This window comes from Manis pentadactyla, chromosome 1 (assembly GCF_030020395.1).
Source record: "Manis pentadactyla isolate mManPen7 chromosome 1, mManPen7.hap1, whole genome shotgun sequence".
NCBI classification, from domain to species: Eukaryota; Metazoa; Chordata; class Mammalia; order Pholidota; family Manidae; genus Manis; species Manis pentadactyla.
Window position 1 is genome coordinate 234,155,571 of NC_080019.1, and position 272,877 is coordinate 234,428,447.

The 272,877-nt window shown below is 54.0% G+C and overlaps 14 protein-coding genes, 1 long non-coding RNA gene and 1 other non-coding gene across 38 annotated transcripts; 9 read left to right on the top strand and 7 right to left on the bottom strand.

Annotated features, from left to right (window-relative positions):
• Positions 1 to 12,496: 12,496 nt before the first annotated feature.
• On the bottom strand, positions 12,497 to 14,123 carry LOC118908514 (basic salivary proline-rich protein 2-like). Its single transcript, XM_036878060.2, has 2 exons — positions 13,357 to 14,123; positions 12,497 to 13,237 (listed from the first exon to the last, which is right to left on the bottom strand). Exons 1-2 carry the CDS (start codon positions 13,520 to 13,522, stop codon positions 12,876 to 12,878), a joined length of 528 nt encoding a protein of 175 aa, XP_036733955.2. The 5' UTR covers positions 13,523 to 14,123; the 3' UTR covers positions 12,497 to 12,875.
• A 215-nt stretch (positions 14,124 to 14,338) lies between these two features.
• On the top strand, positions 14,339 to 21,422 carry DUSP7 (dual specificity phosphatase 7). Its single transcript, XM_036878059.2, has 3 exons — positions 14,339 to 14,994; positions 16,457 to 16,891; positions 19,446 to 21,422. Exons 1-3 carry the CDS (start codon positions 14,478 to 14,480, stop codon positions 19,751 to 19,753), a joined length of 1,260 nt encoding a protein of 419 aa, XP_036733954.2. The 5' UTR covers positions 14,339 to 14,477; the 3' UTR covers positions 19,754 to 21,422.
• A 32,588-nt stretch (positions 21,423 to 54,010) lies between these two features.
• Positions 54,011 to 56,386, top strand: RPL29 (ribosomal protein L29). Its single transcript, XM_036878227.2, has 4 exons — positions 54,011 to 54,091; positions 54,490 to 54,534; positions 54,845 to 54,909; positions 55,880 to 56,386. Exons 2-4 carry the CDS (start codon positions 54,498 to 54,500, stop codon positions 56,273 to 56,275), a joined length of 498 nt encoding a protein of 165 aa, XP_036734122.2. The 5' UTR covers positions 54,011 to 54,091; positions 54,490 to 54,497; the 3' UTR covers positions 56,276 to 56,386.
• Positions 56,387 to 58,263: 1,877 nt separating this feature from the next.
• Positions 58,264 to 62,957, bottom strand: ACY1 (aminoacylase 1). 3 transcript variants are annotated; one of them, XM_036878029.2, is made up of 15 exons: positions 62,725 to 62,952; positions 62,250 to 62,359; positions 61,635 to 61,699; positions 61,446 to 61,550; positions 61,058 to 61,152; positions 60,704 to 60,780; positions 60,530 to 60,619; positions 60,376 to 60,432; positions 59,994 to 60,067; positions 59,863 to 59,912; positions 59,628 to 59,772; positions 59,461 to 59,529; positions 58,782 to 58,861; positions 58,605 to 58,665; positions 58,264 to 58,525 (listed from the first exon to the last, which is right to left on the bottom strand). In XM_036878029.2, exons 2-15 carry the CDS (start codon positions 62,341 to 62,343, stop codon positions 58,361 to 58,363), a joined length of 1,227 nt encoding a protein of 408 aa, XP_036733924.2. In that variant the 5' UTR covers positions 62,344 to 62,359; positions 62,725 to 62,952; the 3' UTR covers positions 58,264 to 58,360. The 3 variants fall into 3 exon arrangements, with proteins under 3 accessions (XP_036733924.2, XP_057342968.1, XP_057342972.1); XM_057486985.1 differs by lacking the exon at positions 58,782 to 58,861 and having other exon boundaries at positions 62,725 to 62,957; XM_057486989.1 differs by lacking the exon at positions 58,605 to 58,665 and having other exon boundaries at positions 62,725 to 62,956.
• Positions 62,958 to 64,392: 1,435 nt separating this feature from the next.
• ABHD14A (abhydrolase domain containing 14A) lies at positions 64,393 to 70,309 on the bottom strand. 4 transcript variants are annotated; one of them, XM_036878036.2, is made up of 5 exons: positions 70,176 to 70,309; positions 66,811 to 67,022; positions 66,529 to 66,644; positions 64,935 to 65,170; positions 64,393 to 64,723 (listed from the first exon to the last, which is right to left on the bottom strand). In XM_036878036.2, exons 2-5 carry the CDS (start codon positions 67,002 to 67,004, stop codon positions 64,541 to 64,543), a joined length of 729 nt encoding a protein of 242 aa, XP_036733931.2. In that variant the 5' UTR covers positions 67,005 to 67,022; positions 70,176 to 70,309; the 3' UTR covers positions 64,393 to 64,540. The 4 variants fall into 4 exon arrangements, with proteins under 4 accessions (XP_036733931.2, XP_036733932.2, XP_036733933.2 ...); XM_036878037.2 differs by lacking the exon at positions 70,176 to 70,309 and adding an exon at positions 69,790 to 69,822; XM_036878038.2 differs by lacking the exon at positions 70,176 to 70,309 and adding an exon at positions 68,885 to 69,492 and having other exon boundaries at positions 65,067 to 65,170.
• ABHD14B (abhydrolase domain containing 14B) lies at positions 69,902 to 73,960 on the top strand. Of its 2 annotated transcripts, none has more exons than XM_036878039.2 (4): positions 69,902 to 70,035; positions 70,963 to 71,198; positions 72,393 to 72,634; positions 72,946 to 73,960. In XM_036878039.2, exons 2-4 carry the CDS (start codon positions 70,988 to 70,990, stop codon positions 73,123 to 73,125), a joined length of 633 nt encoding a protein of 210 aa, XP_036733934.1. In that variant the 5' UTR covers positions 69,902 to 70,035; positions 70,963 to 70,987; the 3' UTR covers positions 73,126 to 73,960. The 2 variants fall into 2 exon arrangements, with proteins under 2 accessions (XP_036733934.1, XP_036733935.1); XM_036878040.2 differs by having other exon boundaries at positions 70,019 to 70,035; positions 70,975 to 71,198.
• Positions 73,961 to 74,752: 792 nt separating this feature from the next.
• PCBP4 (poly(rC) binding protein 4) lies at positions 74,753 to 84,575 on the top strand. Of its 6 annotated transcripts, none has more exons than XM_057486979.1 (13): positions 74,753 to 74,944; positions 80,873 to 81,017; positions 81,128 to 81,151; positions 81,264 to 81,296; positions 81,398 to 81,607; positions 81,835 to 81,966; positions 82,122 to 82,250; positions 82,494 to 82,568; positions 82,700 to 82,744; positions 82,818 to 82,881; positions 82,983 to 83,035; positions 83,123 to 83,292; positions 83,890 to 84,575. In XM_057486979.1, the coding sequence occupies exons 2-13, from the start codon at positions 80,937 to 80,939 to the stop codon at positions 84,023 to 84,025; spliced, it is 1,152 nt and encodes a 383-aa protein (XP_057342962.1). In that variant the 5' UTR covers positions 74,753 to 74,944; positions 80,873 to 80,936; the 3' UTR covers positions 84,026 to 84,575. The 6 variants fall into 6 exon arrangements, with proteins under 6 accessions (XP_057342962.1, XP_057342964.1, XP_057342958.1 ...); XM_057486981.1 differs by lacking the exon at positions 83,890 to 84,575 and adding an exon at positions 83,698 to 83,836; XM_057486975.1 differs by having other exon boundaries at positions 74,754 to 74,944; positions 83,150 to 83,292; positions 83,693 to 84,575.
• Positions 84,576 to 84,696: 121 nt separating this feature from the next.
• GPR62 (G protein-coupled receptor 62) lies at positions 84,697 to 86,975 on the bottom strand. Its single transcript, XM_036878034.2, has 2 exons — positions 86,442 to 86,975; positions 84,697 to 86,366 (listed from the first exon to the last, which is right to left on the bottom strand). The coding sequence occupies exon 2, from the start codon at positions 86,339 to 86,341 to the stop codon at positions 85,265 to 85,267; it is 1,077 nt and encodes a 358-aa protein (XP_036733929.2). The 5' UTR covers positions 86,342 to 86,366; positions 86,442 to 86,975; the 3' UTR covers positions 84,697 to 85,264.
• A 2,648-nt stretch (positions 86,976 to 89,623) lies between these two features.
• PARP3 (poly(ADP-ribose) polymerase family member 3) lies at positions 89,624 to 96,380 on the bottom strand. Of its 4 annotated transcripts, none has more exons than XM_036878024.2 (11): positions 96,010 to 96,375; positions 95,177 to 95,363; positions 94,485 to 94,610; positions 94,083 to 94,271; positions 93,757 to 93,889; positions 93,443 to 93,669; positions 93,048 to 93,197; positions 92,795 to 92,881; positions 92,378 to 92,555; positions 91,923 to 92,078; positions 89,624 to 91,528 (listed from the first exon to the last, which is right to left on the bottom strand). In XM_036878024.2, exons 2-11 carry the CDS (start codon positions 95,354 to 95,356, stop codon positions 91,359 to 91,361), a joined length of 1,596 nt encoding a protein of 531 aa, XP_036733919.2. In that variant the 5' UTR covers positions 95,357 to 95,363; positions 96,010 to 96,375; the 3' UTR covers positions 89,624 to 91,358. The 4 variants fall into 4 exon arrangements, with proteins under 4 accessions (XP_036733919.2, XP_036733920.2, XP_036733917.2 ...); XM_036878025.2 differs by having other exon boundaries at positions 95,177 to 95,358; positions 96,010 to 96,031; XM_036878022.2 differs by having other exon boundaries at positions 94,083 to 94,610; positions 95,177 to 95,358; positions 96,010 to 96,380.
• A 398-nt stretch (positions 96,381 to 96,778) lies between these two features.
• On the top strand, positions 96,779 to 103,713 carry RRP9 (ribosomal RNA processing 9, U3 small nucleolar RNA binding protein). Its single transcript, XM_036878026.2, has 15 exons — positions 96,779 to 96,934; positions 97,119 to 97,201; positions 99,583 to 99,692; positions 99,922 to 99,989; positions 100,068 to 100,109; positions 100,344 to 100,470; positions 101,046 to 101,170; positions 101,253 to 101,345; positions 101,723 to 101,823; positions 101,906 to 102,040; positions 102,127 to 102,189; positions 102,388 to 102,533; positions 102,606 to 102,685; positions 103,362 to 103,435; positions 103,547 to 103,713. Exons 1-15 carry the CDS (start codon positions 96,860 to 96,862, stop codon positions 103,638 to 103,640), a joined length of 1,416 nt encoding a protein of 471 aa, XP_036733921.2. The 5' UTR covers positions 96,779 to 96,859; the 3' UTR covers positions 103,641 to 103,713.
• Positions 103,714 to 106,729: 3,016 nt separating this feature from the next.
• On the bottom strand, positions 106,730 to 106,834 carry LOC118908698 (U6 spliceosomal RNA). Its single transcript, XR_005023301.1, has one exon. It is a non-coding gene; the product is annotated as a U6 spliceosomal RNA (small nuclear RNA).
• A 1,551-nt stretch (positions 106,835 to 108,385) lies between these two features.
• Positions 108,386 to 115,637, top strand: IQCF1 (IQ motif containing F1). Its single transcript, XM_057486997.1, is given in 6 exon segments — positions 108,386 to 108,866; positions 114,016 to 114,120; positions 114,253 to 114,315; positions 115,098 to 115,430; positions 115,432 to 115,484; positions 115,486 to 115,637. Coding segments are annotated over 6 exon segments (879 nt in total). The 5' UTR covers positions 108,386 to 108,584; the 3' UTR covers positions 115,529 to 115,637.
• Positions 115,638 to 123,946: 8,309 nt separating this feature from the next.
• Positions 123,947 to 125,567, bottom strand: LOC118908532 (uncharacterized). The gene is made up of 2 exons (XR_005023221.2): positions 125,392 to 125,567; positions 123,947 to 124,306 (listed from the first exon to the last, which is right to left on the bottom strand). It is a non-coding gene; the product is annotated as an uncharacterized LOC118908532 (long non-coding RNA).
• RAD54L2 (RAD54 like 2) lies at positions 124,305 to 215,999 on the top strand. Of its 6 annotated transcripts, none has more exons than XM_057486924.1 (24): positions 124,305 to 124,894; positions 127,206 to 127,266; positions 138,935 to 139,074; positions 145,857 to 146,049; positions 183,684 to 183,885; positions 184,792 to 184,931; positions 185,276 to 185,392; positions 185,682 to 185,908; positions 186,698 to 186,880; positions 187,020 to 187,153; positions 188,470 to 188,666; positions 189,694 to 190,036; positions 198,985 to 199,162; positions 200,387 to 200,638; positions 200,871 to 200,989; positions 202,070 to 202,188; positions 203,768 to 203,867; positions 204,046 to 204,251; positions 204,663 to 204,835; positions 205,282 to 205,478; positions 207,758 to 207,957; positions 209,043 to 209,132; positions 211,228 to 211,320; positions 212,819 to 215,999. In XM_057486924.1, exons 4-24 carry the CDS (start codon positions 145,911 to 145,913, stop codon positions 213,811 to 213,813), a joined length of 4,404 nt encoding a protein of 1,467 aa, XP_057342907.1. In that variant the 5' UTR covers positions 124,305 to 124,894; positions 127,206 to 127,266; positions 138,935 to 139,074; positions 145,857 to 145,910; the 3' UTR covers positions 213,814 to 215,999. The 6 variants fall into 6 exon arrangements, with proteins under 6 accessions (XP_057342907.1, XP_057342921.1, XP_036733996.2 ...); XM_057486938.1 differs by having other exon boundaries at positions 124,305 to 124,890; XM_036878101.2 differs by lacking the exon at positions 138,935 to 139,074.
• A 4,476-nt stretch (positions 216,000 to 220,475) lies between these two features.
• Positions 220,476 to 249,720, top strand: TEX264 (testis expressed 264, ER-phagy receptor). 3 transcript variants are annotated; one of them, XM_036877655.2, is made up of 5 exons: positions 220,476 to 220,802; positions 223,476 to 223,768; positions 232,981 to 233,202; positions 245,719 to 245,887; positions 249,153 to 249,720. In XM_036877655.2, the coding sequence occupies exons 2-5, from the start codon at positions 223,511 to 223,513 to the stop codon at positions 249,443 to 249,445; spliced, it is 942 nt and encodes a 313-aa protein (XP_036733550.1). In that variant the 5' UTR covers positions 220,476 to 220,802; positions 223,476 to 223,510; the 3' UTR covers positions 249,446 to 249,720. The 3 variants fall into 3 exon arrangements, with proteins under 3 accessions (XP_036733550.1, XP_036733553.1, XP_057343016.1); XM_036877658.2 differs by lacking the exons at positions 220,476 to 220,802; positions 223,476 to 223,768 and adding an exon at positions 229,636 to 229,827; XM_057487033.1 differs by lacking the exons at positions 220,476 to 220,802; positions 223,476 to 223,768 and adding an exon at positions 231,399 to 231,485.
• A 2,475-nt stretch (positions 249,721 to 252,195) lies between these two features.
• On the top strand, positions 252,196 to 262,608 carry GRM2 (glutamate metabotropic receptor 2). Of its 2 annotated transcripts, XM_036878341.2 has the most exons (6): positions 252,196 to 252,278; positions 253,946 to 254,528; positions 256,463 to 257,300; positions 258,734 to 259,809; positions 261,626 to 261,803; positions 262,019 to 262,608. In XM_036878341.2, the coding sequence occupies exons 2-6, from the start codon at positions 254,079 to 254,081 to the stop codon at positions 262,090 to 262,092; spliced, it is 2,616 nt and encodes an 871-aa protein (XP_036734236.2). In that variant the 5' UTR covers positions 252,196 to 252,278; positions 253,946 to 254,078; the 3' UTR covers positions 262,093 to 262,608. The 2 variants fall into 2 exon arrangements, with proteins under 2 accessions (XP_036734236.2, XP_036734237.2); XM_036878342.2 differs by lacking the exons at positions 252,196 to 252,278; positions 253,946 to 254,528 and adding an exon at positions 255,225 to 255,938.
• Positions 262,609 to 272,877: the final 10,269 nt, after the last annotated feature.

Sequence of the window (272,877 nt, forward strand, 5' to 3'; positions counted from 1 at the left end):
CCGACGCCCCGCTGCTCAGAGAATCTGGACACTGGCCCCTGGGGTGGGGGCGCTGTAGTAGAGCCCTCTGGCCGCTGCGGGGCCTGTCCATCTAGCCTCAGTTCTCACCACCGCCCCCTTCCCCATAAGGGTGCTGCAGGATCCTGGCTCTGGGGGCCTCACAGGCAGGGGAGGAGTGGGCCTGGGTGGGCTTGGCAAGGTTGGGGACCATGTGACTGGGCCTTTCTTGTGTCCCCCGAAGTGACACTCTCTGCCACACCCTGCGTGCGGCACAGTCCTCCCCGCCGGCCCCACCGCCATGGGGCGCTTACCAGTCCCCCACTCACGCTGCCAAGCTTGGAAGCAGCCCTCTAGAAATGCAAATGTCTCAATTCAGCTGTCGTCTCTCCTAATTTTGGATTTTGGTAACAACTCCCAGAAAGCCAAATTGCAGGCATCTCTGTTTCTGACTTGGAAGATGAGCTTAGGTAGGGGTTTTTGTTAGGAAGTGAATCTCAGTGGCATTTTCCAGCCCCCACCTCCCGTGCCCTAATTTCCGACACATAAAGTCAAAGAACAGGTGTCTCTGACTTAACTTGCCATCCCCACCTAGCCTCTGCCAGAGTCTCAGGATTCTTAGACGAACCTGCACTTCCTGCTGGAGAAAATGAGGGAGGCAGGTCAGGTGGGCTGGACCACCAAGCCACTTGCTGGGCTAGGTGTCCGTGGGTTCCTGCAGGCCCGTGTCCCCATCCCCTGGTCTGTGTGCCACTGCTCGGCAGTGGCCGGCAATGTGGCAGCAGGCTGCCAAGACGGCAGGGCTGTGGAAGCAGGAGGTCGTTCCGGGAGCTGGGGCCCCTGACCTGCTGCTTGAGTCCAAATTCCAGCTCTGCCCCCTGCTAGCTGCATGACTTGAACCAGTTCCCTAACCCTGTGGAGACTGGGAGACAACCCTGGTGCTCCGAGCAGTGGCGGAGTATGTGGTCAGCAGGGGACTGCTGGTGTCCCCCCACCGTTCTAGGGGAGACTCTGGCAGGTCAGGCCCCTTCCCTGGCACTTGACCTTGTGTCTGCCAGTGGGGTGAAGGGCTGAAGGTCTCAGGGTCTCTCCAGCTCTGGGAGTCTAGGCAGCCAGAGTGAGGATCTCCTGGCTCTGTGGCCTTGCCCTGGACACCCCAGTGGCAGGAGGGAGTTGGGCCAGCAGGCAGGGGACCTCAGGGCAGCCCCCCACCTGAGGAGGTGAACACCCCGTGGCCACCCCTTCTGCTGCCACCAAGGCCTTTGCTAGGGCCAGCACAGGCGTGGGGACAGTTGTGGTTGCCCAGAATCCCGGAAACACCGTCCACTGACCAAGCGAGGGCATGGGAGTCACACTGCCTGCTGTCCCGCTCCCGTTATTAACTCATCCTCCGAAACAATGTGCTCAAGATGGGCCCCTGCTCTCACCCTAAGTGATGTGTGGCCTTTTAAGGGGGACAGAAAGCCACCCCGGGGTTCATGCCAAGTATCCCACCCTGCCCCAGGCTGCTGAGGAGGGACCCACCGTGCCACGGCTGGTGGTAGGCTGGTGGTAGCCTGGCCCCGTGGGGCAGGGTCTCACATCCTGTGAGCATGCACAGTCTCGCCCTCTTGCCTAGGTGGCTCCAGCCCGCCCTCGCCAGGCCGCCCTGCCACCTGGGCTCACTGGCTTGGCGATTCCGGGGAAGGCTCTCTGGAAGCCTCACCTGGCTCCCAACCCACGAGGGCCCAGGACGCTGGGCCCTCGCAGCGGAGAGAGGAGCTGTCCCAGGAGCCTGGGGCGATGCTGCTGGGAAACTTTCTGTGCCAGCCCTTCCACTGGCGTGGGACTGCTGTGTGGAAACACTCTCCCAAGAGCCTACTCATAGAGCGAGGCCAGGGGGCTCTCCCTTCAGGTGAGGCCGTCTTGAGTCCCCGATGGCTTCCTGTGGCAGGAGCAGGCCCCACCCTCTCTCTCCTCCCACCCTCGGGGTCAGGAACCTGGGCGGGAGAGGAGGTCGTGTCCTGCAGCTTCCCTTTATCAGCTGAGCTTCTTGAGGCACAAGAGCGTGTTCCTTAAAGTGGGCACCTAGTGGCCGGCAGTGTCACTCAGCCACGAGTACTGACACCAGCCCCCATCCACCTTCGTCCTTGCCCAGCTGGGCGCCTGATCTCGGCTTGGGACGCAGAACTGCCTTTGGCGTCATGGGCATTCCTGAACACCTGCGGCCCATGCTTACCCAGTCCGTGTGGCTCTGGTCTGAGGCCTGGCCTAGGGCATATGGGGCCTGCAGATGCTCTGTGTAACTGGCCCGGTCCTGGGCCTGGCCTGTACCTGGCAGGCCTCTCTGGGAACATCCAGCTCCCCCAGAAGCCCCTGTGGTGCTCCAGCCCAGCTCTGCACCATGCCCCTCAAACTCTGACCCCAGCCAGAGCCACCCCAAATGCCCTCATGCCCAGGGTTGGGGAAGGGTGCTGATCATGCTCTGGGCCAGCATGCACGTGCCCCACCTCCAGTTCAGCCCCCAGAATCTTCCTCCCATGACAGCTGCCCCTGGATTGACTCCTCAAGCCTCTGAGACTCAGAGCAGCAGAAGCAATGTAATTAGTCTCCCAGACCCTCCAGGCAGGAGCTCACATGTGCCTGCCAACGGGAAACAGAAGGCGCTTTCTGTCGGAGAGGCCAGGCTGGCCCGCGTCTGGGCTGCTGCCACGGACTGCTCAGATGGCACTGCGAAGCTGACCTCTGCTCCCGGGTGGCCCTGGTCCTGGGGTTGGGTCCAGCTCCCCTCGTAGTTGGGGTGTGCTTGGGAACAAACCATTTGTGAGGCCTCAAGAGGACACTTCGGCTCTTTAAGAGGCATCCCAAGGTCTTCTGTTGGGGATAAATGTGTCTGGTTTGTGGGAGCCTCAGGCTGGGACAGCCCAGGTAAAAGCCCGTCCCCCGGGCCCCAGAAGCTGCTAACCCGCGACTAGCCCACTCCCCACCCCCAGGAGCCGGGACCTGCTGAGGTACTCCCTGCTCCCTGCCGGCCGCCCTCTCCTGCCCTGCCTCTCCACACCACTGCCAGAGCCTGCTGAACTAACTGCAAGAGTAAGAATAATGAGAACTGTTAAGATAGCTTGTGACATCCCCACTCAACCCCTTCCCGTGTTCCGCAGCCACACCGCAGCCATGAGCCTGACTCCATTCTGCCTGCCCCCCATCTCTCCTCATGCCCCTCCAGCCACACCAGTCTCGCTGTTCCATGGACACGCAGGCACATTCCAGCCCCAGGGCCTTTGCACCTTATGTTCCTGCTGCCAAGAATACTCCAGCTTCCCCTCTCTGTGCCTCAGCCTCCTCGTCTGGAACATGGGATACGAGTAGGAGTGGCCTCACTGGGTTGCTGGAAAGATGTGTTGAGACAATTCACACCAAGCTCCAGGAGCAGGCTTTTTCCTGCTGGGTTCCAATTCATGGCCTGGGGAGGTGGCTAGAAGTGGGGACTGACGGGCTGGGCTCCCAGCGTCAGGGGCCTGTAGGCCAGCCTGCTGGTCACCAGGGCTCAGCGTTGTCGCTGGCTGGAAACCTGGGGTCGGACCCACGCCCCTGGGAGGAAACTGTACCTGGGAAGCCCTGAGTCGGCTGCCTCACTGCCACGGGTCTCCTCCCTGGGCACCAGGCCAGCCTGGATGCCTCCACACAGCCCCCCGCCAGGGAGGGCAGGGCAGCCAAACCACATGCCCGGGTCCCTGCCCACCTGCTGGCTGAGAGGGGCCGAGGTAGGGGGTCAGGGTGACAGTTCAGTGGCTTCACTGCACCCAGGGCTCTAGTGGGGGAGGGGCTGCCAGGCTGGGTCTGAACGAGCTGGTTGGTCGCTGGCTGGCTGTGGAGGGGCTTCCTTATGCTCCCATGGACCCTTCCACCCACCTGGTTGTATTCTGCACCTAATGGCTCAGAACCCCAGCCAGGTGGGGCCAGGATATGGGGCTTTTCCACCTGCACGAGAGGAGTGAACCCTGTAAGGGGTCTCCGCTGGCAGACCACTGGCCTGGGGGGCCCCCTGCAGGGGCCTGGGAGCCTGGTAGCCAGCCTCGTGGGGGTGGGCGCAGGACTTCTGGGGAAAAAGTCCCTCCCCTTCCCTCCTCTCCCCATTCTCCCCCCACTTCCTCCAACAAAGCACCCGTTTCCAGTCCCCTCCTGGGCCCCCCTCCCCCTCCCCAGCCCCTTCCCATGTCCTCTCAGAGGCACCCCCTCGCATGTGGAACTCATTAAGAGACCCTCAGGGCTTGTAACCTAACTCTGGCCTGGGCTTGGCAAGGGAGCCCTGTCTGCAGCCCCCACGCTGAGACAGCGTGGCCCCTCCGTCTGGCCCCTGTCTGGCCCTGTGCAGCCTTGAGCTGTGGACCACAGAGCTCGTGGGTACTGGTGGCAACGCGGCTGGATGTCTGTCCAGCGCACCTCCTTCCTCTCCGGCCTGCTGCCCCTGCAGCCGCCCTCGCCTCCCTGGAGCCAGGCCAGAAGAGCTGGTCCCACTGGGGCGGCTGGACCTGCCTGTGCAGGCAGACCTCGGGGCCCTCAGAGAGCCAGAGGAAGGGCATGATCTGAGCGGCTACCTGATGACCCCCAGCTTCCCTTCTGGAAATGGGAGGAAAGTCCAGGGAAGAAAATGTATGTATAAGGCCACTTTGTTCCCTGAAAGACACAGTGAGGGCACAGTCCCATGGGCTCATAGTGGAGGTTACACAAAAAACTGATGTTGTGGTCCCCAGAGTTTGGGAAATGCCGTATGAACAAAATAAAGCCAGCTAGGTCCTTGCAGAACTTGTCAGAGCCTTTAGTACAATCTTGTGCTGTGCAGCTGGGACCAGAGCTCAAAATGTTTGCCAGGTGCTGACCATGTGACCTTTTATGGAGGTGCACCCAGTGGGGCAAGTGTTCTATGGACCCCACTTTGGATAAAGCTACAAGAAGCACCCTGAGGAGGCAGGAGGCTTGGGTCAAAACCCCCTGATGGGAAAGGCTCCCTGAGGTCAGAACAGGCTTCTCTGCTGGGTCTGAGCAAAGGGTGGGCATCCAGTGGGGATGACAGCTAAGGAGGGGCGAGCACGAGGCAGCAGGGGGCTGGCGTGGCCAGGCCTGAAGGTAGGACTGCTTGAGCCTTGCCAGGGCCTGGTGACTGATTCCCTCCCTACCCCCTCATGGGAGGGCGGGCAGGCAGGTGGGTGGGCAGGTGTGGGCACAGAGTCAGAGGCATGAGACTGGCGGGCAGGGCCTTGCCCCGCAGGATGGGACCTGCACAGGCAGGCGCTGCACGGTGGCAGCGTCCATGTGACCGCCCCCACCGAGACACCAGCCTAGGCCGGGCAGCCACCACTCTGGGCTCAGCAGAGCTGCTCTGTCTGGTCTGTCTCTGCCCCCACCCCACTGCGCTGGGGCCACCGTCTCAGAGCCCATCCGTCCGCTGTCCCCGGCACAGCTGCTTACAGGCCCCCGTCCCATCCCTGCACCCCAGGAGAACCCGTGCCTGCCGCCAGGGCCGCTCCCCACCGTCTGTCACCGGAGGGCTGAGCCTTCACCCGGCGCTGTTCCTCCGGCCCTGCCGCAGCCCTGCAGTGCGTACTGCAGTCTCACAGCAGAGCCCATTTTATAGAGGGGGAAAGGGAGCCGCAGAGGGGAGGCTGGTGGCAGAGTGGGGCTTAGAGCCACGTCTCTCGGTCAGGCTCCCCAGCCCCCGCCCCATCTCACACCTCGGTTATCTGGGGCCTCACAGAGTGGTCCTGCTGCGCCCAGCACAGGCCTGGCAGGGGTCAGTGCCAGACCTTGACTGCGCAGGTGTACCAGGCCAAGGGCACTCCTGCCACCCTCAGAGCGTGGGGGTGCTTGGGGGTCTAAGTGCCCAGCCCGTTAGCCCTTCCCTCTGACACTTCCAGTGTGAAACCTGCCTGACTGCCCCACACCCCTGGGAGAAAGGGTAGGAAGAACGTATTGCCCCACCTTATGGATGGAGAGGCCAGTGTACCTTTGGGGGCTGCCCAACTCTGCAGCAGGCAGCAGACTGTCTCCCTGGCCCTCGAGTGGTTCCCTCATGCCCCGGGAGGGACATGAGACTGGCGGGCAGTGAGTCCTCTCGCTTCTGAGCCCCGAGGAAGTCACACCCAGCTGCCCAGTTTCACAGGGCTGCTGGGCAGTGGCAGCAGACGGGGCTTGCAGGTGGTGGTGTGCGGGGCTGGGCCCCAGGGACACCTCTCACCCGGGTCCCCCCAGGAGGGAGAGCCCTCCCTGGAACTGAACTTGAGGCCCATCGCCTGAGTTTGGGAATGAGGCCCTGGCGGAGGTGACAGCCGAGATTCATCCCATCGTAGCACGGAGCCTTCCAGCTCCAGGGAATGTCCCTGAGTGACTGGGCGGGTCCGGTACCAGGCTTGGCCGGTCTAGCCCTCCCCGGCCTGAGTTCTTGGGCTGAGCCTGGTGGTTTGGGGGGGATCCCACTCCCACCCAGCCAAACCACCTTCTCGGTGTCTCACCACATCAGAAGCAGGCTCTGACCTGCCCCTGGGGCTCAGACCACAGGGCTTCCTCTGGAGTTGGGGTCAGGGCAGTGCTGGCTTCGGACGGGAGACTGCACAAGCCATGGCCGGGATGGCGAAGTGGGCAGAGCTGGCCCTGGACCACCGTGTCACTGCTAGAAGCCCTGAGACCCAATGCCCTGGACCCCTCCTCTGTCCCAGGGACTGAGACTGCAGGGAGGAGGGCTCCAGGTCTTAGGGCACAAGCGCCTATGGCAGGAGCAGGGCCAGGTGGGGAGTCCCCAGACTATTTCCTGGTGCTGCCCTGATGCCAGCCTACCTGGGAACACCACACATGCCTGCAGCTCCAGGCAGGCAGCTGGACAGCTGAGCCTGTGGGGTGGGATGGCACTGGGTGTGAAACCTGGTATGGGACTGGGCATTGGGGCTGAACTCAGCGACCTCGTGCCTCAGGCCAGCTGGCTCCCTGGCCTTTCCCCAGCCTTATCACACTGTCACCATCACTGCCCCATAGAGGGATTCCTGAACAACAGGGCTGTGTGGGCCAGTGGGGAGGGCACCAGACAGGCCCGGGCAGCTGGCAGGTACTAATGAGGCAATTAGTCCTGGCAGATGCAGACACTATCAGCCTCCACCCCTTGGCCCACCCAAAGCAGACCCAGCCCAGGCCCCTGGCACGTCTGCCCACCAGGTGCCCTGGGAATTCCCGGCCCCTCCACTTCCCCAGCCTCAAAGGTCGAACTGGCTTTGCTGTGGGTGCCCGCCGCTGCTCGCTGTCCCAGACAGGAAACCCTGGCTGGTTCAGCAAAGACAGGGCCGGGGTGCACAGCCCCACCCTGCCACCCCACGGCTACTCCTGGCCCTCACTCGCTGGGAGTGCCTGCCAGGGCCGCCCTCCTGCCTCCCAGGCCTGCCCGAACCGTGGGGGCTTCAGGCCCTTCCTGGCAGAGGTGGCCTCAGAGGGATCAGAAGCCTGGAGCAGGAGGCCCAGGGTGATACCGTGGCCAGACACAGAGCAGGCAGCTACAGACCCTGCTCCCCTAGAGCCCTGGCTTCCACCCCGCACAGCCCTGAGTGGGATGCAGGGTGCTAAGAGGGAGGTGGAATCGGCCCAGAGCAGAGATCCTGGGGAGGGATACGGGAGGAAGGGGCTCTGGCCCTCATCCGTGGCTTTCGGGAAGGGAACCAGCCCACCTGGCCTTCCCCCAGGCTCTCCCTCCTCCTCGCTTCTGAGCCCCTGGGAAGTCACACCCAGCTGCCTGGCTTCACAGGGCTGTGGGGCAGTGGCAGCAGACGGGGCTTGCAGGTGGTGGTGTGCGGGGCTGGGCCCCAGGGACACCCCTCACCCGGGTCCCCCCGGGAGGGAAAGCCCTCCCTGGAACCGAACTTGAGGCCCATCGCCTGAGTTTGGGAATGAGGCCCTGGCGGAGGTGACAGCCGAGATTCATCCCATCGTAGCACGGAGCCTTCCAGCTCCAGGGAATCTCCCTGAGTGACTGGGCGGGTCGTGCCAGACAGGCTGAGGCCCACGTGAGGAGCAGAGGTGAGGGCCTTCCAGAATCATTCAGTGTGGCCAGGAGAGCCAGAGGCACTTTGAATCATGGACCATGTGCTCATGGCTGAGAACACAGAGCCTAGGAGGAGGCCAGGGCTCCAGTTCCGGCTCGGCCACTTCCAGGTGCCCAGCCTGGCCCTGGACAGTCCAGATCAGGACTGGTGGTTTGGGGGGGAGGATAAGCAGGTCATAGTCAAAGCAGGGCTGGGAGAGGGGTGCCAGCAGGACAATGTGGGGCTGGGCCAGGGCCTGGGAGGAGACTGGGGGGAAGCCAAGAATCCTGGGCCCTCGGGGGAGGCAGGGAGGTTGGCGGGCAGGGCCAGATCAGCAGGGCCCACACACTGGCCACCTAGCCAAGGGACAACGGGAGGCTTCAGAGCTGGGGAGGGCCAGATCTCATCCACATCCTCAAGAGTCCGACTGTGGGTGTGGGGCAGGGCTCCGAGGGAGGCGGTGAGATGGTTCCAGGCAGAGGCAGGAGGGCCTGGGCTGTGTGGGACAGCCGCCCAAGGTTCTGGAACTGGTCCTGGGCTGGACTCCCCCGTGTGCCGCGGGACTGAAGGGGCATCTGACAGCACGGATGCTGTGGGCGGATACAGCCCCACTCGCCACCCGTGTCTCCAGTCTGTTGCCTGCCCTGCCAACATTGGCCCCTACCACCCCAGAGGTGGGGAGCTTGGTGGCCATGCTTGGGCCTCCTCCTCAGGACTCTGGGAGCGCAGAGTGCCGGCTTGGCTTCCCTGGGCTGGGGGAGAGCCGCTCTGGGTTCCCAGTCTGGGCTCAGCCCCTGCCCCGGCTTGATTTGTAACTGTGGGCCTCAGTCTCCCGCCTGTCAAATGGCTTGATGCAAAGCCTAGACATGGAGCCAGAGGGGATGTAACTGGAGTCAGTCAGGTGAGTACCTGCCCCGGCAGCCCCTGGGGCCCTTGTCAGGAGCTCGGAGCCGGGAGCCCCAGGCAGGCACCTCCGCCCTCCCCCAAGTCCACCCTCCCTACTCGCCTGTGTTTGTGTTTCCTCCGCATCACCTGGGCCACCATGACTCACTCCAGGCTCAGTGGGTAAGTGACTAACTGGCTGGGGCTGGAGCCAGGCCCTTGGGCAAGACATTTCCCTTCCTAGGCCTCAGCTTCCCCTTTAGAACAGAGAGACAAGCCCTGCTCTGCTCACCTGATGGGGCTTCTGGGGCAAAGGCAGGGCAAGGACGGGAAAGCTGCAATGGGGTATGGCCTTTGCGCCAGGACAGAAGCCATCCGCTTGCCATCCGGACCAGGTCAGCCCTGAGCGCTGCTGGAAACGCTCACTTGCCGGGCCGACCCGCCAGCAGACGCCCACCCTCTTAGGGAACACAGTGCCAGGGAGAGCTTGAAATGGGGGATGGCAGGGCCCCAGGACTCTGGGTGACCTCATGGGGGGTTCCACTGAAGAGAGGGGGCCCACACAGGTGAAGTCACAGAGGTGGGGCTCCGTACCCAGACCTGCTCTGCCCCAGATCCCGCAGGCCAAACTGCTTTTCAGCGGGTAGAGGGTAGAAAATGCTGGGCCCGGAGAGGATTGGGAGAAGCAGACTGCCGAGGCGTGCAGGCGAGCTTCCTGAAGCCACGCACCCCGCAGCTGGTGGGGATCGCAGAGGGTGGGGGGCGTGCGGTGAGTGTGTGTGGAGGTGGGGGCGGGCGGCACAGTGTGGGGAGCAGGAGGCCAGGACGGAAGGAGCTGGGCCTCGGGACAGGGAAGCCTCAGCAAATAGGCGTATCTCCTTGTCCATCACAACCCGTCCACTGGTTGGGTCTGCTGGGAAGGCTTTGGGCGCCCGAGGACGGTTCAGCAAGGGGAAGTGCTGTGACCGGCTAGTAATGTGCGCCACCAACGGAACACGGACTGGCGAAGGTGTGTCCTGTTTGCCGTCCTCAGGCTGGCCCCGTGGGCTGGGAGAGGCCACACAGGGAGGTGGGCTGGGGGCCTGCTTGCTCCGTCACTGCTAAGTGGGGGGCTGGAGCAGGGGGAACTGTGTCATCCAGGCCCCCTCTGAAGGCCCACCCCACCACCTTGCACACTCCCTGGCCCAGGGCAGGTACTCAGAAAACGTTTGAGCACCAATGGAGAGGCCCCCCAAGTGCCTGGCCCACTCCAACCCACCTCTGCCTTCTCCAGGTGGCCTTGGGGAATTCCCACATCCCCCAGACCCCGACTTCCATCCTGCCAAGTCTTGTTCTCTGACTTTCCTGGGCGTGACCCTCTCTCCCACCTGCTCCCCAGAACCCAGTCCTCCTACCTGCTCGCCACACGCACCTGGGCAGGGCGGGAGGAGGAGGAGCAGGCTCCTGGCTGCCTAGCCCCAGAGCTGTCCCAGGCAGCGGCTTCCCGGGGCCGTACTGCCTGCACCCAGGGCCAGGCCACCCCTGCTGGGAGGAAGTCTGGAGTGGACGCCCGTTCCACCCAGAGCCTGTCACAAAGATCCCAGCCACAGCCAGGAGGGCGCAGGGAGCCCAGTCTCTGGGATTCCTGTCTGGGGCACCCCTCGTGCATGGTGACACATACCCAGACATACCCTGGGCACTGCTTGTGTGTACCCATCCAATGGTGTGTGCACATGTGTACTGTTTCTGCACACACATGCCACCTGACATACAGGTAGGCCTGTGAGTCCGTGCCTACACTGTGTGTGTACAGTCTGGGCAGGAGAACTGCCCAGGCCCTTCACAGTCCACTCCTAGCCTGACTTAGACATGACCTGCTGTGACTGCAACCCAGTCAGGCACTTCACCAAGCAACACGGAGGAAGCTGCCCCAAGGTTCAGGGGCAAGTGGGGTAAGCCCCATGGGTGTTAGGCCGGACTCTGATGGCCCCCTCCGTCCACAGGCTGGCTCTGTTGCCAGCAGCAGCAGGCACCGTGGGCTAGAGTGCCCAGCCCCAGCCCCGGTACCTGCTCAGCCCGTAGTGGGATGTGAGGTAGGCCCTTCCTGAAAGCAAGCAGGAGCTCACCCTAAATTTGTGCTAGCCTCCCTAGGACAGAAGGACAAGGAACGGACCCTGCTTCCTTCCAGTGTATGCCATCCAAAACACAGTGACCCATCTCTAGGAGATCCGTGGGCACCAGTGGGAAGAGGAAAGCCTGTCTTGAAGATACAGAAGCTGTTGTTGGTGACACAGCCCCTGGAGCACCCAGCTGTGGGGCTGTGTGTGGGTGCACCTGGGCTCACATCTGCTCAGTTTATACCATCTGCTGAGCCTTGCCCTGCTGGAAGGCTCCCCCACTGTGGCTCTGGGGCTTGCAGGCCCAGCCTGGGAGGGCAGCTCCAAACGTGCCTCCCTGGAGCTGGCCTGCCACCTGGGTACACAGGGAGAGCCAGGGGTGGCAGGAGGAAGGCTGGGTTTGAGGGAAGATAGATGTGCCATTAGGCACCCAGAGGGAGAGACTGGTAGAAGGGTTGAACACCGACTGTGGTAGAGTTCAGAACGAAGGTGGGGGCAGGGGCCCCAAAAGCATGGAAACAAGGCTAAACCAAGTCTGAAGGATCAGAGGAGGCCTCCCTGAGGGTGACATCTGAGCTGGGATCTTCTAGAAGCAGGGAAAGAGTGAGGGCAAAACATGTCCAGGCTGAGGGAGTAGCATGTGCAAAGGCCTGGAGGCGTTTGGGAATGGGTGTGTCCTGCAGAGCTCCAGCTTCTGCTCCTGCAGGTCTCCTCCCAGACCAGCTCACCCTAGGGACATGGAGCTGCTCTGCCCCCAACCCCACCATGCTGCTCAGTAGACCCTAGTGAGCAGGGGCACCGGCTCCTGGGGTCTGCAGGTGGGGGAGGGCCTGAACCCTGAAGGGCAGGAAGAGCCACATTCCTGAAGAGGAGGAATGTCTTTGATCCCCAGGCCTTGCCCAGGGCACCACGTCCCTTCTCCCAGGTGCCCTCTGCCAGCATCTCTGTTAGGTGGCAGGGCAGGGCCCTGCACAGGGGTGCCTTTGGCCCCTTGCATTCTGACCCGGGCAGGCCCCTGCTATGCTCTAAGTAGAGGGTTCAGCCTGCCATGCACACACCCCAAGGGCAGCCCTTCTGTGATCCATTTTATGTGCTGTGTCTCACAGGGAGGGCTTCCACTCAGAAACCAAGGCTTTGGGCCTCAACGACCTGGGTGAGGAGGACCTAGGACCCCACTGTCACCTTGTTTGGCCAGAATTCTCCTCCACTCCTTGCTTCCCCTGTCACCGCCCCCACCCCCACCCCATGCTCTCCCTTCTCTACTCGTCCAAACCCTGCCTCTTTACTTCCCTGCTGGAGGGGGGCAGTGTTTCCAATCCCACACGTCCCCCAGGTCTCTCCCTCAGGGTAACGGCCCCCCGAGGAGCCGAGAGAGGTTGAGGAGCCACTGCAGGCTCCCGTGCAGAATGGCAGCTCTCTTTCCTCTTCTGATGGGGTTCCTCCTCCCACACGGGGTGGACGTGCCCATTTCAGGTGGGTCCCCACTAGTGAGGGTGTGGCCAGTTCCTCACAGATACTGTTGTAGCCTCCGCCCCCGCAGGCCCTGCAAGCCTGCCCAGGAATGGCCGGCAGGGCCCCTCCCTTGTGGGTCGGCTCCCGCTTCTTTTCTGCGTGCTGCCTCCTTGCCCGACAACCTGCCCCTGGACCGCCGTCCAAGGGCCTAACCTCCGAGAAGTACTTGCAGCAGGACAGATTTGTGACGGGCTTGGCTGGGCACCGTGCAGCACTCTCCTATGGGGTGAAAACTGCGGCCCAGAGAGACAAGCACCATACTCGGGTCACATCCATGTCAGCAAGGAGCAGGGCAGAATCTGGGCCTAGACCCCAGGGAAGGAGGCTCTCCCAGCAACCCCAGTGGAAGTCAGAGGCCCCATTTCTCCTTTCCCGTCTCTGGGCATGGAGTCCCGGGTGACAGAACCATCTTCCGGCTGCAGTCTGCAGTGCCCTGGGCCTTCCGGGAGCGTGCCTGCGGGAGAGACCCCCGCTCCTCTGGGGCAGCCCTAGGGCCTGAGAAACCCTTAGGGTAGGCTACCCTGCGCAAGGAAGGCTGGGGCGGCGGCGTGGCGGGGGGCTGCTCCTGGGCCCCCCTTCCTCGTGCCTTCCGGTCAGTGAAGCTCAATCGTCGGGGTTCCAGAGGCCCTCCTCTCCCTTCAGTACATCTCCAGCCCTCCGGCCCGGCTCCCTCCAGCTGGGGTGGAGGCTCGGCGTGGCGAGCCCACAAGCCTAGCGCAGAGTGAGAGGGGTGAGCCCCAAGTCGGTGAGGCACTCGCCCGGGCCTGGAAGTCGAGCCGCGGTCCCGCGCACGCGCGCAGCCCTGGTGGAGCCGCTTTGTTCCACGCTACCTGCAGCTCCATTCACCTCGTCCCCGCCCGCGAGCCGACGCGACTCTCGCGGAGGCCCCGCCCGCTTCCCGCGCGGGGTGGGGCTGGCGGCGGGTCCCGCCTCCACCCCCACCCCACTGTCTTCTCCGGCCGTGATTGGTTGTATTTGCAGCGCTCTCCCGCCCATTGCGGAAGTTGATTGGTGCAAAGGGAAGGAGGGTGGGAGAAGGCGAGCCGATTATAAAAGGAGCGCGCTCCTCCCACCGTCAATAGAAAAGTCACGTGGCGCTTCACTCGGTGCCTGTCACCACCCCGTCTGTAAAGCTTTCTTAAAGGGCTCGTCCTCCCTTTCCACCTGGTTCTTCCCAGGGCTTTTCCGCGACTACCCGTAGAGGGTGGCATGGCCCAGGTCTTCCTACTCCACCAGGCCTGCTGGGATGAGACCCTCCTCAGGCCTCGGGGCCTGTGGCTATCATAGGCACGGTGCGGTCGCCAGAAACGGTGACCGCCTAAGCATAGTACCTGGCACGTAGTAGGCGTTCAGTTTTCACTTGTTGAATGAACTCGCTGAGAGAATCAATGAATGGGGTTGACCGACTGGGGAGGGAGGTTGGCTCAGCGTGTTCGCACCATACCTCCGCCCCATCCCCCGGGAGAGCCCTTCTGTGAATGTGGCAGGGTGCAGGCGCAATATGCCCCCAGCGCAGCCCAGGAGGGTAGGGCACTGAAGAGCTGGGAACGCGGCCCCGGGCCTCGGGAGGGCGTCTTGGCCGCGCCCCTGGCCTGGTCGCGGCCAGTTCCGGCCAGTGAGGGCGAGGTCGCTGGCGCCCGGGGCTGCGTGCGCGCCCGCGCGCCCTTGGGGAGGGGCGGGGGAGTGCGGCGCCTTTAAGCCCGGGCGCCGGTCCGCGGCCCCGCCCCCGGAGAACGCCTCGGCGCGCGGCCGCTGGAGCCGCGGTTTAATTGGGGCTGTCAGGCCGCGGCGCGCGCGGAGGGCCGGGCGGACGGAGGCCGGGAGGCCGGGGCGGCGGGCGCGCAGCTCGGCGGGAGGCGGGCGCCCGGAGACGCGGCTGGGGCCCGCGCGGCCGGGGCGCCGTCCCAGGGCAGGGCTGCCCGGCCCCGGCCCCGGGCCGCCCGCTCTCCCCATGAAAAACCAGCTCCGCGGCCCCCCAGTGCGGGCGCACATGTCGGCCTCGGGGGTGTCGGCGGCTGGGGGCACCGGGGGGGAGTCGGAGCCCTGTGTGGGGCCCGGGTCCGGCGCAGGCACCGGAGCAGTCGCGGCGTCGGGCGCGGGGCCCATGCCCTGCAAGAGTGCCGAGTGGCTGCAGGAAGAGCTGGAGGCGCGCGGCGGCGCGTCTCTGCTGCTGCTCGACTGCCGGCCGCACGAGCTCTTCGAGTCGTCGCACATCGAGACGGCCATCAACCTGGCCATACCCGGCCTCATGCTGCGCCGCCTGCGTAAAGGCAACCTACCCATCCGCTCCATCATCCCCAACCACGCCGACAAGGAGCGCTTCGCCACGCGCTGCAAGGCGGCCACCGTGCTGCTCTACGATGAGGCCACGGCCGAGTGGCAGCCAGAGCCCGGCGCGCCCGCTTCGGTGCTCGGCCTACTCCTGCAAAAGCTGCGCGACGACGGCTGCCAGGCCTACTACCTCCAAGGTGAGGGCAGCGTCGAGATCCCCGCTCGGGGTTGGGGCTCTCCCCGCGCGGCTCCTTGACGCCCCTGCCGGAGGCTGCTTTCTTTCCACGCGCTCAGCCTGCCCAGCCGGCGCCACGTCGCCCCCGGTCAAAGCCGCGTCTCCCTGGAGCCGAGTCCCCTCAGTGCAGGTTTAGACTGGCGCGGGATCCCCTCTGCACCCCTTTCTTTGCACAATTCGAGTGGGCCGAACAAACTTGTCCCCGCCTGGGCTCTCCTTTTCTCCCTGTTGTGGGGACCATGGTAGTTTGCAGGCTCCTGCTCAGCGCCTCGGGAGGGAGGGGCCGCCTCCTGGGACCCCGAAGACAACAGGGCACCCAAGTCCAGCTTCTGCAGCCTGGAATGCATGGCTCCGGGAGGCCAGGGTCGGGACAGGAGCCTCTCGCAGCACCATCTCTGTCCCCAGGGCATAGGCACAGCTTGGGTTGGGGCACTCCAGGCAACCCGGCATGGGTTTCACCACCTCAGACTCACTGATCCGGGGCCTCTTGGAGGCTTTTGGAGGGAGGCTATAAGCAGTGTCCCTTGCCCCTGCCCTGATTTTCCGGGGCCCCCAACTTTCCAGCCTGAGGCCCTAGAGCTTTGGGAAGGGGGAGGCAGCGCCAGGGGGCGAGTGGCTGCAGCCGGTGTTTCCAATTAACATTCCAAAATGGCCTCTCTCTGGCAGCGGGGAGGGCAGGCAGGGAGGGGAGGGGAGGCCTGCGGCACCCTCGGGCGCCAGGCCCCTGCGTAGCTGCAAGGCGCTCCCCGTTTCTTGTCCCTGTAAAGCTCCCAGCACCCTCCTCTGTGGGTCCCGGGCTGAGGAGGTCTGGTATGGTAAGGGGATTCCGGAGAGGTGGGGCTCAGGACACCTTTTATGAACCTGCCCCTAGAGAAGGGGGAGGGTCAGCAGTGACCTTCACACTGCCCCCCCCGACTGTGGTTGGGGTGGGGGCAAACTGTGGACCCCAAGTAGGGAGGCCAAGCCTCCTGCCTCTCACTGACCTCGTGCAGCCCTGGCTCCTGCTGTCTCATCTGTAAGAGGGGTTTGCCCCCACAGTGCTGGCCCGAGATGGGGCTGCCTGCCTGCCTTCACCATTCAGCTATCCTTTGTCCAGGGCTCTGGGGCATGGGGGCTTCAGAAAAGGAGTGAGCTGGGGCCTCTGCCCAGGTGACCTAAAGCTGGCTCTCTGGCTGAGCCCTGAAGCCTTGTGGGTAAGGGTGAAGGCGTGTTCCTTCGCCTCCTGGGGCCTCAGTTTCCTCAGCTGGACAGTGGGTCGTAACTTGGATGTGAAGAACACAGGAGGAGGTACCCATATAACGTGCTTGGCCGATAGTGGCGTTACCATGCTTGGCATGGGCAGCCCTGGCCATTGCTGCTCTCGTCCATGTGGGCCAGGGGCGTGGGCAGTCTCCCACCCAAGCCCTGTGTCACCCTGGCCACAGGTGGTTTCAACAAGTTCCAGATGGAGTACTCAGAGCACTGCGAGACCAACGTGGACAGCTCGCCCTCCCCTAGCGGCTCGCCGCCCACCTCGGTGCTGGGCCTGGGAGGCTTACGCATCAGTTCTGACTGCTCGGACGGGGAGTCAGACCGAGAGCTGCCCAGCAGTGCCACTGAGTCAGATGGCAGCCCTGTGCCATCCAGCCAACCGGCCTTCCCCGTCCAGATCCTACCCTACCTCTACCTCGGCTGCGCCAAGGACTCCACCAACCTGGACGTGCTGGGCAAGTACGGCATCAAATACATCCTCAACGTCACGCCCAACCTGCCCAACGCCTTTGAGCATGGCGGCGAGTTCACCTACAAGCAGATCCCCATCTCCGACCACTGGAGCCAGAACCTCTCCCAGTTCTTCCCCGAGGCCATCAGCTTCATTGGTAGGTGTCACCCCACTCTGGGCCGGCTGGGCAGGCAGGCACGGCAAGGTGTGTACGGGGCTCTGCACGTCACCCGTGCCTGCCTGGGTGCCTCTGGGCCTGTCGAGGCCTGTGTGTGCCCTGCATGTGCCAGCGTGTGTTCAAGGGTGTACCCAGGCCTGCTGTGAGTCACTGAGGCCCTCAGGGCCTGAGCACCCCCGAGTCCTGAGCTCCCTGCAGCTGTCGGCACCTCACAGGCTGTCTGCTGTCCGCTTGTGTTTTTCTGGCTCGTGTTGTGGCTTAGCGAGCTGAAACATTGCTCTCAGGCCTCCCACGGGTCTCACTCGCTCTGCATCACGCCTCAGCCCACATGTCTTTCCAGGAGGGGGCTTTACTGTGCACCCCACCTGGAGGCCTATCCAAAATGGGCAGCTATTGGAATGTGGTGACCCAGAGCACCTCGCTGGGGCCCCAGGTGCTCCCAGCAGGCTGTGGGGATTATTACTTCGAATAGAGATGGTGTACAGGGGACGTGGGGGTGGCTGCGGAAGGTCTCTCCAGAGCAGTGTGTCTGTTTTCTGGCTTGGAACCCTCTGAGTGCCCTGCATCCCTTGACTGCCTGGGGCTCTGCAAGCCGCCTTGTCTCTGGCCTCCCAATCCTGTTCCCTCCTTGGCAACTGGACGTTCAGGCTGCAGGCCTGGCCCTGGTTCTCCCCTGAGTGCGGGGAATGGACACAGGATCAGGATGAATGGAAACCCTGAGCTCTGTAAGCCTGGTGACCCAGTGTTTCTGGTGGCAGGAAGAGGGGTGGCCTGGGCAGTTGTCTCCTGCTGGCTGCTGTGTCCAGTGAGGGCGTTTTGGTGTGGGCTGGGCTGGGCTGGCTTTAATAACAGGAAGTGGGAGGCTCCCCGCCTCATCCGCTTGCTGGGAACCAAAACTAGGTGCCTGACTGGGAGGAAGGAAGGACGCTGAGACTGGGGGGAGGGGCCGCCACCCGTCTGTCCCAGCTTCCCAGCTCTGCCCAGGGGATAGTGCCAGAGGGCTATGGGTACAGCCTCAGCATTCACTAGTCCCCCCGTGAGGAAGGGGGTTTGCAGAGGGGGACCCCGGATTCCCCAGGGGTGAGCCTGGCTCTCAGGTGCCTTTGTCCTCGAAGGTCCCTCTGTATTTGGTGAGGGGGTCTGGCCCCATTTGATAAGTAAGGGAATTTCGGCCCAAGCATCCCGTGGGACTCTATGGGACAGGGTCAAGCGCCAGCTGCCCACTGTTCTGCCACACCCTGAGAAGGCTAAACACTTGGATCACCCAGGAATGGTTTTGGGGGCCAGGTGTTCCCCATATCCTGGTGTGTCTCCCCAGGGGCCCCCATGTCCCGTCCCAGGTCTCAAGGTCAGACCACGTGGTTCCTCTGAAAGCCACGTCTGTCTCTTCCCTCGCTCGCCTGGCCCCCAGTCAGTCCCCAGTCTGGATTAAGCTCCTACTGCGTGCATAGGCGTGGGCACCTTCCTGCGGGGTGGGGAGGCAAAGCTGTTCCAGGTCAGAGCCAGTGAGCCGCCGAAGACGAACAGCTTGTGAACCTGTGTCATGCAGGGGTGCACTGACAGGGTGCGGCCGTGTGCCTGGCCCTCGGGGGCTCAGAATCAGGGAGGTGGGGCCCACGAAGGCCCCGGGGCTGCAGCTTCCTGATCTGCGTCCCTGGCTTAGCTGCGGCACAGGGGGGCAGCTGCCCTGGGTCCGGGAGGAGTGGCGACAGGACTGAGCCGTTCAGGGAGTCAGCGGTGTTGTGCTCCTGTGTCAGGCGGAGGAGCTGGAGCAGCACTGGGGGGCAGGAGGGCTGGGTGTGGGCAGGGGGGCCGAACCTGCTGGTGCTGTGGGGCGTCACTGGTCCTTGGCCCACTGGGGGAGGTCCTGTGCATGGGGTGGGTAGGCCCCATGAACACAGCCCTACTGTGGGACCGCAGGCAGGCCCCATACCAGTCCAGGGCTGCTGGGCACAGGGGAGGGCCACGTGTGGGGCCGGGCCCCCAGCCCCCTGTGGAGGGGCTCCCTCAGCGTGTTTCCCAGGAGGCTCCTGGGTGCCTGTGAGAGTGGCACTGGAGGTGCAGGCTCAGCCCCCAGCCCAGGTCATGGGCTGGCCATGGTGGTGCTCCAAGTTAGGAGGAGCCCCTGTGTGGACTTGGGCTCATCGCTATGCGGTGTCCCCACTTGTAAAGCTAGCTTACTAGCCATGCTGCAGATGGCCTGAGGGTGCAGGAACACCATGGGGGGGCAGGGCCAGCAGCCATCCCAGCCGTCAGCCGCTTGTGTCTGGGGCCTCCCTTGGCCCAGGTCCTCATAAGGCCCATTTTATAGATGAGAAAACAGAGGCACAGGGCTATCCAGTGGCTGGCGCTGACTCATGGCAGGGCCTTCTCCACATGCCCTTGACCTCCACCCCAAGTTGCTGTCCCACCTGGGTGGGACTTCCCCAGGCCCGAGTCAGCCCCAGCTGTGACCCTGCCGCCCTGTGCCCTGGCCCTGCCTGCCGCGGCCCCCGGAGCACGTGCCTCCCTGACCCGTGCCTGTGTGTTTCAGACGAGGCCCGCTCCAAGAAGTGCGGTGTCCTGGTGCACTGCCTGGCGGGCATCAGCCGCTCGGTGACGGTCACTGTGGCCTACCTGATGCAGAAGATGAACCTGTCTCTCAATGACGCCTACGACTTTGTCAAGAGAAAAAAGTCCAACATCTCGCCCAACTTCAACTTCATGGGGCAGCTGCTAGACTTCGAGCGGACGCTGGGGCTGAGCAGCCCGTGTGACAACCGCGCCCCCAGCGAGCAGCTGTACTTCTCCACACCCACCAACCGCAACCTGTTCCCACTCAACACGCTTGAGTCCACGTGAGCCGGGCGGGGGGGGGCAAGCGCATGTCCCTGCGTCGGCCTGGAGAAGCTGGACAGCGCCCGTCCGAGCCGGCGGCGGCGGCGCCGAGCTTCCCCGCCACCCTGCGGGCCTTTCCGCAGCGGCTGTGGCTCCCACACCCCCGGCTCCGGGAGTCCCACGGGGCCTCAGCCTTGTCCCAAGGACACTCCTCTCTGCCGACGGCCCAGCCACTTTGGCTGTTTTTTAAAGACACATCCACGGTCAGAGCTTCCTTTTTACTTTGTCAGGTGAATCCAAGCTCCCTGGAGCACAGCAAGTGTTCAAGCTCTTCTTAATTTTTCTTTTTTTAACATAAAGTGTTATTTTCAGGCTACAGGCAACAGTGGATTGTACAAACCAGTATTTCCTCCCTGTCTTGATCCTGCAAGAGAGAGAAGTGTTCTCAGTTTTATTTCTCTTTCTATTTCAAAAAGCAACTATTGGGTTTTTGTTTTTGTTTTTATTGGAAAAGACAAACTCCGTGTTGATCTTGACCAAATGCGTTTTGCACATGTGTGAAGCCCCGTTCCTGCCGAACGCCCTTCCTAAAGGGCTGGCTTGCTGCTTTCTCGGTTTCAGACCTGCCCAAGTTGTGCCCACATCTCCCACCTTGGCCCAGCCCAGTCTGGCACTGCGAGGAGCTGCGACTGGTCAGCCGGACGGGTGGCCTTTGCGTTCTCAGCCCTCCCAGCTGCCCCCTCCATGGTCCCTGCAGACTCCCTGGGGCAGGATATGGGAGGCCCTGCACTGTCCTGTTGGACGCAAGGCTGCAGGGCCTGTCACGTGGTAGCGTTAGCCTGCGGGCTCAGCCCTGGGCTGGGGCCTTTCTCTGTACCTACCCACTGCTTCTGTCTCTTCCTCTGTCTGTCTGTAACCGACAGAGGAGGTCCAGTGGCTGGGGGCAGCTTGGCAGGGGGCCCAGCCTGCCCCCCGAGCTTCGGTCCCCCACCCTGGCTGTGGCTTTGGCCCAGCTACCATTCCGCGCCTCGCCCCATGGAAGCCTGCCCTGTGCTTGTCTTGCGCACGCCTTCCCTCTGCTGCCAGGAAACTGGCGCCCATTTCGATCCCAGGGCAGAAGCAGTGGAGACAAGGGTGGGCAAGTGCAGGGGCTGTGAGCTCTGCCCCCACCCGGCCCCCAGGATCCACAAAGCAAAGCCATGGATTCCGTTGTCCTGTTCTGTTCCTTCTCCAGGGCCAGGGGTCTGGGCTGCATGGGGGCCAGGGGGCAGGGAAGCGGCTGGGCCAGGGTCCCTGAGCGCGCCAGCACTCAGCACGTGAGCGAGGCCACGGAAACTCGGCCCCCACTGCGTCTTACCTCACAGGCGGTTTTCAGGGATTCTTTAAGGCAGCAGATTAAAATCTTATCATAGTCAAGAAATTGAGACAAAGCTTCCATGCTGTACATGGTTCTCCTTCTCTCTCTTTTTTACTTTTAAAAAGAAAAACCCGGAAAGATGCATCACGTTTGTGTAAATGAGGGTATTTGTATGCCAAGAGGGTGGTCAGTTTTGCTTTATGTTCTTATGAAGGAAAATTTGTGACCCTACATATATATACACACACACACATATATATATCCCGAACCAGCAACGGGACTTTGTTTATATTGCAAATAAATATTATTTTTTCTTTAAAACGAGTTGTGTCCAATAGGGGCCTAGGGCCAGGGATGGCGAGGAGGGGTCCCGAGGTCAGCGCCGCACACCTGCTGTGCGTGAGGGGCAGCCTGACCCTGTCCGGGGCCTGCTGGGCATTTGCTTCGGCCAGCCAGAGCAGCAGCCAGGCCTGAGGGGGACCTGGGGTGTGGGCACCACCAGCCCTTGGCACCGCAGGGCTTTCTCTAGCGGCTTTGCTGACTGGTGACAAGAGGTGGCAGCTTGGATAGGTTTCCTGACCAAGGTCACCCAGCAGCCCTTCCCACCCAGAAGGGCCCAGGGCTGTCTGCTGGAACATTGCCCAGATTGCCCCAGGGCTCCAGGCCTCAGCCCTTTCTCTTGCTTCTCTGGGTGGACGGGGGTGCGCCCTTACCATCCCTCCACCTCTCCCTTGCCATTCCTGGGACACCAGTGGGACATGAAACCTGGTCAGTGACAGGTCAGCCTGCTCTGCTCCTCAGGAGCATGTGGCACAGGACCCTCAGCCTTCCTGAGCCTCGGTTTCCATCCCCGTCAAGTGGGCCCTCCCACCCAGATACCCAGTGGTGTTTGTGTTCAGGCATGAAGAGCATGTCACGTTCATTTCCAGGTCAGCCTGGGCCCATAGGGAGGAGTTGGCCATGCCTGGCTTCTCCAGAGCAGGTGAGCCTCAGCCCCCACATAGGCCGTTTTGGGGGCTTGAGGCCAGGCGCTGGGGGGGAGCAGGGCACAGGGATAGGGCCTGGAGGAGGATGGCCACGGCCTGGGGGAGGGAGGCCCCAGCGGGGGGACAGACCCGTGCTACAGATGGGAAAGGGGGGCTCCAGGGAGTTGTTTCCTTTGCCTCTGGCTGGATTGAGTGAGCTGTCAGGGACTAGGAGGCCTGGGTGCTGACTCAGTTTCCCCGTCTCTGCCTCTCACCTGGCTTTGTCCCTTCCACTGTGAAGAGCCAGCCCAGTGCTGACCTCTGGTGGGCAGGTGGGCCGGAGGGTCAGGGCAGCTCCGCTGAGCTCCCGTCCAAGGACCTTCCCTGTTGGGCTGTCGGGGCCCTACCTTCTCCATCCCTGCCCCAGCTCTGCCGGGGAGTTAGAGTTGAGCAGCACACACACGTGACCAGCCACACCTTCACACACGCAGACGCTGAGGGGCACAGGTTCTCTAAGCAAAGGGACCAGGGTTGGAGCCCCAGACACGTGGCCGCCAGCTGCTCTCCCCTCGCGCTCAGCTTTCTCATCTCTAGAATGGGAGACTGTGCAGCCAGCAGGCCTGTGGGAGGGGCAAGGGGCTCTCGCCGAGGGGTGCTGCCCCTTTTGCTTTGGGGCTCCCTCAGGGCCCCGGCCCTTCTGTGCCAGGGGCAGGCAAGGGGGTAGGAGCCTTGGCAGGCAGAGACTGGGCCTTTGTTCCTTCCTGCTGCCTTGGCCAGGGCTGGGGAAGCCCGCGGGGGCTGGGCTGGGGGCTGGGCCCTCAACAGGCCGAGTAAGTGCCTGGCAGTGCCAGCATGCCCGAGCACGGGATGGGGGGTGGGAGCAGCGGCCACCTCCTAAGTCGGCTCCTCACTGAGGGGCTTTCCCTCCTGTGCAACTCAGGCCCGGTGACCTCTGACGCGGAGTGTCCTTATCTGTAGAAATTTGTACCTCAGCACCGTGCCTGGTTGCGGTTCCCTTCAGCTTCCCTCTGGTGGGGGCAGAGGGCCAGGTCATGGCTCGGGGGCTGGGGCCCTGGGGCCTGCTCTGTGACCCCGGGCTCGGCCGTGCTTCCTCTGGGCCTCTGTCTCCACCCCGGGCCCCAGGTTCCTACCCCATGGTCCTCTCTGAGCTCCTGATTCCGCCCCGGGGCTGCCTGCTGTCCCCCCGGCGGCCCCATCCGTGCCCAGCTGTCTTCCCCAGGGCTCCCGGGGCCGGCTCTCTACTTGGCCTGGGCACCCTCAGCCCCATCTCTTCCTCCCAACCCTCTTTGCCTCCCTGGGTCTGTGTCTGTCTCCATCTCAGCCCGGCCCCAGGGGCGCCTCATCACCTCTCAGTGCTCTTGCGGGAGGAGGGCCGGGGCCTCTCTCTCTCCACGCATTCATCCAGCAGCCGTGTCCGGCGGCGCTGTCCCAGGAGTGGGAGCACGCCTGCGGGAACTCAGCCAGGTCAGGCTGGGTGGCAGGATAATGGGGCCCTCACCTTGTCTCGATGAGTGAATCAGGAGCCTCAGCAGGAGTGACTAAGGCTGGACATGAGAAGGAACTTGCAGCCCTGCTGAGCAGCAGCCTGCGTGCGGCATCCTTCCAAGAGGGAACCACAGGGCGCTGAGGGTCAGCGGGGCTGCAGGCAGCCCTCCGGAGAGACGTCCCTCCCCAGAGGCCAGATGGAGTTGCCCCACGGGAAGGGGCAGGATGGGGCGGAAGTGGCCGCCTGTCCCTCCTCTGCTACCCACCCAGGCCCACTCAGCCTGCCCCCAACACGGGGTCACACCAGGCCTGCCTCCGTGTCCATGCGGCTGGGAACACCAGCACCCACACCCTAACAGAAGCCAGAGAGCCTGATGCAGGCCTCAGGTAGCCCTGGATGGAGCTGCCCTGCTCCCGAACCCCGGCCAATGGGGAAATCAAGGCTCAGCGTCAGTCAGGGCTGGGTCCCCCAACCCTGCTGTCCTGAGGCTTCCCACCCAGGTCCTGCCTCCCCTGTCAGGCTTGACTCTGGCCAGGTGAAGGACCAGATACACATGTGCATGCTTGCGCGTGCACGGCCCCCTCACTTCTCAGGACAAGCCAAAGCAGGCCCCGCGGTGACGGAGGAGCCGCCTGCCTCTGACTCCAGCCTCCGCTCGTCAGGGCGCAGCCAGGGTGAGGTCATCCGCTCCCAGGCATGCCATTAGCAGCTCTCCAGAGGCAAGCGGAGGCCTCAGCCAGCCCTGTGGCCGCGTCAGATGAGCGCTGATGGTGACAAGGACCTCAGCCTCGTTCCCAGGGACGCCCCACCGCACACCTCCGGGGGGCATCATCGACCCTTCTGTGCATCTGTAGGATCTCCGTTGGCCCCTCTGCACCCATGCCTCCTCCTCTGGCTCCAGGGCCCTTCCAGCCCTGCAGCAAAGGGGTGGCTGTGGCCCCTCCCCCAGGGCTGGGTGGGCGACGAAGGAGCCCGGCTGTGGGCCAGAGGAGAGGGTGAGAACAGGGCACAGCGGCAGGACTCACGGGCGGCGGGGCCTGTGTGTGGAGGGTCCACGCTTGCCAGACCCCACGTCCCTGGCCTGGGTGCCCACTGCCAACCCACATAGGAAGATGGGGTTCAGCTGGGACATGGCTGGGTCCGTGGTGGAGCCCTGGCCACTGGAGGCTGAGTCCCCACTCCCTGGCCCCCTCCCGGGGCACCACATGCCAGCACTCAGAGAGAGGCGGGTCCCCGGGTGCTCCTCATCCCGGGGACTTCCCAGAGCAGCGCAGCCTGGGTGGCCCCCCCAGAGCCTTGCTTTCCTCTGCACAGCAGGGCCAAGAACTGTGGGTCAAAGGGGAGAAGGCAGGGTGAAGGGCACTCCTCTCATCAAGGCCCTGGGGCTGGGAGTCAGGGTGCTGTGTTAGCTGCCCCCTCCCAGGGGCACCTCCCAGGGCCAGCCAGCGCCGATCCAAGATACGATGTTGACAAGCCTCAGGTTTGCACAGGCAAGAAATGAGAATAATGACTGACCAACCCGCCCCCAGACCTAGGACTCGGGGACTGTGGCCCAGACCGTCGGTCCTGCCCCAGGGGCTGGATGACCCAGCATCAGGAGTAGCCCAGACTGAAGGAAGGCTGGTGTCCAGGGCTGGGGGCCCTGACTGGGTGGGAGGGGGGCAGGGGGCCTGTGGGGGAGAGGTGGGCCATGCCAGGCCCCTTTGCAGGGGCCCCGAGGACCTTCCTCCCTGTGCAGGGGACTCCTCCACATGTCCCCTGTCCTAAGGCCTGGAGAAACTTAAGAGGACCCCCAAGTGAGTCCTGGCCCCTGGTCGGCTGCACGGCCTGCCCCTCGCTGCTCCAAGCCTCTGTCTGGGGGTTTCATCACCGATTCTGGGTGTCCTCCTGAGGCGGCCAGGAAGGGCCCAATCTCCATCTGCACCCCCTCTATTTCCTTGCTCAGCCTGCTTCCTATACTGCTTGCCCCTCAGTCCTTCGCTGTCCCAGCAGGGCCTCTGGGCAGGACTCTGTGCAGCATTTTCTGCATTTCAGGCTCTTTCCTGGGCCTTGGGCCCAGAAGTGGCATTTCCAGGGCACACACCTGTGCTCCATTTTTCCAAATGGTTTCTGCAAGGAAAGCCAGGTTATTCGTCTCTTACGTTTGGCTATTATCATAGCTGATTTGGAGAAGCCGGGTCAGCAGGGCTAGGCACCCGGAGGGAGCCCAGCACAGAGCAGGACTGGGTCCTTCCTCAGCAGGGGCCCCTGCCTGAGACCTGGGGCCCTGCTGCCCCTCAAGGCTGCTCTGCTGGGTTCTAGGATGTGTCTGACCTTCTAGAACACTAACTTGAGGAGGAGTGATGATAACACGCACGCATGGCCTTGCTCTGGGCCGGCATGCCGTGTGGCTGTACCCAATATGCTCATTTAATCCCTGGAAGGGCTGGGGAATCCCTGGGGAAGCCACAGTGAGAGTGGCAAAGCCAGGGTGGGGTCTGGGTGCAGGTCTGGCTGATTCAGGAGCCCCCCGCTCTCTACCCCAGGCCTGAGGGGGTCGAGGCTGGCTTTGGGCCTTTGACCCCTCCCCGTGCGGGCATCACATGGGCTCCCACCTGCGCCAGCCCAGCCCCAGGAACGCAGCACCAGGCAGGAGGGAGTCTATAGCTCCTTCCTGGTGGCTTCTGCCAGCTCCTTGGGGCTGCATAGCACAGGTAGACAGGGGCACTGGCAAGAGCTCGGGAGGTTTGGGAGGGAATGTTGGGTCAGGACGGCCCTGGAGAGGGGAGGCTGGAGGGGCAGAGACTCAGGGACACTCAGTCTCACAGGCAAGGCAATCTGGGGGCTTCCCAGAGAAGGGGACATCTCACAGTGAAGACCCGTGGGCAGCTCCTGCCCCAGGAACAGCACATGCCATTTCCTCACCCACCACCCCATTCAATTAGCTGCCTCTGTCTACTTGTTCCTGAGCTTACTTTACATGCCCCCCCTCTGGGAAGCCTTCCCAACCTCCTTCCCCAGCTGGGTTCCGGCGCCTCCTCTGGCTCCCATGGCCTTCTGCGCAGCCCCTAGAGGCCTTGCTGGCCAGGACTCTGGGCCCTGCAGGCCACCTCCAGGACCTTGCCCAGCTCTGGATGTCAGGCCTGTGTGACCTGTGCCCGTGTAGGTGGTGCATGTCCCCGGAGCACCCACCTGGCTGTGTATCCTCATGTGTCCTGTGCCTGCTCAGGTCTTTGGTGGTGCCCAGAAGGTGGCACTGGGCACTGCCGCCCACGGACTGAATCTCCTGCCTCTCTGCTCACTGCCTTCCCTTTTTGGCTGCAGCCAGAGAAGGGTCTGGCTTCTCCTGTTTATAAATATCTGTCACTGCCACAGCTAAGCGGAGGGGTCTGGAGGCCACACTAATTGATTAATTAAACCCTCTCGGTTAATTAGCTCCATCCCTCCAGGGAAAAACGCCTAGAGCCGCAGCCAGAGCCTCTGCTGGGCTGGGGGAGGGTTTAATCACCCGGGTCAGGCCGAGCCTGATGCCAGCTGCTGGGGGCAGCGGAGAGCCGGAGGAGGAGTCCATGCCCGGGAGCCCCCCTGGGGTGGGGAGAAGGCGGCCCCCCTCGGGCCTGGACCACCCCTCCACGCACCCCTGCCCAGCCTCCTGTAGAGGCAGGTGAGCCTGGAAGAGGAGCAGAGGTGCCCTCGGGGAGGGGCCAGGCAGTGAGGGCAGGACGGGGGAGGTGAAGCAGTCGTTGTGCGGTCAGCTCTCCCGGCCCGGGGCCGAGGGTCACTCCCGACCCCGCGGCTACAGCCCCGGGAGGGCCTGAACGCCAGCGCCGGAGCACGGACGTTCTCCAGACACGGGAGGCTGTGCAGGGTTGAAGCCCAGGAGAGGCCTAATGAGGTTTGGGTTTTGGCAAGATCTTGGGGGCCCGCTGCTTAGGGGAGAATGGCCGGAGGGGCAGGGAGGGGCGGGCGCCTGCAAGGAGGGGGCTCCAGGAGCCCAGAGAGCGGAGATCCGTCGGCGTGGGACCCGTGCGGAGGCAGGCCCAGCCGGGTGTCGGCAGGCCAGCGGGCGCCATGGGGCCCAGGGCCACCGACTCCTCTCTCTGGGCCTCTCTCCCCTCATCTGCAAGGTGGGGTGGGGGTTCCCTGAGGCCACGGCCTCCGGAGGCGAGCTCCCCGTGGCCCTCGCACCGTGTGGGCTGTCCCCGGACGGGGCGCGCCCGGGTGCGGAGGGGCCGCGGGCGGGCGGGTACCTGTGCTGGCGGAGAGCAGGGGCCCTGGGCACGCCGCTGGCAGCGGGCAGGGCTGCAGCCTTGGCACCGGGCCTGCTGGGGTCGGCCCTCCAGCGCCCTGAGAGGCTGCCCAAGCGGGAACAATGACCCTTTCACGTCACGCCTCCTCCAGTCACAGCAACTTTGGCGCTGGGACAAAGGGGCCGTTTCATCCTTGTTGGGCTGGATCGACAGCCCTCCCGCCTGAGCCCTGCGCCCCCGCGCAGCCCCGGCCCCCAGCAGGGAGGCCGCCGCCTCCGCCTCCCCCGCCCCCGCCAGAGCCCGGCACCTTCTCCCCATTGGCCCTGCCCCGGCCACCCCAGGGACCCTCCTCTCCCTCCTTACCTCTCCCCAGGGGCCTAACGGGGCCCCAGGCCCGGGCCTCCCCACCTGCTCCTTAGTGTCCCTGACTGGGGGAGCAGGCTCGGGGAGACAGTCTACCACACTGCGGGGAGACCCGCTGTGCTCCCCCAGCACCGGCCGCCCCTGAGGGCAGAGGTGGTGGGGCCCTGGCCCACGGGCTGGGGGAAGCGGGCCTCTTGGTCCCAGCACCCTTGCCCCCAGCAACCCTCCATGGCGTGAGCTCTCTCAGGGCCCCCCCTGCCCATCCTGGGGCTAGCCTCAGCCCTCCATGAGCCCTCGGCTGTATGAGGCCCGGGGGGCCAGGGCCCTGCACAGGGCAGACTCTTCCCACATGCCACCCCATCTCCTGCTTCCTTTTATCAGGGGTTGGGGGTCGGAGCCCTGAGCCCCTATGTGTCATCCTTTCTTCTCCGTTTGGCCGGGGTTTGCTGGGACCTCCCGAAAGGGAGGGCTGGACCCTGGGTAAGAGGTCCCAGCCTAGGGACCAAGACGGAAACTGCACCTTCTCCCCACTGGCCAGAGCTGGTCTCAGGAAAGCCAGTGAATCCGGACGCCAGGGGCCGAGGCGCACCCTCAGAAGCAGGTGCTGTGGGATGCAGGGGGGCTCAAGGCAGGTGCCCACAGCCGCGGGCCTGCAGACAGCCGTTGTGTTGATAGATCACCACCCAGTGGAGGGCAGGGAGGCTTGATCTGTGGGGCTGGACCAGAGGGTGAGGCTGCAAATAGCTCAGCCGAGGCCAAGGGCCTGGGGGGGTCACCAGCAGACACATGTGTAAGACGTAAACCATGCACCTGGTTCTCGAGAGAACCCGGCCGGGATTACCCCGTCTGCTCCAGGACGGCATCGGCTCTACCCCCGTGGTTCTTTCCCCGGGACCCCGAGAGGGGTCAAAACAGGAGGGTGGGCTCCACAGTGTTCCCCACTTCATGATGAGAGCCCCAAGGCTCAGAGGGGTGAAGGGACCAGTCTAAGCTACACAGCAGGTGAGCCGCACAGCAGAGATGGAACAGCGGGCCGAGAGGGAGCTAGTTTGGGCCTGCTGGTTTCCACCGGGGCTGGGTCTCAGGGTAAGCCACCTGGGCGCTGGGCAAGAGGCTGGCTGTCGAGGGCAGACACAGTGTGTATGGCTGCAGGGTACCTGCAGGGCCAGGCCTGCTCCCTGCTTCCTACAGCCGCCCGCCACCCCAGCCCTGCCCTGCCAGGCCCGCGGCACTGCACACACGTTGCCCATTTGCTCTGCCTCACTTCCTCTGACTAAGACTGAAAGAGTCACTCCTTCAGGGAGCTGAACCCTGGCACCCATCAGCAGGAAATGCTGGCCCAGCCCTCCTCAGAGCTGGCCTGCCCTGGCACCCCCTCCTCTGGGCTCCCAGGAGCACCGGCAGGAGTGAGGCCACTGCCCAGGTCGGAGAGAGCCGGGCCCAGCGTGGCCAATGTCAGGCAGCCTGGGGTGTGGGTGGGCCCTGCCACATGCCCCCTCCCAGGATAATTGTGCCCCTGGTATCTGGGGCCAGTAGTGACCCTTGCTCCAAGCTGAAGCTCTCCAAACTCCCCTGTCAGGTTCCAGGTCATGGTGTGAGTGTGAGCAGGAGGGACGGAACGAGGGTGCTTCGTCCTGAGGTCAGGCCCGGTCCCAGAGAGGCACAGGGACAAGGCTGCCCCAAGGCCTGGCTGTCCTGACACTCCTGTCCTGCTGGATCTACAGTGCCTCTTCCCCAGGCTGTCCCAGCCCCAGGTTGAGCTGAGTGCCTTTGCTGTGCCCACCACCCTGCCCACCAGTGCTGTGAGGGTTCAGCTATCTGTGGGGCCCCCTGAGACTCCAGGAGGGCAGGGCTGGCTTGCACACCACTGTGCCCCACAGAAGGAAGGGGCGGGTGAGGTCATGGCCCTTGACGTCCATGCAGGCAAGTCCTCCTATCAAGGAGGCTGGGGGCAACCTTCATCCCAGGCCCCAAGGGGACTGACCTTCCAGAGTGGGGGTGGATGGCTTCTGTCCCCCATAACTGCCTTACTACCCACCAAGATGCTCTCTGGAGACCATTTGGCAACTTGACTCAAAAGGCCTAAAAATCAGCATTACCTTTAACCTGGAAGCCAGGTTCCGGGCACACGCCACCCTCTTTCGTCCTCATGGGAGGGATTATTCTCTGTTGGGCAACAGAGAGGAGGCTTGCAGGGAAGGCAGGCACGGAGCCAAGGAGTGGAGCTGTGACCCTGCGGGTGGCAGGGAGGGGGCCCTGGGAGGCACGGTGGGGGGTCCCTTAGGCATTCAGGGCACCCACTCTCCTGACACCACAGCAGGTGCTGGGGGGGTGTCTGCTCTGGCCTCTCCCAGCCATGCAGCCAAGGTCCTGGCTTCACCCCGCAGGCTCTGCTGGCTCGGGATGTGCCTAGAATTCCAAAGCGGAGCTGCAGAGCCCACTTGCCCAGCACCTACCCGGCTCCAGGCCAGGCTGGGCACGCCTCTGCTGCAGCCCCCGCTCCGACCTCAGAGATCCCCACACAGAGAAGGGGAGTGGATTCCTCTGCGCCACCCACTCCTGCCCTGCTGGGAGCCCTGGTGCTCCCGCAGAGCCCGGCTCACGCACATCATCAGGGCTCTGCAGAGCACATGGATGTGCCTGGGCTCCTGCGGGCTCAGACGTCCTGAGATGCAGTGCGGAAACCCTGTGCAATGCAGGCGCCTCTGCACGTGGGCTGCACCGGTCATTGCACGGGGACATGCCAACAGGTGCAGGACAGCCCGGGCTGAGCCCCACTCTGCTGTGTACAGCTGTTGGACCTTGGGCACATCGCCACCCCGGCAAAGCCCCAGATTCCTCACCAAGAAAACGGGGAACATCAGCCCAGTGCCTCAGAGGTTTGGGCCGGTGGCTCGGGGCCCCGCGTGGTCAGGGGAACACCCCGTCCTGCGTGGCCCTGCCCTGAGCAGTTTGTGTGCCACCTCATCGCATCTTCACAGAGCTCCCTGAGGCGAGTGCCACTCTCTCCGACTTACAGAGGAAAAAACTGAGGCCCTGCAAGGCTGAGATGCCCGCTCAGGGGCACTGGCAGGGGTGTGGGTGGCGCTGTGCTGGGGGGGCAGGAAGTGGGCAGGGGTGGAGGCATACGGCCTGTCCGGGCTGTGGGAACAGAAGCAAGCATACCAGGCAGGGCAGGCTCTAGACGGGCTCCTTGGGAGCACAGGGGGGGGCTGGCCCCAGACAGCCTCCCACAGGCTGGGGAGGGAGGTGGTGCCTGGGAGTGAAGGTCCCAGGCCTGTTCTTAGGTGCTTCTCCTCATCCACCTGCAGGGTCACAGCTCCGCTCCTTGGCTCCGTGCCTGCCTTCCCTGCAAGCCTCCTCTCTGTTGCCCAACAGAGAATAATCCCTCCCATGAGGACGAAAGAGGGGGCTCCTAGGAGACCCTGATCCTCACTGCTTAGCAGGCAGCTCAGCCTGGCAGGCACAAGACAGGCACCGCCACAGCTCGGCAGGAGGTAGGCAGACCCCAGGAGGCCCGGGAACCACTGCAGCCCCTGCCCAGGCCCAGCCCGGGAGGAACAGCTTCTCTCCAGCTGCCCAAGCTCTCTGAGAAGTCACGGAACTTGAATGGACTCCTTGCCCCACCCTCAGCAAGCAGAGAAACAGCCAACACTGGGACCTCCTCCTGGGCGGCCTCCGTGATTATCAACCTGGCAGCTCCCACCTATAGAACAAGCACCAGCCCTAGCCTGGAACCTCAAGCCAAGGGCTATCCTCAACTTTTCCTCCCAAGCACTGCTCAGAGAAGGTCCACAGTGGCCACCTGCCTCCAGCCTTCTGCTCCTCTCACTGCAGGCTCCTGGTCCCTGGCCCCCACCAGGCCTTGTGCCAGGCCCCCGAGAGCCCCTGGGTGCCAAGGTAGGGAGGTAGGCTGAGCAGAGCAGCCTGGGGCATTCTGACAATTCTGGAATGTTGGCCTCTAGCTGTGCAGAGGGATACCAGAGCTGCTCCCTGCCAAGTGGGTTTGTTCTGGTCTCTGCTGGGCACCCAAGGGCCCCTGAGCAGACAGTATGGTTCAATGGTCAGCTCAGACTCTGGACACATTTGAGAGCCCCAATTCAAGCCCAAGTTGAGCTGTTTCCCCGTGGCTTGGCCTGCCTCCAAGCCTCTGCTTTGCCTCCAACTAGAAAAGGCCACTCTTGGTCCACAGGGGTAAGGGGACAGGACAGAGGCCATGCATGAGACTCCAGTTGTGTGGATTCCCCCACCCTGTTCTGGAGGGCTGCAGGCAGGGCCTCTCTGGGCCTTGGTTTACCCATCTGTTAGTAGGTGAGGCAGAATCATGGGGGCCCTGCCATGCTTGAATAGGAAGAGGAAACGTGCTCCATGCCCAGGAATCACGGCCTCTTGTTCCCGGAGGGCATCAGGTTTCTCTGTGAGGTGGAGGAGCCAGATGCCCAAGGTCAGCAGTGTAGGGGTGGGGTGTCTGAGCGGGTCTGGGGTGCCTGGATTGCCCGTGGGTGTGGATGTGAGTCCTGTGCCCTCTGAGCAGCCCCCGACTATCTGCTCCAGACAGCATCTCCACCAGCCCTGCCTGCCCTCTGGGTACTGCTTCTGCCTGATGAGCAGCCCTGCTGCGCTGACAGCTGTCTGTGTCCTTCCAGCCCTCCCTGCCTGGGCACACTGGGTGAGGCCTGGGCCTTGGGACATCCGCCCAGAGGAAGAGCCTGGGCACTGACCCAAGAGTCTTGCCAGGTGGGGACAAGGGGCTCTGGCCATAGGGAGACTGGCTGCCTCACTGCCAGACATCTTCCTGGTTAATGCCTGAGGGACGGAAGCCGGGGGCAGGGCCACCTGGCGCATCTGAGGGGAAGGTGAGGCCGTGTTCTCCCAGAGCAACCCCATCCTGCGTGCCCCCACCCCAGACACACACACACACAGACACAGCAGGACACACTGAACCACAGTCTGGCAGGGAGGGCTGCTTTGAGCCATGGCCTGAACATGACCCCATGTGACTTTGGCAGAAACTGATGGGGACAAGGGAGGGTGGGAGGGGTTGCTGGATCCCATGTACAGGGCATGGAAGGGGTGGGCAGGAGCAGGGAGGGCTGGAAGCCTGGCCCGGGGGTCTGTTGGCCTGTCCCAGCTCCAAGGGCTGCTTGATCACTGGCCCTAGGGAGGCGGGGCAGGGGCCTAGGCAGAACAGGAGTCTCCAGGGCCCCAGGCTGGCCTTCTAGGGCCCCAAGGTAGCAGCTATGCTCAGAGACTGCACAGTCCGCGGGAGGAACCATCTCCCCTTTCCCTTTGACCAGAGGGCCGCGGGTCAGGCCCATGACCTTGCTTTGCCCCTGCCTTCAGCCTGACACTGATGTGGACAAAGGTAGGTCTGTCTGTCCACAGCCACATCCTCAGTGCCCAGCCAACCCTGGGCACATCGTCAGCATTGAAGAAATATCTGTTGATGAATGAATCTTGGCTCCGCATGAACCTTTGATACCCTAGCTTCTTGCATCCAACTATGTTTCATTGAAAAAAATTCTGCACTTATTTGGTGCTGAAATGGCTCTCAGCACATGGCCAGTGTCACTGCTATGGCTGTTAACTTTAGGGCCGCCCCAAACCAGCCACAGCCAGTGACAGTGGGTGGGCTCAGGGCAGGTTGCATTTCAGGACCCAGGGTAACCATGTGTACAATGTCCTGGCACGTGGGTATGAACACGCACGGCCAACCTTACTAGCCCCATGTGCCTGAACTTACATTTCCATCAGTAGAAACACTACGGTTTCTACATTCATTTACTCATCCCTCAACATATATTGATGAAGCCCACATTTTGGGTTCAGCTGGCAGTGAGGATGGGGTACAGCTGTGATGAGGGAGCACGGCCCCTCTCTGCTGCCCATGGGGAGCAGGCGCCTGTCTTGCCAATGGGTTTCAGCCCCGGGCAAGTTCGCTATAGATTCAATGTGACCAAAGAAAATGACAGCAAAACGTTCTTGGGGTGAAAGGGTTATACCCAACTTTATTTCCAGGTGGCAGGTCAGTCACTAGAATCCCACTCACTCAGAGCGAGTCTGCAGGCAGCAAGCCGGTCTCTGCCTCTGGGCCCCTCTGTCCACACAGGTGTCCTCTGGGCCTCTCTGCACAGTCGTCCCGCACAGCCGTCCTCTGGGCCTCTGTCCTCTGCTCTGCTCTCCTGCAGCCTTGCAGCCCTGCCACCGTGTTGCACACCCAGAGCACTGGGTGGAGCTCTTTATAGAGTCAACTGCCATGTATTGCCCACAGGTGTGCAGGGAGCTAGTCAACCAGGGCCAGGTGAGAACCGGGCCACAGGAACTCTCATTTTATCCGCACGCCCCTTGCAGAAGCACGCTTTGGAGGTCTAATTACAGGCTCCAGGCGCTCCAAGGAGCAGTGCAGGGGCTGGGGTACAAGTAGGTATTCAGGGTGTTGGAAAAGCTGCCCAGGGAGAGAGCTGGAAGCTAATGCCAAACAGTGAGCAGAGTCAGCAAGTGAGAAGGAAGAGGGCATTTTCCAGGCAGAGAGAACCCCCTGGGAAAGGCCAGGGGGCCGGAGAGGCCCTGGACACCAGGGAGTGTCCACAGCCAGGGGAGCGGGGAGTCCAGCTCCAGGGAGGTGCTGGAGCCACAGCTGGGGGCCCTGCAGGTCAGAGGCCAGCCAGACCCCAGTGGCCAGGTGGGTGGGGCGTTTTGCAGGAGTTTTACGCTGATGCTGAGGGGAGCTGATTCTGTCGGAGGGCAGGGGTGAAAGTTTTCCATTTTCTGCCATCTCCCCCTGGCCTCTCGAAACCCGAAGGCAGGGAGGGGTCAGGCGTGTGTCTAAACTCATTTCTGAGGGCCCAGTGACGGACACAGAGCTAGACGCAGGGCAGGGGCCAAACAGAAGCCTGCTGAGTGGGGGGAGCGCTGAGCCAGGGGCCCCGTCCGCTCCTCCGTGCCCATGGAGCTGCTGCCAGGCCCTGCCGCTACCCCGGCTCAAGTCCTCCTCAGGTCGCCATGCTGGCAGTACTGGAGGCTCTGGTCCGGGACACCCTCCCTGCCATCAGGCACACACCCGCCTCAGGCAGAGCAGATTCAGCTGGGGCGGCCTGGAGAAGGCCGGGCCCTGCGCATGGCGTGCACCTGGCCCCCGCTCACCTCAGGCAGAGGAGGTAAGACAAGCAGGTCAAGGGCAGATGGAGGTGGGACGCAGGGGACCTTGGGTGGCACTGTGGAAGGGTGGGTGGCAGTGCTCCCCACGCTCAGGCAGTACCGCCCAACAGCTGTAGTCCCGCAAATTCACCCAGGCAGTCAGGAAGCAGTGAGCTCCCCGTCTCCCAGGAGGTGTGCAAGCAAGACTAGAAACTGGAGGAACTCCCAGGTCCCCTCCCCGACCAAGCAGCCTCTGCTCCCCTGAGCCCTAAAGGCCACCCCATCCTGCTCTATGGTGCCGGCTGTGTGGCCTGGGCACGTCGCTCCCTCCCCACCTCACCCGCCTCTTCTGTGACGCAGGAGTGGGCGAGCTCAGGGATGTTCTTTCCATTCTCAACACTCAGCACCACACAATAGTTGCATTTATTCTCAACATCTATAATAATTGTCTTCTAAAAGAAAACCACCAGAAATCCCAAACCAATTAGCAAAAGCATAGGAGGGCACCTTCCTTTCAGGACACAAAGAGAGAGAACCAGGGGCCTGTGTCTTCCCCGCAGTCAACTGTACCATCTCTCCGAGGGCCTGAGGCTGCCTGGGAGGGGTCTGAAAGAGGCCGGTGTGGGAGGTCCCAAGGACCCCCTCCTCTGTCCCCCACACCCTTTCTACTTACAAGAGCCCTTGGGTGGGACTGCGGATCCAGCTCTGCTTCCACACCCCCCTCCTCCTCCAGTCCCTGCCCCCAGGCCGCCCCTCCCTTGTGCTCCTGATGAGCCAGTAGTACCCCGCCCACTTCTGGATGCCCCCCTCCCCTCTCTGCTCCTGGCCTTTGCATCTGATTCTTCCCTCCTGAACTGTCTTCCCTCTCTTCCCCTGGCTAAGGGCACATTCATCCTTTGGGACTCAACTTATATACCCCTTCCTCCAGGAAGCTCTCCCTGACCTCATCAGGGGTTCCCACAGCCACCATGAAGTCCCTCCACAAGGCTGCTCACTTTGTGCGAATCTGCCTGGTCACATGTCTGTCACCTGCATTGCCACTCCAGTGTCTCAGGGCCCAGCACAACGCTGGGTATAGAGAATGTGTCCAGAAGTTAGTTGTTGAATGAATGAAAAACCCCCAAAATGCCCTCAGAACTCTAGGCTGGCCTTGATTAGACATCCTGGTTCCAAGTTCATTGTTAAACCCGGGAGCCTTGCTCTGAGCCTGGATGCTGGTCTGGGGCCTGGGGACTGGGGGCCGCTGCACCCTGGGGCAGGACGGTGCCCCTGTCCCTGATGTGGAGGACATGCAGCCTGGAATTTTGAAGGCTGATCTGGTCTGGGGTTAGGAGGGACCTCTCGATGCTGATTGATGCCAGATTCCCCCACGGAGGAAGTGTCCTCTCCCTGCAGACCTGGGGTCTCTGCTGTCAGCCCCAAGCCACAGTGCACCAGTGAACCCCAAGGCCTGGGCTGAGACCCCTGGAGAAGCCGGCCCTCAACAAAGGGGAGAAGGAGAGAGGGAGAAATCTGGGGCACACCCAGGAAGGGGTTACCTTGGGTCAGTGGGCCCCGGACATCAAAAAGAACCAGAGGATGGTTCTCAAGGACCAGGGTGTCCCACCAGCCGGTCATGCTCAGAGGAAACCCTGGGGCCTGTAATGTCCAGGCCCCGAAGCCACAGGCCCAGCAGCAGCCGTGCAGCCACCTCAGGTCCCCCTGCCTCCTGCAAGCGTCGTGGGCCAGCATGCTGTTTCCAGCCTTTGAACACCTTCCACCTCCTCCCCATGAGGCCCTCTGCGCCCCTGCAGGACCTTCTTGCCCCTCCGATCTGGCTCAGCCAGAGCAGGCCCTGGTCGTCTCGGCATGGGTGGTGTGAGAGGACGCGCACAGAGGCTGATCCACCCACAGCTGTGTGGCCCTGGGCCAGACACAGCATGTCTCTGGGCCTCAGTTTACTTGTGTGCAGGCCAGGCACACAGCAGTATTCGTGTTTGATGACCAAGTGAATGAATGAATCACAGGCTGGACTAGATGGTCTCCAAATCCCTGGTAACGCAACCTTCTAAATTCTAGCTCCTCATCCCAGGTGTGAGGTTCTCTGCCCAGGTACAAGGCTGCAGGGCCTGGCACTGGCCTTGGGGTGAAAGTGCCCCTAGCCAGGGGGCGAGAGGGAAGGCAGTTCCAGGAGGAAAAACATCAGATGCAAAGGCGAGCTTCAGGTGGCAGGTAAGGTCCCCAATCTGGCACATGCCTGGTGGCTGAGGACCCCAGCCTGCCTGGGAGCAGCTCCCATCCCCGGTCCACCCCCACCCAGAGGCTTCTCCCAGAGCTTCTGCTCGGCTCTAACCGTCTGTCACTGGGGCTGGTGATTCACACGCTCCACTCCTTTCCTCTTCCTAACTAATTATAGCTCCTGTGTGTTTTTCCCCCTGGAAAAATGTCTTTAAAAAATATATATCCCCAAGCCAGCAGTAATTAATTTGGTGAGCACCACAGTGTGCGATTCAGACTGACTCTGAGGAGAGGAAGGTCCCAGGAGTGGGGGGATGTCTCCCAACAGAGGAAGGGACAGGCGTGGGGCACAGGGTGGGCACGGGGCACTTCAAGCAGCAGAGGCTCAGCTGGTTCCCCAGCCCACTCATCACGGCTCTGGGGGCCGCGGGGAACAGTCATACTCACAGTAATGGGGACTCTCTTGACCCCTACAACGTGCTGGGCAGAGTGCCCAGCGTGCTGACATTTCATCCTCCGACACCTGCTGAAGCGGGTCCTGCTGGTGCCACTCTGCAGGAGAGGAAGCTGAGGCTCAGAGCTCGCCCAGGGTCCCACAGCCATCGTGGTCGGGCAGCATATGATGCCGGTGGTGCTAGGAACTGGCAGCCTGGGTAGGGACCACTGCCGGTGGCCTGAGCACAGGGCGACCCAAGGCCGTCAGCTCCTCCAAGGGGTAGGCAAGCACGTGGCCCTCTGGCCTTCTCTCCCTCGCCTGCTTTCTGGGAATTGCAGCAGTGCCCGTGGAACCGGGCCAGAGCTGGGACCACAAGCACAGTCTGAGCTCTCCCTAGGGCCCGGCCAGCGGACATCTGAGCAGGCCTGTGAGCGGGTGTCCTGGCCAGATGGGGAGAGAAGACGCTGCCAGGACAGGGTCCCGGAGCAACAGTGACAGAAAGGCCGAGCTATCAGAGGGTGACTCGGAGAGGCAGACAGAGACCGAGCCGGGGCTGAGCCAGACCAAGGACAGAGATACACCCAGAGGGAAGGCATGGGGACACAGGGAGAGGCTGAGCAAAGAGGGAAGCTGAGGTGGGAGAGGGCCCGGACCTGGTGTGGCGGAGGAGCTCGCCTGGCCGGAGACCCAGAGGGCTGGGGGGCTGGGAGGAAGCCAGGGCCGGGGCCGGGAGCAAGGACCAAGAGGGAAGTGGGCAACGGGAGCAGAGAAAGGGGGGCCCAAAGCCTTCATAAAGTCAGGCTCTGCTGGGGGCACTCCCGGGAGATGGGGAGGCCATGAGCGCCCCACGCCTGGGGTGGGAGCTGGGAATGTGCTGCCTCCTCACGCCTATCAGTCCAGGAAGCCTGACTGGGGAGCCGGCCCCCAGGGGGCGAGCATGTGGGAATTAGGAGAGTGGGGGCGCATGGTGCTCATCCCAGGGAGGTGGCCTTGGAATCCTCTCTCTGAGGCTGGCCTGTCCCCTCCGCAGGTGTGGAGGCAAAGATCACTGGCAAGGCTCCGCCACCTCCCTCCCGGACGGGAGGGGGGCGTCCCAGGGCTGTGTGTGGCCAGCCTGAGGCCAGAGGGTTCCTGCCCCGTCCTGCGGGTCCGGCCCTTCAGGCTGCTGCAGAGGCACAGGGGAGAAATGCAGGGCTACTGCCTGGACGCCGAGTGGGAGCACAGCTGGGGCTTCCCGGGCCACCTCCACCATTAGGGAATATACCCCCCCTTCCAGCCCCAGGCCAAGGGTCTGCCCCCCTCAGATTTCTTAGGCAGGACCAGGTCTCCCTAAGCCTAGGACAGGACTGTGCTTCCTCCCCAGACCCTCAGGCCAGGGCCTCTCCCCTCGGACCTGCAGGCCGGGCAGGACCCCTCCCCAGACCCATGGCCCTGCTCTGCCTTGGCAGCCCCGGAGGTGTGGACAGCCACAGGCAGACTGCCGCTGACTGCAGCCATCACCCTCCCCCAACTGCTCTGGACACCCGACACCGCGGCAGCCTGCCCGGGTCAGGGCCGTGTGCCCAGGACCTGTGAGGCAGGCAGCTGTCGGGATTTCCGGTGCAGAGGGCCTCTGGGCTGACACCTCTCAGCCACTTTCTCGTCTAGACTCTCCTGGCCAAGTCTGTACCTTCTGGGGTCTGTCTGGACCCTGGAGCATCTGTCATGGGAAGGGAGAGGGACACGGCCGGGAGCAGGTGGCCTTGGATGGCCTGGAGCCCAGGAGACCAGCACAGGCCCCCAGTGTGCATGCATGAGCCATGGAGGGCGAAGTGGCTGCCAGTCCCCGGGAGGGGCTCCGCCAGTTCAGGAGAAAGGGGCCCGCGGGCTCATCCTGGTCCAGCCGCCCCAGTGGGCTACGGCACTATGGTGACGGGTATTGTGATGGATCCCCAAACAAACCAGGGACCCCTTTTTCATGACCTAACAGGAGGCAACACAGGGCAGGATTCGGGTCTGCATCTTAGGCGCTGGGGATATGACTGAGTCTTCGTTTCTGCATCTATGAAATGGGGCTGCCCGTAATTCCCTCCTCAGAGAATGCTGTGGATGATTGAAATTTCACACATGAGGCAAAAACATGACCCGCCCTGCTTCCACCAGAAGCCCCCAACTTCCTCCTGGAGCCTCCTTCCCCCCAGGCCTCTCTTGGCAGGAGGGGACAGGCAGCCCCCAGCCTCCAGCCCCATCGCAGCCTGCGGCAAACCAAGATGGGGTCTGAAGGGAGGAGAAGGCCCACATGTGGGCCAGGAGCCAGGACAGACAGGCAGTGGACCCCCTCCTGGTGGGGCCTCGGGGGTCCCTGAGCAACGGGGTTGGGACGGGCTGAGGGCCTTCCTGCTCCCAGGGCTCAGTCACCCTCTGCACCCCCATCCTGGCTCCGGCCCCTTTCAAGCCAGCCTGGCCTTTGGCTTCAGCTCCCCCAACAAGAAGAGATGCAGAGCGTCTGGCCCACCCCCATCTCAGGCCGTTTTTAGCCCCCAAGGAACTCGGCGTGCTCCCAGCAGGGGTGCAGGGGTGGTGGCTGGGTATTAATAGCTTAGCTGGAGGAGGTGACCAGGGCTTTCACAGCCGGGCCCTGGCGGCCTCCCATCCTGGGCGGGCAGGGCAGCCCTCTGGTCCACATGTCCTCTGCCGGCTTTCTACCATTCCTGTCCCCTGGGCGTGCCTCACCTTCCTGCAGTCCCTACCCCCTCGCACAGACCTGCATCCCTCCTTGGGTGAATCTCCCTGTGATCCCCTGGGGAGCGGGAGACCTCTGGGGTCAGGCCCCCAGAGCCGGGTGGACCTCTGTGCCCAGGCCCTGTGGGCGATGAGAACAGAAGGCCTGTGATAAGCCTTCCCCCTTGGCGCCCTTCTCTTCTGCCCACAGGCCTCTCATTCCTGCTTGCCTGCTCCCTCCGCTGGCTGCTGTGCGGGTTTGCCCCAGAGTGGGCCCAGGACGGAGAAACGGCGGGAAAATTCAGCCAGCAGAATGGGAGGCCTGGGACAGGTGCCCAGGACCTCCTGCACGTTGCTCAGGTGGGCCACAAGGGCTGCCTGCGTGGCAGGCCCACCTCTCAGGGGCAGCTTGGGGCCTGGGGACCTAGAGCCTTGGAACTGAGCTGCACCCTAAAGCCCCCCACCCCACACCACCCTGCAGAGATGGGCCGGGGCCACGAATCCACACCTGGAACCTGGACCAGTCCTCACGGGGCGGGCCTACCTCCCCGACGCCAGGCCCACAGGCAGCCCTGCCCTGATGGAGCACGGACAGCTGTGGGGTGGGCGCCACGACCACTGAGTTCCAGAGATGGACAACCGAGGTTCCCCCGCCCGCACCCTGGGCCTTCAGACATGGGCTGTGCTCCCAGTCCTCATCATCGTGTTCAGTCCCTGGGAGCCCCTGTTTTCCATACTGAAGGCCTCCCTCTGTCACTGGTCCTGACCCAGACCATTTCCAGGGGCAGGAAGGTTTCTGAGTCTTTGCGGACCTCCTACTCAGTCAGCTGTGGCCTTCAGCATCAGGTTGGCCCCTGACCTCTGACCCACCTCAGCGTGAATCCTGATCCCGACCCCAGACTGAGCTTGGCTCTCCATCCTCTTCAAGTTCTGAGTGATGACCTCTGACCCCTGATTCCAAGCCAGGTCTGGACCTGGGACCACTAGACAAGACTGAAGCCCCTGAACTCTGACCTCGGCGCCAGTTTAATTCTCAGCCCAGGTTGCATCTCGGCCACCTACCATGCCTCCCACCCCAGACTGAGCCCCCAAGCCAGCCCCCAGCCTAGCAAGGACCGGCCCCGCCTGCCCACTGAGCCTCGTCCTGGGCTCGCGGGCTCGCAGCTCAGTTTCTCGGCGGGAGGAGGCCCTGAGTGCCCCTCCCGCGTGCTCAGCACCCCCACCCAGGATTTTGAAGCAAGCTGACAAGGAGCACATCGCACTGGGCGACGTGTGACTTGGAGGAGCAGAGGCTGGAAACATGTGCTGTTTCTGGGCTGGATCTTGCTGGTTTGGACCACAGGGGAAGCAGACCCCACAGCAGAGGAAAGGGAAACACAGACAGGCAGCAGGACCGTCGGCACAGACACCTCACACGGGGGCTGGGCCCTGGTGACCTGGGACTGGGACCCCGCTCCCCCGGGGCAATGAGGCCGGCGCCCACCCTCCCCAGCCTGGTGGAAACTGCTCTGGTAGATGTGCCCCCAGCCCCCACACCTAGTTTCCTTTTAGCTGAAGACCCTTTACTCTTGCGGCTTAGAACGGAAGCTGGTCCAGGCCCCGGCTCTACCCTGGCCAAGCGGGGCCGTGCAGCTCAGCTCAGCCTCAGCCTCCAACGGTCTCAGCAGCCTCCTCGGTGACATGGCATGTGAGGCTGCCGTCCTCGTGGGCTTTATGAGGACAGAATGTGACTGTGGAGGCAGAGTCCCTCTATGCGCCAGGAACGCGGCAAGAGGCACCAAAGCAGCTACTAATATTTTACCAGAGATCAAAGGCCAGTGGTTCCGACTGGGGTGTCAGCAGCCTCCTGCTCCTGGTCCCACCCCAGGGCTGCTGGGGGACACAGTTTGGAAACCCTTGACCTAGATTCTGGGCTGGCAGTAGGACCAAAAGTAGCATTAGCTGACAATTACAGGAGCCGGAACAGCGTGGAATTTGTCAGCATGGAATTAGGTCACAGAATTCTTAAAACAGAGGAGACACAGAAGCCAAAACTCTCAACATCTGAAGGCACAGTGCTCTCTGGGGCCAGCGGGGGCATGGACCCACTAAGAGACGGGATTCCAACCTGAGATAGGCTGGGCACCAGCACGCACCCGCTGGCTCTGCCCCGGGTGTCCTGGGGCAGCCAGGGAGAGGGCCTCCAGCAACCCCACCACCTCCAAAGCCCCCTCTTTCCTGGGATGGCCTGCTTCCCACCTTCACTTTGCTCAGGTACACAGAAGTCCAGCCACTCCTAGACACCCCCCATCGGATAGCTCTACTGACCCCTACCAGGACCCCTGCCCAGGGGCAGATGCCCTTGGGGCTCAGCTACCCTGGTGGCCTCAGGCCTGAACCCCCCTGGGCCTGCCTTTCCTCAGGAGCGGAGTCAAGGTGTCCAAACTGTCAGAGGGTGAGTGCCGCACCCGTGTGCTGGGCACCCACACCAACCCTCATCCCTGATCCAGGAGGCCAAGGGTTAAGCAGGCAGGAGCGGCAGGGGGAGGCTTTGACCTGACACTGCCGTCCTGAGAGGACAGGCAAGAAGTGGGGTCCCAGACGTGACACAGACTACCCCCCAATGACCAGCAGCACATATCTGCAGCCTGCACATCCTGACCTCGATCTCCTGGGGGTGGCCCAGCCCCCAAGCCCGGCTGAGCCCTTCCGCCAGTGCCATTCCCTCACGACCTTTCCAGGTGGCTAATGAGGGCCCGGGCACCACACAGTAATTGGCCTCATTAAGTGGCTGGGGCTGCCCGGGGGGGATGGGGTGGCGGATGCCGGGCCCCATGGGGACCGACCAGACAGCCTCCCGTTAATTACCTGAAAAATCAGACAATTAGGCCTCCTGCCACCCGCCTGCCCACGTCCTGCTGGCCCCTAATTACTGATGGCTGCTGAGCAGGCCAGGAGTGACCTGGATTTGGACCGAGGACCAGCCACTGCCACCTACCCCTTCCCCCACCCTGCATCCACGGAACACTGTAGACACACAGGGCCGGGGGCATGTCTCTTGGGGATTCTCTTGTAGACAGACCCCTTTCCCCAGAACCTGGACCAAGCATGGCTCCGGAGGGGAAGAGATGCATGCCTGCCACCTGGGGATCTTCAGGGAAGGTGGGTGGGCTGCCGGGAGGGGCAAAGCTCCGGAAAGGGGGTCCCAGAGGTGTGAGGGTGAAGTGGCTGGCCTCCTCCTTCTGCCAGGCACCCCCCCAGGAACTACACTAGAGTGAGTTCAGGGGTACGAAGGGCAGAGAAGAGGAAGCACAGCCAGGGGGTACTGGGGGGCCCGGGACTGCTCTTGGGGAGCTCCCCACTCAAAAGGGGAGACGGACTTGGACAAAGCACAGGGCCAAGGTATGGTGTCGGGGAGGTGTGGAGGGAGGGGCTGGCCTGGCTGGGGTGGTCCTGCAAGGCCTCCCAGAGACAATGAGCCAGGTGGGGGTGCACCTTCCAGGCAGAGAGCGTGGATGAGGGACGGGGGCGGATTCGCCCCTGCTGCAGGGACAGAGTGCAGCACCCTGTCTGCAGGCACCTACAGGCGCAGGCCATGGGTAGAGGCGCTAGGCCAGCCCGGCCTCAGACAGCTTTGCAGGGAGGGCAGCGAGGTGGACCAGCGGCAGAGCTGAGCAGGGCCAGCAGGATCGGGTGAGGCAGACGCACTGTCCCTCCCTCTGCCCGAGAGTACTGGGAGCCGGGAGCCGCCAGCGCAGGGGCAGGGCCTGTGGGAGGAAGCCTGACTTGGGGGTGTGGGGCCTCTCCTCTCCCTGAAGCCCTCGGCGGCTCTAAGCCAGCTTTCAGGGAGCTCCTGGGCCACCCCTTTGCTGACCCGTTTCTTTTCTTGGTTTCCATGATGGGATTGGAAGTCTCTTCCCTTGTTTCCCGGGCAGGCTTGGAGGCCCGAAGGTATCTACTGCTCAGGGGCACACTCCCAGCCCTGAGAGGTCAAAACCTGAGCAGAGGTTGCCCAGCCAGCTGGCTGCCGTGGGCCTCAGAGGGGCGTCCACCCTGGTCTTCCAATGGAGATGTCGGTGCAGCCAGGCACAGAGCCAGGCAGCGGGGTGGGGATGCTGCTCTGCCCGGCAGCTGGCCCCCAGAGTCTGGGAGTTCATTTCCCTGGCAGCCAGTAGTCATACCAAAGCCAGCCCCCAGCCCAACTCCAGGACGGCTCTCTCAGGGCTGTGCCTCCTGCCCACTCCCCACCAGACGGAGAAGAAAGGAGGACATGCAGTGACAGCGGGGTCCCAGGGAGCCCCCACCTGAGTGCTTCCAGCAGGGGGTAGAGCTCCGGGGTCTGCCTCCCACGGCAGCTGTGAGATGGGGGAAGGCCACGGGGGACCCTCGGAAGGCTGAAGGCAGTCATGAGAGGGTCCCAACATCCAGGTTTTCCTCTGGGGACAGGAACCTCCTGGAAGCACCTGCTGTCACTACTTTGGTGACATAGAGGGTCACTGGGTGGACTTTAGGTGATGCCCCCCCACTTTAGGTGTATCAGCTTTACACTCAGACCCTCAGTTTCTTCTTCTAGAAAATGGGGAGGGGAAGAGAGCTGACCTTGCAAGTTGCTGAGGGAATAAAACAGACAAAATGTGATCCCTGGGGGTAGGTGCTCTCAAGTCCCTCCGTCTTCCCGTCTGTGAAACGGCCCTGCAGCCCAGAAAGCCAGAGGCCGTCCTGCTCTCACATGGTCTCTCTCTGTCCTTGGGCACCACTGAAACGCGCCAGAAGTTCCTGGGCTTCTGAATGGCACTGCCCGGGCAGCGTGGCATCCGGGCATACAGCAGAAAGCCTCCACGAGACCTGTGCCCTCCTCACATGGAGCCCAGTTGGTGGCGACAAGGGAAGCAGGGTGGGGTGGGTGCTGGGTGGTGGGGCAGCAGTGCGCCTGTGCGCGTGTGACTCAGGGTCAGGGTGAGGGGCAGGGCTGGGCGGCCAGTGACGGCCAGGAGGGATGGCAGGGAGGGGGCCCCTGAGAGGGCAAAGCAGGGTTCGGACCAGCAGAGGGACAGCGGCTCCTGGAAGGACGCCTGTGCGCAGTCAGGGGGCAGGAACGAGCTGGCCGGCCAGCCTCCTGGCTGTGGTGGAAGAGGTGGGCTGGAGGTCTGGGGAGGGGAAGGTGGGTAGGTGGCAGGGTGGGGGTGCTGAGTCCTCCCCGGGACCTGTGATGATCCCACTTTACAGATGCGGTAACGGAGGCTCGGCCAGCCCGCCACCCCCCTGAGGCCCCACACGAGGAAGCAGCAGGCTTGGAAGTTCAAGGAGCAACGTGTTCACGCCGCAGGAGCTGTGCTGTGCCCAGGCCTGGGACGCAGAGCGTCAGGACAGCCGTCACGGAGCTCGCGGGCACAGGTCTGCCCCCAGCCCCGGCCTGGGAGTTCAGGTGCGGAGCCCCCAGGGGCGGCCCTCACCTCGGCCCGGAGCCCATCCCCACCCCGGCCCACCTGCCCCCGCTTCCCTCCATCTGGCTCGGGGGACTCCCCGCCGGCTCCCGCCCCCACAGCCCCCAGGCCCCACCTCCCACCGGGACCCAGCCCTGTAATCCGAGTTATTTTTAGCCAAGCCGCATCCTCCAGGAGAAGCAAATGGAGGGGAAGCCGCCCCCACGCCTCCAGGAGCTGCTGGCGGAAAAGATCGATTAAAACCAGTGCTGTGAGGGCCCTGTGCCAGGCGGGCAGCGGCGCTGAGACCGGCCGAGCCGGCTGCGGGCCTGGCTTCGTGCAGCCCCCCTGGGCAGCTGCTCCTGGCCCGCCCTCTCCTGGCCCTGGCCCTGTGTCACCACTTGCCTCCTCCTGTGGGCAGCCTCCGTGTGTCCAGGGGAGGATCGGGGGGCAGGGAAGGACCCCCTTATTGCCCGCCTGGACTCCTGGCTGGCTCATGCCCTCTCCCAGAAGGGCTGCTGAGTGAGCCAGAGACCACGGGCCAGGCCTCGGGAAGTGCTTGGCATGAATGGGTGGCGCCTCATCACAACATGCGTGCGGGCAGGTAGGGCCCTCGCCCCTGCGTAGAGGACAGAAGAGCGAAGTGGTGAGTATTCGCTCAAGGTCCCCCGACTGCCCAGCGTCAGGGCACGATCTGGGTCTCCCTCCCTGGACCTCTCCAGAGCCTGAGGACAGAAGCAGCCTGGGTCGGCTGGCCACACACAAGAAGGATTCATTCAAGCACGGGACTGAGGTGGCCACCATCCCCCTGCCCTGCACACCAGGGCACGCTGCTGGACGGCCAGTCCCAGGAAAAGCATGGCCCTCTTTCCCCAGGCTGCCCGCAGTGTCAGCTCTAGGCGGGGTCCGAGCTTCCAGGAGTGACTCTGACGGAGGAGGAGCTAAGTGGCCCTGGGCAAGTCCCACCACATTTCTGAGCCTCGGCTATCTGCAACCTGGGGTGAATAGGAGAAGCCACCAGGCCCTAGCAGGGTTCTCCTTTCCCTTTTCATCCCTGTTAGGGGTTGTGTGCTGGGAAGGCAAGGACACCCACTGCGGGTCAGGCCTCTGGGGCTTTGGGGGTGCAGTGATAGCTTAGGGAGTCCCCCAGCTCACGTTGGGTGCCAGGAAGCCATGGGAAGCAGATGCTGGCCTGTGTCCCCTCCAGCCCTCTGCCTGATCCTACCTGCAGGCCTCCGGCCCCCGCAGGCTTCCTGCTGGGAATGCCCAGGAAGATCTCCAGCTCCCCCTTCTGGCCCCAGAGGCTCCTGGCATCTTGGGTGCTGTGCCCGCAGCCGCCTCCTCCCCCATCCCCCCAGGCCCTGCACACAGTAGATGTTCCGGCGGAGGGGTCGGTCACAGAGGTAGCCCTGGCCCAGCAGACATCGGGGCTGCAAACCCAGGCCTCACGTAGGGCACCTGTCTACAGATCCCCCGGGTAGAGCCGAGGGTCACCCTTTCCTTTTGCCCCATCAGGAGAACTCCCCCAGGCTGTGTGGCTGAGCCCGTCTACGTGGGGTTGGCGTGGAGGGGGAGTGAGGGTCAGCCCCCAGGAAGCTGAGTGATTTTCCCAGTAACACAGGCTTGGGAAGGGCACTGCTCGGGCCGAAGCTGGTTGCCTATGGCCACCAGCCCTTCTTGCTCAGGGTGCCCTGGACGGGACCTTTAGGGTCCCCAGCCCTCTGACTGTGCCCCTCCTCAGATCCCCAGCTCCTTTCTGCTCTTTCTGGTGTCCCTTGTGCCATCCTAAACAGAGCCAGACCCTCTTCTCTGGCTCAGTCCCTGATGTAGTGGGGCCTGGGAGGGGTTCATTGGAGCACTAAATGGGGAGCAGCACCCCCCGACCCTGCCCTGTAGTACAGCCCTCCTGTGGCTCTCACGGTCCCCCGTCCTTCAGCCCAGCAGTGAGGTCACTCCCCAGGCCCGGCTCGGACCCCCTGGTCCCCTCTCCTGAACGGTGCACGCCCTGTCAGCCCTGCCAGCCTCAGGCCAGCTGACCCCCACTCAGCCGTGAGCTGACAGGAGCCTGCCCTCCTCCCAGGCCACTACCCCAGGCTCCCCAACCTTTCTAGGCCTCTTCTGGGGGGAGTGAGTGAGTCTGGGGGGAGGCAGGGACCAGCATAGAGGATGCGCCCCCTTTGGCATCTGTTGGCCCTGGAGGCCAGGGGCTTGTCCCGGGCCCCCAGGCGTTGGTGTCACAGGGCTCCCAACTTACAGGGTACACACCATCCCATGCTCCTCTGGGTCCTGGGGGCCGGGCAAGCAGGTTTCCATTTTGCTTTGGGGCCTCTAGGGGGTCATGCTCAGGGACTCGGGCTCCCTGTCTGTGAAACAGGGTGAGGAGAGCCCCCCAACTCCTAGACTGGCTTCCTGCCTGCTCACCTGGCTGCTGCTCCTCCCCCACGGGTACAAGGGAGACTGAGGCTCCGAGGAAGCCACTCTGCCGTGAGCGCAGAATTTGAACCCAAGTCCACCCGACGGAAAACCTGCTCGTTCCCCTGCAAGGGACGTGGCTGCCAGGGTCTCCGGGCTGGACCAGCAGGGCCTGTACCCAGAGGTACCCACAGGCTCTGCTTTTTTTTTTTTCAATTGAAGTATCATTGATACAAAATATTATATTGGTTTCAAGTGTACAACACGGTGGTTGAACAGTTACCCACATTATTAAATCCTCACCCCACTAGGGCGGTTACTACTGTCAACACAGGAAGAGATGACAGAATCACTGACTACATTCTCCATGCTGCACTACCATCCCCACGACCAACTTACACGATGGCTGAGAGTTTTTGTGCCCCTTTATCCCCCTCGCGCTCCCACGCACCCCAAACCCTCCCCCACGGTAACCACCAGTCACTTCTCGGAGTCTATGAGTCTACTGCTATTTTGTTCACCTTGTTGGGTTGTGTTTTGTTTCTATATTCCACAAATAAGTAAAATCATAGGGTATTTGTCTTTCTCCGCACAGGCTCTGCTTTCTCTGTCCCGAATCCTCTCCGGGGGAAGACACTCCCCAACCCCGCCACACCGTCAGGAGCTCAGAACCGAGGGGACCCCACCTGCCCAGAGAACCTGGCGGGAAGGGGCAGCCGGGGCCTGGGCCACAGTCACGCAGGCTTGGGATGCGAGGTCGGGATGCGAGGTCTGGGAGGCGCAGAGGGCCCGACGTTCGGGCGCCCCCTGCCGGCCCCGCGCCGCGCCATCGGCGGTCTCATGCTGCCCCCACGTGGACGACAGGCTCACGTCCCCGCTGGGCCAGGGGCTCCCAGGGGAAAATCACCGGCCTGGGCTGTTGAGGGCCTAGCCAGTGACCTGAGGAACGGGCTGCCCTGCCAAGCCTCTGCCTGAACTGTCCTCTCTTCCCAACACACCCTGAGCCCCAGCCTGTCACCGCATGCCGCCCACTGCCTTTCTTGCGCCCACGAGCTTTGAATCCCAGACTCTTGGAAGGAAGTGAACCTACTAGTTGCGTATTTGCCAATCCTCCATCCCATATTTCAACCTCTGTCCCCAATGAATCAACTGCTGCTTGCATGCACCTCATAGCAGGGCGCTCACTACCTCTGGAGCAGCCCATGGTTTGGAGGAAATTCTGATTGCATAAATGACACATTGTATAAATGACAGCCATCATCTCTGCCTTCCGGGGCCACAAAGAACCAGGTGGCCTCTCGCATGGGAATTCCGATGCCAATCCAACGCCCAGCCCAGTGCTGAAGGGCCTCCTCCTCTGCCCCGGACCTTTTCTCCTACTGTCTCCTTCACTCACAGCCCTCCCTGCCTGGCACACTGGAGGACCCTGTCTCTCTGAACTTCAGGACTGAGGGGCCCCAGCACCCCTGAGGACTGGCACTGGTCCTCCCTTGGATTCTGTCATTTTTTACAGTCACTTGTCACTGACATTCTTTCCCTGCCCTGTTCCCTTCCCGAGGCCTCCCCTGGAGAAAAAGCTCGGAGGGACTAATGACTGAGCACCTAAGGTGTACTCGGCATAGTTCAGCTTTACTCATATTAACCAGTTTAACCCCACAAGGCAACTACTACTTTTATCCCCAGTTACACTGAGCGCTGAGGCTTAGAGCACAAAGATCTGGACCCCGTAAAAGAGCTGACTCCTGTCTCTGTGAAACCCCTCCAGGCCGACTGGCTGCTCACCCACCGACTCTGCCTTCTGCCTGTGAAATGCATACACTTAATTTCTCAAACATTTCTCAGGTCCTCCCATGCACCAGGGACTGTGCCAGACGCAACTGTGTCCGACCCTGTTACTTTGCTGGGTAGGCCCCACTGGGTCTCACTTGGGCTGGGGCTCTGGACAAGGCTGGGCCAAGACAATGCTGCCAAAGGCCTTGGGGCTCCAGCAGATCCAACCCTGCCCGGCCCGGTCCAAGGTGGGTCTGCTCACTGAAGCCTCGTGTCTCTCCCTGCCTTGCGGTTCAAGGCATATGGAAGGGACATGGCTGATGGACACACTGTTGAGCCTGGCTAGCAGTGTCTGCCCAGGGCTCTGCCGCAGAGGACATCCACATGGACTCGAGCTGCTCCCTCACGGAGCGTGGCCGTCTGGGTCCTGGAGGAAGGGTTGAGCTCTTCACCTCTTTTGTGTCGAGGACTCCTTTGACATCTGGTGATGTTTACTGACTTCTCAGAATAATGTTTTTAAGTGTGCAAAATAAAATTACAAGGTTGCACGCAATTTAATTAGTAATTTAAAACCTATACACACTTATGTTACTCTACAAGAAGATATGTCAAAGAAATAATCCATCTTCCCATGTTTTCTTCCGCCTGCTACTTCTATAGCTTCTCTTCTTCCTTCCTAATTACAACCCCTAAGTAGAATTCATGCCTCATATAGAATTTACCGAGTATCATAATTCTTCCAAGTGGTAAAGATACCTCAAGACAAATGCTGGGCATAGAAGCCACAGGGCATAAATATGCAAAAAAGTAAAAAGCTAACCTTTGCAAACAATATTGCTTCTCTCTCACTTACCAACTTTACATTTCCCTGTATGGCCCCGGAAGATGACTGGTTAGTCAGAGACGGGTAAGATTCCTCAAGGGAGGAACAACCTAAGACAGGCACAGTCGCAGGGGGGCCATCAGGTGAGAAATTGGGGATCAACAGAGGTGAGGCTTAGAACCTCACACGCCTGTTTTGAGAGAAATCTTCTGCATCCGTGGATGTGTTGTTGCCCTTGTCTAGCTTGGATTAACACATAGTCTACAGGCACACACCTGATCATCTACATTTGCCCTCTTACAGCACTAAACTATGTTTTCTACCTTTATCATGCATCTACCTACCACTTCAGCATTTTATTAAAAATAATAAAAATAATAATAATAATAAGGGAGAAATATGGGATCCACATATAAATCAAGTATAAAAATCAAACGAATAATCATAATTAACCTGATTGTTTATAGTTCATGATGCGTGATCAAAACCAAAAGTTTCTGTGATGACTGCCCTTGTACTGTTCACCATGTAAGAACTTATTCACTATGTAAGAATTTGTTCATCATGTAAGGACTTGTTCGTTATGCTTCAGAAGATTGGAGACTGTTGAGAATTAGGCTTGGGGTGGATTAATGACTGTGCATTGAGTCCCCTATACAGAATTTTATTGTTGTTAACAACCATACGATCAATAAATATGAGAGATGCCCTCTCCAAAAAAATAAATAGATAATAAAATAAAATAAAATAAAATAAAATAAAATAAAATAAAATAAAATTACAAGGCATTTTCATGAACAGGGAAAGACGACCACAAATTATGAGTGAATGAACAAAATCAGGTTACAGAAAAGTTCGTGTAATATGGTCACACTTGTGAAGAGAGAAAGAGAGGGAGGGAAGCAGGGGGAGGGAGGGAGGGAGAAAGGCAGGCAGGCAGGGAGGAGGAAAGGGTCCCTGGGCACGGGGCCGGCCGGGCCATCTTTCCCACTTTGAAAAGCATGGTGGGCCAGGGGCTCCAGGTCCTGGTCCCCTTGGGCCCCTGAACAAGTCCCCTCATATCACAGCCAATGCTCCTCACTCTTGCCGCGGCCTCCGCTTGCCTGGCAGCTGGGGTTCCACCCAGGGCCTATCCCTGTAGGGGTCCCAGGAGCCCTGCGCGGCCATCGCCCACCTCTGAATCCGCCTCCCTGTCAGTGTGGCTCTCTGCTCACCACTCGCTCTGCACAGCCTGGCAAAACCGAGTCCTGAGCGGGGTTGTTGCTCACTTTTTCGGAGCTGTGGGAGGAACACTCTACGGGAAGGCCAAATGGTGGGGCAGTCTGGGCCCTTTAGAGTCATCACGGCCTCCTCTGCGGCTCCTGCCCTCTGCTTCCCTTTTTCAAGGGTGCAGCAGTCAGCAGTCTCCTGCCTGTCCCAGCCTCCAACCCCACCTCTCCCACTCCCTGAGGCCTGACATCTCGCCATCCCCACTCCACCCAGCAAGCTCCTCCACTTGCTCTCAGCACCCCTCAAGGGCTTTGTTCTTGCAGAGGCACCTCTTGAGCCTCGGGTGTTTCCTGGTCGGCACTAGGTCACGCTGTCGGCGCCTGAGCCTGCCCTTCGTTCTCCTCTCACACCTGCCAGATCTCTTTCCCCTTTTCAGGAGGGCCTCAGTCAGGGGTTGTCTACACATCCCGCCTCCACATCCTCCTTTCCCCTCACCCCCCAGCTCTCTGCAATATGCTTCTGTCACCCCATGAACCTGCCTTGCCAAAGAAAGTCCACTAAGTTGGTGTTTATTAAGCTCCTGTTCTACATCAGATGCTTAGTCTACATGGGGTCAAACAGTGGGAAAATAAAGGTGGCCAAACCAGTCCCGAATGCATGGGGTTTGTGCCACTGGACCCATACACAAATAAGTAAAGAACGTCATTAACAGTCTAGGAAAGTGCTATGAAGGAAGAAGTCACAATGAGAGGACACAGAGAAACTGGAGAAATGGGGCAGGGGTCTCTCTTTTAGATAAGGCAGTCCAGGGAAGCCTCTCTGAGAAAGCGCACCATCCAAAGAGCAGGGAGAAGGTGCCCCCGGCATGGGGATAGCAAGTGCAGAGGCCCTGAAACTGGAATAAGCATTTGTGTTTGGCAGGAGAAAGAAGTCCATTGGTCTGGAGAGAAATGAATGATAAGGGGAGGTTGCCAGGGGATAAGGAGGTAAAGAATTTAGCTCCAATTTAAGGGAAGTCCTTGCAGATGACAAGATTTAAATGACAAGATATGATTTGTATCTTTAACAATTTGTATCTTAAAAAGTATCTTACAAGTCCCACTCAGGCCTCACTGCTGTGTGCAGGATGAGCTGTAGGGGTGAGAGGTGGAGAGGGCAGGAGTCGTTAGGAGGCAAAGCTTACTCATTTTGGGTGTCCAAAAGGCGTATCGCATTTAATGCATCGAAAAAGGAACATCTGGATCATTGCCCCCCTCAAACAAAACAAAGCAATAAACCCCTGTCCTTCCCCAATCTCCCCCATTTCTGCAAACAGCATCGCCATTCGCCCAGATGTTGAAGTTCAAACCTCAGGAGCTCCCCCGGCCTCCTTCCTCATCACCCTCACCGTCCGCTCCCAAGTCCCGTGTCCTCTTTCCGTCCCCACCCCTCTCCATCCACTGCCCGCTCATGTTCTGCATCAGCCTCCCCAGGCTCGCCTCCTCGCCTCGGCCCCACAGGCATTCTCCACGGAGTAGCGGGGCGTGCTTTTCAGGAACACAAATCTCCGGTCACCCCCTGCCTAGTACGCTTTCCTCAGGGGATCCCAGACCCAGGACTGGTCCAGGAGGACTGGAAGGAGAGATGAGGGTAAGACCCGAAAGGGGACGGGCCAGGCTCGTAGCACCGCCTTTCCGGCTGCGTGGGCCCTCCCGGGTTTCGGAACCTTTCTTCCCAGCATTGGGGGAAGTGTTTCCGAGAAGACCTTCCGGCCTCCACGGTCCTCTTTCCCGTGCCGCACCGCGATCCGCCTCTTCCTCTTCCGGTTCGAGGCCGTTCGTGAGCCGCGGGCTTCGGTGAGCTCCCAGCGCGCGGTATCCGAAGGCATCCACGACTCCCGGACCGCGGCGGGGCGCAAGCCCCGGGGAGGATAGGGAGACCGGCTGCGTGGCAATGGGAGCGGAGGCCGCGGGGCAGGCGTGGTGCTCGAGGCTTCTCAAGGAGTGAATGGGAGGGGGAGAGCGCAGCCTTGCCGCGGGGGGTTCGGTTTCGGGGCACCATTACCTGAGTTTGGGAGGCGGGGACTGGTGTCGGGTCGTGCAGAGGGAGTCGAGGCGGGAGGAGGCCCCAGATGGCAAAGTGTCTGTGCTGCGTCCCCATTCTGCTTCTGGCCTCACGTGCTGCCGTGTCAGGCCGGCAGAGGTAGGCCCAGCTCGGCGAACCGCCAGCCCTGATCTCCACTCTCGTCCTCCAGGTGCAGTCATGGCCAAGTCCAAGAACCACACCACGCACAACCAGTGTGAGTCCCCCTGGCCCGGCCTTCATCTCATGCCAGATCCTGGCGAGGGGTTGGGATGCAGGGCATGGGCTCATTTCTGCTGGGGACTTGGGGCTGATTCTGTTTTCAGCTGGCACTGCTGTTGGGTTTATGGATTTAGAAGCCAGGGGTCTGCTTGAGATAGATCCATGGTGCCTTGCGTTCAGTGATACGGTGTTTCTGGATCTCAAGGCGACCTCTGGGAAGTTGTGATTCTCCCGGGTTCTCCTGTTGTGTTATTGGGTCTCGCTCATGAGAGGAAATCTCTTTCTTGGTCTTTTTTTACCCACAGCCCGAAAGTGGCACAGAAACGGCATCAAGAAACCCCGGTCACAAAGATATGAATCTCTTAAGGGGGTGAGTGCACCGAATCGCATGGCAGTGTGTCTTGTCTGGCTCCAGTGCCCAGTCAGGGTTCTTTGGCAGCTCTTTCCAGCTTCAGCATATGCCTGAGCGGCGTCGTTGACTGTTTCTCATTAACCTGGCCTGCCAGAGCCCACCGTTTCTTTCTTTAGCTTGCCAGGGTTAGCCTGGACTTCAATCTCTGCCAGACCCATCATAAATATTTACTTGGCTTTTCCCAGCCCAGGGTGGGGCCCCTTGTCAGGTGTGAGCTGCCTCCTAGAGCAGTTTGGCCATCTCCCTTGCTCACCAGGGCACTCTAAGGGAAGGAATGGCCTGGTGGGTGGGTGCTAGTTGCCTCTTCATTTGTCCATTCCACACTGACCAGCCGTACGACATTGGTCTGATGTGGAGCTGAGCTTGGGGGCCCTCCTATGCCAGGGAATTCTAAACATTAGTTGGGGAGCCTGAGACTAGGATCTGAGCAGGAGGGCCAAGCCCTGTACCCGTGGTCTCTGATCTGTGGAGTGATCATTCAAACTCTGAACCTGAGTTTCCCCATCTTGGTCTCTCAGTCTACCCCATTTGCTGTGAATCTTTTGTACCAGGCTTGGTATTTGATACCTTCCTTTAAGGGGAGGGTGGAGTGCCCACTGTAGGAAGGTGAAGGCCTGCATCCCTGGCAGAGGGCAGCTTTCATAGGTTCTTTTGGCACTTGCAGTTGAGCTGCACTGGGCTCGGGGTGTGCAGCCCGGGAAACATCTGCACAGTATTAGCAGGGTAGGGAGTTGGTCTTGAGGGCAGTAGTGCGTGTTCCTAAGGGTTGGCTATTTAAGTACTTAAGTGTTGGCTTGATGCTATACCCCAGGAGTCCTTGGCTGGGGCCCGATAGGCCTTTGGATACCGTGGAGAGGAGGGGAATGGGTGACTTGGGGGTCCCCACACGCTGCTCTTAACCGTCATCTGTAACCACCCTGCCTCCTAGGTGGACCCCAAGTTCCTGAGGAACATGCGCTTTGCCAAGAAGCACAATAAGAAGGGCCTGAAGAAGATGCAGGCCCACAACGCCAAGGCCATGAGTGCACGTGCCGAGGCCATCAAGGCCCTCGTAAAGCCCAAGGAGACCAAGCCCAAGATCCCAAAGGGTGGTAGCCGCAAGCTCAGTCGACTTGCTTACATCGCTCACCCCAAGCTTGGGAAACGTGCTCGTGCACGCATCGCCAAGGGTCTCAGGCTCTGCAGGCCAAAGTCCAAACCTAAGGCAAAGGCAAAGGCTCAGACCAAGGCCCAGGCCGCGGCTCCAGCTCTGGCTCCAGCTCCGTCTCCGGCCTCGGCTCCAGCTCCCAGAGGTGCCCAGGCCCCCTCAAAGGCTCCCCAGTAGAGCCTCTGTCTGCCGATGAGAGGACGGAAGGACTAGTGTGACCCCTGGGCTGCTGTCTGTGTGGGGCTGGTGTCCTCCTGTGCTATTTGTACGAATAAACCTGAGGCAGGATCTGTCCGTCAGACTGTGTCTGGGGTCTGGGCTTTGAGTGCAGTCGTGCAGTCCTGCAGGAGAAGTTTGGCGTTCTCTGGGTAGTAGGGTGAGGGTGGAGTCCTGGTAACTGGATTCCTGAAGTGCCAGAGGGGGACCTCTGAGAAACAAGCAGAGGCATTTAGGGACTGGGCGGGCTGGTGGCAGAGTGAGCCCCACCCCCCTCGTCCGGCCTCAAAGCTGGCTGGGGGACTGTGTGCTCGAGCCTGAGGTGTCCCAGACAGGCGTGGGGCGCTGTGTGCCTGGACCAGCTGCTTCACCTGCGCTCTCGGTCCTCAGCAGCCCGTGAAGTGGTGATAGGCATTTGAGGCGGCTTCCTGTAGAAGGCACCAGGTGGGGCATTATTGTCCGTGGTCCCACTTCATCCTCAAAACCAGCTTGTGAGTACAAAACCGGTATGTGATTTGTGGTCCAACCTTGGGCTAGGGAGGCTTGGAAAGAGCTACAGTTAATTATGCTGGGGCAACAGTTGCCACTCATGGTGTATGGTCCCCTTCCTCCGAAGTAGTCGGCCTCTTTCACAGATTTTTCAAGATCAGGATGTTATGAAGGGATGGGAGGTAGCACTGGAACCATGCAGGGCCACAGGAAGCTGTAGTTTAGCCCTTGGCATGGCCTGTGGTGGCCAGCTGCCCCTCCCCAGAGACAGGAGGTAGGATCTTGGAAGGGACCGAGAGCAGGTCGTGTGTCCTGAAGTGGCTTAGCCCAGCTTGAGATCACCAGGTCAGATGGCTTCCAAAGTGAGAGCCCTGTGCTGTAGTTCCCAGGAAGGGGTGTGAAGGCTCTCCTTTCCTGGCATCCTGCTTCAGTCAAGGGGAGGCCAGACCCCAATCTCAAAGAGACCTCAGTTACAGGCTTCAACTAGGCTTTCTTGAGGTCACAGCAGCTTACTACCCTCAGCCTCAAGCTTCCCATGGAGCCTCCCCAGTTCCTGACTCCATTGCCTTCAAGCTGTGCAGTGTTGGGCAGGCTATCCTAGCAGAACCTTCAAGTGGGGTACAGTGAGACCCATGTCAGGGCTGCTGTGAGGGTCCGAGGAGATGAAGCTGCCAGTCCTGGCTGCCGTCTCGGCGCCACAAGCAGGGGTGCGTTACTGTCAGGATGCAGCCAGCAGGCCAGAGTTAGGCTCGCCGTGGACTTCCTTCTGGCCACAACCAGGAACTCAGAAGCCAGCCCTCCCTGTCTCCATGCCTCAGGGACACAACTAGGTCAGATCAGCTAGAGGAGCAGGCTCGGCCCTTGGGGCCACAGTTGATTTTGAGGCTGCCTGGGGCCCTGGCAAGGCTGGGCCCACCTTGTGAGTCCCTGCACACTGACCCGTGCCCCTGCCCATGCTGGGAACCATGAGCTGGTCTGCCAGGGCTGCTGTCCCTCTGACCTGTGCTAACACCAGAGCAGGGGGCCACACTTCACTGTCACCTGAGGGCCTGACACATCTAGCAGCTGTGTCTGCCAGCTGTCCCTCCACCTGCCCTGCATCTGGCAGGAGCCCCACTGGCCTCTGGTTCTGGCCCTGTCTGAGGGTCCTAAGTGTGCTTCCAGAAAGCCCAGAGTGGGTTCCCTGAGATCTGTCCTGATGTCCTCTTCAATGGGAATGGTATCTCGGACCCAAGTCAGACAGGTATGGTGGCCACAGAACAGGAACTAGGAATCCTTGTCACTGGGTGCAGACATGGCTGGGGGGTACTGGGTGGGCATACTGTGCTGGGCACAGTGGCATGGGGTGGTGGGGACGTGCCCTGAACCAGCCTGTCTGCTCATCTGTGAAATGGGGATGGTGACAGCAAGTCCCCAGAGTCACGCAAGGCCCTGTGTATGAAGTCCTTGCTGTCAGTACGTCAGGAGTGGCCCTGGCCACACAGACTTTATTGTTGGGCTAGGAGGAAGGGGGACCTTGGTGCTGGCCAGGGAGGTAGAGGTTGGGCAGCATGGGGCTCAGCTGTCACCGGGCAGGGCAGGCACGCTGGCCAGGGCGGACAGCAGCCGTGCGTATATGTCCACCCCGCGGAGGAACACAGCCTCATGCAGCCGCTCATCATGGTCGTGCAGCAGCACAGGTGTGTGGTTCATGGGTGAGAAGCCCAGAGCCGGGACCCCCACCTGCAAGGGGTGAGAAGGAGCCATCAGGGGGAAGGCCAGCGTGCAGGGCCACCCGACTCCCACCCCGCGGCAAGCTCACTGCGCGCAGGTAGCGGCTGTCGGTGGCAGCGGGGAAGACCTCTGGCTCCAGAGTGAGTTTCCTGCAGGGGGAGGAGTCTCGGGTGTGGGGAGGGCAAGCACTGAAGGGGCAGAGGGAGGAAGGGAGGAAGGGGATGAGAGGGCAGAGAGCCAGGAGGGATGGCCGGCCAGTGCTCACATGTCCTTGAAGACCCCACTAAATGCTGCCCACCAGGGGTCTGAGTCATCAGTAGATGTCACTCGGGGCTCTGTCCACTTCTGGGGGGAGGGGAAGGATGGCAGGATCAAGACAGGGCCTGGGCAGCTTGCCCTGATCTTGGGTGGGTTGCGCCTGGCACAGGGCATACCTCCATCCCACCCACATGTCCAGCTGGCCAGCCCAGGCACAGACTCTCCAGTCCCTTGAAGGCCACAGGTCTGGGACCCTTCCCTGCCCTCTCCCTACTCACTTCCTGTCTACCCTTCAGATCCTAGCCCAAGTGCCCCTTCCTCAGGACGGCTGTCCCTGACCTCAGACTGGCCACACTCCCAACAGGTTCTCAGGGTACAAGGTCCTGCCCTTCCAAGGACCACATGTGTTCATGCTTACATAAAAGCAATATTATATAAGTAACTGCTTTGTGTCTGCCCCTCCCTCCCTGCTATAAAGCCCATGAGGACAAGAACTGTCTGTTAACTCTGCAGTAGCCCCAGCACCAAAGAGCAGCCATAATGCTCACAGGTGAGTAAAACATGTCTCCTGGCTAGATACACCCACATGCATGCAGGGGCACCAGGGACATACACGATGTGGCATGCACTTGGCATGATGGCTTCCCCAGCCCCACCACTCCCCACCACAGGCCCCCAGTCCATACCTGAACAAACTCAAAGGTGACCCCCTCACCAGCTGCCTGGCACCAGCCTTGCAGCTGTTCCTTAAAAGCCTAGGAGAAAGGAGACCGCTGACCTCTTAGGCTCTCCTTGAGCCTCCAGGATAGGACTGAGGACCCAGCTCCCTCCTCCGACCCACTGGAGGTGGCACCTTCATGTCCACATCCGGTGCCAGGCGGAAGTCAAAGCTGGCGCTCAAAGTAGCTGGTACCACATTACAGGCCACGCCTCCCTCCAGCTTGGTCAGATTCACAGAGGTCACAGCCCCCTGCTTCAGGTGGGGGTTTGACTGCAGCCTGTGGTCAGGGGAACCGGTAAAGAAAAGGTGGCTCAGCCTCCACTCCTGCAGGGCTGGCCAGATCGCACCCAACTCCAGGCCGCCTCACCTCCGCCTCTCCTTCTCACGGAAAGCCAGGACTGAGCTCACAACCTTGTGCTAGGAGAGTAGGAGGGTAGATATAAGAGTGGCCCAGGAAGGAGCCTTGGGAACCCCAAACTTCCCCCAAGTGCCACACACCAGCTTCTCTGCTGCTGTGTCCTCGATGAAGCGTGAGCCGTGGCCTGGCTTCCCAGTGCTTGTGATCCGCACCCCTGGGAGATGCAGGGGAAAGGGGTGTGTTCAGCTTTGGAGGGGCTGGAAAAGCAATCAGCCCTGGTGTGGGCCTGGGTCATCCCCTCATTCCAAGCTCTGGCAGGGTCTGTTCCCCTCAGAACACAGTGGAGAGCTGGTGTCTGCCCACAGGAGGGCCTGCCCCCAGAAGGCAGGGTTTGAGAGGCACAGGGCCTGAGGTCGAGGCTTGCTTGGACCCCAGCTTGTGGTGTGAGTCTTGGCAGGCTCCTACCCCTTCTGGTCTAGTCTGTCATCTGCGTGGTGGCCCCTCCCTCAAACCCATACTCACACCAGGTGCTCCGCTCACTGTAAAATACAGTGAAGTTGTCAGTGAGGCTGGCCAGGCCTGAAGAGGAGAGGGGGTTCAGAGGGTGCAGTGGCCCGGCCCCCACTGCAGCTTCCTGTCGCTGCCTGCCTGCTCAGTGGCCTGCTGCCCTGCTCACCCTCATCGAGGGCAAAGCCAGCCCTCAGGGCCTGGAACTCTGGCCGCTGCACAAACAGCTCCATGCCTTGGTGACCCCCAACCTCCTCATCTGTAAAAGCAGCAGGATCATGAGATGAGCCACACCCCACATACCCTCCCTGCCTGAAAGTCCCCCTCCCTGGGCCACTCCTACCTGGCACAAAGGTCATGTGGATGGTTCTGGGGAAATGGTAGCCCTCAGCCTTCAGCTTGCGCACAGCCTCCAGGTACCTGAGGGGCAGTGACAGGGTGTAAGCCCTGTGATGCATGAGCCCCGAGATGCTTGGGCAGGCAGGCTGCAGCCCTGGGCCCTGCTCTGCCACAGCTTGGCAGGGGACTCCAGAGAGTCCCTGTGCAATGGTCACAGCAGGGATTCCTGCCCAAGGGAAGGGGTCAAGATGGTCCCTGGCTTTGAGGTTCTCCAATCACACCCCAGGTCCTGGATCAATCCAACGGGCCAGTGGGGACATGGGGTGTGTGTGGGGCACTGGGAGTGGAGAACACTCACTGGATGCTGACGCATTTCATGTCCTGGGCACCCCTGGCATAGATGTAGCCCTCGGCATCCTTGAAGGCCTCAAAGGGGTCATGGCTCCAGTGTTCCTGGGGCAGGAATGCGGTTACGGTTTATTCACTCTGCTCAGCTGTGGCCCTGCCCTGGGAGCCCACAGTAGGGTCAGGGTAACAGGTGGGCTAGCGAATGGGACGGAAGAGGACAGCTAACCACCACCCTGCATCTCTGCCTCCCTCCCACCACCAGGCATGGAGTGGCCACTTGAGTGGAGTAATGCCCTGTGAGGCTGGGAGTTAGTGCTGGGACCACATGGGGGGCTCCCTGAGGTGGAATGGAGGGTTTGTATCACCTTTGTGTGCAAGGCCTGCACCCCCACACACACCTTGAAGACAGGCACCACGTCCGTGTGGGAGTTGAGCAGGAGGGAGCATAGTCTGGGGTTGGTGCCTGGCCAGGTCAGCACAGTCACCACACGGCCAGGCGCCACCTGGAGAGGGCAGGCGCCGGCAGTCAGTGCAGGCCGAGGCATGCCCTGACCCATCTGCACTCCCCAACAAGGCCCCGGGCTCACCTCCACATTCTGACAGCCCAGGCCCAGCTGGTGGGCTTGCTCCTCAAGGAAGGCCCCTGCAGCCCCTGGAGACACAAGAGTCCTGGGGCTGAGGCTGCCTACCCACGCTTCCCACCACCCAGGCAGAGCTGGGGGTGCGTGGAGAGGGGCACAGACCCCCGGAACGAACTGCCGCTTCCTCAACACAATTCCACATCCCTTGTTCCGTCTCCAAGGAAGAGGGTGTTCTTGGCCAGTGAGTGACCCTTGGCGTAAGGCCAGGTGGAAGTCCAGGCGAGGAGGAGCTACTGTTATCTTCCTTAAAGATAAGGAACACACCTCCCAGCCACCAAGGCTGGCTCCCTAAGGCTGTGGCCTTTGTCCGGGCCCACAGGCTTCTGGGGGCTCTTCCCCTGTGACTGCCCAGGCCCCCTCCCCGCCCCAGCCCTGCAGGGCGAGGTGAAGGTGTTGAAGGTGTTCCCCAACCAGCCGGCCGGAGGAACTAGCAGCCTGTTGACCCGGGGAGTGTCTGGAGGGATGGGGGCGCTGTTCCAGCGAGCAGAGTGGGGCTAGGCTGGGGGCCAGGGGCGCCGTCCCCACCCGGGCCCCGCCACAGGCCCTGGGCCACTTTCTCACCGTAGTCGGGCTCGGGATGGACCGTGCGGATGCGCAGGTACTGGCGAAAGAGCGTCACGGAGGGGTGTTCGCCCTCGCGACCCTTGCTGGCCATGGCGCTGCGCGGTGAGCTGGGGACAAAGCGAGCGGCTGCCCACCCGTCCCGCCGCTGGGCCCCGTGTGCACACAGCCCCTGCCCAGGGCGGCCCTCGTCCCGCCGGGAGCACGCCGTCTCGGAGCCCCCAGCTCCCAGGTGCTGTGCTGACCGCTTTCCACACATTTCCCCATTTCGTCCCCCGAGGGTCCCCCGAAGTTTGTGCCTCTGAACGCGCACTTTGCAGAGGACAAGGCTGAGGCTCAGAGAAGTTCCGGGACAACTACAGGAGCTGAGCCAGGCACTGACCCCCGCGCCGCCCTCCTCAAAAGAATACTTCCAGGTGCTCGGATTTCATGCCAGAGAGCCCCAGGCCCCTCCACCCCTCTCCAGGGCCCCCACCTCGCTCTCTGCGGGTCTCGGGCCTCGGCCGCCTCTCAGCGCCCGCCTCGGACTGCAGCTGGGGGCTCTGGGACCTCCGAGGTCGCGGGGCTTGTGGCCGCCCCAGTCCGCCCACCACGTGGCTGGCTCCGCGGTCGCGGGGCGGGCCCGAAGGCTGCGAACAAGGGGCGCCCCAGTCTACGGCCAGCCTCCACCCGGTAAGCGGAGACTGGGCTCCGGACGCCACTCGCGGACGGCCGCTTCCGCCCCCGGCTCCGCCCGCAGCCTCCCGCGAGCTCCCGGCCGACCCTGCCCGCCCTCGGGCCCCGCCCCCTCCGTCCCGGAGGCCCCGCCCCTCGCGCCCCGGGGCCGCGGCCGTAGGGGGCGCAGCGCCTCCAGCTCCGCCTGGGCCTGGGCGGAGAGAAGCCGCCCCCGCTGTCCGGGTCCGGCGCTGCCGCGTCCTGCCGGAACTGGCCCCCGGCACCCCCTCCCCAGCCCTCCCGCGAGTCTCCAGCTGCCCCCTTTCCACGTCTGAGCAACTCTGGGGGGGGGCCTCCCAGGCCGCCTCAGCCCCCGTGCGGAGAGGTCACTGGTGTCTGTGCCCCGAAACTGCCCCTGGCGGAGCACCGAGCAGACGCCCAGACAGCGGGCCAGCATGAAGGCTAAGTGGACGGACGGGCACGCGTGGGCCCGCTCCTGAGACCGCGTGGACGTGCCGCCGTGTGGGCGCATCTGACAGCGTGCACCAGCTGGTATGGCCATATGACTGTGTGTGCGGCAAGGAGGGTGAGATGGTGGTTGCGTGTGACAGAGGATGTCACGGTGAGAGGATGTAATAGGGAGGCTGTGTGCCAGAGTGAGAGGTGGGGAAACTGCACAAAACCATACATGTAGCACACTCTTGGCTGACCCTGTGCCGGGCTCCCTGGTTCCTGCAGCCACTGGAGAGAGGATAAAGAGGCACAGGTGTCCCACGGCCACCCACAGGCTGCACTCAGTTGTAGCTGCCCACTTGTGTGCCAGGCTGCCCTTTGTACCCTGGGAGGGTTCTGCCTTCTGCTTCGGGGATCAGCCAGCTTGGAGAGGGACAGGGTTGAAGACTTCAACCTCTGGGCCAAAGGAAGTAGGCTGGGAGGGGAGGAGAGCAGGTCTGTCCCAAGCCTCCTGGGGTTTAAGTCTGGGCTGCTGACCCCCACACAGAGGCAAGCAGCTGGGTGGGTCACTAACCATTCTGTGTTAATTGTTAAACCGCATTCCCTACCCGCACCTCTACACTCCAGCTCCCTTTGGCCAAAGGCCCTGCATTCTTGATTCTCTAAGCCCCCTGTGCGCAGAGGTTATTGGTAGACTGCCAGACCCTGGATTTTCTCCAATGCCAGTGGTCAGGTAGCAGTGATACCCCCTCCCCCCAAATCTCCCAGCTCTGTGTGTCCAAGTCCACTTACCCAGACTCACTCAATCCTAAAGCCACCTTCTGAGCTAGGTGTTACCATCAAGCCCATTTTACAGGTGAGGAAACCGAGTCACAGAGTGGCAAGGGCAGCCAGCCAGGAGGGAGCCCATGTTCTTAGCCTTGCCAGGCTGCTGGAGTACTCCCCCTGCCCCTAGTCCTGAAGCAGTTCCAGCCTTGCCTCCCACTCCCACCCCACCTGCAGCAATGCCAGGAAAACAGACCCATCACTCCCCAGGTATGCAAAAATGCTTTTTTATTCTGCTTGAGAGATGAAATGATAGTTCCTGACTAGACCTGGCCCTCAGATCCTAGGGTCTGCCTCTGTGGGGACTGGCCTGACCCTCCAAGCTCAGGCCAGACCTGGGACCTGGGCAGTAGGCAAGCTCAAGGCAAGTGGTCAAGGAAGGCAAGGAGGACAAGGTGGAAGTCTTGTGGCTTGTGGAGGTAGCAGGCATGGCCTGCGTCCCGGAGCTTCACTACAGAGTGGTTGGGCAGGTGACGGAGCTGCTGCAGTGACTGCCGCGCCAGGTTTCTGTCCAGCTCCCCATACAGGATGAGAGTTGGGGTCTGCAGGGCAAGGAAAGGTGTGGTGATCCTGGGGCCTAGTGGGGACTGATCCCAAAGCCACCTCTTTAGGAACTTTTCCCTAAATACCCCATCTTTTCCGTCCAGATCGGGGATGGGCTATGGGCCCTCTAGGTGAGACCTGAGTCCTTTCCCCCCATGAGTCAAGCCAAGGACAGGAAGCCAGGATCTTTGGAGACCCTCCTCTCAGTACCTTCACGGCCCAGAATTGCTCCTGGGTGTAGTTCTGGGTGGAGGTGGGTGCGATGGGCACAAATCCATGCAGCTGGTGGTGGCCACGCATCAGGAAGGGCAGGGCATAGTGGCCACTCAGTGAGGGGCTCACCAGCACGGCATTCTGCACTTCCAGGTCCCTCAGTACTCCCTCCAGCAGCTCCGCCCGCCCTGCCTCAGTGCTCGCCTCCTTCGAAGGTGCTGAGTTCCCGAAACCTGGGAACAAGTGGAGGCACCAGCTGAGGGAGGCTGAAGGAGCTCAGGACGTCCAGCCAGCACAGCGGGGGAAAGGGATGGAGAGGGGACATAATGGCACATGCCACCCCAAACTTCCCCAAAGCTATTTTTTGTAATGTGATAGGCCTGCTAGAAAACCATCTTCAATTCATCATACTGACAAAACTAGAAAAGACTGGTAATACGCAGTGTTGGGGAAGATACAGGGAAATGGGCACTTTTAACACATGACTGATGGCAGGATAAATCTGTTCAGCGTTTTTGGAAGGTAACATTTGTCAAAATCTTACCAGTGTATGCTTTTGATCCATCAGTTGCCCTTGCATGCTACCTTTTATTTATTTATTTATTTATTTAGGTATCATTAATCTACACTTATGTGAGCAACATTATGGTTCCTAGACTCCCCCCATCATCAAGTCCCCACCACGTACCCCATTACAGTCACTGTCCATCAGCGTAGTAAGATGCTGTAGAATCACTACTTGTCTTCTCTGTGTTACACAGCCCTCCCCATGTCCCCCCCGCATTATGTCTGCTAATTGTAACCTTGCATGCTACCTTATAGAAATCACTGCTCACATGCTCAAATAAACATGTCCAAGGATGCTTCCGCTTCTCATTACTCAAGCATTTCAACTGACACTGAAAACTAAATCAACCTACATATCCACCAGTTGAGGAATGGCTAGATAAAACTTGTCAATGCCTCCAGTGGCACACGCTACACGAAGGGAGGTTCACAGTGATTGGCATGATCTATGAGACATGGTATTGGCAGAGCAAACCAAGTTGCAGATAGATTCGCTAAGCAGGCAGGACACCAACACGCTTACAACCCCTACCACACAGTCCTGCTTATTGTCTGAATGTCTATGTATGGAAATGCCCCAAGAGGGCCTGGTGCCCCAAGCTGCTTAGACAGACAGGTGAGAGAAATGTGCACGGGTCTTGGAGGGCATAATTCTTGTTTGATTTGCTAATGACAAGGAGGTTAGCATAAATCATTTGTTAGCTAAAAAAACAAACAGCTACGTAGTTTGTCATAAAAAGTATGGTAAGATCTCCCCATGCAATCGCTTATGAAGTAAGTCACATTTCTATTTGCTCTCTGACATACAACCACCTGCACTGTAGTTTTGTAGAAAATAAAAACACAGACCTTTTCCTTTTGCCGTCTTGTGTTGTAACCTGCCACTGCTTGTCCAGACAATGCGGTCCAGATGCCCCCAGCCACACCTTAGGGCCTTCCAACCCCTCCAGTGTCCCCCTCTGAGAAGCTGCCCCTTGTACTTGCTACATGCTACCTTCCTAGACCCAGAGGCGGAGGCTCTCACCTGGGAGGTCAAGGGCCACAGCCCGGTAGCCCCTCTGTGCCAGCAGCTGCAGTGTGCCCAGCTGCTCCCATGTGTGCGAGTTAAAGGCCTTTCCGTGGAGCAGCACCACCTCCACCCTGTGGGCACACAGGGGAGTGTGTGTTCTGGGTCTGGGAGTGGCTCGCTGTTCTTCCTTCCTGCCACTGCCCTCCCAGGCCCTGAGCACCCTGAGTTGGGTGGGCAGACCCCACGCAGGGACTCTCCCGGCACCTAGTCCTTCTACACCCTGGAGTCAGCACCCACCTGTGTGTCTGGTGGAGCGGGAGCACCTCGCGGTAAAAGATGGGGGAGTTGCCCCGGGTGAGACCAGCCAGGACTGTGACATTGGCGTCTCCCCAGAGCCGGGAGGTCTGCTCAGGGGGGCCTGGCAGCCCCATGAACAGTAGCAGCATGAGCAGCAGGCTCAGGCCCAGCAGGACTACCTGGGACCGGCTCATGGAGGTCTGTATGACAGTCTGGAGGAGAGGAGAGCAAGAAGACGCTGGGGCAGAGCCCCTTCAAGCCTCCCTGGACCCCATCCCCAGACGCATCCCAGAGCCCCCAGCAGGGGAAACATTAAGTTACTGCCCTTTTCCCTGCTCTGGGCAAGGAGGAAAACATGAGGCTGGGAGGGGACAGATGCACTGCAGCCTTGCTGGTGGCCGAGTGGTGAGGGTCGTCAAAGGTGAAAGACTGTGTGTGAAGTTCGCCCCACTGAGGGCATGTTAGGAAATGGTTCTCTTTATCATACAGCATGTAATGATGCCAAAAGCAAAACACATTTTATAACTGACGGGAATATTTCATGCTCTACCCCAGCTGACGCTGAGTAGGAGGAGGGCTCATAGAGAATATTCCTGAAGGAGGACATGCTGGGGCAGGAGAGGGTGTGGGGCCAGGGAGGAGCATGGTGCACCTTGAAATGGAAAGGGCAGCACTGAGGCGGGAGAGATGAATGCCTCCCTGCCCTGCACCCACAAGCTTCAGGCCGATGACCTGCTTCATGGACTACTCCAGTCTGGGCCCTTCGCCAGCCCAGAGGACAGACCTCAGGGTTCCGGACCCAGGACCCAGAAGGGGCAGTAACTTCCTGCTGTGGGTCTTCAGTTTGTCAGTAAAATAGGGAGAATGATAATCTTGAGGATGCCTTCCTAAGCCTTCTGGGAGATGTCACTAATACAGTGGACTTGACCTATGGCTGTCCTGTCGTCATTTCTTCAGCCTAGGATGAGCACACCTGCCTTGTTCCCAGATTCCAGTAAACACATCTTTATTGGAGTGCCACCTGGGTGCTGGCTAGAGCTAAGGGCTGGGGGCCCTCTCGGGCCTCTCCCCCTCTCCTGGAGCTTTGGGGATGCTTCCCAAGGACTCCCCCTCCCCCACCCCCAGACTCCCAGGTCAGGTGGTAAGTGGGCAGTGGAAGCCCCTCTGGTGTCGATGGAGAGTCAGAAGCTGAGCAGAGCGAGAGTGCACTGCTTTCTTCCTTCTGACCACGAAGAGTCTCAGACGCTCGCCTCCAGCTGGGCGTTAGCCGAGGTGCCCACCAGGTGAAGTATCAGCGCTGGGCCCCTCCGTGCCACGGGCCTGGGGCCCCAGGCGCCTCTCCAGGTAGGAAGGGGCGGGGCTCCTGCTGTTGCCTTAGCAACCCAGACAGCTGGAGCACTGAGCAACCGTAGGGCGGGTAGCCAACAACCGAGTTTGCGCTACATACACGGGCGGGGGCTGTACCCGCGTAAAAATGACACAGGTACAAACACGTGCACACAAACATCGCATCTTGCCCCTCCGCGCTTTTCTTTTGCACAAGCTGTTCCCTGCACGTACGCGCAGTCTCCTTTCACACTCAGTGGCTTGTGCATCATCAATCCCTGGAAATACAGCCTCTCAAAATCACACACAGTCAGGCATCAGGAAGGCGGATGGACAGATAGACACACGCTTTCAAAATCGTACTCAGACCTTCAAATTTCATGCACACAGTCATACACAAACCTAAAACTAGAAACACACATGCACAGGCAGGAAGACGGACGCACACACGGGTAGTCACCCTCAAAATTACAGGCACACAGAAATACAGTAGACATACACAGACAGAAGCGGCAGGCACACCGACACCCCCACAACACACACAGAAGCACTGACACTACACCGACACACACGTAAACACAGATCCCAAGAACAAGCGCGACGCGCTCGTGCACAGCACACGATCGCGCTCACTCGTCCCACCGCGGGCTCCTCCCGCAGGGCTCTGCCTCCCCGGCGCGAGGCAAGGGGCGGAGCAAGGGCGGCCCGCCCCGGAGTCCCTGCAGGCCTCACTCTCCGGGACACTCACCCGGCCGACCGGAATGACCGTGCCGGCCACCCCGGGGCGGGGGCGGGCGCCGCCCACGCAGAGCCTGCAGCCAAAACGCGCGGCGACCATGGCGCTGCCTCCACCGCGCTGCCGGCTGCGGCAGGCACCGCGCGTCGGGGAGCTGCCCAAAGGCGCGCTTGCGCAGTCCGCAGTCGCAGGCCGGTGCCCGGTAACCCCGATGGAGGGGGACTGGGCGGCTCCCCGACACGCAGGCCGGCCCCCATCCAGATTTTCATGATTGTCTTTGGCCTGAGAGCTGGGGAGAGCCACCCTGCTTCTTCCCACAGAATGTCTCCACGCTTGCTCAGTCTTGCGTCTGCACAATGGGGTTAAGGATAGGGGTTCTTACTGGCCACAGAGTTATCACCACCATACAGGGTTGCCCTGAGGTCTTAAGGAGGATGGGATAAGCATTAGAACAGTGTCTGGCGCGGAGGCCTAGCTGCGTAAATGCCAGATATTATTGCTACGCAGCAGCTCCTGGTCTGGGCCGACCCCTACAAATACACACTGGCGCACGCACTGCGAGCCCGGCATGGATTCTGGGCTCCTTGCTATCTCTTTATGGCTCCTGTCCTGGTTGGTGATGGAACGACGTGTGGTCAGCACCCAGGCTCCAGGCTCTGCCAGCATCACACGCCTTCTGCAGGCGAGGAAACGGGCTCGGAGGCGTTGGGAAAACGTCCAAGGCCACCTGCATGGTCCCTGGCAGAGCCTCCTACTGAAACCTGTCAGGCTTCAATGCATCCCAGGGGTCTGGGCCTGGGCAGACCAGGCTGGAGACTGCAGGGTGGGCAGCGGCGGGGATGCGACTCCAAAGGAGCCTTCTTCTCAACCACGCGCTGTGCACGTGGGGCAGGTCGCTGAGGGTCTCGGGGCCTCACCGAGCTCGGTGCTTGGGGCACGTGGGGCCGAGGGGCTTGGGGAAACTGAGGCCGCTGTGAGAAGAAAGAAAGGTCTAGCGGTTCGGGGACCGGTCCTGCGAGAGGGCTTGTGGCCGCACGAGGGCGCCCCGTAGGACAGCCTGCCCCGCCCCCGGCCGGGCCACTTCCCTCTTTCCCCGCCCCGGGCCCCATTCGCCGCCAGCACTCGCCTGCCTCCCACCTGCGCGTGCCCTCGCAGCTCCCCAGGTATGGGCCCTGCGCCTCGACCCTCTCTTCCTCTCTCCAGTTAGGGCCCACCCCCATCTACCCCGTTTCTTTCCCTTTCCGTCTAGCTCCCCAAGCCCCATCTCTCGAGTCTGCCCCCACCCGTCCCGCATGCGCCCTACCAAGCCTAGCGAGCCAGAGCCGAGGTCCGCGGAGGGGACAGAGCGAGCCGTGGAACACGGGTGACCGCGCCCCTGACCACGGCGTCAGCGCCTTGGGTCCCAGCGGGCAGCGCGCTGAACACCCCGAGTCTCTTGCGGGCGGGAATTCCAAAGCCTTTCCTGGCCGGGTTTCCGCCTCCGGAAAATGGATTTTGTTACTCCAGCGCTGGTCTCCTCTGGCCTGCACTGGCCTGTCACCACCTGTGACAGTGCCTTGAAGAGGAAGAGGCTCATAAGCAAATAGCTCCTCACTGTTGATCGGGCACTTACTGTTCATTGTGTGCTGGGCACGGTGCCTGGCATTTCACTTGCAAGGGCTCATTTAACCCTATCAACCAGCAGTGAGCTGCGCCCTATCACTGTATTGTCCCCTATTTGTAGGAAAGAATAATAACAATGAGAACAGAAATCATAATGGGAGCCCCATGTATGCAGTTCTTTCCAAGGGGCAGGCACCCTCCCTTGTCAATCCCTTCCTTTTTAAAACTCTTTAATGCGCGAGGTAGGCTTTACTGGCCCATATTTCATAGAAGGAAACGATGGGCCAAGGCCACACAGTTAAGTGAGTGGCAGAGGCGGAAATAACACCTGTGTCTTTCCCACCCCATGCCATGTTACTAGAGTTCTGGGAGTCCCCTGGGTGCACCGTTGCTGCTCCCCGGGGACCTCCGACCTCTCTGTGGCAGCCTCCTTCTCCACTTGGGCAGGGTGTTCTGTGGCTCCTCCTCAGCTTGCCTTTGAACTGCAGGCGTTTCACCAGCACAGTGGCAGGTATGGCGGGCGTGGAGCAGCGCGAGGGCACCATCCGGGTGCAGGATCAGAGTCTGTTCTTCCGAGAGGCGGCGCCAGGCTGTGGGCAGGCTGCTGGCCTTTCTGTACTACTGCTGCATGGCATCCGCTTCTCCTCCGAGACCTGGCAGACCCTGGGCACGCTGCACAGGCTGGCCCAAGCTGGCTACCGGGCTGTGGCCATTGACCTACCAGGTATTTACCCAGCAGGCTTCTGGACAGAGGTCATGGGGCTTTCACTGGGGACCCAGGGCTGGGGGCTGGAGGACTGGGAGGATGTAGTCAGGATGGGCCCTGAGCTTGACTGGGCGCACTGCATACTGCAGGGACTTCGAGCTTCGCCGGTCTTGATCCAGATACGGTCTAGACGATGCCCAGGTGCTTCTATGTTCCCCGGGCACAGTGCCTCCAGGCCCGTTTCCTCACCTGTAATGGGAGAGGACCACACTCATTTAGGAGTTGGCTCTAGTGAGAATAATGGAATGTGATTATCCATGTGAGTATGTGGCCAGTATCCAACACATAATAATAATGGGGGCTGTGTGGGCTGGAAGTAAATATTTTGACAAAGCCATAACTGTATATTCTGTCAGAAGCCCTGAGGAGTGAGACTGAGTCTCCTGGCACCTTTTGGGGCAGGCCAGAGTGCCTGGCAGGTGGCCAAACCCCCAGGCATGATCTCTGTACCAAGCCCTAAGCTGGCTCCAGGGAGGCAGGGGCAGCTCTGGACTGCCAGACATAACCTGAACCAGCAGGCCGGGCCCCATGGCTGACCTGTTCCCCTCACAGGCCATGGTTGAATGGTTTCAGTGCCCAAGGGTGGGCCTGGAGGCCTGCTCAGGATTGGCTCTGAGTGTGGTTGGGCTGAACTTTAAGGCCAAGGTCTTGAGATAATCTTTCTGGGGAAGGTAGGAACCTATTAAGTGAAGGGAAGGTATGTGTACAGAGCCAGCCCCTCAGCCACTGTCGTTGAGGTACCCACACTGCCTGGTCTGGGACAGAGGCGTCTTAAGCAGTTAACTCACTTAAGTTTCACAACAATCTTAAGCAGCAGATACTTTTGTGACCTCCTTTTAACAGATGGGAAAACTGAGAAGCTGAGAAAGGCCTGAGGGGACTCTCCCAAGGTCACATAGGTAGGAAGTGGGACTTGGAGCCTGCTGAGCTGGATTTGAGAGCCTGATTCTCTCAGGACATTGTACTGCTGGGGGAGATTTGCACAGACACGAGGGAAGCACGTGTGCCTCAGATAGGATGGATCGAGGCTGCTGTAAGGAATAAACTCTGGTGCCGTGTGTATTGTGTTGCAGGAACCTGGTGCAGAGAGACAGCTGGGAGGGCTTTCCCACTCACCACCCTGTTGTGTCTCCCACACCTGAATCCCTGCAGGTCTGGGGCGCTCCAAGGAAGCAGCAGCCCCTGCCCCTATTGGGGAGCTGGCCCCCAGCAGCTTCCTGGCATCTGTGAGGGATGCCTTGGACCTGGGCCCCCTGGTTGTGGTCAGCCCATCATTGAGTGGCATGTACTCTCTGCCCTTCCTCACGGCCCCTGGCTCCCAGCTCCGGGGCTATGTGCCAGTGGCCCCCATCTGCACTGACAGAATCAATGCTGCGGACTATGCCAGTGTGAAGGTACCCTGGGTGGGAGGCTGAGATGGCTCTGCCCAGGGGCTATCCTGGGCCCTTTCCTTATCTGGGGGCAGGGTAACCCACAGGTAACTTCTGGGAGGAGCTGAACTACCAAACCCCCTACTTGTGGTTTACTTAGCAGATTACAGTGCCAAGCTCTGTGCTGCACTGTGCTGGGGCCTCTCCCCTCACCCCCCACTGGGCCAGTTTTTCTCTTCTGTTCATTTGGGGTGACTGCAGGGAGAGACTGCAGTGATGGGAGGCTGGGCTGGTGTGGCAGAATCCTGCTGACTGTGCCTCCCTTTCCTTCCTAGACCCCAGCTCTTATAGTATATGGAGACCAGGACCCCATGGGTCAGACCAGCTTTGAGCACCTGAAGCAGCTGCCTAACCACCGGGCGTTGGTCCTAGAGGGTGCGGGACACCCCTGTTACCTTGACAAACCCGAGGAGTGGCACAAGGGGCTGCTAGATTTCCTGCAGGGTCTGGCATGAGGCTGGGTCCTGCTGGTGGGGGTGGGCTGCTGGCCTGCTTTGGCTCCCTCCCTCCCTCCATGGGCTCCTGCTCATCACACACATGCAATAGGTGTGTCTATCTGGGTTCTTCTCTTTGGGGTCTTTTCCTTTTTCTCTTGCAGTGACAGACTGAGGAAATTAAATCAAGACCAAAAAAACCCAAGAATCAAGGGACGTAATCCAGGGTAATCCCTACAGGAGTTTCTCCTGAAGGCTTTCCCGCTGGCTTCCACTCCTTCCTGCTCTGCCCATCCCCCGCCTCCCTCCTCTGGATGCTCTGCAGGGCACTCACACCCCCATCCCGGCCTCTTAGCCACAGGCACATACATGCCCACGTGCATGCTCACACATTTAGAGCCATCCGTGTTCCCAAGTATGACCCCTCACTCGGGAGCAACCACGTGGGGCTGATGTGCCTGTCTTGTGCAGCTCTTCATGGCATGCATGTGCGTTCTCCGGCCACACACACGCTTGCACAGGCACAAGACTTCCAGCCATGCAGCACACTGCTGTCTGGGTGGGTGGGGCTCCGTGGGCCAGCCCCGGCTGGAGACCCTCTGCCGGGCTTAGGGCGTGGCCAGCCCTGAACTCCATCCACCCACCGGTCGCAGCTGGGCCCGACCAGAAGTGTCCCCGAAAAGGGGAGGGCCACCCTTTTAACTCTCAGATATCCCTGCTGTTCCCTCCTCCTGGATGCTTCACACCTCCCGAGGTTATTAGGCCTGGATCTTCTCAGACCAGCTTGTTGCCAGCTCTGAGGTTTGGGCGGTGAGGGGACAAATGGAGGTCGGTGAAATAAAGTGATGCAATTAGACCCCGCAGGCTCTCGCTGTCTCCAGAGCGCCGCCCTCCTCGGCCCCTTGGGACCCCTCCCCCACTCTGGCGGGACCAGATGGTCCCCCTGCCCTTTGTCCACCAGGCCAGATGGAGGGGAGGGGAGATTGGATTCCCCTCCCCACCCACACACACGCAGGTGCCAGGAGACTCGGCTGTGTGGGGAGGTGGAGGTCAGCGGGACCAGGCTGAGCCGATTAAGGAGAGGAGGACTAGGTAGATTTGCTCCCCAGGGGTGCGGCGGGGCAGGGGGAGGGCTTGGGACCAGCCCAGCTCCTCCGGCGGCTCTCACCCTCGCCCCCACTGGAGAGGACTCAACCGCGCCGCGCCCCAGCCGCCCTTGCCCATAAAGGAATCCTGGGGGTAGCTCTGGGGAGTCACGGGGCGGGGTGCACAGGACCGCGTCGTTCCAGGCCCCTCCTCTAGCGGGTCCGGTAACCCGTTCGGGGCGGACGAGGGCCGGGCCTCGCGGACGCCGTGGGTGGCAGGGGTGCGGGTCCCGGTGGACGAGCGCCCCGCGCGGGGCTCGATGGCGCAGACGCTAGGAGCCGAGCAGCGGGCCCGGCGCAGGCCGAGGCCCATCTCCGAGGGATCCGAGCCGGCGCAGGGCGGCGGGGGCCGCGCAGGGGTGCGGCGCGCCTCGGCCCGGGCTCCCGGAAGCGGCGGCGCTCGGGGCGCAGCGCGGGGCGGGGCGGGGCGGCTGCGGCACTGGCGGCGGGGCGGGCCCGCCGCTGTAATCGGATCCGGGGAGGGGGCGGGGAGGGGCCGGCCAGGCTGGCCGGGGGGGGGGGGGGCGCGGAGCCGGGCTCCGGGCCGGCCGGGCTCCGCGCCTGTCAAACCCCTCATTGTTCGCAGCTGATGTCACTCGCAGTTGTGAGCGGCCGCCTCTCCCGGGGACAATGTGGGACTGAGCGGCCCAGCCGCCGCGCCGCCGCCGCCGCCGCCGCTGGACAGCCCCAGAGAGGTAGGGCGCGGGCCGGGCGGGGCACCGCGGGCCGCGAAGTTTTGGGGTTCGGCCCGGGCCCACAGGCAGCGTGCGAGTTTGGGGAACTGGGAGACTGGGAGGAAAGCGTTCGCTGTCCCAGCCGGGCCCCGGCCTGCACAGGTGGGGGCTGCTAGTTGGCCAGAGAAGCCCCCGGCACCAGGGAGGGGCTTCCTAAACCTGAGACCCCAGGTTGCAGGCCCTCGTGCCGCCTGCTGTTGCTGTCCTTTGGGCCGGCCCCTCCGTGGCCCTCCAGCCCTGGGCTCTGGCCCCACTCCATCTCTGCCCCATCTGGCTCGCCCCTGCGGTTCCTGGCCCAGCACACACCCCTTCCCATTCTCTGCAGTCCTTGGTGGGGCCAGACACAGACCTCCAGGCCAGGGGTGTGTGGAGATGACGGCTGGGGGCTCAGAGTGGGCCCTCCTACCCTGTGGGTCTTCAGGCCCTCAGCGCTTACCCAGCTTCTTAGCTGGAGTCCTGGGAACAGGGGCTCTGGCTACTCATTTCAGCCTGGCCAGGAGAGGGAGGTGCCCGCCTCCTCACTCCCCTATCCCAGGCCCCGCCATCTTGGGACCTGTGGCGCCCAGGGCCCCACCTGGCTCCAGCACCATGGGTGGTGGTCTTCAAGGGGATGCACCCAGGAACAGCTGCATTCCCTCCTCCCAAAATGTGGACTCTTGGTCCCCACCAAGCCCGGGATGGTAACCTTCACGCTGGACCAACGGGCATGTGACCTCGGGGGCCCTCCGCCCCCACAAAGAGGTCTTGGACTCCAGGGACTCCCTAGGAACTTAAACTTCAGCTCTGGCCCTCGCTGGTTCCTGGGTGACCCTCCTTGCTTCAGGGCCAGGCCCTGGGACCCTATCCTTTTCCCATCTGAAAGTCCCCGACCTCCTCCAGGCCTTGGAAACCCCTCAACCTCCAAAGCGCCCCCATCCCAGCCCCACCCCCCAGCCATCATCAGCATGCAGGCTCTGGCTGCCTAAACACAAGGGGATTGTTCTGCTCGCATGCTCAGGGTGGGGGGCTGGGAGCAGGCGGCCCACATACCCTGGCAGGCCCAGGCCATAGGGAGGCTGGTTTTGCCCCACCCTGCGTCCCCACACAAGCTCTGTTCACCCTCCCTACCCCCATCACTGCCCCCCTCCCAGCCTCCATCACTGGCCCAGGGGCACTGACATCTTGAGGGAAGAGCTCTTAGCCTCACAGGTGGACCCCTGGGTCCTCCCAGATCTGCCGGTTGCCTCTCACGTAGCCTCACCAACAAGCCCCTTAGTCTCGGGGCCTCAGGTTCCTCTCTGATGAGGCCCTTCTGTAGGCTGAGCTGACTCTGTGAAACCTGTGCCCCACCCCAGCTTTTCTTCCAGCCCCCTTCTCCGTGGGAAACCCTCTCTGGGCCCCTGCAAGTCTCCAAGCACTGTGGCAATCCCGTGGCCCAGTGACATGCCCTTGGAGCCTCTAGACCTAGAGAAGCAGCAGGAGCAGGGGCGGGGGTGCTGAGGACTGGGAACTGGAAGCCCTATCCCAGCAGATGCTGGCTCTCCCATGTGACTGGTCCCCTGAACCCGGGTCTTCTCACCCCACCCTCACTGCTCCTCTGGGACCCTTTGCCCCGTTGCTGGTTCCTGATTCCTCCAGGGCCTGTGAGCCTTATCTTCTCACCGCTGAGCCTGGTCCTGGCTCCTGCCCTCCTGGAGCTATGGGTAGTGGAAAGACAGGCTTGGAAATGCCCAGTTGGGGCCCCTCGTTGCAGGCAGATCTCTGGGGGACACAGAGGCCTGACAGATTCCATCTGACTTGGAAGGCAGGGAGGGCTTCACAGAGGAGGTGGCATTTGAGAAGGGTTTTGACAGAGTGGGGGGGGAGGTATTTCAAGCTGGGATCAGCCTGGACAAAGGCCCAGAGACCGGGAGGTGCTGCTAGGCATGTTTTGCAGCCTGATGTGTGTGGGGGATGGGGTGGGAATGCGATGAGAAGTTGGCAGGGGACAGATCATGAAGGGACTTGTGTGCCTGTCTGTGGAGATCTGGCTTTATTTTTTGGGCACTGGGCAGCCAAGGATGGCTGTTGAGCAGCAGTGACCCAGTTACCAGCATGAAGATGGAATTAGAGACCTTTCTCATTTTGAGTGAGACAGTGATGGGGATGGGTACCAGTGGGTGGGGCTGCACCACCAAGCTGAGCCCTTTCTTCTGGAGCTCAGTCTGGGCCTGGGTGTACCTCAGTTTCCCTTGGCTATGAGGACTCTTGAGGGGGTGTCTAATGATGCTCTAAGTGGATTGCAGCCTTTCTGGCACCAGCCAGCTTGTTAGGGACCCCTTTCACTGCCTAGCACAGTCTACAGGACAGCTGTGGGTCAAGAAAGCAGAGGCTGGAGCTCAAGGACCCTGGGCTGTTCCCCTGTGGGCCCCTGACTCTCCCAAGAAGTGGGTATGAAGGGCCATCCTGAGGGCTGGAAGGCTGAGAGGCTGGGCACACAGGTCTGAGGACACTGGGACAGTTTTTGTGGAGGCCTAGCTGATCAGGAGGTGAGCATGCCCACAGAAGGGGCCAGGCAGGGAGGCAGGGGAGCCAGGATCCCTCAGGGCAGATCCCCCAGTGCCTGGTGGCCACCCCCTGCCACCCCTGCTTTGCCTGATGCCCCAGCCATTGCCCAGCATCACTGGGTGTGGCCAGCATGGCTGCTCTTGGAGCAGCCATAGAAGGGGCTGCCAAGTTGGGGGCTGGGGGGCTGAGGGGAGCGTTAGGGGATGTGAGGCGGGGGTGACCTTGCATACTGGGCCCCCTCTCTCTCCCCAGCCCAGGTGTGTCCACAGGCCTAGCTGGTCCAGATACTCTGGCTAGCAGAGCCGAGGGAATCCCCCAAGGGGGGGGCCGGTCCACTTGAGTCGCCTGGCCCCAGGAGCCCTCCCCTCCCCCGGATTGTTCTTGCTCCAGAACAAAGCCAGGGTGGACACTTGATCCCTGTATGTGGGGGGAGCTGGCTAAGCCCCCAGCCCTTTGATTGGGCAGCTGTCATGGGAGAGAGACAGCTGGGGGGGAGGGGCAGGAAGGGGCAGCCGCCATCGCTTACACAGCTGTCACACACCCCCTCCACCCCCTCCAGCCTGAGTGGCAGGGAGCCAGGGACACAGGGAGTGGGCACTAGATCTGGGGAGGGGGCCTGCGGAGCAGGAGGGAATGCCTGAGGTCAGAGGCCTGGTCGGAGCTTGGTATGTTCTGCCAGGGAGGCCTGCTGACCAGAGGGGGCTGGGCACCCCGAGGTGAGCTGGAGGTCAGCGTGGCATGATGCGTGGCCGCCTTGTGTGTGGCCCAGCAGGGACCCAGGGCCCACCGGGCTGGAAGAGCACATAACTGAGCCCCAGGGAGGGTGGAAAGGGAGTCAGAATGCCTATGAGGGCTGCTGCTCCCAGAGCCCCCAGAGAATGATTTGGGAGCCCTGCAGCAGGACCCACTGTTCTCTTCTAAAGGCAGGAAAGACCCTGTGGGTCCTTCAGAACAGGAAGGGCACAAAGAGACCAGCCAACTCTCCACCCACACACACAGCCCAGGTGGGTGAACTGAGGTCCAGGTCAGGCGAAGGCCTGGCCAAGGCCTCCCATGGCCTTTGGGGCAGCGGGGCTCTGCTGCAGACCCAGGCAGCCTTTCAGGGCAGGAGCCATAGTTCTGGCCACATGCCGGCCCTCTGCCCTGTTTCTCTGGGGGCCTTATGACCGACCACAGGAGGTGATGTGGAAATGGTAAGGAGGCAGTGTCAGGTCTCCCACTGGCTACCACCCCAAAGGGGCACCTGAGCCTCAGAAAATTCTGGAGCTTAAGACTGTGGATCTGGACAAGTTGTCGGTCCTTTCCAAACATGATCTATGTCTCCTAGCCGGGCAGGGGTCTCAGGGACTACTGATGCCTGCGCCCCATCTGGGAAGAGCCCCCCTCTAGGAAGAGGACTGACAGACCCAGATGGGACAGATGGGAAGGGGAGGAAGCCTGTAATGGCCCTGCACCATGCCCACCTCGCTGTAACCTTTGGAAGGTTCCAGACCCTCTCCGTCCTCAGGCCCCTTCTGTCTGCTGACTCCATCTTTTCACGGGGCCAGTATGTCCGGAGCACCCTCTCTGGTCTGGCTCTGGAACTCCAGGGCCCAAGGGGAGGGCGGCGGCCGTACTCCTGCTCCAGGGGGCTCTCTCCTGGGCTTGGCTGTCCAGGCAGACAGAAACCAAGCCTGCCATCACAGGCACTTTCCTGGGGGAAGTGTAGGTGGCTGGGAGAGTGTGAGCAAGGGCAGCCAGCAGGAGGCTGCCAGGATGCTCAGAGTCCAGTCTCTTGACCTCTGACCTCTAGAGAGCCCATGGGCAGAACTTGAGTGAAGGGAGGAGCAGACACTGGGGACAAAGTTTACTGGGTACTTGGGGGGACAGGGTTGTCATCCCCAGGGTACAGATGAAGAAACAGGCCTCATGCCCGAAGGCAGCTTCCCAAGAAAGCTGGCCTGGGAACACCGCCCTCCCACCCATGCCCAGCTCTGGCTAGCAAGGGGGTCCCAAAGGGCATTGGACAGAATTCCCAGCCCTCAAGGCTCAGGGCCTGGGCAGGGACTGAGGAGGTAGGTGCCAGGGTGCTCCAAGCTTGCTCTAGGCCCAGCACACCCATCCTTGGCCCCCTCGCCTGCAGACCGTTTGGATAGAAGGGTCTGCAGGGTTAGGGCGTGGTCTTGGCTCAGCCTTGGTACAGGTTGGTCCCACTCCCTGTTTTCCTCCTCGGGTTCCTCCAGTGGGCTCCCCGGCGAGGCTGGGGGACAGCGGCCGGAGGAGAGGGATTTCCAAGCAGGATTAAGGTTCAGGATTAAGTCGGGGCATGAAAGGGGGTAGGGTGGGGAGGGCTGGCTTCCGGCTAATCCCAGCAGCTAATCTCCAGCTCCCCTTCCTCCATCAGTTAACGGCTTTGACACTCCCCAGACCCCCAAATCCCTTTCTTACGCATCACCCAGTCCCAAGGGGATGCATTCTCTCCATTTTATGGGTAAGGAAATTGAGACTCAGAGCCCAAGTGACTTGTGTATGGTACAGTAGAAAGCGCTCCCGCTGGGAACGCGGCCGGCCTGGACACTCCGTACCTCCGCAGCACTGGGAGAAGGCTTGGAAAGCCACTGGGCAGGCTGCTGGTGCCCAGGAACCCTGCCCCAGCAGCCCGCAGGGATCTCTGCTTTAGTGACCTCGAGGTCAGGAGCAGCCTCTCGGAGGGGGGCTCCCTGCCGGTCTCCCTACCACCCCCACCACCATGCCTTTGCTAGGCCGGGGGAGGGCAGGGCAGGAGGGCCCCTCCTAGAGCCTATCTTCCCTTCCACCCTCCTTCTGAGACCGTCCAGGGCTCTCCAGGCCTGCGCCAGCTTCTCTCCCGCTGCTCCTCCGTGCTCTAGCCAGCGGGGCTCTGGCCCCTGGACGCAGGAGCCTCTTGTTTGAAGTAACCTTTCAAATGTAACTCAGCCTTCCAGGCCTGGTCCACAGGGTCCATCTTCCAGGAGGTCAGGGAGGAGGCTACCTTCTCTGGACTCCCATAGGCCTCCTTGTTAATTCTTCTGATATCCAAGAGGGAGGCAAGGGTGGCCATGGAGATGGGGTACCACACATGCTCGGCTCATATTAATTCTCATGACTCTTTGGGGGCAGGACTTGGGATCCCCTCCTTACAGGGGTGGAGGTGGAGGCCCAGACGGGTTAAATGAGCTGTCCAGCATTGCACACCTAGTGCATTGCACACAAGGACACTGGTCAGTGTGATATTTGAAACTGGGGGTCCATGCTGTCTCCCTTCTCTGGGAGTTTGGCAAGCCCAGCTCTCGGCTCCCCGAGTAAGGGCAGGGAGTCTGAAAGAGATGGGCGCCTCTCTACCCCACGTCCCACTGTCCCCACCAGAGCCGGCTAGGCCGTGGTGCGGACACACTCCCAGGCCGCTGTGGCCCCAGCCCCGCCTGACAGGATGAGCGGCTCAGACGCGGGGCTGGAAGAGGAGCCGGAGCTCAGCATCACCCTCACGCTGCGGATGCTGATGCACGGCAAGGTGAGTGGGCGCGGCCTCCCCTGAGGCTGGGGGGGGGGCAGTGCTGGGGGAGGGGCAGGGCTAGGGGCATTGGCACCTTCCCTCTGACGCCTCCCTTGTCCTGTTTGCAGGAGGTGGGCAGCATAATTGGCAAGGTAGGTGCCTGGTTCTGTTCCGCGTGGCCCCTTTAACCTGAGGCTGCGTGCCAGGAAAGGCGGCAGACGGCTGCTCAGACTAAAGAGCCGGTCTCCGGTTTTGTCTCTGCAGAAAGGAGAGACTGTAAAGCGAATCCGGGAGCAGGTGAGGGTGCAGTTTGGGAGAGGAACCCAGGGCACCTGATTTGGAGGGAGGGGAGATCCCTGGCCCACCCTCTCCCTGAACCCTCCATCTGGGATGACCAGGGAGTGCCCTTGGAAGGTGGCCGTTCTACCCCGCCTGGGGCCTGGCGAGGAGGTGGAGAGCCCCACTGCCCCGTGCTTGTCCTGTACCTGCAGAGCAGCGCCCGGATTACCATCTCTGAAGGCTCCTGCCCCGAGCGCATCACCACCATCACAGGTTCTACAGCAGCCGTCTTCCATGCTGTCTCCATGATCGCCTTCAAGCTGGACGAGGTCTGTGGCTGCCTGGAGTGGGAGGCCAAGGGTAGTTGCCTGGGAGGAACAGGACTCTGACCCCACATGGTGGCTGGGGGTGGGAGGGAAGGCCAGCCCTGGGCAGGGCTCTCTCATTGGAGTGGGACTAGGGGAGGGCTTCCCTCCTTCCTCCCCCAGCAGGAAGGTGCTCCAGGGCAGGGGAGCAGCAGGGGTGTGCACAGCCAACCCACAGTCTTCCTGCCCAGGACCTTTGTGCGGCACCTGCCAACGGTGGGAATGTGTCCAGGCCGCCAGTGACCCTGCGCCTTGTCATCCCTGCCAGCCAGTGCGGCTCACTGATTGGGAAGGCTGGCACCAAGATCAAGGAGATCCGAGAGGTGAGGGAAGGGGATGCCATCCCCTGGGAGTCCTCTGTCCACTTGCGGGAGGGGACCTGGGCTTCTGGCTCCCTGACCCCTGGGAGCTCTGAGCCTGGCAGCACTACACCAGGTTGTGGGAGCAGCTGGAAGTGGCCCCTGTTCTCTGCTTTCAGACCACGGGGGCCCAGGTGCAGGTGGCGGGGGACCTGCTCCCCAACTCCACAGAGCGCGCTGTAACCGTGTCAGGGGTTCCCGATGCCATCATCCTGTGTGTGCGCCAGATCTGCGCTGTCATCCTGGAGGTGCTGGCCTGGGGCAGGGCGGGGGGCAGCGATGGGCTCTAGCTCTGCATTGTCAGGTCCCAGATCCTGTATGTGTGCCAGCAGGTGGGGGCAGGTAGGGCTGCAGGGATGGATGAGGAGTTCCAGGACGTGGGGATGCACTTACCTGGGGGTCACAGGGAGGGCCTTGAGAGCATAGGGCCCTTGGGGAGGTGAGGGGACCCTGAGGGGATCCTGACAGAGCCTCCCCTTTGTGCCTTCCAGTCCCCACCCAAAGGAGCCACTATCCCCTATCATCCAAGCCTCTCCTTAGGCACCGTGCTTCTCTCTGCCAGCCAGGTGAGGGCAGCGGTGGGGGACTGAGATAAGGGAGTGGGTAGAAGAAGGAGCTGCGGTCTGGGGGGGTAGTGAGTGGCCACACTGCCCTGCTCTGTCACGGAAACCCCCTTTCACCCACTTTGTCCCCACAGGGCTTCTCCGTCCAGGGTCAGTATGGGGCTGTGACCCCAGCTGAGGTGAGTGACCACAGCCCAAGGCCCCTCTTCCCCAGCCGAGCCCCCTCTGACTTCCGGCCTCTCTTCGGGACAGGTCAGCAAGCTGCAGCAGCTGTCGGGCCACGCAGTCCCCTTTGCCTCACCCAGCATGGTGCCAGGTGAGCGGTGCCTGCAGATGGAGGCAGGGGCAGACCCCCAGAATGGAAATGGGGGGCAGGGAAGGCCCAGACCCATGCCCAACCTCTCTTCTCCCAACCAGGACTGGATCCAGGCACGCAGACCAGCTCGCAGGAGTTCCTGGTTCCCAACGACGTAAGCAGGGAATGTGGTGGTTTGGCGGGTGGGGGGGCGTCCAGGGGTCTGGGCCTCGCCTAGGGTTGAATTCCACCCTCCCCCCAGCTGATTGGCTGCGTGATCGGGCGCCAGGGCAGCAAGATCAGTGAGATCCGGCAGATGTCAGGGGCACATATCAAGATTGGGAACCAAGCGGAGGGCGCTGGCGAGCGGCATGTGACCATCACTGGCTCGCCAGTCTCCATCGCCCTAGCCCAGTACCTCATCACTGCCTGGTGAGTGGGGCTGGGGTGTGTCACCGGGGAACTCGGTGCCTCAGAGCGCACGGCTGGGGCGGGGAGAGCTGGCCTCCCTTCTTTATTGGGCCTGTCCTCTGCCTCCCCTGCCTCACTCGCTCCATGTCGCCCCTCTCCCCCACCCTGACATCCATCCCTCATGTCCTCCTGCCCCATCCCTGTCTCTTTCCCGGGGTTTTTGGCCCCCCTGTTTTTGCTGTGACCCCATAGTATATCTGCCTGTCCTTTCTCCCCTTACCTTCCACCCTCCCCATCTTCTCCCAAACACGGCTGCCCCATCTTCTTGTCCACAGTCCCTCCGTCTTGCATCTAATCTCGCCCTCATTGCCTCTCCTCACCCCATCTTCCCCTTCATCTCCCCCCATATCCCTCTCTCCAGTCTAGAAACGGCCAAGTCTACCTCTGGGGGGACACCCGGCTCGGCCCCCGCAGACCTGCCTGCCCCTTTCTCGCCACCCCTGACGGCCCTGCCCACAGCTCCCCCAGGCCTGCTGGGCACGCCCTATGCCATCTCCCTCTCCAACTTCATCGGCCTCAAGCCTGTGCCCTTCTTGGCTCTGCCACCTGCCTCCCCAGGGCCACCGCCGGGCTTGGCGGCCTACACTGCCAAGATGGCAGCGGCCAACGGGAGCAAGAAAGCGGAGCGGCAGAAGTTCTCCCCCTACTGAGGCTGGCTGAGGCCCAGGCGTGGGGGCAGGCAGGACTGCGGTAGGGGGCTGCCTCTGTACCCTACCTGCCCAAGGAGACTCCATCCTGGGGTCCCAAAGGCCGCTAATGCCCAGACGCATGGATGCACCCCCACCCGGCCCCGGTCCGTGGGAGCGCCTTCTCTCAGAGGGGTCAGTGTCCGGCCCAGGCTCTGGGAGCTGCGGCAGCCCCCGAGGTAGGGGGCTCTGGCCCCTCTGGCTTTGTACTTGGATGCAGGGAGCATCCTTAGTGCCCCCACTCTGGGAGTCACTCGTGTACTCCCTACCCCTCAGGGCTTCCCAGCCTACTGCCCCCTGTGGGGATCAGGGAGGAGGGCTGGGGGGTTGCTGGGGGCCATGCTTCTCTCCCCACCTCCCTGCAGATTCCTGCTGCTTCCACTGATAACCCTTTTGACTGGAACGGACTGGCTGGGTTTAGCAGAGGGCAACTCAAAGAGGGGGTGCCGCCAGGCAGCTGGGGGAGTGGCATGGGGGCAGGGGCCGAGTTCGCAGCAGCAGACACTGTACAGTTTTTTCAATCCCTGTTTTTGAATAAATATTCTGAGAGACCAGGAAGCTGTGAAACACTGTGGGTGTTGGCAAAACCTCCAGAAAGTGGGTGCAGCCGAGGCCCCAGAGGATCCCCATCTGAGTCCAGGAGCTCCACATCAGTTCTAGGGCTTCAGGGCCCTTTGGGGATCATGTTGTCCAGGCTCCTGCCTCTGGCACCAAACTGATCCGGTGGTTTTCTGGGCGTTTTAGAGGCTGATGGAGGAGTTCCGGGAGCTTTGTTCAGCCCCTTCTTAGTGCAGATGTCAGGGGATCCCTCTGAGTGTCTCCACCAGTTCCTCCTGCGTGACTCTTACCGAGATCCTGCCCCGCCTGGCCCATCCCTCTGGCTGTGAGTCCTTAGGGCCCTCTTCTCTGTGGCCCTGCCCACCTCCCTCCTTCCTGGTCCGGGAACCATCCAGGAGTATGCAAACCACCTAAGCTGGAGACCTTGAGATGATCCAGGATACAGATGGGGAAACTGAGGGCTACAAAGGGTCTGTCCGTGCACAGGCCAGGCAGGGCTGGGTCCAGAACCCAGGATTCCTAGGTCCCAGAAGCCTCTGGGCCTTACCAGGCTGCAGGGCCCTTTCTCCTGTTGTGGAGCCAGAAGTTCAGGCAGGGCACCTACCACCACCTGTGGCAGGAGGCTGGAGGGGCCCCTTCGGATAGCCCCTCCTTTCTCCCGTGTGAGCTCGGCTTGGGAGACACGGCTCTCAGGTGGCCTCCGGAACACTCAGGCTCTCCTCTCCTTCCAAATCTCGGGCTGGTTTTGGTGCCTCAGGACTGCCCAAGGCGGGGCGCACCGGAGGCCCCCGGAGGTGCTGCAGGAGTGCCCGCGGGTGCCAGGCTCGCGGGGGTCGGGGCAGCGCTCGGCGGGCTAGGCGGCCGAGCCCCCGGCGCACCGGGCGCTGCAGCAGGCCGTAGAGGAAGGGGTGGGCCGCGAAGGCCGAGTAGGCCACCCAGGTGATGGCTGCTTCGGCCGCTGCGACCCGTGCCGCGGGCGCCAGGCACGCGCAGCCGTAAGGCAGCCAGCAGGCTGCGAACTGGCCCACGGCCAGCGCTGGGGCCAGGGCCGCTTTGCCCCCGGGCAGGCGCGGCGGGAGCGGCGGCAAGATGGAGAGGCGGCTGTCCAGGGAGTCGGAGCGCGGCCGGGTCCCGCGCGCGGGCCGCGGGGGCCGCAGGGCAGCGCGGCGCGCCACGAGGAAGATGCTGCCGTAGGCGCCGAGCAGCAGGAGGGCGGGCAGCGCGAAGGCCAGCAGCGCCCAGAGCGGCCGGAAGGGCCCGAGGCCCCCGGCCAGGACCGAGCAGCGCGCCGGGGCGGGGGGCGGGGCGGGCGGCGGCCCGAGCAGGGCGAGCGTGCCCAGCAGCGCGGCCGCGGCCCACACGGCGGCGAGCACCAGGGCGGGCGGGGGCCGCGCGCCGGGCCGCAGCGGGTGCACAATGAGGCGGCAGCGCGCCAGGCCGAGCGCGGCCACACCGAGCGTGCAGGCCGGCAAGAGCGCGGCCGAGAGGAAGCGCGCGGCGCGGCAGGGCGCGGGGCCCAGGCGCACTCGGCCCAGCCCGGGCGGCGGCGCGGCCAGCAGGCCCAGCGGCATGATGGAGGCGGCGGCCAGCAGGTCCACGACGCACAGGTGCACCAGGTAGAGCGCGTCGCGCAGGCCGGGCGTGCGCAGCACCACGACCAGCAGCGCGCCGTTGCCCAGCAGGGCCGCCGCCTCCACGACCGCCGCTAGGATCAGCCCCACGGAGCCCGCGGTGTCTGTGGTGGTCAGCCCTGTGGTGTTGGCCATTCGAGCGCTCAGGCTTCACCCCGTGCTGGATGCAGAGAGGGAAATGGAGTGCGCCCCCTGCCCCATTCCCATCCCACCCGCTGCTCCTCTGGCCCCTCACCTCATAAACAGCCAGGCCCATGTTGCCATCCACCTGGGGACTTTGACTGCCCCATGGAGACTTGTAAGGCTGGGACTACTGCCCTCTCCTCTGCCCCAGCACTCAGCCCCTGCTGGGGATGGTACTGGCTGTCACTCTGCTGTTGCCCTTTAGAGACACACAGAGCTGGCAAGGGAGGGGCAGGGCCTGGCACCAGTGCCCTGGGTCCTAGCAGCTGCCATCTGGAAGTTGGAGGCTGTGTGGTGGAAGTGCTGGGGTGCCTCCGGAGGGGGGCCCAGAGCAGGCACAGGCTGGAGTCTAGACCGAGGTGGACAGAGCGTGGGCTTCCAAGTCCGCGGGACCCTGCTCTGTCTTTCCCTGGGGTGGGAAGTGGCCCCTGTGCTCTCCCCTCGCATCCCCATCAGTGGAGCGACCAGGCCCTTCAGCCCTTGTGCTGAAGGGAAACCGAGGTACCAGTGAGACAAGGGGTGCGGTGGCAGGGGCAGCAAGGTGCCCTCCGGCCCCCAGGAGGGCTGGCTCTCTCAGAGGTCCAAGTAAGTTAGGTGAGGGAAGGACTGCAGAACCTGGCACAGAGTGTGTTCTGCCGGGATTGGCCGAGCACAGATAGGTGCTCCGTGGCAGCACGCAGGATTAATGATGAGAGGAGGCCTTGGGGCAGCCACTGGTTTTGTTTTTTGTTTTGTTTCTGTTGTTAGTGGACAACAAGGGGGTTGGCCCAGGGAAAGCTGTGAGTCTCGATGGGGCCTGAGTCCCCAGCTGAAGTCACCCAGTCCCTCTTCAGTCCCTGGTGGCCTGCATCTGTATGAAGCGCCTTCCTCCCCACTGAACCCCGGATGTGGGGATCCAGCTGCCTCCCCAGTTTCGCTCCCAGGACTGAGAGTCGTCCTGGGGACAAAACAGAACTGACTCTCGGCTCCTCCCCACCGTCCATGCTCAGCCCTCCTGTTTTAGTGAAGTCACTGGCCCTCCTTCCCCCCAACCCCAAACTGGTCTATCAGTGTATCCCGAATCTAGCCATTTCTTACCACTGCCACCGCCGCGGTCCCAGCTGCTGCCTGTCTCACCCGGACTGTTTCCGCCTCCTCCTAACTGGTCTCCTGGCCTCCACACCTGTGCCCATGCTGGCCATTGGCCTGTTTGCCCTCAGACCCACTCCTCAGTCTTCCCTAGAGCTGCCCTGCTTTCCCGGGAGCTGTACTTCCGGGCTCCTTGTCAGTTGGTGTTGGGGTGTATTCGGCCGATGGAAGTTAGCAGCGGAAGGCTGAAGGGTGAAGGAGGGAAGAAGCCAGGGCCTTTTCTCTCCCATGCTCAGGCCGGGGCTCTGGGTCTCCCTCCGTGGAAGGCCTCTCTCTCCTTCAGACAGCCCCCTCTGCTGTCCCAGGCCCACAGGGTGACCCTGGCCTCTGGGCATTGGAAAGTCTTCCTTCTGCTGTTCTCAGCCTCGGGGTGGTCGTGACTTCCTGCCGTTGCTGTTGTCTGGGTTGCCTCCCCATCCCTTTGGCAGTTCAGCTTCTTTCCTGTATCAAGTCCCTGGGTCTGGAATACCCAAAGTGGTTTCTGTTATGCTGACAGGGCTTGGCTGACGCATGCCGCAGTCCTCTCACCCCAGCAGCTGAAGAGGGTCCGCCTAAAAGCAAATCGCATCATGCTGTGATGCTGCCTTCTTCCCTCTCAGAGCTTCCCATCAGCAGATAGCATCTCAGCCCCTCTGAGCCGGGTGGACTCCCACCTGCTTCTCTGACCTCACCCTCTTCCTTGTTACTGTACTTCCTGCCCTAGCAATCATCTCCTGGTCCTTCCTGGTGTCAAGCTGGCTTCTACCTCAGGATCTTTGCACCTGCTGTTTCTCAGCACACCCTTCCCCCAGATCTTATCAGGGCTTGCACCTACCCACAGTTCAGTCTCTACTTGAGAAGCTGTCAGTGACCATGTTCTCTAAAATCAATCCACCCTCTTGTCACTAACCCTTTATTTTCATCCTGTCACTTTTTCTACCTCATCTATATCATATCTATGGACTTGCTTGTTTAGAGCCTGCTTATTAGACTGTAACACTCCATGAGAGCAGAGACCTTGTCTGTGGCTTGCTTGTGCCTTGCCCCGAGGACCATCACCATCTGTACAGATCCAGGTGGTAGATGATGCCAGTGCTCCAGGTTTGACTCATTTCCTGCTGGAATTTGAAGGGCCTGGTTCAATTCTACATTATTCAGATGAAAAAACTGGCACCCAGAGAGGGAAGGCATGTGTCCCAAACCACACAGCTGAGTTGTACCTGGAACCCAGGTCACCAGTTTTCTAGCGTGTGCACCCAGGCACCACTTCCGGCACTTGGCCATAACCTGAATGTGGGCATTTGCCTCTGGGAGGTGAAGCAGGAATTTTTGGGATCTTGGTTCAGAGTATGGAGAAGGACAACACTTTCCTCCTCTCCCTGCCCACTAGATCTGCAGGCCTGGGGCAGCCCCTGAGCCACCAGGGCCTGGGGAGGGTGGTAGGGCCAGGTGGGGACAGCTAGTAAGAAAAGTGGACTAGGGCCGGCAGGGGGCGCGAGGGGGGCTTGCAGAGCGTGCGCTTCTCTCAAAACCAGCAACTGGGCAAGTAACAGCGCCGCAGAGTCTTTTTGTTTTTGTTAATTGGCAGAAAGAAACGCAGGCGGATAAACCAGAAACTACAGCAGGTGGTGGGGATGGAGGAAGACACTCTTCTGAGCACACACTTTTGTACAGATTGGACTTTTTGGAACTATGTTCATGTTCTACGTATTAAAAAAGCCAATCGGAAGATGAGGAAATCCCTCTAAAAGTGAATATAAACAGAAACAAATGAACCTACCTGTATTTCAAATGAATAACATAACCACACTGAAGGGAAATAATAACTGATCTAAGTAACCTTGGGACCTGTGTTGAAACTGTTACTTTGACCATTGACCCGCTGTCTGAAGACAAAAAGATAGCCTTGAATAAGATTCAATAAATCTTGAGGTCTCCTTAGAAAATTTGGTTTTCACAATGGTATGGGTGTAGCAATTCTGAAACTCTTTCTGTGTGAAATTTAGCAAGTAAATTTATTGATGTTAATGGAGACCAAGTTTCTTACTGTTAGAGAAGGGAGGTATAATTATGGATTGGGGAAGAATGCAAGAACCCTGGTGCTGGATTGGAACTGGTGAAATGGACAGATGTGGTGGTTTATTTACAAATTTCCTAACTCTCTTTGCTACAAGGACTTGCAAGCAATAGCACTCCAGTACCAAGAAGCGCACCGACTGCCCACATCTTGGATTCTAAATATCATTTCCTGCTCCAGGGAACCAGGGCTCCCTGGAGAAATGGCTGAGGTTTGGGCAAGAAAGAACATGGAACTTATTGTGATGCCAAGAAGTAAGGCCATGCTCTGAAAATGATGTAGACACAGGAGTCAGCTTGAAGGACCTTCTGTGGCCAAATCTGGGGCAATATGAGGATCAATCACAATAACGACAGTAATGGATTACAACTCATTGCATAAAATAAGAATCCACAAGTTCATACTGACACCAAAGAAAGGGGAATATTAACAAATGTAAAAGAAATGATGACTTTAGATAACTATCATTTGCAACCATCTTTGCAAAAATTGATTCAAGTCACTGATTTCAACTAAAAATCATTAATGGATGTGCGGGTGGAAGTTGATGAAGAATGGGACAGTACACCTTGAAATATTTTCCCACAGAGTATTCATTACAAATGGGAGAAATGGTAACTTCCTAATGGAGAAACCTGCTGCGCTAAGTTAATATCACTAAGAACAGGACACGTTCCTCCCAGTATAATGCACCAAGGACACATCCATGAAGTCATGTTCCTGCCCATACCACAATCCCCAAATCTAATGGTAAAACCCATCAGACAAACGCAAAGTGAGAGAGACTCTAACACAACTGGCCTGTGCTCCTCAGGAGCAGCAAGAATGTCAAAGTTACGAAGGATAAAGACAAAGGCTGAGAAACAGATGCCAGATTAAAAGAGCCTGAAGAGAAGTCAGTGGACGGGGGCTGGCAGGGGGTGCCAGGGGGCTTTGACAATCAAATGATGTGATGACCCTGGACCTGCATCGTGACCTGCTCTCTAGCACCTGTTCTTTGTTGATAAGATTCCCTGGGGTTCCTTTCATGACTGCAGAGCTGTGCCCCTCGGCTGTATATCCAATTTGTTAATATTCAGATATACACATGGATGTTTGGTGCCAAGACACGAGGAATGCTTCATCTGCCTGGCCACATCTGGGCTGAAGGACAGCGCGTCTCCAGGTGTGTCCTGGAGTGATCAGCAGTTCTGAGTCGATGGTGAGGGTTCCCTTTGGAAGTTCACTGATGAGAGGAGGCTGGGTGTTGCGTGATGGAAGCGGATCAACTGCTGGGGGTGAGGGTGTGGCCCACAGCCACCCTGTGGGCGCTGCTTCCTGGGGTGGGCCTGGAGCTGTGGTGTGGCGTGGTATGGGGGGGTCACTGTGGAGAGGAAGGAGGCCCAGGCCCCGTGCAGCTGCAGTGAAGGCCAGCAGAGGGAGGGAGGGAGTGAAACAATGTTTAATAACCTTGCCTGAAGTTCATCCTACCTCGGTGACCACACCGCTCGGATGGGCAGTCTGGGCTGGGTGTGGGACCCCGCCTGCTGTCAGCCTGTGCCCCTCAAACACACTGCTTCACGCTGGCTGCAGTATGCGCGTCCCAGTAATGACTCCAGTCCATCAGACCACCCCCACACCCACCGTAGGAGGGAACTCTGGGCCCACAGCTGGGCCAGGGCCAGCAAGGGACATGGGAGGGAGACTTGGGAGCAAGGAGGGGTGATACGGGGGCCCCAGGAAGGGGCAGGAAGGTTGGAGATGACAGTCCAGTGTCCAGCAGAGCCCTGGGGGTGGGCAGGAAGTTCACAGGTGAATCTGCACCAGGTAGCGCAGGCGGCACTGGCTCTCCAGGTAGATGAGATACTCACTCTGGGAGAAGCTGGAGCTGCTGAATTCCGGGCAGGGCATGGGCTGGCCCTGGGGCACTGCCACTCGCTGGCCATCCAGCTCCAACACCATGTCCTGGGTTGGGTCTTCAGGGCACAGCAAGGGCCACGGGTGACCCAAGGGTCCTAGCTGACCAGGATGGCCTGCCTGCTACACTCTCCGCTCCTGCCACAGGGAATGCTTGCCCGTTCCCGCCTTGCTAGTCTCCAAAATGCTGCACAGCCTGGGCCTTCTGCCTCGAATATCCTCTCTCATTCTTGTCTGGGAAATGCCTACTCATCTTTCCATTATTCAGTGAATGCCACCTCTTTGAAGCCCTCCTGGGTGTCCAGGAATGATTTGTTGAATCAGTAGTTTGTTGAATGACAAAGGGAGGAAGCCGGCTTCATTTTGTCCTTCTCCACAGCCCCTGCCCTGGTACCTCGCCCGTTAGTTCAGCCTCACCTCTATCCTCACACTGGCCAGCTTCTCAGGACTCACCGGGCTCTGTGTGGCCCCGGGCGACCACACTGTCGAAGCCAGGGGGCGGCTGCTTCAAGCCGGGCTCGTTGATGGTGATGTGGTGCTCTCTGCCTAGTGCCACCTCCGCTAGGAACATGTAGCCGATGTGGTGCTTCCCGCAGGACATGCCAGTAACTGGGGGACACAGTGAGGCCCCGACGCCTGACTCCCCAGACCCCTCTGCCGCATTGTCATCCCTTCTGGCTTCACTGCCCGATCCCGGAAACGTGCTGACTCTTCCTCTGTCCTTCAGGACACCCCCTGGTCCTGCTGTGCTCTCCCTTCTCTCCCAAACCCCGGATGCCCACTGAGCACTCTGGTCAGTGACTGTCCAAGGGCTCCTCTCAAGGATCCACCCCAAGTGGGGCACCACTGGGCCCAGTCCTGCTCTGTGTCCCCACACATGCCCAGCGCAGGGCCCCGGGGTGCCTCACCATAGCCAGCTGACTTGCTGTTCTCAGAAGCAAAGTAGATGCCCTTGCCGACACGGCCACCAGAATGCGGCATGATGCGGAGCCCGCTGGTGAGGATGGCAGCCACCACGGCCACGTTGGTGCCATGCCACAGCAGCCTCCGGTTACCTAGCTCAGAGTGCACCTGGAACCGTTCTCCCTGTCGGGAGGAGGTGGGACCCGGGAGAGCCATGCCAGGCCAGCTCAGGGGCTGCGTGCTGCTGTGCAACCAAGGCCCCTCCGGCCACTCACACACCCTCATGCACACGCGCCCTAAACCAAGGCCTGGCCAAGGCTAAGCACGGTGGCTAAGCCGACTCTCTAAGGGACACATAAGCCAGGTCACCTCCCTAAGGGACAAGGCAGTGATCTGGTCGGGGAACTGGGGCTCTCTCTCACCTCCCCATCTCGGTTCACTTTCCAAACATGTTGGAGGGCAGGCTGCCGGTACTTGTTTCCAGTTTGTTCTAAGTAGGTCTGTATCACCTGTGGGAGAGCAGAAGCTGGGTGCCAAGGGCAGCAGTGTGTGGACAGACCCTCCCTGGTCCCCTGGGGCCCGGAGCTCCCAGACCCTAGAGACACGGGGAGAGAAGGCTGGGGAGCAAGTCACTCCTTGGGCACCGGGAGGGCAGACAGGCAGGGACCTGTGTACCTTGTACTCAGGCTCCTCTGGGCCCAGCCTCTGGAGCTGGCACTTGAGGAGCTGGTAATCTCGGTCCAGTGGGTGCAGAATCTCTTCCGCCTTCTTCACCTGCTCAGGGGTTGCTTGCAGGGTCTGGGCCAGCTCGATGTCCGTCAGCACCTAAAGTGGTGGGTGTCAGGGAAGTCCACCGACTCCTGGCCTCTTCCCCATGACTGGAGCCATAGCCACCCCCTTGTCTACCTGCTCAACCCCTCACCTATCTGCTGGTCTTCTCCTCCCCTGTCCTCCGGCCTGCCCATCTCAGCCCATCTCCCTGGGCCTTCTCCTTGGCCATCTGTCCCCCGTCTTCCTCACCCAGTCTGTCTGTTCAGTGACCCCCTGCCTGCCCACCCGCCAGCCCTCACCAGCAGCATGTCCTTCTTGGCCTGCAGAAGCTCAGGGGAGTTGATGGTGGGGGGCCGGCTGCGGCCGAAGTTGTGGGGAATGACCGTGTAGAAGTGGGAGGACAGCTCCTCCAGGCTGAGGCCAGCATGTGGGGGGGATTTCAGGGCCGCCTCCAGGGCCTCCAGGGCCTCGAAGCCCCGTGCAATCTGCTGCTTGCTCAACTTCCCGAGGGGCATCTTCTTCACATCTGGGGGAAGGGGGAGTGGGGAGACTCAGCCCCGCAGCCCTGCCACCCCCAGTCCCCTGCCACCCTGCCTGGCCCCTCCACCCTCACCCAGGTTCATGTGGGCCATGGCACTGTTGAACATGTCCTTGCTGAAGATGTTGGTGATGAGAATCTGCGTGGCCGCGTCCAGGGAGCAGGGCTGCACCCTCTGGGCCACAGTCCTCAGTGGGCCTCCATCCACCTAGGGGGAGAGGGCACCTGAGGGGAGGCTCAGGGTCCCGCAGGACACAGAGACTGGCCAGGCCAAGGCCAGAGCAGGGAGGTCTGTGCCCGAAGCTGACAGGTGGGCAGTGGCAGAGCCCACAGCCGGCCCCTCTGTCCAGTCCCTCCCTCAGCCCAGGTCCCGCCGTCTCCCTTCACCACAGCCACTTCACCTTCACCACGGCTTCCTGGGTCTCATCCTCTCCCTGCACTTCAATAAGTGTGTACTTGCCGGGGTGGGCCACAAAGTGGTCCCGCTCAGCCCAGCTGTTCTTGGTCTTGTCCCGAAATTTCTTCTCGAAGTCCTTCTTTGCATCCTCCAGTAACACGAAGGAGCTGAGCTTTGACTGGCCCACCTCTCCCTGCAACCAACAGCCTTCAGGAGTGTGCCCACCACACTGCCCACCACAAACATGCGCTGGCCTCTGCTGTGCCAGGCCCAGGCCCTGGGGGCAGGAGGGGCAGGTCAGCAGCTGTGGCCTTTGGGCCTGGGTATTTTGTGGGGACCCTGGGGAGCATGGGACATGCGCTGAGAGGAAGGGAGGAGGCAGGCCAAGGACGGAGGCGCCTCTCACCACCCGGCCCCAGCGGTTCCAGCAGACGAAGCGCTCTCCGTCTTGCAGCAGCTGGATGATGTAGAACTTATTGTTGTTACTTCCGATGTTGGTCTGGTTTAGGGTGCAGTCGTAGTCCTTGTGCACCTGGGGTCCGGGGGCACGGGGAGGCAGGTGCTCGAGCTGCTCTTGTGGGGGACAGGGTACCTGGCTGCACCCTGCCAGGATCTGCACTATGGGGGATGCAGTCTGAGGGAACATGGCTCAACGGGCACTGGGGGGATGTCTGGGAAGGACATGGTTGTGCCCTGAGTTAGGGAATCTGAGGGTTCTGATTCTGCCCAGGTTCTCACTGGCACACAACCCTGCCCTGTGAGGAATCTCAAGGAGACATGGCCCTATCTTGTGGCACTGGTTTAGGGGATGTAGGTGAGCCCTGGGGGGACTGAGGAGGCTGGAGCCCTTAAGTGTGGCAGGGGAGGCCTGAGAAGGCCACGGCCCTTTCCCGAGGTCTGAAGAGCAGGCATGACTGGGCTGGATCTGATGAAACACAGCCCTGCCTGATGTTGGGGTCCCGGGAGAGCACAGCTTACTTGGGAGCTATGAGTTAAGTTGTTGGTCACAGCCAAGCCCCCATGGTGGGGGAGCAGGTCTGGGTGCATGTGTATCTAGGAGGAAGCAGGCTTTGAGCCTGGCTGGGCACTGCAGCTTACCTGGGTCCCCGGGCTGTGGCTGAGCGGGCACTGGGGATCCACTCGGACTACACGCTTCTCTGCAGGTGCGGCCCTGAGGGCCTTGACAGTGGAGTGGAAGCTCTCCTCCTCTGCCCCCAGCCGCCCTTTCTTCTTCTCAGGGCCCTCACGCTGCACTGGGGGCTTGCGTTTTGGAGCCATGGCTGTTCTGGGACACAGAAGGGGCCCTCAGGCCTCCAAGGCCTCTGCACCCCACCTGGATGGTACAGCACCAACTTGCTCCGCCTTGGGTTTCCCCTATGGTGACCTTCCACTGTCTCCCCTGCCTCCATTTCCCCATTTCCAGCCCCAGACCTAAGTGCACTCTGTGCACCCAGATGCACGCCCTTCCCAGCGACTGGGGCTAGGCCAGGACCCTGTCCAGTCTGCCCGCTCTGGTCAAGGAAGAGTGGTTGCCTAGCCCTCTAGCACTCCAGTGTGCAGTGAGGTGGGAGAGTGTGCAAGGAGTGGCCTCCCTCCCCCTTCTGGGCCCGCCTCCTCCCAGAGCCATCAGTCTGTTAGGTACTTCCTGCCCGTTCCTCCCTCTCAGCTGACGACCTGGCATGGTTACTGGGCTGAGTCACCTCAGCTATGGAGGACAGTGGGCAGTGGCTCCCAGGGCAGCACTGCTTGGGGCCAGATCTGTCTCTCCAGAGCTTGGGACTCAGTGGTGCATAACCCTTCCCAACGGACTCAGGGGTTCTGGGGTGCCAGCCAGGGCCCCAGACCAGTGGCTTTGAACCGCAGAGGGCCAGGGCCAGTCCCACCTCACCCGGCCCTGCAGAGGGCTCTGGGCAGGGCCATAGGGCACTCACCTAAGAAAAGCGCAGACCTTGGAGAGGTGGCAGCCCCGAACAGTCCCACGGCTGTCCCAGTTCTAGGGCCCCTCTAGCAACCCTCTGCAAGCGTTAGGCGACTTAGGGAGGGACTTCCCGACCGTCGGGGGAGGGAAGAGCTGGAGTCGGGGTGTAGGATTCCAGCTATTTGGCCACTAGTCGGGTGAGTCAGAGGCTGGGCAGGTCGAGGAGGGCAGCCTGTACCATGGATGGGTAGACACTTCCCCGAGACACGGCCAAGGCCAGGGGACAGACGCATCTTTAGCGCGGCTCCTCTGGCACGGGGCATGCAATACGTGCCCATCGGCTGTCCGGTGACCTTGGACCAGGTGCGGGAACTGCCTCCCCCAACACCACCCCCGGGGCTGCCTGGATCCCCCAGTTATCCAGTGCCAGGCTGGATCACCCTTGTCCCCGCCCGTGACGGGGAGGAGTCAAGCTCCAGGACTCGGAACCCCGCATGTCTGGCGCCCCCCAGCGCCCAAGGGTCGCAGCACAGAGGAGGCAGTCCCTTTCCGACCCCTCCTTAGAGCGGTCGGCAGCAGGGCGCACGCGCCAAGGCCTTGGGCCGGAAGCGCGGGCGGGAGGCTGGCTTCCTGCCCGAGCGGGGCGCGGGAGCCGATAGGAGATCTGGGAGGCGTGGCCACCGGCACTTACCCTGTGGGCGCTTGGGGGCGTGGCAGGGCCGCCAGAAGGACCCAATGGCGCTGTTGCAGGCGGGGCCGCCGCGGGTGGTGAGCGCCTATCAGGGCTCGAGGCCTGGCTGGGCCGCCGGGCCTTAGCCACCACGTGAGTTCCCCAGGCGTTCGCTGAGCGTGCGGTGGGCAGCATGTCCTCCGCAGCGGCGGCTCGGAAGCGGGGAAAGCCGACTTCGGGGGCTGGGGCCGGCAAGCGGCGGCGAAAAGTGAGTAGGCGTTTCCGAAGGCCGGGTCAGTCGCGCTACCGGGACCACCGTCGACCCCGGAAGGCCTGGCACTTGTTCCGGGGGTCACCACCTTTCCCAGCCCCGCGGCCCTCGAGAGCCTAGAAGGGGTTAGTGCTGGTGTGGCCGGGTGCCCTGACCAAAGAAAGGGTCTTATAATTCCCAGGCCGACTCTGCCGGGGACAGGGGCAAGGCCAAGAGTGGCGGCAAGATGAATGAAGAGATCCCCAGCGACTCTGAGAGTGAGAGGTGAGCCCTTCTTTTCCACCAAGTAAAAGGGAACCCTTGAGGTCCCTGGTGTATGGGACTGAGTCGGGACAGAGCTGGGCATGGAGCCCAGAACCTCTGCCCTTGGTTCTCAGATCTTTCCTCTGCAGAGGGAGACCAGTGAGACCTCCCTGGAGCATGGCAGGGAGCTGAGCACAGGCTGGACTGAGTGGCAAGGGGAGAGGGGCTCAGAAATGCAGGCTGGCTCTTCATTCGGTTTTCCAATTACCGCTCCCCCCATCTCTCAGCATACGCCAGGCACTGGCTTCACTGTGAGAGTACAGAGATGAGCAGGCGGGTGAACACTGGGATGTATAACTTACAGCTCTGTGTTTCGGGAACAGAGGAGGAGGCATCTATATAGGGCCTGGAGAGAGAAGGAGTCCCTTACGGAGAGGTAGTGAAGGCATTCAGGGATCAGGAGAAGAGTCTGGGCTTTAAGTGTGCCAGAGTGGGAGATGAAGAGGATGGAAGGCCACTGGAGGTACTGTACAGATTGTGGAGGACAGGCGACAGGCGGGGGACGTGACAGGGTTTCAGAGAGGGCTCGCAAGGTGTCAGGCCTGACCCAGTGGAATGGAAGCTGTCATATCAGGGAACTCTGGTGCCTTCTTTAAGAGTTGGCTTTAGAAATTCTGCTCTAAAATTGAGGACATGTTGGCTTCAGCCTGCTCAGAGAAAGACCTAGTATGTGTCCTTAGTTCCACCTAGGGTTGTGGGTGTGTATGTGTGCCAGGTCCTGTGCTAAGCACTTTTAAATATTTTTTAAATGGGTTGTGAAACATGTTATTAGATAGAGAAGAGTTTGTGAAATGTGCTTGTACTTGTACTACGGAGAGTAGTGGTGGATTGCTGAGCCTCTGTGCACACAGCACATATGTGAAGAATTGGACCGTTTGCAGAAACTTAGAAGCCCGACCTGCCATTCCTGACTTGAGTCCATCATTTCTTTGGTTTTCTTCCCGCATTTTTCTTCTTTTTTTTTTTTTCATTTTCTCATTCAGATATAATTTATGCAGAGTAATAGTCACCTTTTTTAGCAAACAATTCTGTGAGTATATGGACAGATGCAACCAGTCGTGTAACCACCATGGTTAGGAAGATACAGAAGCATTTCATCACTGTCCAAAATCCCTCTGCTCCTTTATAGTCAGGTTTCCCCCCTTCCCTCAGCCCTTGATAATTACACCCCCTAGAGTTTTGCCTTTTCCATAATGGCACAGGAGTGGAATCATACTTGGATACTTACCTTGGTTTTCTTTAGAGTTCTGCCTCCTGTGTGACGGATGGATGGGTTTGCAAGCTGAGTACTAGTTCCGAGGCTGGCTGTGTAAGGCCGGGGCAGCGCCAACCCTGGAGGCATGCTGCACTGGGGACTGAATGGTCTTCTTGAGAGTTTCCAAGGTCCCTTCTGGAAAGTCGTGGGCAGTGTTATGAATGAGTCCTGGCAAATAGTTGGGGCTATGGGCAGGGACTAGATAGCTATCCCCAGGCACGTGATCCGAGGGACCGGGTTTCCCTGGGTTTTCCGCTCCTACCTCCAGCTCCCAGGAGCAAGTCAGAGGAGGACTCACTTGAGTAAAGGGAGTGTGCTCAGCTGGTCCAGGGACTGGCATGGAGGGGAAAGCAGGAACGTCACCAGCATGAGGTCAAGCCAAGGCCACCCGGAGCCCTGTCCTCAGGGTTGAGGATATTGCCACAGCAGCGAGGGTAGGGCAGTGGCTGTCCCAGTGTGTCTGCCTCTTGGGGCCTTGCCTTGGATCTGGACTGGCTGCTCCTATGGGTCTGAGGTGCTTATTCTGGGATCTGCTTTTCTGCTTTCCGTGTTGGGGCTCCTGTTTCCTGTCTCCCAGGCCTTTCTCATTCTTAGCTTACCCTCTTGTTCGGGGAGCACATCCTCCAACCTTTAAGGAAATTAGAAAGGACAGTTCTATGGCTCCTTGTCCATCTGATGATATCTTTTCTCGTCATTAATGGTTTAACTGGCACTGCATCTACCTTCAGAATTTTGTGTGTGTGGCTCCTTTGTGTCCTTGCTGTCAGCGATGCTGTTGAGACAGCTGAAGCCATTTTGATTCCTAACCCTTTGTGCACGACCTGATTTTTCTGGGAAGCCTGTGGAGTTTTCTCTGCCCCCTGTTGAGAGAGCTCACAGGGATCTCTTTGGATTTGGGGTCTGTTTTCGCTCTTGTGTCCAGCACGGGGGCCCCTGTGGCGTGGTGAGTCTCATCCTGGTTTCTGTATGTGTGATCACTGGACGTGGGGCTGCTGGGGACGGGGCGTTGAATGGCGGGTGGAGTGGTGCAGAGCCTCAGGCCCAGAGGCCAGAAGAGCGGGGCGAGCCCCTCACCCCCTGCCCACAGCGTGGCTCCCAGGAGGACTGAGGAGGAGGAGGAGGAGGAGCTGGAGGAGACGGCGCAGGAGAAGAAGCTGCGCCTGGCCAAGCTCTACCTTGAGCAGCTCCGGCATCAGGGTGAGCCCAGGGACAGGATGGGGGCGGGGGAGCCTGCACCCAAGCTGCCTGCTGCAGCCTGGCCGCCCAGTGGGCTGCCCTGTGGGAGGGTGGTTGGGGGCCCTCCTGGGCCTCCTGGGCCAGACCTTCGGGGGGCTGTAGACTGACCTGATAAGTAAAGGCTGGGTGGGATAGGAAGGGAAAAGTGGGCTCCGGCCTGGGTCTACCTGGTCTGGTCTGTCCTATGCAGAGGAGGAGAAGGCTGAGGCTCGGGAATTTGAAGAGGACCAGGTGGCAGGGCGCCTGAAGGAGGATGTGGTGAGTACGGAGGGAGGGTTGGGGGGTGTTGGGGGTTTGTCCTGCTCCTGGGAGCTCATCCATCTCCTTCCCACGCAGCTCGAGCAGCGGGGCAGGCTGCAGAAGTCGGTGGCAAAGGAGGTGAGTGGGCCGGCACTTTGGTGTAAGATCAGAGGGAATGGGGGTCCCACCTGGCTGTAGGCACTTGGGCAGACGGGGCATGTGAGGGTCTGGTCCTCGCAGACCTCGGTTCAGTTTTCCTCCTGGGCAGGGTGGTGAGAAAGGATGGTGTGGGTATATGGGGGTAGGTGTTGGACATGTGGGTAGGGGTGCCTTTCTGTCCCCGTCACAGTGACCCTGGCCCTACCTGCCCAGGTCCAGGCCCCAGCCCCGGCCGACATTCGAGTCTTACGGGGCCACCAGCTCTCTATCACGTGCTTGGTCATCACCCCCGACGACCTGGCCATCTTTTCTGCCGCCAAAGACTGCACCATCATTAAGTGTGAGTGAGTGCCTGGGTGGGCGGCAGCCCCCAGGGCTCACCCAGGGGGGCTACGCTGGGAAGGAGGGAGTAATCCAGAAAACAGGCCTGATGGGGGGGAGGCAGGTTCGCTCTCAAAGAGGTGTTTCCTGGGTGACAGTGGGAGCTTCTGCCCAGGAGGGGTCTCATGACCTCCTGTCACTGTCACTGGGGACAGCTGAGCAGAGGCAGGAGTTGATTGAGTGGGATTGATGCTGCAGGTGGGCAGGTGGCCCGGGCACGGCGTTCCTGGTCCTCCCACATTCCCACCTTTGGTGGCTGGGCTCCTGCGTCTCACACACCTCACACGCCTCACACTCTCAGTCCCAGGGCACTCTTCTGTCTCTTCTCTTCTGGGCTCCATGGCTGCCCTTTGGGATTTTTGTCCCCACTGAACAGATGAGGAAACTAAGGTGACTTGTCCAGGGGCTCTCAGTGGTGGAGTCAGATCTTCTGACCTGAGGCCAAGACTTTGTATGGCCCGTGCTGCCCTTGAGGGGGTTGCCCACCAGTCCCGTGCTTCACCCCCAGTAGCCTCTCTCTTCTTCTGGCGTCAGGGAGCGTGGAGAGTGGACGGAAGCTTCATGTAATCCCACGAGCCAAGAAGGGCCCCGAGGGGCAGTCCCCTGGCCACAGCAGCCACGTCCTTTGCATGGCTGTCTCCTCCGACGGCAAGTACCTTGTAAGGCAGGGTTGGCCCCGGGGGTGGGGAGGAGGTCTGGGCACGCAGTGGGTGCCCGTGGCCACCGTCCTCATGCTCCCAGGCCTCAGGCGACCGCAGTAAGCTGATTCTCATTTGGGAGGCCCAGAGCTGCCGGCACCTCTACACCTTCACGGGACACCGGGACGCCGTGTCGGTGAGGAGCTGGGCCTGCTTTGCTTGGATGTCTGTCCACTACCTGAGTGGGCTAGGCACACTGCTGGCTCTGGGGCATGGGGTGAAAGAGGCCGAGGGTCCCCGTCCTCAGGGAGCCTGCGCCTTGGTGCCATGAGTGACACTGCCAGGGGCACGAATGGGGTCGGGGGCAGGGAAGCTGAGCTTGCCTGGGGAGCAGGGAGCCTCTGAGGAGCCTGCAAGTGCTGGAGGGTGAGGAGCAGGCCACTGGCTCCAGAGAGCACACAGGTGCCCCCTCGTGGCTCTCTGCGCCCCTGGCTTGCTTTTCAGGAAGTCCTCTGGGCCTGCCTTTGTAGGCTGCTGCAGTCAGTTCCCCTAGTCCTCTCTGTGCACCTGTAGGGGCTGGCCTTCCGCAGGGGCACCCACCAGCTGTACAGCACGTCCCATGACCGCTCCGTGAAGGTGTGGAATGTGGCCGAGAACGCCTACGTGGAGACACTGTGAGTGCGGGGGTTGGCTGGGCTGGCGGGGGGGCATGTACACGGGTTCGTGTGTGAGCCATCCTCCCTCTGCCCGCTCCAGCTTTGGGCACCAGGATGCCGTGGCTGCGCTGGACGCCCTGAGCAGGGAGTGCTGTGTGACGGCCGGCGGCCGGGACGGGACAGTGCGTGTGTGGAAGATCCCTGAGGAGTCCCAGCTTGTTTTCTACGGCCACCAGTAAGGCGGTGTGCTGCGCCGGGCGGGGCTGGCGCGGAGGGCCATGCCCCGCACTGCTGCAGCCCCCTCACCGCTCCCGTCCCCAGGGGCTCCATCGACAGCATCCAGCTGGTCAACGAGGAGCACATGGTGTCCGGCGCAGACGATGGGTGAGCGCTGCCTTCAGTGCCTCCCACCCTGGCCCCGCACTGCTTTGCACAGCCCCGCCCCTGTGCCCGAGCTATTGTAAGCCCTGTCCATAGATAAGGACACAGGCAGAGAGCTTGGGGAGCTTGTCGTCATTCCATGGCTGGTGTGGCCCTTCTGCGCTGCTCCCGGCCCCTCGCTGACGGCGTCCCTGTCCACAGCTCCGTGGCCTTGTGGGGCCTCTCCAAGAAGCGGCCACTTGCCCTGCGGCGTGAGGTGCACGGGCTGCGGGGGGAGCCGGGCCTGGAGCAGCCCTTCTGGGTGACATCAGTGGCAGCCCTGCTCAACACGGACCTTGTGGCTACAGGTGGGCGCCCGGCAGAGAGCAGGGGGTGGCAGGTGGGCAGGTGCCGGGTGCTCACCGCTCCCTGTCCCCCAGGCTCCCACAGCTCCTGCCTGCGGCTCTGGCAGTGTGGGGAGGGCTTCCGGCAGCTTGACCTTCTCTGCGACATCCCCCTGGTGAGTGAGGCTTGAACGTGCAACCCGTCTTTGCCACCCTTCGGCACGCCTGGAGCATGTGGCCCCTGGAAGTAGCCTTATATCTTCTCTTTCTGCCAGAAGAGAGGTTACTCAGTACAGGACCAGCTGTGACTTCTCTTGTTCGTAGCCCAGCTCCTAAGCGCAGAGCCTGACAAGAGCCCTCTCCTCCCCTTTCCTCTTCCTCCTGCCCTTCCTCACCCCGTTCCTATCCTAGGCCCTGGCCTGGGTGCAGGGGCACAGGCAGGGAGCACCGTGGGCAAAGGAACAGAGGGCATGGCACCATGCCTGGCAGGTGCCAGAGTGATACCAGGCCAGGGTGTGTGGACTTGGTGCGACCTACGGGGGATTGTCGGTGATGTCCAGTGATGTGCAGGGCTTGGCTCAGTGCTGGTGGTTGTGGGGTCTGCAGGGCCCCACAGCCAGGAGCCAGGCCCCAGGCCCCCCGACATACTCGGTGCACAGACTCACTGCAAGGCTGGCGCTCTCTTCCCCCATCTCACTGATGTGGGTGGAGGCTGAGGCCCTGAGGTGTGGAGGGCAGGCCAGGTGGCAGGAGTCAGAGCGGGGATTTACCCAGGCCTGGGAGGGCCGAGCCCTGAGGCTGGGGCTTGGGAGTGCAGTTCTCACATCGCCTTTCGGCTGTCCCTCTTCTCAGGTGGGCTTTATCAACAGCCTCAAGTTCTCCAGCTCTGGGAACTTCCTGGTGGCTGGGGTGGGACAGGAGCACAGGTAATGGGCACCTGGAGGGGTGAGGGTGGGCAGGCTGGCGCTAGTCAGGCCGCTGGGTAGGGAGGGGGTGTGGGCTGTGCTGGCCCTCAGCCGCCCCTTCCGCCCCTGCAGGCTTGGCCGGTGGTGGCGGATCAAAGAAGCTCGGAACTCGGTCTGCGTCATCCCACTCCGCAGGGCCCCCAGGCCCCCCACTGCCGGCCCCTGATACTCCCACCCCCTTTATTTAAGTCTTCCCGGGCCAGGTCCCCTCTCTTTGTATTAAAATCTTCCTCTTTTGGGCCTTGTGTTCTGCAACTTCTTGGGAGGGGAGGAAGGGATGGCAGGGCTGTGGGTTGGCATGGCTGGGGAGGGACAGGGCTCTCCCGGTCTCACTTCTGCCCCCCAGCTGGCACGAGGACATTTTATCCTTTTCCAAGGAACTTGGAGATGGAGACCTCAGCTGACTCCTGGCTTCCGGTCTCTGAGTATCCTGTCACCTCATTAGGCCAGCTCTCCATTCACTGCTCTGGGCTGACTGGGGTCAGAAGCTGCTCACGTCCACTAGGAAGCCGCAGCTACCCAAATGTGTGTCAAGGCTGGCTGTGGGATCTGAGAGCCGAAGCGCACAGCCAGCCTGTCAGTCGGGCTGACCTGCCCCACCCGGCAGCCCCGGTCTGGACAGCCCCCTGCGGGGGGGGAGCCTGGCACTGCTTCCTGCCTGGGGACTAGTGTCAGAGTTGGGAGTCTTTGGCCTCCTGCCACCTGGTCCAGAGGACAGCCAGGCTGTGTGAGCCATCACAGGAGCCACCCTTCTGGGGCAACGTGTCAAAGGCGTGCTCAGTTCTCATTTTACCAGTAATTCTGTCCTGCCATGGGGCAGAGCCAGAGAGGAGGTGCTGAGGACAGTGAAGTCTTGGCAGGAAGTGAGAAGGGAATGCTGAGGAATCGGCTCTCACCTTTCCCCTAACCCCCTGGGCCCACCAGCCGAGCCTGTGGTTCTTGGGGCGCAGGGTGGTCTCATGGAGGAAGCCCCAGAACTCCCGTCCTGCCCCTGTGCTTGAGGCCTGCCACTCAGGCAGACCATTCCTGCCTTCATTCTCCTGGGGCCCAAGGGGTCGGGTTCAGATGTGAGCCCTGAAATCCTGTTACGGATCAGACAGTAACAGTCACTCCTCATGTCTGTGTTAACTTGAGCTCAGCAATGGCATACACATACCTGCCGAATGATGTCGCAAGCACCACAGAAATGCACCTTAATATATGAACATTCCCAGGGAGAAAAGTGTTGAATGCCTTTGGAAGCAAAACAAATTTCTCCTGTGGCTTCTTTTCTCAACCTTGGTCAGCTGAGACTTCCTTGCTGTACTTGGGCTATTTATTTATTTATTTATTTATTTATTTATTTATTTATTTATTTGTTTTTAATTTCAGTAAAACACAAAGTATGCCATCCTCACCATTTTTAAGCATACAATTCCATAGCGTTAAGTGTATTCACGTTGTTGCGCAGTGGAGCTCCAGGACTTTTTTCATCCTGCAGAACTCCATCTTAACCCCCAGCCTCTCTGCCCTGCCTCTGGGAACTGCCATTCCACTTTCTGTCTCTGCTTTTGCTGACATTAGGTACCTCATAGAAGTGGGACCACAAAGTATTTTTGTCTTTTTGCAACTGGTTCATCCAGGTAGCAGGTGTCTGGATTTCCCTGTTCTGACCGAGTAATATTCCATTGCTTGTTTTCACCACATTTTGCATATCTGTTCATCCATCAATGAACATGGGGTTGCTTCCAAGTTTAGCTACTGCAAATAATGCTCCTGGGAACATAGGGGCACCAATGTCTCTTTGGGATGCTGCTGTCTTTTTTGGGGTATATGCTCAGAAGTGGAATTAAGGGATCATGTAATTCTGACATTAATTTTTTGAGGAACCTCCATTCCATTCCACAGTAATTGTACCGTCTTTTCATTCCCACCAACAGTGTGGTTTGCAATTTCTCTACATCCTTGCCAACACATGTTTTGTTTTTCATTTTCTATTTTTATTTTTTGATAGTAGCCATCCTAATGGGTGTGAGGTGCTACCTCATTTTGATTTGTACTTCCTAAATTGTTAGTGGTGTTGAGAGCATCTTGTCATAGGCTGATTGGCCATTTGTGTATCTTCTTTGGAGAAATGTCTTCTCAAGTCCTTTGCCCTTTTGTGAATCAGGTTGGTTGCTTTTTGTTGTTCATTGAATATATCCTCTTTGGTGTTTGCTGAAGTTCTTGAATCTGTAAATTTATGCCTTCCACTAAATTTTGTAAGCTTTTAGCCTTTACCTTTTTTTCAGGAGAAATTTCCACCAATTTCTCCTTTTCTGGGACTTGAATAGCATAAATGTTAGACCGTTTGATATGGTTCCATAGATTGCTGAGGCTCTTTTTATTTTTTTTTCCAATTTTTCTCCTCGGTTCAAATGATCTGATTTCTATGGCTTTGTATTCAAGCTCACTGACTGTATCTCTGTCATCTCCATTCTGCTAATGAGTCAGTGAATTCTTTATTTCAGGTATCGTATTTTGCAGATATAAAATTTCTATTTAGTCCCTTTTTTGTTTTAGTTCTAAATCTCTTCAGAGAATCCCTCTTTCCATTCATTTAGAAAGAGTTCAGCTTTTCCTCATGGATAATGGTTATCATAACTGCTTAAAGACTTGATGGCCGTTTTCCGTGAGAATTCATCAGATTTTCCCGGCTCTTTACACACTGAGTGATTTTGGATTGTATCTTGGATGTTTCCTCCAGCCAAAGAGACAATGGCAGTGTGGCTGTGTGCCTTCATGTGGGGGCAGGATCTGGGAGAAAAAGGAAAAACAGAAAAGAAGGGAAGAAAGGAATGTTGTCCACAGCCTCTTGCTCAAGGAGGTGTCTTCTTTTGATCCTCTGGTGAAATAGAGGGGCTTTCTCTTGGGTTAGTTGTTGTCCACATTTGTACAGTTCTGCGTTTGGGGCTGCCCTCGACTTTGACCTGGAAACTGGAATGATTGCTCAAGGTTTGACTTTCCCAACCCGCCTGCTCTGGGCTTCTCAGCGTCTGCGTGCCCTGGTAGCCTCCGCGGAGTTTCCAGTCGTCGTCATTGGGAAAGACGTTACCTTAGCTTCAGGTGTACCACAGGATAATTCAGTACTTGTGTCTTATGAAATGATCACCATGTCTAGTTTACCACCCATCACCACACAGTGACAATTTTTTGTGTGTGCTGAGAACTTTGAGGATTTACTCTCTTAGCACTTTCAAATATGCAAAGGCGGTATTAACTATACTCGCCGTGCTGGAAAGTAGGGAACGCTTCACCACTTTGTGTGTCTTTCTTGAGCAGAGGCCGTGCTAAATCTCTGAATTGTTCCAGTTTTAGTACATGTGTTGCCCAAGTAAGCATCCTAGTCTGTGACTTTAAAAAATGCTGTCTTTTGACAAACAGTTTTAATTTGGATGAAGTCCAGTCTATCAATATTTTATTATTAGTGCTTTCTCTGTCCTGTAAAAGAAGTCCAACCCCAAGGTCACAAAATAATTCTCAGGAGTTTTCTTCTAGGAGCTTTAGTTTTTATTTAGGTCCACGATCCATCTTGAACCTTTTTTGTTTCTTTTTTTTTTTTTAGTCTATGATGTTAGATGGAGTCAAGATTTTTTTTTTCCCATTGAAAAGTGCATTTCCTTTCTGCATTGAATTATCTTGGTACATTAAAAAAAAATCAATAGGCTGTGTAAATGTGAGTCTATTCCTGGCTTCTCTGTTTCACTGATTTATTGTCTCTTGCACTGAAAACCCACTGTCTTGATTACTGTAAAAAAGTTACAGTAAAGTCTTGAAATCAGATAATGTAACTAGTTCAGCTTTGTATTTCTGTATCATGAATTTCCCAACTGTTCATTGATGTTTAGCAATATGGTTGATTTTTGCATAATGCCCCTGTATCTTTCAATTTTGGGGGTGTTTTTTATTTTTAAACTGCTTTATTGGGATATAATTCACATGCCATACAATTCACCCAGTTAATGTGTATAATTCAGTGGTTTTTAGTATGTTCTCATATGTACAGAATACACAAGGGGCATCATGCATGCTTGCTAATAAATTCCCTTATTCTAGTAGTTTTATGGGTGGATTATTTTGAAAGTTTTTATGTACATAAGCATGCTGTATGTGAATAACACGTAATTCTTTTCAAATATTCTAGAAATTTTAATTTGACTTCCTTGACTTATTACATTGGCTAGGATCCTCAGTACATTGTTAAATAGAGGTGATGAGATCAACCCCTTTTGTTTTATTTCCATATCTTTATTTTTGAAGGTTATTTTCTCTGAGTATAGAACTCTAGGTTGACTTTCTCCCCATTTCTTTAGCACTTTACAGTGTCACTTCATTTTCTTCCGGCTTCTATTTGTCTCTGATGACAAGTCATTTAGCATTAAAATTTTTCTTTCCTGAAATGTAATGCAACTTTTTCTCTGATTTCTTTTTATCTTTTTCAGCAGTTTCACTGTGTTGGACTTACATGTGGTTTTATTTGTATTTATCATGTTCATAAATTTTTTGATTTGCCTTTGAGCTTAATACTCCTTTCTTTTGTTAACCTAGCCAGTGAATTCTTTCTTTTGGATATTGTATTTTTCAGTTTTAGAATTTCTACTTCTTTTGTTCTTTCTTTTCTAAGAGTTTCCATTGGTCTGTTGAAGTCCTCCTCCTTTTCACTTATTTTGTCTGTCTTTTCCTCTGCATTCTGTATCCATATTTTTTATACTAGTTATTTTACTAGTCCTCATCTGCTAATTCCAACATATGAGTCATCTGTGGGTCTGCTTCTACTGATTTTTTTCCCCCTTTTGATTGCAGGTCACATTTTCCTACTTCAAGTATCTCATGTTTTAAATTGTATACCAAACACTGGATAAAAGCAGTAGAGATTGAGGTAGGTCATTTTCCACAAATCAGGAGTTCAGCTGGGGTGGGGCTGGGTTGCATTTTATTTAGTTTCCATCCACCTCTGTTTCAAATGTCTTGAGGGTGGGATAAGAACCCTGTGTTGACAAGGACCGTGGAGTCTTAGCGTTGTGAGACTAGAGATTTCTGTCTGTGGTCCAGCTGAGCCTCTGGCTCTGTGCTGTGCTGCAGACCCAGTTCCATGGAGGGAATGTGGACGGCGGGATGCGCACCCTGCGGGGTCCCCTGGAGCTGGGTCAGCCTGACAGCTCATGCGCAGCCGTCGAGAGTCGAGCTGCTGCTCTCTTCCGGGGGCAGCTTCCCTCTATCTGGCCGGCTCACCCCTCCATGTCCTGTGTCTAGAGACTCGGCACATCTCCACGGGCATGGAAGCAGCCACCAACCTCTGGGCAACTCGAAAGGGACAAGCTTGTTCTGGAATTTAGTTCATTTAGACTTGTTTTTTCTCTCTAGCTTTATTGAGGTAAAATTCACATTTACATTTAAAGTGTACAATGTGATTTGATAAAAGTCGACTTCATGAAATGGTGACCACCGTCACGGTGTTTAACACAGGCATTACCTTACATACTTAACCATTTTTCCTGTGTGTGGTGAGAATGCTTAGTATCTACTCTTCCAGCAAATTTCCAGTCTACATACAGTATTACTGCTTTTGTGCTGGTCTCGGTCCATCAGTAGTAATGCTCTGGGCTGGAGACGCCTGGGGACGCTTACCTGGGCACAAAGCTTCCCATAGCAAACAGCTCTTACAGCTGGAGTCACTCTTGTTCCTCCTGTGACTGCAAGATGCCCTCGGCAATGGTCATTAGGAGACTTTGATGTGAAAAAAGAGTTTAAATTACTTACAAGCCCAGAAACAGACTCTGCATGTTGGGGCATAAAAGCCATCTGACAGAAGAGAGAGAGAACAGGCTGGGGGTTCTGCCTTTATTTGGGTCAAGGGTAGGGGCTTAGGGTCTGGTGGGCTTTTTATTGGTGAATTTAAAGCAAAGAGTGAAACTTCGAAGTGCATGAAGGAAAAAACAAACGGCCCAAATAGTGTAATCAGCTAAGATCCTGAAACGGGGCTCCGGGAAGGCGGCCTTGGCCTTAGCCTAGTCCTGCGGCTGGCTGCAGTGTGTTTATTCCAGCTGCCTTTGTTGACGTGGATGCCTCATTAATTCAAGCTTAAGTCAGGCACTTTCATTAAAAAAACAGAAGCCCGCTGTCAAGGCTTATACTGCGGTTATTAACTAGAGCCACTATGCCATCCGGTGGATCCCCAGAATGTATTCATTTTATGACGGCAGACTTGTCTCCCTTGACCAGCCTCTCCCTTTAGCGCTGGTAACCAACATCCTGCTGCTTCTCAGGGTTCACTTTTTTTTTTTTCAGATTCCACATATAAGACAGACCATACAGTATTTGTCTTTCTCTAATTTATTTCACTTAGTATCATGTCCTTCAGGCTCACATTGTTGGAAATAGAGGGATTTCCTTTCTCGTGACCGAATAATATTCCAGTATTTGTTTATGTATGTCCATCTGCCTATCACCTCTTTTTTATCCATTCATCTGTTGATGCACACATTGGCAGACGTGAGTAATGCTGCAGTGAACACGGGGCTGTAGGTGTCTCTGATTTCAGACAGTCATTTCATCTTTGAATACATACCTGGATGTGGGATTGCTGGAGCCTGTGGTAGTTGCATCTTTTATTTTTTGAGAAATCTCCGTACTGCCTTTCATAGTGGCTGCACCAATTTACATTCCCACAGACAGTGTACAGTGGCTGCCTGTTCTCCACATCCTCACCAATGCTTGTTATTTCTCATCTTATTGATAGGGGCCACTCTGCCTGGTGTGAGGGGGTATCTCGCTGTGGCTTTAATTTGCATCTCCCTGATGGTTAGTGGTATTGAGCAGCTTTTCATCTCCCTATTGGCCATCTGTATGTCTTCTCTGGAAAGATGTCTATTCAGGTCCTCTGCCTGTTTTTGAATCAGGTTATTTATTATTTTTGCTATTGAGTTGTATGAGTTCCTTACATATTTTAATGCTAATCCCTTACTAGATATATAATTTGCAAGTGTTTTCTCTCATTCCTCAGGCTGTCTTTTCATTTTGCTGATGGCTCCTATGCTGTGCAGAAGCTTTTTAGTTTGATGTGGTCCTACTTGTTGATTTTTGCTTTGGTTATTTGTACTTTTGGTGTCATATCCAAAAAGTCATTGCTAAGACCAATGTCAAGGATCATTTTCCTGTATTATTTCCTAGGAGTCTAGGTTTCAGGTCTTGCATTTAAAGGCCTTAATCCATTTCAAGCTTATTTTTGTGAGTGGTGTCAGGGGTCCAATTTTACTCTTTTGCTTGTAGCTGTCCAGTTCCCCAGCACCATTTATCCAGGAGAGCACCCTTTCTCTGTTGCGTATTCTCAGCTCCCTTGTCAAATATTAATGACTGTGTATGTGGGGGGTTATCTCTGGGCTCTTAATTCTGTCCATTGGTCTGTGTGTCTATTTTTATTTTACTGAAACCATACCATTTTGATTAGTCTAGATTTGTAATATAGTTTGAAGTTAAGGTGTGTGAGTTTCCAGCTTTGTTCTTTTTCACATTTGCTTTGGCTATTTGGGGTCTTTTAAAAGACCTCATGGTACCGTATGAGTTTAAGGATTTTTTTTTTTTCTATTTATCTGAAAAAGGCATTTGGAACTTTGATTGGGATTGCATTGAATCTTTAGATGGATTTGGGTGGTATGGGCATTTTAACAATATTAACTCTTCTAAATCATGAACGTAGGATATCTTTCCATTTATTTGTGTCTTCAGTTTCTTTCATCAGTGTCTTACAGTTTTCAGTGTATAGATTGTTCACCTCCTTGGTTAAATTTATCCCTAATGTTTTAGTAAATGGGATTTTCTTAATTTCTTTCTTATAGTTTGTTTTTACTATATAAAAACACAACTGACTTTAGTATATTGACTTTGTATCTTGAAACTTTACTGAATTAACTTATCAGGGCTAATAATTTTTGGTGGGGTCTCTAGGGTTTTTTATATTTGCATCATGTTTTTGTGAATAGAGATAATTTTATTTCTTCCTTTCCAATTTGGATGCCTTTTATTTCTTTTTCTCACCTACTTGATCTGGCTTGAACCTCCACTACTATAATTGAATAGGAGTGGTGGGCGTGAGCACCCGGTCTTGTTCCTAATCCTAGAGGAAAAGCTTTCAGCTTGTCACTGTTTTGATGTTAGCTGTGGGCTTGTCATATATGGCCTTTATTATGTTGAGGTACATTTCTTCTTTACCAAATTTGTTGAGAGTTTTTACCAGGAGAGGATTTAAAATTTTGTCAAATGCTTTTTCTGTATGTATTGAAATGATCACATGCTTTTTATCCCTCATTCTGTTAACAGGTGCATCACATGTATTGATTTACATATGTTAAACCTTCCTCACATCCCAGGGATGCATCCCAGCTGGTTTTGTATATGATCTTTTTAATGTGCTGTTGAATTTGGTTTGTTAGTGTTTTGTTGAGGACATCAGCCTGTATGTTCTCCAGGGATGCTGGCCTGTGGTTCTCTTTTCCTGTAGCGTCCTCCTCTGGCTATGGTGTCAGGGTGATTCTGGCTTTCCGTTTCAGCATTTTCTGTAAGGCCGGTCTAGTGGGGAGGAGCTCTCCCAGGTTTGTGTGGGAAAGTCTTCACGTTGCCTTCATGGCTAAAGGACGGTTTTCTTTTCGGCTGGCAGTTTTTTCTCTCAGCACGTTGACCGTTCATCCCACTCTCCCATGGCCTGCAGGGTTGCTACTAAGAAATTCCCTGAGAGTCATTCTGGCGTTTCCTTCCATGTGAGATATTTCTTTTTCTCTTACTGCTTTAAAAATTCTCATTGTCTTTGATTTTAGACAGTTTTATAATATGTCTTTGATAACATTTCTTTGGATTGCATCTGGGGACCTATGTATGTCACAAACTGATGGGTGTCCAAATCTCTTCCCAGATTTAGATGTTCTTGGCTGTTATTTCTTTAAATATGCTTCCTGCTGCTGTCTCTGTCATCCCTGTGAGGGATTCTGAGGCTTTCTCAGAGCTTTTCTATGGATATGCCTGCTCCACCCTTCTTGCTTCCTCTTGTGGAGGGAATCCTTAAGATTATATGAGTTCTCCCAGTCCTGCAAAGCCAGGCCAGATTTGGGCAGCCTCCTGCCTGCTTTCCTAGGGGGTAATGCTCGATGCCCGAGTCTGTGTGCTTTCTCCTAACCCTGCAGAGCCAATAGGCTTTCAGGCCTGCTCACTAGCCACCTTCAAAGGCTCCTACCTGCCACCCTCGGGCCTCCACAGGGAGCCAGCTTTAGGTAAGGCTGTGTGTGTATGAGGGGCACAGTGTATTAGGGCTGTCTGTGTGCATTTGGGGGATTGGTAGATGTGGCATCCTCAGTAGCTTGTGGGCAGACTTCCTGATGGAGTCTGCCAAGCAGCTGGTAGGCTCTGCATCCTTAGTATTTTGAACCCTCTCTGCTGTTCTCTCAGTCCTTCCCCACTCCTGGGTTATGCGGCTCATCTCACTGTGCTGGAAGGTGGGAGAAACACACTCCTCAGTGACTGCTGGGGCTCTGACTCTGAAAGGGGTACCAGGGCCTCATCCTGCCAGCTGGTCTTCAGAGGACGGGAGCAGGCAGAGGTGAGGCCCCACCTAGGGTCTTGCGGCGAGTGTCTTTGCATGGTTCAGAGCTAAGAACTTCTGTAGTGGTTGCCTCTTATCCATCAGATGGAAGGCTTGAGTCCCTCAGGGGCAGAAGAAGACAGGAGAGCCCTTGATCGCACTGGAGCCTGTGATGCGGCCCCAGCTGGTCCTGGGGGCCTTCCGGAGTGCCCTGGGCGTTGTCTGGAGCGGTCAGCCGGTCAGTGCTTCTCTCTAAGGTAATCACTGGTAGCAGCTGGGTGTATTTACCTTTCTTCCCCCTTCATGTGAATTTACAACATATATGTGTAATTAGGTATCTTGATGGTTTTACTTACATAAATGGGATCATAAAAATCTGCAACGTTTTCACCTACACATATATCTTGGACATACTTTCTCATCAGCATAATACATCAAATTCATTATTTTTTAACCATTATGTAGTATTCTGTAGTATGAAGACTGTAAGCCACGAACTCACCCGACTTTATCAGTTGCCGACTATCTCTACGCATCAGTAGTCCAGCGTTCCTGGTGTCTTGCGTTTATAGCCGGGCTTTGGCCATTTCCAGCAGGACAGAATGAACGACACTTTTGACTTCTCCTTAGAGGGGCTCCACTGTTGGGAGCCACCCTGGTGCCTGAGTCAGTTGCCCTCATGGTGTCATAGGCCCCCCTCTGCTCTTTCTACCCATGCTGTGGCCAGAGGGACACAGACCTGAGGGGATTTGAGCCATCTACCCCCAATTCATGTGGGACCAATGGTGAAGAAGAGACAGACAAACCAGGCGTTTTAGGGATACCCCCACAGAGATGAGGGGTCCCCAGGCATCTGTGCATTCTGGGGAGCCCTGTAAGCTCGGGATGTGTGGCACACTGAATGGAGGGAGGGAGGAGGGGCTTCACTCTGCCTTTTCCTCCCTGCTGACTGTAGGAGGACCAGCTTGAAAAACCCGATGAACCCACTAAAGTTGAGCCTCAGCAGAAAGAGGGGCCGACCAGTTTATCCTCAGAGCCACTGGCCTCCAAGAAGGTGGAGGTCAGAGGAGCTCGCCTTGGAGGCCGCTGGTCCCTGTGTCCTCAGGCTTGGGGCTTGTGTCTTGTGTGATCCAGAGCTGAGGACAGGAACCAGCTCATTCCTGTTGGTCTGCTTTCAGCAATTCTTTTTCAGGCTGAAGATTTGACTGTGGTTGCTGCCAAGAGAGTGGATGATGCTAATAAGAGACCCAAGAAAGTATGACATCCCCCCTTCCCCTGATCATGCAGGGCTGGGGTGGGGAGCAGCTGTGCTTCTGGAAAACGATGGCCAATGGATGGGAAACTGGGCTTAAAGTGTGCTTGTGTGTGTCTGTCTGTGTTTGTGTTTGGTTGTTAATTAGATTTACAGTGTGAAAGTCAGCAGAAATGGAGATGGGGGAGAGAGATGGGGTGGAACTTTATGGGGTGGGGGAAACAATGAGAGAGCAGGTTGCGGACTGGAGCTGGAGTCAAGGATGGAAGGGCAGGATTATCAAAGGCTGCCACTTCTCCGGCAGGTGCGTGGGGCTGCAGGAAAGGGCCACGGATCTTGGTTAGGTGGGCAAGCTCCCCGGTGGGCCGCAGTAACCCTGTGGCTCGTGGGTCATGGTGTTCTTGCCCTAGGCTGGCTGTGGTCCGTGTGAAACTTGTAGCCAGGGCAGGTGTGCTCCCATTTTACAGATGGGGACTCTGAGACTCAGAGGTCACTGTGATGTGGCCATGTCCCTTAACCAGAGACTGGCAGAGACAGGGCTTCATGTTCCAGCCAGAGTCCTGCCCTGTGCTCCTGAGGCTCAGGAGAAAGGTTAACTTTTTATTATTTTTTATTTTTTATTTTTACTATCATTAATCTACAATTACATGAAGAACACTATGTTTACCAGGCTCCCCCCCTCACGACAAAGGTTAACTTTTGATAGGGAATTGGGGTCCCAGCTTGGCACACCCTGGGGCTGAGGTGGTGGGGGACATTCAGTGTCCCTCGTTTTTACTTGCAAGATCCCAGGAAACAAAAATACCTCCCCTCCCAGTAATCCAGAAGCTATAAAGATCCGGGCGTGGTGGCGGGGCACCCTGGTGCGCAGGACGCTGCTGCACGCGGCGCTCAGAGCATGCGTCATCCAGCGCTGGTGGCGGCTGACGCTGGGGGAGCTGCTCCGGAAAAGATGGCGGACGGCCCTGGAGACCTTTACATGGAAGGAATGGGCAGCGGTCAGGCTGCAGGCCTGGGTCTGCATGTGGCGCCTCCGCCAGTGGTATTGCCGCTTGCTGCTCGCCGCCCGCGTCATCCAGGCCTACTGGAGGTTCCACTCCTGTGCCTCCCAGGGGGTTCATCCAGGGCCACTACAGAGTCATGGCCAACCAGCTGCATCTCGAGCTGGAGATCCTGCGTTGTGAGGGAGTGTATTCCCCTCCCAATAAAGCAGTGATGCGGTCCTCACCCAGCCTCTCTCTTAGGGACAAGCCCGGAGGTCAGGGTCATGAGGCAGAGCGTCCCCTGCTTGCTCTGAGGACGTGGCAGGGTGTCGGAGGCCCTAGGTTATCCTCGGGCATGGACTCTGAACTTCGTCCGCACGGAGCAGGCCCAGAGAGCCCCACTACACGGAAGGTGAGGGCTGTGACCTGGTCATGGCAGGAACCTGCAGATAATGGGGGGGCTGCCCCACCGAGGGCAGGGAAGGGATGACGCTGCCGGGGGGCACAGGCGTGGGCAGTGGGCTCCCCGGAACATGGCTTGGTGCCTTGCAGCCCCGCCCCTCCTCCACCCTCCCCGCAGGGGTCTAGTGAGACCCCTGGAGCTCCTCAGGTAGAGGTGTGGAGAATGGGGAGCGTGGGGAGACCCTGTGATGCTGGTGCTCCTGTGCGCGGGGGTCACCCACAGAGGCCAAAGGCCACTGGTATCTTGCTCTCTGTGCTGTGTCCCTGCAGCCAGGGGCCCCCTACCGTCATATCCCACCAACCTCCCTGGGCTGGTGTCACTCCTCTGCTCCTCAGCCCTGGGGTGGCTCCTCCCTGCCCACCGGCTTGAGCCCAAGCAGGTGCTGGTGGCACTCAAAGCCCTGGACCATCCCTTTCCCTAAGGACAGACACCACACCCACCATGGGCCCGCCCTGGCCTCTCTTGAGTCTCCCTCCATCCTGGACCCCCTTGCTCCCTGGGCTGCATGTGTGGGATCTTCCCTGTGCCCTGGGTGCACAGGCACTAGGATCCCTCCCCTGCCACCCCACTCAGACCCAGTGTGAAGCTCCCTGCCTTAAAGCCAACACGAAGGTATTTAAATACACTTTTATTGAGGTGTAATTTGCATGCATGTGATAACGTGTATCCATTTTAGGCACATTTGTTTTTTCTGGACATGTCTGCACACCTATGTGACCATTGTGACAATCAAAATGTCAAACATCCCATTATCTACAAACTTCCCATGCAGCCCCAGCCCAGCCCATCTGGGTGACCGTGCTTGGTCTCCACTGACCACAGTCTGGTCCACAGCATGTGGGTTCACAGCACGCCCTCGTCAGAGTTGGGCTTCTTTCACTGAGCTGAGTTTTAAAGATCTAGGTTGGAGGTTTCTTAGGTTTATTTCTAGTAACAATGAGAATCAGAAGCAATGGAAAAGCACGAAGATGCTGGTATCCTCATGATGTGAGGCTCAGATCGAGTCTGGGCAGAGCTGGGACCAAATGCTGGCTGTTCGACTGAGAAGCTGTGAGGCCGGTAAGCTGCATGGGGCCTCTGCACCTCAGTGCCCCGTCTGTGAGGTGGGGTGAGTCCCACCACTCTGCAGCCAGTGCCGTGGACAGCAGGACGTGGTGCAGGGGGCCAGACTCTGGGGCCGTCTGGCTGCAGGGCTCCCAGGGGCCTGGCTAGCACCTCTGTCTTCAGACGGTCCCAGGCCTTCACTGCTGTGTGCATTGCGACCCACTGTCCAGCCCTTCCTCCCACTGGCTCCTGTCTTCCCTATGCCCCATCCCCACTGACTTCACGCGGATGCTCCCCTGGCCTGCGATAGCTTCCTCTCCATCTCCCCGATAGACCTCTGGCCTCCCCCATACTCTGCATGCACTCCTCAGTGACCCCGGGGCTGTGATCTGAGGGGACCACGGTCTCATGACACCCAGGTGGGTCTTCAGAGGTCAGGGGCAGACAAGGTGGGGCCTGTTCGTGCAGTGCCTGCCCCTCACCCATCTCCTGTGACCTTGCCCTCTGTAGAAGGGGAGACAGGAGATAACTGGGGCCACCGAGATGGGGGCCCTGCTGGGCCCAGGGCCTTCATGGGTTTTCTGGCCTGAAGGCTCCTGCTCTCCCAGCGGCCCGATTCCTAGGTGACTGACAGGCCAGACACAGGGTCAGCCACAGTGCAGGAGCTTGCTGTCCCCTCAGTTCCACTGTCCTCATCAGGGGTGGCCATTGCTGGTTTTGTGTGTATCTTCCTAAACCCCACCCCCTTAAAAAAATCATGTCTTTATAACACAAGTCTGTGAATATATGCCTATACTGAGTTCATCTTCATTTGATGAACCTACTAACCTTGCTAAATCATGTTTTCACCTTTCCGTATCAGGATATGGAGAATACTCTCCCTTTCTAATTATTATTTGGTATACTGTTTAAATGAACTGAAATCTATTTAATGAATACCAGCCAGGCTTTAAGGCCAATCATTATATCCTTTTATGTCACTGGGTCAGTATTTGGGATGTTCCCCTTTGTGGCCAGAAACAGCCATTCTGGAAGGAGCAGAAGGCCAAGTTCTAGGTGTCCGTCCCAGGGCTCACCCCCTGGGGACCTTTCTGATGCCTGTGTCATAGGTCCCTTATGACATCAAAGCTCTCTCCCTACCGCTCCTCTTCCTGCCAGAGTGTGGCTAGCGGAGAACAGACCTGGGAGTGGCGGGAACATCTTGCTCTTCACCACGGACAATTCGGTAGCGTGAGGCTGGAGGGAGCTGGCCATCCGCATTCCCTCCAAACCATGGGTGTTTTGTAAGAGTCGGTCCAGCCCCAGCCTGCTGGGAGAGCATATACTTCACAGTTTCTTCAGGATGGGCCCTCTCCTGCATGTCCTAGATCCTGGGACAGCCCTGGAGGCCGAGTGCGGCTGACGTGCACCTCCTCGCGGGGAGAGCAGCCTTACTTTCTCCCATGTTTTCCTCTCTAAGCTCTGATCCCAAGTTATAGTCAAAGATGGTGAAATCACGTCGACGGGACAGAGCTTGAGGGAGCAAAGGCCCCCGGCTCTGTCATCCGGGTGTATTGGCGCAGGCAGAGCTGCCACGCCCGCGGCTTTCTCCAGGGCCATTACAACTTCAAGGAAAACCAAATGAATCTTCAACTTGAAATCTCTGGGCTCAGAGGCACGTAGGATACAACAGTGCACACCCATTCCAGTAAAGGAATGATCGGGTCTGCTGTATCCGAGTCCCCAGCTCCTGTGCTCAGACATAGTTCAAGGATGTCATTGAGCTAACGAGAGCAGATGCTGGCCGCTCACAGCCGCCTCCTGGGGTCGCCTGGGGCCCCCTGTGAAGGTGCTGGGCGGGGGGCCTGTGGCCGGTTAGCACTGTCTACCGCATTCAGGGGGGAGGAGGGCCGGGGGAGCAGGCCCGCCAGTCCCCAGACCCAGGACACCCTTCAGCGTGGGCTGTGTGAATGGCGCCCCCTGTCGTTGTGCAGCCCGGAGGCCTGGGTGGACGCTCTTACTCGTTCAGTGTCCTCCCATTCGGTTCAGTGCGTTCCACAAGCCCTCTCCCTGGTGTGGCCCGGCCACGCCACGTCTCCGTGTCTTCCCTGGCGCCCTCCTACTGTCCCCGTCCCATCAGGCCGCCCTTCCAGCGCCGCGCCCTCGCTGCCTCCTCTCCACCGATGCCCTTCCGGAAGGAGCTGGTGCCCCCGGGTTTGTCTCTGCTCCGGGCTCCCTCCTCGGGGCCTGCTCTGACCACCCCGTCCACAGGGCCCCCACGTGGGCTGTGGCTCCTGACTGGCCCTCCTGGGTCAGAGTCCCGCCACTGCCGGGTCCTCCGCCTCCCTCTCCTTCCCGTCGGCCCACTGGAGGCCGCGCTGCAGGAAACAGGGCCTCGGGTCAGCGCTGCTCCCGGACCTGGGACAGTGGGCTGCCTCTCCCCTCCTCAATATGAATTGTGTATACTTTCCATGTGCTGTATATTATGACGTTCTGACAGCTTCTAAAAAATTCCTGCTTTGGGCGAGACTGTCCTCCAGGGCTGGGCTGTTAGGGACAGTGAAGACTCAGCCCTGAGCAGGCCTTTGATTTACAAACTACCCAATCCAGATCCACCCCTCCCCTCTGTCCTGTACGCCCCAGAGGGCAGTCCTCTGCCTGAACCATCCCTGGCCAGGCCCCAGGCCGCTGAGGCCTCCCTAGCAGCTTAGAGCCCACCGAAATCACTCAGAGCAGCCAGTGCCAACCTGTACTACCCTGTCTGCCTCTCCCACTCCCAGAAAGGCCACGGAAAAGCAATGCCTGCAGCCCCTGCCCTCCCCACGCCCCGCACAGCCACACTGCAGGCCTCCCAGACGCCCACTCTGGGAAGGGGAAGGGACCACACCCAGGTTTTCGGGGTGGCACACTCATCCCACACATGCTCACTGACACCTTTCACAGGACAGATATGTGTGCCTGATACACAAGCATGCCTGCCTGCGCCCTGACACTGTCCCCAGAGCCAGCACCTCCTCATCCACGCACACACAAGCACAGAGCTTCAGAGCTTGGTCTGGCACCCACCCTCTCCCAAGTCATTGGAAGGACACTCCCCGGCCTCTGTGGAGGAGCCCCGCTGGGCTCTGTCTGCGCCCCTCTGTGTGGTCCACTCAGAAAGCAGCAGCCACTGTCCAAAAGGGCGAGGAGTCGAGCTCCCGGGCTGCCCAGTGGCAGAGAAAGGGCAACAGCTGCCCAGCCTGAGCCCAGAACCAAGGGCCACATACCTGGGTGGCTCCACCTGCCCTCTCCCCCAACATGCCCTGTCCTGGGGCAGGAGACCAACTGCACCAGGTCCTCTGGGCCTCAGGATGCCCCTCCCCTCCCTTCCCCCATGTCACCTTCCCACCACCTCTTCTCTCCCGTCACCCACTTCCCGGCTCACTGGACTGGGTGCTGCCACCAGCTGGTCCCCACCCTGATGCCACATGCCTGTGCCCCCTCCTGCAGCTTCCTCAGGCCAGTGCCCGCACCCATGCCCGCTCTGCTGTTGGCAGAACAAGATCACTACTGTGAGGAGTGATGGGGCCACCAAGGCGAGGAGAGGGGCTGCCCGTCTCTGGGGACCCCATCTGGACAAAGGAAATTCCAACCGCTCAGTGCCCATGCCCTGCCTGGGCACCCCTACACCCCGGAAATATGGAACCCTGCCCCCGCCGTTGCCCAAAGGTGTGCAAAGCGGGCACTATGGTGACTAATCCACGGCCACCAGGTACTTTGCAGATGGAGAAACTGGGGCCGTGCCAAGACCGTGTTTAGCCCACCGTGTCAGCAGCCGCCCGGCTCTGGCCTCTGGAAGCCAGTGCCGCCTCCCGCTCCCACAGACACAGTGCACAGAACAGTGTGAGTGGTCAGCGCAGCAGCGCCCCTGTGCGCCCACCTGCCTGCCAGGCCCTGGCCTGACTGAGCCCCGGGTCCCAGGCGGTACCAAGGACACGCCTATGTGAACAAGGCCTGAACTGTTGGCCGCGTATTTGATCTGGCAGCCCCAGCCCAGAACCAAGGTTCAACCGCAGACGCCCAGGCCTCCCCTCCCGAGGCCCCGAAAGCCTGGCTTCAATCATCTGCAAAACAGAAGCAGATCAGAGCAGCTGCCCCCAAAGGGTCTCCCTACAGATCAGCCGCAGGAGGGCGGCTCCCTTACCGCTGACTGGGGGGTGATGTCGGGCTCAGATTCCTCCCCCCTCCCCCCCTGCACCCCCATTGCTGGTGCTCAGGGATCAGCACATCCCTTCCCTTTTGCAGGAGACGGGAGAGCAGCCGGGCCCAGCTTTGGAGGCAGCCTCGTCGGGACACCAGCGCTCCTATTTGCCGGCTGTGTGACCCTGGCCACTTACTTCCCCTCATGAGCCTCAGTGTCCCCAGCTGGACAATGGGAACCATGCCCCGTCCTTTGCAGCACTGCCGTGAGGATACATGTGTGACACATGGGAAGGGCTGCCTGGGACGGGCGTACAGTAGTGCGGGGTGGGTGCTGGCTGCCTAGGCGGATGACCCGTGGTCTGGGCTGTCCTAAGCTGTCCCCAGGACCACCTCCGCCTGGGTGGTTTCTCTGCCCCAAGTACTGCCCACAGGAGGGCCGCGATGAGGGCCACCCCAGCATCCCACCCTGAGATGTCCCCGACCACCACTCCAGGTCCTGGTTCTCATTTAGCTTATTTACAACTGCCAGTGCACCCCCAGCCCTCCTCTCACCTGGCCCTCTGCTCCCCACGCTGCTCCTCCCGTGGGCCGTGCAGTCAGCATCTGGGACTCTGGAGTCACAGGAGGCACCTCTCTGCACCTGAGTTCAGGGGCCAGGAGACTTTCTCCGGGTACCATTCGGCTTTGCCTGACAGGGCCTCTGGAATTGTCCTCATGCTTTTTTGATGTCGGGGCTGATAGCTCACCCAGGAGCAGAAGATGCCCAGGGCAGCCTGGGGTGTGGGGGACAAACTCTGCCCCTCCATTTTTCCCCCCTAAGATGCAGAGAAGAGGGGGACAGTAAGGTGGGCTCCCTGCCCCCAACCCAGGCAGCTGTGGATTCCAGAAGCTTGTGTTCCAAAGAATCCAGGTGGAGCATCAGGGCCTGGCTACTCTGAGGAGGATAAGAAATTCAGGGGAGCAGAGTACTGTTGCTGCGGGCTTCCCAGGGAGAGGCAGGGAACAAGGGCTCTCTGCCCCACGGATGGGGTGGCAGACAAGGAAGACAAGACGTCCCCTAGGGCCAGGCCTGGTGAGCGAGGCTCTGCACTGAGCCGACAGGCTAGTACAGGACTGGGTTCCATGAGCATGTGTTGAACCAAATATTAGGGGTGTCCACAGTCTCCATGTGCCATGAGGGGATTCCGTTTCATTCAGAAGACCCTGGGGATTTGTTATACAAAGGTGGAAAGCACACAGCCCCTGGAGCTCCTGGGCACAGGCTCACAAACATAATTATAATAAAGCTGTGGCTCCTTTGAGAGCAAATGATCAGCAGGTTCAGAGGAGGAGATATTTGGTTCACTCTGGGAGTCTAGTCTCCCCTTGGGCCACCCCCATCCATTCCAGGCTTTACCAAGTTCCCATAGCAGTGCCAGTATGCGGTTACCAGCTCGATGCTCAGTAATATGGGCTGGGAACAATTCAGGCCATGGGGCCACCAATCCCTCTTGCTAAGCCTCTATTCCCAGTGAGTAAACTCACTCTGCTGGATTGCCCACCCCAAATGTCATCTCGTGTGTGTTGCCTCCATGAACCTTTTTCTGTGCTTTCTTAGCACCTCATCCAACAAATATTTATTGGGCACATTCTATTCCAGCCCTGAAGCCAGAGTTACACAACTTGGTCTCTGTCCTGGCAGCTTATGTCCACGGGGAGGCAGAGAAGCAGGCAGTGACGCCACTACAAGAGGAAGCGCAGAGTAAGTGCCCTAAGAGTTTCAGGAGACACCTTTGAGGTCTACTTAGCTCATAGTCCCCTTTCCAAAACTGCCCACCCACTCAGGAGCAGATCCGGAGACTATATTTATGCTGGGTCTCAGGTTCCTCTCAGCAGCGGATTGGCCCAGGGAGAATGTCTTATTACAGATGGGCCAACTGGGAGCTATGCCTCAGGATTTTGGAGTCAAGCTTCAAAGATGCAGAGAGCTATGAAGCAAGTCGGAGGGTGCTGGACTGAGAGTCCCAGAGGAGGGAAGGAAGGATATGGATCCTATCTGCAAAGTCCAAAAAAATACCCCCTTCTCCCCTTACAGCTAATTCCTTGTTTTGCTTAAAGGAGCTTCAGACTCTTTGGGTATCATCACAGTGGCCCTAACTGAGGCAGGAGCAGCCAGGCTTGCAACGTAATCAGGGTAAAAGGAGGGGAGTGGGTAGGCAGGCCAGGTGAGGGGCAGGAATGTGAGCTGGCTGAGAGGTGGAGAAGAGGACTCCTTTCTGAAGGCTCTGCCCCGCCTCTCTGGTCTTGTTCTCCTCCCTTCGGTCATGTTTAGGGCTCTCACCGGAACCTGCCTCAACCCTTGAGACCAAATCTGTCTCGTGTGTCATACAGGGAGTCCAAGCTGAGAGGCCAGTTGGGGAAAATGCAAGGCCTGGAACAGGGAGGGGGTTGCAGTGCTAATCTGACCTCGGGATGCTGAGGGACGTGAGCCAACTTTTGAGGCATCCTTTGCCCTTTAAGAGTATGGGATGAAGCCCCTTACCTGAGGAGCAGGGAGCCTCCAAAGAGTTTGAGCATGCTGCTTTCTGACACAACACCTGCTGTTTCCAGATGGATACTGAAATGCCTTTGGACAGGCAGAGCCCTTTCCTTACTTCTAGGGGATAATCTGAATGGAAAGCCAGTGTGTATGCGTGTGACACAGTGACAAAACTGCATTCAGGTTCAAGTGACTGATACCAGAGCCTTTCTGGGAACCTCCTTCAGACAAGGGAGAAGGGTATCAAGGTGAAATTTCCTGAGTGTCAGAAGCCAAGGGGCTGAGAATGGAAAATTGAACTGAAAGCTGGGATACTTTTTGGGGGCACCTTCTGCAGATCTAAATTCCCATCCATAGTTTGGGAACACACACTGTATTTTTATAACCTAATTTGCTCCAAAAATAACCAAGTCTGATATCTAGAGGTGTGAAGGCCCAGAAGAAGAGGGAGGTGGGGAGGAGAAATAATTTTTTATTCTTGATTTTATGAGGAAAACAAAACCTTAAAAAAACCCAAATGCGCTTTCAGTGCTTTGTCATCACTGTTCCAGCGTTCACGACTAGGGAGGTGGAGGACCGGCAGCAGTGGAACCGGTGTCACCGGGCACCGTGCTCCTTGCCTGCCCGCGGGGCAGTTCCCAGCTAGCATCCTAACTGCCCCGAGTGTCAGTGGTCAGGAGAGCCCGTGCTCGTCCCTGCTTCTCTTCTAGCGAATTCCGAAGGCAGCTTCATTCCAGGAAACCGGACGGAGCTGCGGGAGGAGGGGAGACGAGAGGTCTAGGTCGCGCGTCAGTGTCCGGGGTCCCGGAGGGCTGCGCGCAGCTTCTGCGGGAGGCGACAGCCCGCGCTGAGCGCCGCGTCGTGTCTCGGCGCCAGGCGCTCGCATCACCTCCCGCGCGGACGGGCCTCGGAGGTTGTCCCAATGAGGAGGCCCCGAGGCTCAGCCCGGGCGTCCAGCGGCCAACGCGACTGTCCGGCAGCCGGCAGGGTGTCGGATTCGTCCCCAGAACCATTCCCAGGCGGATTCCGTGTGCCTTCTCCAACAACCAGCGGGGGCGCAGGCGACTCCGCCCGGGGACCGCTCGCCGCCCTCCGGGCGCGGGCGAAGAACGGCCTCCGGTCGGCGCTCCGCGGAACGTTCCTGTCGGCGGCTCGTGTTCCCGTCCGGGCGGCCAGGCGCGCGGGCCGGGAGGGGGACACTTTCTGGAGCGGACCGCGAGCGGAGGCTGCGAGCGCCGCTGCCGGAGGAGACCGACGCTCGGCCCGAGCCAGCCCGCGACCTCGGGGCCTCACCGACCGCCTCCCGCCTCAGCCGCCCCAGTCCTGCCGTCGCCGCCGCCTAGGCGGGCGCCGCGGACCGTGCGGCCCCTGGCCCTGCCCGGCCTGGCGCGGCCCGGAGCCGCGGCGCGGTAGGTGAGTGCTGGTGCCGGCCCCGGCTCCCTGCTCGGGCCGCCGCGACCCGCAACAATGGGCCGGTGGGGACGCGGCCCTGCCGCTGGTGCTCCGAGGCCGGGGCCTGGGGGCGCTGGGTCCGACCTGGGAAACTCGAGTGGCCATAGGCCTGGCGGGGGTCTTGGCCTCGACCCGGGGCCTGGGTGGCTGGACAGTTAGGGTTCTTGTAGCCGGGGAAGGCAGCCCCAGGGGCACGGAGACTTCCCAACAGGGGCGTGCGCTCTTGGCGCCTGAGGCGGACGCCCTGGAGGCTGACCATAGCGGGTGGCTGGGGGGCCCTAGCATTTGAAATTCTAGGGGCCTCAGTGTGCCTGGTCCCTAGGGGTGTCGGGATGCATCCCCCTCGCCCCCACCTCATCCTACCTCGGACCCCGAGGTCTGTGAACTTGGCGGACTGGGGTCTGGCTGGGGAGAGGAGGCATTGAGAGTTTATCTTCTCTGAGGTAAACGATGATTACCGTTCCCGGAGAGGCAGGAGGTCAGCTGGGCACATGGGAGTTGAGCCCAGAGTTGGATTCACGGGGGCCCAGAGGCATCCTAGCGGTGAGTGGTTTTCAGGCAGAGAACTTGTCACAAGAGTGTTACGGTGAGTAGTCTTGGCTACCTCGGCGTTAGGGCGAGGCTGCAGTTGTGATTTGGGGAGTGCAGAGGAGGATTGCAGGCTTCTGAGGTTGGAGAATTAGCTCTCTGCGGGCCGTGGTGGCAGCAGTCTGGGAGATGAACAAGGGAACTTTGCAGAGTGGGCTTCCTGGTAGAGAATGACCTCTTACTGCGGGGGAGTGGGTGACTCAGATTTGTTAGAATTAGGGTGTCTGCTAGCGGATGTGCCTGACTATACTGGTGGCTGGGCACTGGGCACTGAGGTGGGTGGGGCTGAAGGGGCCTTTGGAGACTGAATGAGTTTGTGCCTGAGTGGACCATTCCTTCTCACTCCAAATCAGAATGGTAGCTGCCATTGAAAACATTTTAAGTAAAGAATTTCTTTGTGGTATTTGGACCCAAAGCTTTCCTCTGTTTTTTATTTCCTCCTTTGTTTTTGAATTGTGACTCATACTTTCTTTTCAGCAGTGGCTGTTGTTTGCAATTATAGACAAACTTAGGCACTATAGTGTATGTAAATTCTAGGGGTTTTCAGTCCAATTCTTATAAATCTAAATTAATTTCAGAGCCTATTTTCCACTAATTTGTGTGTCATCATTTAACGTGTGCAGCTGTAGAGGGGGATGCAAAAACACTGAAAATTTGTGTTGTTAAAAGCTCTTTATATCTCTAAGCCCATGAAACTGCATTTTCTCCTAGTGCCATGAAGTTGTTACACTGAGACTCTCAGACCTTAGTGATTGTCATTTTAGCTCTCACAGGACATTACCTTCACTCAAAGTGTTATCTGTCTTCAGTGAACCTGGTTTGTACACTGTGTCTCATCTGTAGCATTAAAAAGGCAGTGTGCAAACTCCAGCTCAGAGGCCCGCAGCTGTGCACCAGCGCCCTGTATGTAGTGTTCAGGAAAAAGTTGCTATGTTGTCTGTAGACGAGAAAACACACCCTATATGAAAGGAACAGTATCAGAATCATTGTGCCTTCTGAGTTTAGAGTGTGAGGAGGTACAGCCTCGTTGGAGATGTGAGGCGATTCTGTTTGTAGTTGTACTGACAGTTCTGTTCTGGTAGTTGTTTTTTTCCCCTTAATCTTTGAAAAATCATGTGCTTCCCTTGAATTGTACTCTTTCTCTCTCTGTCTCTGTCTCTCATAAATTTTCTATCTTAAGTAATTCATTCTTTCATAAATCATTCTCTGTTGAATTGTGCCAGGCCCTGTGTTGGGTACCTCCACAATGGTGATATTTTTGACATTTTAATAGCAGTAGTTCTTAGTTCAGAAGTGGCTGTAAGTCTTTGAAGAAAGAACTGATTCAGGTATAGTAAGTTTTTAATCAGTAAAGCCGTTGAATAGAGTTTTTGTAAAGTATTAATTTTGACTAGTGACAATTGATTGTCTTCATATATTTCCATGGAGAAAGTTTAGCTATAATGTGTTCCCATTGGTAAGGGATTGTTTTTGCATTATTTTACTTATACACCTGTTAACTTTAAGTACTGTAGACAGACCAGAAGGTGAGCATTTTGTTTCTGGGTGTGTCTGGATGAGTAGTAATTTACAAATCCTATATATGTGCTTAGCTTCCCTAGATAGCCATCATATTTGCCCTCCACTGTGGTTTTGGGAGCCTGAACATGTTGCTTACCCCCTTTATCTGGTTCTCTGTGTCTAGGCTGGGAGTGTCTGCTGTCACTTGGAGTGGTGTCTCCTAGAACAGGAGGAATAAGATTGAGGTAAGGCTTAGTCTGTTGGAAATTGCTTGCCTCTTAATTTTTATTGCATAAAATATGTAAATTATATCTGAAAAAATTTTTTGCATTAATTATTAATCTCCATTCTGAACTAGTAAAATGAAATTCTGTCCTTTGCTCTCTTCTCTCTTTCTCTCTCTCTATTTTCGTCAAAGATATATGAAGAAATTTAAAATCAAGGCACTTAGATAATACATACATTCTTTGAAATATCTCATTTTCCATCTGGAATATTCAGTTTATCAAAGAAAATAAAAACTAGTTTATTTACTGCTTAGAAGGCAAAGTGATTGCTGAAAGAAATGTTTTGATTAAGTACTGTAGTCAAATGGATCAACTTGAAAAACTTCTGGGAAGAAGGCTGAGTTTTTTATTTCTTTAGAAAAAGTCTGAGGTGCCCAATTCAATGGTCTTTGTCATCATCCTGCCTCTACCTCTTGCTTGCTTTTTGACCTGGGTAAGTTGTTAACCTCTCTGAGCTTTGTTTTCTGTTGTATTTTTTTTACCTGTAAAATGAGACCAACATAAGCTCTGCAGGTTGTAGTGAGGCCTGAAGATGAGGGCCTAGTGCTTTGTGGATGGATGGCTCTTGCTGTTAGTAGCAGTTCGTGTGGTTAGTAGTAATAGGTCACTCGTCTCAGGAGTATCAGTAGTGGGGGTGTAGCTGGCTGCTGTTCGAGGATAAGGGGCTCGGTTTCCTTGTCTGGTGAGGAAGGCAGCCTGCTGTCTGCACCTGTTGGCACTCTGGGCAGGTGGTGAGAGGGTTTTCAAGGTAGTCTCTAATCCAGTACTGGTAGGCAGGAGTCCACACTAGAAAGTCCAAGGTTGTTGCTGGCACTGGTAGGTTTTTTCCTGGCAGTTTGCATGGAGAAGCCAGGAGGTAACTGCTTGGCATGTCTGTTTTGGGAGCAGTGGCGTTCCCACCGTTAGTCCTGGGGTGTCCTGGCATGTGCTAGGCACCACTGTGTGCTCTGCAGCCCCTGATCGGGATGTTCCTCTAGCTTTCTTCTGATGGCATCAGAGACCTTTTTGCCTGGAAGGCTGCATATGTTGGAGAGATTTGTCATCTTTTTCTGATTTGGGCAACTTTAATAGAATCTAGCCCTCCTTTCAGAAATGTTTTTGGTGAACAGAGGTTCACAGGCTTTGTTATAGAATTGTTTGGTTTTATTTTTTCCTTCTGAGAGGTAAAAAGAAAGGTAAGAATGAGCTAGACAGCAATAATCAGAAGTAAGTGGCCCTTCCAGTCTTCCTTAGTCAACTCTTCTTCCATTCTAGGTGGTCTTTAGCCCTAGTTATAAGTAAATATTATTCCTCTAGCCTCAGAGTACCACAAACATCTAGGTCCTGGTGTGCCTCTACTTCAGGATCTCACAAGGACCTTTGTAACCCAGCCTCTTTGTCTTCCTTCCTAGTCCCTCCTCTGCCATACTTTCTCTGGCACTTGAGGCTCTAGTTAGAGTGAAGCTAGCATGCTCAGGCTCTTCCTCCTGCTAATTTTCCTCCCATTCCAGTGCTTTTCTGGCTCTTAGGTGTAAATTTGTAAGGAATTCAGGTACCATCATCTCTTAAAAGGCTTTCTTGATTCTTTCCAGATTAAGCAGGATGCCTCTCCTTCATATGCAGTCTATACAAGTTTCTTTCATAATCACACCATACTCTTAACTTTTGGTGTGTTTTCCTCGCCTAGTTTGTGACCTGTTTGAAGGCAGACCTTTGTCTTGTTTATCGTTATATCCTAGGACCTAACCAGTTCTTAGTAGATGTTTGTTGAGGGAACAGAGGGATGACCTCAGCATGTGAGGTGGAGCTGGTGGTGTGAGGAGAGTTCCGGCTTCATGGCTGCACCTAATCCTGGCTGCAGCAGTGTCTCTGCTTTTGTATTTCCAGGTTGTTAAAAACAATATTTTATTGTGTAAATGTGTTGCTTATTCTGTACATTCATAGTTTTGAGGCTTGGGGGCTGTTACTTGCTCTCTTGGGTCTTGCAAAAGTTTCCACTGAAAGAAAATGTAGCAATTCATCGCTGGTATATCTAGATCTTCCTTTGGCATCTACTGCTCTGAGCCCTTTGTCCTTATGTGTGGAGAAGAGTGACTAGTCAGTTTGGGCCACAAGGTCTCCACAGACAACTGCTGGCAGCCTGGGAATGGGTAATGGATTTAACACTAGTTTGTTGTGACTTTTGCCAGCTGATGTCCTTTTCAGAAACCCAGCTGAATTTGGATATATTTTCAGGATATAAGATTATTTGCCCAAACTTCATTCAGGAATTTGAACTCAGTGACTATGAAATTATCTGTATTAGTTCTTTGTTCAGTCTAATACTGTACTAACACTGAGACTAATACATTAATTCTTTGTTAGAAGGCTGTGTGTTCTGAGTTATTAACCTGGAAGTTATGGAATTGTGCCTGTTCATTTAGTTACCTCTTGGTTCTTCTTAGTGGTAAAATAACTTGAGAGTGTATGGTTGATCAGAGTGCAGAAGGCTGGGTGAGAGCCTCACTGATGCAGTCATTTAATGTAGGTGACAAATAACTGGCTGCAGAAAAGGAAAGTGTGGAAAGTAACGAGTTGGATTCAAGATAAAAATTGATATGAGATAAAATGGAAAAGTGAGACAAAGCATAAGGCACTTTAAATATGGTAAGCAAGCCACTGTTGAATTGAAGACATTTTGTGACAGTGTTAAGAGTTCAGAAGGAAATTGTGACAACACGCGTTAGAAGCAATAACAGCATGGACCTTGTCAGCCAGCATGGGCACACTGGCCCCGCCAGCACCCAGTGAAGGTTTTGTAGCACTGTCGAGGGGAGTTACATACAGGCAGAGGTGAAAAATGTTTGTCTTATTGTGATGTGTGTACTGTGCGCAGGTGTGATAGTATAGTGTAAACCGTTTCCATTCACATTGCCTCTGCCCTCCCAACCATCCTGTGGGGCAGATGTCCCCATTTTACGGGTGAGAAAGCACAGAGGTTAGGTGGCTAGCTTTCCACTGCGCAGAGCTAATGAGAAGAAAACTGGGCCTCCATGCCAGATTTTTGGGCTCTTAAGTTTAAGGCCCCTTTTATGTCTTCAGGGGATATTGTTAGGGCTTCATTTTGGGATGATGGCCGCTGCTCGTTCCAGGCTTTTGGCTAGTAGAGGATATATTTGAAGAAGGTAGCACTGCCCCGGGGCTCCGGCCCCCTTCCCACAGCAGCCGCTTGCCTGTTTCCCAACGCTTGCTCTTTCTGCAGGAAAGAGGGCTCTAGTGTGCCCTCCAGCTTCCTCATTCTTGACCTGTGACCTTTAGGGCTTGTGCTCCTTGATTTTCCCCCCTTCCTTTTCTGTCATGATAATGTCATCACTCAGAGTCCCTTTCTTTCAGCAAGCCCTTGATGTTTTTACTTTTTTTCCTGATTATGCCAGTGATATATGAGCACAGTAAAATTCAGGCATTTTTAAAGAAGGGGACCCATAATTCCATGTCTCAGTGTTAATTAGCATTTGGTCTGTATTTATCCACATGTTTCTCACTCTGTGCTAGCATGTGTGTATGTATGTATATGTGTATGTGATAAAGTAATTCCTTTTTACAGAAGTGGGATCACAGTTTATTTACTCTTCTGTAACTTGTGCTTTTTTTCCTTTAATTCCTTTATCTTCTGTGGTATCTTTTAATAGTTACATAGTGTTTATTATGTTGTATATCTGTGTCAATTTTTCTAGTCCCCTGGTGATAGATATTAGTTTCTATTTCTTAGCAGTTATAGCATCCTTGTGTATAAATCTCTGCATACCTCTTTGTACACATTGTATACACATTGTATACACCTTTGTATACTCTGTATACTTCTTAGGATAAATTCCTACAAGTAGACTCCCACAGGTGGTGAGTGTTTAAAATTTTGCTAGATATTACCAAGTAACTTTCAAAAGATTGTATCAATTTGTATTTCTCTCTAGCACTGAACATTGTGAATTCTTTTAATCTTTGCCAATTTGAAGCCTAGATAACAGATTATTATTTACATATGTTACTGAGGAGGAAGAACATCTTGCCAATTATGTATTTCATATATATTACTTGATTGATATATTAATTAATTGCTTAATCAGTATCTCCTTTTCTCCTCCCCGCCCTTTTTGTTTTTACCTGCATACCAGGTAGAGCCATAGTGATTTTGCTCTCATGCTATCCCCCTAGCCCTGAACTTCCTATCTCGTCTGTTGCCTAAAAAGCAGTTTTACTGCATTTCCTCACCACCTGCTTTATCTGTGTCTCCTAATCCTTTGTGGTCTAGCTTCTGCTCCTTTATTTCTCCTGAATGCTGTCTCTGAGGTGAATTCCTTATTGCCCAGACACAGGGTTTTCCCTTGGTGTTTGTTCTCCCTTGTTTTGACCCACTCCCCACTCCCCACCATCCTTGCAGGAAGGGATGCTGCACATGAGTGGCCTTTTTACTGTGGAAAACTCCAACATATGCAACAACAGGGAGTACAGTCTAATGAGCCCCATGTACCCATCACCCAGTTTTGATAATTACCAACACTCCCACTGTTTGTTGTTGGCATGTTTTAAACCTAAGTCTCAGACGTTGTCACTGAGTGCTGCTTTAACCAATGAGAATGTTTTTTTTAAAATTAGCTTGCCATTTCTACCCTAATAAAAATTAATGATATTATCTTAACAGTGAGAGCTTGATTTTTAATCCTGGCTCTGATATCTGGGCAGTTTAAGCTTGTCATCCATCCTGAAGTGTAGTAAGGATGACAGCAGTGCCCCTCCCAGGCCAGTGCCAAACTTTCTCGTCACTCCCATGACGTGCTCAGCACAGTGCTTCCCCTGCATGGAGACTTCCGGTGTCTGTCTTTGCTCTGTCTTCATTCAACCTTTCAGCAGATTCTTGTTGAACATGTATGTGTCAGCTGAAGAGGAGACATTGACCTGGGCTTCCAGGATTCTGTGTGGTCTTGATTTGCTGCCTGCCTCTCAGATGTGCCTTTTTAAAACTCCAACCTTACCCGTGTAACCCAGGTTTGTTTTCCTCTTCTCTGCCCCCTGTGGTCTGGCCCTTGAAGACGAGCTCTTTCACTCCTGTCATTTCAGGCTGTTCAAGTGACTCAGTTCCATAATCCTGGATTCTTTACCAAGCAACAAACCCACTTTGCCTTCTGGCTTTGGGACTGCCTGACCAGGGGGATGAGTGTAAACTGCACTGAATTGAGTCTGCAGAGCAGGTCTGAGCTCAGTCTTGGCCACTAACCTCAGGGCTTGGCAACTCAGTTCTCTCTGAGTCCTGGCGTCCTCATTCAGAAGGATGGAAGAGTGTATCAGAGTCCCAAGTCCTGTCCAGCTCCAAACCTATCAGCTGTGAGAAGGTGGTTTCAGAATTTCCTGCTCGGCGTGTATGGAACCATATCCACCATCCTGCTCCCCAAACAAGTCTTGGGCCTCCCTCCCCTGGCCTCTCCTGGGAAATCCAGGCTGCACCCTGCGGTTCTTCCCTTTCAATTGCTGTTAACATAGGGCTGATGACTACTCGGCCAGTTCTTCAGTTCATCCTGACTCTCAAGGAACATACCTTTGGCCCTTTGCAGCTCTGCATCTATATCCGTATTGTTTCATTTGGCTGTGCTCAGGTTGTTTGCCCTGAACCTGTGTTCTGACCAGCCCATATTATGACCATCTTTCTAGGCTTAGTTCAGGTGGCACCTTCCTCCACGCTGGACGTGAGCCTTCCGCGGCTGACTCGCCTGACTGGCAGCGCATCTGCCGTGTCACAGTATGCCTGGTACTTAAGACGTTTGTGTACACAAGCCTTTCTTCCTGTCTCATTTGTAATCTCCCTGAGTAGAGGTACCAGATTTACAGTGCATGTAATTTTGCATCCTATAGTATCAAGCACAATTTATTGTACTAACGGTTTTGCAATAAATAATGAATAAGTGAACTAAAGTAGAATTTGCCTCAAGTTAAGAACATTTATGGAAATATTTTTAAACCAGGTATTCTGAGGTTGTGATGATTACATAGTTAAGAATGAAGAAGGCCTAGCTTGTGAAATGGCCCTGATGGTACTAATTCAGGTACTCTTTTCTTGATCTCAAAATTCAGAGAATTCTCTGCTTTCCTGTCCTGTCTAAGAGTTGGGAAGATTTTCTGACTCTTTTGAGTACTACAATTTAGTGTCTCCAAAGCGTAGCTGGTAATACTGTTGTCATCATGGAGTCGCTAAATGTAATCATCAACATTTCTTGAAAGCTAACGTCCCATGTGCCAGCCAGTGTGCCAATTTCTTTTTCATTTAACTAAAAAAATAATCTTATACAAGACATGTACTGTTATTCTCATGCTGTAAATGGAGAAACCTAGGTTTAGAGAAATTGAGCAACTTTAGTGTCTTAGAAGGTGGCAGTGCTAGACTCTGACCCAGTCTGTCTCATCTGGGAGCCTGTGTTCTTAACTGGCCCACTGCTTCTTGTTCAAAACATGTTTACTGCCAGTTGGCTCTTTTATGTGTTTATTTTCTAGCCCTCACCTCTTATCAGACATCTTGCATGGGTTCTATCCCCTGCCACCCCGTCAGCAACCCCTCCATTCTTCCTGATTTTGTTGAAGTGTGTGCCCTTGTGTTTGCATTTGCCGGGACTTCAGGTCTCAGAGTTATATTTAATTCCTCCCTTTTCTGTGCAGGAAGTCCTGTTGAGTTTTCCTTGGTAATGCCTTAGCTCTGCTCCATTCTTTCTGGCTTCTCTGTCTTCCGCTTGGCCCTAGCCCTCCAGGTCTAGTCCTGGATTATGATGACCGATTTTCCTCCCTCTAGTCTCTTGGCTCTGCAGGCCGTCTGAAAGGATTGCCTTTCACCCACCTCTCTCCAGTTAAGAATCCTCCTGTGGTTTCTGTAGCTGGGCTTCCTAATAGCCAGTTTTTGCATGGTGTCACAGTCACCCCTGGGCTTAATTCCTTAAAGCACATACAGTAAGTCCTCGACATAACACAATGAAGTTGATGCTGTTAATTTGCAGTTTAGAGATGAAAAAACAGGCTTAAAGAGACTGAGTCACCTGTCCAAGATCACTATTGGTGGGAATTGGGATACTATGTATTTTTAACAAACAACCCAGATTCTGATATCCTGAAATTTTTAGAAAACACCAGGCAGGCTCCAGTGCCTTTTAGAACTACTAAATTCTGTCTTTCTCTGCGGCTCTGATGACCCCTCTGTCCCGTGGCTCTGAAGTTTCGGTGGCATTTTGACTCTTGATCCATGCCTACTTTGCACATCTTTCCAGGTAGTATGTTCCCTTGGCTAGTTCTCTCCCTGCCTTTTGAAGCTCTGTGTAGATGCCTCTCCTCTGCTCTCTCATGGTCTGGGCCACCCTTGGCTCCTTTCCCCTGATACACACTCCCTGTGCATCTTCCGTATTTGAGGCTTCAGCTAGCTGAATGTGGCAAGAATACCCAAATCTCTATCTCTGACCCCAGTCTGTTTTGCAGCTGTTTCTGACATCTCACCAGTAAGGCTTACCTGCCCTGTTGATCAAACTGGAAACCTGGGCCGTGGATAAGAGCCTGTGGTCTGGAGTTTGAAGTCTGGGTTGGAATAGAATTCTACTACTCTAGCTGGGTATATTTGGGGCAGGTCACCTAACCTCTCTAAACCTTAGATTCCTTATCTGTGAAATGGGATAACATTACTTTCCTTGTGGTATTGTGAAGATCCAGTGAGAAAATGTAGATAAGGCACTTAACAATTTGGTCAATGTTTGTGGTGTCCTTCCTATGTGCCAGGTTCTGTGCTGGATGTTGGGGAGAGGGAGGTGAGCAAGGCTGCCCTCATGGAGCTTTGTTTAGCTACTGAAGGCTTTATGTTTTTGCCTCCTTAGTCTCTAAAGTTTCTGCTACCTTCTCATTGCCATTGCTGTGGTTCAGGGTCTCATCACCTTTTGCCAAGACTGATGCAATAGCTTCCTACCCAGTCCTCTTGCCTCCATATAGCCATCAGACTGCTTTTTAAATTGCAAATTCATATGACAAAATTCACCTGCTTGAGATCCTTCAGTGGCTCCTGCTGGGGCCACAAAGACTGTGGGGAGGGTTGCCTAAATAAACATACTGAGTCCACATCTGAGCTCAGTGGTGAAGGGCTCAATGGCATAATAGTTATGTCTGCCGGGGGTACAGACAGGAAAGTGGTGCCAAGTGCTACATATTTGCCAATCTCCATATAGGACAAAGTTCAGACTCTTTAGCAAGGTCCTTAGGGCACTGCTGGGTCAAGGTCTGGCCTGTCAACTTGACATGTCTTGTAGCCTCCCATTTACTCCCCCCAGCCTCTAATCCCATGGAACTGTTCCTCTGCACATGCCATTCCCCTTCCCTGAATGACATCTTCCTCCTCTGCTTAAGGATGAAGCTCTGTGTGGCCTTTAATATTCAGATCTGTTGCCTCTTCTGAGAATCCTTTATATACCATAAATTCTACCATTTAAAAATTTTCAATTCGGTAGCTTTTAGTGTATTCACAAGGTTATACAACCATTGCCACTGTCTAGTTCTGGAACATTTTGTTCCTGCAGAAAGAAGCCTATACTCATTAAGCAGTCACTCCCTAGTCTTCTTTCCTCTACCCCCAGGTACTAATCTGCTTTCTGTTTTTATGGATTTGCCTATTCTGGGCATCACAGATAAATGGAATCACACTATATTGTCTTCCATGACTGGCTTGTGTTGCTTAGCACAGTGTTGTCAGGGTCCATCCATGTTGCAGGGTGTGTCAGTACTTCACTCCCTTTTATTGCTGAGAAGTACTCCATTCTGTGGATATGCATGTTTCATTTATCTGTTTGTCACCTGATGGAAGAAGGACCATAGCCATATGTTGTACTTGTCAGATTGCTATGATGTAGGTTTACATATCTGTGTCATGTGACTGGATGATCCCTGCAGGGATCCGTTTATCACTCTATAACCTGGGTTCCCTTACCTGTGTAGCTTCAGTGCCGACCAGTGCTGGTCAATAGCAGGTGCTTAGTCTGTATTTACTGATGAATCATTTTCTCTCTTTCCAGAAAACCTGACACTTTCTGCCTTTTCTGCGCTCTTCAGATCCAAGCCATGATTCCTTTGTGGAATGTCTCCTCCCTTCCACACTAGTCTGGTTCTGCCTTGCTTCAGAGGTTGTCTCATGCTCTGCTTCCTCCAGGAAGCCTTCCAACAGCATCCAAACCTCAGAGTCTACTGCTTCCTTTTCTGAACTCTGGTGTGTTTGGGGTCTCTATCGCTCATGCAGTACTTACTGAACGTAGTCTTACCGGTATCCTTAGCTAGTTTGACAGGAAGCTTGCCAACGCTAAGATTCCCTTTTTGCACTCCCAGTACAGAGGTGCTCTAATTATGTAATGGAATCACATCTCACATTTCACCTTATTAAACTCAACCATACACTTTGCAAAAGGGAAAAAAAAGAGAACAGGAAATGATGCTTTCACTAGGGAGGTAGTCTCTCCTCACAGTCTCCCCCGGGAGTGAGCCCCCACAGGCAGCGGTGCAGTCATCGTCGGTGCAGGTAACAGGGGCCGACACACCTGTGTGTTTACAGGGTTCTTGACCACGGGCAAATGGTTTAGGTTGTGTGGTGATGAGTTGGTAACTATTCTCCCGGGAAAAAAAATGAAGAGCTGAGGGCATTTTAGCAAGTTTTTCTCCCTTGGAGATTCATTTCTCTTGCTTTTCCGTAAGCAAAAGTGTCAAAGAGTGCCTGTGAAGCATAAGACCGATACCTTCCTTATGAGACATCAGATAGTAGGGGCATCAAGAAAATAGCCTATTGAAGTGGAAACTGTTGCTCTTCCACATGTAATGTCTTTAAGTTTTGTCCCTTCTGATGTTTTTTCTGCCCAGGTTAGATCTCCAGCTGCCTAACTTCCCCTAAGGAGTCTTGAATCTTAATGTGGGTAGAGCATGTGGTTCTTACAGCTTACGTGACTCCTTTCTCTGGCCTGACTGGGAGACTCTCCATGTCCCAGACAGTCTTACACTTGGTAACTGCCTCATCTGACTGCTTCAACACTGGATACCCTTGGCTGTGGGTGAGCCTTGTAGGTGTGGGTTATTCTTGCTGTCTCCATATTCTTCCCTTCCCTATTCTCTGTCCACCCACTGTTGGTAGACTTGGTTTATCCAATTTGGTCTGAGAGGAATACCTCTATTCTGAGCTTGGGACCCAGTTTTTACTTAACTTTTGGGTAAAATCGTACAGCATCCCAGCTGCTGGCTCCAGAAATGAGCTCTCTGAAACCAGTTTTATTTGTTTAGAAATCAGATAGCACATGTTATGGTGGAGGACGTAACACATGTGTTGGAAATAAAAACTGGTTATCTCTAAGTGGAACCTGGGTTGCCTACATGAGAACCAGCATACCGATGTGCACTGGGCAGCCTCCGATCCCAGGGCTTCCAGATTGGCTGGAGCTGTGATATGACTGTAGTTTTCATGATAGACGCCATACAGTAAGCTTCACATCTGTGTAGGCTTTGTGTTGTGCTAAGTGACTGAGTGCTTGTTACACAGGTCATACGCTGCAGGGCCCTCACAGCAACGAGAGGGTGGGTGTTGTTTCCCCAGATGAGGGCAAGGCAGGTACTTTGCTCCAGTTAAGTGGCGCCATTATCCTGTGGGTCTGTGGCACCAAAGAGCTCCCACTCCATGACACACTGCTGCCTCCACAGCCATGCTGATAGTAGCAGCTGGGATATGCCAGGCATCTTGTCTGAGGAGCAGGTGACAGCAAGCAGCACCCCAGGCCCTGTTAGGGACACTGGAAGAGAAGCCTCACGCATCTTTTGTCTTTTGCTGTCCACTAGACCTGTTTATTTCACCTCCTAACTGGTTCTCAAATCTGGCCTTCCCTCTGGCTTTTTCAGTGGTTACCTTTCCTATCCTCTCTTACTCTACCTTCCACGTTTCTTGCAGCAAATGTTTCTTCCAAACCATGTTTCAAACTTACAATATGCTAAATACTGAACTGTCTTCATAGTACAGGTTACATTTATATTTATTTATCACTTAAATCATCTTAATAATCCTTGAAGGTAGGGGGTACCTTCATTTTGCAGGTGAGGAAACTGTGGCCCAGAGAGATTAAGTGACTCGCCCAAGGTCACACTGAAAAATGAGCTGGGGTTTGTTTTCAGTTTGGAACTGTATTATACCTATGTTTCCATCCAACATTCTGTGGACCAGAGTAACCTTAATGAAAGACACATCTGATCATGTGGATCTGATCTTCCATGTAGGGTAAAATCCTGTCTCCTTATCATGTGTTCAGGGTGCTACAGGATTTGGCCCTGTTACTTTTTCAGGCTCAGTTTCTACTCTTCCCTTAATATGCCCCCCTTTATGCTCTAGCAATACAAACTTCCTAGATTTCCCTATACACAGTCTTCCTTTCATGTCCCTGAGGCACTGATCCTAGGGTTGCTTTGTCTGAACTCTTCCCTGCCCTCCCCTTGCCGTCATCTCCAGGTTGCATGTCTAGTCTTCTGCCTACTCATTACCTAACTCTGTCCGGTTCTTTCTTTCACACTCACTTGGGCCTCACTCTTACCTGTGACCTGACTGACCTGTGTTTGCCTTTCATCTTTGTGTTCCTGGTAGATGATAGTTCTTGAAGAAATTTTTGTTGAGCTGAACAGAATGTTTGGAGGTGCTAGTCTCTAGAATGTCTAGAAGGAGACCTTCCAGAGACCACCTGTCTAGAAGGAGACCTTCCAGAGACCACCAGAACCTCCACAATGGTGAGCTGTCTTGTCAGTTTAAATAACTTGGGAGTAGGTAAGGGTCAATTTCTGGCATGAGGGATGTAACAGAATCTGAGGCTTTTCTGATTTTGGCGCTTGGATGTGTTAGAACTATCCTTGAAGAGTGATCTTTTTCTTCCTTTTGAAAATGGGACCTCTGTTACTCTTCACTGTTCTTTGTTGATTAGTACCCTCAGAGGCTGTATCCTTAGGTAATGCCTTAGGTTTCCTAGAGTGTATGAGCTTTCCATGTGCTGGTTCTCAGTCATCGCTTCTATTCTTTCTCTGCAGCTCGTAGAACAGCCTGAGCCCAGATCTCAGAGCCTCTTTATGTCAGGGTACAGAGAATGTGCATTTTAGTAAAAGTATGTCTTGCTTTTTAAGTCATGACCTCCATGTGTCCCCCTTCCCTTCTCCGAGTATTTATCAAAATCACTAGGCTCAGCACTTAGAATGTCGAAATACCATAGCTTTTGCTGAGAAGGGTTTATTGCTTTCTAAGTCTTCTCTGTGCATTAGCATTTGGTAGTACGTTTAGTGAGTTTAAACTGATTCTTAAGTCTGCCGATAATGCAAGTAGTGACTTTCTCTGACTGTGGGAAAGGTCCGGGTTGGGGGAGGGTTAGTTACTGGGTGGCATAGTATCAGCCTGTCCTCCACACCGTCTCAGTAGTGTGGCATACAAGGGAAGAGTGGTGAGATCATCAGCCGTTCCTTCTCGCTGAAGTTCTCTCGGACAGTTCCCTAAACACGCTGTGGTTATTTTCAAGTCTTTCTTAAAAACTGATTACAAATGAGGTATGTGGGGGGAACTTTAGTGATGGGGGGAGTCTAGTAAACATAATGTTCCTCATGTAATTGTAGACTAATGATACCAAAAAAAAAATTGATTACAGCAATCTCCCTTCTCTGCAGGGTAATTGTCCAGGATGCCCAGTAGATGCCTGAAATCTCGGATAGTACCAAGCCCTGTACGTTCATACCTGTATAAAGTTTAATTTATAAATTAGGCACAATGAGAGATTAAAAACAATACTAAAATATAACAGTTATAATATACTGTAATAAAAGTTACACAAATGTGGCCTTTCAAAATATCCAGTCGTGTTGTACTCACCCATCTCGTGGTGATGTGACAGTATAAAATGTCTGCATGAGGAGATGAAGTGGAATGGATGGCGCAGGCCTTGGGATGTAGGGTTAGGCTACTAGTGACTAATCATTTTACTGGTTCATATATTGTGGATACTAATCATTTTATTGTTTCTTTGCTTTGTTTATGATATTTCCTTGCACAGACATTTTCATTTTTGATGTAGTGAAGTTTATGGCACATTTTGTGACTTGGGATTTTGATTAGAAGTGCATTGAGTTTATAGCGAAAATCAACATTTTGTAATGGTATTTTCCCATCCATGAACATGTTACATCTTTCCGATTATTTGGGTGTATTTTATTGCATTTAAGTGAAGTGTTTTACTTTTTTCTGCAAAGGTCTTACATATTTTTCCCTAGATTTATTATTAGATGCTATATGGTTATTGTTGCTATTACAAATAATGGTGTTTTTAAAATTACACTTTGTAAATGGGTGTTGACTGCATGTAGAAATAAAATAGATTTTTGTATATTGCTCTTTCATCTAGCCACCTTACTGAGCTCTTCTGTATTTCTAATAGTTTTCCTGTAGGTTTTCTATGTTGAAATAATATAATCCTTGACTGTGGATGATCTTCCTTCTTTGTTCCAATGCTTATGCTTTCTGTGTGTGTGTCTTACTTGTTGGTTAGAACCTATTTGATGTTAATAGAAATATTGTTAGCATGCAGCCATGTCTTGATTCTGAATTTAAAGGGTATGCCTCCAGTGTCTCATACTAAATGTGGTGGTTGCATTTGGCAGGCTCCCTTTATGTGGTGAAAGTTTTCTTCTAATTTGCTAAGAGTTTGTTTGCTTTAATAATCATGAACGGGCTTTGAATTTTATGAGAGCTTTTTTTTTTTGCATCTTTTGAGATAGTGTGTAGTTTACCTCCTTTAATCTGGTAGTTGCAATGTCAGAAGTTTTTAGGTAACTAGTTTTAGTTGACCCTGCTGGCTCTTACTTTGTTTGATTAGTCCCTCATGTGCTTGTACTTTTGGGTTGTGAGCTCATCTTCAGTAAGGCTTTATCTGTGGGATCTTATGTGGCTTAGGCTGAAGTATGTCCCAGACATGTTTTGCATTTGCTTCTAGGCAGCCAGGATGTATCACTTTCCTGGGACCCTGTAGTTTTGATTACTTTCTTGGACCATGTAAATAAATACATATTTCAACCTCAGGTTGGTTCAGGGGCAGACTCATGGCTACACACTCCCATTGGATACCTTTTTTCCCTCCTCCACCTAGGTTGAGATTTTGTGTTGTCTTCTGTGTTGGTGGTTAGATTTTTTCTGGACCACTCCTTCATGAGAGTATAGCTCATCAAGGTCCTGGCTTTATGTAGAGGTTACAGCCCCCGTTCTTAGCTTGAGCCCAAGGCATTCTTTCTTATCTCCCCCTGCCCTCTTCTCCTCCCCTAGGACTGCTGTAGTGGCAGTTCTCAGGAGAATTTGTCTGTGTTTTCGACGTGCCTTTCATTCCTGGTCTTTGGGGATTTCTACTACTTTTGTAAAAACAGCTGTGCATTTAAAATGGGTGCCTTTTGTAATTTCATCTGTATTTCTTGGTGTGTCACAGTGAGAGAGTTTGCAGGGTCTCTCCTCTGCCGAGGTGCCCAGCAGGCAGCCCTTGTCCCACTTGTCAGATGTACCCTGTTTGTTGTGGCGCTCCTTTGTGGATTCCTGCCGGATGGGTCCTGGAGCTGTTGATCAGGAGGCTTCCTCTGGTGCTGCCTTGCCTTCATGACTCGTGTGCCTTGCAGTCAAGTACGCACTCTCAGTTAATAATTTCTTTTCGATAATGATTTTGCAGGCTTTGGCTGCAAAAGTGGACTCCGTGGGGAAGCTATAAAATGGCATGCTTAATCCTGGTTTGTGTTAATTCTGAAATTTGAAATGGCGTGTATTTCATAGTTCTTGATCAGGATGGCAGCAGTGCTAAAGATAGTGGTACAACTGCATGGGTCCTTCCCATCCTTCTAGGTGAGCGGCATTTTCTAGGAGCCCATCCAAGTTCTACTATGTAATTATTTTTATACTTGTAATACTTTATTTATTGTAAGAGTTGTGTAATATTAATATCAAGTCAAGAATCTATGCCCTCCCTGGTATGTCATATTCAACCTAGTGCAAAAATAACATAATGATGTGACCTTTAATTAAGAACAGGATTATCTTAAAATGGGGACATTTGAGCTCAAAATAGACATACCATTTGACCCTGGAATCCCACTTCTAGGAATTTACCCTAAGAATGCAGTAGCACAGTTTGAAAAAGACAGATGCACCCCTATGTTTATTGCAACACTGTTTACAATAGCCAAGAAATGGAAGCAACCTAAGTGTCCATCAGTAGATGAATGGATAAAGAAGAGGTGGTACATATACACAGTGAAATATTATTCAGCCATAAGAAGAAAACAAATTCTACCATTTGCAACAACATGGATGGAGCTAGAGGGTATTATGCTCAGTGAAATAAGATAGGCGGAGAAAGACAAGTATCAAATGATTTCACTCATATGTGGAGTATAAGAACAAAGAAAAAACTGAAGGAACAAAACAGCAGCAGACTCACAGAACCCAAGAATGGACTAACAGTTACCAAAGGGAAAAGGACTGGGGAGGATGGGTGGGAAGGGAGGGATAAGGGCGGGGAAAAAGAAAGGGGGCATTACGATTAGCATGTATAATTAGCATGTGGGGGGCACGGGGAGGGCTGTGCACCACAGGGAAGACAAGTAGTGATTCTACACTGATGGATAGTGACTGTAATGGGGTGTGTGTGGGGGTACTTGGTGAAGGGGGGAGCCTAGTAAATATAATTTTCTTCATGTAATTGTAGATTAATGATAACAAAATAAATAAATAAATAAAATAAAAAATAAAAAATAAAAAATAAAGGAAATCAACAACAACAACAACAAAATGGGGATATTTGAATGTGAAGAGGTTCATTTATGAGAATTGTTTGTTGTGGAAGCCAGTGTTTTTTGGCTTTAGTTAATGGGAGAGATGATGAAGAGATTCTGGAAATGGCTGTGATGTGGGCTGTTCAGTAGTTTCTTGATCAGGGTGGCAAGTTGCAGCCTGTGGCCCTGGGTTTGTAAAACTGCAGATGCCACCATTGCCTGAGCTGGGCCTCTGGCCCGGCGCCACCGTTACGTCACAGTGGGTTGCACTTCTCATCCTTGTGGTGAGCAGGGGGAAGGATTGGCTCCTCATTCTGTCCTTTGTCTCTCGCTGACTCCCCTTCTCTTTTTTGGGCATTTTTATTTTGCCTGCAGTGCTGCGGCAGTGTCCACTTGCGAGTAGGTCACAAAAATGTTTAATAACTTCTTGCTGACTGAGCAGTCAGAAGAACTCCATCAGCCCTCCTGCCCAAACGCAGGCCTGGAGTCTCTGTCCTTGAGGTCTGGCAGTCTCTAGGCGCCCCACCTTATTCCTCATTCCCAGTTGACCATCGCTGGTTGGGGGCGGGGTGGTGGTGGTGGTGACATGGTGAGTGCTGCTGAGGCTGAGGTTTAGGGCTTGATTCCAGGGTTCAGGCCCACCTGGTTGGAGAGATACCGGGCAGCCCCAGAGGGCACCCCTGACTGCACTAGGGTGAACAGATCCTGTGTCCCCAAGGCAGCAAATAAGAGTGTAGATGTGTTTAGGGCAAATGTTAAGTGTAATTAAGGGAGAAAACTCATTGTAAATTTCCTAGGGACAATAGTGTCATTTCCATTTTTGTTTTAGGTATATCATTTAAAATTATGATTGGATTTTATTTGGTATTTATTCATGCTTTTGGACACAGACTTCCTTGGTGTACAAAAGTGACATTTTTGTTGATTCTTTCTGTTTTGGAGACAGCCTTATGGCTTCTTGCTCTGCATCTGGGTTTTCTTCTTTGACGCTTGTATATGCATCATGCACACAGAGCCTGGCACAGTGTCACTGCCACAGAAAGTACTAGGCTTTGGACTGAATAAATCACTAGCCTTTCTGCCTTCCCTTTGACCATCTTTCTTCAAATTAACTATCATCTACTTTTTTCTTTAAAATGTTTTCTCAGGGTTTAGTTCATCATGGCCTTTGCCTTCTGTACCCCCTACTGAGACAGGGACCGTGGGTGTAACAGAGCAGGGTGAGGGCCTGGGGGGGGTGCGGGGGAAAAGCAAGGCAGGATATTTGCAGTCAGAGCACATGCAAGGAAACCCCCTACTAAAACTCTTGTGTTAAACATTCAGCTCTAGAGTCATTCTTCAGTGAGATCAGTTAATATTCCCCAGATAAAGAAGAGTAGCACATGTTTTTATTATGCTAATCATTTATAATCATGTGTAAGATTCACCTTAGCACGCTGAAAGGCCCAGGCCTCTGTGCTGTCTTTCCTTCTTCAGATCTGATGAGGTGATTTTGCAAACTGGCAACTAATTTAGCTTGCAGGCCCAGCCATAAGCAACACAGTAAAAGGCAAGAAGGATTCCACCTTAAAGATAAGTTTGCATTTTAATACCCAAGAAGTTAAGATGTTAGAAATTCTTAACTCCCTCTTTAGCAAACAATACCTCAGCCCACCTTGGGGGCTGAGCAGGTGGCCTTGTTTCATATGCCCCCAGACCAAGATGCTGGTATCTCAGGGAGAAATCATCGGAGCAGGAAGTTGCTATTTTAAGTTAATTCTCAATATGCTGGGACCACTTAATAAGTCCACACCCCTAAGCTTTTTAACATGTTCTCGAAAAATCCTCAACTGCCTATAAAACCCCTAGACAACGCACCACCCTGGACTCTCTGTCCCCTCCTGGTGTGAGCCGGGAGCTCTGTCCTTTCACTTTATCTCTAAATAAAAGCCTGTACCTTGCTCTCCTACCTGGAGTGTTTGTGGAGCTCATTCTTCAGCTTCGTGAACAAAAACCTTGGCATCAGGGGCATTCTGAGCTATGCTTGTCGGGAGGGACAGTGCGGTGAATAGCCAGCTGCCCCCTAGAAGCCCTTCATTCCGGCGATGCAGAGTGGCCTGTCTCCCACACAAGTTGCAGGCAAGACGTGTTCCCCACTCCCTGAGCACTCCCAGCACTTGGCTCCGGAGGCTGCGCTGCTCACTTGACAGGAGCACACTCCCTCCAGGTGTCCGTGTGGCGGCTGCTTCCTCTGGCTTCTGCTCTGGGAGAATTTCCCTGCTCCCCGCCCCCTGATAATACAATTCCTCTGGCACACACCAGCTGCCCAGTGCTCCCCACGTGCTCTGTGCTGCTTCCTGTTGTGTCCCCAAAGCCTAGCAGAGTGCCTGTGGCTGTATAGTCATACACATGTGTATGTGTAGATGGATATGGAGAGTTGGCATGTAGGACACAGGGAATGATGCAGGAAGGGATGAGAAAATGGGAATTCTGAGGGGTATAGAGTTTGCTTGTTTGATAACTTCAAGATATTTTTTTGCCCGAGCAGCTAAGAAAAGCTTGAGCTGGGCAGAGTCACCAACACACATCTCAGGGCCAGTGGAGTTGTTGGGGAGATGGAGATTTGGGTTTGTTAGCTTGCCCTGCTTCGAAAAGCTTCAGGGAATTCATCCTTGGTGTTTTCTCTTTGAAAAATTCATGCTCCTAAGTGAAGCCCACGGTGATTCTGATGCCTCTTGTCTTCCTTCCAGGACCCCTGCAGTGGACCATGAGTTGGTAATGCCCTCTGAGCACCTCTGGGAGCCATGTCGGACGAATCCGCCTCAGGGAGCGACCCAGACCTGGAGCCGGACGTGGAGCTGGAGGATGCGGAAGAGGAGGAGGAGGAGGAGGAGGTGGCAGTGGAGGAGTGCGGCAGGGACGGCGAGGAAGACCTGCTGGGTGGTGAGTGGCTCCAGGGAGTGGCAGGGGTCACCTTCTCTTTCCTTCTATGGACTTTTGACTGGGAGAGGTGGTTTTGCAGTTGGACTGCTGAGGGCACCCACACTGAGAGGTAGGGACTAGGGACACTGCAGCAATGAATGCATGTGCTCCTTCTCAGGAAATGGGCCGTTGTTCCTCTCGATAAGCCTCACTTTAGAGCTGCAGCAGCAGCACTGTTAGCATTAGCCTGTCCCTGAGAGGTGTGCAGACTCAGGACCCACCGTGTGAGAGTGCAGTGTGCTTGCCCAAGGCAGGGAGGAGGCAGTGGCCGAGGCCTGGTGGCCAGACTCTGGTCTGGGGGTTGTGGGCCCATCAGGTGGCAGAGGGAGACGTGAGGCTGACTGTGAAAGGTCTGTGTTTCCTGAAATCATACTCAGATTTCTGCTTGCGTGGACAGGAGGGAATTATGTGGAGAGAGAGCTCAGATAGGCTCTCATTCCAGAAAGCTGGTTGCACCTCCTGCAGGGCTGCTCTGCCTCCCACCACTTGCGCTGACTGTGACTTGTTCCTTGTAGCTGGGCACCCCCTCTGGGCGAGCGTGGTTTCAGGGCTCACCGTCCTGCTGCCTCCCCACTTGGTGAGGTGGCACTGGCTGGGCTTTTCCTTTCATCTTCAGCCCTAGTCACCTGGCCAGCCACAGGGCTTCTCAGTGAAGCCCAGCCTCCCGTGGCGTTGAGCTTAGTTGTTTGTCAGCCTCCTACCACATGAGGAATAAAGCCTGTGTCTGCCTGTACCAGCCTGCCCTGGTGGAAAGGAGCCGTGCGGTAGGTGGTTGGCACCTGCTGCAGGAGACCAGGGGGCCACCCCGGCCGCTTTCCAGGCCCTCTTTCTGGGACGATGTTAGTCCTCTTTCATCCTGACCCCTGCTGAGTGGCTCAGGGGCCGTCAGCCCTCATTCATACTGTCTGGAAGTCTCTGCCCCATTTCCACTTCACCTCTGGCAGGGAAGTTACCCTTTCACCCTGCTTTTCCCTGGTAGCCTCTTTTGCTGTCCACCACTGGTGTGTTCAGGTGGAGTCTCCGAAGCTGGCTCGGTCCTTCCTGTCTTGGAAGTAGACTCTGTCGACGCAATGGAAGATAGCGATGTGAGGCCTTGCTCAGCTCTCATGGTTCCTGAGGTGGAGTCCCCAGGTGTCTGTATTGCTTGTTGTCATTTGGGTTCTCAGAAATCTGTCTTCAGGCAACTGTAGCATTCTTGTCCGGTTTCCACTGGATTTTAGATGCTGCTTGTGAATATAATAGATATGTCCACACTGTCTTCCCTCCTGGCTTCTTGGAATTTTCTCCTTATCAGATTCTTAGTTATTAAAAAATTATAAGATGTGCTTCTGGGTACTTTACTATTATTTATTTAAAAGTGGCAAAAACTAAATAGTGATTTATCTCAGACTAGTACAGCTGTGCAGTTGGAGCTTTTTAAAAAATATATACAGTTCTCAGATGAAATAATTTTTTTATAATTTGAAAAGATTTATTGATTGTACAGTTCAGAGTGATGTTCCATTTCTTTCCTCTTGCTCTGTCAGGATATCTGACTTCAAGGACCATTTTTATGTTGCACTATGGTGTTAGAGCTCCACCCCTCCTGTCCCCTTCAAACAAAAATGATACTTCCGTTTCTTGTGGCTATTCTGCCACCGTTTTAGCTCCTCCAGCCTTCGTGGCCCTCTCATCCTGAACACTGTGCAGTTTTGCCCAAATATCCTAGACCTGCTGATTTCTTCAGTTTTGCCCATCCTGCCTTGGCTTGATGGTCCCCCCTCAATCCTAATGTGCAGAGCAGCCCGCTCTTCTCAAATTAGGAATAGCTGTGAGAAATCTAGTTGTATTTGGTATAGTGTGATGCAGAGTAAGTAGCATAAGATTCATAGCACTGAACCAATGAGATACTGAAGTGAACTTGCCCTATAAGTCTGTCTCTAGTCTAACTCTGGACCTAAATATGCACTAAAGGTTGGGGGAGGGGAGGGGGAGATGCTCAGCATTTAATATGTTCATTCAGCAAGAACTTCATGTGTTTCTTATTAACATGCATCCGGATTAGTGGATCTAATTCCTGGTTTTGTGCCAAAATTTCCATTGTTCTCTGGGTGTACAATAAATCTTCATTAATGATATGATCACCCACCCCTTACACTTCTGTTAGGCTGCTCATATTCTTGTAGAGTATTTATTTGCAAGGAAAATCCAGATGCTCATTTCTTTTCCTCCAGTTTTTTTTACTTCATTACCTATGCCCATTTCTCTGGTTTTGCCTGGCTCTCCAGAAAGGGTCCTGGGGCCACCACTTATTCAAGCTGTTTGGTCTATGTTGTAAACAATCTCATTCAGCTAAGACAATAGCATGGTTTTTAAAGGAGTTTTACTGGGAAAAAAACAAAGCTCCAGTCAGACCTGTAGACTTAAAGAACTTACTGGTTATCCTAAGAATGACTGCTTTCCTGTGGTTTTATTACCAAACTTGGTTCCTCCGGGTACAGTGGGGTACGAGATTTCATGAGCCCTCAGGATGAACATGGTAGAGCTTGTTGGAGTGTCAGCTCTACTGGAAGATTGGTGGGTGGTGTTAGGTTGGGGGTTCAGTGCTTTAACTGGTAAGGAATTAACAATTTTTTTGGTAATGAAAATGAGGGCACAGAAATCAGAATTCACATGCATTTTTAAGATAAAATAAGATTTTCTTCAGATAAACTGTAGAGTTTGAGTGCTTTGGATGCTGCCCCAGAGGAATAAGAATGTTTTCTGCTGGCATTTAGGATCCCTTAGTGGAGAAGCCCTGATTTAAGTCAATCAAGATCTGGACACAGACTGACTCAGTGCACACATCTTTTTAGAGCATATAGGCCTTCTTTTTTTTTTTTTTGTTATCATTAATCTACAGTTATATGAAGAACATTATGTTTACCAGGCTCCCCCCTTCACCATGTCCTCCCCACGAACCCCATTACAGTCACTGTCCATCAGTGTAGTAAGATGCTGCAGAATCCCTACTTGTCTTCTCTGTGTTGCACAGCCCTCCCTGTGCCCCCCACCCCACATTATGTCTGCTAATCATAATGCCCCCTTATCCCTCCTACCCTTATCCCTCCCTTCCCTCCCATCCTCCCCAGTCCCTTTCCCTTTGGTAACCGTTAGTCCATTCTTGGGTTCTGTGATTCTGCTGCTGTTTTGTTCCTTCAGTTTTTCTTTGTTCTTATGCTCCACAGATGAGTGAAATCATTTGGTATTTATCTTTCTCCACCTGGCTTATTTCACTGAGCATAATACCCTCTAGCTCCATCCATGCTGTTGCAAATGGTAGGATTTGTTTTCTTCTTATGGCTGAATAATATTCCATTGTGTATATGTACCACATCTTCTTTATCCATTCATCTACTGATGGACACTTAGGTTGCTTCCATTTCTTGGCTATTGTAAATAGTGCTGTGATAAACATAGGGGTGCATCTGTCTTTTTCAAACTGGGCTGCTGCATTGTTAGGGTAAATTCCTAAAAGTGGAATTCCTGGGTCAAATGGTATTTCTATTTTAAGCTTTTTGAGGAACCTCCATACTGCTTTCCATAGTGGTTGAACTAATTTACATTCCCACCAGCAGTGTAGGAGGGCTCCCCTTTCTCCACAACCTTGCCAACATTTGTTGTTGTTTGTCTTTTGGATGGCAGCCATCCTTACTGGTGTGAGGTGATACCTCATTGTGGTTTTAATTTGCATTTCTCTGATAATTAGCGATGTGGAGCATCTTTTCATGTGTCTGTTGGCCATCTGGATTTCTTCTTTGGAGAACTGTCTGTTCAACTCCTTTGCCCATTTTTTAATTGGATTATTTGCTTTTTGTTTGTTGAGGTGTGTGAGCTCTTTATATATTTTGGATGTCAAGCCTTTATCAGATCTGTCATTTATGAATATATTCTCCCATACTGTAGGGTACCTTTTTGTTCTATTGATGGTGTCCTTTGCTGTACAGAAGCTTTTCAGCTTGATATAGTCCCACTTGTTCATTTTTGCTTTTGTTTCCCTTGCCTGGGGAGATATATTCATGAAGAAGTCACTCATGTTTATGTCCAAGAGATTTTTGCCTATGTTTTTTTCTATGAGTTTTATGGTTTCATGGCTTACATTCAGGTCTTTGATCCATTTCAAATTTACTTTTGTGTATGGGGTTAAACAGTGATCCAGTTTCATTCTCCTACATGTAGCTGTACAGTTTTGCCAGCACCATCTGTTGAAGAGACTGTCATTTCCCCATTGTATGTCCATGGCTCCTTTATCGTATTTTAATTGACCATATATGTTTGGGTTAATGTCTGGAGTCTCTATTCTGTTCCACTGGTCTGTGGCTCTGTTCTTGTTAGGCCTTCTTTTTTGCATTTCATTCTTGTCTGTTTTACTTGACATATCAGGATACTAGGATCCTGGAACTACAGCTAGATATGTGACATGCTTAGTCACCTGCTGCATAGCCATTGTGTTGACAGGGAGCTGGCCTTGGCTGTGCCCCATCCCTGTGGATCACTGGGTAAGGAAAGTTGTCTCCTCAACTCCTGGGTCTCTGACTCCCCTGGAGGCACTTTACTTTTTGCTTTTTCTCTGACCCACTTCTGTTTGTCTTTGCTTGTAATATAAAGAGTAGGGGGTAAAGTGTTCTAGGCAGAGGGCCAAGTGAAAGACCCTTGGGTGGGAACAGATGTGCTTGTTTAAGAATCAGGAAGGTAGAGAGCCTGGCTGCTTGAATGTGCTGAGTAAAGGGAACGTGTCTGGGGCGAGCTAGGCAGGAGCCTGAGTGGGTAGGGCCAGGGTGGCGGTCCCACACGTTCTTGGAACCCTGGCTTATTTGCTTGGTCTCTAGCAGGTGCTACTGCAGACTCTCACTTTGAGGCCTGGATCTCTCAGTAAAGAGCAGCGGTCTACAGAAGTCATGTTCTCCGAGCAGCGGATGTGGGACAGTTAGGGGAGCCTCCAGAGTTTTTAACTAAGATCAGAGTGGGTGGTTTGTGTGTCAAGAAGCTTTGAGCGTATGAGGGGCGGCATCATGGGACTCGTAGCTGCGGTTCCTCCTGTGAGGGGGTCCCTGGGCTGTCACCGTCTTTATGGCCTGCCACGTCAGACACCCCCATTGTGAGCCTTGGTTTCTTTTTCTTCTTAGACTAGTTTTAAATAAATGTTAGGAACCCTGCGATTGCCTAATGTCCCAGATCCTTCGTTGGAGAGTGTGTGTGGAGTTTGGATAACATTTCAAAACCCCTACTGCCAAACTACTTGTTGACTTTGCTGTTTAACAATAACTTCTTGATTATGAGTCACATGTGCTTACTAAATAAATTTTGGAAGTAAAGAACACAAAATCACCCATAATACTACTGCCAGAGATAGCAGGGGTGTTGGTATTTTGTTGTAATTTTTCCAGTCTTTTTGCTGTGAAACCAGAATGTGCCCTAACTAGAATTTGATTGTATGTCCTTTTTTGTATGTGCCATTTAAAATTCTTCAAAATCAGAATCATTCTGTAATTCCATGGCATTTCATTTAGTTTTATTTCCCTAAGTTTTTATTTTTAAAAATAAAAAGATTAGTGGTTTCCAGGAGTTTAGGGGAAAAGAAGGGATGAATTGGTAGAGCACAGGGGATTTTTAGGACAGTGAAAGTCCTCTGTGTGTTACTGTAATGGAAGGTACGTGTCATTATATGTTTGTCTAAACCCATAAAATGTGCACCACAAGGCGTGAGCCCTAATGTAAGCTGTGGGCTCTGGGTGATAATGATGTGAGAGTGTAGGTTCATCCACCGTATCAGATGCCCCTCTCTCCTGGGGAATGTTGATAATGGGGAGCCTGTGCAGGTGTGGGCGCAGGGAGCGTATGGGAACACTCTGGGCCTTCCTCTCCATTGTGCTGTGACCCTAGCACTGTGGAGATGCCCTGTGCTCCAGCCTCTCATCTCCTGTTTTCAGCTTCCACTTATGGTTCGTACCTAAATCAGTTATTGATACGGTGGCTTCAAAATGATGATTCTTTTTCTGATTCTTTATTCCTTCTGCATTTATCTGCACTTAAAAAATATTGGGGTCTTGGATTCTCTTTTAGAAAATTCACTGTGGTAGAAGCTATCCCTGTTGTTCATTTTGATGCTCAGCTTGTCCCAGACGTGGCTAGCGGCAGCCCCCTCAGGCTGACTTCTGCGTTCCCTTGGCATGTCCCTGCAGTTTGCGAGCACACCCTCTTCTGTATGGCGCTGCAGTATGTTCCAGGCCTAGCTTATATATTCTCTGTTCCAACCTGGGAATTTCCCTTTTCTTCAAGGAATTTTGTTTTCTTTTGGAGAGGAGTGGTACTTAGAAACCAAGATCTGGGCTGTACCTATGCTCATTGCTACTGAAGTGTCGCTGATTGTAGGCTCTTCTGGTGGGTAGAGCCGGAAAATACAGTTACTTAAAAAAATCATGTGTTCATAACAGTACTTTTAATTTTAATCCTCCCATGCCATCTTTCTCTCCCTTCCCCCATAGTGAGAATTTTGTTCCCAGTAGCATTAGTGTATGTACTCATTTGCTCAGTCCAATAGTACACTCAAAATATTTTCAAATAATTCCATTAAAAATAAAGTTCAAGATTTTTTTTTGAAATTTTTTTTCCTTTTTCTATATCCCACTGAAGCTTTATAGTCAGGGTACTATACAGTTCAAAAGTTACTTGGAGTTTTTCTTCTTTTCTTTCCATTTTTTTCCCCAGCTTTATTGAGGTTCAATTGTATGTAATGTATATACTCCTGAAGCCATCATCACAATCAAGATGACAAGCACATCCCTAACCCTTTAAAGTACCCTATGCCTCCTGAAGACCCTCCCCATCATCAACACTTTCTAGACTGTCCCTAAGGAACCACTGATTTGCTTTCTGTCCTTAGTTTGTATTTTCTAGAATTTTGGCATAAATGGAACCACATAGCATATTCCTTCTCTTTATTTCTCTTTCTGGAGGTCTGGCTTCTTTCCCTCAGCATAATTATTTAAGATTTATCCATGTTGTGTCCATCAGTTGTCCATTACTTTTCATTGCTGAGTAGTGTTCCACTGTAGGGGGCTACCCTAATTTGCAATTTGTTTATCTAGTCCTGTGTTGTTGCTTTTCTGAGGGGTTTTCCTGTCTTTTTCTTTCCTTTCCCCCCACTTTTTTATTTTTGCTGTTAACAAAGCCACTGTGAATGTGTGCAAGCCTTTGTATGGACTTGTGCTTTCGTTCTGCTTGGATGATGGATTCTGTCATATCTGTTGACTATGCAAGTCATGGGGGAAAATGGAATTGGATAGAACTGAGAATAGATCCTAGTGACAGTTTGCTAGAGACCTCCCTTTAGATGAACTGGTAACATTCGTTGAGTAAGATTAGTCATCTGTCTGTGAATCCAAGTGACTTTTCTGTAGCCCATAGAACAGCATCTATTTCCAAGACTATCAGAGTAGACTTAATCAAATGCATTAGCTGAGATCAAGTTCTTGTTAAAAAGGCACCTCACAGAGTCTGTTAGAAGTCAAGTTTGCTTAAAAAACTATGTAGCCCAGTGAGTATAATGCCTAAATGAGAGCAGATGGGCGTCAGGAGAGCAACATGTGTTAAAGTGCAGGGGAAAGGGGTGCATTCATTCAGTCATTCAGTAATACTGACTGAGCACGACTCTTTGCTAGTCATTGTCATGGGCCTTGGGAATAGAGCAGAGAATAAAAATGACTCTCATGGAGTTTTCATTTTAATAGATTGAGGCAGATGATAAATAGGTACATAAATAGTAGGTCAGAAAGTTCTAAGTGCTATGAAGAAAGGGAACTAGGTAAAGTATGAAGGTGGGGTGACACTATCTTATGTAGAGTGGTCAGGAAAGACCCTACTTGATCAGGTGACTTGAGTTGAGCCATGAGGGAAGTAAGGGGCTAGCTTGGTGGTTGTCTGGAAGAGCATTCCAGGCAGGTAGGACAGCAGGAGCAAAGCTGCAGAGGCAGGAAGGGCATTCCTGGTGTGTGGGAGGGACGCAAGCAGCCAGGGGAGCTGAAGAGGAGCACACCAGGAGGGGGATGGTGGGAGAGAGGCCAAGGGTTCAGACGGCATGGGCTGGGAGCCGCTGGAAGGCCTGAGCAAAGGAATGGCATGATCTCACTTAGGTTTTTTTTTTTTTTTTTTTTTTTTTTTTTTTTTTTTTTAGATAATTATTTTTTATTGAAGGGTAGTTGACACACAGTATTACATTACATTAGTTTCAGGTGTACAACACAGTGATTCAACATTTATATACATGATAATTCTAAGTACCAGCTATCACCATACCAAGTTGTTACAATATTTTGACTATATTCCTTATGCTATACATTACATCCCGGTTGCTTATTTATTTTACAATTGGAAGTGTGTACTTTTTCTTGGTTGTTGTTGTTAGGGCATCTCTCATTTTTATTGATCAAATGGTTGTTAACAACAATAAAATTCTGTATAGGGGAGTCAATGCTCAATGCACAATCATTAATCCACCCCAAGCCTAATTTTCGTCAGTCTCCAATCTTCTGAAGCATAACGAACAAGTTCTTACATGGAGAACAAATTCTTACATAGTGAATAAGTTACATGGTGAACAGTACAAGGGCAGTCATCACAGAAACTTTTGGTTTTGCTCATGCATTATGAACTATAAACAGTCAGTTCAAATATGAATACACATTTGATTTTTATACTTGATTTATATGTGGATACCACATTTCTCTCTTTATTATTTTTAATAAGATGCTGAAGTGGTAGGTAGATACAACATAAAGGTAGAAAACATAGTTTAGTGTTGTAAGAGAGCAAATGTAGATGATCAGGTGTGTGCCTGTAGACTATGTGTTAATCCAAGCTAGACAAGGGCAATAAAACATCCACATATGCAGAAGATTTCTCTCAGAACAGGGGGGGTGAGGTTCTAAGCCTCACCTCTGTTGATCCCCAATTTCTCACCTGATGACCCCCCTGCGACTGTGCCTGTCTTAGGTTGTTCCTCCCTTGAGGAATCTTACCCGTCTCTGGCTAACCAGTCATCTTCCGGGGCCACACAGGGAAATGTTAAGTTGGTAAGTGAGAGAGAAGCCTTATTGTTTGAAATGGTTAGCTTTTTATTTCTTTGCATATTTATGCCCTGTGGCTTCTATGCCCAGCATTTGTCTTGAGGTATCTTTACCACTTGGAGGAGTTATGATACTCGGTAAATTTGATATGAGGCACGAATTCTATTTAAGAATTCGTTGTAATTAGGAAGGAAGAAGAAAAGCTATAGAAGTAGCAGGCGGGAGAAAACATGGGAAGATTGATTATTTCTTTGACATATCTTCTTGTAGAGTAACTTCAGCATGTATATATTTTAAGCTACTACTTAAATTGCGCACACACATTAACATAATAGGAGTATAGTTACATAACCAAAGCATACCTGTAATTACCAGCCATCTCCAGTGAAACCAAGAAAACCAGTTAGGCACCCTAGGCATTTGTGAAAACTTATCAATGATGTGATGGTTATTATCTAACTGAATTTGAATAGTTTGAGAAAAATCAGACAAATTAAAACAACCCATTCCTGGGCACTGTTCACATCCCATATGTTCTTTTAACAGTAAATAGTCTGTAGTTGTAAGATTTTGGAGCGCTACAATTTGCACTTCTCCTAATTCTTGGTTGAGTTCCAACAGTATAGATCCAGTCAAATTTGTTGTTTTACTGTATGCACAGGCCAGCTTAGATATCTCCTTCATTCCCATGGCAAGTCCAGGAGCTGGTGGGATGAGTGCATCTACAGCTGTAGCAGTGCGTGGATCTTTGTTGGGGTTTTTTGATGATCATCTTCTGGCATGAGTCTTCCCGAGAGTGCTGATGTTGGAAGTTCTCTTTCATATCGTTTCTTAGTTCATTTTCGGGGTAGCCAAATTAGGCTTTGATCCTCTGTATAAACACAAACAGACCCTTTGCCTACACTTTTATATGTCCTTTATATTATTGTGTAGAACTCATTAGAGGTCACCACATAGGAACTGCATTTTTTTTTTTTTTAATCATTAATCTACACTTACATGACGAATACTTACGAATACTTTGTTTACTAGGCTCTCCCCTATACCAGGTCCCCCCTATATACTCCTTTACAGTCACTGTCCATCAGCGTAGCAACCTGTTGTAGAATCACTACTTGTCTTCTCTGTGTTGTACAGCCCTCCCCTTTCTCCCACCCCGCTATGGATGCTAATCTTAATACCCCCCTACTTCTCCCCCCCTTATCCCTCCCTACCCACCCATCCTCCCCAGTCCCTTTCCCTTTGGTACCTGTTAGTCCATTCTTGAGTTCTGTGATTCTGCTGCTGTTTTGTTCCTTCAGTTTTTCCTTTGTTCTTATATTCCACAGATGAGTGAAATCATTTGGTATTTCTCTTTCTCTGCTTGGCTTGTTTCACTGAGCAAAATACCCTCCAGCTCCATCCATGTTGCTGCAAATGGTTGGATTTGCCCTTTTCTTATGGCTGAGTAGTATTCCATTGTGTATATGTACCACATCTTCTTTATCCATTCATCTATCGATGGACATTTAGGTTGCTTCCAATTCTTGGCTATTGTAAATAGTGCTGCGATAAACATAGGGGTGCACTGATCTTTCTCATACTTGATTGCTGCATTCTTAGGGTAAATTCCTAGGAGTGCAATTCCTGGGTCAAATGGTAAGTCTGTTTTGAGCATTTTGATGTACCTCCATACTGCTTTCCACAATGGTTGAACAAGTTTACATTCCCACCAGCAGTGTAGGAGGGTTCCCCTTTCTCCACAGCCTCGCCAACATTTGTTGTTGTTTGTCTTTTGGATGGCAGCCATCCTTACTGGTGTGAGGTGATACCTCATTGTAGTTTTAATTTGCATTTCTCTGATAATTAGCGATGTGGAGCATCTTTTCATGTGTCTGTTGGCCATCTGTATTTCTTTTTTGGAGAACCGTCTGTTCAGTTCCTTTGCCCATTTTTTAATTGGGTTATTTGTTTTTTGTTTGTTGAGGCGTGTGAGCTCTTTATATATTCTGGACGTCAAGCCTTTATCGGATGTGTCATTTTCAAAGATATTCTCCCATACTGTAGGGTTTCTTTTTGTTCTATTGATGGTGTCTTTTGCTGTACAGAAGCTTTTCAGCTTAATATAGTCCCACTTGTTCATTTTTGCTGTTGTTTTCCTTGCCCGGGGAGATATGTTCAAGAAGAGGTCACTCATGTTTATGTCTAAGAGGTTTTCGCCTATGTTTTCTTCCAAGAGTTTAATGGTTTCATGACTTACATTCAGGTCTTTGATCCATTTTGAGTTTACTTTTGTATATGGGGTTAGACGATGGTCCAGTTTCATTCTCCTACATGTAGCTGTCCAGTTTTGCCAGCACCATCTGTTGAAGAGACTGTCATTTCGCCATTGTATGTCCATGGCTCCTTTATCAAATATTAATTGACCATATATGTCTGAGTTAATGTCTGGATTCTCTAGTCTGTTCCATTGGTCTGTGGCTCTGTTCTTGTGCCAGTACCAAATTGTCTTGATTACTATGGCTTTATAATAGAGCTTGAAGTTGGGGAGTGAGATCCCCCCTACTTTATTCTTCTTTCTCAGGATTGCTTTGGCTATTCGGGGTCTTTGGTGGTTCCATATGAATTTTTGAATTATTTGATCCAGTTCATTGAAGAATGTTGCTGGTAGTTTCATAGGGATTGCATCAAATCTGTATATTGCTTTGGGCAGGATGGCCATTTTGACGATATTAATTCTTCCTAGCCATGAGCATGGGATGCATTTCCATCTGTTAGTGTCCCCTTTAATTTCTTTTAAGAGTGACTTGTAGTTTTCAGAATATAAGTCTTTCACTTCTTTGGTTAGGTTTATTCCTAGGTATTTTATTTTTTTTGATGCAATTGTGAATGGAGTTGTTTTCCTGATTTCTCTTTCTGTTGGTTCATTGTTGGTATATAGGAAAGCCACAGATTTCTGTGTGTTGATTTTGTATCCTGCAACTTTGCTGTATTCCGATATCAGTTCTAGTAGTTCTGGGGTGGAGTCTTTAGGGTTTTTTATGTACAGTATCATGTCATCTGCAAATAGTGACAGTTTGACTTCTTCTTTGCCAATCTGGATTCCTTGTATTTTTTTGTTTTGTCTGATTGCCGTGGCTAGGACCTCTAGTACAATGTTAAATAACAGTGGGGAGAGTGGGCATCCCTGTCTAGTTCCCGATCTCAGCGGAAATGCTTTCAGCTTCTCGCTATTCAATATAATGTTGGCTGTGGGTTTTTCATAGATGGCCTTTATTATGTTGAGGTACTTGCCCTCTTTTCCCATTTTGCTGAGAGTTTTTATCATGAATGGATGTTGAACTTTGTCAAATGCTTTTTCAGCATCTATGGAGATGATCATGTGGTTTTTGTCTTTCTTTTTGTTGATGTGGTGGATGATATTGATGGACTTTCGAATGTTGTGCCATCCTTGCATCCCTGGGATGAATCCCACTTGGTCATGGTGTACGATGGTTTTGATGTATTTTTGAATTCGGTTTGCTAAAATTTTGTTGAGTATTTTTGCGTCTACGTTCATCAGGGATATTGGTCTATAGTTTTCTTTTTTGGTGGTGTCTTTGCCTGGTTTTGGTATTAGGGTGATGTTAGCTTCATAGAATGAGTTTGGGAGTATCCCCTCCTCTTCTATTTCTTGGAAAACTCTAAGGAGAATGGGTATTATGTCTTCCCTGTATGTCTGATAAAATTCCGAGGTAAATCCATCTGGCCCGGGGGTTTTGTTCTTTGGTAGTTTTTTGATTACCGCTTCAATTTCGTTGCTGGTAATTGGTCTGTTTAGATTTTCTGTTTCTTTTTGGGTCAGTCTTGGAAGGTTGTATTTTTCTAGGAAGTTGTCCATTTCTCCTAGGTTTCCCAGCTTGTTAGCATATAGGTTTTCATAGTAGTCTCTAATAATTCTTTGTATTTCTGCGGGATCTGTTGTGATTTTTCCTTTCTCATTTCTGATACTGTTGATTTGTGTTGACTCTCTTTTCCTCTTAATAAGTCTGGCTAGAGGCTTATCTATTTTGTTTATTTTCTCGAAGAACCAGCTCTTGGTTTCATTGATTTTTGCTATTGTTTTATTCTTCTCAATTTTATTTATTTCTTCTCTGATCTTTATTATGTCCCTCCTTCTGCTGACCTTAGGCCTCATTTGTTCTTCTTTTTCCAATTTTGATAGTTGTGACATTAGACCGTTCATTTGGGATTGCTCTTCCTTTTTTAAATATGCTTGGAGTGCTATATACTTTCCTCTTAAGACTGCTTTTGCTGCGTCCCACAGAAGTTGGGGCTTAGTGTTGTTGTTGTCATTTGTTTCCATATATTGCTGGATCTCCATTTTGATTTGGTCATTGATCCATTGATTATTTAGGAGCGTGTTGTTTAGCCTCCATGTGTTTGTGAGCCTTTTTGCTTTCTTTGAACAGTTTATTTCTAGTTTAATGCCTTTGTGGTCTGAAAAGTTGGTTGGTAGGATTTCAATCTTTTGGAATTTACTGAGGCTCTTTTTGTGTCCTAGTATGTGGTCTATTCTGGAGAATGTTCCATGTGCACTTGAGAAGAACGTGTATCCTGTTGCTTTTGGATGTAGAGTTCTGTAGATGTCTATTAGGTCCATCTGTTCTAGTGTGTTGTTCAGTGCCTCTGTGTCCTTACTTATTTTCTGTCTGGTGGATCTGTCCTTTGGAGTGAGTGGTGTGTTGAAGTCTCCTAGAATGAATGCATTGCATTCTATTTCCTCCTTTAGTTCTGTTAATATTTGTTTCAGGTATGTTGGTGCTCCTGTATTGGGTGCATATATATTTATAATGGTTATATCCTCTTGATGGACTGAGCCCTTTATCATTATGTAATGTCCTTCTTTGTCTTTTGTTACTTTCTTTATTTTGAAGTCTGTTTTGTCTGATACCAGAATTGCAACACCTGCTTTCTTCTCTCTGTTGTTTGCTTGAAATATCTTTTTCCATCCCTTGACTTTAAGTCTGTGCGCGTCTTTGGGTTTGAGGTGAGTCTCTTGTAAGCAGCATATGGATGGATCTTGCTTTTTTATCCATTCTATTACTCTGTGTCTTTTGATTGGTGCATTCAGTCCATTTACATTTAGGGTGATTATTGAAAGGTATGAATTTATTGCCATTGCAGGCTTTAAGTTTGTGGTTACCAAAGGTTTAGGGTTAGCTTCTTTACTGTCTTACTGTCTAACTTAACTCGCTTGTTGAGCTATTATAAACACAATCTGATGATTCTTTATTTCTCTCCCTTCTTATTCCTCCTCCTCCCTTCTTCATATGTTGGGTGTTTTGTTGTGTGCTCTTTTTAGGAGTGCTCCCATCTAGAGCAGTCCCTGTAGGATGCCCTGTAGAGGTGGTTTGTGGGAGGCAAATTCCCTCAACTTTTGCTTGTCTGGGAATTGTTTAATCCCTCCTTCATATTTAAATGATATTCGTGCTGGATACAGTAGTCTTGGTTCGAGGCCCTTCTGTTTCATTGCATTAAGTATATCATGCCATTCTCTTCTGGCCTGTAGGGTTTCTGTTGAGAAGTCTGATGATAGCCTGATGGGTTTTCCTTTGTAGGTAACCTTTTTTTTCTCTCTGGCTGCTTGTAATACTTTGTCCTTGTCTTTGATCTTTGCCATTTTAATTATTATGTGTCTTGGTGTTGCCCTCCTTGGATCCCTTGTCATGGGAGTTCTGTGTACCTCTGTGGTCTGAGAGGCCATTTCTTCCCCTAGTTTGGGGAAATTTTCAGCAATTATTTCTTCAAAGACATTTTCTATCCCCTTTTCTCTCTCTACTTCTTCTGGAATGCCTATGATTCTTAAATTATTTCTTTTATATTGATCACTCAGCTCTCTTAGAATTCTTTCATTCCTGGAGATCCTTTTCTCTCTCTCTGCATCAGCTTCTCTGCGTTCCTGTTCTCTGTTTTCTAGTCCATTAATGGTCTCTTGCATCTCGTCCATTCTGTTTTGAAGTCCTTCCAGAGCTTGTTTTATTTCTGAATTCTCCTTCCTTAGTTCTTGCATATTTCTCTGCAAGTCCATCAGCATGGTTATGACTTTTGTTTTGAATTCTTTTTCAGGTAGACTGGCTAAATCTATCTCCCCAGATTCCTTCTCAGGGGAAGATGTAGCAGATGCCGAAGCTGTCTGGGTTAGTCTTGTCTGAATCATATTTTTTTGCCTTTTCATGTTGACAGGTGCTATTGACTGTCAGCTGGGAGGGCCAAAATTTTCACTTACTACTGGCCTTTCTTTACTGGGGCAACTGCGACCCCTAGTGGCTTGTGTTGGGTAATTGCGTGTAGAGTGGGTCTTTGTGTCTTGCCTGGCCGGAAGGGAGAAATTTCCCTTTCTGTGGGCGGAATTTGTCTCAGGCTGCTTCTCTGCTTTCGCAGCGCCCGGTGGGGTGATGGATGGGGGGGCTGCTTGACTGTTTGCCTCCGTGAGGGGTCTCAGAGCTGTTGCCCAGGGGGTTAGTGCACCCGGTTTTCCCTGTAATTTCCAGCTGCTGTACTGTGACCTGGGTTGTTTCCGTCAAGCTGTTAAGTCCCTGTCCCTTTAAGACTTTCAAAAAAAAAGCCCCCGCTTTTCTTTGTCACAGGGGCATCAGCTTCAGCACCCGCTCTGAGGTCTACCCCCTGTTCTCCCAGTATCCAGGGCCCCCTGGGCATATACTGTGTCTGCGCTCTGGCCCGGATGGCTGGGGCTGGGTGTTCGGCAGTCCTGGGCTCCGTCTCCCTCCCGCTCTGCCTATTGTTCTCCCGCCGGGAGCTGGGGGGAGGGGCGCTCGGGTCCCGCAGGGCCGGGGCTTGTATCTTACCCCCTTCGCGAGGCGCTGGGTTCTCGCTGGTGTAGCTGCAGTCTGGCCACTGTCCTGCGTCTTCTGGTCTCTCTTTTAGGGCTAGTTGTGTTTGTTGTATTTTCAAAAGTATATATGTTTTTGGGAGGAGATTCCCACTGTCCTACTCACGCCGCCATGTTGGCTCCGCCTCCTCACTTAGGTTTTAAAGGATCACTCGGGCTGCTGCGTAGGGAGCAGGCCATGAGGGAGATGACACAGGCAGGGAGACCGATTAGGAGGGTATTGGAAGAATCCAGGCAAGAGATGGCAGTGGCTGGGTGGAGGTGGTGGTAGTTGGATTCTGGATATGTTCTGAAGATGGACCAATAAAATTTGTTGATGAAATGGATGTACATTGTGTGAAAGAGGGAGGATAAGGATGGATTCCAAGGTTCTGGGATTGAATGACTTGGAGGTGCCATTGTCTGAACTTGGGGAGACTTGGGCAGATAGGACTTCAGTTTTGGAGACTTGCAAAGTTTGATAGGTCTCGTGCCTCCACACTGAGATGTCCAGAGGCACTTAGACTATTGCGTTGAAGATCAGAGGAGAACTCTGTGTTGGAAATAATGTGGGCCATATCTATACACAAATCATACTTAAACCACAGGCTGGGCGGAGATCACCCTGGAAGAGAGGGAAGTTAAAGAGAAGTGGTCTAGTGACTAAGCACTGGGTACTCAGAGGTGGGGAGGGGACACAGGCGATATGGGAAAGAAGGCTGAGAAGAACTGGCCACCAGGGTAGTATGAGACCCAAGAGAAAAGCACTATGAAAGCCAAATTTAGAAAAACAATTTCAAGGAGAAAGTGACCAACGGCATAACACTCCTGAACACCTGGTGGTTCAAGGACTAAGACTGACCTTTGGACTGACCTTTGGATTTTGCAGTGTGGGTTCCTTGGTGCCCTTGATGAGCCATTTCAGTGCTGTGAGGGGAGCTCAGACAGGAGCTGGAGAGGAATTCGGGACCTGAAGAACAGACAGCTCTTTTGAGGAGTTTCACTATAGAAGGAAACAGAAAAAAGAGGCAGGATATGAGGAGTATGTGAGATCAGTTTGCCAGTGGGCCTGATCCAGGTAGCGAGGGAGAAATTGATGAGGTGGGAGACTGGGGGCAGCCCATCCTGGCTCAAGCCGAGCTGCAGCTGTGGCCTGGGAAAGCGTTGCCTGGCACCATAGTGTGTCAGTGAGTGGGGCACCCCTGAGGGCCAGGCCACCATTGCCATCTAAACTTTGTGATTTGGGCAAGTCCTTCCAAGCCTTCAGGTTCTCTTCCACAGAATGAAGTCTGCAACCCAAACTCTAGATCTGTTGATCTCAAGCCCTGGATGAAGACAAGCAAGGATGGGCATGGTTTTGGGAACAAAAAGGAATCACCAAAGCAGGGAGAAGGGCAGGGCACTAGCATGTGGCAGTTAGGCCCCGTGACTGTGCACCCTCAGACGGGGCACGTTAACGGCTCTCTACTGCATTTCACTTCTTGTTCTCAGCTTAGAGGACCAGCAGCATCTGGCTTATTCTGTATTTGTCCTGTCTTTCTTCTCCCCTTCCCCAGAAAGTTTTGTCACCTTTTCCTGAGACAGCTTGAATATCTGCTGTTGGACTGGTGTTTTAGAACAGCCTACGTCAGAGTTTAGAGTGGCTTCCGTGTTGGAAATGAAGCAGTGGCAATTTTGATCTGAGTTCCTGCCCTTCCTTTTTGTGTGCCCGCCCAGGGACACACTGGCAGAGTAGGTGTGTGTGCGGACAGAAGGCTGTTTTCTACACCTGCACCAGAAAGCGTTCCAGGTGGTGACCCAGCATGTTCAGAGTGACCTGTAGGACCTTTAGCGCTCCTTCCCAGCGATGCAGGGGACGGGAGCTTCTGAACGTGGCTTTACTTTGCATTTCCCTGATCACTTAAGGTGATGAGCCTTTTTCCATATGCTTACGACTATTTTCACATTTATGAAGTGCCTGAACACATTTTTTGGACCATTTTTCTTTTATTTCCTCTCTTTCTTTTTGATATATAGGAATTCTTTATATGTGGATATAAGTCTTGTTGGACACACACACACACACAGGTCTTTTTCTTCTACATTGCTTGCCTTTTCAACATCTTAGTTGTGTGGGTTTTATTTTTTCAGCTTTATGCTCTTTTTAAATTGGATTTTTGATGAACAGGTGTTTTATTTTTAATGAAATAGAATTGATCATTTTTTCCCTTTATGTTTGGTACTTTTTGTATATTCTTTAAGGAATCTTGTCTACCCCAAAGTCATGGAGATACTCTCTGTTAACTTCTGGAAGTTTTAATGTTTTACTTCACATTTAGGTCTGTGATCTACATGGAGGTGATTTTTGTGTGGTGTGAGGGAGGAGGCAGGGCTCCTTGCCTCCCACAGTGTGATTGTCTGCCTGACCCAGCCCTTGGCATTGCAGTTCATTGTAAACACAGGCACAGTGCACATGTGGCTCTGTCTCTGAACTCAATTTTCTTCCCATATCCTTTCAGGAAAATGTGAATGGAGGGGAGATTGTGCAGTGTGGTGTCTAAGAGCATGAACTCTGGAGCCAGATCAGCCACCTGGGTGCAAAACCTGTCTTTACTGTATACACCTTTTTGAGGCAAGTTTCCTCATCTGTAACATGGGAATAAGTCTATCATCATCTCCTTAAGAGGATGTTCAGAGGACTGGGTTACTATCTAGAATGTGTATAAATCTAGCTAAGGAAGGATAATAAGCGTTGCTGGTGGGCTGGACCCCCGCTTTGGGGAGCAGAGCGAGTGACTGGAGCCGTTGTTGGATGGCCTTGGGCAGCTGTGGAGATGGGGTGGGGTCCATGTCTAGCAGGGCTTCCTACAGACCCAGTGTTGGGGCTGCAGCCAGCCACAAGGCTCTGTGCCCCCCTGACTGCAGTTACCCAGCAACCCTCCTGAAGGACGGGACGTATTCTCCAGAAAACCAGTAAGTATTCTCCAGATCGTCTCCTCAAGACTTCCAGTAGTGTTTGGTGCAGTTTAGAATACAGAAGCAGGCTGGGGCAGGCTTGAACGAAGTTCCCCCAACAGTGCTCTGCAGCTGTGCTGATAGGCACTGAAGCCTAGCAATGCTTGGCGTGCCCTGACCTAGGAAGGAAGAAACCTAGACAAGTCTTTCTGCGGGGCTGACCTGTAAGTGGAGACCTGGCGGAGAGTATGAGTCAGGGTTAAGTCATTACAATGTAATGTGTTAACTGTTGGGTGAGGACATGGAGAAAGGGGCACAGTGTCAGCCAAGTCCCTGAGGCCCTGAGAGTGCTGGGCCTTTGGGGCTGGGGAGCCTGCGGCGGAGGGCATGTGGCTGGCGGGGGGTGCTGGTGGTCAGAGAGAGCTCTCAGAGAAGGCCTGCGGCATCGCAGCGTTACCTTAAGGGCAGAAGGGGCAGTCTTAACGTGCTTAAAAGGTCCTGGGTAGGTGGATGAGCTTCTTTCTGCAGTGGGCAGGGAGAGCAATTGGGAGGCAGGGAGACCCTTTGGAATCCACACCAGATAGTACAATGGTGAGGAGAGGAGAGTGGGGTATTTAGGTGCCTTCTTGGGGCACAGAATTCATGATCGAACAAGAGGAGAGGAGAGAAGACAAGGTCAGGGTTTTTCTTGGTGGCGACCGAGGATGGTAGGCGCCCAAAGAGCTGCTTGGTGTGGAGTGCAGGTGCTGGGGATGGCCTCTCTCGCTCAGAGACTTTGCACTGGCATTGTAGCCACTCTTCTTTTGACTGTTCCTCATGCCCTCCATGGAGCAAGGCTGCAGTGTGCCCCCAGATTGGTACATGTGGTATTGGCTTTGCACTTGCTATGGCCCAAGGAAAGGTTTGTGTTTTATTTTTAATATGGTCAGTCAGAAAGGGCTTTAGCTGTCTTCTCTGATCAGAGTTTACTCTCTGGCCTTTTGCATTCACAGAATCAACATTTAAGGTTTCAACTCATGAGATCCTTTGGAAGGTCTGCAGCATACAGTAGTTTATTATTTTGCCAACGCATGACTTTACCTGGCCGTGTCTTTAGGCTGGGCTGCAGACTGATGACTGAGCCTGCCCTTCACAGCCTGCTCCTCAACCTGCCTCTTCTCTGCCCTCCCATCAGAAATCTTGAGAATCATTAAGGGTCTGTCTGAAGGGATGATTTCAGTGTTTCAGTTAAATGTGATGGATTTGGGGGAGGAGATTATGTGTCGTAGCCTATTCCCTAATGTTGGCATTTTCCAAAGGTATCTTACTCTTCTCGCCTTGCACTTTCCCAGCACCAAGTCTGACTGTGCACAGAGTCCATTTGGGAGTCTTGTGGTTTTATTTCTTGTGTGTTTTGTAGCTTACTGTTTGGAAAAATCATCAGTAGATGGAAAAAGTAAGCTGAGTTCGTTGCCCTTCAGGTTACTAGCATACTTTTATTTTTTTATTATTTTTATTTTGGTATCATTAATGTACAATTACATGAGGAACATTATGTTTACTAGACTCCCCCTATCACCAAGTTCCCCCCACATACCCACTAGCATACTTCTGTTTGCCCACAGGACCCATTTGACTGGCTTCTACTCTCTCAGGGTAACAGACCCAACATCACAAACCTGGGGGGATCATCACCTCAGTGTGTGGACCCCGTGAAAGAAGCAGAATGAGCTGCCGGGAGCTCTTTGCCTGCTCCCTCCCAGAGGGGCCATTGCTGCCCTGTGAGCTCCCTCTGGCTTGTTGGCTCCCCTCACAGGGGCCCTGGGGGGCTTGTGTGTCACAGACAGATTTGTATGTTGTTCTGTGCCTCTGCTTACAGGGGACTTCCAGGCGGGAGATGGGTGTGACTTGATCAGCATCGTGGGGTTTCACTGCCTGAGTACCCCCACCAAGGCTGCAAACAGGCTTGGTCTCCTGCTTCTTTTAAAATCTCCACTTTCGGAGTGCAGAGGTCCTATTTGCCCCTCTAGCCCTCGGCTCTCAGGCTCACTGGAGATACTAGGAGATTGTTTTCTAGCCTCCTTGAGAGAGGCTGCCCGTTGGAGCCCTCAAGAAGAGCGGGAAGCCCAGCACAGATCTGCAAGACCCTGGAACACCCCAGGCCCCGTGGTGACGCGTGGCTCTCCCGCCTGGCCCCGCCTTGTTCCCTGGACTGCTGAATGGCACTTGGAGAAAGCATTGGCCCTCTGGTGATTTTGAGGTTTCCAGGAATAATTTGCTTGAGTATTTAATGGTATTTTTATTTCTCCCATGTTTGGATCATTCGTATTTGGGAAACCAGCAAGAAAACATCTCCGTTGTTCTGTCTTTCCCTGTCAGGTCCTTAGCCCATTGCTTTTTAAAGGTCTTTGCCAGACAGGTGAGAGACTCTTGGAAGTGAATTTGGGAGAGGAGCTCTTGAGGAAACAGCGGCCAGCCTACACTCACATGAGGCCTGTGGTGGGGGCCAGGAGGGTTCTTTCCCAGGAAGCTGGCTGCGTCGCCATGCCTGGGTGCCTGGGTTCTGTTGGTCTTGGATGAGCCCCAGCTGTCCCCAGACAGGACTCGGTTTTCACTGCCTGGGCACTGGGGCACCCCTTCCCTCATGCCTGGTGACGGCCAGGCATGAGGTTGCTTCTGGAGTCCTGGGGGCATCGAGCTGAGTGCGTTATTCAGCATTCATGTTTGGTTAAGGAGAGACAAAGCCAGTGGAAGTTTCCTCACAGTGGATGGAGTGTGCAGGGAGAACTTCAGGAACCACTTGTTTCTGAAGTAATAATGTTAGGTTTGGCTGTTAGAGGTGATGATGTTTTTCATGTTTGTAAGTGTTCTGGATTATATTCGGGTTATACTGATCCTTTGGTATTTATATTGTGAGTAGCTTCTAGTCTATGGCTTATCTCTTAACACTGTTCATAGTGTTCTTTGCTGTAAAAAAAATTCCAATTTTATTACAGTCAATTTAAGCATACTTTCCTCTTGTTTGATAGTCACTATTTCATGAGTGAAAAAGTAAGAAGACATAGCTGAGGCATATTTTGAAGATTGAAAGGTGATTTTCATCAGTGTCTGTGGCTTTAATTTGAATTTTAAAAATTTGGAAATTATGAAATTATTCTTGACATTAGCTTGTTTGTAAGATTTAGGAGAGCCAGGCATTTGCTTCACATTTTCTCATAACGCTTTAAATGCTATTTGGAAATGAGACTGGAACCTTCCAGGTCACAGCTGTAGTTCGTCTGCTTTCCGCTTTCAGTTTCTGCTCTGTGGCTGGTTTGCTGAGAACCCGGCACTTTTGCCTGTGGGGGCAGAGATGGCCGGAGCTCTTCATCACAGAGCCACCCATGGTCCAGGGCAGTCTGTCAGCAATACAGGGCTAGGGCTTCAGAGGGGTTGAAAAGATGTGTAGCTGTGTTTGCAAATGATTGTTTCTTTACCATTTTTGCCTTCATTGTGCCAAAAGCAGTGGTTCGCAACAGGGAGTGATTTTGCCACGAAGGGACGTGTGGTCGTGTGTGGAGACACTTTTGGTTGTCATGACTGCGAGGGTGTCACCAGCATGTAGTGGACAGAGGCTGGGGATGCTGCCAGACATCCTTGGGTGCACAGGAAGCCTTCCCAAGGCTTTATCCTGTCCAGATGTGAGCTGAGGAATGCCAGTGGAGAAGCCTGGGCAGTCTTGGTGTCCTAGAAATGATTCGCAGTAGTTCCTCTCCCTCGTGAGGGCTGTGTGCAAGCCTGGCCCTTTTATTCTTCGTTTTGTAGGTCTGGCTGTGAGCTAGTCAGAATGGTATTGGTCTCCTTGCTCTCAGATTTCATTTTTAAAGATGTGTTTAACTTAGAATCCACTGGTGCTTTTTATTTAGTATTACTGCTATGAACATTTTATTTCTTCCCAAGATGGTAGGATTACTTTTTTCCTCCTCAGACTGGCTTCCATGACTGTTTTGAAGGTGAATCACATTTTTGTTTACATGAATTTTTAACTTGTTTAGGTTAATTGGCAAATACACTGACTTTTATGGAGTCGGGAAAGCTCGCTCCACAGAGAGCACCCATGTGTGCTTGCAGCTGGTAAAGACACAGTGAACAAGATACGATATTCGTCAGTGGAGGTTTTATTCGTATATATTTTTCTCTAGTAGCAGTTTTTCTAAAAACAAGCTCATTAAAAAAAATTTGTGAGACGTTTATTGAACATCTGTAACACAGCAGGCATTTTCATTAGGCTTAGGGTTATTGTGGTGACCGAGATGGACAGAATCCCTGCTTCAGGGAGCTCCGTTCTCGAAGGTGAGAGGGAGGATGATAAGAGTTGAATCAAATTCCTAAAATAACCTCACATATTGGTAAGAACCGTGTAGACAGAAAGGAAGGGCGTGAGTGTCGGGCAGGGCAGAAGGCCTGTGTTAGAAGAGTGGTGGTGGCAGTGGCTCTCTGAGGATGTAAGTGTAGCATTTAAACTGTCTTTTCCAAGAATCAACTTTTGATTTTGTTTTTGCTTTTAAAGTAGTTTTCCTCTATTTCATTAGAAAATTTGTTCATATTTCATTTGTTGTTTTCTTCCTACTGCTTTCTTTGGGTTTAATTTTCTGTTCTTTTTATAATTTTTTGGGAAGAAAATCTGCATCATGATTTTTGCTATTATTTTTTGACATATTACTTTAAGGCTATGAGTTTCCCTTTAAGCATAAAGTTTCCCTTTAAGCATGATTGTTTCTCTTTATGGATATCTGTTGCAAGTGGTGTATTGAAAAGATTGTCTTTCTCCACAGAATTACTTTTGTACCTTGGTAAATAATCAATTGGCCATATATATGTGGTCTAATTCTGGACTTTATTCCATTAATCACTATGTCTAGCCTTATGCAAAACCATAATTATTGTAGCTTTCATCAGGTAGTGCAAGAATTCCAACTTTGCTGTTCTTTTAAAAAGTGTTCTGATTTTTCTAGGATTTTTGCATTTTCATAAAAATTTTAGACTCAGCTTATCAATTTCTGTTGTAGCCAGATAGAAGCCACAGCTGAAATAGCAAACAAAGTGAAGGCTATATGGCTTTTTACGATCTAGCCTTGGAAGTTACACAGTGTCACTTCTGTCTTATTCTTTTGGCCATAAGCAAATCATAAGCCCACCCAGATTCAAGAGAAAGAAGTTAGAGCCTACATCTCAGTAGAAGGAGTGTGAAGGTCATTCTGTAGAAAAGCATGTGGGACCAAAGATATTGTCGCATTCATCTTTGGAAAAAACAGTCTGCCACATTCCACCCTCTGGCTACAGTATTCATATTCCTCCCACATGCGAAGTACACTGCCCCCTCTCCTCAAGACCCCCGAAGTCTCATCCCATCACAGCATCAGCTCAGAGTCCAAGGTCTTGTCGTCTAACGTGGATCCACATGTGGATGAGGCTTTCAGGTGTAAGGCCTTGAGTCCACTTCCTGTCTGTACTTCTCTTGTCTGAAGACTTTATGAACTAAAGAGAAGTTATCTGCCCCTCCACTAACTTAAGATGTTGTCATGGGGATAAGACGGATACCCACTCAAAAGGTGGGGCAAGGGAGGGAATGAGAGGCACACGGCAGTCACTGATCCATAGCAATTCTGAAATCCCTAGCTGAGCACATCTTGCCAAATCCTTGATTAGAACTCCGTATTACTCACCGGAAAAGCAATATTTCTCCAGGGCTTTTGGCTTTATCCTATGGATTCTTAGTTCTGCCCTCTGAACAATCTTTCCATTTCCTAAAAACTAGCTTGGATTATAGCTGACTCTTAGTCTGTTGACTGCCTCTAGAAGTTTAAGGGCCCAAACCCTTTTTATGTTTTGTATAGTTTCTATTTCTTTCAGTTCAGGCTCATATAATTCCTTTCTAAACTTATGTATCAATACAAAAATTCGCTTCATTAGGCATGTTACACCCACCAATCTCTTTGAGACAATCTCCTCTACTTGACCTTCCTGGGAAGCTGCTGTGGGACAATATTGTAAGATTTTTTTCTAAGCTCTGCTGTTTAACATAGAGGTCAGGTCTGGAGGCATGCCTTTAAGGTCCTGGGAGGTCTTTACCTGTTTGAAAAGGTCTATGAGGTGCTGCCTTAAACATTTCTGAGATCATAGCAAAGGATCTTACAGGCCTACCCTGGATTTGATCTCTGTTTTCCATGACACTGCAGGTGACAGGTTGCTAAACTTTCTGACACAGTATGTCTTGTCGGGTGTCTTCCTATAACACTTTTAAGCCTTCATCAGTAATCTCCTTGAGGCCCTTTGGGTTTTTATGGTCAGTCTCCTCATGGCCCTTCCAGCTTCCACTCACCACTTGACCCCAAACACAATGCCATGGTTTTTTATTGTGGCAGCACACCCCAGGTACCAAGGTTCTGTTTCAAATGACTATTTTCCTGTCATTAGTTTTCCCAAAACATAGTGACTTAAAACAATAACATTTATTTTATTACTTCATGTGGTTCCTGTGGGTAAGCTATTCAGGAAGGGCATGGTTGGCAGGCTAACATTTATGTCATGTAAACTTCTTATAATTGAATTTTTCTTGACTATGGATCACATTTTCCTGTTTCTTTGCATATCTGGTGAACTTTGATTAAATAACGGTCTCTGTGCCTAATAACATTGTAGCAAATCTGCATTCTGTTATCTTCCTCTGAAGGGTGTTCATTCTAATTTTTTGCAGGTAGTTCAGTTACTGATTGATCATCTTGACCTTGTGAAGCCTTGGTTTTAATGCTTCCTTGGTGCCAATCTGGGGAAAGCCCAGATTTGTCAGAACTCAATCTCTAAATTCTGTCTCCCTGTACATTTTGTCAGTCAGGGCTTGGGTTTAGGGTTTGTTAGGGAGGATCTAGCACAGGTCTTAACTTTAGAGTGTCTCCTAGGGACAGCCTTTCTATTGTCTCAGCTGGATGGTAGGGGTGTCACTAAGTTGTTAATGAGTGACATTGGCAGGTCTGGGTCTCCCAGTCTCGTGGCACTGCTCTTCTCCCAGCACTGGTAGACTGCTGGTATATCAACCCAAGCACTACTGCTGTCTGCTAAACCTTGGGTGGTCTCACCCTGTGCATGTGTGGTCAAGCCTGTAGTCATAGGCTTACAGAATCCTTTGCTTGGATTTCTGGGGCTCCCCTCTTTGCACAGTTCCCTTCTCTCCAATGCCTTTTCTCAAAATTTCTGCCACTAATGGTGCCCCCAACTCTGATCTCTGCCTCCTCAGCTTAATGGTGCTTTACTTGGACTCCAGCTATTACTGCTGTAGCAGGAAGTTGTCCCCAGGCAGAGTGCTGGATGATCATGGGCTCATCTCATGTTTCCCCTTTTCAGCATTTTCAGTCTTGTACTCCCTGTTTAACACTTAAAGAACCTTCCTCAAGTATGTTGTCTAATTTTGTCATTGTTTACCTTGGGAGAGTGTTCTAGTTACTGTTACTGCATAACAAATTATCCTAAAATTTAACAGCTTCTAGAGTCATTGCATTTTGCTCATCAGGATTTTGTGAGTCAGGGATTCTAGAAGCAGTGGCTAGGTACCTCCTACTTGGGGTCTCTCGTGCAGTGATTTATATGAAGGCTTGGCTAGGCTACACATCCCAGTTGACTCACATCACTGACAGCTGACGGTGGTTGTTGTGGAGAACTCAGATGACTGTCTACTGGAGTGCCCACATGCAGTCGCTCCATGTGGCTTGGGCCTCCTTACAACACAGCAGCCTCCGAGTAGTCAGACTTTTTACATGGTAGCTGAGAGGTCAAAATGCAGTGTCCCAGATCATAAGGCACATTTTGCATTGACTTTTATGACCTAGTCTCAGAGGTCACATTCTGTTCTACTCTTTAGGTTGAGCAGTCATGAGTCCATCCAGACTCAAGGAAGTGGACCCCAGCTTTTGTTAGAAGAGTCAAATAATTTGTAACTATTAAAAAAAAAAATCACCTCAGCGGGCTAGTTCAGAATTACTCTCTTATGGCCCCAAGTAGAAGTTCATTTATCATATTTTTATATTGCTGCATAATTGTATTCTAATTTCCATTGATTTGTTTTTGACCTGTGGATTATTTAGAAATATATGTATTATTCAGAAGTGTGTTGATATAGTTGGGAATTTTTTAGTTATCTTTCTGTTTTTTATTTCTAGCTTAATTCCATGATGGTTGGTTACATGCTCTGAGTCATTTCAATTGTTTGAAATTTGTGGAGGTTTGCTTTATGTTCCAGTATATGGGTAATTTTAATATACAATGTATGAGCTGTGGAAAGAATGTGTGTTTTGTCATTGTTAAGTGAAGTGTTCTAATATGTTAGTTCAGAATTGTTAATTGTTTAATTCAGTTCTTATATAGGCCTCCTGGTTTTCATGTCTCTTGGATCTTATTAGTTACTGAACGAGGTATGTTAGTCTCTCATTATGATTGCGGTTTTGGGTATTTCTCCTTTAATTTTTTTCAGTTCTAATATATTTTGAAGCTAGATATTGTGTGCATACAGATTTGGTATTACTATATCCTCTTTGTATATCACCCCTCTTGTCATTACAAAGCATCCCTTTCTAGTAATGATTCTTATCATATGGTCTTTTTAACCTGATATTAGTATAGATACACCAACTTTCAGTTAGGATTTATTCGTTTACTTTAAACTCTTTTTCTATTCTTATTTGTGTTGCTTGCTAGCACAAATAGTTGCACTTTGTTTTTTTAATCCAGTGTAACAGTTTTAGTCTTCTAACTGGAACATTTAGACCATTTATAATTAATGTAATTATTGATATCGTTGTGTTAAAATTTACTGCCTTACTGTTTATTTTCTATATTATCTTTGTTCTTTTCTTTTTTGGATTAATCAAGCTTTTTCCCCTTTAATTATTCAATTTTCTCCCTATTGGCTTCTTAGTTATACAATCTTTTTATTATACTCTTTATACTTTTAGTGGTTTTCCTTGATTGAAGTATGCATTCTTGTCTAATATAAATTATTGCTTTTATTAGTTCCCCGATTATATTGGAATCTTAGAACCTCTTTCCTGCCTTTTATGTTATTGCTTTATGCATTTTAATTCTTCATATTTCAAGTGCAATAAAACCTTGTTATTGTTTTGCTATAGTCAGTGTTCATTTATATTTTCCACACGCAGACCCTTTTTGTTGTTATTCGTTCCTTCCTTTATTTCTGTTTTCTGGTTGAAATAATTTTCTTTCTGTCTGAAGGATTCCTTTTGGTATTAATTTTTGTGGCAACAAATTTAATTCTATGTTTTTGTTTGTCTGAGAATGTCTTTATTTTACCCTCATTTTTGTACGATATATTAGCTGGTACAAAATTCTAGGTTGACAGCTATTTTCTCCCAACACTTAGAAGATTTTCCACTGTCTTCTAGTGGCTTTCATGTCTCAAAAATCCATTGTCATTCTTATTGTTGCTCCTTCAAAGGTAATGTGCTCTCCTCTAACCATGACTGCTTGTACAATTTCCTCTTTGTTATAAATTTTTGACAGTTCTGCTATGATCACCCTAAGGATGGTTTTCTTTGTGTTTATCCTTCTTGGCATTCACAGAACTTATTGATTCCAGTTATTATCTATTTTGTTTCTAGAATTTCCTTTTGATTCTCTTTTTTATATATTCTGGTTACCTGTTGACATCCTCCAACTTTCCATTTATTTTCTCTATTTTTTTCTTTGCTTTCTTTCACATTTTATCAGAGTTATTTCTTCAATGTCTGAGTTACCTGTAATTCTGGTTCTGTTGTCTGTTTATCCCTCTCAGTTTTTGATCATTTGGTCTTATCTCATGGCATGTCTGGTGATTTTTCTTGAATGCTATACATTGAATATAAATAACTGTAGAGACTATGGGTATCTTTAGAGAGGGCTTCCCTTTCCTCTTCTAGTCAGAGTGGAGCTGATCACCTTAATCCAGTTGGACAGAGCTGAATAAAAGCTAGATCATAGTTTATAAGCCTTTATCTACTGCTGGCACACCCTTGTTTCTATGGTTCAGCCATTCCACAGGTCCCAACTGAGGGCCCATCTGCACTGTGGGTCCTATATTCTTATTCTTGTCTTCTCTGCACCTGAAGATTACAGAAATGTCTGTTCTGCTTTTCAATGGTTTTTTGTTTAGCTTATTAGCCTCCTATCTCACTCAGCTTTAGAATGAAGCAAAAGACTTGAATGGACAATGAGCTGAATTTTTAGCTCAGTTCTGTCTTTCCCTTCTCACCAGGATTTTGGCTCCCCATGTCTTTAGTTTTTGTCCTTCTAGCTGCATGAAATTGTCAGAAGTTCTGGTTTCTTGCCTCTTAGTAACAGCTCACTGCTTGGGTGATGTGGATTCTCAGCTTCTTGCTCTAGCACCAGACTTAACAAAAGAGGGAATAAAATGGCTGTAGTATACTGCGTCCGCCCCTTTGTGATTTCCCTTTTGTGGATCTTGTCTCTTCAATTCCTGGTTGTCTCAGCATCTGTCCAATGGCTGTAATTGTTGCTGTATGTTCTCTAAAATTTGATAATGTATTTCTGGCTGTTCTTGGTGCAAGCATTGGTTTGCCTCGAGCTCTTCTCTCTCAGCTGGAAGCAGCACCAAGCCAATAAAAAAAATTGTATGTTCTTATTGAGGTCTAATTCACTGTTTAAAAGTGTACAATTTAGTGGTTGTTAGTATATTCACAAGGTTGTACAACCATCACCACTGTCTAATTTCAGAATATTTTCATCACCCCCAAAAGAAACCCTGTTTCCCACAAACAGTCGCTCCTATTACCTTTTCTCCCAGCCCCTGGCAACCACTGTTCCACTTTCTGTCTATATAGATTTACCTATACTGGGTATTTCCATAAATGGAATCATACATTATGTAGCCCTTTATATCTGACTTCTTCAAGAAACTCGTGTGTGTGTGTGTGTGTGTGTGTGTGTGTGTGTGTGTGTGTGTAAAAGTATATATAACATAAAACTTTCCATTTTAGCCATTTTTAAGTGTACAAATCAATGGCATTACATACATTCACTTTGCTCGGCAACCGCCATCATCATCCACCACCAGAACTTTTTAAATACCCTATGCTAAAACTTTGTACTCATTAAAATCACTCTCCATTCTCTCTTCCCCCTATCCCTTGGGAACCACCATTCTACTTTCCTCTCTAGGATTAACTATTCTAAGTACCTCATATAAGTGAAACCATACAGTATTTGTCCTTTTGTGTCTGGCATTTCACTGAATGTCCTCACAATTGATCCATGCTGTAGCATGTGTCAAATGGGTCAATAGTTTTGACCCATTTTTGAGTTAAGTTTTGTATGTTGTATAAAGTAAGGGTCCAGTTTCATTCTTCTGCACATGGACATGTGTGCACAACCCACTACAGTTTTCTTAGCACAATTTGCTGAAGAGACTGTCCTTTTCCTATTGTATGGCATTGGCATTCTTGTTGCAAATCATTTGACCATGTATGTGACAATTTATGTCTGGGCTCTTTATTCTATTCCATTGGTCTATATGTCTATCTTTATACCAGGACCACACTGTTTTGTTTATTGTAGCTTTGTAATACATTTTAAAATCAGGATGTGTGAGTCCACCAATTTTGTTATTTTTCAAAATTGTTTTGCCTGCTCTTTTAAATAAACTTTTATTGGAACATAGACATGCTTATTATTCATTTGTTTATGTATGGCTGCTTTTGACCTACAGTGTCAAAGTTGAGCAGTAGCAACAGACCTTATGGCCTGTAAAGCCTGAAGTGTTTACTATTGTGCATTTACCTTTGAGAAAATGTTTGCAATCCCTGAACATTTAAGCTTTTTGCTCATTTCCCCAGCTGTAGTGGGTTGTGCACACATAAGTAAATCAAAAGGGAAAACAATTTGTACAAAGATACTTATGTCACTACAGATGCAAGTGAAAAATAAAAAAGCCTAAATGCCCAGAAGCAGGGGAAGTGACAAAGCATTCTGTGATACATGACAGCATGCTGTTAAAGTGACGGGCATATATGGTCCCGTCAGAGAGGAGCTTATGTGCAGCAAGTGCCCAAAAGCAGAATACAAAAGAATATACATTCATTGATTACCACTACAAAATTTGCAAATTGTAGGAAAGATGAGATCTAAATAGTTTAAAAGAGTGCTTATTACATTTCATTTTCCATTAGAACTTCTAAAATTAAGGCAGTTGTGAATTTTTTATTCTGGAAAATCTCAAGCATGAAAAAAAAAAAAGAGAGAATGATGAAATGAGTTCTTTGTTCCTAGGACTCATCAGTAGTTGTGAACACAGGGTTAATCTCATTTTGCCTGTTCTACCCAACCTCAAATGATTGGGAAGTAGATTCTTAACGTTGTAACATTTTATCTGTAAACTTCAGAGTGTATTTATTCTTTATGTATAAAGTCCTAAAAAAACCCTACAGAAGTACACAATAGCATTGTCACACCTATGTTTTTTAAATCAGTAATTCCTTATATGATAAATTTCCAGATAATCCCTGATCATCTTTAAAAAATTATTTTTTCTGTTGCTTTATTAAAATCCTTGCAAGGTCCACATTTAGTTGATTAGTCTTTCATATCTCTTTAATATTGAGCTTTTTCTCTTTCTCATTTTCTTTTTTTTTTGTACAATTTATTTGTAGAAGAAAAGGATTCACTTGTTCTGCAGTTTTGTTTATGTTTAGATTTTGTTGATTGCATGCCTTTGGTCCCGTTTAGCATGTTCGGTAGAGCCCATTGCCCCCTGTATTTTTACAAACTGGATGGAGATACCAAGGTATATTCTGATTCAGGCTCTGTGTTCTGGCACGCACACTCATAGGTGTCAGGAGGCACATGGTAAGACCTGGAGCGCACTGATCTTTGTTTGCACAGACAGGATAATGGGGAAAAAAGAGATGGAACAGCTGGCCAAAGGGCCCTGGGAGTGTTTGCACAGTGTGCCCCAATGATGAAGTGTAGGGGTTTTCTTTCAGAGCTGCTCATTTGCCTAGTCATACGTGTTATGGTGGTGGTCATAACTCATTCCTGAGAAGCTTATGTAAGTGTTCACTGGTGTTGATATAACTCTGGTGATTACTGCTCAGAGCTGGCTCACGTGAAGGAGAAAGTTCCGGGGCATTTGTGAACAAGTCTGATTCTGTGATCCTGAATTAGGTGGGAATAGCCATTGACTTAAAGCCATGCAGACACCAGTTGTTCTTAGTTGTTCATCTAAGCACAGGTCTCTTTACCTCCTTGTTGAGCCTCCTCTCTTTTTTCCTTATTGCTCTTTGATGGATTATATTCTAGAATTTGTGGGAGGACTGTTATTTATTTATTTATTTATTTAAATTTATTTTAATTTTGGTATCATTAATCTACAATTACATGAAGAACATTATGTTTACTAGGCTCCCCCCTTCACGAAGTACCCCCCACAAACCCTACTACAGTCACTGTCCATCAGCAGGGAGGGCTGTTTTTTGAAAGTTCATTGATTATTTTGATTTGGTTGTAAATTCACATGGTTTAATATTCAGAAGATATAAAAGAGCATGTGGTGAAAAGTTCATTTTGACTTAGAGAAAAATCAATTATAGTACTTTTGAAAATAACAGTTTTATTATTAAGGATAGATTAAGATGTGGTATATATTATAATGTTAAGTAGAAACCAGAAACTAAATAATAAGGGTCATGAAGCACCAGTGAAGCACTTGTAAAACATTGTAAAAAATTTTAACAGCACATTTGTAAACTAAAGCTCTTTAATGGGCAAGCAGTAGTTCTTGAACCCAGAAGCTGAGGATTCATTCAGACAATGTCGGGTGGTAAGGAACTGGTTTGACCTGTATCCTCTGTGTAAAGGAAAGGGGAACCTTCTGTCTGAACTAAGTATGCATGGGAATTACACATTCAATGTCTGGTCATTATAAAATTACTATTGCACTTGGCCAGAGAGGAATTCACAGCTAAGCCTCACAAGTTAGGATGTTTGATAGGGAATTTGTCTGTGACATCCAAAGGTTGTCAGGCTCTGTTCTTTCTCTTCCCAGGAACAGCCCACTCTACCAGGCAGAAACCAAAAGAAAGAAATACAACAGTTGATAACAAGTTCCCCCTGTTCAACAGATGAAGTTCAAAGCCCATGGCCTAACCTTCAAGGCCTGCCCTCTATTCTCTGACTGTGTCCTCCCTGCCTAAGCTCTCACCTTGCCTGCAACTGTTTCTCCAAATGATTACTCAGTACATTTGCTTATGAAATAGAATCAAAACAAATGGCCTTAAGGCTGGGAGAGCATCAGAGGTCATTATCAGAACCAGGTCTGAGGACCCAGCAAAACACCAAGTTGAAGTGTGCTAACCCAGCCCCACTTGTAACTGGTGTGTAGGGCAAGCAGCAGTGTTGGTAGACATGGCCATTTAGCAATGGAAATCCCCTCCTGGGCACCTGCTGTCCAGTCGCCTGTTCCTGTGGGAGGAGGAATTTGATGGCCTCCCCTTTTAGAAAGAATAATTCAGGGCTGTGAGTTAGGAGGAAGGTGACTGTACTATTAGGTGACAGCGCCATGGAAGTACCAGTGCTTTGGAGGGGCGGGGGCCTGAAGGAGTGATAGTTCTCAAGGAAAGCAGATCGAGAGCTTCCCTCTGTCGTGCTCAGGTGGGAATGCGCGAGGACCACATGAGGAGGGTCGTGAGCTGGGGAGGGCCCCTGGTCCGACCGCGGCTGCACTTCGGAGCTTCTCTTTTAGTTCTCGCGTTTGGCTGGACCCACAGGCAGTGGCACCTTAGTGGCACCTTGCTCCCTGAGCCAGGGCGCCTGCGACATGCCCAGCACCTCTTACCACCCTGGATTCTCGTCTTCGGGAGGCCTTCTGTAGAATGGCTGCTGTGGGTGCAGTGGAGACAGAGAGGTGACTGATGTCTTACCCTCCTGCTCTTGATGGCATTGCAGCGTCCCATCACGAGCCTGTCTTGTCTGGTGCCTCCTGAGACCACTGTCTCCTTGCTCTTCAAAAAGCAAAGGTATCTACCTGCAGCCTTCCTCAGTCTTGGAGTGTGCAGACCAAGGAGGGTGCTCCAGGTACTGCCGTGGGGTAGGAGTCGCCCTGGTGTTCATGTGGACGTGTGCACCTGAGCACACATGTGTCCGTACCCCTCCACCCCTCCACCCCACTCCTGGCCACAGTAGCTTCCTTCCCAGCAAACGCCAGGCAGTGGTGTGTGGAATGCTAGGAGGAAAAGGCCTTGGAAGTCACCCACCTTGGGACAGGTTGACTTCTGTGCCAGCATCTGGGAAGGATTTTGGGTCTACACCTAAGCCTGCCTTGGATGAGGAAATCCTGGGGAGAGACCGGGAGGTGGTCGTTGGCTTGGAAGGTCCCTTTTGCTGCTGCTTTGCTTAATTTATTTTTGCCACTGCTGAACTGCATGCATTTTCCCAACTATGCCATCTTGTTAAAGCCTCTACTCCTTTTGTTTATGCTCCTGTTAAACCTAGAATGTTCTTTCTTTCCTCCGTACAAGTTAGATTAAACCCAGGCACATCTTTCTCAAGGACGTGCCCCCATGCCCAGCTCTAGGCAAGGCTGGATGAAGTGCCCTTTCCCCAGGTTTTGTTGCTGTTAGGCACTCCCCACTGTATGTGCTTCCCCATGTGGACCACTTCAGTGTGACACAGGGCACGTGTGGTAGGCTAAACTAAAAGCAGGGGCAGAGCAGGCAGCAGTGGCTGTTAATGGCAGTCTCATGTGGAGAGCTTTAGAGTGAAGTGGTCTACAACCTGGTGTGGAGTGTGTTTGTGTGTTTGTGTCAACAAAGTGCACTTTGCACATGTCCTTTCTATTTCTCCCTTTGCTTTCTTATTTCAGATCTTTGATTAGGACATATAATTGAAGCTTGAGTTCTCCACACATGTAAATACCGCTGTCAAGCATGGCTGATCAAGCCTCAGAGGTTTGTGTGCTCCCAGAATGTGGTGGCCGAATGGAGTTCCCTGGAGTTTGGCAGATCTGGGCTTGAAGAATAGTATTTCCCATGAGAGAGCTATTGACCTCCCCATTTACGAATGTGGGAACTCTAGCTCAGAGATGTTGAACTCTGAACTTAGAGCTAGTAAGTGACAGAGCCAGAATTCAGTGGCAGTGCCAGGATTGTTGACTATGAAGCTCATGCTCTTAACTGCTGTTTTCTTGCTCATTTTCTGTTTATCCATAGGCAAGTCTAATGTCTTAGGGCTTCAGTTTCTCATATTTAGAATGAAGAGAGCAAAACTTGCGTTGCAGAGTTATTGTAAAGGAGAAAGGAGATAAGAAACCAAACCCATTCCATGTAGCTGGGATAGTAGCTGTTTTATATAGTGTTAAATGTGTGCCAGACACTGTTTGAGCACTTTATTTAGGCCACCTCATGTCAACAGCACCACAACCCTTTGAGGTTATAATTAGTAAGGGGCAGAGGTGGTGTTCACATCACCACAGTCTGGCTTCATGTCTATACTGAGCCCCCGTGCTCCATTATCTCTTAGGAAACACTATTTTTACCTTCAGGCTGTTCTAGAATACAGCATCCATATGAAAGAGACCCCGAGGAGCCCAGAGTGATGGGAGGACGAGGAGGGGCTGCACCAGGAATGGGATCACTGCAGAGTGTCTGGGACACTCACGATTCCCTGACTTGGCCACGGACTGAAGAGATGGCCCACTTGGGATGCTTTGATGGTTGAGTGCATAGGACGGTGGCCCGTAGCATGGCTTTCTGTCCACTTGGGACCTAGGCTAACTGGCTCACTTACTGGGATTGATGCCAACCTGTTCCCTTTGCCCAGCCCACAGGGCTGGATGCTTGTTACCCCTGCAATGCTTGAGTCTGTACTGATTTTTTAAAATGTTGAATATATAAACGAGGGAGAAGGGATAAATCTCCCTCACAGAAAAATTCCAAACAATAAATGTAGACGCAAAGAGGGACCCAGGAAACCACCATGAGAACACCACAGTAGCAATGGCTCCATAAGACCTGCTGCTGGCTGTGAAAATCAGTGGTGAGACTTTGAGGGACCAGGAGATTTGCATCTGCAAAGCCTCAGAGGCCCCTGCCCAATGTGTGTTTGTACGTGGTTTTAACATTATATCCAGAGATTCTTTGATGCCCCTCCTCCAGGAAATGGAGCTTAATTCTCTTCCCCTGAATGTGGGCTGGGCTTAGGATTTCCTTCTAACGAATAAAATATGGAAAGGGAAAAATAGTAATGTTGTAGCAGAGAAATCTAGCAGACACCACCTTAAGCAAGTGCTCCAGGTTAACATCCCCACTGATAAGCCGTGCTGATGCCATGTGTCCCAGGAAGGTGTGCCGAGTACAGCGCTTCATCTCTGTGGTGGTCTTCCCACAAAACCGGGACCCTATAAGGACGAGGAAGCACCAGACACACCCAGATGGAGGGACAGCCTACACAACTCTTGACCAGCACGCGTAAAAAAGGGTTCAGGTCAGGAAGGGCAAGCAGAGACTGAGAAAGTGGCCAGTCCAGGGGAGACAAGGAGACACGGCAGCTCAGGGCAGTGTGGTGTCCCGGATGGGGTCCTGTGACAGAAAAGAGACATTATGGATAACTGGTGAAAGTCAAATAAGGGTTAAATTTTAGTTAAAAGCAAACATACGTAATCCCACCAAAAAACCAAACTTGCAGAGTCCTTCCTGCCTGAGAGCCACGTGGCACTGATGAGAGCGCGGCGGCCACAGTGTTTACATTCTAGGTTAGAATTCCTCTTCCTTTGGGAAAGACCTTTTGGTAGCGTGGTGCTTGTGTCTGGGGGGCTCCGGTGGTCTGGGGATGGGCTTGTGGTCCACGGGCTGGCAGAGCCTGCCCATCCACCGAGCTGGCTGAGGGGGAGGGATGGGCCCATGGACACTCCCGCCCCATGCCCAGGCCTTGCTGGGTTTTGATGCCACAGATACAGTCCCTCTGCCAGGATTTTCTTCCCTTTCCCCCTGCCCCCAGGGCGATACCTGTAGACAATGTGCTCATCTTCCAGGGCCTCACACATGTTAGTTCCTTGTGGATCATCTCACAAAGCAGTGTCTTTCATATTCTCATGATCCAAACACAGTTATTCTTGGTTTAGCTAATTGTCTCTGGTGGAAAAATGATGTCTTATAGGTTCTTTGAGTCAGTGGGCCTGCCCCTCCTGTGGTGGTTAGCGCACTTCGCCTGATGTCTAGGAAAAAAACTCCTTCAAAAGAAGGCATCACAAATATCCCTTCAAGTGTCTAGGATGGTGCTGGCCAGGTTTGAGCCCTCCTCAGATGGTGAGTGAATTGAGTGATGAGCACCTTGGACACCAACAGACATTCTTCCTGTTGGCAGGTGGGACTTGGTCAGAGTCGCCAAGTGAGTGTGACCTGTACTCGGGGCCCAGCAGTCCCTTTCTGAGCAGCCTGAGGCTGGGACACTTCCCCCCTCTGATCATAGTGCCTGATTACAGCAGGGGTGCTGCTGCCATTCGCAGGCTTGGTTCTAGGCAGGCACACTGTTTAGTGCTCAGAACAGCTCTGCAGAGAGCATGACTCTTCTCATTTTACAGGTAAGTCCAGTGACACCCTGAGAGGTGTAAGCAACTGGCCTTGGATCCCCAGCTAATAAGTTGCTGAGTTGAGATTTGAACCCTGCTCTGTGTGGCATCAAACCCATTTGCTCATGAAGGTTTTCCCTCTTTCCAGACCCCTCCTTGGAAGACATGTGTGGCACTGCGTGTGCCCAGCCAGGGGACGATGGGCCGCCACCACCGCGGTGCCCTTCAACTACCTCATCTCAGTCTGAGCCTTCGGAGCAGCTCAGGTGTCACCCAGGCAAGAGCCTTGCCTCCGAGGACCCCAAAAAGAAGAGAGCTCAGAAGCCGTCCCACATGAGAAGGAACATACGGTGAGCTATGCTCCGGGCGGGAGGGGAAGGGGCGAGTAGAGGTATTTCCTGCATTCTTCAGATGGGTTTGTGCAGGAGAGTCCTCTTCCCAAGGGAGAGAAGTGTAGGGTGTGTGCCTGGTTAGTAGGTTCAGGACTGCTGGGCCTTGGCTGCCACACCGTGTGGGTTGGCTGAGGCTGGTGCCCGAGCACCCTGGCAGCGTCCCACTCTCCGGGGGCCCTGAGCATGCTAGGGTGCTCTGGATGGGCTCTCCTCCTTTGTCCCCATATGACTCAAAACAAGAGGCGATAGAAGAAGTTGAGTTCTCGTCTTCATAGGGCGCAGCTTCGGTTGGCAGGGACTGTGTGGTCTGAAGCAGGGCTTCTGCCTCGAGCTCAGACATCAGCAGATGTGAACGTCCTGAACTTTCCAAATCCCCAGCTGTCCTTCCTTCTACCAAATAGCGATTTTGATACTGAAAGGAGATAAGTGGTATCTTTTTCTCCTCCTGCCCCTGGCTTTTATTTTTTTTAAACATAATGACAACTTAAAAATATTACTCTATTGGGAAATACAGATGTAGAATCATCCATAGTCCTCCTTTCCCATGTAGTGACTCTGTTTTTCAATACTGCTTTTCAGCTTCATGAGTCACATATCACCCTGTTTTACTCTGGGCCTGTTGTGGGCAGAGATGAGTCAGCAGGGGTGTCCGCCGGGAGGTAAATAACGCGAAGGCTGGGTGAGCCCAGACCCACCTGAGCCGGGAGGCCGCCTTTAGGCTCCCCCGTCGGTGGGGCTGGCGGCAGCCATGCGGCCCCTCCTCCCGCCTCGGCTCTGAGCTCAGCAGCGGTGGGCCCCCTCTCCCGGCCCTCCGTCGCCCGGAGCTCAGGGGGCCTGAGTGCGTTCTGCCCTCCTCACGTTCAGGAAGCTGCTCCGGGAGGACCAGTTGGAGCCAGTTACGAAAGCAGCGCAGCAGGAGGAGCTGGAAAGAAGGAAGCGCCTGGAGCAGCAGAGGAAGGATTACGCAGCCCCCATTCCCACCGTGCCCCTGGAGCTCCTTCCCGGTGAGCCCGGGCCTGGGCGAGGAGCGAGGCCTCTCAGGAAGCCTTCCGAGGCTTTCAGCTCCTTGGATCCCACCGTCAGAAGGATCGCATTTAAATGGGTTAAGATGGATAAAAATGTACTTCTCAGATTGAGCTTACTTAGATGTTCTCCCTGTGTCTTTGGGACTTAACATGCCATGGGATTAGGACCTCCTCTCGTGGTCAGGTGGGTGCCAGGAGGTACACAGAGAAAGAGGCGCGAGACCCCTCGGCTTCTTCCCCAGGGGAGCCCACGAGAAAGGAGGGCGGGCGGTGAGTCACCCTGGGACATGCGTTTGACACTCCTTCCGTCTTTCTTTTCCTAGAGGAAGTTGTCTTCAGAGCAAGCGACGGTCCCCAGCTGCCCCCTCGGGGCCTGGCCCAGGAAGTCATTTGTTTGGACAGCAGCAGCGGCAGTGAGGATGAGGAAGGGAGTCGGGACGGTAAGGCCGAGCCGGAGGCACCTCTCCTTCCCCCGGCCCCTCGCCCGCCTGAGAGCCTGGCTGTTCCTCATGCGGTTTGGGGTCTGGCTGCAACAAGCCTCCCCTCCACTCTGTGGCAACCCTCAGTTTTTACCTAAACTTGAATCTAGAAGAGAAAAATACTAAAAATCAAAGATTTTATAGGAATGACTGATTCTGAGTTTGCTTCCATGCTGTTGTGCTTTACGGATGGGCAGTGAATTCTCTCTGCTCCCTGGGTTTTCTTTTGTTCGTTTGTTGGCCGCCTCAGAGGTGATTGAGCTGAGCTCCGGGGAGGAGGACACGTTGCACATTGTGGACAGCAGCGAGTCGGTCAGCGAGGAGGAGGAGGAGGAGGAGAAGGGCGGCACCCATGTGAACGACGTCTTGAACCAGCGAGACGCCCTGGGGCGGGTCCTGGTCAACCTGAACCACCCCCCGGAGGAGGAGAACGTCTTCCTGGCCCCGCAGCTGGCCCGGGCAGTGAAACCTCATCAGGTACTCGAATCTGGCTGCTCCCCTTCCTTCCCTGCAGCTTCCTCGCTGGGGAGGCTGCCTGCTGGTGGGTGTCACACCGTAGCCTGGGAAGTGCTTGTTCGGTACGGCGAGCAGCCGTTGGAAGGCCTGATCCTCCTTCCTAGAGTCCATTCTAGGTTTCCTAACAAGCAGGAAGGGACAACCTCAGGGTTGCCCTCAGGTAGATGGCACTGGGTCTCCTAGCTTAATCTTGCGACTCCTTGTGGAAGATCTGCAAGATGAATTGCAGTGCCCTCTGGAGAGTGGTGCTCTGATTGGGAAGCTTGACTCCGGGAGAGGTGTGACAGGCAGGAGTCTGAGGGACTTCCTGAGAGGAGGGAGCATTTGTGTTGGCCCAGAGCCTGCAGCCAGGCCAGTGGCCAGGCCAGGCCGTGGGAGCCCCGTGAAGGCAGAGACTGAGCCCCTGTAGCTCTGAATGGAAGAGCTCCTCATGGAACGTGCTGCCTGGAGGGGGCAGCCAATGGCAGCCAGGCCCATGCCAAGTGAAAGAGCCTGTCAGGACTCTGGCACTGCAGATTCTTGCTCCAGATGGGCCCTTATCCCAGGTGAAGGCTTTCCTCTGTTCTCCAACAAGAACACCCCAGCCGGTAGCCAGGCAGAGCACAGGGAGAATTCTGTAACCGCCTGCACTGGCTGTCTCGTGCAGTGTCTACTCCTTCACTTATTTCTGTTTAATTCTGAAGTGAGTAAAACCAGAGCCCAGATCTCTGCCAGTCCTTCTGACATTTGTCGGCGTTTGTTCCTTGTCAGATTGGCGGGATCCGGTTCCTGTATGATAACCTGGTGGAGTCCCTGGAGAGGTTTAAGACCAGTAGTGGCTTTGGCTGTATCCTGGCGCACAGCATGGGTCTCGGGAAAACTTTGCAGGTGATCTCCTTCATCGATGTTCTCTTCCGCCACACTCCAGCCAAAACTGTCCTTGCCATTGTGCCGGTAAGAGTTTAGGAAGGTCCCACCTGAGTTGCCCCTCTGAAGAGCTCTGGGTTAATGCCTTACTGGGCAGTAAAAGGCCTGGTGAGCTCAGTTCTGAGCTTGTTCCTGAAGTTTCTTTATGGACTTGGCTTTCTGACAGGTTAATACTCTTCAGAATTGGCTGGCAGAGTTCAACATGTGGCTCCCAGCTCTGGAAGCCCTTCCAGCTGACAATAAGCCTGAGGAGGTGCAGCCTCGGTTCTTCAGAGTTCACATCTTGAATGATGAGCACAAGTAGGTGGCCTGCCCCTCGTGTCTGCCCTGTCCTTTCACTCTTCCTGGACACCCAATGCCAAGATGGTCTGTTTCGGCGTGTGCTCTGTCCTCAGACTCCTTCGGTTTCTTGACCTGTCTTTCTCTCTTACTGCTCCGCATTTGTTCTCTACCTGGCTTTTCACAGTAAAGTCAGTGTTATGTGGCCTGGGAGATTATTTATGTTCTGTTTGAACATGCTTTTGTGTCCTGAAAAATTTGCATGCATGGTATCATTTTCCCATGTGTATAGAAATAAAATTCAACAAGCTTTCCACCTTCTAACTTTTCACCTTTTACATTTCTCTTTCTTAGAAACCTAATCATCAGTCTCTCTTTTTTAAATTAAGGTATCATTGATATATAATCTTATGGATGTTTCACATGAGCAACATTGTAGTTTCAACATTCACCCATATTATCACGCCTCCCCCCCACGCCCCCATTGCAGTCGCTGTCTTTCCGTGTAGTAAGATGCTAGAGAGTCACTACTTGTCTTCTCCGTGCTGTAATCAGTCTCTTCTTTTAAGCACCAATCTACAGCTGACCTTTAACAGTACAACTTCCAAGCTTTGAAAGGTGCAAACCATTTTTTGTTTTACATTTAAATAAAATTATTTATATTTCCATTCCATAAATTCAACCTGATTTCCAAAATTCTAAAGCTGTTCCTTGGTTCAAGCCAGCTGTCCCTGCTCCCCTACCCCCTGTTCGTATTGATAACTGGGGAGGGAGACTGTTTTCTGCAGAGGCTGCCTTGGTGCTTAGTGATTGATCACCTGCTCTTCTTCCTCGGACTTGAGGGCTGTTAGCCCATGTGCAGTTGAGGAAGTACAGCCAGGGCTCATTGTGTAGGCGTGGAGGGGCTTTGCTGAGTGTCATCCGGTCTCTGCTGCTCTTTCTCCTTCACTGCGTGTCCTTGGCTCTTTGTTCCCCAGGGCCTGGGTGGATGGGCTGCAGGGCCTGCCTTTGCTTTCAGGGCCTGTACTTACGGAAATACCCGGAAATGGCCCCTCAGACAGAATCGCAGTCATGCATGCACATCCATGTGATTGCCACTTTTGCCTGCCTCGTGCCATTGAATTTCTGGTTTTGCTGATTAACCCAGTCCATCCTCAGTATCATTAGTGTCTCTAGGATGCTGGGAAAGGCCTTGGGCAGCTGTCCAGCCCTTGATGCTGCTACACAGACTCTTTGGCGATAAGAAGTTCCACATACATCTGCCCCTCTTTGGTTATGAGGAATTCTTCCCAGGGAGCAGGGCAGCCATACTGTTTTCTGTCTGTTCCCTCCTGCAGGACAATGGCAGCTCGTGCCAGAGTGATGGCTGACTGGGTGTCAGAGGGTGGAGTGCTGCTGCTGGGGTATGAAATGTACAGGCTCCTCACCCTGAAGAGGTCCTTTGCGACAGGCAGAGCGAAGAAAAGCAAGAAACGCTCTCAGCCAGTCATCATTGATCTGGATGAGGAAGACCGACAGCAGGAGTTCCGGAGAGGTGCGCGGCCTGCCCAGGACACACTTGGGGATGCGTCGGGGAAAGGAGGACCCTCTGCAGTAGACCATTGTTGGTGTGGCTTGTGCTGTCATGAACCCGAAACCTTAGCCCCCAAGACGGGGTGGATGACCCCGCAGCTCCCAGAGGACTGCATTCCCCGCAGGCGGTGGGATCCTGGGCAGGCCTGGGCAGGCCACAGACTGGCTCAGGGGCCCCCGCTGGCTGCCCTGCTGCTCTCACAGAATAGCTGGGAGAGTTGCTGCCTCCTTTCCCACTGCCCAGAGATGTCCTAGGAAGCATTAAGAAAATATCACGTTTTTAAATCACAATGTACAGAGTAGTAGTAATACTGTCTGTGAATTTACAAAACAAGAATTTACCCCAGTGTTCTTAGTGGAAGCCATTCCTCTCCTGGTTCCAGTTTTGCTCCCCTCAAAGGGGTCTTTGCCTATTTGGGGGATGAAGTCCTTAGGGTTCAGAGGCTGTCTCAGTTCAAAGGTCTCTTCATCTATAAGATTATGTCTGTTCTAGTTTTGCATCTGTGGTTGAGCTGGGGTGCATTTGCCATTTAGCAATGACTGGCAGGTAACTCCAGGAAGAGCTGTCCTTTAGCTAGCTCCCACCAGCCAGCCTCAGATGGTGCCAAGATGCCAACAGTGGTGAGAACCGACTGCGAGTCTGGGTCATTCCCGCCGGTCTCATCAGACCATTTTTAATCCCAGCCTGACGCTCCGTAAAGGTCATGCTCTTTGCTGCCCTGTTGGTTTAAGCCCTAGGAAGGCAGGCAGTTTTACTCTTAGCCTAAAGGACACAAATAAGGAAAGAAAATGGGGAGCCAGGGGTATTTCCTGCAAGAGTCAGCAGGCCAGGTTCACGGGTCCCAGCAAGTGTGCAGGAGCATGACGGCTGGCTCCCGCTTTCCTGTTTCCACCAGGCCTTTTCTCCTCCAGAGGCCACCCCTACTTCCATATTGTTGACTAAGAACAGAACCCTCACCCTCTGACTTGGGGTCCTCTTCCCTCCCTAGAGTTTGAGAAGGCATTATGCCGCCCTGGCCCTGATGTGGTGATCTGTGACGAGGGACATCGCATCAAGAACTGTCAGGCCAGCACCTCGCAGGCCCTGAAGAGCATCCGCTCCCGCCGCCGGGTGGTGCTGACTGGGTACCCCTTGCAGAACAACCTCATCGAGTACTGGTGTATGGTGGACTTTGTGCGCCCAGACTTCCTGGGCACGCGGCAGGAGTTCAGCAACATGTTTGAGCGCCCCATCCTCAACGGGCAGTGTATCGACAGCACGCCGCAGGATGTCCGCCTCATGCGGTATCGGAGCCATGTCCTGCACAGCCTCCTCGAGGGCTTTGTGCAGAGGTGAGCCAGCCTGGGAGCCACTGCTGTAAGGAGAATGCCAAGTCCTGAAGGGGAAATGTGTCTGTGGAGGGACCCCTGGAGGGGCCATAGCAGAACTTCCTTTTCTTGAATAGCTAGGGTGTAGTGGGTACCCACTGTTTCAGTCCTCTGAGAGTTTGGCCCAGAAGTGCTTCTCTTACAAAGTTAATCTTTGAAGTTGCTAGGGATCCCTACCCTACTTGCTGACAGAAGCAGGGAGAGCTAGCTTTCCACTGACCTGGGTGAAAGGGCCCAGGCGGTGGTTCTGAGGGGTGTGGCCTCGCATTTCTGACCTCAGCAGATGCAGCTTAGGCTAGTGTAAACCCTGTTCCTCTTTGTTAAGATGGCATGTGTGGAGAAAGCTCAGAGAGTCAGCCTGGATTGGGGTAAGAGCCTGGAGTCTTCTGGTCTCTGTCACCCAGTCAGTGGCCTGGGACAGGTCACCCTCCCTCTTTGGATTCAAGTTTCTTCTTGATGGTTGCTGAACCAGTCCTCATTATTGCAAGCCTGCCATGAATGTTAAGATCCTTATGAGGGAGGTGTGGCAGAAATGCCGGCTTCTGTTTTTTTTTTTTTTTTTTTTTAAATAATTATTTTTTATTGAAGGGTAGTTGACGCACAGTATTACATTACATTAGTTTCAAGTGTACAACACAGTGGTAGAACATTTATATACATAATTCTAGGTTCCAGCTATCACCCTACCAGGCTGTTACAATATCTTGACTATATTCCTTACGCTATACATTACATCCCGGTTACTTATTTATTTTACCATTGGAAGTCTGTCCTTTTTTTTTTTTTTTTTTGTGAGGGCATCTCTCATATTTATTGATCAAATGGTTGTTAACGACAATAAAATTCTGTATAGGGGAGTCAATGCTCAATGCACAATCATTAATCCACCCCAAGCCTAATTTTCGTCAGTCTCCAATCTTCTGAGGCATAACAAACAAGTTCTTACATGTAGAACAAATTCTTACATAATGAATAAGTTACATAGTGAACAGTACAAGGGCAGTCATCACAGAAACTTTCGGTTTTGCTCATGCATTATGAACTCTAAACAGTCAGTTCAAATATGAATACTCATTTGGTTTTTATACTTGATTTATGATGTGGATACCACATTTCTCTCTTTATTATTATTATTTTTAATAAAATGCTGAAGTGGTAGGTAGATACAAGATAAAGGTAGAAATCATAGTTTAGTGTTGTAAGAGAGCAAATGTAGATGATCAGGTGTGTGCCTGTAGACTATGTGTTAATCCAAGCTAGACAAGGGCAATAAGACATCCACGTATGCAGAAGATTTCTCTCAGAACAGGGGGGGTGAGGTTCTAAGCCTCACCTCTGTTGATCCCCAATTTCTCACCTGATGGCCCCCCTGCGACTGTGCCTGTCTTAGGTTGTTCCTCCCTTGAGGAATCTTACCCGTCTCTGGCTAACCAGTCATCTTCCGGGGCCATACAGGGAAATGTTAAGTTGGTAAGTGAGAGGGAAGCCTTATTGTTAGAAAAGGTTAGCTTTTTACTTCTTTGCATATTTATGCCCTGTGGCTTCTATGCCCAGCATTTGTCTTGAGGTATCTTTACCACTTGGAGGAGTTATGATACTCGGTAAATTTGATATGAGGCACGAATTCTATTTAAGGGTTGTAATTAGGAAGGAAGAAGAAAAGCTATAGAAGTAGCAGGCGGAAGAAAACATGGGAAGATTGATTATTTCTTTGACATATCTTCTTGTAGAGTAACTTCAGCATATATAGGTTTTAAGCTACTACTTAAATTGCACACACACATTAACATAATAGGAGTATAGTTACATAACCAAAGCATATCTGTAATTACCAGCCATCTCCAGTGAAACCAAGAAAACCATTAAGGCACCTTAGGCATTTGTGAAAACTTATCTATGATATGGTGGATATTGTCCAACTGAACTTGAACAGTCTGAGAGAAATCAGACAAATTAAAACAACCCATTCCTGGGGACTGTTCACATGCCATATGTTTTCTTTTAACAGTAAATAGTCTGTAGTTGTAAGACTTTGGAGCGCTACAATTTGCACTTCTCCTAATTCTTGGTTGAGTTCCAACAGTATAGATCCAGTCAAATTTGTTGTTTTACTGTATGCACAGGCCAGCTTAGATATCTCCTTCCTCATTCCCATGGCAAGTCCAGGAACTGGTGGGATGAGTGCATCTACAGCTGTAGCAGTGCGTGGATCTTTGTTGGGGTTTTTTGATGATCATCTTCTGGCATGAGTCTTCCAGAGAGTGCAGATGTTGGAAGTTCTTTTTCATATCGTATCTTAGTTCATTTTTGGAGTAGCCCAATTAGGCTTTGATCCTCTGTATAAACACAAACAGACCCTTTGCCTACACTTTTATATGCCCTTTATACCCTTGTGTAGAACTCGTTGGAGGTTACCACACAGGAACTGCCCTTTTTTTTTTGCTTTGTTTTTGGTATCACTAATCTACACTTACATGACGAATATTATGTTTACTAGGCTCTCCCCTATACCAGGTCTCCCCTATAAACCCCTTTACAGTCACTGTCCATCAGCATAGCAAAATGTTGTAGAATCACTACTTGCCTTCTCTGTGTTGTACAGCCCTCCCTTTTCTCCTACCCCCCCATGTATGTTAATCTTAATACCCCCCTACTTCTCCCCCCCTTATCCCTCCCTACCCACCCATCCTCCCCAGTCCCTTTCCCTTTGGTACCTGTTAGTCCATTCTTGAGTTCTGTGATTCTGCTGCTGTTTTGTTCCTTCAGTTTTTCCTTTGTTCTTATATTCCACAGATAAGTGAAATCATTTGGTATTTCTCTTTCTCCGCTTGGCTTGTTTCACTGAGCATAATACCCTCCAGCTCCATCCATGTTGCTGCAAATGATTGGATTTGCCCTTTTCTTATGGCTGAGTAGTATTCCATTGTGTATATGTACCACATCTTCTTTATCCATTCATCTATTGATGGACATTTAGGTTGCTTCCAATTCTTGGCTATTGTAAATAGTGCTGCAATAAACATAGGGGTGCATCTGTCTTTCTCAAACTTGATTGCTGCGTTCTTAGGGTAAATTCCTAGGAGTGCAATTCCTGGGTCAAATGGTAAGTCTGTTTTGAGCATTTTGATATACCTCCATACTGCTTTCCACAATGGTTGAACTAGTTTACATTCCCACCAGCAGTGTAGGAGGGTTCCCCTTTCTCCACAGCCTCGCCAACATTTGTTGTTGTTTGTGTTTTGGATGGCAGCCATCCTTACTGGTGTGAGGTGATACCTCATTATAGTTTTAATTTGCATTTCTCTGATAATTAGCGATGTGGAGCATCTTTTCATGTGTCTGTTGGCCATCTGTATTTCTTTTTTGGAGAACTGTCTGTTCAGTTCCTCTGCCCATTTTTTAATTGGGTTATTTGTTTTTTGTTTGTTGAGGCGTGTGAGCTCCTTATATATTCTGGACGTCAAGCCTTTATCGGATGTGTCATTTTCAAATATATTCTCCCATACTGTAGGGATCCTTCTTGTTCTATTGATGGTGTCTTTTGCTGTACAGAAGCTTTTCAGCTTAATATAGTCCCACTTACTCATTTTTGCTGTTGTTTTCCTTGCCCGGGGAGATATGTTCAAGAAGAGGTCACTCATGTTTATGTCTAAGAGGTTTTCGCCTATGTTTTCTTCCAAGAGTTTAATGGTTTCATGGCTTACATTCAGGTCTTTGATCCATTTTGAGTTTACTTTTGTATATGGGGTTAGACAATGGTCCAGTTTCATTCTCCTACATGTAGCTGTCCAGTTTTGCCAGCACCACCTGTTGAAGAGACTGTCATTTCGCCATTGTATGTCCATGGCTCCTTTATCAAATATTAATTGACCATATATGTCTGGGTTAATGTCTGGATTCTCTAGTCTGTTCCATTGGTCTGTGGCTCTGCTCTTGTGCCAGTACCAAATTGTCTTGATTACTATGGCTTTATAGTAGAGCTTGAAGTTGGGGAGTGAGATCCCCCCTACTTTATTCTTCTTTCTCAGGATTGCTTTGGCTATTCGGGGTCTTTGGTGTTTCCATATGAATTTTTGAATTATTTGTTCCAGTTCATTGAAGAATGTTGCTGGTAGTTTCGTAGGGATTGCATCAAATCTGTATATTACTTTGGGCAGGATGGCCATTTTAACGATATTAATTCTTCCTAGCCACGAGCATGGGATGAGTTTCCATCTGTTAGTGTCCCCTTTAATTTCTCTTAAGAGTGACTTGTAGTTTTCAGAGTATAAGTCTTTCACTTCTTTGGTTAGGTTTATTCCTAGGTATTTTATTTTTTTTGATGCAATTGTGAATGGAGTTGTTTTCCTGATTTCTCTTTCTGTTGGTTCATTGTTAGTATATAGGAAAGCCACAGATTTCTGTGTGTTGATTTTGTATCCTGCAACTTTGCTGTATTCCGATATCAGTTCTAGTAGTTTTGGGGTGGAGTCTTTAGGGTTTTTTATGTACAGTATCATGTCATCTGCAAATAGTGACAGTTTAACTTCTTCTTTACCAATCTGGATTCCTTGTATTTTTTTGTTTTGTCTGATTGCCGTGGCTAGGACCTCCAGTACTATGTTAAATAACAGTGGAGAGAGTGGGCATCCCTGTCTAGTTCCCAATTTCAGAGGAAATGCTTTCAGCTTCTCGCTGTTCAATATAATGTTGGCTGTGGGTTTATCATAGATGGCCTTTATTATGTTGAGGTACTTGCCCTCTATTCCCATTTTGCTGAGAGTTTTTAACATGAATGGATGTTGAACTTTGTCAAATGCTTTTTCAGCATCTATGGAGATGATCATGTGGTTTTTGTCTTTCTTTTTGTTGATGTGGTGGATGATGTTGATGGACTTTCGAATGTTGTACCATCCTTGCATCCCTGGGATGAATCCCACTTGGTCATGGTGTATGATCCTTTTGATGTATTTTTGAATTCGGTTTGCTAATATTTTGTTGAGTATTTTTGCATCTACGTTCATCAGGGATATTGGTCTGTAGTTTTCTTTTTTGGTGGGGTCTTTGCCTGGTTTTGGTATTAGGGTGATGTTAGCTTCATAGAATGAGCTTGGGAGTATCCCCTCCTCCTCTATTTTTTGGAAAACTTTAAGGAGAATGGGTATTATGTCTTCCCTGTATGTCTGATAAAATTCCGAGGTAAATCCATCTGGCCCGGGGGTTTTGTTCTTTGGTAGTTTTTTGATTACCGCTTCAATTTCATTGCTGGTAATTGGTCTGTTTAGATTTTCTGTTTCTTCCTGGGTCAATCTTGGAAGGTTATATTTTTCTAGGAAGTTGTCCATTTCTCTTAGGTTTCCCAGCTTGTTAGCATATAGGTTTTCATAGTATTCTCCAATAATTCTTTGCATTTCTGTGGGGTCCGTCGTGATTTTTCCTTTCTCGTTTCTGATACTGTTGATTTGTGTTGACTCTCTTTTCTTCTTAATAAGTCTGGCTAGAGGCTTATCTATTTTGTTTATTTTCTCGAAGAACCAGCTCTTGGTTTCATTGATTTTTGCTATTGTTTTATTCTTCTCAATTTTATTTATTTCTTCTCTGATCTTTATTATGTCCCTCCTTCTGCTGACCTTAGGCCTCATCTGTTCTTCTTTTTCCAATTTTGATAATTGTGACATTAGACCATTCATTTGGGATTGCTCTTCCTTTTTTAAATATGCTTGGATTGCTATATACTTTCCTCTTAAGACTGCTTTTGCTGTGTCCCACAGAAGTTGGGGCTTAGTGTTGTTGTTGTCATTTGTTTCCATATATTGCTGGATCTCCATTTTGATTTGGTCATTGATCCATTGATTATTTAGGAGCGTGTTGTTAAGCCTCCATGTGTTTGTGAGCCTCTTTGCTTTCTTTGTACAGTTTATTTCTAGTTTTAATGCTTTTGTGGTCTGAAAAGTTGGTTGGTAGGATTTCAATCTTTTGGAATTTTCTGAGGCTCTTTTTGTGGCCTAGTATGTGGTCTATTCTGGAGAATGTTCCGTGTGCACTTGAGAAGAATGTATATCCCGCTGCTTTTGGATGTAGAGTTCTATAGATGTCTATTAGGTCCATCTGCTCTACTGTGTTGTTCAGTGCTTCCGTGTCCTTACTTATTTTCTGCCCAGTGGATCTATCCTTTGGGGTGAGTGGTGTGTTGAAGTCTCCTAGAATGAATGCATTGCAGTCTATATCTCCCTTTAGTTCTGTTAGTATTTGTTTCACATATGCTGGTGCTCCTGTGTTGGGTGCATATATATTTAGAATGGTTATATCCTCTTGTTTGACTGAGCCCTTTATCATTATGTAGTGTCCTTCTTTATCTCTTGTTACTTTCTTTGTTTTGAAGTCTATTTTGTCTGATATTAGTACTGCAACCCCTGCTTTCTTCTCACTGTTGTTTGCTTGAAATATGTTTTTCCATCCCTTGACTTTTAGTCTGTACATGTCTTTGGGTTTGAGGTGAGTTTCTTGTAAGCAGCATATAGATGGGTCTTGCTTTTTTATCCATTCTGTTACTCTGTGTCTTTTGATTGGTGCATTCAACCCATTAACATTTAGGGTGACTATTGAAAGATATGTACTTATTGCCATTGCAGGCTTTAAATTCGTGGTTACCAAAGGTTCAAGGTTAGCCTCTTTAGTATCTTACTGCCTAACTTAGCTCGCTTATTGAGCTGTTATATACACTGTCTGGAGATTCTTTTCTTCTCTCCCTTCTTGTTCCTCCTCCTCGATTCTTCATATGTTGGGTGTTTTGTGCTGTGCTCTTTCTAGGAGTGCTCCCATCTAGAGCAGTCCCTGTAAGATGTTCTGTAGAGGTGGTTTGTGGAAAGCAAATTCCCTCAGCTTTTGTTTGTCTGGGAATTGTTTAATCCCACCGTCATATTTGAATGATAGTCGTGCTGGATACAGTATCCTTGGTTCAAGGCCCTTCTGTTTCATTGTATTAAATATATCATGCCATTCTCTTCTGGCCTGTAGGGTTTCTGTTGAGAAATCTGACGTTAGCCTGATGGGTTTCCCTTTATAGGTGACCTTTTTCTCTCTAGCTGCCTTTAACACTCTTTCCTTGTCCTTGATCTTTGCCATTTTAATTATTATGTGTCTTGGTGTTGCCCTTCTTGGATCCTTTCTGTTGGGGGTTCTGTGTATTTCCGTGGTCTGTTCGATTGCTTCCTCCCCCAGTGTGGGGAAGTTTTCAGCAATTATTTCTTCTAAGATACTTTCCATCTCTTTTCCTCTCTCTTCTTCTTCTGGGACCCCTATAATACGGATATTGTTCCTTTTGGATTGGTCACACAGTTCTCTTAATATTGTTTCATTCCTGGAGATCCTTTTGTCTCTCTCTATGTCAGCTTCTATGCGTTCCTGTTCTCTGATTTCAATTCCATCAATGGCCTCTTGCATTCTATCCATTCTGCTTATAAACCCTTCCAGAGTTTGTTTCATTTCTGCGATCTCCTTTCTGGCATCTGTGATCTCCTTCCGGACTTCATCCCATTTCTCTTGCGTATTTCTCTGCATCTCTGTCAGCATGTTTATGATTCTTATTTTGAATTCTTTTTCAGGAAGACTGGTTAGGTCTGTCTCCTTCTCTGGTGTTGTCTCTGTGATCTTTGTCTGCCTGTAGCTTTGCCTTTTCATGGTGATAGGAGTAGTCTGCAGAACTGGGACGAGTGATGGCTGGAAGGACTTCCTTTCTTGTTGGTTTGTGGCCCTCCTCTCCTGGGAGAACAGCGCCCTCTAGTGGCTTGTGCTGCACGCAGACAGGGCTTCTGCTTCCTGCCCGGCTGCTATGGAGTTAATCTCCGCTGTTGCTGTGGGCGTGGCCTGGCTCGGGCAGCTGCTCCAAAATGGTGGAGTCGCGTTGGAGCAGGAGCGGCTGGGAGGCTATTTATCTCCTTAAGGGGCCTCCCTGCTCCCTGCAGCCCAGGGATTAGGGTGCCCAGAGATCCCGGATTCCCTACCTCTGGATTAAGTGACCCGCCCTGCCCCTTTAAGACTTCCAAAAAGCACCCGCCAAAACAAAACAACGCCCACCAAAAAAAAAAGAAAAAAAAATTTTTTTAATTAAAAAAAAAAAAAAAAGGTGGTCGTTCGTTTTTCTTTATTCTGCGGTGCCAGCCTCAGGCCTCTGCTCACCGGTCTTTCTGCTCTGTTTCCCTAGTATTGGGGTCCCTATCCCTTTAAGACTTCCAAAAAGCGCTCGCCAAAAGAAAACAACGACCACAAAAAAAAGAAAAAAAGAAAAAAAAATTAAATTAAAAAAAAAAAGTGGTCGCTCGTTTTTCTTTATTCTCCGGTGCCAGCCTCGGGCCTCTGCTCACCGGTCTTGCTGCCCTGTTTCCCTAGTATTGGGGTCCCTATCCCTTTAAGACTTCCAAAAAGCGCTCGCCAAAACAAAACAGCAAAAAAGCAAAAAAAAATGGTCGCGCGCTTTTCTTATGCCCTCTGTCGCCCAGCCTCCAGTGCCTGCTCACTGTTCTTGCTGCCCTGTTTTCCCAGTATCCAGGGCCCTGCACTCTGGCCCGGATGGCGGGGGCTGGGTGTTCGGCAGTCCTGGGCTCCGTCTCCCTCCCGCTCTGCCTGCTCTTCTCCCGCCGGGAGCTGGGGGGAGGGGCGCTCGGCTCCCGCGGGGCCAGGGCTTGTATCTTACCCCCTTCGCGAGGCGCTGGGTTCTCTCCGGTGCGGATGTGGTCTGGATATTGTCCTGTGTCCTCTGGTCTTTATTCTAGGAAGGGTTGTCTTTGTTATATTTTCATAGATATATGTTGTTTTGGGAGGAGATTTCCGCTGCTCTACTCACGCCGCCATCTTCTCTGAGTTCCCGGGTTCTGTTTTTATCCTGCACGGATCCTGGCCACACTGCCTTGTCAATCTGATCTCTACCTTTGTAGGAGAGGCCACACTGTGCTGAAGATTCATCTCCCTGCCAAGGAAGAAAATGTGATCCTGGTGCGGCTCTCCAAGATCCAGCGAGACTTGTACACACAGTTCATGGACCGCTTCCGGGACTGTGGTAGCAGCGGCTGGCTGGGGCTGAACCCCCTCAAGGCATTTTGTGTGTGTTGCAAGGTGTGTTGAGACCTCGATTGCTGAGCTGCAGACTCAGGATGTACGTGGTCCCAGGGTGTTACTCCTGTTGGTGGCCTGGACAAATGGAGAATCAAGGGAGGGCCGCTGGGCTCTCTGCATTGGAGGACTGGGGCTTCAAGGGTGGACGTGCCGGCTGCAGGCTGCACAACCCGGGGTGCTGCTCCTAGACTGCATGTCAGTGGCGCCCCTGGTGCTCGTGCAGCTCAGCCGCACAGCCTGTCATACCAAACCTGAGAAGTCACTTCCTCCCGCCGATGTTTTCACTTGGTAAAGGGTGATGGAGGAGCCTCACAGGGCAGAGTTTTTGATTGCTAGGATGATCAAGATTAAAAAATAGCTTAGACACATAATTAGGGGTACCTTTATTGGATTCTGTGTTTAATCAGACTGAGATCCCTTTCCTCCTGGCAATGCTTGAGATGGTTTGGGGCAGGAAGGCCCAGGACGTTTAGTTAGCGTCAGGCTGGTGGGCAGGCTGCTGAGCCCTGACTGGCCTTTGATCTTGCCCTGTGCTCTCTGTTGCCTCAGGGGCAACCTGTTTCTTTGATAGCCCTCTGCCAACCTGTTGGGTATTATTCCCCACTGACTGCTGCTTTAGTAAATCAGCTGAAGGTTTGTGTTTGGGGACACTGGGTTTCAGAATATTTCTTTTCTAGCCACAGTCTTAGGCCAGGGCCAGGAAGCTAACGCAGACATGGTCCACAAGGATGCGCAGTGCCAGCTCACTGCCCCCCACCTCCGACTCCCTGACCCTGGAATTCTCACCTCCTGCCAGCAGTAGTCCCTGAGGTAGTGTCCTCTTGGTCACCTGAAGTCAGTTGCATCTGTCTGTAGGGAGAGACAGGTCTGGCCTCACAGTGTCACACAGCAGCTAACTGCACCCTCACAGTGACAGGCGCATCCTTACTCTTACTTGAATCAGAATTCAGGGCTTGTGGCACAGGTTTTTGAACTGTGTACCAGATATACTGGCATGCCCGCTGGGGTGACCACCCCATTCACGTATTACGAGGATGAGAGTCGGTTAGTGGAAGTGAATGTGGAGGCTCTTTGGCTGTGGGGGTTTGGGGGAGCTTTAATTTTGGGGTGATAGTGTGTGCTGTGGGAGGCATGTGTTTGGGGTGAGTGCATGTTTCCAGCCCCATCGGGACACCCTGAGCTTGTACTCTGCCCCATGCCTCCCTCCTTCAACTTAAACCTCAGATCTGGAATCACCCTGATGTGCTGTATGAAGCCCTTCAGAAGGAGAGCCTGGCCAACGAGCATGACCTAGATGTGGAGGAGCTCGGCTCAGCAGGGGCCAGTGCCCGCTGCCCGCCTCTGGGAGCCAGAGGCAAGGGGGATGACAGCACCTTGGCCCCCTCCGTGGGTGAGGCGACCAACAGCAAGTTCCTACAAGGAGTCGGCTTCAACCCTTTCCAGGAGCGGGGCAACAACATCATCACGTATGAGTGGGTGAGCCGAGCACATCCTTCTGAAGCCGTAAGCTACTGCTGAGAAGGGCTGGTGGCAGTGCCTGTGTGGGGAGAGGGCGTGGGGCACAGGATGCTGTCCCGCCAAGGTTTCCTCAGGGGGTTCTAAAGGTTGCCTGTGAGCTGCTGCCTCGGAGCGAGAGGATTCTATTTCTAGCTATGGACCATGCTCTGGCCATGGACCTCCTCCAAGCTGTCTCATTTCTCTCTTACAGGCCAAGGACCTTTTGACTAATTACCAAACTGGAGTTTTGGAGAACTCTCCCAAGATGGTATTGCTTTTCCACCTGATTGAGGAAAGCGTGAAGCTTGGTGACAAGATTCTTGTGTTCAGGTAGGAAGAGAAATTCCCGAGTGACGTGGGGCCTGTGGTGAAGGCTGGCGCAGCACCTGCAGAGCGAGAGCATGTGGGGCGCCACCCCCTTTCCTCTCTCCATCTCTGTAACCCAGTGCTCCTTGTGAGGACATTCTTACATTTTGTCTCTTTCTTGGAGTTTCTTTCTTTGCAGAGAAGAACTTAAAACCCTAGGCTAACATTGGAGATCGTAGTCTAATTCTTACAGTTGTGGCCCAGGCCAAATCATTCCTGTGGCCTGTTTTTGTAGTGCCTGAGAGCTATTTTTATATTTTTTTAAGGGTTTAAAAAATAATAATAATATGCAACAGAGATTATATGTGGTCTGCAAATGCTGACCCCTTATCTAACTCGCTTCCATCCCTCCCCAGCCTTTTTTTTTTTAAAGCTTTGTAAGTAAGGCAAAGTAAGTCACGTGATTTGTTCTAGAGTAACATTCTCAGCCTGGCCAGAGTTTTGAGTTCCATCGAGTCCTGACTCATTGAGGAAACAGACATGAAGTAGGCTATCTCTCCTCTGTTCTGACGAGACTAGGCTCTGGTGAGAGCCACGTGGCAGGAGCCGGGCTTGGCAGCCTCAGAGTGTGGGTCTCCATGTGTGATACACTGTCGGGGGACAGCAAGGCTTCTGACCTGGAGGGCCCGGTGTCCTGCTGGTTTTCTGGGTCACTTCTGAGGAGACTGACTGGCTCTCTGCATAACTTGGAAGGAGCCAAGTGATTCTGAGTCCCTAGTAAGGCCCGTAATACTGCCTATGGCCTATAATTAGATCTGATGTACGTTCCTGTAGAGTTGGTTTTTTACTACTGATGCTTTTGTTACTGTATACTGAGCTAAACACCAGAATTTTTCACTTGAGGAAGTAATAGGGTAGAGAGTGCTTGAGTGGGATGCTGGTAGCATGTATGTGATGACTGCTCCCACTGTGAGCTAGGGCAAGTGCTCTGGTCTTCGTGGGGTCACCTCCGTGGAAGTGGGCTGGGGGCTCCCACGTCAGAGGCTGCTTGGGGAGCAAATCTGTGGGTCCGGGAGCTTCTGAGCCAAGCGTTGTCCCTTTCAGCCAGAGCCTTTCCACCTTGGCTCTCATCGAGGAGTTCCTGGGGAAGCGGGAAGTGCCCTGTCCACCAGGCGCCGAGGGGCAAGGGGCACAGAAGTGGGTTCGAAACGTCAGCTACTTCCGTGAGTTCACTGCCGCGTCGTTCCTGGGCCTTGGCGAGGTCTGCCTCAGGCTCTCCGTTCCTTCTCTCCCGTTCTGTCTCCGCTTCCCTCCTTCTCCATCAAATGCCGTCAGTGCCTGTGATCAGCCAAGGAGCAGGGAGGGAGGCCCTGTGCCGGGTCCGGGTCCGGGCTGGGCTGAGGCAGGGGGGTGCAGGGAAGGAGGCCCAGGCCTGTCCTCATCCAAGAGGGGATGGCGAAGGGCAAGGACAGAGGACTGCTGACCGAGCGCCCTGACGGGCCCTGAGGAGGACAGCCATCATGGGGAGGACGGCTGGGAACAGCCTCCTGGAGGAGCAAGACTTGTGCCAGACTTGCAAAGGAGGAGAGGACTGAGTGTGCGGAGCTAGTGTGGCCCAAAGACTCTAGGCGGGGAGAGCAGATGAACACAAGCCTGCATGCATTCTTGGGGGTAGAGGGGCCCTACGGGGGTGAGAACTGGTTCTTGAGGGAGCAAGAAACACCTTAGTTTTTAACAAGTATGGAGCACAAGTAGGCACATGGTAAATGAACACATATGGTGTGTTTGTGTAAAACTTCATGGGGGGCATGGTGATTGGGAAAAATGTATGAGTTGGCTCCTTAAGGGGAAGTTGAAATGCTGACTTGAACTACTTCCAAACAGAGCTGGCATTTGCGCGGGGTGGTTCTGGGTACTGGGGGCACTGCTGTGTGCTGCCCACTAGATGGCACTAGCGTCCACCCAGTGTAACCGCCAGGACTGACAACGGAGGCTGTGGGTGGTATGTGGGGAAGTTGCCTTTGTTGGGAGGCACTAGCTTAAAGGAAGGGTTTGGGGAAACGGAGGTTGGGGGCCCACAAGGAGCCCCCAGCTTGGGGTCCAGCCAGGAGCCCTGTGTTGACTGTAGCTTTGTGCAGTGAGTCAGTGCTGAGCTGTGCTTGGACATTGCAGGAACTCAGGTTGGAGAGGTAGGTTGAGGAGCTGACCGAGAGCCTCTGGCCTTGTGCAGTTAAAGTCACTCGCCTCCCACCATGGTTCTCCAGGTGGCAGCTCTTACCTTAGCTTCATGCTTTCTGGAGGGCAGACGTAGCCCCTCCGCTCTTACTCCTCCTCAACTGGATGTTACTGTTCCTCCTCTTGAGCGCCCCTCTTTTCGTTCGTATGTCCCACCCCTCTGCTCCAGATCTGTTCCTCTCATGCTCCCTTATAGCAAGTTCTTAGCTAGCCGCTTGTTAACAATGCAGATTCCTGGTGGAGGAACAGGGCACAAAACCCCTGGTCCTCTGGCATTTAGCAAGGTTTCCAGGGCTGAACTGGTATTCACTTGGCTTCCACATTCAGGGTGGTTCGTATGTCCTCTAAGGCCTGGGGACCTTGGCCTTAGAACTGAGCCAGGATACCAAAGGGAGAGGCACAGTTTACAATTCTTGTTGCACATGAGAGTCACCAGGGGGCATTTTAAAATTACAGCTGCCTGGGTCTCATGGTAGACCTGTGCGATGTCCAGGGTGGAGCTGGAGCGCTGTAGTTGAAGCACAAGGGCCTGTGATTTTGCTGTTTCCCATGTCCGCTCTGTCCTAGGGCTGGATGGCAGCACCCCCGCCTTTGAAAGGGAGCGGCTCATCAATCAGTTCAATGACCCCAGCAGCCTCAGCACCTGGCTGTTCCTCCTGTCCACAAGGTTAGTGTGCCCCAGGCTCATCCAAGGCCCGCCGCTGAGATCTGAGAGCAGAATCCTCCAGCGAGTTGTACTTAGAACAAAGAGGGTGACATTGGGGTGGGAGTTCCAGAGGGTGAAACTGATTTGAAACCTGTCTTTAAAACTAAAGGCTCTGTGATTGTTGGTTTGTGTTTTAAAGGGCTGGGTGCTTGGGCGTGAATTTGATTGGTGCAAACCGAGTGGTGGTGTTTGATGCTTCCTGGAACCCTTGCCATGATGCCCAGGCAGTGTGTCGGGTATATCGCTATGGCCAGAAAAAGCCCTGCCACATCTATCGCCTTGTAGCCGATTTCACGCTCGAAAAGAAGATCTATGACCGTCAGATTTCCAAGCAGGGCATGTCAGGTGGGTCATTTTCCAGGCTTGGAAGAGGCACAGCTATACAGGCTACCATCCTTATGTATTGGGGTGGGGAGAGGGGCAGGGTGTGGGTTAGCAGGCGGCCTTCAGTCACAGAATGCCAGCCATTCTGCCCTTTTCATTCTGATTGGAATAATTGCTTAAGAGGGAATGACCTCAACTTGTTGAAGGCAGGTTTAATGATAAGAGCTGAGCTGAGTATACAGCTTTCTCTTAGGATAGTTCCATTTCACCAGGGCCTCAGACCTGGTCTCTCACCTCCCAATGTGGGATGGCCTGGCCTTAGATATCAATGACAGGCCACCCACAAGCCCTGTTCTCTGCTGACCTTGGTGGCTTTGCTCTTGCTGTCTTCTTTGCCGTGTGCTGACGTACTGCCTGTCTCCTCCCTTCCAGATCGGGTGGTGGATGATCTCAATCCAGTGCTGAACTTCACCCGGAAAGAGGTGGAGAACTTGCTGCACTTTGTGGAGAAGGAGCCAGCTCCCCAAGGGTCCTTGAACATGAAGGGGATCAAGGAGCCAGTCCTGCAACTCGCTTGCCTGAAGTACCCTCACCTCATCACCAAGGTAGGAACCTGGCATGCACGCAGTCCCTGGGGTGGCTGTCTCCATCCAAGGGGGCTTTTCTGTAAGTTTCCTGTAGCAACTTGATCCAGCTGGCTCTTTTCCTCACCCCATGTACCGTCCCCCACCCAAGTTCATTTTCTTAGCAAAAAGAGAGGGGGAATTTCTGGAAATGTAGTCTTAATCCTCTGAACTCCCCTAGCCTGATGATACGGAAGGCAGACTTCGGAGGCAGAGCTGGTGGTGGGTCAGAGCTGAGTCCCACTTTCTGAACTGACAGAAAGCAAACCCGCGGGTGGTGCATGCTGTGCTGTGAGCCGGTGCGCTGGCTCTGTCCTGTGCTGTGCTGGGGACAGCAGCCCCTTCTCAGTTCAAAGAAAGACTCGTGGCATATCAGCCATGTTGGCACAAAGACTGGTGATTAAATCAAAGCCCTCCTGTGTCCCCAGGAGCCTTTTGAGCATGAGTCATTGCTCCTTAACCGGAAGGATCACAAGCTGACCAAAGCTGAGAAAAAGGCAGCAAAGAAAAGCTATGAGGAGGACAAACGCACCTCAATCCCATACACCCGCCCGTCTTATGCGCAGTATTACCCCGCCAGCGACCAGAGCCTGACCAGCATCCCCACCTTCAGTCAGAGAAACTGGTGAGTTGCTGAGGGGCGAGGGGCGAGGTCTCGCCTGGGCCTGGCCCAGGCCTTCTGACCGGCTCCGTTAGGGAAAGGCAGGGCCAGCAACTTTGGCTGTCCTCTGGCTGCTGTGAGCTGGCAGGGGCTGCTCTTTGTGGGGAGCTGGGGCAGCTCAGCAGCCGGTGGCCCTGGCTAAAGAGCAGACTGCTGGCCCTGTGACTCGGGAGATCCTCCTGGACTCTGGGGCGTGCCGCCGCCTGAGACCCACACAGCACGTCTAGGCAGAGCACCTTGGGCCTACCCCTTGCTTGCCGGTGAAGTTCACGGGTGGAGGCCAGGTCCTTCATGGGCCTTTCACTGCAGTCGTGGAGTCCTGCTCCTAATGGGATTCCATTCTGTGGCTGTGCCTTGATCCTGAGCAAAAATCTTTGTCTTGAGTACAACTTCTAGAACTGCCCAGGATATGAACAGGATAGAAGCCGATCACTAAGTGGAGATAGGCTGGATGTGAGGAATCACGGAACAGTTACCTAGGTTCTTGTTTCTTCATTTTAATGCGAAGTACCTCAGCCCTTACCTGATAGATCAGCTGCCCGATTCAGTGGTTTTCCTTTTTTAAAATGTTTGGTGATCTTGAATTAAAGATAATTGTTTTTCTTGAGAGGGATAGATTTAAAAGTTTTTTCTTATGCAGAGTCCACATAAAAATAAAAACTTGCCAAATGAGGTTCTAAAGGACCTGCGACCATGTAAGATTTTATGTGACACTCTAACATTTGGCAAATGAACTTGCTACTTTCCATGCTTTCTGGGAGAAGGCACCCCTCTTCCAAAGCCTGCAGACTTTATTTCTTGTCGTTTTCCAAGATTCTGTTACCTGGGAATGTTCCCTGTCTCGGCCTCCATCCCTTGTTTCTCTTTTCTGGGCATTTCTGCGTAACAGCAGGGATGGATTAAGCTTGTGGGAGGAAAGCCATGTGTGGGGAAGATGTGCCAAGTGGGCTGGGCTGTGAGGACGTGTCACAGCCCCTCTCTGGCCCAGCTCTGCTCCTGCAGAGGCACCAGCCTCTCAACATGTGATGAGCCGTAAGCACGGTCCTGCCACCTCCTTATCCCCTCTGCGTGTATGCGCGCAGCCTTCCCACCCAGTTCTTAGTCTGGGCCTTGGTCTAGGTCCCTGTTACCCTTCCGACTTCTGATCCTGGGAAGAGTCCCACTAACATCCGACCAGGGCCCTGAGCCCTGGCCAGGCCACCCTGGGCAGATGCTGAGGAAATGGGCCCTGGAGCTGGGGGGCCGCAGTGCCGCTGGGCCTGCTGGGGACGGGAGTGCTTGGGCTCAGGGCTGCCTGAAGGGGCCCGAGGCAACTAAGAGCAGCGTTGTGAGGGCTCATGCCTATGACTCCCACTGCAGTGGCATAAAGGTGTTCTTTATCAGGGGAAGAAGACCATTCCCGTTCCAGGAGGCCTCTTCCCAGGACCAAAGACACAGAAAACTTATAGGTAGGGTCTTAATTTCACAAACCTTAAATCAAGAGGTGCTTTCTCAAGGTGCCAACATCAAGTTGAGAGGAAGGTGATGGGTGAGGTGTCACTGACCGTGGGCACCGTTCTGGCCCACCGGTACTGAGATGCGCAGGCAGTGCTCAGGCCGCATGCCGCTTAGCACCTGGTTTCCATGAAGTGTTCTGTCAACTGCCGCTTCTGTGGTGGTCCTGACTGGAGGGCTTAGCCCCAGGACTCACCAAGCGGAAAGGACTGTGGAAGGGAGAGGCGTCTACGTTACTTAGTGAAACTTGAGGTTTCAGAGACTGAAGATGCTTCAGTTGGGCAGTGGGTCTCAGCATCAGCTGGCATGTGGGATCGCCTGGCCCTTTTCCCTGCATGCAGGAATTTTCCATCCATTTGTCTTCAATTTAGCGGGAACTGTGTTCTGAAGAATTTACCTCCCTTGATGCCTCTCTGCCTCTTCCTAACTTCCCTCCAAAGGCTAATTCCTGTTGTGAACAGTCCAAATTCTAGAGGAGCAAATGTTGCCTCACCTCTCCAAGCGGGTTTTACTCCAAAACATCTGGTTCTTCTCAGACTCGTGTGTGTGCACCCCTTACTGCCTCTGTCTCCGCTCCACCCCGCCTGGTCCTGGTCTCCTCTTCTGTTGGTCATGTCTGCGGGTTCTGCTCCTCCTGCAGCAGTGCCGGAGGCTGTGGGACGGGGAGCTGCGGAGGGCCTGCCGCCCCTGCAGAGAGGTCAGAGAGCTGTCCTGCGCGCTGCCTTAGTGTGCCTGTTTGTCCCCCACAGGCAGTCTGCACTGAAGAGCGATGAGAAGCCCGTGGCCAGTGTTCGTCCCGTCCAGTCCACCCCCATCCCCATGATGCCCAGGCATGTCTCCCTGGGAGGCAGTGTGAGTTCTGCCCCCAGCACAAATCCAGCCATGAACTTCCCGATCAACTACCTGCAGCGTGCCGGCGTCCTCGTGCAGAAGGTGGTCACCACGACAGGTGAGGGACCCCTGGGGTCTCTCCAGGGGCTGCCTTTTTGATTATTTGGTTCACTGAGGAAGCATTTATTAAATGCCCTTTGTATTTTAGGCCTTTCTACATTGGCACTGTGAGTAAAAAGAGAAGATAGCAGTTCCTCATTGAGGAGTTTGCATTCTGATGAAATATCTTAAGAATAGTAACAACACGGAACTGGGTTTTCTTGAATGTGGTGGGTGGAAGAGACGCCGAGCACTGTAGAGATTGTGAAAATGTCACCGGGACACAGGGTTGGCCTTCCGAGAGAGGTGTGAGTGTGTTGAGTCCCACCTGACTGTAGGGTCAGCTGGGTGTAAAGGACAGCTGCTAACCTCCCTACTTAATTGGAAGACCTGACCATCGCCTGCTACTTTCTTCGTGAGCCTGATGTGGGTTGAGTGCAGTGCATTCCTGTGATTAGCCCTGCGGCTTGGGGCGGCTGAGGAGAAAGGCATTTCAGGGTGCTGTTTTTCATCTTATCCATAGATACTCATTATTTATAAATGTTAGTGAAAATATCTTGTTTTTTTTAAATATGAAAATAATATGTGTCTGTTATAGAAAAAAAAATTGAAATAAGTAAAAACAAAAAGCAAGCTTCTTATAATCCTGCTTCTCTGCTGCTTCTCAAAAATGCTTTTCTCCCGATTCTTCAGTTAGGCATGGAGTAACGCCAGCAAGGGAGAGAGTGAGGCAGTGCCAGGAGCCTCAAGGGGTGTAGAGCGCCCACGTGCAAATAGATTAGAAGGAAAAAAGCACACAGAAACAAACATTTGAACTAAAACATTTTCTAAGTGAAAAACCCATGCATTTTTTTATTAAGTCAGGGAAAATTGATCAGAAAGATGATCATAGTTCTAAAACGTGTTGTTTTCCCAGTATTTGTTTAGACAGTTGCTAGAGGTCCTCCTGCTGGCTTTGCCTGTGGCCGGACTCTTAGGTCAACCCCTGCCTGCAGAGGCTCTGGGGAAGCCGCTGAGGAGTGGACGGATGTGCCCCTGGCGTCCCCCTCCCACTGCAGGCGGCCCCGTGCGGCCTGAGTCTGAGGCCTGTGGTCCTGTTCACAGATATTGTTATTCCCGGACTCAACAGCACCACGGATGTGCAGGCAAGGATTAACGCTGGGGAGAGCGTCCACATCATCCGTGGGACGAAAGGTGAGGTTGGGGCTGCGGGGGCAGCGCTGGGCCAGGCCTGAGTAGGGGGAGGGTGGGTGGGGCTCCTGTAAGGTTGTCGCCTGTGGAGGAAGCATGAGAAAAGGACATTTCTAGGAACTTAGCAGACAGAGTTGGGTTGGGCCCGAAGGATATCTGTCAGTGGCTTCAAAGGAAGGAGTTAGGGTCTCTGATTCTCCATATTTTACCATTGTTTTTGTGGAGACTCTTGGGGTGGGTTAGGACAGACGCGGTGTATTAGTCTCAGCCTACCAACAGTGATGCTGTGGGCTAGGAATGCCCGAGACACTCTCTGGGCAGACTAATTGTGATGAGCCCCCACAGACATTTCCCCTGAGCCGTGTTGTGGCTGCACTGGCCCGGCCCTTGTGGTTCTTACTGTGATGGCAAGGTGCGCCTGAGCAACACCAGTCAGAGTATTTGAAAAAACAGCATTTATCACTCACAGGTCCTGGTGATACAGAGCACACCCAGAGCCACAGAGCCAGTTTGTGGGGAGCGAGTGCGGGCATGGTCCGGGCCTCTGCTTTTATTAAGAATGAGGGTAGGGTGGTTGGGGACTTGTGGGTTCACTCATTAGCAAACTCACAGCATAAGGGAGGGAATTAGATTGTGGGGAGAGAAAAGCAGGTTCTCTCAAGGGTCAGTTATCCAGGCTACCCTGGACTTCCTATAAGGGTTCTTCATGGGTGGGGGCAGCCTGGTTCCTTATCTGGGGGTGTAGCTCATAGCCGTGAGATGGATGTCTTTGGAAAGGGTGCCTCAGCAATTAGAAGCTTAGTGCCTGGCACTTAGGCTTGCACAGGGAGACTGAGGCCGTGCGGAAAGAGCTGGGGGCTGGGCCTAAGCCGCCATGTCTGTTACGGTGCTGCCTGGCCGACTTGTGTGTAGCAGGTCAGAAGTCTGACTGGGAGTGTGTTGGGCGGAGGAATTATTGTATGTGGGTTGCATGACAGAATTTTCTGGTGTGATCATTCTAAAAGTCCACTGTCTCGGCCTCCTAGGCAGGAAGGTGAGATTGCCGGAGTGAGACTCGGGAGCAGACAGGTTGGCCCGGACATGTCGGGACCCCGCTGGGCCTGTCTCTCCCCTCAGCCTTGCCTGTGTGAGGCTCCCTCAGGCTCGCCATTTACAAAGGGGGTTTGCCCTCACCTCCACTGGGTCACAGCACCTCAGGGCACAATGCCATGGGGTGCATGACTAGCCTGGGGTCAGCAGGCTACAGCCCACGGGCCCAGTGCAGCCTGCTTCCTCTTACTGTTCCTGTGTAACAAGAATGGGTTTTACCTTTTCAACTGGTTGAAAGGCAAATGGAAAGAATAATAATTTGTGGCATGTGAAAATGGCACAAAATGCACACCTCAGTGCCCAGAAGTAAATATCTTCGGAGCACAGCCACTCCCCACTGCTTCCATGCAACTGCAGCAGAGCTGAGGGGTCGCAATGGAGACCTTATAGCCATCAAGCCGAAACACCTGCTGACTGAACCTTTGAGAAGAAGTTTATTCATTTCTGGCTTAGAGACAGCCCTGGCATTCCAGGAGGTTAAGCTAAAGACTTGGCAAAGACCAAGGGGAAGGCTAACCCATGCCCCGTGGGAACAGAACGCACTCTCGCATTGTCCCCACCACCGGAGAGATGGTGTTGAGGCAGTGTGACTCGTTCCCAGATCTAGGAGGAGGACGCTGGCCAGAGTCACCGGTCCCGCACAGAGGGAGCCAGCTCCTTCTCTTCCCCAGCAGCCTGTTTATTTCCTCCACTGCGTATGCGCCTGTGACCCTCCCCGATGTCTTCTGCTGTGGTTGTCTGTCTCCCCCTCCAGAGGCTCAGCTCCATGAGACAGGGCCCTTCCTGTGTCAGGCACCTCCTTGTGGGGTTGTGGGAGTCATGCAGTCAGTGCTGTGGAATAAATGAATAGTCTTGGGTCCACAGCTCAGACACCCCACTCCTCACTTCAGGGGTCTTGAGACCTCATTCTGGCCCTCGGCGAGCCCACAGCGCCTAGGTCTGGAGCTGCTCAGGGCTGGTGGCTATTCTTCATGTCTGCTGCTAACGGTCTTCTCATGGTTGTTCCCAGGGACGTACATCCGCACCAGTGACGGGCGGATCTTTGCTGTCCGGGCAACTGGCAAACCAAAGGCCCCTGGAGATGGCCGGACAGCTGCCTCAGGTACAGTGCTTCTGCCTTACAGTTTTTGGTTTTCTTTTGTTTTGTAATTAATTTATTTTTTGAATAATGTGTACATGGTTCACAATTAAAAAGGTAGGAAAGGGGGTAAAGTGAAAAGTGTGTTTTTCTCTCCTCATACTCCCAGCCATGCAGCACTCCTTTCCGGATGTACTATTCTTGTTTGGGTTTTAGAGGTATTCTGTGCATATGCATGGTATGAGGATGTACGTGGTCCACATCAGTGTGTGTCTGTCAGTCTTTATGTATGAAGAGCCTATGCATATGTTATGTAGCTTTCCTTTGTATTATTAAAACATACGTTAATTCAAGAGACTGCTCACCCCATTCTTCACTCACTGGTGTATCTCATCTCATTCCTGATCAGTTCTTCAGATGCGCCCTGCAGGGGTTTGTGCAGGACGCCATTAGACGGGTATCACACTGCATGTGCTGAGTGCCCTGTCCTCGGATGCTGAGATTGTATTACCCCACCGTGCAGTACTGGCCACAGGCAGGCAGGCGTATCTGTAGGGTACATTCTTAGATGTGGGATTGCCAGGTCAAAGAGTGTGCCTGTGGCATGTGGACAATGTTAGGAACTCTTGCCAAGTTCTCCTCCATGAGAGGGGTTCCCTTTTACCCCCTGTGGAGTATGAGGCTGCACTAGCTCCAGCTTCTGTGGTGGAGACTTTCCTGGGCACAGACCAGGTGAGCGACAGCCCTTGAGGCCTGGTGCCCTGTGCCGAGGTCCAGTGGCTGCCACTGTCCTAGAAATGTCCTCTCTCCCTTCCTATTATTTGAACAGTTTGTAATTTGAAGACATGGTGTCATTTTACCCCCAAATACTTCAGCACACATCTTCCAATATTTAGGACATTCTCCTAGTCATACCACCATTATCACACTAAAAGTTAACAATTCCATAACATTACCTACCATCCAGATTTCCTAGTTGTCCCAGTTGTATTGTGTGGCCATGGAGTTTGTCTTGTTTTTAAACCAGGATGGACTGCCTATTAAACTTCATTCCTCTTTTTTCCCATCCTGGTCACTTGATTGCCTTTGCCCCAAAGAGTTGACTAGGAAATAAGAATGATCTCTAAGCTTTTCATCTCCATTGTCTCATAGGATTTACCTAGGTTGAGTTTTACAGATTGGGGGACTGGGGTGCAGAGAAATTATAGGTCTTATTGCAGATAGACTTATTTCCTTAGATCAAAGGATTGCTTCCTTGTGACTGGGAAAAGTTGACTGGCTGATATGTTTGGACATCAAACTAGTTTAATTTGGGGGAACCACAGGGCAGGATTTTCTTTTCTTTTTTTTCACTGAAAGAAGGTAGGAGGGCATTATTAACACATGGGTTGTTTGCAGTTTGGAAATGAAAACAAATTCTATTCTCATTTTTCACATTTGCAGGATTTTCTTTTTAATGGAATTTTCCTACACTCCTCTCCCTGGTCATTCTGGTTCTCAGTTACCTACCTTTTGTCCCCAGGTTCCCAGGGGTCTTCTCTTGAGTCCACAAGCAACGGCAGACACAGTGCCTCATCACCCCAAGGCCCGGACCCTGAGGGGCTGGCCAGGCCGGTCTCTCCAGACAGCCCTGAGATCATCAGTGAGCTCCAGCAGTACGCAGACGTGGCTGCCGCCCGGGAATCCTGTCAGAGCTCCCCAAGCTGCAGTGCCGCCCTGCCTGGCCCCCCAGCCCAACTTGTGGGCAGCAGTGCTGTTCCTGGGGCAGCTCTCGGGCCCGAGCCTCGACATGGGGGTCGTTGCCTCAATAGCTCCCTCTTGGTGACTGGCCCTCCCTGTGGTGACAGGCACCCAGTGTTGGACCTAAGGGGCCACAAGCGGAAGTCAGCCACACCACCTGCTGCCCAGGAGTCAGCCCGCCGGCGGTCCAGGAAAGGCCACCTCCCAGCCCCCATGCAGCCGTACGAACACGGGTATCCAGTTTCTGGCGGGTTTGCCATGCCACCCGTCTCCTTAAACCACAACCTCACAGCCCCTTTCACCTCCCAGGCCGGGGACAACTCCCTGTTTATGGGCAGTACCCCCTCCTACTACCAGCTGTCCAATTTGCTGGCAGATGCCCGCCTGGTGTTTCCAGTGACTACTGACCCTCTGGGGCCAGCAGGCCCCGTCAGTTCCCCCTCCACAGCTACCTCAGTCACTGCCAGCAGCCCTTCCCTCACGCTCAGCTCCTCTGTGCCAGGGTTACTGCCCAGTTACCCACTCCCCTTCCCACAGCCCCTCCTGTCCGAGCCCAGGATGTTTGCGCCTTTTCCTTCTCCCGTCTTACCCAGCAACCTTCCTCGGGGCCTGTCTGCCTACCCAGGCTACGTGTCCCCACACACAGGCTACCCGGCTGGCAGCCTCCTTCGCTCCCAGGTGCCTCCATTTGACCCTCATGAGGTTGCCGAGGTGGGCTTCAGCTCCAATGATGACGAGGACAAGGACGATGATGTGATAGAGGTCACTGGGAAATAGCCGGGGAGCCCCTTTCCGCCTCCCTCGGGGCCTCAGCAGGCTGCCCACCAGGCTGAAGGGCAGCGCTCTGGGCCTTCTGAGGATAGGGCACCTGGCAGAAGGGAGAGGAAGAGGGCAGGGAAAGGTGGTTGACCATAGTGGCAAGGTTCTGTTGCTGTTTAACAGAAGAGGCAAAAAACCCCAGAGAGCAGCAATAGCGGGAAACCAGGGACCCGGAGCGGGAGCGGAGGGGCAGGCAGCCTGCCTCTCCTCCTGCCCGTCTTGCTTATGCTCTTTGCTTGCTTGCCCGCCCGCCCGAGTGCAGAGGCTCACACCCCGTTTCTGTCTTTGGGAACACTCTCTCCTGAGAGAGCTGCCTTACTGGGTGACTTAGCTTGGCCTGGAGAGGGGAGGGGAGGGCAGGCGGGTGGGCAGGGAGAGCAGGCAAAGGAGACCAGGTATGTGTGTGTGCGCGCGTGTGTGTCTACATATGTATGTACATGTGTGTAACAGCAGGGGTGATGGGGGGGGAAGGAGGGAGGGAGGGACCAAGGGGGAAACTAAAAAATGAATTTATCTTTTTAAAAATAGAAATCAGAGTGTGGTGGTTCATGGCAACTGTTAGTGTGAACACCAGGATGAGCGCAGGAGAAGAGCCATGGAAACCACAGGTTTCCTTCTAGTTGGGTGAAGAGAAGCCCAGCTAACCCCAGTCCCTGGTCTGCAGAGCCAGCCTGTTTTAGACTTTGGGGGGAGATAGTGAGAGAAGAGGGGGCACCGCCAACCTGTCTCCTTCCCCGGCGGCTGTCTCTGAGCAGGTCTCCCTGGGGGGGTGCGGTTGCACGTGCGCAGGGGCTGGGAGGAGGGGCGCTGCACCGGGTGAGGCTGTGGAGCCGCGGCCAGAAGAGACTTTCTTCACGAGGACAGACTGAGCCCCAGCTGCCCGTCCTGGTGGCCTTGCCTTCCCCGCTAGATCGCTCCATGTTAATTTATTTCTTATGGGCAATTATTTATTATTTGGACTTTCCACGTGTCTTGTTTTGGGGGTGGGGTGGGAGGGGAGGTTAGGGGTAAGGAGGGTAAGAGATGCGAAGGGGAGTTGTAAGATATCCCAGACCCCATAGCTGCTAGTGAGTAAATCCCAGGAGGCGGATGGTGAGCTGACCAAGGTTCACGCTAGACAATGCTGTTTACAGGAAGGCCAGGGGGTCTGTGACTGCACAGCTCGTGGGGTGAGACTCATTCCGCAGACACTGAAACGGGACCATGGAGTTTGTTATTGGAAAGTAAGTGGTCCCACATCTGGGGCTGGGCCCTCCCAGGAGGACCTCAGAGGCAGGCTTTTCTGTGCTGCCCAGTGGAGCTGCAATAGGTGGCCGCTGGGTTGCAGGACAGACTGTTGGTCTCCTATTGGGAAAAGTTTTGGCTTCTTGTGTGTCTTGGCACCTGTTAGGTGATTGTGTGGCCTGGTGCCTGTCACTCCATCCTCTTTGATGGGACATGCAGGAGCCTTGAGTCTTGCTTTTGTCTAAACCCATCAGTCATTCTGGGTCTCCCCTTTCTTGTTGCCAGTGCTGGGGCAGGGGGCATCCAGGCTTTAGATGTAAACACTGGCCACCTTCCTGTTGGCTTTTACTCCTGCTACTGAGACTTTGCTAGGCAGGTCTTTGTGATGGACAAACTTTGTCAGGCTTTGGAGCTTCGCCACCTGCCTCGGGCCCGTCCTTCCTGGGCAGCTGCTACATCTGCCTCTCCCCATGCTGAGGGTGGTGAGCCAGGCCCCTTACCCCCAACCACCAGTTCCGGCTGCTTCTATAGTGCTTCTGACCAGCCATTGTCATTGTGGGAGGGCCTTAGCACATTTGGGGTGCTGTTCCCAGAGAAGAGCCAAGGAGATGGCTGGGGTGGTGCATCCATGTGTGCATGTGCATTTGTGCGCTGTTTACACCAAAAGTGGAACTTTAGCTTGCTTTCTCCATTTTCAGAAGTACCCTGTCACACTTAATGCTCCTACTCATAGAAGCCTTAGATCTACAACTTAGCTATGCAAATTATTTTAATAATTTAAGAATAGCAGTTCCAACCTGTGCTTTCTCACCCCCAGAATGGATGGTGGAGGGACCAGTTGGAGTGGGCTCTCGGGTAGACGCTGGTGTAGTAGGACTGAATTGGCCTGGGTCTCTGGTCTGCAGGCACACAGCCTAGGCTGCCTGGGAGCCCAGAGATTGTGTGTGTGTGTGTGTGTGTGTGTGTGTGTGTGTGTGTGTGTGGTGTGTGTGTGTGTGTGGTGTGTGTGTGTGTGGTGTGTGTGTGTGTGTGTGTGTGTGTGTGTGTGTGTGTGTGTGTGTGTGTGTGTGTCAGGGAAGGAGGGGCATACGTGTTCACCTCTAGAAATTACAAGACTCTGAGAATCCAGAAACTATCCCAGCAAAGGGTTGCAGCCAGTCACTGGGGAGGTGGGCACTTGAAGGCAGCTGTAAGCAAATGGGGTTCAGAGAGGCAGCACATGCCTCGTTTCCACCCAGAGCTTTCAGGAGCCGGGAGGGGGCTGACCTGGCTAGCAAAGGCTGGCTTTGAAGTGTGCAGCTTACGTTGTGTAGGTGGTGGGGTGGGATCGTGGGACATGGGAGTGCTACCAGTTCCATGTTTTTTGGGTTGTTTTTTTTTTCATGAACCTGAAAACTTCTCTGACTTTTCTGTTGTCTCTCTGTGTGCTGGTAGACAAGTGTGTGCGCACACCAAACATGAGCTTGTACGTGAGGGAAGCAGGAAATGTCTCAACCTAAGAACCACGTTTACAGCTTCTTTGATCAGAAATACTTGATGGTGGCTTCCCCCTGCTGTCCAGGCCTGAGGCGGGGGAGGGTGGTGGGGGTGGGGGTACAGAGCACGCCTAGGCATTCCCCCCCACCATTGTCTTCCGTGGGATGTTTTCAAACCCCACCCGTCTGGGTTGCCTGAATTTTCAGCCTAGGGGACATGGTACTCCTTAGTGACTCAGGATTGCCCTTGATAGTGATGCCTGACCTTTTCTTAAGATCTTTGTGGATGAAAAGGTGAACAGAGATAGGTAGCCATTTTAAGTGAGAAAGTAAGTGAACCACAGTGGGTAGGATTTCTTTCCTCAAATCATCTGCAAGTCCTCACCCCTTGAGTTGTGCTTCCTATGCTTCTATTTTATCATCTCCTGACAAGGAGAACTCTGGTCCTTGGAACTCTCTCCCCTGGGAATTAGTGTGTGGAATCGCTATATACTTGTGATTTGCAACTAAGATGAAATTTCCCACTCCAGGGCATGAAGCAAGTGGCTAGGATAGTTTTGCTGATAGGTTGTAACATTAACCAAACTTCAGCATTCAGGTGGGAGTGTTGCTTCCAAAACTGTCAGCAGAGCAAGGCCCTCCATCTCAGTCTGTTCAAGCATGGCATTGCTTTGGAACTGAGTCCCCATCCCATGGGGAAGGGCTTCTGTGGGCTTTACCTTCCCTGTTCTAGTGTTCCTGGCCATGACCCCCTTCCTCCTGTTCCCCACAATTCCTCAGAAGACCAGTCTCTCCCTTCTGAGCCATAGCCTCCTGTGCACCCAGTTAAGTGGCTCTGCCCCCACCAGAACTCCTGAGAGACAAGCTTCTTCCCGCGTGGGCCCTCAGGAGGCTTCCCGCCCTCCCCTGACTGTGCACAGGTAACCCACATCTCCAGGTCTGAGAATGCTGCGCACTCCCTTCCCCTCCATCCCACTCCTACTGTCTTTTCTGTCCTCTGCATTCTGCTGTGACCCCTCAGTGTCCCTTCCGTGCCATTAGCTTGGTCCCAGGCCTTCTATGACTATCCGAGTCTTAACGATGAACTCCTGAGCAGGCAGCGTGCAGGGGCCTGAGTCCACGCCTCTCTGCGCCACAGGCCTCTGTGAAACGGTGCTCCAGCGCGCTGGGGAGAGGCAGCCACTCGGCTGCACTCTAGTGCAGATGGTGGGGCAGGTTTGGGTGCTGTCACCATTACTGGGGTGATACTCAGAAGAGGGGGACCTCATACTGTGATCTGACCCAGGACCCTCCTCTGGACGAGCGCTCAGCCCAGGTGTGCGTGTGTGCGTGTGTGCACATGCATACTCATGTGCACATGGGTGTAAACTGACAGTTATCTGGTTGTGTTACTCAGGGTGGGCTGGGGACTCACCAGTAGAATCCCTTCAGCCTGCCCAAGACTTTTTTTCCTGTACCCACTCCAGAGAGGTCAGGGGAGGGAGGTCCAGGTGGGTTGAGGGGGTTGCAGTGGGTAACCACTAAGGCCACACTGCTGCCAGAGAAGTCCGGTGGGATGAAGTGGCCCCAGGGACCTGGCACTGGCCTTGGTTTTCCGTCTTCTTTCCTCAGGACGCCCCCTGAGGCCTGGGGCCTGCACCTGGCTTTGAGGCATCTGTGGCTGGGTGTCTAGCTGCTGGTGTGATCACGGGCTTCCCTCCTCTCTCAGCAGGGCAGGTGCTCCTGCCCCAGAGACTGGGCAACTGGCTGTTTCTATGACGTATTTATTTTTACTTGTGTTTTGTGTCACTTTTTTAAAAAAGCAAACAGAACAATTGTAAGTCAGTATAACTGCCTATCAGTTTTCTTTCTCTTTTTGTAAAATAAAATTTAAACTCCAGAAGGCAGTGTTGTTTGTTCAAGGAACAGCTGTTTGGCCTGGTGGTGGTGAAAGGGACATAACGAAGCACAGTGGGCGCTAGGATGGCACTTGGGGGCGGGGGGAGGTGGGAACAGGACTTACTGAGGGCTGGCTCTTTGCAGCAGTGAGGTCCGCTGGGCGGCTTCTGCCTGTGTGCCCCTGAAGAGGACCACATTTCCAGGCTCTAGAGCCAGAAACAGCGAAGCTCAGAGTAGCGTGAGGCTAGCTGGTCCTCGGCCACGGCAGGTCTGCGAGTGGCTGGGGATGGGGTGCAGCATCGGTGCCTACAGCCCAGGGAGGCGGGTGGCAGGGTTTGCAGTGCCCTTACACTGCGCGTGCGTTCTCTGCACCTCATGCAGTTAGAGGATCTCACCGCTGCCTCAGAGAGCCACCCGGGGCTAGGACTGAGGAGGGAGGGGATCGTCCAGGCTTTGGCTCCCTGAGTTTGGTCCCTCACCCTTTGAGGGGAGGGGCCCTGGAGAAGAACCGGACGTCTGCTGACGGAGAATTAAAGAGCCTCTGGGGTGATTCCTCGGACAGAGGAAGGCAGGAGGAGACAGGCCAAGTCGAGGTCCAGGAGAGGAGGGCCTGTGCTGTTGGGGGAGGCCTGGGAGCGCTGCTCGGACGGCCACCAGGAGAGGAAAGTGCCTTGGCTGCCACCACCCCCCACCCCCACCCCCCGGCGGCCGGCCGAGGCTTCCAGGGATCCTGCCCGGCGGGGCTTGGCGGGGCTTGCTCGTGAGGGGCTGTCTGCCAGGGTTTGGGGAGGCCGACGGCTTTGCCCCGGCGCGGGCAGCCCTCCTTTCAGGACGACGCGCTGAAGCTCCCAAGGCGCGCGCTCTCCTCCGACGTGCGGCGCTGGGGTTCCCGCCCAGGCTGAAGGAGGTGCGTGGAGAGGACGGGACGGGAAGGCAGCTCGGCTTCCTGGGAGAAGCTAGTCCGCTTCCGAGCGCCAGACCGGCCGGCCAGCGCCGCAGGCAGAGGCGGGGCCCGTGCTCCCGCCCTTCCTGAACTCCCAGGAAATCCTTGCAAGTGTGTAGCCCACTTGCCTGGGCACCGGGAGGGTTTGATTATGTGCCTGATGTTTAGACGCAAAACGGAGCTGCCACGACCTGCTGTGGGTGACGGCAGGCCTCCCAGCTAGGGCACTCGGAGTGGTGGGGCCCACGGTAGGACGATTCTCCTCCCAAACACCAGTCGTCGGTGTCCCTCGGTGTCAGGAGACCCCAGGGAGCCCTCGGGCCAGCCTGTCACGTAAACAAGCTTCTGAGCTCAGCCGCCTCCTCCACCACTGCAAAACGGCCTCTCAGGGTGCCAAAGTTTTATCTTTGGGGCCCTAGAAGAGTGCTTTGTAGTTTGTTGGTCCTCAGAAATATGGGCTGTCCTCACGGAGCTTACACCTGACCTGGGTTACCTAGAGCCAGCTGAGCAAGGGGCGGACCCGCTGGCCCTAGCCACATCCGGGGCTTCGGGGAGGGGCGGGCCGGCCGGGTGCTCTCCGCGCTCCGCTCGTGCGGCGCTGCCTGCAGGGCACGCTACCGGGTCCAACGGCCACCCTGTGCTCGGGCGCGGGCAGCGGGCGGGTCTGTATCTGCAGTTGCACGTGTGGGATCCACTCGCTCTCTTCCTGAGCTCAGATGGGGCTTCAGTTTCCTCAGCTGTAAAAAGGAGCCTGGGCTCCCCCGCGCCTGCTTCCCAGGCCTGCGGCGAAGCCTCGGCTAGAGACGGGCAGGACTAAGCGGCGCAGAGCCGGCGGCCCGGCCGGCAGCCGCAGTGCTCTCGCCACCTGAGGCAAGGGGTGCTGGTGAAGTCACCCTCGGGCATAGCCCGCGGGTAGACGCGCGCTGTTGCTATGGGGACAGGGCGGAGCAGGCCTCTGCCACCCGGACCCGCGCGCACGCGCCCACGGCCACGCCACGTCCCGCCGCGAGGGGGCGGAGCGAGCGTGCGCGGATTGGCGTCCGCGGCGGGCGGTCGTGAGGTGAGGGACGGACCGGAGGCGCGGCTCCAGCGCGGGGGCCTAAGTGCGTCTAGGGCCGGGATTCTCCGCTCGCCCTGCCGCGCGCGACCTCAGGGTTCCCCGCGGTCCTCACCCCCGCGGCCCAGGGCGCTCTGTGGGCCTCGCTCTCCCACAGCTGCCGGGGTCCACGGGCCCGAAGGCGACCTTGGACCAGCCCTGGCGCCGGGGAGCCCCCGGTCTGGGCCTCGGGCGCGGGGCGGGCGGAGGCGGGGTGCACTTCCGCCCTGCCCCCGAGGCCGCGCCTGGCCGCCGCGCTGCAAAGTTTAGCGTCTCTGAAGTTGGCGTGGCGCGTGCCGCTCGGGAGGTCTCGGCTGAGGAGAAAGCGGCGGTGAGCGGGCGCGCCGCGTGAGCAGGGCCCCTGGCCTTGCGCGCCCGCGTTCGGGGGCCGGCCGCCGCGGTCCGCGAGCGGGTTCAGGAAGCGCGCGGGCAGCCCGCCCGGACGCCCGGCGCGCCTCCGACCCGAGGAGGCAGGCCCGAGAGGGCAGCGGCGGGCTGCTGCAGGGCCCATGCGTGGCTGGAGCCCCCCGGGAGGAAGGCTCTCCGTGAATCGGGGCGGGAGCAGGGCCCTCGTGAAGAGTTGGCGCCGTGAGGCCGCGCGCGGCCCCCGACCGCCCCCGGGGGTCCTAGGGCGCGGTGGAGGCATCCTTGCGGCCCTGAGGGAGTTCTTGGGGAGGCCCCGGTGGGGTTTCCCTGAAAAGGGGGCGGCCAGGGCGCGGTGCCCGGCTCAGTGTCGTCTTTCTGCCGCCAGCGCGGGAGCTCCCGGAGCCCTTGGTCGCGCCGCGTGCTGTGAGTCGCCAACAGTGGGCCTGGCTTTGCAGGTGGGCGCCCCCAGCCCTCCCTTTGCTCCTGAGCGTGGGAAGTGCCCGCGGTCCCGCCTCCTCTTTGTGCTGACCAAGAGCTCTGGGGCCCCGGATGCATTTTACCTCTTTTCCTGGCAAGTGAGAGGAAGGGAACGATGGGGACTACGTTCCTCTGCGGGGACCGGGGGTGTGCAGCCGACGGGGGGGTGCTGGCCGCTTCTAAGGCAGGTGGGCACCTAGGTGGTGAGAGCTTCTAGCTGGGAGCCTTGGGTCCGGAGACGGCCGGCATGGCTCGGATGCTTCGGCTTCTCTGGAGTCCCTGTCACCAGGGAGGAGAAAGGAAGTGGAAATGGGGGCCCAGAGTCCGACTGGGGTCCCAGTGCCCCCCCTTGGTCCACATGCCTCCAGCTAGTGCCGTGTGACCCCAGCAGGCCGCTCAGTCCCCGTCCTCGTGGTTCCCGAGCCATACCTGCCTTGTTCTGAGCATCGAGGAAGCAGCTGTGTCTCAGCGCCTAGTGCCTGGCATGTCAGCACATGTAAGCACTCAGTTGAAGGTTTTCCATCATCAGCGTTATCATCAAAGAAAACAGGAATGCAGCTAACGGGAGACGAGTGAATAGGAGAGGGAATACATCCAAAAAAGATAATGCAGCCGTGGGACATGGGTGGGTGACAGCAGTGTGAGCCACCTCAGTGTCGTGGGACAAGAAGTTGACACGTTTAGTTTGCTTCTTTGTGACGCAAACAGTATGTATCCATTGACTCCAGAGACAGTTTTTCAGCAAAAAGTTTTGACACCCAGAACCCACCCTCAACGCAGTTGAGTTTTTCATAGGGCTGAAGTGTTGACTTTTTGGCTCCCAAACCTTTTACATTTAAATTATTAAAAAACTTTAAATACTTTGTGTGGAGAATGTACCTCCAGTGGGTCATATGCTTCCCTTCCTCTCTAAACAGTCTTTTCTGTGCTGTGACTTTTTTTTTTCTGGGTGGCTCCGGTCAAGCTCTCTGTATAGCAGGGTTAGGTTTCTGGTCCCAAGCTTCGTGGAAGGCTGGGCGATCTGCCCCAAATGGCTCACACACCGGCCTCTGTGTTGTGTTCATGAGCCTTCTCTTGGATAGCTTCTCTGCTTTTTTTTTTTTTTTTTCCTGAAATGAGCCTTTATTGCTTATACTGTACAAATAGAAGGAATAGGGAAAGGCCAGTGGGGAGGAGAGAAAATTGGCAGATAAAAGACATACACAAAAAGGAAAAAAGACACCCCACCCCCCATGCCCATGCTTTCTGTGAATTGCCTGGTACAGGAGGTAGGGTGGGGAGATCAAAGCCGTAAAAACTAAATTCTATACACCTGGAGGTGCTGTAGGGGACAGGAGGGACTGGAGGGCAGGGGAGAGGGGGCAGGGTAGCAGGTAGACCCCATGTGTGCCAACCCACCCAGGCCAGCATCCCTCCCCCATGGGATGAAATGCTCGGGGTAGGGTAACTTAACTTCTTCCTGTGCTGAGTCTCTGCTTGTCACAGCCTGGGCCTTGTCCTTGCTTTTTCTAATCTGTGGGCTGGAAAAGTGAGATGAAGCTTCTTAGCACTGGTGGCTCAAGACTGGGAAGCCTGGTGCTGGACTTTGTTCCAGCTGTGCAGGCTATTTTGATTTGATCTCTCTGGTTCTGGATATGTGAGCTTGAACGATAGCAAGATCCCATGGGCTAGATGTGCTTAGCAAAAGAGACTTTCCTATGAGAGTCTCTTCCTGTGGCACATTTTCCCCCTGGGTTTTGTTCCTCATAGTTTCCCTGTTAAAGAGTGTTTGGACCCTGGTGCTTGCCTGTCCTCCCCCTGGTAGTGGTTCGTGAGGCTTGGGGAGGCTGATCAGGGCTGAAGGTATGTCCCTGGCTGACTCATTCCTGTGCCCTCCCTCTATGACTCAGTTTCCCCAGGTGTGACTGAGGCTGCCAGCTGACAGGCAGAGCTGCTCTGAGAGTCTCAAAGATTGTTATTAAGAAATAAAGAGGCTTGTGGCTTCAGTCATCCTTTGTAGTTCCCTTCTAGGTCATTCTGTGTGTAAACACCTTAGGCTCCTCCTCCTCCAGGGTCAGAGCACCCAAGGCAGGGCTGAGGTTGGGCCAGAAGTGGCTGGCAGGCAGGTGGGCACGTTGGTCAGGGCAGACTCCTAGCCTCCTCTCCATTCTGTCCCTTGCAGCTGCCTTGGGGTGCGGTGTGGGGGTGGGCACAGCCATGTCGGACCTGCTGCTACTGGGCCTTATCGGGGGCCTGACTCTGCTGCTGCTGATGACGTTGCTGGCCTTTGTCGGGTACTCCGGGCTGCTGACTGGGGTGGTGGTGAGTGCCGGTTCACCTCCTGTCCGCAACATCACTGTGGCCTACAAGTTCCACATGGGGCCTTACAGAGAGATTGGGCGGCTTTTCACCGAGAGCTGCAGCGTCTCCCCCAAGCTCCGCTCCATCGCCATCTACTATGACAACCCTCACATGGTAAGGAGTCTCTTATGCCCTGGCAGGGGTGGCCATGGATGTACATGGGGCATGGCTTGTTGGGGGAAGGACATTTTAGTATCTGAGGAAGGGCTGGGGAAATCTTTGAGCTGGCTTTGCAGACCACCTCCTGTCTGGGCTTCAAACTCTTTCCAGATTTAGCCTGGATTTTTCCAGGCCTTCATATGCTGCCCTTCTGCTTGCCCAGGTCTGGCTCCCCAGGCTTACGGCTTACCCGTGTACTTCTGTGTGTCCCTAGCCGTTGCTGGAGCTCTGGTCTCCTGGCTGTGTCTTCCATGCCCATTTGAGGCCAGTTCTCTGAGGTCAGGCTTTTCAGGTTCTGCTCTGTCTTTGGGGTTATACCTTGTTTCTGTGCCTCCCCTCTTTCAGCTCTCCTGCTATGGCTACAGGTCCTCCAGAGCTGAGGAGGCAGGCCCTGGGCATGAAGCTTGGGATCCCACCTCTCCAGCCATTCTGGTGGTCCTTGGTCCAGCAATATAGCATTTCTTTGGATGTCAGGTGGCCAGGTTGGGAGAGGTCCTGGGGAGAGGGAGGGCAAGTGAGGCCAGGTGAGTTGCCCAGGATGTTTAGGATGCTTGGATCAGAGACTAACCCAGCATCGCTGGCACCCTATGGGTGTCTGGCTGTACTTCCAGCCTGTGATGAGTCAGGGCCTGCCAGTGTGACTGCCTGCCCTGCCATGGGTGGTTCTGCCCACAGCCGCATGGGTTGGCATTTCTGCCAAGGGTTTCTCAGCCTCTAGCTCTGAGCCTTGGCAACCAGGCATTGGGAACCTCCAGTTCTGGCTTCTTTGCCTAGAGAGCTCAACTGGGTGAGGTCTGCAGTCTGTGGACCAGGCCTCACTGAGCACTCACTCAGGGGTGTGCCACCTTCCTCTCTGTGCCAGGTTCTGCTCAACACCTGCACTCTGGAGATGAACAGACCTGGCCCTGCTCTCAGGGAGCTTTGTGTGGTTGGCAGAATAGCCCCACAGAAATGAATCTCCAACAAGGCACTGAACTCCATGCCCACAGAGCTTTGAGCTCAAGTCTGCCAAGGTGGCTCAGAGAGGAGTTAGAGTTCAGCTGGGCCTTCTCTCAGGTGTAGAATTTTGGTCTACCAGGAAGAGCTTTCTGCTAAGGGAACTGTAGCAGCAAAGACTTGCAGACATAGGGTGGCAGGGGAGGTGTGGCCAGTGGGCATGTGGTGGGTGAGGAAGGGGTAGAAGGGTTGGCTGGGCCAGGCAGTAGGAGGAAAGGTGCAGCATAAGTTGTGATTTAGGAAGCTAACTGGATGGCAGGTGGAAGAGGGAATGAGATGAGGCAGGGAGGCCATTGAGGAGGTTGGGCTGGGCCCAGTGAGAGGTGATACAGCCTGGTTGAATGATGAGTAAGTAGTTACTGAGGTTTTGAGGTCACATGGCTGGGAGATGGCACTTCAGTGTGAGTTGAGGGCATAGGGGCCTAAGTGGGATGGGGCAGGCTCTGGGCTTTGGGAAGCTCTGGTTCCCACCCCTGCAGGGGTCTTCTGTGTAAGTCCCTACCCCTCCTGTACTCTACCCTGGTGTGCCCCTGCTTCTGTACCTGGCTCAGCTGGAGCCTGTTGCCAGGCCTCGGTGGGAGGGACGAGAGTTCTGTAGCTGTCTTTTTCTGATCGGCATGTCTTGTTTGTGAAGGAGCACATTGCCTCTTGGGTCAGAGATGCTATTCCAGGGTGGGAAAGAGCCAAGTGGGCGTCAGCGCTGGAGGCTGATGTGGGGAATAGTGAGAGAGAACTCCGGTGTGGAGTGTGCTCTCCCTGTACCTCTGGCCCGTCCACGGTCTCCAGGCAGCCCTCCTACAGGTGTGGACCCTGTGGAATGGGCCTTGGTGACCATGGCCTGAGAGTACACCCTCAGGGTCGGCAGTCCTGGGTTCTGATTCCGTCTTGTCACTGTCCTGCTTTGTGATCTTGGGCATATTCCATAACTTCTCTGAGCCTCTGTTTCCTCATCTATAGAGTAGTGTTAAAATACCCGCTTCATAGAAAAGCTGGCAAGGGTTTAGTTAAGTGACAGGATGAGGCATTCACCCGAGCACCTGGCCCTCCACAGATATTTAACAACAACACAAAGAGTGGAAAAAACCATTCATGTTAATTAGATGTGCTGAGGGGTTGGTCTGAGGACTTGAGACTCAGACCTAGACCCTTGGCCTGGCTGTGGATATCCAGCTGGCACAGAGGATGAATGTATAGGTCAAAGTGGCCCTTCTAATCCTGTTCTTCCCAGCCCTAGGCCACTCCAGAGGACACTTTCAGAGCTGGGTCACATACCCTGACACCTGGAGTGCCTCGGGGATACTCAGTCCCCACCTACTCTGGGAGATCCTGATGTAGGCTTAGGGAACCAGGGCTCCCCAGGCTTCCAGTGCACATGGCTGTTACAGACTCTTTGTCCATAAAGACCTGAGGTCTCTGGGTCCATGCAGCTGGTATTATAGAGGAGGTGGCTGAGGGTCAGATAGCAGGAGTCAAGTTCTCACACAGTTCACTTGTGCATTTTTGAACTTAATAAATGATTGAGCCCCCTCATCTGTGCCACTCTGTGCTGGGCACTGGGGCACTGTGAAGACCAAGGGACCCAGCCCTCAGGACCTCTCCTATAGGGGTGGCGGGGGGCCTGGAGGAGAGACCCCATCTGGTTCTAGAGAGGCTGCCACTCCAAGCAGTGTCCAGCATGGGAGTCTGCATATTGATCACAGAAGGAAGGGAAGATGTAGGCTGAGCTGTTAAATGTCCCATCTCTACTCTCCCTCCCAGCTCAGCATAGCAAGAGTCAGAACCTGCTTCTCTGTGAGTGTGGGGAGGAAGCGAGGCTATTTCAGACTGAGTGGGGCAGAGAGTGACACGGTGAGAGGTGGCTATCTGCTGTGGACGCTCCCCACCCCAGTGAGGTGTGGACTAACAGCTCCCCAGCCACAGACCTTCTAGGCCTCAGCTGGGCAGGGAGAGGTGGTTCCTGAGAAAGGCCTGGCGAGGCTTCAGTTGGTCTGGCTGTGGCCCCAGGAAATGACACAGAAAAGGGTGCCACCACGGCAGGGTTGTGGCGATGCTGTGGACTCTTTTCTATCAGATGCTGCTGGAGCACATATATCTTTTTAAAATTATTATTATTTTATTTTGGTATCATTAATATACAATTACATGAGCAACATTGTGGTTACTAGATTCCCCCCATTATCAAGTCCCTGCCACATACCCCATTACAGTCACTGTCCATCAGCGTAGTAAGATGCTATAGAATCACTACTTGTCTTCTCTGTGCTGTACTGCCTTCCCCGTGGCCCCCTCTATATTATGTGTGCTAATCGTAGTGCCCCTTATTCCCCTTCTCCCCCCCACCCACTGTCCCCAGTCCCTTTCCCTTTGGTAACTGTTAGTCCGTTCTTGGGTTCTGTGAGTCTGCTGCTGTTTTGTTCCTTCAGTTTTTGCTTTGTTCTTATGTGGAGCATGTATATCTGGAAGAGAGGTACACGTATACGTGAGTATGTCTACATATATGTATGTCAGCTAGAGTTCTGTATGGGAGGAAGCTGCAGAGTCTGGCAAGTGGCTCTTGTTGGGAAGGAGGAGGATTCCATTCTCCTTCCCTGAGGGCATTTAGAAGTGTGTAGGAAGGAAGGAGGGAGCAAGTGTGGCAGGAAGTGGGCAGAGCCTGGAAGTAGTGCATAGGTGTCGTCTCCTCTCCAGAGCCTACTGTTCGTGGAGTGTGGCCATTTCCTCTCCGAAGTACTGAGAGAGGGGGTAGTTTGCAAATTCGTCACACGTGCAGACGTGTATACACACGCACCCCCTGCTTGAGGATAGCGGAAGGGTCAAAACTGCTCTGCCCCCAGCCTTGCTTCTGAAGTGTGGGCGGGCATTTGGACAGTGACTTTAGCCCCCCCTTCCTGGCCCTTGAGGGAGCCTTGGATGGGAAGAGGGAAGGAGCTGGGAGGGCCTTGAGTACCTTGATCGTGGCCCATACGAACTGTGGACAGGCCCTAGTGCCTGGGCTTCTGTCACTGTGCCCATGGATCTGTCCTGTCTGTCAGTCTGGCCCTCCATCACCTGTTCCAACCCTGTACTGCCACGACCTCCCCCGGGGTTCGGGGCATAAGTCACCTGCCTGTCTGCCTTCTGGGAAGCCTGGCTGCGGCAAGTAGGGTGTGGCAGGTGGTTCACTTTACCTGGCTGAACCCTGGGAGAGGATGCTCGCCTCAGGCCTGGAGTGGGTAGGGGGAGCTTTTGCCTTTAGTAGGCTAGGCCACAGTGTGGCTCCCTTTTCCCCTAGTCCACCGAGAGCCTCAGGCCACAAAGTCTGCAGGGGCTGAGGCTGATAAGAGTTCGGATTTAGGCCTGTGCCACACTTCCCCTTCCTTTTCAATGTGTGTTGAGAGGGGGCCCCTTGCCCTTCTTGGGGGCATTGAGGTCACATGGAGCCTGGGAAGGGGTCAGGGAGTAGGATTTTGCAGGACTGGCTCCTCACCAAGAGTGATGGGCATGTGAACTGGGCGATGTTTCCTGAGGGCCTAGGCTCCCCTACCCCAGTTACTTTGTGGTGATTTTCTGCCAGATGGAGTCCAGGCCTCTTCTGCACAGCAGGTTAACTGTGTGGGAAAGCCCTGGAGAAGCAAGCCCCTCTGCCCACCCAGCAGAGCTGCCTTTGGGTGGGGAGGTGTGGGAGAAAGGCCTCTGGACTCCTCCTCTTGGGTCTGAGGCAAGGCTCCACTGCTTACCAATATGTGACTGAGCGAGTCAGTTGGTCTGAGAACCCCTGTCTCAGGGTTTTTTTTTTCTGGGGACTAAATAGTATGGATAAGGCCTTATACAGAGCCCATGATAGGTACTTAGCATTCTTAGCTTCTGAGGGTCTTGTGCCACTGGGACTTTGTATTTTTAGGAACCCTTCCTGCCTGCCTCTGCCTGCAGGTCATCCAGCTGTGTGTGGAGGCGCAGCATAGGGGGAACCTGTTGTAGGCCATTCCTAGCCGGGGCCTATTTCTTGGGCTCCCAGGTGGCCGTGGGTTATGTGGCTCAGCTCTAGAGCCTGTCTGCCTGAGGTCGAATCCTGACTCCAGCACTTTACCCAGAGTGGTGGTGAGTCTGCCACTGCTCTGTCTCCTTGGTGGAGCTGGTTCTGGTCCAGCCTTTGCTGCGTGACCTTTGCAGCATAGCTTCACTCTCTGGGTATCATAAACAGGGCGGATAACAGTACCCACTGCACAGTGCCATTTGTATTTATTAATCTGATACGTGGAAGGCGGGTGGACACCCTATCAGATACCAGCTGTCATTGTTAGGATTATGTTTGGGGATGAAAAGAGAGAGGAAGGTCCTAGTCCTAGAAGACTTTTAGGTGGGAGCTTCCAGAAAACCTGGACACCTCCCTGCACCCCTGCCTGGAGGTTGGCATCCCCCTGACTCCTTTCCCTCCATCCCATCCTGAAGTATGGATCCTGCCCTTGGAACCAGCTGTCTGTGTCACCATGTCCTGACTAGTGCTGGTCCCACTGTGCCTTTGGGCTGCTCAGGGAAGTTGGGCCTTTGGGGCTTGCTGTGTTGACCTGCAGCTCCCAAGAGGTTCACTCTCCAGTAATGAACAAGTGCTGCTGTTCTCCTTCCCTGGGGGCACCAGTTCAAGTGAAGGGCATTGCGCCACCTTCTCCCCTTACTTTGGGCAGCTCTGGCTGTGTAGGCTGGCCAGAGAGGAATCAAGACAGTCCTCTGGGTCTGGGATCGGCAGACATCAAAGCTGTCCCTATGCAGGTTGTGGACCTGGGGCTGGCCATTTCTAATTGAACCCAAGCTCTGGGTTTGGTCAGGGCCAACTGACACCATTTTTCCTCCCTGGATCCTGAAAGATGTGGATCTTGTCCAGTGATCCTGTCTTCACTGTGGCCTCACATAACCAAGTCAGTGAGCTACTGCAAGGCTCCTCTGGAAGGGGCAGTGAGGCCATCTCGTCTCCAGGGGCTTTCAGTTCCAAGACCACTGCCCCCTTCTCAGTGGTGGTACTCAAGATGCCTCACAGCCCGAAGGTAATGCTCTCCTATCTCTTCCTAGTACTTTTGCTCTGAGGGCAGATTCTGGTTGCCTTCACCCAGAGTGGTGCTGGCTCGCCACTGCTCTGTCTCCCTAGCATGGGTTCTTTGCTGGAGCTGGTTCTGCTCTAGACCATGTCCCGGGTAGAGGCGTCAGGGAGATGACTGATGTGGACAGGAAGGGGAGCAGGCAGATGGGACTGCACTGAACCAAGATGGGGGGTGGCATTTCTAACAGTGAGCATACTCCTACCTTCTGGGTCCTTGGTGGCCTCGGTGGGCCATTATCGCGGAGGTGGGTATGGGCTCTCCTGGAGCCAGGAAGCCCTCCTAGACCAGCGTTGCCACTCCTTGCTGGTTGTGGGGCCTTTTCTATCTCCTCCTTCCTGGTGTTTGGTTCAGCTTCCTCCTGGCACCATCTTGGTATGGGGCTGCTTAGCAGCTGGTGGGCTTGCTGAACAACCTCCTAGGCTGCCCTTAGCCACTGGCCAGGCAGGGGGAGGGGGCAGGAAGTGTCCTCACTTGTGGAATTGAGGGGTTGCTCAGGCAGAAAGGGGCACTTGTGACCCACACAACTCCAGGATCTCTGGAGCCCTGTCTCCTTATTAGGTGCTTCCCTTGCCTGTGGCAGGAGTTACTCCTTTTTCATGGTGGAGGGGAGAGGTTTGCTCACGGTGAAGGGCCCATGTGTGCAAATGACCCACAGGCATGTGCTGTCGCTGAGTACACCCCAAGAAGTTCTGTGCAAAGGATCTTGGACCTTTCTGCCTAGAAGCCTGGAGTGGTGGGGAGAGATGAAGAGGCTATTGCGTGAGATGCAGCATGAGACCTGCTCCCTCAGAGGGAGCACTTGGGATCAGAGAAGAGGAACTACTATTCTGCGTGGTAGGGAGCCACAGAATGCTTTGAGGACAGGGGTTGAGCTGAGTCTGGAAGGATGGGCAGAATGGACATTGGAGCTGGGTGAAGGACATTCCAGGCAGAGGAAGTAGCTTACTTGAAGGCAGGAAGCATGGGAGGATATGGCATGTTTGGGGAGCTGCAAATAGTTCCGTGTGGGCACGAGCAGGGGTGTCGTAGGAGAGAAGGCTGGCAAGGTGGGCTGAGCCAGATCCTGGATTTATCGCTCTTTCTGCCGCTCAGATGTTCAGTGGGCTTCTGCCCACCTGGGTTTTGACCCTTTCTGGGATCTGGGGAAGCAGAAAAGGAATGCTAGGTGAGTGTATGGGCAAGTCTGGGAAATGTTGTATGGGCCACTGAAGACAGCCTTGCATGATGGGCTCGGGAGCTTCAAGCTAGAGGTGAATTGGAAGTCACTGAGGGGTTCTAAGCAGGATGATCACAGGTGTTTTGGTACTTTTGGGGGACTGAGGAGTTGAGCTGGGAGCCGTATGAGGAAAGACTCTGGGCTTTCTGCCCATTTTTCCATCTAACCTACATTAGATATGTCTTTTGTACCACATAGGTTGCTAGGGTCAGGAACATGAAGATGGGCTTTGCTGCAGGCACTGTCCCTTGGTCTGACAGCAGGAGGCCTGCCAGAACCTCCTGCCTTCCTAGCTGTGATGGGGTCTGAGGTGTTAATGGAGCAGGTGCACCACCTAGAGACAAGAGGAGGTACTGCAGCTATCTTCAGGCCTCTGCCTGGGAAGGAGGTGATAGACTTGATGGGGGCAAGAGTTCATGGTAGAACATTGGGGGGCTGTGGGTGCCACTGAGCCACACTGAAGGGCTCACCAGGAGGGCACTTGAACCTGAAAGATGGGCGAGGAGCTGCTGCATGTTGAGAGGTTTGGGTAGATGGGCTTTCTAGGCTAAGGGTCACTGCTCTGGCCTGTCACAGCTGCTAATAGCCTACAGCAGTCATGAAGCACTTGCTGAGTGCTGGGCCAGGCTAAACCCTCATGTGAAGGATCTCATTTAACATGACAATCCTGTAAGTAGATATCAAGAAACCTGGGGACTTGGGCAGAATTGTACGACGCAGGATTCACACTCAGACCTGCCTTTCTTGAGAAGTTGTGGTCCTGACCACTGCTCCATATCTCTCGTCACACCCTCAGCTAGGCTTAATGACATAGGACTCAAGGGGGCGGCACGGTACCCGAGCTGCCGAGAGCTGAGGGGGACATCCAGGGACTATTTAGAGGTGAGCGCCTAGAGTCGGTGCCCAAGTCCAAGTGAGAAGGCCAGAACTGGGTCAGCTGGGATAGAGACACAGAGCAGGTTGGGAAACCCCCAGGGGAGTGTTGAAAGGGCTTGGGAAGGCTAGAGTGGGAGGACAGAGGCAAGAACAGGTAAAAATAATGTCACGGTGCTAGGCAGGTGGGCTGTAGAAAGGGGCGACTGGAACTAGAGGCAGTTTAAGGGTCAGTGGGCACTGGGTAGGGGGAGAAAGGGGCCTTCAGATTGAGGAAAACCAGGATTAAGAGCACGAGGTGTGGAGAGTCTGCTGGATTCAGGAGCAGATGCCCCTAGGGGCCCAGCCTTAAGGGCTGGTACAGACTTAAGTGGCAGGAGATGAGACAAACTGGGGCCTCTTGATGCCAGGAGTAGCGTGTGCTGGGCCTTGCAGGCCTGGGGTCAGGCCAGGGAATGTTGGAGACTCACACGGGAGCCCCACCTAGCTAGAGAGGAGAGCAGAGCGCAGTGAAGTACTGGGGGCCTGGAGGGAACTTGGAAGGAATCAGCAGGCAGGCCCCAGCCAGGCCAGGAAGGGCAGGGCCTGGGACGGAGCATGGGTCAGAGAGGAGGTCTGGAGGCCCTGGTGATGGTGGGTGGCCCGCTGGAGGGACTGGGAGGAGGGTCTCTCATAGTTTCATCAGCAACCCAAAGTTCAGTGTGTCTTGCTTCCTGACCAGAGCTCCCCAATCCCTCCACAGCCAGCATGGGACCTGGCATGTTTGCTGGAGGAATAAATGAAGGGATGGAGGAGTCCTGTAGCAGGATGCCACAGGCCAGGGCTCCAGATAGGTCCCAGCAGGTGTGTGGGGCCATCGTCACCATCCTGGTGTGTGGGACTTCATGGCCTGTTGCAGCTGGTGGTTCTGCCAGGTCTGAGCTGCACGGAACGTGGGAGGCAAGAGGTCTGACTGAGGGCAGGGCCTCCTTCCTTTGCCCAACTCTGACACTCCTGTTCTGCCCCTGCAGGTGCCCCCTGAGAAGTGCCGCTGTGCTGTGGGTAGCATTCTGAGTGAAGGTGAGGAGTCACTCTCCCCGGAGCTCATCCAGCTTTACCAGAAATTTGGCTTCAAGGTGTTCTCCTTCCCGGCACCCAGCCATGTGGTAACGGCCACCTTCCCCTACATGACCACCCTGTCCATCTGGCTGGCTACCCGCCGTGTCCATCCTGCCCTGGATGCCTACATCAAGGTGAGAGCCAGGCCTGGTGTGTGTGTGTGTGTTGGAGGGCAGTGTGTCCTTTGGATGGGCACTAGGAGGACTGCCTAGGCTGGAAGGAGAAGCTGGTTAGGGAGGTCAGCAAATGGGCCCTCATGGATTAGGTGCCTGTGGAGCCAGGAAAATGGGCAGAGGCTGCTGGCCTCTCTTCCAGATGCCAAGATCTTGTGGGTGCCAGAGCATCTACTGGGAGAGAAGGAGCTCATTCAGAAATCTTCCCTGGGCAGTTCAGCTCTGGCTTGAACCAGTGACATTATTAGTGTTCAGCCCGCTCCAGCCTCTGATGGATGGACAGGTCCACTCTGACCTCCTTCTGCTGGAGGCCTGTAGAGTGAGGCACTGAGGCTCCCAGCAGCCCGCAGGCCCCAGGTGTTAGTGTGCAGCACCTGGTCCTGTCTCTGCATGGCCTTATGTACCTGCTCCCTAAGTCTGGGACTGGCTCCTGCAGTTGCTGATCTGCTCGCAGGCCTGCCTTGAGGTAGGAGGAGAGCTAGCCACTTGGGGATTTGACAGGGGTCTCTGTGCACAGGGTTTTTTAAAACTTTCTGGTACACATCCCTCCTCCAAAACATTCTACATGCATGAGTGCTGGGGAAATGACCCCCATTTGGGCTTGGAAATGATTATTTGTCCATTCAACTTGTAATTACTGAATGTCTGTGTACCATGTCCTATGCTGGACATGGTGGAAAGTGTGGGTGCATGAAATAGACATTTACAGTGTGGTGCAGAGAGGGACTAATAAACATCAGACAGAAAGGGGGTGTGTGCTAGAAGAGAACAGAATGAGAAAAGACGGACCACCTTGGACAGAGTGGTCAGGGATAGCTTCTTGAAGGAGGTAACCTCTCAGGCAGAATTCTAGAAGAGCCTTTGGAGAGGGTAGGTAGGTTCTAGGCAGAGCAAAGTGAGAGCATGGGTTTGATCAAGAGGCAGTGGGGAGTCCCTGCAGTGTCCCAGCTGGGGAAGTGGTGTGATCGGGGCCTCTGAGTTGCACCGGTGCAAGATGGGCTAGCCCATGCCTGGCAGGGTAAGTCTGCCTCATCGTCATGGTCATGGGGGCTGGGTGGAGGTGCTGAGGAGGCCGTCACAGATCCTAGTGTGAATGGCAGCGTTCTGGACTGGGGCAGGGGCTGTAGAAATGCAGACAGGGATGGAGATTTCAAATCACTTTTGGAGGCAGAGCTGACCAACTACTGGGTGGATTGGATGTTGGGGTGGGAGGAACTGCAGCAGGCTCCAGTACCCTCAGGCCCAGACAGCTGGGCGAGTGTGTAGTGATACGGAGAGCTGACGGAGGTCCTGGTTGGGGCAACCAGCTCTGTGGGCTGTGTCAGGGAAGCTGCCTGCAAGACATCCAAGGCGGCGTATGAGTCAGCTGTGGTGTGTACAGTCTGGGGCTCAGAGAGGATTGGGCTGGTGGATGTCTGGGGACCTGCCCTGTTGACTGTATATGCCTTGGGGACTGGCCTGTGGAGAGGCTGGCAGAAGGCATGGCCAGTGTGCTGGGGTCAAGGAACAGGAGAAGAAGGCAGGAGTGTGAATTTGATGGATTTGGGGGAACCTGGTATTTCCATTCTCCAGAGCAGCTTGGGGAAAGGGACAAGGTCTTGGTGGTAGAAAGAGAGCTCAGACAGGTCCGAGGAGATGTAAGAGCCAGGGAACAAATAAACAGCGCCTTGGGTCACTATCTGTGGCCTTGGTCAAGGGCAGGAGAGAAGAAACAGAAGGGCTGCTGCTATGGATGGGAGGGCATTGGGGGGATGGAGGTGGGGTTCCTCTGTGAGCCGGAGGGTGGCAGCTGGAAGGGTGCTGGGAGGACTGCCTACCTGGGGGAAGCGTTGAGCTGGAGGCTGAGGGGCAGGGATAGTGAGGGGAGGGGAGGGGAGAGGTGGCTGGTGGTGAGGGCAGGAAGGGAGACCTCAGGGCCCGAGGTCTGCTCAGCCTGCCTCCTCAGGTTCTCACCCATTTTGTGCACAGAACGGCTGGTGTGCTCTCAGTAGTCCCATCTGTGCAGTCCTCAGCCTCAAGGGCCGGTTTAAGGTAGCACCCTGGGAAGAAACTTTCTGGGTTCCAGACCTCAGAACAGGGTGACGTGGTGGCGAGCAGCTCAGGCACCAAAGCCTTTTCCTGGCTCCAGGGATTTATTTTTAGACATCTTTGTCCAAATTCCCTGGCCCCTTACAGCTTCACAAGTTGCCTGGTTTTGACGTCACCTCTTTGATGAAAGCCCTTCCTCCTCCTTCCTCCTCCCGTGGGTGCCTGTCGGCTGTGCTCTGGGCTTGTCTCCTAGTGTCGGGGCTGAGGCATGGGGGGTACCATCCTCTTTCCTGTCTGGTCTGGTATGGGGAAGAGCAAGGGGCTTCTCCAAGGGTGTCTATGAGACGTGCTGGTATGGGCTTGGCCATCAGTTAGGAGAGGGTGATGCCAGGCTGCCCACTCTGGAGGCCTAGCCCAAGGTGCATTGCAGGCTTCTGGAGGAGTTCGCCCGTGCCCCTGTGGTTAGCCTGATCCTGGTATCCTGGGGAGCAAAGCCAGGTGAAAGATGAGGAAGGGTGGCCCTGTGCCTCTCAGCCCAGAAGACAGAAGAGAACAGAAAACTCCCTTCCACACCTGCACTCTTCCCCACGGCCCTGAGACCAAAGAAGGACCCTGCTAGGGAGGCTGAGTTACTCTGACTCTTCAAGCCCTGGCGGCTGGCTGCCTTTAACCATGCATGTGTGTACGTGTGTGTGTACGCGTGTGTATGCGTGCCCCTCTTTTTCTCCACCTGTCTGGCTTCTCTCTGGATCTGAGGCTGGGTCTGCTGAGGAAGTGCTTCACACAGAATGCCAGCAGCTGTTGGCTTTCTGCTTCAGAAGAGGTGAGGGAGGCTGGTAGCCCTGCTGCCAAGAGGAGGTGAGGGAGGGCTTGGCAGGCTGGGGCAAGGGCAGGGTTGAACAGTCTCAGAGAGCTGTGTGAGGTGGGTAGAGAGCAGCTGATGTCCTGGGGCATGATTGGTCTCATGGGACAGCAAGGGTCCTGGGGGTCACTATGAGGAGCCCAAAGAGAAGCATTTGTCAGGCCTCTGGGGATTCTGGGAGGATGGCTGGATCCCAGCTTTGCGGTCTGTGTGGCAGCCTTTCCCCTGCTTGGCAGCCAGACAAGCTGAGCTATATAAGCTATCTGCCTCTCTTCACATGAACCCCTGGGGGCCCCCAGGCCAAGCACTTTGGAACAGCATGTGTGTGGAGATCCCAGGTGCTGTGCAACTGTCTGTCTGTGCTGAAGGTGGCCCACCTTTGTCACTGATCCACCAGAGTCCAAGGAGGAAGCAGGGTCTTCTGGCAGCTGCAGGAGCTTCCTTGAAATTGCAAGGCGACAGAGGAGATGGGGCCCAGATGTCAGCCCAGAGCAGTAGGCAAAGACCCCTGCAAATCCCCACAGGGCAGAGCTAGTCTTAACAAGTGTTCAGGAAAGGCTTTTGCACAGGGCAGACCAGGAACAGTGAGAGGCCTGGGGATCCATGCATGGGGCTGTGGGTGGGAGGCCCTGAGCTTAGTGCCTGGCTCCTATATGTCTGTTGCAGTTGGCTGGGAGGTCATTGACAGTGTTACACTGGCCAGCCAAGCCTTGTGTGTCTAAATTCCTCTCAACAGGATCCATAATTTCTACAGACCCCATTTCCAAGGGTCTCTGCTTTCCAGGAATTTCCAGGGGAGGGTCCTTAATGATGTTTGGGCATCTTCCCTAAGTTTAGGGAAACACAAGGTGTTGTCTGCATGGAGGCTGGTTGGCTGGGAAGTGCAGGTAGGCCTTGGAGGCCAGACATTGGCTCTTTTTTCATAGAATTGGAGAGAAGCAGGGTGGGTGTAGTGAGCTGGCAGGGTGGGCCTTGGTTGTGGAGTTCTGGGACAGCTTAGTGGGCTTGTCCTGCCAGGGGTTTGATGGGGGCAGGGACCCCAGACTGGAGCTATTAGGCTGCTCTGGGGTGGGAGCCTAGGCACTGTGCTCAGGTTCCCCCTTGGTTTGGCAGCCACAGGCAGTGGGTTACACTTGGACCCTTGCCTGCTTCAACTAGAGTAGCTTGCCTTTGGGTTTGACCTGGTGAACTTTTGTTTGGAGGAGGACAACTGAGACTTACCTGGCTTGAGCCTCTTTCCTAAGAGAGGGGCACAGTTGGGCAGATGCCCCTCCACCCCTAGATGACTTCAGGTCTGTTCCGGGTCCTGAGGACGCAGTGACAGCTGCAGCGTGAGGGAAGCTGGGGAGCACCAGGGCTCATCCCTTGTGCAGGCAAGGGTAGGGGTACCCTCTTGAGAGCATGCTGTCTGTTGCTGGGAGAGCATGACTGGAAACTGGGCCTGGAGGGAGCCCTGGGGTGTCAGGGTGGAGATCTCCATGGGGGGCTGGGGGCTGAGCTCTCAAGTGGTGGGTGATGGGATGGCAGAGCTGTGGAGCAGTCAACTGGGACTGAGGAGCAGGAGCTTCAGTGAGGTGCCTGTGGAAGTGGGTAGTCTGTTGAGCTGCAGGCTTGGAGGAAGCTCCCAGCAGCCTGGTCAGAGCCTGGGTTCTGGTCCAGTGGCTCAGAATCTCCTATGTTTGCTTCCCTTTTACCTGGGTGACTTTGAGGGTTCAGTAATGGGGTAGGGGTGGTTTGAATCCCCACTGGACCCAGAACACCGATGAGGAGAACCATGGTCCTGGCAGTGGGAATCTAGGTGAAGAATCCTTAGTGGGATATGAAATTTGGGATCATCTCTGTCTCTGTGCCCGTCATCTTTGCTGAGCTATTGTGGGAGGGTTCTGAGCTTTATTTTAGTAGAGGCCCTCCTGGCACCTTAGCTCAGTCACTTAGCAGTTATTTACTGAGTAACTATTTTGTGCAGTATTGTTCGAGGCATAGGTGAACCAGTTAGAGGCATTTACAGGGTCCTGATCAAAGTCAGCACCCCATCATTTTATGAACAGCAAGACTGAGGCCTGGGTAGAGGAAGTTATGCAAGGTCAGTGGGTAAAACAGTGGCTGAGTCGAGATGGGGCCCTTGGGCTGAGTCATGCATTTTGCCTTTCTACTCTGTTTATGAGTGGGGCTGGGCCCAAGAGGCAGAGCATGGGATGTCATGAGCGTGGCATACACTTGGGTGGTGCCCAAGGTGGGCCTGGGATAGTGGCACTGTGGCCCAATGCCCACTTGACTTCTGTTTCCAGCCCTGAGTGGGCAGAGTCGGGGATGAAGCTGCCAGTCTGGGAGACCACTGGGGATCCAGAAGCAAAGGGCAGGAAGAGCCCAGCAGGTGCTCATTAAGGGAGACCTTGGCAGCTCTTCTGGGCACAGGAAGCAGCTGCTGCAGGTGTCTTACTGGGCCTCATGGCCTCGTCCTCAGTGAGGTGTAAACAGCTCCATTCCTAGGCTCCTCTCACTGGGGCTCCAGGGCCTGCTGCCAGCAGTGCCCCCACCTGATTGGCCTGCCCCAGCTCAGGGAAGAGGGTGCTCTCGGTAGCACCAGGCCTGGGGCTGGGCAACAAGCCCAGAACCATTTCATTCCCCATCTTCCCCAGCCACAGGGCTTAGCCATGCCCAGTGGAAGTAGGGTAGAGAGGGGAGGAATGGATTCTCTGGGAAGGTCAGAGCAACCCTTGGGCAGGGGGTGGCATTTGGGCTGGGCCTTGAAGGATAGGTGGCCTTCTCCAGGTGGGAAGGCACACCAGGCAGAGGCGCTGACCTGGGTGTGGCTTATGTCAGTTGCGGCTGGTGTGTGGGAGAGGAGCAAGACTTTGGGCCCAGGAGATGAAGCTGGGTTCTGCAGACCATAGGGAGCCACTGATAGTATCTGAGCAGATGAGTGGGCTTTGGAACAGGACTTGAACACAGGGAGATGGGGAGGAAGAGCTGGAGGGCACAGCTAAATTCCGAATGAGGGTAACAGTTGTTAGGTGAGAGTAGCAGTGACTCTGCACCCCAGAAACCCCCAAATAAAGAGGAGTCCCCTTGCCAGGGCTTGGCCTCCCTGACCCCCCTTAGGACCTGCCCTTAGATGTTGAGGTATGCAGGGACCCATGGGAGGCCAGGCCTCTCCCCTCCGCCAGCCTAGGTCCTGGAAGCTGAACCTCAGCATCTTTGGCTTCACCCCTCCCTACTCCTCTACCCCAGGACTGAAGCACAAAGCCAGCCTTTGCTGGGGCGGGCGTGGGTGCCACCATTCTCAAAATACCAGCTCAGATATGGTAGCTTGGCAGCCCTGCAGGACCTTGGGGGCTGAGGCTTGTCTGGGTGTGCGGTGGGGTTGGGCTTTCACCAATCCGGAGGGGGGCCTTCTTCCCCTAAGCAGATGGGACTCACCGAGGAGGAATTCATTGCTCTTCTCTAGAACGATAGGTTCTGGAATGAAGGAAGCCAGGAGAGATTCTGAGGAGGGGGCTTACCCTCCAGAGCAGAACACCTCTGTGCTTAGCAGAGCCCTCCAATAAGGACAGGCTAGCCGTACGGTTACGCAGACTGGAAACCTAAGGCTCCAGAGGGAAGGGCTTCCCTGAGGGGTGAGTGGAGGTCGGAGGTGTCAGTCTGCAGTGAGAAATTCGGGGCCTTCTTTTCCCCACTGTTTTCTCTCCTTCCCCCTCTCCTCTCCATCCTCACTTGCCCACCTGTCCTTCCCCTCTGGCACTTCCTCATTCCTCTGGCTCCCAGGTGCTTGGCTTCACGGCTCCATCTGTACGATGCAGCCTTCCTGCTGCTGGATAATCAATCAGTGGCATTTTTGTTGCTTGTGAGCTGGACAGGGCTCAAGGTCCTTGACTGTGCAGACGTTGCTGAGAACGGCTGGCTCTTGGAGAGGGGTGGACTGTGGAGGCTGTTGTAGCAGCATCGTCTGGGGGGCCGTGGCTCCCTTCCCAGATTTGGAAGGGAAAGTGATTGGATCCCAGGACTGAGCCTCTGAGCCCACCATGGGGCACTTGTGCCCATGCCCTGCAGCCCACCTAGTCTTGCCCCACAAGACTCAGGAAGGCCAGAGCAGGGCTGAGCTGGGGTTGGGTCCCCCATTTGCATCTGGGGAAAGGAAGGATGGGCCTGGCTGCAGTGTCAGGGGCTTCCCTGCCCACCCAGGTGCTAGGATGCTTAGGGGCCTATGTGTCCTGTGCCTGCTTAGAGGGAATCACCCTCCTTGCTCTCCAGTGCCTCCACCTGCTCTGGTCTCCATGGTTGCCGATCCCCACCACCCCCCGCCTCCCCAGGCCTGCCCAGGAAGCTAGGGCCTGGGTGCACAGGAATATGAGCAGAGGTGTAAATTGTGTGGCAAGATGCCGACCCTGAAGTGAAAATGAAAAGTCTTCAGGCAGCAGGGGCAGCAGGCTGGGGTGCCAGGCACAGCGCTCTGCTTCCCGCCCCGCTCTCCTCACACCTTCCCCTTCTGCAGTCTTTCCTAGGCTCCTGCCCAGGCCTGTGCCTCTGCCAGCCCTTCTCCTGCCCTTGAGGGGCTCCCAGAGCAGCCCTGGGCGAGATCTGACCCGAGATCGCCTTCATTTTTGGCTTCCATTACATTTTCGAACTGGCCAAGAAGAGCACAGAAAAATGGACTGTTCCTTTGTTAATTTTGTGACTTTAATATTTGTGGTTGTTTCCCCATTGACTCTTCTTAGGTCTTTCAAGAACCCAACGGCCTTGTCTTACAGCGATTAGTGTTTTTATTCATCTTCTCCAGTTCCTCCCTTCCTTTGAGGTTATCTATTTCCATCTCTTTATTTTACAGCTGGGGAGATGAGACCCAGAGGGAAGCCACCCATTTGTCAATAGCCGGGCCAGGGCTCTGGCTCCTGCTCGGAGTTCTCTCTGCCCCTTCCTGCCTCTCTCCCCTCCCTGGGAGTGCCATCTCACTCCTTGTCTCCTCTGCCTATCATTTTCAGAGCTTTGGGCCCTCCTGCTAGAAGGGGGAGCTGCTCACCAGCCCTTCTGCAGGCTCTCCGTGCTGGTACTGCAAGACCCCCAGAGTGTGTGTCTCCTGCTGTCACCTCCTGCCTCACAGACAGGTTTAGGATCTGGGCCAGAGACTGTCGGGAGGCCCTGTGGGGATAAGAGGGAGTCAGGGAGAGGGAAGGTGACGGAAGCGCCTGGGCAGAGTAATAACAGTGTGCCGCACTCCAGCCGCAGCTCCTGCTGTGCCTCCCCATTGCTTTGCACGTGTGCTGCAGACCGGCTGCCTGAGGGGCCTCTGGGGTCTGAGCCCCCACTTGCCGGGACCGCTGTGTGCAGGCGGTGCACGTTGGTGTCTGTAATTAAAAATGAACATGCCTCACTTCATCCAGAGAGGAGGTGCTACCACCTCGGGCGGGGCGCAACAGCTGTTTGCTGGCTGTGTGGATGCCCAGCTGTCTGGCCTGGAATGGAGGGACAGGGAGGACTGGGCAGCTCTCAGGGTAAGCAGGGAGGCCTAGGGTGCCTCACCCCAGTGAGGCAGCGGGTAAGGGGCTGTGATGGGGTGGAGCAGGCCTCATACCTTTCTGGGTCTGTAGTTTATGTGGATGTGTGACCTGAGCTTTTGGGAATTTGAGGGCTACTTAGCTCTGAGCAAACACAGCCCTGGGCTGCTTGGGAGTGGAACCCACTCAGTCTTCACCTGGTCCTGACTTCTCCTCCAGCCCCCCTCCTGACCCTTGGCCAAAGCCAAGGTTGGGTTAGTGCCTGAGGTTGGGTAGTTCAGGTCCCCTTGCTTCCCCTTCCCTCGCCTAGAGCAGTGAGGACTGTCGGGGAGGCACTGTGCATCCTGTGGGGAAGGCTGGGCCCAGCGTGCTCATCTAGCCTCTTTACAGGAGCCCTGAGCTGCGTGGGCAAAAATCTTTGCCCCCCACCCCCCAGGAGGTGAGCTCAGCTTGAGGTGGGGGCGGGTGTGTGGTGTGTCCCCAAGGCTTCAGGGGTACCACTGTGGGCAGGTTTGTGTGTGCTGCTCCTTCTCTCATCTGCCAGCACATCTGGGGAGGTGAGCCGTTGTGGGGGTGGGGGTGAGGGGGCTGAGCAGTGCTGGTTACTAAGGTCTCCTGGAAATCCTTGAACTTTGGGTGATGCCCCGTGTCCCACTCTTGTTCCTGCCTGTGGAAGGCCCGGGTGGTAGAGAAGCCTTGGAGGTGTGTCTGAGGGACCAGAGCTCTTGGGTCCAGTTTCTGGCATCCTTGGTGGCACCTTGGCCTGGTTAGCTGACTGCTTCCTGCTAGAGGGGGAGCACTGTGGATGTCTACGTCTCTCCCACCTTGGAAACTGGCCTTGTCTCCTTGAGTCTGTGTGTGGAAGTGAGTTTGCTCTGGGTCAGGGCCTCATCAGATGGCTGGTGGCTTCAGCAGCTGGAGCAGGCCTACCTGTCTGGTGACGCTACCTCAGGCCTCGGCTGTCTGGGCTGTGGGAAAGGGGTGTTCCCACAGCCGGGAGGACTCCAGGCTTATCCAGGCCCCTTTCCCCAGCATTTCTAGCCCAGTGTGGCTTTGCCCTAGTATCCTTGGCCCTTGGCAGTCTGCTCTCCAAGGGCTCCCTGGGGCTAGCTGAGGGGGAGGCAGCTGGCCTTGCCTTCCTCTGATGATTTTCCGATACTTCGGAACTCACTGACACCCGGCCTGGGTCACAGCTCCTGTGCAGTGAGGGCCTGAGAGCTGGCCCGTGGCTCCTCTTCTCCCTCAGATGCTTCCCCTGGCTGGGAGGGACAGAGCTTGTCCTCCCTGTGTGGTCACTTAGGGACAGGGCATATGGCTAATCCTGTCCCTCATGCTCCGTCCCTAGCCCCCACTGGACTCATCGCTCCATGGGCAGAGCATGGAGGGTTTCTCAAGGAGAGGCTGCACAGACAAGTATTACAACCCCCAACTGCCTGTGGGCCTGGATTGGAAGTTGGCCCCTTTGCCTTCCTGCCCCTTCTCCTCTGCCCCCAAGTCTGAATTTTGACAGGACCTGACATGTACTAAAATGATTTGGGGCTGAACTGTCAATGAGATTTTAATTAGCTCCATGCCTCCCTCCACCAGGGAGGGCTGGGGGGTCCCCAAGTGTTGAGGGTAGGAGTGGGCTGGGCCTGGGATCAGGCTTGGGCAGTTGGCACTCCCTGTGTGGGATGCTGTGAGTAGGGAGGGCTGCAAAGCCAGGCCACAGTCCTCTCTCCCTCCTGTCTCCCCTGTTCCTCTGTTCTCTCCAATGGCTTTGAGATGAAGGCGATGGCAAGGATGGAGGATGCAGTTTCCATGGCAACGGGGCTGTCCACAGCCAGGCAACTTCAGAGCCGGGCTCTCTGGAGGAGGCAGATGCGCAGAGCAGCCGCAGAGCTGCCTCCTGCCTGCCAATGAGGGGGCTGGCAGAGCAGGTGGCAAGGGTGGCTGGTGCTGCCCACTCTGATGCCCGCCCTAGAAGGGAAGGTGGAAAGAGCATGGCTCCTTCTTACCACCCCTGTTACTTTCAGAAAGGAAGTGAGGCTGGTGGCTTGAGTGTTGGCAAGGGTTAGGGTAGGGCTGCATTGTTCCTCGAATTTCTGGGTGGGCACAAGGTTCTGGTCCCTGGGAGCAATCCCCCAAACCAAATGTCTATAGCCCTGAGAGGGTGGTTGCCAGGTAACTGATGGCCCCTCAGCGGCTTCCCTTTGGGTTCTTTGAATGCCCAGAGCGTGGGGATGCTGTTGAAGGCTATGTGTTAACTGGGTTTGGGGGCCGTTTTCTTCCCTCTGGCTTCCAGGAAAGGACCTGGACCTTCTTTAGGAAGCTTCCTGACCCTGGCCTTGTTGACATGGCTCAGCTTTGGCAGACTCCCGCCCCCAAGTGCTGGCAATAGAGTAGTGCTAGAACCTAGTAGCTCTTCTTCCTAATGCCGTGTCCTTGTTCGGTCTCATCCTGAGGACCAGGGCTGGGGTTGAGTGTGTGAGCAGGCGAAGCAGAGGCAGCCATCAGACTGTTCAGGTAGGAGAAGCTGGGAGCGTGGACTCATGAGATGGCTGAAAGAGCACCAGGTTGGCAAAAAAGATTGGACTCAAACTATTAAAAATAATGGCTTTCCTTCACTGACCCTGAAGGTGTCAAGGCTAGGGTGTTCCACTCTGCATTTGACCACATGGACACTAAAGGTACAGGGTCTTGCCTGGTTGCCCCTGGAGTCAGAGTCTGGGCTGTGGCTAGGCTGTGGCTAGACCTACAGCCAGGCCATCCATTCCCTGTGCAGCCTCCTGGGTATACCCTGCCTCCAGCTGGCTGTTGAGGACCCTGGCTGGATAAACCTTTCAGGTTCACTCCTCTTTCCCCAGGGGGCTCATTTTTATCCCTTTCCACTTGCTTTAATTGAAGGGGGCTCCTCAACCCTAGGGTTGGTCAGGCAGGTAGACAAGTGGAGTCCTGGAGTGGCTTTTCCCCACCAGGCAATAAGTCCCTCATTACTGCTAAGTGGAAGGCTCATTTCAGAGCTCGTGGTGAGAGCCGGGCGGGTGCTATAAATAGCTGTGCGGTGAAGGTTGGCGGGTGAGCAGTGACAGGGCAGGGGCCTCACAGTCATCTTAGTGGGTAATTGCTCTCCATCACAGGAACGGGGGGTGGGCTCAAGAGCAAGATGCACTTGACCCCTGTTCTGCTTGTTCCTGCCTGCCTCCGGGCAACACTGGCATGTGTCTGTGTCCCTTCCACACACACTGGGGGGTGGGGCTTCAGGCTCTGTGGCCAGGCAGAGGGGAGGGAAGTGCCTCTTAAGACTTAGGGCTCTATAAGCTGGTACTTCAGCCAGTGGGAATTGGGGTGACATCCTGTGCTGGACATGCTTATCCTGCCTGCCCCCAGCATAGGGTCTGCCTCTGTACCCTCGGCTAAAACTCTAGGCACACTTGCAAGAAGGGGTGGGAACCAGCCATGTCTGATAGTCTTGGAGGTTGGCAGAGTCCCTGAAGTAGCAGGGCAGTGGGAGTGGAAGAAGTGGCTCTGAGCCCCTGTCCAGGATTTGTCAGTCACTTGTCTGCGAGGGCAGGAGCTGGAGGCCTAAGGGTCAGTGGCATGGCCTCCCCTGATATCTGTGGGTCAGTCAGCATTATCCAGGGTAGAGGGGAGGTCAGGGCCAGTGGATCTTGGAATGGAAAGTCTGGCAGGTCAGACCTTGCTTGGATTGGGCACCTGGGGCCATAGTTTGTGGGGTTCCTGCTTTAGGATTGTCCAGCGTGCTAAGCTTCAAGGCTCTGTGAGACCAGTGCCTTCTTGAACAGCCTTTTGGTCCCAGGCATACAGAAAGGATTAGCAGTGCAGGCTCCTGGGTTCTTTTAGAACCTGTCCTGGAGTGTTGTCCCAGGTACTGCTGGGTCCTCAGACACTGCCCCCGGAGTGTGGGGCCCTGCCCTTAGGGTGCTCTGTGTGTGTCTCCCTCAGCACAGGTTTGGAACTTGGGGGAGATTGAGACAGAAGGTAGAGCCAGTCCCTTGGGAGGGAATAAACAGTAGATAGTTCCTGGAGCCACTTAGGGACAGGTGGGTCAGAAGCCCTGGAGGATTCATTCCACCTTTTACCACGTTGAACAAGGAGCGAAAGCTGTGTGCCCACCCCCGGCTGGAGATCTACCAGCGAGACCAGATCTATTTCATGTGCCCGCTGGCACGGCAGGGAGACTTCTATGTGCCTGAGGTGAAGGAGACCGACCGGAAGAGCCGGTGGCCTTTGGAAGACAGCGATGCCCAGGTGGACAGCACAGGTACGAGGGTACGGGAATGCTCGTGGGGCCCCTCTTTGGACATGTGGGCATGGCTGAGGAGGCTCCTCCCTGGTGGGGTTGGCACTGTTCGTGTCCAGACTAAGCTTGCCAGAGGTGGAGGAAGAAGACCCTCCCACCCCGGGACCCACATGCATAGCTGCTTGTCCCCAGACACATGGGTCCCTGTAGATGTGGGTTCGCACATTACCCCTGGCAACTCAGATACAAAGACCCTGCTCAGATTCTCTTCAGATGTAGCAGGAGTACCCTTAGAAACACCATCACTGGATGCTCATGGGAGGGGGTTCACTGCTGCAGGGTGAGGGGGCTCATCAAGAAATAAAATTGGCACTGGATTGGGAATGTAAGGAGGGCAGCAGTACAGAGCCCTCCACCCCCCAGATCCAGCTGCCTTTTCCCTGCCAAAAAGCAACCAGAGAGCATGCAGAGGGGAGCCAGGAGCTCAGTGCCCTACCCCTTCCACCAGAGCCAGCCTTCACACCCCGGGTCCAGACCAGTCGGTTGCTTGCCTGCTCTCAGCCCACCTCCCTGCCCTGAGCTTCGTGATTCCGGGCTGTCCCAGGGACGAGGGGGCTTGGTGGTTACATCCCAGGTGGTCCAGCCCTTGGCCCTGCTGGTGGAGCCTTGTGCGACTCTGGAGGCCCATGGCCTGTGCAAGTGGTGTGGGGCTGGAGGCGAGCAGCTGTCCTCACCTCCTTCTTTAGGAGCCTCTCTGTCTATCCAGTCTTCAACAGCCAAGGTCACCCTAGAGAGACATGTGTTGGCGGGGGCGGAGGGTACGGGAAGCATTCTCTACTCCCCGGGGGCTCTGTCCAGCACAGTTAACTTCATCTGTCACTTAATTACCTCCATGGGGTACTGCTCCCACCCACCTGGTAATGTCCAGCACTCTCTATGCCCCTGCTGTGACACAGGACGTGGCACAAGGTCAGCAGTCTCAGGCAGTCCCCAGGGCAGGAAGCGGGGGTGCCTTGACCTTCCTTCGACCTCCTTCTGCTGTCTGCGCCCCTTCCCTCACCCACCCCACTGGCTTCCCTCCCAAACACTGCCTGCCAGGGGTGTTGAAGGACTGCCAGGCACCCACCACAGCTGGCTGCAGCCATAGCTCCCACACCCCAGCTCCTCGGCCTGTCCGCCCCACCAGCTGCCCGCCCACTCCCTGGTGTGGGGGCTGAGAGGTCTGCCCTCTTCCAACAGGGTCTACCCTGGCACCCGGGGCGGACTCGGAGTGTCTGCCTGCCAGGTACATGCCACTTGCACAACAGTGCGTGGTAGGCAGCTGGCCACCCAGGGTTTGGCCTGTCCTGTCCCTGCCTGCCTCCCTGTGAGGGCCCCCTCATGGGCTGGGAGGTGAAAGGGGGTGATTAGCTGCCTTGTGCCTGTTATTACATTGATGTATTATTTAGCTCCAGAGAGGCAATGAATATTTGATCTTGCACTGGCTGTGGGCAGTGAGGAGGGAGGGACTAGGGTGAAGGTGGCTGCTTCATTCCCACCCCAGTAGCACTAGGCGTTTAGGTGCTGGCCTGCCTGGGATGCAAGCCCAGGACTCTGGGACTTCTTCTAATGTAGGCCTTGGTGGGGCTGGAGGGGTACCACTTCCCCGCCTTTGCCACATGTGTCCATGTGTCCCCAGGGGCTGTCCATCTCACATGCTGGGCCCCGGCCTGACGATCACACCCCCAACCTAGGAGCTGGGGGAGTAGGGAGATGCTGGCTGGCAAGCAAGCAGGCTTTTACACCCAGGCCACAAGAGAGCCATGGGGTGGGCAGGCAGGTAGAACAGGCCAGTTCTGCCTCTCTTTCTTCTTTCTGGCCTGCTGCCCTGATTGTCATTTGTGGAGTGAATGGGGAGCTGGAGTCCTGCTCCAGGACCAGAGGGAACCACCCATAATTCAGGGCACAGTCCTTGTTCACTTTTGAATGCCTCCATCCTGGGGCCTCATAAGAAGAGGGCCCTGAGCCAGTAGCCTGGTACTTCCGAGATCACCTTACCTCTGCCAGTAGGCCCAAGGAGCATCTTCTCAGGACTGAGGGAGCAGACCCCAAGACTTCCCACCTCCACCTTCTCCCCAGCTGGAGCTCAATGAAAGTTCCAGGCTAAGTCCAAATGCTAAGCAGTCCCCAGCTGCGCCTGGCTCTGGGCTCTTATCACCATGGACACAGGATCTGGAGAAGCTGGCCCACACCTCACCTGTGATGTTCAACAGCCATCCCCCTCCGGCTCACATAGGAAGGGGGACATGTCTGCCTTCTCTCAGTCTGGATTCCTACACACAGTGGGCCTGAGCTCGTTGCCTGATCTTGCCACTCCCACCTGCTGTCAGTGGCTCTGCTCTGGGAAATGGATTGAGGAGTTTGCTCCTGAGCAGGGCAGATGAAGGGGCTGTGTGTGTGGAGGACATATTGGGGGTTGGAGGAGCAGGCTGGAAGGGGTAAGGACCATCAGCCCAGCTCTGCCCCATCTCAGGGTGCTCCGCCACCAGCAGAGTGCTCTCATGGTCCCCTTTGCTGCTTCGTGGCTCAGGAACCACTAGTGGTTGGGGCAAAGACCCCTCTGGGTTACCCAGACATAGGGGAAGAAAGCCCTTAAGATGCTTGATCCCAGCACCCTCCTTCCATGTGCCTGGCTGAGGGTGTCTCACGGCTTCTCCATCCTACTGCTGCCCCAGGCTCCTTAACTCAGGGCTCAGTGTGGGCTAGAGGCAGGGGCCAGAGGCCAGCTGACTTCCTGGATATGGCTGCTCTGTGGGGAGCCCTGCATGTGGGCAGGAGGGTGGCCTCCTGGTCCTTCTGTCCTCTTGCTTTATGGGCAGTGTCTGTAGCTGGCCATGGACAAATCTCTCTGCAGGCCTGCAGTGGGGGTGGAGGAGGGGACACTGCTTGCATCTCTTTGTTCTACCCTCAGCTCCTCACCTCAGGGCTGAGTGGCCCTTAATGGACTGTTAAGGGGTGCAGCATGCGTTGTGGGAGTGCAGGGAGCTGAGGCTATCAGGCAGGGAGAGAAGTGTATAGCAGTCCTTCTTCCTCCTTCCCTGTTCCCTCCCTCTGCCCTGTCAGCAGCCCCAGTAGTGGCAGAGGGCAGAGGGCAGAGGGCAGCTGGAATGAGCCTCTTGAGCCGGAAGCTTTATTATTCATGAGCATGCTGTGTATGCTGAGTTATTTGCTGGGGGTAGAGCCTCTGTCCTCTCCCTGGGGAATGATGGGGCTCCAAGCTAACCTGCGCTCCATCTTCCTGGCCCAGGAGCTGACACGATGAGTGACACAAGTTCTGTAAGCCTGGAGGTGGGTCCTGGCAGCCGGGAGACATCAGCTGCCACACTGTCCCCTGGGGTGAGCAGCCGTGGCTGGGACAACGGTGACACCCGCAGCGAGCACAGCTACAGCGAGTCAGGTGCTAGCTGCTCATCTTTTGAGGAGCTGGACCTGGAGGGTGAGGGACCCCTGGGGGAGCCACGGCTGAGCCCTGAAGCTGAGCCTCTGGGGGCTGCCAAGTGGCCCCGGGAACCCAGTACCCCTGAGAGGGACGAGGAGTAGCTGGGGCCACGCTCAGTTGCCAAGGACTCTCCAGCCCTCTTCTGCCTTCACCTCAGGCCAGCTGGGGCCAGGGGTCTCAAGGCCTGACCTCCACCGCCTGCCCGGGGCCTCTGCCTATGCCTTCTCACTGCCCTCATGGCTCCTAAGGCCAGGGGAGCCAGGGACTGTTTTCTGCACCCAGACCCCTGGGCTGCTGCCGTTACATCTCTTTTCAGGTTCACGTTGGAGATTCCAGGGCCCAGAATAAAGCAAATGATTTTCTTGTTTCACCTGGATTTGAGCTGTGCGTTTGTTTGTTCCATCTTGGGGAACCCTGCAATAGGCAGGAGTGGGCAGGAGCACCCCAGTCTGAGGAAAGGAGTGTGGCCAGGTACCGTGGGGTGGGGGAAGGAAGGGGATGTTGGTGGCCCTCCACTACCCGCTCTGTGGCCCCAGGCAACAGCAGCCCCTCCGGTGCAGCATCCCCAGAGGGTCCCCAGGCTGCTGTGGGACCAGTGGAGCAGGGCATGCTCCCGGGGCTCAGGAGTGGGGTTCACAGACCGCCTTTGTCTGCTTCCAGGGAGCCTTTGTGTCTGGTGGTGCCTGTGCTCAGGCTGGTGTCTGCCGGCCGGCTGGCAAGGCCATCCCTGCGGGTCTGCAGCGGGTTGTCCTGGGATGGGTGTGGCTGTATTTGTGTGGATCGCTTGGTGGCTTTGTGCATGTGTTGCTGTGCTTTGTGTGTTTAACTGAACTAGCCCTACAGGGGTGTGAGGCTGGCTGGCTGGGGGCATCCCTCTGGGAGCTTTGTCCACGCACTGCTATCTGTATGTGGCTATGTGTCTGTACAGCTGTGTGTGGTTGCGTGTTTACATGTAAAGCTCTGCATCTACACATAAAGCTGTATGTCTGTGAGTACAGCTGTATATGTGGACATGTCCACATCTTTGGCTGTATGTATGTGACTGCGTCTGTATGTAGAGCTGTCTTACAGCTCTGCATGTGTAGCTGCTTGTGTGGTTGTGTTTACATGTACTGCTAAGTGGGGGGCCCTGTCCGCCCATATAGTTCTGTACATAGGGCTGGGCATATGCCTTGCGTGCACAACTGGGAGCTGCGGCTGCGTTGCTGGGCATCACTGTATGTGCTGTGCTGCAGCAGGACTGTTAAGCCCTCTTGCTGTGGGCTATGCAATGGGCTTCTCGGGCTGGCACTATGTTTATGGTGCTGTGTCTTGTGAGGCTGCCTTGGGTAGGCTGGGGTTGCTGTGTGGCTCTGCTCACCTCAGCACCCTGCTGCAGTCAACATCTCTGCTCTGGGGTCCAGCCCATCGCTCATCTGCCCCAAGGAGCAGTTGCTCAACTACCAGAGAGGGTGAGAGCAGCCAGACCTGGAAGACAGTGCGAATGTCTCTCCAGCTTTGTCTGATAGCTCTGCCACTTCACCCCCTATTAGTGATGGAGTTTGTGTGTGTGTGGGGTTGATGTGTTTATCTGTTTTACAGCTGTGCTCTTTCCAGTGTAGTGGGGCCTCTGGTCTCTGTCCCAGGGAAAAAGCCTGTCCTTCCTTGGTGACTACCCTCCCCCTCCCTCCCACAACTGCCACAGGCACATGTAGGTGTGTGTGTCAGAGGGACCTGAGCCTGGCGTGTGCCCACTAGCCTGTGTCTGAGATAGCCTTGCCTTTACTGACACCTGTGGAAGAAAGGGCAGTGCCAGGGAATGTGGGATGCCACGCCCCTTGGCCCTTGGCAGTGTATGTGCATGCTGCGGGCAGACAGTGCAGGCCCCCTCCCCGGATCCTCTGGCACAGTCTGGCACTACAGCTTTTATCCACTACTGCCCCAACCCAGGGGCGTCCTTCCCCATTCTGCTGCAGGAGGGAAGAGACAAGAGCAGCTTCTCAGAGCTGTCCTCCCTCTGCTCGGGCTCCAACTCCTGTTCCCTCCTACGCAGCAGCGCTTCAGGAGCCTCTTCCCCAGCCTCCTCCCTCCCAGACCCCCCTGCCAGCCCCAGCATGTCCCTCAGGGTCGACCTTGTCCCTGCAGTCCCCACCTCAGGGTGACATCTTTTTGCCATAAATACCCATTGCACATTGAGAGTGGGGATTAGTGGAAAGGGGTGGGAGGTCAGGGCTGGATGTGTAGGGGGAAGGTAGCAGTTTTAAAGGTCATCTACAGGAAGGAAAAGGAGGTCCCATCTTCCTCTGACCCCCGCCCCTTCCTCCTAGTGACTCAGGCCCCAGCACTCACATGGGGCTGAAGACATGCCCCTGCCCCTGGCCTGGCAGGTGGACGGAGTTGCAGCTCCTGGGTGGGGAGAATGAATGTGAGGACTGGGATGGATGCTGCAACCAGCTAAGTAAGCCCTCTGCCTCTCTCTCAGGTGTCCCCTTTCCTATCCCCCACTGGTACCCTGCGACGCCAGGGCCAGCCCCTGCACTCCCACGGACAGGAACCCATCATACTGTGTGCACCTCCTGGGCTCAGTGACCTTCCCAGCCTGTAGATCGTGCCCCCTGCTCGCTGCTCTCTGGGACGCATGTCTGACCTCGGGGCTAAGCGGGCCGAGTGGCACTGCTCCAGCGAAGAGCGGAGCACGGGATTCAGCACCACACGGCGGACAGCTCTGGGCGGCGAGGACCGGGATTCGGAGGTGCGGGCCAGAGCCGGAGTAGCTCGCTAGGGGAGGCCGGAGGGCAGCGGAGATCCGGAGTGGGCAGGGACGGAGGAGGGGCCGGGGGCGGGGCAGGCGGCGATTGAAAGCGGCGGGGCGGCTGGCGGAGTGCAGAGCTGCGAGCCAGCCCGCGAGCGAGCGCAGCTGGACCCCGCGCCGGCGCCGCGCGCTCTCCGCGCCAGGTAGGCTAAGTCCGTGGTGCCGCGGCAGCCAGCCTTACCACTCCTGACCCCGCGTCCCGGAGTCCTGCGGGCCCCGAGTTCTGGGGCGTCTGGGACGGGACAGGGCGTTCAGACTGCGCTCGCCAGGAGCTCCGGGGTGCGGGAAGAGTGCTGGCCGTCCCGCCTTCTTTCCCCAGAGAACGTTCGCCCTGCACCGTGCTCTTCCTTCCTCCCGCCCTCCGTCCTTCGGTCCGTCTTTCTGTCTGTGCCTCTCTTTGTCTCAGCTTCTCGGTCGGCTGATCTCTCCCTGCCCGGATTTGTGGCCCAGGCCCCAGGGTTGCCTGCCTCCGGGGTTCTGTCTCCCTTCCGGGTTCTGACCCCCAGCCCAGCTTTGGTTCCACCGACCCTGCTGGAGACGCATGGTCTTTACCTGTCTGGGCCTCGGCCCCTATCTGGGTCTCTGTCCCCATTTGTGTTGGTCTCCGTGCTTGCCTGCCTCTCCTTTTTGCCTGGCTGAGCTGCTTCTTTCAGGGTACCCACAGGATCCCAGTACCCCTGCCCTAGCACCAGCCAGCGGTTAACCCTGGGGAGCCGAGGGGCAGAGTGAAGAGTCCAGTCTATGGCCAGGGCACAGGGTCCTTATAAATGAGTCTCCACCCTTCTTCAGCCTCAGCTTCCCTTTCCTAGCCTCCCCAAGCCTGCGTGATTGTGAGAGCCTGTGAGGTGGGTGTCTGGGAGGGCAGCTGGGGCACAAATAATGGGGTGCGGAGAGGGTATGGGGGAGCGGGCTTGGAAGGCCAGGCCAGGTGGACAGGGCCCTGAGGCAGAGGATGGGGAGATTGGTGATCGTGGCTTTCTCTGCACGGTTTTGAGCTGAAAACAGAGGCAGAGTCACAAATAGCATGCTACGTAGAGCTAAGGTGTCCTAAAGCCTCACTTGGATCCTGTGCTGAGATTGAGACCAGGTGGCTGCCACCCCTCCCTGGACACACACATACACTCACAGCTACTTTCCTTGTTGGACTAAGACAGACCTGTGCCACTTTGGTGTCCCTCCTTACGGCCTCCTGCTCTACTTTGCTAATAACTTCCAGGGCCTGGAGCCTCTGTTACTTCCTCAGTCAGGGGCTGTGGGGATGGCTTTTCAGAACCAGAGGCTAAGGCCCTTGGGCACTCATCTGGGCTCGTCCCCCTAGGGGTTGGAGACTAGTCTGTATAGGCTATTCTTTCCCTCTTCCCTCATGGGTTCTCAGCCAACAAAAGCCTCTCTTGGAAATCCAAGACACAGGCTGGGTACTGGACTCCAAGTTTGTAACTCTGACCTGGCTGGAAAGGTGTTAACTTGTGGTCGTGGGAGCTTTGTGCAAGGTTTGGATACTCTTCAACCCACAGTAGGATTGGTGTTGGCTGGCATCTGCTGTCTTCTGTCTGGACCTCTACTATCTGCCTCCGCTTTCTGCTGAGTTTGAAATGGGCACAATACAGGGCCCGTCTCCAGACCCAGATCAGGGCAGGGCCGAGAGACAGGATAAGGTGTGTCCCGGGAGCTGCTCAGCCTACTTAGTGGTATCACTAAGTGGTATCACTTGCTCTGGCTCCTGAGACCCTGGGAAAGGGGTTTGGGAGAGGCAGAGCCAGGGGGGTAGCACACTAAGATTCCATTTCTCCCTGTCTGTCTGTCTCTGCAGGAGCTGAGCCTTCCTCGTCTCTCTTGCTGTCTGTTCTTTCCTGGTTCCTATTTTCTCCTCTCTGCTTTTGCAGCTTCTGCCCTTGTCCCCTGGAGGCCCAGGTCTGCTGAGCCCGTCCCACCCCTCTGGGGCCATGGGGTCCCTGCTTGGGCTCCTAGCACTGTTACTGTTGTGGGGCGCTGTAGCTGAGGGTCCAGCAAAGAAAGTGCTGACCCTGGAGGGGGACCTGGTGCTGGGTGGGCTGTTCCCAGTACACCAGAAGGGCAGCCTGGCAGAGGAGTGCGGTCCCATCAATGAGCATCGTGGCATCCAGCGCCTGGAGGCCATGCTTTTTGCACTGGACCGCATCAACCGTGACCCACGCCTGCTGCCGGGCGTGCGCCTGGGTGCACACATACTCGACAGCTGCTCCAAGGACACACACGCCCTGGAGCAGGCACTCGACTTCGTGCGTGCCTCGCTCAGCCGAGGTGCCGATGGCTCCCGCCACATCTGCCCCGATGGCTCTTATGCCACCCACAGTGACGCTCCTGCTGCCATCACAGGTGTCATCGGTGGCTCCTACAGTGACGTCTCCATCCAGGTATGTGGGGGCTGCCCAGATGGGAGCTGGGGAGGGAGGCTAGAGGTGGGGGCCCAGAGTTCTTTTTGAGCAGGGGCTTTGGGCTGCCGTGCTTGTCCCTTTGGAAGAAGGACTACATGTTTTCTTTGAGTAGTTTTTACAGAAGAGTAATAATGGGGGCCCATTTTTAGAGACTGGGCCATGAAAACATCCCCTTCCAACACACACATGCATATGCACCTACACACACCTGATGTTAAACAGCCCTGAGATGCTTAGTAGCCAGGCCTCTTGCGTCAGAACTCCAGGTTTGAATTCTGGCTCTCCCTCTTACTGTGTGACTCTGGGCATTGTTTCTCTCTTCTGTGCCTCAGTTTCCTCCCTATAAAATGGAACATATAACACCTGGCACTCTTAAGGTTATGGCCAGGGCCTGGCAAGTCATAAGGGCATAATCAACCTTAGCTGCTATGATTATTAACCCATTTTATAGATGAGGAAACAGAGACTTGGAGAGAGACAGGCCACAAGTCAAGGTGTCCACAAGGTAGAGATATGAACCTAGGTCTCTCAGCCAAGGGCTTCTAAGCCTGTCAGATAATCTCTCTATGCATTGGAAAGGGGTGAAAGATAGCAGCCCAGAAAAGAGAAACGGGTGGGGGACCCAGGAGGAAGAGAAGTATACTGTGTGGAAGTGGGGTAAGGGTCCCCTAGGGTGCAGGACTTGGAGGGGTGGGCAGGTGAGGGACCCGAAAGGGGTCAGCAGGTGTCCCTGGGCACCCTGCTGCTTTAGCCCAGGTGGGGTCCTCTCTCCCTAACTGGGTCCTCCTCCCACCTGCTGCTATCTTCAGGGGTCTTGAGGTGCCTTCCCAGCACCCCTGCACAGTTGGCACTGGGATGAGGCACTTGCCTGTAGTAGCCGGCTCCTTTCCCTCCTGTCCCCTCCATCCCCAGGCTGCCTGCCTCCTGGGCCAGGGCCACACCTCAGCATTGGCTGCTTGTACCCTGTCTGATCAAAGCAATGCCCAGCCCTCCAACCCTAGGCTGCACCTGTCTGTTCCTGACCCCTCCCCATGGCACCTCTCTCTCTTGCCGAATCCTGGTCATCTTCCATATTTCAGATGCTGTGACCTCACATGCACTGTCACGTTTATGTGTGCAGCAGCCTTGTTGGCAGGAATGAGAAACTGAGGCTCAGGGAAGTTAGCTAACTTGCCCAGGGGCACAGGCTTTGGAAGTGCAGGAGCAGAGGGCATTGAGGCCATCAGAGTAAAAGCTGTTTCCCAGGTGCCGATTAGGACCTAGCTCCCTCCTGAGGGCCTTGCCCTGCCCTCAGCTGCCCACTGTCCCACCAGGTCCTTGGCTGGACCCCGCTCCTGGGGGCAGGCCCCAGGGACCCGAGAGTGGGAGATGCGCTGCCAACTAGTCAGGGTAAGCAGCAAGCCTGGTTCATTTCAGGCTCAGGCATCCACTGGAGACCAGCCCTTGGGCTCTCAGGGCCATGGGACCTTCAGATCTGGGTCTTCCTTCCTGGGGGAGCCTTTTTCTTCTTCCTCCATCATCCTGTCAGGATTGACTCTGGGGAAGGGTTACCTGCCCCAAACATGTAGTGAGCCCCAAGCAACCTGGACACTACCTAATGCCTCCCTCTGCAGCTGAGTGCCAGCCTCTCTCCGCCCCAGGACTTGGGCCTTCCCTTGGCTCCCTGCATTTGCTACTGCTATGCGTCTGAAGGTAGACGGTAGATCAGGCAGGGCTCGGGACCCTGGCATCACAACCCTAAGTCTTCTCTCTCCCAGCCCTTGGCAAGAGGTAGAAAACACCCTGCCTCAGACAGCAAGGCAGGATGTAGGTCTTTTGGAGAGGGATTGCTGAGGGCTGACCACATGAACACCTTGATCCCATCTTTAGCATTTGACCTGCTCTCTGATCTTTACCCTTCTATCCCTTGCCAGGTAGCCAACCTCCTGAGGCTGTTTCAGATCCCACAGATCAGCTATGCATCCACCAGTGCCAAGCTGAGTGACAAGTCCCGCTATGACTACTTTGCCCGCACGGTGCCCCCTGACTTCTTCCAAGCCAAGGCCATGGCCGAGATTCTCCGCTTCTTCAACTGGACCTACGTGTCCACAGTGGCATCTGAGGGCGATTACGGGGAGACAGGCATTGAGGCCTTTGAGCTGGAGGCCCGTGCCCGTAACATCTGCGTGGCCACCTCGGAGAAGGTGGGCCGTGCCATGAGCCGTGCTGCTTTTGAGAGCGTGGTGCGAGCCCTGCTGCAGAAGCCCAGTGCGCGCGTGGCCGTCCTGTTCACCCGGTCTGAGGATGCCCGCGAGCTCCTCGCTGCCACCCAGCGCCTCAACGCCAGCTTCACCTGGGTGGCCAGCGATGGCTGGGGGGCCCTGGAGAGTGTGGTGGCAGGCAGCGAGGGGGCTGCTGAAGGCGCCATCACCATCGAGCTGGCCTCCTATCCTATCAGTGATTTTGCCTCCTACTTCCGGAGCCTGGACCCCTGGAACAACAGCCGGAACCCCTGGTTCCGTGAGTTCTGGGAGCAGAGGTTCCGCTGCAGCTTCCGGCAGTGGGACTGTGCAGCCCACTCGCTGTGGGCTGTGCCTTTTGAGCAGGAGTCCAAGATCATGTTTGTGGTGAATGCAGTGTATGCTATGGCCCATGCACTGCACAACATGCGCCGGGCCCTCTGCCCCAACACCACCAGCCTCTGTGATGCAATGCAGCCTGTCAGCGGGCGCCGCCTCTACAAGGACTTCGTGCTCAATGTCAAGTTCGATGGTAATGGTGCTCGCCTTCGAGGGTAGCAGAGAGCAGGCCTTCCGGGCCCGTGCTTGGCAGGGATAACATAGTCTGCAGCTGGCGAGGGGCACACTCAGGGGGCTGGCATCAGAGCCAGGGCAAGGGTGGCTAGGCAGGGAGGACTCCAGCCGGGCCAGGCCTGACATTCCACTCTCTGAGGCCCTTCCAGAGGGGAGATGTCTGGCTTGGTCCTCTGAGGGGCTCTGGTTCCTGCTTGGACCTGGCCCTGTCTCTCTCTCTCCTGCCTCTTTATTACAATGCAGCGGGGAGGGCTGGAGGCCTCAAGCTCCTTCATGTCAGGAAAACGTCAGAGTCAGAATGAGGGTGTGTTGAGAATGAGTGTCAGGATGATACTCCATATTCTGGGGAAATTTCTATTCCTAATCTTGATTTTTTACTCAAGGTGGTCACAGGCTCTACAACCAAAAGTTATTTTAATAAAATTCCAGCTTTAAGAAAAGTGAATGCCTAAGGAAATCACTGGGGCCACAGTGGGGAAGGTGGCCGGGCTGGCAAAGCTTGGAGTGCTGGCTCAGGGCTAAGATGAATGATTCCAGTAAGGGTGCTGTTCTGAGTGTGGGAGTGTGGGGGAGGACTTAGGGTGAACTCTGGCCTGCCTAGTTGGCATTCAAGCAAGGCTAAATTTGGCCCACTGGGCTGGGTACAATCATGGTGGGGCTGAGTTGGATTTTGAGGGCTTAGAGGCTAGGCAGAGGCTGGCGGCCATGGGGCCTGCCTGCTACTCCAGGCTGCACTCTCCACTATGGGGCCTTAAGCGTGCCATCTGCCGGCTTGGACCTGGGTTTCTCATGGGGACCCGGATGACAGGGGTCCTGCCTCCTGAGCCTGGCCAGGAAGCGTGAGGTTCATGGTGCATGGGTGGGGTAGGGAGTGGCAGTGGTCTGCGAGCTACCTGCTGAGCACACTCGGGTGAGCATCTGTGGGTACAGGGGACTGCTGAGGTGGGAGCTCAGCTCATGCTGGGTCAGCATTGAGGCTAGTAGGGGCTAGAGCCATGGTAGCCATTGATAGGAGCAATGAGACCGAGTCTAACACTGGGGGTCTCTGTTAGTTTGGGGAGAGGGCTGTGGTGCATGCTGTGATAAGGTTGCGGTCTGGGCTGAAAGGTGCTGGAGACCAGGTCTAAGGCTGGGCTTTGGGAGTGTGGTTGGGGGCCAGGGTGGGCGTTAGGTTTGAGCAGGTGCCTTTAAGATGGGGTTCCATTTGGGGCTTGGGCTTGTGGCTTGTGGTATCCTCTTCTTCAGAGAAGCAGCTGTGGGTACAGCCAGCTTTCGTGTTGGGGGTAGATGGGTAGGGCGAGGAGTGGCCTCAGCTCTGGAGTTTGGGTACCTGTCAGGGTGAAGGCTGAGGCCACGACAGGGGCCGACCCTCCTTTCCCTCCCATACCCCAGCCCCCTTCCGCCCAGCTGACACCCACAACGAGGTCCGCTTTGACCGCTTCGGGGACGGTATTGGTCGCTACAACATCTTCACCTACCTGCGGGCAGGCAGCGGGCGCTACCGCTACCAGAAGGTAGGCTACTGGGCAGAAGGCCTGACACTGGACACCACCCTCATCCCGTGGGCCTCGTCCTCAGCCGGGCCGCTGCCCACCTCTCGCTGCAGCGAGCCCTGCCTCCAGAATGAGGTGAAGAGCGTTCAGCCTGGGGAAGTGTGCTGCTGGCTCTGCATCCCCTGTCAGCCCTATGAGTACCGGCGGGATGAGTTCACCTGTGCCGACTGCGGCCTGGGCTACTGGCCCAACGCCAGCCTGACCGGCTGCTTCGAGCTGCCCCAGGAGTACATCCGCTGGGGTGATGCCTGGGCCCTGGGGCCCGTCACCATCGCCTGCCTAGGCGCCCTGGCCACCCTCTTTGTGCTGGGTGTGTTCGTGCGGCACAACGCCACACCAGTGGTCAAGGCCTCTGGCCGGGAGCTCTGCTATATCCTGCTGGGTGGCGTCTTCCTCTGCTACTGCATGACCTTTGTCCTCATCGCCAAGCCGTCCACAGCCGTGTGCACCTTACGGCGCCTTGGTCTGGGCACCGCCTTCTCCGTCTGCTACTCAGCCCTGCTCACCAAGACCAACCGCATAGCACGCATCTTTGGGGGGGCCCGGGAGGGAGCCCAGCGGCCACGTTTCATCAGTCCTGCCTCGCAGGTGGCCATTTGCTTGGCGCTTATCTCGGGCCAGCTGCTCATCGTGGCCGCCTGGCTGGTGGTGGAGGCACCAGGCACAGGCAAGGAGACGGCCCCTGAGCGGCGGGAGGTTGTGACATTGCGCTGCAACCATCGAGACGCAAGCATGCTGGGCTCACTGGCCTACAATGTGCTCCTTATTGCACTCTGCACACTCTATGCTTTCAAGACCCGTAAGTGCCCCGAGAACTTCAACGAGGCCAAGTTCATTGGCTTCACCATGTACACCACCTGCATCATCTGGCTGGCCTTCCTGCCCATCTTCTATGTCACCTCCAGTGACTACCGGGTGAGCTACCTGCTCCAGAGGTTGGGGGTGGGACACTGGACCTTCTGTGTCCTGGTTTCTCATTTCATCTCCTGATAACTTTGAGGCTCCACCAGGTTCAGTGCTCACCCAGACTAAACACCTTGTGGTGGCCCAGTGAGAACTGGGAGGGTGGGAAGGCTGAGTGGGTCCTGGGCAAATGGCCAGGGAGGTGGGGGAGTTACAGCTGAGAAGAGATTTTGAGACTCGGGTGTCGTGTCATCCCCTACCCTGAGAGGAAATGGGGGTGCCGAAGTACGTCTGCCTGCACGCAGGCTCTGTCCTGCTGCACTGAGGGACTGGCTGCAGAAGGGGAGACCTGGTCTCTGCTCTTGGGAGCTCCTGGGCTAGTAGGTGAGGGGATTGAGCAAAGAGTCATCAGGAAATGCAGCTGACTGGTTTAGGCTGACAGAGGGGCCCAGCGCAAGTGTAGAAGAGGGACATGTGTTATGTGCTGGTGGGTGTGTGCGTATGTGTGTGTGTGGAGAGAATCAGGGAGGGCTTCTTGGAGGAGGAAGCCTTGCCCTGGGCTCTGCAGGGCAGGCAGGATTGTCTGGGTAGAACGGTGAAGGTGGGGGAGGGCAGCCAGGATGGAGGCTGATTAGAACAGAGGTTGCTCATTGACTTCCCAAGTTGGGGAGGGGGTACCAATGGTGAAAAGGTAGGCAGAGGTGAAGGTGGAAAGCCCAAACGGAATACTGTCGTTTTCCGTTTGGGCTCCAGAGCCACCACGCTGAAGCCGTGGGAACCTCGAAGTGTGCAGTGGAGCCCCCCGAGCTCTGGGATTGAGATCCGAGGCCTGGGCAGGCAGGAAAGGGGAAGCGGAGGGGAAGAGGCCTGGGTGTAGAGCACGGAAGGTGGAGCAGGTGAGAGCTGTGCCCTACCTGGTGGCTTCCAAGCAAAGTTCCAATGGACACTGAGGGTCTCGGTGGGCCTCCTCAGCCTCAAGGGGCTGCGGTTGCCTCAGATCGGGTGGTCAGGGAAGGCCCCTCTGAGGCCGTGACAGACGAGCTGTGCTCTGAACGGTAAGAGGGTCATCTTGGTGACTCATGACTCTGGAGTAAACTCCGTGGCTCTCCCCATTTTACAGACGAAGAAACGGAAACTCAGGGAGGTTCAATCCTAAGGTCACTCAGCTTGGTTGTGTAGAGCAGGGTCTGAACTGACAATCTTAACAATTAAAGGAGCAGGAAAATCAAGACCAGAGCCCCTGCAAAGGCCCTTTCCCCCAGGACAGAGGTATGGTGGGCAGCGCTGGGGCCTGGGGCGGCTGGGCTTGGCTGCTCCTGCGCCTGCTGGGCCTCCTGCCTGGATGGGGGAGGCCAGGGCTGGGAGGGATTCACTCAGACACACCTGCACTTGCATATGATCTCCATCTGCATGCCCCTCCCAGGCAGCCGAGGACTCCTGTCCCCGTCCATACACCCAGCACCCACACACACGCACTGGTGCTCCCACACCTGCACATTGGTGTGTGCAGGTGCACACACGTGTGTACACGGGCTTCCCCCTGCACACACATTCATGTCGGTGCCCCACACTGGCATGCCCGCACACACCCACACGCATGCACTGCTACACGCGCCCCTGCATGTTCCCCCACAGCAGTCACTTTGGTCTCGCTGGGAAGACAGCCCACTGGCGCAGACGCTGGGCCCAGCCCGCCATTCCTAGAGCCCCTGTGGGGCTCGCCGGCCCGGTGCCAGTTGCCTCCTGTCTCCCACTGCTGGCCCATCTCCCGGGCAGGGATCCTGGGGCCTGGGCCTTGGGCTTGACTCACTCCTGGCCCCCGGTGCAGGTGCAGACCACCACCATGTGTGTGTCCGTCAGCCTCAGCGGCTCCGTGGTGCTCGGCTGCCTGTTTGCGCCCAAGCTGCACATCATCCTCTTCCAGCCGCAGAAGAACGTGGTGAGCCACCGTGCGCCCACCAGCCGCTTCAGCACTGCCACCAGGGCCAGCTCCAGCCTCGGCCAAGGTCAGCGTCCACCCTGGGTGCCCTCCCCACCTGCCCCTCTCACGGCTCAGCTCCTCCATGCAGGGCCACTCCCGAGGTTGCTGCGTTCCTGGTTGGGGGGCGCTGAGTGCCCTGGTGAGGCTGGACAGGAGAGGGCAGGTGGTGGGGGAAGGCAACCCCTGCAGCCCTGCTGTCCACCCTCTGCGGGCGGAGGACCTCCGACTTCCTTTTCTTAGGGTCTGGCTCCCAGTTTGTCCCCGCCGTTTGCAACGGCCGCGAAGTCGTGGACTCAACAACATCATCGCTCTGAGGACCCCACACTCCTGTCTGCCCTGGTTGCTCCCTGGAACCGGTGCCGACCTGCATCCAGGGCCACGAGGAAGCTGGCTGGAGCACTGCAATAATGCCAACCCCATGCCGCCCCAAAGCCGCTTTCCGCCCTACTTACTCCCACCCTCAGAGCCAGATGTCCGAGTCCTTGGCCTGGTGCCTCTGCAGCAGCCACCAGCTGCCCTTGCAGCGGCACCCCTCCTTGCTGGCCAGGACTCGGGAAGGGGCAAGCCAGGGTCACTCTGCCCTGGAACAGGGCAGCCAGGACTCCCAGCCCCCAGCCCTAGTCAGCCAAGGTGCTTCCAGCCCTGCCCTCCCTCCTCCTAGGGCCTTTTAAATTTTTTACGTAAGTTATTCTGGGATGGGGAGGGGGTTATTGTGGGTGGGGGAGCTGTCCCTCCCCCCTGCACAGTAGCTTGTCCTGTGGTTTATTTTGTATTATCTGCAAATAAAGTCTTTATTTAAAAAATCACTCTTTGCCCCTGACCCAGGGAAGCCCCTCCTGCCTGCCACAGCCTCCCAGCGTTCAGTTTTCCAGTCCTTGTTGCCACTGCTCTGTGTCCCTGATAGGACCTGGAGGCCCCAAGACAGACCGAGCCCTGCCTGGTGGGTGGAGAGAAAGTGAACAAGCTGCCGGCGCTCGAGAGGAAATGCCGCAGACCGGCGAGGCGCTACTGGACTGGGCGGGAGGCTTAAATGGACACAGGGGACCTGGATGGTGGGGCGATGGGGCAGGAGGGATGGCTGGCTGTGCCCCCTGGAAATGTCAGCTTCTCTTCACTGGCTGTCTGGCAGTTGGAGGGGCCGTTAGTCAGCACAGAGCCAGGCTGAGCGTTTGGAGTGAAGGAACCAAGAGGAGTCAGAGCTGAAGGTCGCCTGTTCACCGGGTGGGTTCAAAGCCAGCAAGTTCGCGGGGAGGGAGGCATGAAGCAGGAAGGTCAGGGCTGGGCGGTCGGAGAGCCTATCTGATGTGGGCTGATGAGTGGGAGAAGGGGCCTTTCTCCAGTCCCCGGGGCCCGCCACCCTTGGGCGCCCGCCTCCTCCCCGGGGCGTCCCCCGCGGTTGGGGTTGGGGTGGCCAGCAGAGGGCGCAGAGGCACAGTCCTGGCCGCGCAGCCTCTGAGGCCTGTGGGCAGTGGGCGCCGAACCCAAACAGGAGCAGAAGAACCCGGCAGCTTCTGGGGGGCCCCAGCCAGGATTGCAGATGCACAGGCCCTGCTTTGGGGCCTTGTGATTTTTAAGTGAACTCATTGGCATCGACAGGCTTGGAAGGCTGTGGAAACCTGGGTTATCAGTTTTTTAAAAAATGAAAACTGAAAACTTGGAATGGCTTTTCCCGTCCAGCCAGTATTTGAAGTGTAGGGAGGCCAAGTAAAATACAGAATGCCTGGTTAAATTTGAATGTGAGACGAACAGGAAATTTTTTAGTATAAGTATGGTCCATGTAATATTTGGGATGTACTTAACATTAAACATTTTTGTCATTTATCTGACATTCAAATTTAGCTGGGCTTCCTGTATTTTCAAACCACAAATTTTAGCAACCCTGTTGGGGTGTCTGTGATCAGTTCCTGGTCCTGAATGACCCAGGCCTGGGTGCAGCCCCCAGCAGCTGGGCATTAGGGTGCTGCACTGCACGGGACCTGCAGTGCCAGCTCTGTTCCTGGTGTGGACTTTTCTGGATCTTCCTGCTACAGTGGACCCAGGGAGCTTGTGCCTACCCTCCTGCCCCTAAGACAGGCCAAGACTGGGCTTTGATCTCCTTGTACCAAGAAAACAGCCCTCCTCATGGCTCTGGTTATTTTCCTTAAAATGTGATAATTGTAACCATAGTAGTTTATAGCTAAAATGGTGCAAGGGGTATTCAGTGATAGATCTCCTTCTGTCCCTCCCACCCACCTGGGAGAAAGGACCCAGAGGCCTGGGGGCCAGGGAGGAGGCTAGGAGGTGGGTGAGGACTCCAGGGCCGGTCGTCCCTTCAGTGTTGCGGAGCCCGGTTCCTCAGTGCCCACCCTCCTGCCACGGGGCTAGGCCTCTCCACTGCTGGTCCCTCTGAGGGGCCTGGGTGTATGTCTCTGTCCTCTCCCTCCATGCCCCATCTCTCTTCCTGGGAACAGGCTGGGGACTCGGGGGCTCCTGCTGGGCTGACTCCACTTATGTGACCTGGAGTCCTGAAAAGAGAGCCCTGCTCTTTCTGGAGACAGCAGAGACACCAAGCATTTGGGGTTCTCTCCCACCCTAGGGAGCCGCCCGTCAGGGTGACTGACTGTCCTTCAGCACAATCACCAGGTGCTGTGCTTGGGGAGCCAGAGTTTCCCCAGGCTTGGTTGCTTCTCCCTCAGGCTTTGTTCCGGCCCCTCTGTGGCCGACCTCAGTCCTCCCACCTGTGCCTGCACAAACTGGGCTTGGGCGTAGGTGGTGCAGGCCACTCCTGCTCCTTGGTGCTTGCACGGGCAGAGGCAGACCCTATTGACAGAACACTGTAGTCCAGGAAGAGGTTGATTGTGCAAAGGTGCTGGGGACTTACAGAAAATGGAGCTGAGGGGATGACATGGAGCCAGGAATAAGATGCAAGCTCTTCTATGTTCCTGAGTCCTGTGGGGAAATTGTCCCAGAGCCAAATTCATGCCAGAGCTCCCTCTCCATTCCTCCCCCTAGCTGGCTGCTCTCAGCCCTCCCGATGGAGGAGGTGCCACTGAGGGTCTTAAAACCCTCTTAAAATGTCCCCACCCAGACCTCCTGCAGAGAAAGGAAAGGAAATGACAAATTCTACCCCCCAGGGCCCACAGGGCATTAAGCAGTAAAGGTGGGGCTGTCTGTCAGGCGGAGAAGGGGCTAGGTCTGGGGAAGGAGGAAGGTAAGGGGGCGGGGGAGGAGACTGGGGGGATGTGGGGTACAGCGGGCAGTGACAGGGGAGTGGTCAACTCTCCAGCGCTCTCACCAAGGTGTCAGGTTGTGTGTGTGTGTTTAAAGAAAAATTACTCTTTCCGGGGACACAATATACACTCCCTATAAACGGTTTAAGCATTGCAGAAAAATACACAGAGAAAATGAAAGTATTACCTCAAGTTCCATCACTCAAATATAGCCATCATTAGCATTCTGGTGCAGCATCCTAGACACTTCTCCGGATAGAAGGAGAAATACTTTCATAAAAATGGGATCATGCCATATGTCTTTTTTTTTTTAGTGAAGATTTAATTTTACATGATTCTAATTGAAGAAAATGTATCTGAAGTGAAACAGAAGGATTTCTTGAACTTCACATACATTGCTTCACCACAAAGGACAGTTTTCTCCCACTCCCTGAAAGATCCCTGTAAGTTTGAGAGACAGTGACATTTAGAAGTAAATATTCCTGTGGTCGCAGAGATCCAAGGAGAGTTTGACCCTTGGTCAGCCTTCCTGTCCCTGTGTTGGCACCTGTGCTGGTCCTGGGGGTGTTGACAGCCCTGTCACTGCGGGGGCCCACTCAGCAGGGGCATCAGGCAGGTGCCTGCAGGCACCCAGCTGCTCAGCCCTTCCGCCTGGTGCCCGGGAGCTGGTCTGGGTCTTGGGCTCCTGGGCCTTTCTGGATCCCTCCTCCGAGCAAAATGAAGTTGGCTCTGGGACAGCCCCTCTTTTCTTGTGAGTTTGATTCACAAAATCTGCAACACTCAGGTGGCCTTGCAGCGCCTTGTGGGTGTTTTTTTTATTAACCACATTTTCATTGCAGACCATGTTGATCGATTCCTTGTCAAGAAATTGAGAACATCAGCACATTAGTAGTTTCACCCAGTCGAGTCTTCCCACATTTGAATTCGCTTGTTATTTGCTTGGTTATGTAATAGTCATTCTATAGCCAGTGTATTCCAGTCACTGCCAGGTCTCTCCTTCAGCTTCTTCAGTCGTGAGTTCTCACTTGCGATGTACTTTTAATTGTTGGGATTTTAGTAAGTGGCTTTTATTTCATGAAAGGCTCATGGTCCCCATATTCTGAGTTCTTTCATATGTGACAAGGCCCTTTCCCCTGCTTTCCATGTAGATTATTATAAAGATCAGGTTTTATGAGTTCATGTTACCAAATGTTAATGAGTCATCTTCATAAAAAGATTTCCCTTGCCACCAATTGCTACTTCCCCTTTGTATTATGAAAGCATTACTTATAGATAACAAAGTAGAATACTTCCATGAACCCATGTGCTACCTTTTAGACTTGTCCAACCATTGGCCAACATTTTTTCATATACACTCCAATTCTTTTCTTCCCACCCCCTCAATGTCAGTCTGGGGGTATCTTATCCTTTTACTAACGTATTAACATTTATTAAGCATTTCCTGCGTTCCAGACACTGTTATTGAATGTATGTGTATGTTGCTGTACACCATGTACATAGGTTATTTCATCCAAAAGCTATATTTGGTACATTCTTTTCATATACCCATCATATGGATGTGAATTTTTTTTACTAAAAAATGCATACAATTCATACAGGTATATATCAATGAATTTTTTCACAAAGTGAACACACCTTTTAACCATCACTCAAATTGTTTTCCTCTTGACTTTTTACGTGAATGAAAGATTGGCTGGTTTTAGTATTTTTGGGGTCCACACTCTTTAAAAAATTTTTTTTATATTTTATTATTTAAAAATTTTCAAGTTTTTTGATTTCTAAAAAAATTGTGAAGATAGTAGAGTTCCCACTACCTGACATCCAGATTCCTCTAGGATTAACATTTCACATTAGCAAATTAGAAACAAATAGTATATTTGTTACAATCAATGGATAAAAATGGACTCATTATTATTAACTAAAAATCAACAGTTTGTTCAGCTTTCTTGGTTTTTACCTAACATTCTTCCTCTGCCCCAGGGCCCCACCCAGGACGCCACACTGGGTCAGCCGCCGGCTCCTCCGGCCTGTGAGAGGAGAGGCTCCGACCACTGTTTCAAGGGTTGCAGGCTCAGGAAACAGGTGGGGTTGGGCCCGGCTGGTGGGACGGTGGCTGAGAAGCCCGTCGAGGCCTCTCTAAACATTTGCGGTGTGGCTGGCAGGGCAGAGATCGGCGGCCACAGGCGCCAGGTGAGTCCCCTTGCTTGTTACCTGCCGCCTGCTCCCCCCTCCATGCCCTCTGCCTCCGTCTTCCATCTCCCTGCACTCAAAGAACAGGGCCAATTTGCAAACCAATAGGCTCCTCTTTTTTTAATCTAAAGATGTTTTTAGTGTATCTTTTTTCCAGCACTAATGAGGTATAATGGACTTGCCTCCCTGTGCATGTTTCAGGTGTGTAACAGCATGCTGGGTTGGTGCACACATATGTAGAGCATGATGTTGCAGTCAGTTTAGCTAGCATCCAGCACCTCACATAAATTCAATTAAAAAAAAAGATTTAAAAAAGGGAAACCCTTTTTCTGATGAGAGGTTTTAGGATTACCTTCTGGGCCGCTTTCCTGTTTACCCTACAGCAGTGCTGGCTGCCACCCTGCTGCACATGACAGCCCTGGGGCTTACCTTGGGGCTGCAGGTCTGGGCCCTCTGACCCGCTTCCGCATGGCCCGCTCTCTTTCCTACAGAACTCGGCAGCATTTCTCTCCTGCCAGTAGCCTTGAATGTTGCTGTAAAGAACTGTATGAGTTTCAAGCAAACACTGAGCAGGATTCTCCATACTATAAAATGTCTAGATTTTAAAGGGTCGGTTCTGTGAATTTTGACCAATGTGTACACCATGTAAATCCCGCCCAAATGTAAACATAGAACTTTGCCATTACTCCTGAAAGTTCCCTCAGGCCCCTTTCCAGTACCTACTGCCCCCTCTCAGGGACAACTCTGTTCTGGTTTGGATCACCACGCGCTAGCTTTGCCTGCTGTAGAACCTCGTATAAATGGAATAGTGTGTACTCCTGTATCGGACTTTTTCTCTTGGTTTACATGGTTCATTGGTTCATTGTGTTGCTGTGAGGATCAGATCTTTGCTCTGGCTTGTTGCTGAGCGGTGTTCTATTGCACAAGTCCATCACAATCCGGTTATCCATTCTCCTGTTAATGTTGGGATTGTTTCCCATTTGGGAAACGATTATAAATTTATCTACTATGAACACTTCCAGGCAAGCCTTTTTGAGGACCTAGGTCATCAGTTTCCTCTAGTAAAGTACCTAAGAGTGGAATGGCTGAGTCACAGGGGCAGTGTCTCTGTCATCTTTATTAGAAATTGCCAGATGGTTTTCTCAAGTGACTGTGCTATTTTACAGCAATATGTGAGCATTCCAGATACTCCTTGTCATTCATCAGTCCTTTTAACTCCAGTGGGTGTGTAGTGGTATCTTATTGTGGTTTTAATTTTGTATTTCTATGGTGATAAATTACACTGAGCATCTCCTCATGTGCTTTATGTATTCTGTATCTTTTTTTATTTTTTTGGAAATATCTATTCAAGCTTTTGCCCATTTTTATTGGGTTACTTATTGATTTGTAAGAGTATATTATATATTCAGGGCAAGTCCTTTATCAAATAAATGTATTGTGAATCTTTTTCCTGCTCTGTAGCTTTGTTTTTAATTATCTTACTCCATTAATAAGCAAAGACTTTAATTTTCCTAAAGTATGATTTATCAAATTTTTAATAGTTGGTGCCTTTTGTGACCTATCCAAGAAATCCTTGCTTAATCCAAATTTATGAAAATTTCCTTCTGTTTTTTTGGTCTTTAATATTTTTTATTGGTCTTTAGTATTTGTTTAAAGAGGTGAAATTAACATAACGCAAAACTAACCATTTTAAAGTGAACAATTCGGTAGCATTTAAGACATTCGCAGTGTCATACAACCAACACCTCTATCTAGTTCCAAAAAATGTTTATCATCCCAAAGAAAACCTTGTTGTACCCATTAAGCAATTACTCTCCATTCCTCTCTCCTCCAGCCCCTGACAAAATAACCAATCTGCTTTCTATCTTTGTTGATTTACCTGTTCTGGATATTGCACAAATGGAATTATGCAATATGTGAACTTGTATGTCTGGCTTCATTCACTTAGCATTGATGTTTATCCATGTTGGATTAAGTATCAGTAGTTCATTCCTTTCCATGGCTGTATAATATTCCATTGTAGCTATATACCATCCTTTGCTTATCCATTCATCCATTGATGGACATTTGGGTTATTTCCACCTTTCGTCTGTTTCAAAAAGTACTGGTATGATCATTCATGTATAAATATTTTGGTGAGCACCTGTTCTCAGTTCTCATGGGGTGTAAACCTAGGAGTGAAATTGCTGGGTCATATGGTAATTCTGTGTTTAACATTTTGAGGAACCATAGCTGAACTATTTTACATTCCCATCAGCAGTATATGAGAGTCCCAATTTCTTTACATCCTCTCTAACATTTGTTTTTTTTTTTTAATTGCCATCCTAGTGGGTATGAAATGGTGTCTTGTAGTTTCAGTTTACATTTCCCTAATGACTAATGATATTGAGCATCTTTTCATGTGCTTGTTGACCATTTGCATATCTTCTTTGAAGAAATGTCTATTTAAATCCTTTGCCCATTTAAAAAATTGGTTTATTTGCATTTATGTTGAGTTATGAGTCCTTTATTCTGGATACGAGACCTTTACCAGATAAATAATTTGCAAGTGTATTTTCCTATTCTGTATGTCGCTTTTTTGTTTTCTTGATAATGTCTTTCGATGCACAAAATGTTTTAATTTTGGTGAAGCAATTTTATTTTTTCTTTTGTCGCTCACATCTAAGAATCCATTGTCAAATCCAACGTCATGAGAACTTACCTCTTTTTATCTTCTAAGAGTTTTATGGTTTTAGATTTTGTATTTAAGTCATTGAACCATTTTGAATTATTTTTTGTATATGTTCTAGAAGCCCAACTTCATTGTTTTGCATATGGATCCAGTTGTCCCAGCACTACATCTGTCCTTATGCCAGCATTACACCACTTTTATTACTGCAGTTCTGTAGTTTGAAATCAGGAAGTATGAGTCCTTCAATTTTGCTCTTATATTTTCAAGATTGTTTTGGCTATTCAGGACCCGCTGCAATTCCATATGAAGCTGAAGATCTGCTTTTTCATTTCTGTAGATAAGATTTTTGGAATTTTGATAGGAATTGTACTGGACCTATACGCCACTTGGGAGAGGATTTCCATCTTATCAAAATTATTAAGTCTTCCAATCCGTGAACTGAATGTTTTTTCATCTACTTAGGTCTTGCATAATTTCTTACAGCTAAGTTTTGTAGTTTCCATGTGCAAGTCTTTCACCTCCTTGAGTAAATTTATTCCTAGACATGTTATTTTTTTATACTATTGTGAATTATGGAATTGTTTTCTTTATTTGCTTTTCAGATTGTTCATTGCTGGTGTGTAATAACATAACTGGTTTTTGTATGTTGACCTTATATCTGCAACTTTGCTGAATTCATTTCTTTGGTATTAAAAAAAATGTTTTGGGATGTTCTGTATGTAGTATCATGTCATCTTCATCTGTGAACAGAGATAACTTTACTCTTTCCTTTCCAGTTTGGATACTTCTTATTTCTTTTTTTTGACTGATTGCTCTAATTAGAACTTCCAATAGTGTTAAAAAACACTGGTGAAAGTGGGCATCTGTGTCTTATTTCTAGTCTTAGGGGGAAAGCTTGAAGTCCTTTGCCATCGAGTGTGATGTTAACAGGGAGCTTTTCATAAGTGCCCTTTATCACATTGAAGATCTTCCATTCCTTGTTTTTTGAGTATTTTTTTTTAATCATGAAAGGATGTTGTATTTTGTTAGAAGCTTTCAGTCCACCAATTGAGATGATCATGTGTTTTCCCCCCCTTTGTTCTATTAATGTGTTGTATTTCATTGAATGGTTTTGTATGTTTAACCACCCTTAAATTCTGGTGATAAATCCCACTTGGTCATGGTGTACAGTCCCTTGAATGCATTGTTGGATCTGGTTTATTAGTATTTTGTGGAAAATTTTTGCATCTATATTCATAAGGGATATTGATCTGCAGCTTTCTTTTCTCGTGGTGTCCTTGTCTGGCTTTGGTACGAGGGTGGTATTGGCCTCCTATAGTGAGTTAGGACATGTTCTCCTATTACCTGGAAAAATTTGAAAAGGATTGGTGTTAATTCTTTAAAGTCTGGTAGAATTCACCTGTGAAGCCATCTAATCAAGAACTTTTCTTGCTGGGAGGTGTTTGATTGGCGACTCACTCTCTTTGTTGTAGGTCTATTCAGACTTTCTATTACTTATTGGGTCAATTTTGGTAATTCCTTTCTAGGAATTTGTTCGTTTCCCTTGTTGATCCAGTTTGTTGGAGTACAGTTGCTCATAGCATTCTCATTCTTTTAAAAACCACGCTATTGAGGCATGATTGACAGACAAAAAGCTGTACATATTTAATGTATACAACTTGTTGAGTTTGAAATAAGTATACGTTCATGAACCCATCACCAAAAGCAAGGCCATAAACTTATCAGCTCCAAAAGATTCCTTCCATCCTCTTTGCTTATTATATTAAAATTTTTTTCTTTTGTGGTAAGAGTACTTACGGTCTACCCTCTTAGCTACATTTTAATTCTACAATACTTATTGTTAATTATAGGCTCTGTGTTGTACAGTAGATCTCCAGAACGTACTTATTGTGTGTAATTGAAACTTTGTACCCTTTGACAGACATCTATTTCTTCCTCCTACCAGCCCTGGTAATCATTTTGCTCAATGAGTCTGACTATTTTAGACTCCTTATAAACGTGGGCTCCTGTGGCATCTGTCCTGTGTCCAGCTCACTTCACTTAGCATGATGCCCCCATGGTCCATCCACATTGTCATGATTGGCAGGATTTCCTCCTTTTTTATGGTTGAATAATATTCCAGTGTGTATGTAAATATACATTTATACACATTATCTGTATAAGGATCACATTTTCTTTATCCATTCAGGTTGTTTCCATATCTTGGATACCGTGAATATGCTGCAGTACACATGGGAGCACATATACCTCTTTGAGATCCTGGCTTCAGTTCCTTTGGATATATACTGAGAAGTAGGACTTCTGGGTCAAATGGTAATTCTATTTTTAATTCTTTGAGGAACCTCTCTTTATTATTTTCCACAGTGACTACAGCAGTTTACATTCCCACCAATAGTGTACAGGAGTTCCCTTTTCTCTACACTCTACCCAACACTTAACTTTTTTTTTTTTTTTGATAATAGCCATTCTAACAGGTGTGAAGTGATATTTCGTTGTGGTTTTGATCTGCATTTCCCCGACGACTTATGATATTGAGTACATTTTCATATACCTGTTGGCCATTTGGATGTCTTCTTTGGTTAAATGTCTGTTCAAGTCCTTTACCTGTTTTTGTTTTTGTTTGTTTCCCGCTATTGAGTTGTATGACTTCTTTATGTATTTTGGATATCAACCCCTTTATCAGATAGATGGTTTGCAGCTATTTTCTCCCATTCCATAGGCTGCTTTTTCATTTTGTTGACTGTTTCCTTTGCTGTGAAAACAGTTTTCAGTTTGATGTAGTCCCACTGACCTGTTGTTTCTTTTGTTGCCTATGTTTTTGGTATCATATCTAAGAAATTATTGCCAAATCCAATGTCTTTATCTATGTTTTCTTCTAAGAATTTTATTGTTTCAGCTTTTATGTTTAAGTCTTTAATCCAAATTATGTTTAGTCTTTAAACTCTTTTGAGTTTATTTTTATAGATGGTACGTGATAAGGATCTGGTATCATTCTTTTGCATGTGGATATCCAATTTTCCCATCACCAC

Coding starts and splice junctions, on each gene's coding strand:
- LOC118908514 (XM_036878060.2), bottom strand. CDS start 13,522: ATGGGCGGGAGAGCGCTGCAAATACAACCAATCACGGCCGGAGAAGAC. Junction 13,238..13,356: donor CGAGGTGAATGGAGCTGCAG/GTAGCGTGGAAC, acceptor ACTCTGCGCTAG/GCTTGTGGGCTCGCCACGCC.
- DUSP7 (XM_036878059.2), top strand. CDS start 14,478: ATGAAAAACCAGCTCCGCGGCCCCCCAGTGCGGGCGCACATGTCGGCC. Junction 14,995..16,456: donor CCAGGCCTACTACCTCCAAG/GTGAGGGCAGCG, acceptor CCCTGGCCACAG/GTGGTTTCAACAAGTTCCAG. Junction 16,892..19,445: donor CGAGGCCATCAGCTTCATTG/GTAGGTGTCACC, acceptor TGTGTGTTTCAG/ACGAGGCCCGCTCCAAGAAG.
- RPL29 (XM_036878227.2), top strand. CDS start 54,498: ATGGCCAAGTCCAAGAACCACACCACGCACAACCAGT. Junction 54,535..54,844: donor CCACACCACGCACAACCAGT/GTGAGTCCCCCT, acceptor TTTTACCCACAG/CCCGAAAGTGGCACAGAAAC. Junction 54,910..55,879: donor GATATGAATCTCTTAAGGGG/GTGAGTGCACCG, acceptor CCTGCCTCCTAG/GTGGACCCCAAGTTCCTGAG.
- ACY1 (XM_036878029.2), bottom strand. CDS start 62,343: ATGGCCAGCAAGGGTCGCGAGGGCGAACACCCCTCCGTGACGCTCTTT. Junction 61,153..61,445: donor ACGTGGTGCCTGTCTTCAAG/GTGTGTGTGGGG, acceptor TTCCTGCCCCAG/GAACACTGGAGCCATGACCC. Junction 60,781..61,057: donor ATGAAATGCGTCAGCATCCA/GTGAGTGTTCTC, acceptor ACTGCCCCTCAG/GTACCTGGAGGCTGTGCGCA.
- ABHD14A (XM_036878035.2), bottom strand. CDS start 68,974: ATGGTCGCCGCGCGTTTTGGCTGCAGGCTCTGCGTGGGCGGCGCCCGC. Junction 66,645..66,810: donor CCGCTCCACCAGACACACAG/GTGGGTGCTGAC, acceptor GTGTGCCCACAG/GGTGGAGGTGGTGCTGCTCC. Junction 64,724..64,934: donor AGCAATTCTGGGCCGTGAAG/GTACTGAGAGGA, acceptor CTTGCCCTGCAG/ACCCCAACTCTCATCCTGTA.
- ABHD14B (XM_036878039.2), top strand. CDS start 70,988: ATGGCGGGCGTGGAGCAGCGCGAGGGCACCATCCGGGTGCAGGATCAG. Junction 71,199..72,392: donor TGTGGCCATTGACCTACCAG/GTATTTACCCAG, acceptor GAATCCCTGCAG/GTCTGGGGCGCTCCAAGGAA. Junction 72,635..72,945: donor CGGACTATGCCAGTGTGAAG/GTACCCTGGGTG, acceptor TTTCCTTCCTAG/ACCCCAGCTCTTATAGTATA.
- PCBP4 (XM_057486970.1), top strand. CDS start 80,937: ATGAGCGGCTCAGACGCGGGGCTGGAAGAGGAGCCGGAGCTCAGCATC. Junction 81,152..81,263: donor TGGGCAGCATAATTGGCAAG/GTAGGTGCCTGG, acceptor TTGTCTCTGCAG/AAAGGAGAGACTGTAAAGCG. Junction 81,608..81,834: donor TCGCCTTCAAGCTGGACGAG/GTCTGTGGCTGC, acceptor CTTCCTGCCCAG/GACCTTTGTGCGGCACCTGC.
- GPR62 (XM_036878034.2), bottom strand. CDS start 86,341: ATGGCCAACACCACAGGGCTGACCACCACAGACACCGCGGGCTCCGTG.
- PARP3 (XM_036878022.2), bottom strand. CDS start 95,356: ATGGCTCCAAAACGCAAGCCCCCAGTGCAGCGTGAGGGCCCTGAGAAG. Junction 93,670..93,756: donor CATGGCCCACATGAACCTGG/GTGAGGGTGGAG, acceptor CCCTTCCCCCAG/ATGTGAAGAAGATGCCCCTC. Junction 92,079..92,377: donor CAGCAAGTCAGCTGGCTATG/GTGAGGCACCCC, acceptor TGTGTCCCCCAG/TTACTGGCATGTCCTGCGGG.
- RRP9 (XM_036878026.2), top strand. CDS start 96,860: ATGTCCTCCGCAGCGGCGGCTCGGAAGCGGGGAAAGCCGACTTCGGGG. Junction 99,693..99,921: donor TGAGCAGCTCCGGCATCAGG/GTGAGCCCAGGG, acceptor TGTCCTATGCAG/AGGAGGAGAAGGCTGAGGCT. Junction 101,346..101,722: donor GACACCGGGACGCCGTGTCG/GTGAGGAGCTGG, acceptor GTGCACCTGTAG/GGGCTGGCCTTCCGCAGGGG.
- RAD54L2 (XM_057486924.1), top strand. CDS start 145,911: ATGTCGGACGAATCCGCCTCAGGGAGCGACCCAGACCTGGAGCCGGAC. Junction 205,479..207,757: donor ACCTTCAGTCAGAGAAACTG/GTGAGTTGCTGA, acceptor TGTCCCCCACAG/GCAGTCTGCACTGAAGAGCG. Junction 209,133..211,227: donor CATCATCCGTGGGACGAAAG/GTGAGGTTGGGG, acceptor GGTTGTTCCCAG/GGACGTACATCCGCACCAGT.
- TEX264 (XM_036877655.2), top strand. CDS start 223,511: ATGTCGGACCTGCTGCTACTGGGCCTTATCGGGGGCCTGACTCTGCTG. Junction 223,769..232,980: donor ACTATGACAACCCTCACATG/GTAAGGAGTCTC, acceptor CTGCCCCTGCAG/GTGCCCCCTGAGAAGTGCCG. Junction 245,888..249,152: donor TGCCCAGGTGGACAGCACAG/GTACGAGGGTAC, acceptor TTCCTGGCCCAG/GAGCTGACACGATGAGTGAC.
- GRM2 (XM_036878341.2), top strand. CDS start 254,079: ATGGGGTCCCTGCTTGGGCTCCTAGCACTGTTACTGTTGTGGGGCGCT. Junction 254,529..256,462: donor ACAGTGACGTCTCCATCCAG/GTATGTGGGGGC, acceptor ATCCCTTGCCAG/GTAGCCAACCTCCTGAGGCT. Junction 257,301..258,733: donor GCTCAATGTCAAGTTCGATG/GTAATGGTGCTC, acceptor CCCATACCCCAG/CCCCCTTCCGCCCAGCTGAC.